The sequence below is a fragment of the Lissotriton helveticus genome, chromosome 1_1, assembly GCF_964261635.1.
Source record: "Lissotriton helveticus chromosome 1_1, aLisHel1.1, whole genome shotgun sequence".
Taxonomy (NCBI): Eukaryota; Metazoa; Chordata; class Amphibia; order Caudata; family Salamandridae; genus Lissotriton; species Lissotriton helveticus.
The window spans coordinates 112,340,978-112,624,013 of NC_136057.1; the positions used below are offsets into that span (position 1 = coordinate 112,340,978).

At 45.6% G+C, this 283,036-nt stretch overlaps 1 protein-coding gene across 4 annotated transcripts; it reads right to left on the reverse strand.

Annotated features, from left to right (window-relative positions):
- Nucleotides 1-53,948: 53,948 nt before the first annotated feature.
- On the reverse strand, nt 53,949-236,070 carry LOC144762503 (uncharacterized). 4 transcript variants are annotated; one of them, XM_078647749.1, is made up of 4 exons: nt 236,004-236,070; nt 229,809-229,859; nt 227,845-227,962; nt 53,949-57,938 (listed from the first exon to the last, which is right to left on the reverse strand). In XM_078647749.1, exon 4 carries the CDS (start codon nt 57,025-57,027, stop codon nt 55,453-55,455), a length of 1,575 nt encoding a protein of 524 aa, XP_078503875.1. In that variant the 5' UTR covers nt 57,028-57,938; nt 227,845-227,962; nt 229,809-229,859; nt 236,004-236,070; the 3' UTR covers nt 53,949-55,452. The 4 variants fall into 4 exon arrangements, with proteins under 4 accessions (XP_078503875.1, XP_078503967.1, XP_078504015.1 ...); XM_078647841.1 differs by lacking the exons at nt 227,845-227,962; nt 229,809-229,859; nt 236,004-236,070 and adding an exon at nt 159,457-159,616; XM_078647889.1 differs by lacking the exons at nt 227,845-227,962; nt 229,809-229,859; nt 236,004-236,070 and adding an exon at nt 153,799-153,952.
- Nucleotides 236,071-283,036: the final 46,966 nt, after the last annotated feature.

The following is a 283,036-nucleotide window of genomic DNA, read 5'->3' on the forward strand; positions in this document are numbered from 1 at the left end:
ACCTGATCGATGCTGCTTTCATCTTGTACTTCACTACCCCTTAATCGTAGTGGTGAAGCTTCCACGAATGCCGTCATCAGGATTGGTAGCCGTTGAGGGCAGCACAAAGCGTGAGCCTTGATTGGACTCAACAATGTTTCTGCATCCATTGGCGCATCCGATTGTAGCGTCAGACAGGTGTCTAACACGCATTCTTCTCCGCATAGCAGGCACCTTAATACAGGTAAAACACATCGTTGCCACATTGGTCGAAATGATAGAAACCAAGTCATGTTCAGGTCTCTAAGCCGGGATAGGCCCAGGATTTTTGATATCCGGTCCCGGTATCCAATGGCTAGGATTGTTTCTTCCCTTGTCGCAGGTGTTTTGTCTGTGACATGGTTTGCCATAACGAAATATAAGGACTAGGAATAGGATTCCTGCAATCAGTCCTAAAATGAGGGGAAGTCCGCCAAAAATCGAATGGACGAAATCTGGAAAAATACCCGGTATGGCTTTGAATGGTGTTAATGCCATCGAAAATACTGTCTTAAATACCTGTGAGACCCCACTGGTATCAGAAATATTTAAGATTTCATTCAGGATTTCTGCGAAATGTATGGGGGAATTAGTTGATAACAAAGAATGTATCTCTGCAGTCGTCCTTGCGACTTGGAGATCATACGTTTCTTTTGATGACGTGAGCCCTGTCGGCGTCTGAAGAAGCACTGTTTTCATTCTGCTTAAAGTATCTATTCGAATAGAAGTAATTTTCAAGTTGGGCCATGCCCTTGCCTCCCTGTCTGGAAAGGAGCTGGGGAACAGTGAGTGTCCACAGCACTTGACCTTCGCAGTCGTAGTTACGAGATAAGAAGTCCCGGGCATAAGACTACAACATCTGCGGTCTACAATTAGGATGTAACTCCCATTATAGAGTCTTTGAAAGAATGGTTCTATCTCTGTTGCAGGTGCGCCTAGCTGGTGACATGAAAGGTTATTTGAGTTCCCTTCACAGGCTCCATGTAAACTAATTCCGTTACACAGAAGTGTGCCGCTTAGTGACATCGCGCAATTATTGCCACTAAGAAACACTTTCTGTCCTTTATTACTGACACATGCATGTGAATAGGGCAGGTCCCATGTTGTTTTAATGTACCCCTTTCCCAATTTCTCGTACATGCCAGCCTGTATATATTTTTGGCAGTATTGAAACCTGAAGATTGATATTGGAATATTTATTATCCCATGTATTATCCATTCACTGACAGGTCGTTCTGACATTGTCACTGGTAATCTCTCAAGTTTCTCAATGCTCAGGATTGTATAATCAGCTCCCTTTTGTGCCATACTGATTTGTCTATCAGTAAGGTTAAAGATTTGGAATAGTGACGTTGTGTTGATTAAACGCCAAGGCACATAGCCTGAACGCAGATTTTGTAACGTCCAGCCAAGCTGTACAATAGAACGCAATTGAGACTGACCGTGTTGTAGCAACAGTAAGTCCTGCGATAATATGTCGATTGCTGAAGACACAATGCTGTCCAAAGAAAAAATTCTGGAGGACAGAGTCATTAACCCATTGTCCACTACAGAAAGTGATTTTTCCAAATTAATACGGTCAATTTCCCGTATTCTCTCTGCTGTTTCAATTTGAGTAACCTTCCAGGCCTCGTTATATGCTGCATATACAGAGGCTGCTATGAAACGTTTTTGACGCTGTTTGCGTGGTCCCATAATGAAATCACGCAAGTCAGCACCATCAGTAAGTAAAGATAGGTGTTGCTTAATTTCTGGTAGTGTGGAAGTTTGCAGCCATTGAAGGCATAATTTGCCCACACTATAGGTGGTTATTATCCCTGGGTGTTGTCTTTGAGGATATCTAGGGTCTGGCCTGGTCATTTTGAACCCCTGTGTTTTATTCAGGAATCTGTCTTGACAGTTATTAGTATCTGTGGGCCAGATCAACCACTTTTTCCAATCTGGATGTGTTCTGTTTTGATTTAATATATGGTTTACGTCTATCTCCTCATCTGTAGAGCTATTGCTGTTCATTGTTGGCTTTGGAATAGACGGTTTATTTAAATCTTTGATTTTGGCTAGGCCAAGACAGGTGGTTTGTTGAACAGTGTCATTTAAAAATATAATTTGTTCTGGGATCATGCAGGCTCTAAACAAAGATTCTATACCCTGTACTTGCCATTCTTTTGTACCCCAAACACTTTTCAATTCAACATTTTTGTCCCAATAATCAAAACCAAAAGTATTCATTTTTTCAAAGAATGAGTCTGAATATATCAATTTCGTGTTTGTTATCATGGTCTTCATCCCTGTCTTGTTTGACAATTTGAAATAAAATGTTTCAGCATTACTTATGTTAAAACCTGAAAAGTATGAATATTTGTCGTATAAGGTTCTAGAGCTTCCTTTTGGAGGGGTTGCACAATGTTCCCATTGATTATAATTTAAAACATTTCTAGGTTGTGCAGATTTATGTAGAAAATGGTTACCATAGTGGTTGTAGCAATACATACTATCATAATTTGTAGAACCCTGCAAATAATCATGTTTGGTAAATTTAGCAGACATTACTAAGTCAGACATCATATTATTAATGCTTTCGAAGTCCCAATCATCAGCAAATGAGTTTGGTTTTACAAAGTCACTCAATGAGATCTTAATTTGGTGTGGATATTTCAGGATTTCAACCGGACCATATATTTCGTAGTCAGTGTTGTCCCATGCTACCCCGCCCGGTATAGGATTGGCTGTGAAGTTGGCTGAAGAAAGTTCTCTTTTCTCGACGTGTGAAGATGTGTGTGGTTTGAGGATCAAGTTGATTTTCTGACTTGCTGTGTCCATTTTAGCATATTTTCCCTCAATGAAGCGTCCCAAAGTTAGTACCATGATGAGCCAAAGTATGAGGATAAATGCACCAAAACCCACCCAAAATTCAATCCATGGAGAAATTAGATATGTTTCTTTCAGTTGTTTCAAAAGTTCTTTAGCTTTATCTTTAAAGGTTTTTGATGATGGCTGTGTCTTTGATTCAGTGAAACCTTCAGAGGAATCATCGAAGTTTATGAAGTAGCCGGATGCAGTTCTGTCAATTGTTCCAATTGGTTCAGGATTACTGTTTCTTGCATTTGCACTTGGTACTTCATTGTAGATTGGTGTGTCTCTGCTAAATGTTTTTATTTGGGTTTTCAGAGGTCTAAGTTCCATTGCATTGTTGCATAGTCCTTGTTGTTCTTCTGTAGGCGTTTCGAATGTAATGAGCCTCTTAGTTAGGACCTCTGTACTGGTAGCAAACCTTGGTGTTCTGCTACTTATTGGGAGTCCACTTGGCCTACTGTTTGTTATCGGCCACATGATTGTGGTTTTACCAGGTCGATGGATACAACTCGGTTCTCCTTTTTACCAGCAAGTGGCGGTAGTACAACTGATCTTGTCCCGTTGACAGACAAGACAGGAACTGCTTTTCTGTAAGAAGGCCCAAATTCCTTCTTTACCGCGATCTTTTCTCTGACTAGATCCCCGACTTTTGGAATCCAGACAGGTCTTGCTGGGACAGGTGGTGGTTCTTCAGTGGTTGTTGGCTGCTGTTTCAACTTTATGTTGCTCAGGTCTTTTCTTGTTTTGTTTAAGTCCTGCAAAATAGCCAAACGGTCTTTGATATCAAAGCTTTTTTCTTTCACCACTGAAGTCTGACTATCAAGGTCAGAGATCAACATCCTAGTTCCAAATAATAATTCGTACGGACTGAATCCCTTCAGAGAATTTCTTGGCAAGTTATTTAGACTACGTTGGACACTTATTAGATGTTTGACCCACCCAGCTCCCGAACCTAATATCCTTTCCGTTATAGATTGCTTTATGCCTTGGTTTTTTCTTTACACCATCCCGTATCCCTCAGGAAGGAAGTGAGAAGATTCCCGCTGTGCTATGCTCATTTGGCCATGTTTCCCCTCAGGCTGGAGGGCTAGAGTGAAAACAATGGTCAAACGTAGCATGCTCTTAGCGTATATGCCATTTAGACTCGCAAATCTTGTATAACAGTCCAGACGTCAGCCGAGTGCTGGTGATCTACATTATAAGTGGAAACTAGCCTGTATATGTTAATCGCAAGCCTTGCTTTTTACTCTTGATTTTTTCTGGAGTGAAACGACGAGATATTACACTGTTTCTCTCCCCACTGCGATTTCTGTTGCAGTTTGGGCAGTTTTTCACAAACATGGTGTGATGCAGACTCATGCCTGGCCACCAGTACCGTGATTGTAATTCTTCCAGAGAATATTTTAGTTTGAGGTGTCTGAGACCCTCGCCCATGTGTGCGTCTGCGATTAACAAGTTTCTCCTGTACATGTTTGGAATCACTCTATCCCCCACTCCAGGGATTCGAGCAAAAGGGACGGAGTTTTCATCGATTATGTATGTATAATTGAGTGGATAGTTGATCGGTAGCGCTGAGCAGTCGCCTTTTGATGACGTTTTCACCGCCAGTACTGTTTCACCGTCAATGTATTTTAATGTACGCTTTTTTCGAACTACGGGAGCCGATTTAGTGGCTGCCGCTGTGGCTGTTTCAGCCAATGAATTCCCTGCAACGTGAACGCCATCACGCTGATGACTCAGTGAATGTGTCACGTGAGTCTTTGGTAGTTCTTTTTGTAAAAGAGCTATTTGTTCCCAGAGCAGTTTCTGCTTTATTGGTGCATCTGTGTCATCTTTGTAACCGTTTTGAATCCATGTCTGCAAATCGTTGTTATATGATTTGACGCAGTAATATGAATCTGACACTATAAGTGTCGGGAATTCGCGATCCGCATTATCTAGCGCCATTTTCAATGCTATTACTTCAGTCTGTTGTTCTGAATTAGTTTCTACTGAGTGTGTTTTTGTTAATAGAGGTTTTAGTTTACCTCCGCGCCACACTTCTTTTGTAATCCCACATGTGGGGTTGTATGCTTGTTCTCCCCAAACGGGGGGTTGAGCACGTCCGTCTGTATAAATTACACAGGCGTAATGTCGTAAAGGCAGAATGTCGATCGGCAGAGGGAATGTTTTTACATATTCTAGATTTTTTAACTCTTCTAGTTCTGGGTCAAAGTAGTAGTATACTTTGTCCGTTGTGATTGAATTCACCCATTGTATCCATTCCGGATTCAATGTTGTTGTTGGTAAATTACCTGGTGTTGTTAATGCCTCAAAGGCTGATTCAGCTGTTCTGACTGTGATGTGTCTACCGTCCGCTTGATCTTTTTCTCTAGCTATCGCGGTTTGAACTGTAAGAACAATTTTTTCTTTAATGCTGAATTTCTGTTCAGCTTCTGTGTACAAGTGTGATTTGAATGCAATTGGTACCTTTTCTCCCTCATTAGAGGTCAGGTATGTGAATCCACATCTTCCTGGGATGACTCGAATCACAAGATTGCGTGTGTTATCACGTGTTTCTAATTTTGTTTTAATTAGCATGTCTGTTTGTAAGGATCTCAAAATTTCTGTGTGTATTTGAGTCCAATTAGTTCTTTTTAAATCAGGTTTTATTAGGTCATAAAGGGGTTTGACCCTTTCTGCGTAATTTGCAATGTATGTTCTTCCGAAATTTAGGAAGCCTAGAATTGACTGTAGGTTTTTTAGTGTTCTAGGTGCTTGGAGTACGGCACATTTCTCTAGGAAATTGTCAGCCAGGCTTTTGCCTTCACTTGATAATTCATATCCTAAGAACAGGACTTTCAGATGGGCAATTCTAGATTTTTTAAAGTTGAATTTGTAACCCTCTGCTGCGAACCCAAGTATTATGGTGTTAACTCTCTTCAAGTGAGTATCCAAGTCATCATCTGTTAAGTAAATGTCGTCGACATAATATAATGCTTCATCATCATATATTTGTAGTAATTCTGTTACTCTCGCTGAGAATACTCCCGGGCTGTTTGCTTGTACCCCTGGGCTAACTGACAGAATTGTTTTTGAGTGCCATTTATTGAGAACGCAGACAAATATCTGCTCTCTGGTGCTATGTTTTGACAAAAGAATCCATTAGAGATGTCTAATGTTGTTTTGTATTTTTTGCGCACTATGTTATTCATTAGTGCAGCACTATGCGAATTTTGCACTGCAAAAGTTTTGCAACATGAGTTAAGGTGTCGGTAATCCAAAACTAGACGATATGAATTGTCTGGTTTGGAGACCGGAAACAAAGGGTTGTTCATTTGTGAGGTGCAAGTTTCAATCACCCCCTGGTATTCTAGCTGATCTAGGATTTCTTTTACCTGTTTTTTAGCTTCTTGCTTAATTGGGTACTGTCTCTGTACAGTAGGTTGTGATTTTAACTGGATTTTGTGAGGAGGAGAGTCCTCATCCCATCCTACGTGATTTTTATATAAAGCAGGAGCTTGAGCCACTGCCCACTTTCCAGCAAGTGTGTATTTTTTATGAATTGGGATATGATTTGAGAAGGCAGGCATAATTATTTCTTCGCCATGAGGGCACTCCCTGACAAACTCTGGTGGCCAGTCTTTTTCAGCTAGAAGGATGTCATAGCCCTTGGAGAGATTATCCCAAAATAGTCCCCTTATTTTTCTAGTCTTATCCCCCTCTATACGTAATGTTATTTCATATATTTTGTGAGGTTTGCTAACTCTGGTGTCTGCAGTTTCCACTTGAAGATATTCATTCGTGTCCACTGTCTCCAGATGAGTCATAAGGACTTTGCGAGCTATGCTCACTTCTGCTGCGCTGTCTGAGCCCATTCTCCGTTTTTCAGTTGTGTCCTCAGTATTCTCGGCATTGTTAACTACCTTGATACTGGCTACCTTCTTTTTTGGAAATTGTAATTTCTTTTTTAGCTGAGCAGGTTCCTTGTCTTTGGACTTGGCGTGCTCTTCTCTTTGTTCTGATCGTCCTCTTCTTTCCGATTTCTGCGAGGAAGTCTGAAAAGATTGAGAGGGACGCGTATCAATGTCTTGATATCTATCAGGCTTTTTTATATTATCCCTATTTCTAAGGTTATTTCTTTTCCCAGAGGGGTCACTTTGGGGTGACCTGTGTCTTTGGTTCGGAGATTTTTCTCTTCGCCTAGGAGACCTTCCTCTGGACTGGAATTTCTTTTCTTTAGGATTGGATTGTTTGTTTCCATCCCAGCTCTTTTTCTGTGATGTTGAGTTATTATTAAAAAATATTTTTTCAGGACTTTCAATCAGTTGTGGTTTTACTGGTATTCCACCTAAACTATCTCTACCTAGTTCCTCATAGGATTTTTCTATGATTCTGGCAATTTCAGCTGGTTGGTCTGCTATATCTGTCTCCTTCAACCTCTGGCGGATCGCCACGTTTGCTGCTTCTCCCTTTATGTTGGCTAATAATATAGCCGAGACCTGCTTGAAGTCTTTCAGTAATTTCATACCAAGAGTTAAAGCGGGTTCTGGACCATATCCGTCTTGAATTTGTTTTAGCACATCTGGTATTACCGAAATGGATGGAACACCGTGCGTTTTTGTGTAGATGGAAGCAAAGACTGTACCCCAAGTGTCACAGTCCTCAATGTGTGGTGCGATTCCCATTGGAAGACAGATAGTAAGAATCCTGTGTTTTTCTAACGGGGTGGTGTCTGGAAACACCGCCTCTATTTGGGTTATTTTTTGTGCCAGCCAGAATGGTATTTGTTCCCGTTTAGCCGGTACTTTACCTAGGCAGGATTGTATGTTCTGTGGTGTAATTTTATTTGTGTTCCCCTGGTGAGGGGTCAGCTGTGGAATTTTAATCGCTGGCTGAATTGTTGAAGTCCGCATCACATATTAGACTAATTGTCTATGTACTTTTATTAATTGTTTTATCTGTGTTAGAAGATCTGCTGCAGACATCCTATCGATGTCTGGATGTGGTGTGTATCCGGCTAGGACCGGCCACGTTGCTCCTGGTCTTCCTAAAGGACCGAGCCTGGTGATGTGATTATTATGTTTTAGGGCGCCATCAAATAAGAGCAGATGCTCTTGAAATTTGAGTGGTACTTCCACCTCCTCGAAAGGAGTGTATATGTCAGGAGGTTCCTCTATTTTGTAATAGTGGAAGTACTTTGTTATAGGATTTGCTGCTGGAAAATGTATCCATGAATAGTATACCTCTGTCTGCCGATATTCGTGTGCCTCAATTACGAATATGACTGTACCACCTCTAGGTGTCAGTCCATTTTCTATAAGTTTTATGGTTATAGATTTTCTTTTGATGACCGGGATGAGTTTTATATCCTGGTCTGCTTCCTGCATGGTAGCATCAGCTGCTGCGAGTTCAGTTGCTATTCTAACTGCCTCTCTTTCATTATCACTCTCTACCATTTTTCAGACAGGAAGGTTATTCTGTTTGTTTGCAGATCAGGTTTCTTATGGAAACAAAGATTAGATGCACAATATTTTGGAACAGTGTATCCTTCAACGTTGACTAAACCAAGAACCATACATAGGAGTTCCCTCCTGCGAGGTTTTGGAGGATATAACCTTTCACCCACTCCAGACGTCTTTGGAGTATTATGTGGAAAAAGGGGTCTGAGTGAGAAAGCACGACTGAGTTACTCTAAATGTCTTACGTTAGTTTTATCGCCCTTTCCAAACACGTTGGGCGCCATGTAGTGTAGTTCCTATTATCCCAATAGGCTCTGCGCATTGGAATAATACCTTCAATAGTATAGGCCTACACCAGACTGTCATGATTTGCTAACTCGCCCGCCTCCTGCCCTGCAGCAAGAAGGGTTTTCATCCCATCTAGAAACCCACCCCTGTCCCGTGCACCCAGCACGCCAAAGTGTATGTGTAAAATGTTTACATATGTGTTAGGGGTGTTAATGGTGGTTTGTGTGTTTTCTGTAAGGAACGTTCACCAATCATGTCAACAGTGTATTTTGAATTCATAGTTTTTCACCAATCATGTAAACTGTGCATTTCGAAATATTTAATTGCTTAAAGCGAGTAATCCTGCCTTTGTTTCCTGAGAGAGGTCCTTTAGACATTAAAACTGCTCTCGTTGGGAGCATTTGCATGGAACTGCCATCGGGCGAGGCTCTTGACGCACACGCACGCTGTCAAAAGGTGCGCGGTGCGTCGTCTTCTTCTGGGTGTGGCTCAGCTATAAAAAGCCACACCCAAAGCTTCTCGATGCTTCGTCTTCTGCTGCGCCCTCGAGGACAACTTACCAGAAGCCGCCGTGGGAAGCTGAACTCCGGTCCTGTCCAGGAACTCTTCAGGCCACAGGAGGACTTCGGATTCAGCACGCACATCTTCGCGCATCCCTGCAAAAAGGAGAAAGACAAAAGCTAAGTGAAATATTCCTTTCTTAAATGCAAGCAAGGCGCCCTACGCAAGCAAGCAGCAACTCAACTTGAACTTACCTGCTAATCAAAGACTTTTGAAGCTTTTTTGTTTAAGGACACGATTCGAATTCTAGAAAGAAAGAAAGAGCTTTGAGAATTTATCAAAGTGTTTTATAGGTTGGGACAATAGAAGTGTAATTGTGATTTGCAAAATTGTTTGGTTTAGTGTTCTTTCATTTTAGGTGATGAAGGCGAGGGATGATATTACTGAGTACACTAAGTAAGTGTGAGGTACAAAAGAGGTGAAAGAGTATATGTGTTAAGAATAGAAAGTAGAAGGGAGTGTCTAATACATTAATGCTTATTTTTACTTAGGAAAGAGAACCTGACTTCTCCTTCTTGAATCCAACTCTTCCAATCAACAATCCACATCGCCTCATCCTTCCTCGACGACAACACGGACGCGACGCTTAGACTCTTACTGTCGCAGGTAGGCCATAAGGGGGTTTTTAGGACTAGGACAGAGAATTGTGAAATGCAAGCAGTTAATGTGTGTAGGAATTAAGAGTAAAAGTTACAAGAGTTTCTTTGTTGCCTCGCAGGTCGACAACCCAGGAACCGGTAGCGTCCATTATCCGGCCTCCCTCCCTCTTTTTCTATCGATTACCTAGGTGTTCCTCTAGAAATCACCGGGTGTTGCCTAGAAATTTGGGGAAGCAGGTCCATAACGTCTCTGCGAAATCCATCTGCAAGCAACTCACAGGTAAGAGTGCTTGCAGCCTTGACAGAAGACGAAGCCCACGACGATCATTTCGCCCAGACGTTATGGATGCTGCTGATCCAATTTCTTTGCAAGACATTGCAAATATGCTAACAGCAATTCAGGAAGAAAATGCTGCCCTTCGTAGAGATGTTACTGTCATCCAGCACAGTATACAATCTGGACCAAGTACTTGGAACTTCTCCCCCAGTCAGAAATCTGTGTTAAAACCAGCTACTTTCCATCCAGGGTTTCAAACCTTGCACTCCAGCTCAAATCCTTCCACTGTCCCAACTCAAATACAAGTTGTGACTCCTGTTCCCGTTCCTTTAGCACCACCGGAGAGGTTTTATGGGGATAACAATAAGTTTGCTATCTTTTTAAATCAATGTCAATTAAATTTTATCGCTAAAGCAACTGCTTTTCCGGATGATTCTTCCAAGATAGCTTTTATTTTATCCTATTTAGGTGGTGACGCAGCTCAATGGTCCCTTCCAATAGTAGAGCGAGACGACCCTATTCTTTATGACCTTAGACGTTTTAAAAATACCATGAAAAAACTGTTTGCCAAGCATGTATTTGTTCAGTCTGCCGACCACGAACTTCTACACTTGAAACAGGGATCCTCAGACCTTTTACATTACATATCCCAGTTTAATAGACTGGTGATAGAAGCACGCTGGCCTGAGAGTAAGCGAGTATCTATATTCTATAAAGGTTTAAAGGATGAACTCAAAGATATGGTCACACAAATTCTAGATCCACCAGATGATATAGAGGACTTTATTGATTTAGTGGTAAAATTAAACCATTGGTTATCAGAACGAAGAGGGGAGAAAGGAAAAGCGGATACTAAGGTGTTTTCTTTTAAAGAGCGAATCAGTAGTGTAAAGACTGAGGCTCCACTTAGGGTGGATTTAGGAGAACCTATGCAAATAGGGACTATTAAAGGACCTTTGAGCAAAGAGGAAAAGGACAAAAGGAGAAAGTTAAATCAATGTCTTTACTGTGGAAAACCTGGACATTTTGTTAAGGAATGTCCAGTTCGTCCAAATAAACCTAAAAACAAAGGCTCAGAAGTAGGCTTAATACAGCAGTCGGAAAACTAACTGGCTCGACAAATCAAGAGGTCAGATTGTCGAGTATGTTATCTAGCTTGGCCTCCATTACCCCTGAGATAACATCTTATCACCTCAGTATAAAAATGTCCTTACAGTCACTGGTAACAAAGGAAAAGGTTTGGACAGTCGACGCTCTAATTGACTCAGGAGCTACAGGCAATTTTATAGACACTTGTTTCTTAAAAGACCTGAAATTTGGAACTGAGTCTAAGGAACACCCCGAAGTTGTTAAAGCGGTAGATGGTAAGGAGTTATCATCCGGTCTAATTCAATTTCATACTGAAACGCTCCTAATGACTTGTTTAAACAAGCATGAAGAAAGAATTGTTTTTGATATAATTGATGCCCCTCAATTTCGCTTAATTCTAGGCATACCCTGGCTAGTGAAACACAATCCAAAGATTGATTGGGTAGAGAAAACAGTGCTATTCGATTCTGAAACCTGTCAAAAATCCTGTTGGCAATCTTTGGACTCTGAATTAATAGTTCAAGGTAGCAATTTTCCTTTGAACTCAAAGAGTATTTTGTTATTAGAAGGGGTTCCTAAGGAATATGCAGATCTTCATGATGTTTTTGATAAAAAAAGGGCAAACACATTACCACCTCATCGAGATTTCGATTGTCAAATTGATCTTGTGCCGGGAGCTACTTTACCGTGTAGTAGAATATATGCTCTCACTGAGAAAGAAAATGAACACTTGAGGGAATATTTAGACGAATATTTGGCTAACGGTTTCATTCGCCATTCAAAATCTCCTGTATCCTCCCCTCTCTTTTTTATTCCTAAAAAGGGGGGAGAGTTGCGAACCTGTATTGACTACCGAGCTGTGAACAATGTTACCATCAAAAATAGATATCCACTTCCCTTGATTCCAACTCTTTTAGATCAGTTGAAGGATGCCACGATTTATACTAAATTGGACTTAAGGGGTGCTTACCACTTGGTACGGGTCCGAAGCAGAGACGAGTGGAAAACAGCCTTTCGTACCAAGTTTGGTTTGTACGAATACCAAGTCATGCCATTTGGACTTTGTAATGCACCTGCTGCATTCCAATTTTTTATAAATGAGGTATTAAGAGAATTTTTGGATATCTGTTGCATTGTGTATATAGATGACATTCTCATCTATTCAAAAGATACCATGGAACATGTAAAACAAGTAAGGGCTATTCTTCGAAAACTACTCGACAACTCCTTGTATATTAAACTTGAGAAGAGTACCTTTCACACCACAAGAGTAGAATTTCTTGGATACGTCTTGAGTCCCAAAGGAATTGAGATGGACCCAAAGAAAATTCAAGCAATACTGGACTGGTCTAGCCCCTCCTCAGTAAAACAGGTTCAAAGTTTTCTGGGATTCGCTAATTTTTACAGACGGTTTATCTGTAGCTTTTCCCAGATGATTACTCCAATAACTAGACTGTTAAAAAAGAATGTAAAATTTGAATGGAATAAGGAAGCTGAGGAGGCCTTTCAAACTCTCAAGAGACAATTTACAACTGCACCCGTGTTGATGCATCCTGATCCTTTCCAACCCTTCATAGTAGAGGCGGATGCTTCTCAACTTGCCATTGGTGGTATCCTATCCCAGAGGCATAAAGAAACTGGTCAAATGCATCCTATTGCATTTTATTCAAGAAAACTCACACCTACCGAGCAGAATTATGCCATCGCCGACAAGGAATTGTTAGCCATAAAAGCAGTTTTCGAAGAATGGCGCCAATATTTGTTAGGTGCTAGGCACCCAGTTACGATCTATACAGATCATAGGAATTTACAATTTCTGCGTTCTGTAAAAGCCCTGACAGCTAGGCAGTTACGTTGGACGTTATTTTTTAACGATTACAATTTCATAATCACTTATCGTCCTGGAAAAGAGAATTTGAAAGCGGACGATTTATCTCGCATAGGAATTGCGGGAGAGAAAGATTGTTCCCTTGAAGAGGTTCAACCAGTATTGTCTGATCACTGTTTCAAAGTAGGCAGTTACAGAAAAAATGGTCAGAGTCTATCGATTCGTGAAAGCAATCAATGTTAAGCAAGTAATTAATCAAAAATATAAAACCAGACAATGTTGTATCCACAGTGTGCTTACACTATTTATTCCTAAGTTCAGCATAGTATAAATCAAGTACCTGGTTCAATTCCATAGGTACCTAGACACAAGGAGTATCTTTACATACAGACACAGGAGATACATTAATCAATTAAGTCATTGAAACATCTGTACACCAGTAGGTGTTATTCTTATATCGAATACACCGTTCATAAACTTCATATAGAAAAACCAAACATTTTGCGCAAATTATTTACATGAATGTCGCGCTCAAAGTGATAGAAATAGGGGAATAGTTAAGTGGGATGGGTGTGATAGGAAAAAAGTGGGGACTAGGTAAAGGTGGTTGTGACTAGAAGCAATCACAGTGGAATAAAATAAACCCTTTACAGTCTGTAGTTCGATCTGCAGTTCCAATATACACATATACATAGGATTCGTATTACTCTGTAGATTTAATCCTATGATTGGAGATTGGTTGTAATCTGGTCTACGTTTCGACCCCCAGGTTTACAGGGTAGGTTTGATCCTCATAGTGCGGTCTTCATCAGGACGGGGCAAAGCAGGAGCGCTTTAACAGAGGCCCTTATGTGGCCGTAATGTTAGGACCACCAAGGGTTCCTTTCCTTTGGGGTGGTTACTCCGCCTTTATTGGGATAAAAAGCTTTTCCTCCAAAGGGTTGTTTCTCTTTCATGAAGGTTCACAGCTAAGTCGCCGTATATGTGGTCATGTTTCTCGCACCACGAGCGATTCGTAAAGTCTTGACAGCAGTGGCTGTCTCTCAGATGCTTCTTCCTCGTATGCCGGCTGTGTCAAAGTAGGCGTGATAGTATCGGATGTAACTGAAGACATTAAACATAAAATACAAGAAAAAACAAATGAGGAATGGCATAAGATATATCCTTTGTTACAAAACAGAAATGATTTGTTATACATGAATGAACAGATGTTAGTACCCACACAAGCACTCCAAGAAAAGGTGATACAATTGCATCATGATACTTTAATGTCTGCTCATCCAGGAATAGCTAAGACTAGTAATTTAATTAAAAGAAAATTTTGGTGGCCCTCTTTGTTAAATGATGTTAAGTCATACATTGAGACTTGCGTGGTTTGTTCTCAAAGCAAATCACAACATCAAGCTCCCAGTGGTCTTTTGCTTCCTCTCCCGATTCCACCTCAACCCTGGCACACATTGTCCCTCGATTTCATAGTAGAGCTCCCTAAAACTGAGGAAGGCTTTACTACTATTCTAACTGTGGTTGATCATTTCACACGAATGGCTCATTTTGTCCCATTAAAAAAAATTCCTTCTGCCAAGGAGTTAACTCAAATTTTCTCTAAGGAAATAATTCGTTTACATGGAATTCCTTCAGTCATAATTTCTGACAGAGGCCCTCAGTTCATATCCCACTTTTGGCAAAATTTAGGAAAAACTCTAGGCATGGATATTCGCACTTCTTCAGGTTATCATCCTCAAACGGATGGTTTGACTGAAAGAACTAACCAAACTATCGAGCAATTCTTACGTTGTGCTCTAGTGGAAGAAGAAAGGGAATGGTCTGATATATTATGGGTCCTAGAATTTGCTTTTAACAATATGGATAATTCCTCTACTTCTTTTTCACCCTTTTTCAGCACTTATGGGTATCATCCTAGAAATATTCCAGGCGCGGTGCCAATTCCATCTGACATTCCGTCCTTGGAAGATCATATAAAAAAAAAAGCTCACGTTCAAGAGCAGGCCCAATTTCATTTAGCACAAGCAAAAGAAAAGCAAAAAGAAACTTCTGACCTACACAGGAAATCGCCACCCACATACTCCGTAGGAGATAAGGTGTGGTTGTCCACTAAAAATTTGAAAATAAGAACCTGTAAAAAATTCTGTCCCAAATTTATCGGACCATTTCCCGTTGAAAAATTAATAAATCCAGTCAGTGTAAAATTAACTTTACCAATCAGATATAAATTTCACCCAGTATTCCACGTGTCTTTGATCAAACCCTGTGATCCTAAAACCAGATTCAAAGGAAAACCCGCAGTCATACAAGTTGATGGGATGCCAGAATTCGAAGTTCAAAAAATTGTAGACTCGAAAAGAAGTCGAGGAAAGTTGTTTTATTTAGTTCATTGGAAAGGTTACGGTCCTGAGCAACGGACCTGGGAACCGCTGTCAAATGTACAAAATGCTCCTCGATGTCTGAAACGTTTTCATCTTCAAAACCCAACTAAACCTAGACCTGTTCCTCAGATTTTGGGAGGGCTCTTGAGAGGGGAGTACTGTCATGATTTGCTAACTCGCCCGCCTCCTGCCCTGCAGCAAGAAGGGTTTTCATCCCATCTAGAAACCCACCCCTGTCCCGTGCACCCAGCACGCCAAAGTGTATGTGTAAAATGTTTACATATGTGTTAGGGGTGTTAATGGTGGTTTGTGTGTTTTCTGTAAGGAACGTTCACCAATCATGTCAACAGTGTATTTTGAATTCATAGTTTTTCACCAATCATGTAAACTGTGCATTTCGAAATATTTAATTGCTTAAAGCGAGTAATCCTGCCTTTGTTTCCTGAGAGAGGTCCTTTAGACATTAAAACTGCTCTCGTTGGGAGCATTTGCATGGAACTGCCATCGGGCGAGGCTCTTGACGCACACGCACGCTGTCAAAAGGTGCGCGGTGCGTCGTCTTCTTCTGGGTGTGGCTCAGCTATAAAAAGCCACACCCAAAGCTTCTCGATGCTTCGTCTTCTGCTGCGCCCTCGAGGACAACTTACCAGAAGCCGCCGTGGGAAGCTGAACTCCGGTCCTGTCCAGGAACTCTTCAGGCCACAGGAGGACTTCGGATTCAGCACGCACATCTTCTCGCATCCCTGCAAAAAGGAGAAAGACAAAAGCTAAGTGAAATATTCCTTTCTTAAATGCAAGCAAGGCGCCCTACGCAAGCAAGCAGCAACTCAACTTGAACTTACCTGCTAATCAAAGACTTTTGAAGCTTTTTTGTTTAAGGACACGATTCGAATTCTAGAAAGAAAGAAAGAGCTTTGAGAATTTATCAAAGTGTTTTATAGGTTGGGACAATAGAAGTGTAATTGTGATTTGCAAAATTGTTTGGTTTAGTGTTCTTTCATTTTAGGTGATGAAGGCGAGGGATGATATTACTGAGTACACTAAGTAAGTGTGAGGTACAAAAGAGGTGAAAGAGTATATGTGTTAAGAATAGAAAGTAGAAGGGAGTGTCTAATACATTAATGCTTATTTTTACTTAGGAAAGAGAACCTGACTTCTCCTTCTTGAATCCAACTCTTCCAATCAACAATCCACATCGCCTCATCCTTCCTCGACGACAACACGGACGCGACGCTTAGACTCTTACTGTCACAGGTAGGCCATAAGGGGGTTTTTAGGACTAGGACAGAGAATTGTGAAATGCAAGCAGTTAATGTGTGTAGGAATTAGGAGTAAAAGTTACAAGAGTTTCTTTGTTGCCTCGCAGGTCGACAACCCAGGAACCGGTAGCGTCCATTATCCGGCCTCCCTCCCTCTTTTTCTATCGATTACCTAGGTGTTCCTCTAGAAATCACCGGGTGTTGCCTAGAAATTTGGGGAAGCAGGTCCATAACGTCTCTGCGAAATCCATCTGCAAGCAACTCACAGGTAAGAGTGCTTGCAGCCTTGACACAGACGTTAACTAGGTCTACTACTGTCGCTATTAGACTTAAAGTTTTGGGTTTGCCAGCTTAGCTCAGAGTTCACTAGAAACTTTCTCGAATGTTCAGGAAGGAATTAACTTCCCTGATTAGACAAGAAGGGATTTAGTTTCTGACAACCATAGAACATGACAACTTTGCTCTCCCCTAATCAAGAGTGTATCTCGAGAGTCGTGTGAACAAAAGGCAATTTATTTTACTCAGTCAGTACGTGCATTCTTAGTCTCATCAGATTGTAGAGAAAAGGAAGAGACGGGCGTGTTCAATAAAAGATGTTATTTATTGATCAGTCTCTTTTCTCGTACAAGAGAAATGGATCGATATTATTGCAATACTTATAGTTAAGTAAAGTGCATACATTAAAAGCAGAAGTATAAAATAATACTGTAAAAACATTGATATGGTTTCTAAGCCATATGAAGGTTTAAAATGAATAAAATATATTACATACACGTATACATTTGACTAAACGTACTCAACTGGTGTTTCTAAATACGCCTACCCCGTGTACCTGACCTAAGCCTAATACGTGGGCGGGAATAGAAAGTTACAGTTTAAGTTAAGTTTGTTTTTGCCAAGTGACTGACTAAAGAATTCTCTGTGAGGGGTTATTCAGTTCTGTACCTGGAAGTTAGGATGAATGAGGGATGGTATCTCTCCCTCTGGTCTCGATATTCCAAGCTGCCTGCGAGGGCTGCTCGGAAACGCCGGTGCTGGATTTCTCGGCAGGAGAAAGCAGCGCGTCTCGTTCTCAGCGCGTCAGGAAGGCGGGGCTGCGCCAGCGGGGTCTGCTCTGCTCTGGGCTTCGGCAAGTATGGCTGCTCCGTCTCGTCACCACCGCGTGTGTTTGCATAGGGCAATATCGGTAATATTTATACCTTTAAGGTGCCGAGATTGACGTAAGGATGGACATAGATACGTCAATAAGGATGTCATACGACCAGGTCGTTAGCACATTCTTTTGCTGAAGTTCTCGGTGAAATCAAAACAATGGCCGCAGGGTTTTTCCCAGGTTGTCATAGGTTTGATTTGTTTAGAGAACTCCGTATGCCTTATCAGGGGCTGGAGTAATATCGCTTGTCTAATTAGATCGCAAGCGTTATGACTTAATCAGATAACACGTTCCTGTGCCGTAGTAATTGTAATTGTACAGGAATTTATATAGCGCAAATCACCGAGCGGTTCCTAAGCGCTTGCTTAGGGAACCCGTCCTGGTATTCCCCTGTGAGATAACCCCGGCAGGGTGTCCGCAAGGTGAAAGCCAGGCATCCCACCGCGAGGGGCCGTTGTGGAGATTAAGCAAGCTATTGCCCAGAGTCGCAGAGTGTGAACCCGTGATTAGAGTAGGCACCGGAGCGAGAATTGTCGAGTCCATGGACATTTTAGGACTCAAGATCCTGCCGAGCCGGGAATTGAACCCTGGTCCCGGGCTGACCTCTGCTTCCAGGTTTGCCTCCTCTAACCAGTGAGCCACACTTCTCCACATAGTAGTGTGGCTTCGTCAGATAACGGTATCTGCATCATGGGGGTTAGCTGCCTCATGGGCTGACTGCTAGTTAACTTGTTGGTTTGTCAACCAGAATAGGGTCAGGAATAGGGGGATTGATCCAGAACCTATAGGAATACATCACAGTTTCTTCCTCTGACATTATTAACGTCACATGTTATGTTACATCACTTCCTGTGAGGTCATCACTAAAATAGTTTGTTTTGGCTCCGAAAAATCTCAAAACCTTGACCTCTGTGAAGCCCATACATGTGCTCTCATCTGGAGTAAGGGGGAGGAGCATGCTCTTCGCTCAGAGATAAAAGCGCCTGGAAGCAGTGCAGGCGCTACCCTGACACGTTCCTGCCAAGGTATACTATCAGCATTCAGACCAGAAGAGTGCTGATCTCTCCAAAAAGAAATGACATGTTTGTTTCAATTTATTTGCACTTCACGTCAGTGTTGTTCAACTTTACAATGCTCACAAAGTGGTTCCTCGCTTGAGTCCCTACGAGTACCTTCTGTCTCCTGACTTTCACACTGTGCTGTTTCTGCTTGAAATTGTCCTTGGAAGAGCAAACTGTTTTTACAGAGAGAGAAGTCAAAAGTGGTTAAAGGCGCTGTCTATGTTTCTGCTGATTCCTGGATTTGACTGAAGTGAGTTACAAATTCTGTGCCTGGTTGGGTTCACTAAGAGAAGCCCTTCAAAATGTACATTGATGCTCTCAGTGCCTTGGCTAAGATCTGGAGAACAGACCTCTGCTCCACTGGGCTGTGTCTGGCACACAAGATATTGCCTTTGAACCTCCTTCAGTTGACACTGACACATACAGGGGATTCAAAGGGCGTCTGATGAAATATCTTCATCCCACAAAGAACACTACATAAACCAAGGAGGCATCAAATAATCTAGCACACCTTAAGTCATTGGGGTAGAGGTTACTTGTGCTGCAGACAGTCTTCCCCATACCCAGGGGTTCTGGGGAAATAACACACATGTGGCAACAGACACCATTATGAAAGGACTGACTTCATGTTCAGCTTTTCTGCACAATACAAAGCCCCTGAAAGAGAAAGAAAAGGGACTCTTCATTCAAAGTGCATCCATCCTTTTGCTTGCTTGTTTTTTTTCCACTTTTTGCCATTGAGATTCACATGTGATTATTACATATTATTTGGGGTGACTGGTGCTTCTAGGATGGAAATATAGGGTGGGGGTGTTAGGGGGATGGATTTTAGTTTAGATTCTTCAGGGTTTCATTTTCTTTGTGTTGTACATGATCACTTTGATTCAAATGACTAACAAATTGTTGTCAGAATGCGATGGGATATAGTATAAAGTCATGGACTGATAATAGTTTGAAAACTAAAATTAAGAGGGGGCAGTTATGTTGTTTGTTGATCATCCCACCCCTGATATCCTGTTACTTCAAGAGACTCATTTACTAGGTACAAAGTGTGTGTTCCTGGGTAGTACACAGACACCCGTGTCTATCATGCAGTATTTACTCAGTGGTCCACAGAGGTCACCATTCTCCATTCGCTTCCGTAGGTCCTTCCCATTTTCAGTACAGACAGTTCATGTAGATGACATAGGTATGTTATGTTATGTTAAAAACATTTGTTAAGGGCACGTTCACCGGACCGTGTCTTGGCGCTGGGTAGTGAGTACGTTTGCCTAGTTATCATACGACTGGGAGAACAACCAGGTCTTCAGCAGTTTCCTGAGTAGAGCAAAGGAGGTAATGAACCTCATCTCCACGGGGAGCGAATTCCAGAACTGAGGGGCTAAAGCCATAAATCTGTAACCTCCATGCTTCATGCGTTTAAAAGTGGGAGTGACCAACATATTCAGATGGGCAGATCGCAGGTTACGAGAGGGGGCATAACGTAAAATCTGCGAGGAGATGAAGGCTGGACTGTTGCCGTGAAAAGCCTGGCAGCTTGATTCTGGACCAGCTGAAGGCGTCGTAGTTGGTAAGCCGGGATGACTAGATAAAGTGAGTTGGCATAGTCCAATAGGGAGAGGATCAATGCCAAGGTAACTAGTGTCAGGGCGTCCCTGGACGAAAATCTGCTAATCTTCTTTATTCTCCGCAGTTGAAACAAACCAGCAGAGACCACCGAGCCGATCTGAGCCTTCATGGACAGATCGTTGCTTGTCACTATGCCCAGGATTTTGGCTGAACAAACCAGTAAAGGAGGGTTGCCCAGGAGAGAAGGCCAAAAGTTGGAGTTCCATGGATTAGCAAACCCACCAGTCAGGATAAACTCAGTTTTATCGGGGTTGAGCATCAATTGATTTTCGTTCATCCATTCACTTATGAAAATCATGGTACCTTGAAAGTGAGACACAGAAGATGGTGAGAGATTGATGTCGAAAACCAATTGAAGATCATCAGCATAATTATATGTTCCTTTCTCGCAGGAGGAGATTAAAGGAAGTAGATACAGTTTAAAAAGGAGCGGAGAAAGGGAGGAGCCCTGGGGAACCCCGCAGGTCAATTCCATCTTGTTAGAAGACGTACCGCTTGAAACCAGTTGCTGAGGAAGGAGTAGAGGCACTTCAGAACCATACCCTGGATCCCGGCATTACTGACACGGTCAATCAGGATGTTATGATCGACCGTGTTGAATGCTGTTGACAGATCCAGGAGTACCAGGGCCTGGGTGAGGCCCCTATCCGCACCCCTCTAAGTTAATCCAAAACTGTCAAGAGGACTGACTCTGTAGAATGGGTGGGTCGAATCCCAGCCTGATGGGAGTCCAGAACATGGGACTGTTCGACAAAGGATCTAAGTTGGTTCGACACATGGGCCTCTGGGACCTTACCCAGGTAGGGCAGCAAGGAGATAGAGGGATAGTTACTAAGAATAGATGGATCCACGCCAGGTTTCTTTCAAATAGGGATGAATTCCACACTTTTAAAAAGGTCGGAGACAATGCCAAACTTATGTGAGTTGTTAAGAGAAAGTGGGGGATCCGGGCATATGGTAAAAACTTCCTGAAGAACGTGACAGCAATCAGTAGGGGAACCTGAGCCAACCTTTTTAAGTAGGCCCAGAAAAGTCTCCTGGGAAATTGGGGGAATCAGACCCAACTGAGTTGGGAGTCCTATAAATGTTGGGAGCATCTGTAAAAGAAGTGGAGGTAGGAATACTGGCCTTGATGGCAACGATTTTCTCCATAAAATATGAGTTGAGAGAATCACAAATGGACTGTGAGGGGGGCGGTTTCAACGTGACTCTATCTGGTTTGGAAAGCTATAGAGAAGATTTCTTTAGACTTATTTGCTAAATTAAGAATCTTCTTGGATAAATAATCTGCCTTAGTTTGAAGAATTGCATTTTTATATTCTTTCAGCAAGGTAGAATAGTTTGTCTTTTCTTCTGCAAGATAATGCTATCTCCATCTGTGTTCTGCTTGTCTCAACGCCAGCTTCTTAATTTTTAGATCATCAGCAAACCATGGCTGCGCTTCGTGGGGTCTCAAAATCTTGGTAGTCTAAAGAGGGGCGACGCAGTCACATGTGGATTCAAGCCACATCTTAATGCTCTCTGCCTGGGTTTGAAACGACTCCAGTACAGACAGGGCCGTAGCGGTTAAAAGTGAGCAGAGGCGATCAATATTAGCCCTTCTCCAATTTCTGGACGTGCAGTTCTTTGGAACATCAGAGAAGAATGAATGTGATAATATGATGATCCGACCAAGTGCAAGGGGAGATATGTCATTCTCTCCAGATGGCTTTCCGATGATATACCAGCCCAACTAACCCTCTGACATCGACAATGGGAGTTGAAGAGTATGTGGTTGTTGAATTCTAGGTGGCTGTTAGATAATACTCTCGTCAAAAATCTGATAATAAGATCATAGACTATTTTGACATTATTGCATGTTCTGTATCCGCAGCAGTTACAGTTTGGGAAGTATTCAAGGTAGTGACTAGTGGAAATATCAAGGCTCAGATTAGGCATAACTGAAAATTGGAAGAGGGGTTGTTAGATCTGGCAGCCTTAGCATGGGTTTCCCCTAAATATTTTACCTTTGCCTCCTGTGTTTTACTGTGTGTTGGATTTTGTTTTTGCTGGTCTAGATGCTTTGGGCAACTGCTGTTCAGTGCCCAAGTGCAAGTGTTCCCTCTGTAAAATATTACCATGGATTAGTGTTTCCATATTTTGTTTACCGTTAAGTCTCTAGTACAGTGCACTGTGTATACCCAGGGCCTGTAAACCAAATGCTGCTAGTGGGCTTGCAGTACTGATTGTACCATCCACACATGCAGCCTTGCAAAAGTGTTTCAGGCCTACCATTGCAGTGCCTGTGTGCAGTCTAGTACTGCTACATCGACCCCGCAAGTGAATCCACTTGCCAGGCCCTAACCTTCCCTTTTCTTATTAGTGAGTCACCCCTAAGGTAGGACCAAGGTACCCCTGTGGGCAGGGTGCAATGCATGTGAAATGTAGGACATGGTCAGATGTGTGTGGCCTGTACCAATAGTGAAGTACTGCCAATTTCGTTTTTTACTATTGAAAGGTTATCTGTCCCGTGGGATAGAATAGGGAGTTTACTTATAACACTTTATAAGTATACGCGCCCATGGAAACAAGATGGGAACCTAGAGGTTGGTATGCCTAAACATAGAATAAAGAGATGCATCTTTTAGTAAGAATGATTTTTATAAACTGGGTTTGAAAATACCACTTTTAGAAAGTGGATATTTTCTTTCTTAACCATCGTTGTGCCACTACTAGGGTTATGTATTGACTGTCTGGCTTTGGAGTGACAGGGGTTGGGTATGTGTATTCTGTTCAGACAGCCACTTGGAGGGGTGGTGGGTGAGGCGTGTCCTGCCTTTCCAGGGTGAGTCAGGGCTAGGGTGAATAGACCTGGGCTGCATTCAGAGTAGGGGGAGGAGATTCCTTTCACACCTGAATGGGCCTCGTCTGCCTTGGACAATGCTATCTCCACCTCCTGCCAGGAAGCTGCACCAGAGAGGACAGAACTGGTTTGGGCTGGGCAAAGAGTTTCTCTGCCACCAGAGAACAAAGGATTTTGTTTTAGAAGAAGTGGGACCCAGGCCCCAGACATTTAGATCATTTCTGGAACTCAAGAGGACCTGTGCCAAGGAGAAGAGCTGAGAAGATCTGAAGGAGAACTACTGCCCCTTTGCTGTGAGCTGTCTGGGGTTGGTCTGCAGTAGCGATTTCTGCCAAGGCGAGGATAAAGACTTTGATGTGTGCTGCGTCTTCTGCTTGAGGAAGATCTCCAAGGGCTTGAAGCAGAGCTTGCTTCCTGTTTTGAAGTCTCAGGGATACACAGATGACACCACCAGCTCTTCTGAACTTCCTTGCTGGGAGTTCTGAGCTGCCATAGGTAGCCAAGGGATACCTATGGCTGTACTGGGCCTCTGGAGGTTGTTTTGCCAATGGGAGCTAGAAAAGTTACGCAACTTCAAGAAACGTGACGCATCCGCACCTGTTACTGACAAATCGCTGAAGAAACCGTCAGAGCGGCTGCCCACGACTTGGGAAAGCACCACACGCCGAATCCCATGCTTCAATCTCTGAAGTCAGAGATAACCACACTGATTCCGATGCAGGCCCTGCTGTGTGGCTGCAAGAACCAATGCATCATGGGACCGCAGCTCAAGAAAGCAACGCAGTGTCGTCGCCGCTGCCACAGCGAGAACTGATGCATGCCCGAACCTCATGCATCGCATGTGGGCGCCACGCCTGGAAGAACGCCCGGGCCGCACAGTAAGAAACTGATGCATCACCTCCCCTTCAGTAAGGAACCAAGGCATCATCGCCAAAGCATAAGGAACCAACGCTTTACCTTCCCTGCAATAGTTTTTGCTTGTGCGCGTGAAGCACCAAAGGTACTTTATGTGAAAAGTGTTGCATCTGCAATTTGCTTTGATCAGAACTTTTTCTATCTTTTGAGTGTCATAATTTTATTACTGTATTGTGGATTTGTGTTATTTTGGTCTTCTTTGGTTTCAATAAAGATTACATATTTTTCTAAACTGGTGTGGTGTCTATTTGTAGTGTTGTCACTTGATTACTGTATGTGTTCACAAATGCTTTACACACTGTCTCTGAGATAAGCCTGTCTGCACGTGCCAAGCGACCAAAGGTGTGAGCAGGGATTATTTTAGAAGCTTATCCCCCTTACCCTGACTAGGAAGAAGGCTTCCTACTTGGACAAAGGTGCAAACGGTTGCCAACTAGAGACCCCCATTTCTAACTGGGAAAGTACTGACGTAGACCAGATTAGTCCACTAGAAAAGCGGGAGGTGAATGCACATCATACCGACACCGCTCAACTCCTTCAACATCCAAGAACCACACTAAAGTAGAAAATCCACATTATTGGATGGACAGGTTAGTTGAATTCACAAAGCAGAATATATGAATTGGGTGACAAGGCTGGGAAACTTTATACTGGCTTCCAAACAAAGGCCAATTCTCAAAAATTGTCTCATCGATTTTACTCTCAGGATCAATTACAAATGGTGAACACAGATATTACAGAGACACATTCGCCCACTACTACAAGATATTATATTCTTGTGTACATCCCCCTCCTGCTGAACTTCAGAATCCCATCCTAAGAGCTCTTTCGGTGTGGCCACTGTCAAGGGTTGCCCCAGGTCCCAAAGGGTATCCTATTCAATTGTTCAAGGCATTTGCCTCCCTGGTTTTTCCGCATTTAAAGTTGATGTTTGAAGAGGCCTTTGAGAATTGCATGTTTTCTTACTTCTTGCGAGGGGCAGTTATTTCAGTTACTCCGAAGTTGCATACGCCCCACAACTCTGTACCTCCTATAGTTCAATTTCAGCAATTAATAATATCAAAACTAAAGCCCAAACAAAAGTGCTAGCCATGAGATTACATAATGTCATCTGAACCCCAGTGCACGATGATCAAAATGGCTTTATGCAGAATAAGAGCACTCGTCATTGCCTCCGGCACCTCCACGTTATACCCTCCCATGTACACAATTTCCGCAGCCCAGCGGCCCTAATTTTGCTAGAAATATAGAAGACTTTTGACTTGATAGAGTGGCCATTTGTGCGAACTGCACTACCAAAATGAATTTTGGGCCACATTTCATTTGTTTTGTCAATACCCTTTATACCTCCCCTTGGGCACAAGTGAGATTAAATGGCACATTATTGGTCCCACTCTCGACATAGAAGGACACCAGACAATGTTACCCTCTCACGCCCCTATTGTCCGCCCTTATTATTGAGCCTCTGGTGGAGTGGATCCGCTTAAATCCACAGGTCAGGTATCTGGACTGGGGAGACAATCATAAGGATAGAATGTTGCTTTACACAGATGACACACTTTACGTGGATGACATACTGCATTACATTCCAGACCCTGACATTACTACACATAGATTAATAGAGATCCTTCAGGTTTATGGAGATGCTTCTGGGTTACAGGTAAATTGGGGGAAATCCATTTATGTGCAAGTTAAAGGGGACATGCTGTCATGCCAGGTTACTGCTGACCTTCAGGTGATTGGCGAACCATTTTCAATATCTGGTGATAGAAATTACCCACTCACAGAGCAGGAGTTGAGAGCAGACTATTTGCCCACCTAGGTTGTTGCAGAAGCGAGATTTTTTGGCCTGGCTATCTATGCCTCTCTCATTAGCGAGATGTGGGCCCTGTTTAAAATGATAGCTCACCCCGTTTTCTGTATACTCATCAATATTATCTCAGTAAAAGAGAGGGGCCCTTTGAAACCAAAGAGATAGGGCACCAAGTAGACCATAGTCAAGAAATAAAGATCCCCTTTGGCAAACTCAATCACTTCACTCCCACACATATATCAAAAAACAATATCACCAAAACATAACTGGGAATAAAAATTAGTTCTTACTATACTCAGTGTGGGCCAAATTTTCTTCAACAATTTATTATAAATTCATTAAAAAAACAGTACAAACAATGTCAATCTTTAAAACAACAATTTGCTGTATATAATAAAAAAAGAGCACACAAAACATTTAATTAAACAATTCACATAAAATTCCCAATCAAAAAAAACCTTTTCATTAGACAAACACAGCGGGAGAACATATTAGACAGTTATGTCATGTAATTAAACCATCACTAGTCTATAACATATAATTTGTTAAAAAGTCGGAATATCTCATATGCTCAGTTATCTCCGACTAACAAAATGTCCCAAAGATCTAGTGTAAAAGATCATTTGTAAAGTATCAACGCGTTTCGGCGGCTACTAATATTTGACAGCCACCTTCTTCAGGAAATACGATATCTCCCAGCCACAATTTGTTATCTTAGTTTTCTACAAATGAGCACTTCTGGCAAATCTCAAAGGTGTTTACAAAATCCAGAGATGAAGGTGTCCATATACATCCCTTCTATCCACTCCATGGAGATCTGTGTCTGCTGTACAGCCAACCCCTTATACATGAAAGAAAGACAGGTCCAGCACCTTCAAAATGATTAAAACCTGAGTGTAACACCCCGAAAAAGGGTTGCAGTTGGAGATAGCTCTTGGTTCCAATGATTCCACTGTTTTAGTTGACCACCTATATCTCTCCGTTCGAACACTCTTGCCTTTATATTTCAGCAATATGACAGGGTATTAACCTCTGTAGTTTTGAAGGTGCATGAGCCGTTTGAAGCCAAGATTATATCATATATAGGCAAAGGCATTTTTCCTGATTCAAACAGTCCCTGCTTGACTGCAGTTTTCTCCTGGAAGGATCAGCACCAACTAATGTGCAATGCCGACAAGACTGAAATTCTCTTTCAACTCCTAACTGGTCGTCATGCTGGCCAGAATAAGCACCACTTGCGCTTCCTCAAACAGGAGTACCTAGAAACCTAGAGTTCAAATTTGACAACAAGCTTTCGATTCAATCTCAAGTCAGGTCCATGGTAGGGATCTGCTATGTTACACTCTATGCAGTAAAGACGTTTTTGTCCCTTCTGTCTGGTCCCACCAAGAAAACTTTTATCCAGGCCTTGATTACATCTAGCCTGGATTGTGCTAATGTTCTTTATCTTGGCCTATTGAACTATGCCATCCAGAGACTCCAAGTGGTCCAGAATGCTGCAGCACGACTACTTCTTAATCAGCGATTGGTAATTTGGGCTTCTACGCACCTGCATGTGCTGTACTGGCTGCCTGTGAGGAAACAAACTGTGTTCAAGGAGCTAGTACTGATCCATAGAACCTTCCACCCGATAGGCTCGAGATATCTGACCACAAGAATTCATATGTACTGCCCTGCAAGGAAGCTCTGGTCTTCCAATAAGTCACTAGCTTTGGTTCCAGGAATTTACTGGGGGAGGGCAGGTGTCATTCGTTCTCTTTTCTTGGTTCCTTGAAGTGGAACAAACTTCTTCAGAACCTTCGTCTTGAAAGTTCAGAGCAGATACTTTTAAGAAAAACTCAACACATGGCTCAGCGACCCATGACCCTGTTGCCAGGCAGGTCGCTCCCACGCCACATAGCTCCACCGGACTGTGCCCGTTGCTCCAGGACAGCTGCTGCCTAGTTCGAGGCCCGCCTCCACCTGCAGGCTACCACCCGCGCCTCATCCCTGGAGGCCAGTGGTAGGCCTTAGGTTTGCTTTTTTCCGCTTCTGTATCGTTTTTGCCCGTTTTATTGTGCCTGTTTTTGGGCCTTAGGTTTGCTTTTACCCGCTTTTGCCTGGCTTTTACCTGCTTATTGTGCTTGTTTTCTGTGCCCCTATGGTTGTCTAAATATTGTAATTATTGTTCTTGTACTTTTCTCGCTGTCCCTTTGTGCCCGCTTTGCCTTGTGTACCCTCACCGGTCCTGCTTCCCGCCGCTGCACCCCCGGCGGCCTGCCCCCCCACTCCCATTAGTCCGCTCCCCCCTCCCAGCTGAACCTCCCCCCACCTCCCCTACTTATGGCGGCCGCTGAGTGGCAGTGAGAGCGACCCTTGACCCTTTTGCCAGGCAGGTCGCTCCCACGCCATGTAGCTCCACCGGGCAGCCCCCGTGCTCCAGCTCAGCTGCAGCCTAGTTCAAGGCCCACCTCCTCCCGCAGGCTACCATCTGTGCCTCATCCCTGGTGGCCAGTGGTAGGCCTTAGGTTTGCTTTTTCAGCTTCTGTACTCGTTCATTGCCTGTTTTATTGTGCCTGTTCTGTGCCTTAGGTTTGCTTTTACCTGCTTATGCCTTGCTGTTGCCCGCTTATTGTGCTCATTTTCTGGGCCCCTATGGTTGTCTAAATATTGTATTTATTGTTCTTGTATTGCCCTTGTTGTCCCTTTGTGTCTGCTTTGCCTTGTGTACCCTCACTGGTCCCGGTTCCTGCCGCGGTCCCCCCTGTAGCCCCGTCCCCTGCTTCCATTAGTCCGCTCCCCCCTCCCAGCTCATCCTCCCTCCCAACTCCCCTACTTATGGCGGGCGATGCGCGGACGCGCACAGCGGGTGCGCCGCTGGCGTGCCAAAGGCATGCCTAAGGCAAGCCCATCTGCGCCTGTCCGCGCCTGGACTGCGCCAGTGCCAGAACCCCTGGACCCCGCAAACACCACAATGCCCGACTGCGCTACGATGCCAGCACCCTCCATGCACTCAACCCCGGACGAGAACATGCCTGCTACCGGGCCACCCCGAAGTGCACCCAAGGACCCTTTACCTGCTGGAACTGCAGCTTCACCAGCATCCGCCCTGCCAAACCTCCGCCCAGGAAAGAACCCAACTTCCTCAGATGCATCCTCCTCAATACCCGCTCTCCCCGCAAACACGCGGACTTCCTCGACTCAATCTACCCAGACGTCGCCTTCCTGACGGACACTTTGCTGAACCCAGCCTCAGCTCCCGACATCGCCATTGCCATCCCCGAAGGCTACAAGATCCCCCGCAGGGACCGCACCAAAGGAGTAGGAAGAAGAATCGCTATCGTCCACAAGAACACCCTCAGAGTTTCGGCCAACACCGATGACACCCTCAGCATCGCCGACCACCTGCACTTCCAGATCCACACCAAACCCAACACCACCCTCAGAGGAACCCTCGTCTACAGACCTCCTAAATCCCGACCGTAGTTCAGCGACTCCATCGTCGACTTCATCAGCACACACGCCCTCCCCTCTACGGACTATATCCTTCTCGGGGACCTGAACTTCCACCTCGAGAACAACAATGACACCAATTCCACCACCCTGATCGACAACCTAGCCAACCTTCGACTCAGACAGCTCGTGACAACACCTACCCATGCCACCGGCCACAGGCATGACCCCATCTTCACCGCAAGCCCCCACATTTCCTTCAACCACACGACGAACACCACTGGACTGACCATCACTGCATCCACCTCACCTTCAGGAAGCCCAACCACGAACCACCGCACCCAACAGATGCCATGACGCTGCTGGGGAAAAGTCACCGAAGACCAGCTAACTGTCACACTCGCCCAGAGCCCACCCGCCGACCCCACTGACCCTGACACCACCACCCGCAACCTCAGACAGTGGATCGACGACTGCGCCAACACCCTCGCCCCACTCAAGAAATCCTCCAACAATCAAACCAGCAAGAAAGCCAGCTAGTTCACCAAAGACCTCCAGGCCTCCAAGCAAACCTGTTTAAAACTGGAGAAGAAATGGCTCAGTGAACGAACACCGGACAACTACGCACCCCACAAAAACGCCACCCGCAGACACCATCACCTCATCAGATCAACCAAAAGAGCCTCCTTCAAAGGCTGACTAGACAACAACGCACACAACAGCAAAGAGCTCTTCAACATTGTGAACGAACTCTCCAACCCCAGCTCCAACACTAACGACATCCTACCTTCACAAGACCTGTGTGACTCGCTTGCCACATTCTTCCACCGCAAGATCGCAGACATCCATGGCAGCTTCAATGCCACGACCACCCGACACCCACTGAGACAGCCACCCCCACGATCACAATCCGCACCAACCGCCTTCTCTCCTGGACAAACATCAACGAAGGCGATACTATCAAGACCATGAACACCATCCACTCGGGATCTCCATCAGACCTATGCCCACGCAACATCTTCAACAAAGCCAGCACCGCCATCGCACCTCACCTCCGGAAAGCCATCAACATCTCCTTCGAGACTGCTACCTTCCCGGAAGCATGCCGAGAGCAACCCCTTACTCAAGAAACCCAAGGCAGACCCAAAGGACCCCAAGAACTTCCGACCCGTCTCGCTGCTCCCGTTCCCGGCGAAGGTCATCGAAAAGACAGTCAACGAACAACTGACCCACTACCTCGAGGATAACAGCATCCTGCACCCGTCCCAGTCCAGGTTCCGCAGCTACAACAGTACCGAGACTGCAATCATCGCCGCCACCGATGACATCAGGATCCTGCTAGACAACAGAGAAACCGTGGCCCTCATACTCCTGGACCTGTCAGCTGCCTTCGACACGATCTGCCACCGCACACTACGTACACGCCTCCACGACGCCGGGATCCAAGAGAAGAAGTTTAAGGAAACAGGGAACCTGGGGTTGTGACATATGTAAGGAAAACAATGGTTCAGGGGTGGCCTGATTAGGTCCAAAAAAGCTAAAGAAATTACTTAAACTTGATATTAAATCAGTCTGGGAGCAGAACATGTAGGGCAACATGTGAAAATGTAATCAGTTCGTATTTTCAACATGTAGATACACGTTCAGGTACTCACATAAGTGATGGAGTGCATATCGTGACTTGAGTGAGAAAAGTGAAGGTAGACGAAATATCACATAAAAAACAAGGGGTAATCCACAAAAATATATACAATGGAGGGAATTTTTCCTTGGGGGGGTCGACGACGTTTCGATCTTTAGTTAGTAAAGATCATCATCAGGACAGTGTGAGCATCCTGAAACTGGAGTAAGGTAAGTTTAAATTAACACTTAGCCCTATTCCAAGTTTTCTTCGCATAGTGACTTAGTGCTCCCAGTGGCATGATAGGCATAGTCGGCATGCACATTGTTCACATATTTAATTAATTAAAAGGTAACCAGGCAGTCGTGGTTGGGGCGCGCAGGGTGCATTCTGGATGCTAGTAACTGTGATCTAAGGAGGCGGCTACAGAGTTAATAGATGCTGCTGAACTTACTTCCTTTTGAGACCCAGTTAATGGGAAGGAGAGTGTAGGAGACATTCAATTCAGAAAGTCACGGCTGCAGCTTGGCATGAGTTAGGGTTCAGTCAAGGGAGATATCTATTATGTGGGAAAATTACAAGGCGTCATTTTTGCTCTCCCGAGAGGTGCTAGCTAATCTGAAGTTAAGAGAAAGGAGTCTTACAGCTAGAGTGATCAGACCCTCTTAGATCATATCCACAACGCTTATGTAGTTCAAGGATTGGACTGATCCCTTGTAATAATTTGTGCAACACACAACTACCATAAATTGACTCACAAGTAAGCATTGTGGAGACTGTTTCCACTTCTTATTTATTTCTCGTATATAGACACTGATTGATTCCCTTGTCTTAGATCGCACGGTTCTTTGTTATATTTGTGCAAGGGGCTCTGAGCCCAGTTCAAACCAGTTCTGGGGGGCATGCTGCAAGTGCACAACAACATCCATTGTCAGTGTGAGCCTTGGCTCCAGACACACCACAGGGGAGCGGAATCAGCACTGTGGAAGGCAGACACAGCCCTATTCAGGTACAGGTGCTACTCCTCCCACCACTCCAAATGCAGATCAGGCCTATTCAGCCTAGTGCTGACTCATCCAGACTCCTGAAGCCACTGCACCTCCCCAGCCCCTGTCATTCCAAAGCCAGACAGTCAATCCACAACCAGGCAGAGACACACAGGATGGTTGGACAAGTAAATAGCCACTTTCTGAAAGTGGTATTTTCAAACACACGATTTAAAAACCATCTTTACTAAAAGATATGTTATTAAATCTTGAGTTCAGGGATACTAAACTCCATTTTTCTATCTTATCCCTATGGGAAGATATGCTTGTAAAATGTTACAAATCATTCCCCATTCTGTCCCATGGGCAAGGTAGCCTTTCAATAGTGAAAAACAAAATTGGCAGAATTTGACTATCAGGACATGTTACACACACCAGCACATGTCCTACCTTTTACATATACTGCATCCTGCCCAGGGGGGTTCCTTGGGCCTACCATAGGGGTGTCCTATGTGTAAGAAGAGGAAAGGGTAGGGCCTGACAAGTGGTTGCACTTGCCAAGTTGACATGGCAGTTAACAAACTGCGCAAAGGCACTGCGTTGGCAGACCTGAGACCTCTTTATAGGACTACTCATGTGGGTGGCACAATCAGCACTGCAAGCCCACTAGTAGCATTTGATTTACCAGCCCTGGCGCACTCAATGTAGTTTACTAGGGACCCACTGGTAAAATAGATATGCCAATCAGGGAGAACCAATCACAACATCAATTCACACAGAGAGCACTTGCACTTTGACACTGAACAGCAGTGGCAAAGTGCCTAAAGCCTCTGAGCCAGCACAGCTTCAAAATACAGGAGGTAGAGGCATAAAGTCAGGGAAAGCCACGCCAAGGTTGTCAGGTCTGACACTGGTCATTAGCTGTATCAAATTCAAGGCATTCATCTTCGCCTACACAGCCCTGGAGCAGAAAGGTCCTCAGTATCTGAGATGAAGACTCTGCCTATTGTCAGGGCAGACCCTGCGGTCCAATTCACTGAAGCCCCTGAAAACCCTCAGGGTTCGTAGAACCAGGAGTTGTGGAAGAACCTTTGCCTTACTAACAGCGAAATGCTGGAACTCGCTTCAACTGCTCTCTGGCTTTCACCATCAGAAATGGTCTTTAGGAAAGGTTTGAAGACTCATGTGTTTTTGTGATGTCCTGCTGCTAACACCAGGACGCTTCCTTGTGAGCAGCAGCACGGTTTACAAATGCCTGTATATTGTATTGTACCTATTGTCTACAAGGAATTTAGATTCTAATAGTTCTCTATAAAAGTCTCACCCGAGATATTACTTGCGAGCAAAGTTTTCTAAATGGGAAATGGTCCTTCGGCAGCAAACCCATCGAGGGACCCCAGCATCTCAGCAAGTGGCTGCCTTTTACCCCCAGCCAAGAGTGAGTGGCTGCCTCTCTACACAGACCACAGGGAGAGACTGCCTCTTCACACAGCCCACAGTGAGTGACTGCCTCTCCACAAATCTCACAGTGAGTGACTACCTCTCCATACAGCCCACAGTAAGTGACTGCCTCTCCACACAGCCCACAATAAGTAGTGGCTTCTACACACAGCTCGCAGTGAATGACTGCTTCTATATACAGCCCACAGTGAGCGACTGCCTCTCCACACAGCCCACAGTGAGTGACTGCCTCTCCACACAGCCCACAATGAGTGACTGCTTCTATATACAGCCCACAGTGAGAGACTGCCTCTCCACACAGCCCACAGTGAGTGACTGCTTCTATATACAGCCCACAGTGAGAAACTGTCTCTCCACACAGTCCCCAATGTTTACCTGCTTGCCACATTGTCCACAGTGAGTGGCTGCCTCTCCACAAAGCCCACAGTGAGTGGTAGCTTTTACCCACACTCGACAGTGAGTGCTTGCCTCTCCACAGAGCCTACAGAGTTTACCTGCTTGCCACACAGCCCACAGTGAGTGACTGCCCCTCCACACAGCCCACAGTGAGTGGTAGCTTTTACCCACAGTCGACAGTGAGTGCTTGCCTCTCCACAGAGCCTACAGAGTTTACCTGCTTGCCACACAGCCCACAGTGAGTGACTGCCTCTCCACACAGCCCACAGTGAGTGGTAGCTTTTACCCACAGTCGACAGTGAGTGCTTGCCTCTCCACAGAGCCTACAGAGTTTACCTGCTTGCCACACAGCCCACAGTGAGTGACTGCCTCTCCACACAGCCCACAGTGAGTGGTTCTTTTACCCACAGTCGACAGTGAGTGCTTGCCTCTCCACAGAGCCTACAGAGTTTACCTGCTTGCCACACAGCCCACAGTGAGTGACTGCCTCTCCACATTGTCCACAGTGAGTGGCTGCCTCTCCACAGTGTCCACAGTGAGTGGCGTCTTCTACCCACCAGCCCAGTTAGTGCCTTTCCTCTTGCCACCTTGAGTTCTTTCTTTGACTATGATACACTTAAATTCATACAGAAGGATAATCTGTTAACTCTAAATATATATTTATTACGATGCATTAGATAGATGGGAGACCGGCGCACTGGACAATACTGCCTTCCCCAGCAACGCTCTTGAACAGCGCGGCCAAGGGCTGGCCTGTCTGCGCCCGTCAGAGTCCGGAAGAGGCTGGTCTGGGCCACCCCTCTAACCCCTGTGATCTGGGGCGTCATTTTAAGGTACTTTATTAAGTTACTTAATGTATTCTTTGCTCTGTTTTTGGTCCGTGCAATCTGTCAGCGGTGAACATTTCTTGCTGTGCAAGCCTGTGGGGGAGGTTTCTTTTTAAGTCTCATTATTTATCCGGCAAGGCACTACACCCTGATCACTTTGCATAATTGCAAAGTTCTCTGCAAAGGTTCCTTAAAACACAGTTGATTAAAATGAATGGGAAAAAGGAAGCAAAGCACGGGCCCGCCAGGAGGGGGCAGCACAGTTACTCCTCTGGACATGTTTCTAGCCAGGAAGGCAAACGTTTTGTCAAACAAAAGTTGCACTAACTCAAAGGAGGCTCTTGCTGGAATTAGTAAATCATCCTCAGACCTTATTGCCCCCTATTGACTCTTTGCAAATGGAAAATGATGGCAAGAGGGTACCCATGGCGATTAATGCTTTTGGTATTGATCTGCCATTTGGAGTGGATGGAAACTAAGTTGAAGTCACTTCTTTCACTGAACCACCGATTAAAAGGACGAGAGGAGGAGGGGAAAAAACTCTGCAGATACCCAAGAAGGCTGTTGGTCCAGTTGCTTTACACCAGGAGGACTTGAGTCTGTTTGTGTCTGAGTTGTTACCCAGAATTGAAGATATGTTAAAAAAAATGTTGGTACCTATTAATCTGCAGTTCACTAAGGTAGAAGCTTTGCTTCATCAGGCCCCTGAGTTGCACTCTCGTCATTTACTCAGCAACTTGGGAGCAGCGACTGGGGAGGTGGCGGATGGTGCAGGGAAACACAGTGTGTTGGAACGGCGTCGTCGGCCCCCTCAACAAGTGGCTGCCAGCCCAAGGATGCCAAAAGTAGTTCGCAGTCAGGTCTAGGAAATAAATACCCCCCAACAGAAGGCCATACGCTCACAAAGGCGACTGGGAAAATCACAATAAATGGGGCAGTGGTGGGCAGTCCCGTTGAGATTGCGGCTGCCCTCAGCCGGGGGCCACTTCAGAGAATGGCTACCCCTTAGTTACATTTGGGCACTTCCTCACCCCCACTCACTTCTGCGGGATTCCAGGAGGAGTCCAAAACCTGCAGCAATATATTCTCCAAACAAAAATGTTGTGTTGTGTATTTATTCATGCATGCCTATTCTGCTGTGGTGTGGGTGGGATCTTGCACCAATAAAGGAACTATGCTAGATGCTCATAAGGTTGACCCTCATAACAACTCTCGGTCCGATTTGCAGGGCCCAAATTCCCCCAGCCATCCTCAGAAGGTAGAAGGGAGCACTGATATATCACATCTGCCTCCAAAGTCAATCCCCGTAGTGGCCGTTCTGAGCGGGGCTCCCTCAGTTAAGCAGGGTACCAGGGAGTCTACGATAGACCTGCTACACAAAGTGACCCACTGGCTGGACAATTCGTTAATAAATGGTTTCCATTCATCACCTCATGTCATCATGGTCAGAAGAGTGGGACGGGTCGGATCCTCCACAAAGAAAGATAGGGAGGGCGACTGCATTGTGGTTAACTTTATGTACCCGATATAAAGATTCACAGGGTACGCAGACGAGATTTTAAAACTGGAATTAAGATGTTCTTGCTTCACTTTTATTTTAAGTTATCCTTCATGGGTACCACGTCACAGAACCCAGAGCAAAAACATCAGTTTCCAACCAGTAAGGTCAATACATTGCTCAAATATGAACTCAGTTGAGTGTACTTTTAATGTTGTGATGGCTATGATGAAACTTTATAGGTACCAATGTATCAAAACGGTCAATTATGTGTGTCTTTAATGCAATGTCTGAGATATTATGAGCCTGTTTAATAAAACGATGTTTAAAAAAAACAGGAACTCAGCTATCCCCCTCGCAAATAGATTTGCTCCACTGAGGGATTTAGATAGTATTGATTGACAACTGGCCTCGACTGGGGTTGGGGAGGTTACAGGGTGACTAATAAACACTGCCTTAACATCTGTCCCCACCCAACCAGACCCATTGAATCTTAGAATTATATCCTGGAATATTGCGGGACTAAGGGCTAAAAAACATGTGGAGGCGTGGCTTGTAATAATAAGGTGCAGTCATATTGTTACCCTACAAGAAACATGGGATACATCGGACTCTTTTGTCCTGAATGGTTTTGCCCCTTTTTATAAAATACAAAACAACAACGGTCCCATGCATACAAAATATATGAGAAACAATAAATATAGACAAAATCAATTCTATATTTGGAGCGACATGTCCAGCCGGACAGAGGTCTTCAATTATTTACTCAATTGAAAGTTAGATATACAAGGGGAATACCTTCAACAATCAACAGTGTGGGGCACAAGCCTGTACCCAGACACAATCAGATCAGTACAGAAGGTTAACAAGAGACAAGACAGGGATTATAAGGCAAAAGCAGTGATTTCTGTAATCATTTCAATGTACAGAAGTATAAAGCAAGCACCATTACATATACATAACATATAAATCAGGTTTAGTATAAGGTGCACAACAAGTCGACAGCGTTTCGGTCCCACTACTTGGTTATGGGGACCATCATCAGGACACTTATTAAATGCCTTAATGTTTTAAGACTCTAATGACGAGGAGAGTTTGCCCCGATCTGCTAGGGCTGCGAGCTGTAGTAAATGGACGCCTAGTTGAAGGCGGAGCCACCCGGAATCGGGACCATTTCGGAATTGCCGCGTTACAGTTAGTGTCAATGCGCGGTACCAGGGAGTTACCGGATCAGTCGGCTGTAAGTTCTGCTTCCTGGTTTCTCATTATTATTCCTTTTTATAAAATGGCTTCCCCTTCCACCATAGGACGTGCAAAGGGAGGCTGGCTTATTTTTTTATTTTTTATTTATTAACTTATAAAGTGTCCATAATTACAAAGTACTGGATTCAAGATAGCCTTGCTGATGAGGATTATGAATCCGAAACCGGTCCCAGGATGCTTGTTTCCGGTCCACGGAAGACATACCTTGGCAGTTCGGGCTGGACTGTTTCCATGAGGCACAGGGTCAGACTGACTTGTATATGGCCATGTCTGAACTGGGGTGGTGAAGTGAACTAAAGAATTGTGATGGATTAAACCCAGATCAGTTGACTGGGGGTGAGTGTTCGATTTGCTCAAACGCTCCGTCCATCATCCCCTTTGGTATCGCTTTTTTCACCCTCAGTTGGCAGGGTATGCCCAGACGTGAGTCCCTTGCTCACTCTGCCACTGGATTCAAGATAGCCTGGCTGATGAGCATTATGAATCCGATACTGGTACCAGGTTTCTTGTTTCCGGTCCAGGGAAGACATGGCTTGTCAGTTCGGGCTGGACTATTCCCATGAGGCACAGGGTCAGACTGATTTGCATATGACCATGTCTGAACTGTGGTGGTGGAGTGAGCTAAAGAATGGTGATGGATTAAACCCAGATCAGTTGACTGGGGGTCAGTGTTTGATTTGCTCAAACGCTCCGTCCATCTTCCCCTTCGGTATCGCTTTGTTCACCCTAATTTGGCAGAGTATGCGCAGAAGTGGGTCCCTTGCTCACTCTACCACTGTATTCAAGATAGCCGACTGATGAGGATTATGAATCCCAAACCGGTCCCAGGATGCTTGTTTCCCGTCCAGGGAAGACATGGCTTGGCAGTTTGGGCTGGACGGTTCCCATGAGGCACAGGGTCAGACTGATTTGCATATGGCCATGTCTGAACTGGGATAGTGGAGTGAGCTAAAGAATGGTGATGCATTAAACCCAGATAAGTTGACTGGGAGTGAGTGTTTGATTTGCTCAAACGTTCTGTCCATCATCCCATTTGGTATCGCTTTGTTCACCTTAAGTTGGCAGGGTACGCCCAGAAGTGGGTCCCTTGCTCACTCTACAACTGGATACAAGATAGCCTGGCTGTTGATGATTATGAATCCGAAACCGGTCCCAGGATACTTGTTTCCGGTCCAGGGAAGACATGGCTTGGCAGTTCGGGCTGGACTGATCCCATGAGGCACAGGGTCAGACTGATTTGCATATGGCCGTGTCTGAACTTGGGTGGTGGAGTGAGCTAAAGAATCGTGATGGATTAAACCCAGATCAGTTGACTGGGGTTGAGTGTTTGATTTGTTCAAACACTCCGTCCATCATCCCCTTTGGTATCGCTTTGTTCACCCTAAGTTGGCAGGGTATGCCCAGACGTGGGTCCCTTGCTCACTCTACCACTGGATTCAGGATAGCCTGGCTGATGAGGATTATGAATCCGAAACCGGTCCCAGGATGCATGTTTCCGGTCCAGGGAAGACATGGCTTGGCAGTTTGGGCTGGACTGTTCCCATGAGGCACAGGGTCAGACTGATTTTCATATGGCCATGTCTGAACTGGGGTGGTGGAGTGAGCTATAGAATGGTGATGGATTAAACCCAGATCAGTTGACTGGGGGTGAGTGTTTGATTTGCTCAAACGCTCCGTCCATCATTCCCTTTGGTATCGCTTTGTTCACCCTAAGTTGTCAGGGTATGCCCAGACGTGGGTCCCTTGCTCACTCTACCACTGGATTCAAGATAGCCTGGCTGATGAGGATTATGAATCCGAAACCGGTCCCAGGATGCTTGTTTCCGGTCCAGGGAAGACATGGCATGGCAGTTCGGGCTGGACTGTTCCCATGATGCATAGAGTCATACTAATTTGCATATGGCCATGTCTGAACTGGGGTGGTGGAGTGAGCTAAAGAATGGTGATGGATTAAACCCAGGTCAGTTGACTGGGGGTGAGTGTTTGATTTGCTCAAACGCTCTGTCCATCATTCCCTTTGGTATCGCTTTGTTCACCCTAAGTTGTCAGGGTATGCCCAGACGTGGGTCCCTTGCTCACTCTACCACTGGATTCAAGATAGCCTGGCTGATGAGGATTATGAATCCGAAACCGGTCCCAGGATGCTTGTTTCCGGTCCAGGGAAGACATGGCTTGGCAGTTCGGCTGGAATGTTCCCATGAGGCACAGGGTCAGACTGATTTGCATATAGCCATGTCTGAACTGGGGTGGTGGAGTGAGCTAAAGAATGGTGATGGATTAAACCCAGATCAGTTGACTGGGGGTGAGTGTTTGATTTGCTCAAACGCTCCGTCCATCATCCCCTTTGGAATCACATAGATTGTCATAAGTAACACTGTTAGCACTCTAGTTGTTCTTTAGAACACTCTGGGAGGCAGCAGTAGAACACTTTATATCCGCTGACATTCACTGCACCTGCTGGAAGTACACGATTTAATGAAAATGTCAGACTTTATTCTCACATGGCTGAGAAAGACAGTGTGGATATACAGGAAACAGGCTCTCATTTTAGCTTTTGGAACACCTTCTATAAACCCGGCGAGAAAATCATGAGAGAGCTGTTTTCTCTTAAACATGATTAAAATCAGCTTAGAACAGACAACAAATGATTTATATTGTAACAGTTAGCATCCTTTAATTTCACAGGGTAAAATCACCTTAAAACAGACAATTCCTAAAATTAGTGTGGTACCATCCACAAATCATTTATATTGTAACTGTTGCCATCTTTCCATTTCAATTGGCTCCATGTCCAAGAGTCCTGTATCAGCTGCCACGGCATGTTGTCCATGTTGTGGCCAGCCTGTATAGGGGGGTTCCTTTCGGGTGTGCCCACTCTGCCCCTTACATATTTTTTAGGTTGAGCATCAGCGCATGCGCTGTCTGCAAGACCTGCTGTAATCATGACAAGGAGTGTGATCCCACCTGGCTGCTTGCCATTGGTTACTCCTCCATCACTCTTCTTTGTTGGCTTCTGATTGGTTGGCACTCGTGTAACATCACTTGCGGTTTTCTCTCAGGAGCACCTGCCAACTACAGTTTTATTACGCTGTAGTTGTATATATGCTCCTTTGGGGACTACTGCTTTTATATCCACACCCGTATTACTTTTCTCCACACGGGCGCCGCGCTTCATGTTTCAGCAGGGCGCCCGTTTCTGCTTATTTTGTTTATTGTTACGGTCCGCAAGTTGCCTCCGTGCAAGGCAGTCATTCCCGTTCCTAATCTCATCAAATGGTAACTTGATGTTTCAACAATAAATAACAGTGTTATATAAGCCATACAAAGCGTAGGATGGGAGAGGTGAGCAGGAGCTTGCTGCCGGTACTGAAGCATTCACGGCACAGGGCTGTACGAAGCAGACCGAGACAAAGGCAGCGCAAAGCCAGCATTCTGTAATTTTCAGCACCCCCTCTGCCCCCTTTCTTGCATGTGTGCAGAACACCAAAATCCAACTGCCCTTGCACTTCAGGCACAGTAACACACATGTAATGTGTACCATGCAAACTCTAGTAATCTGTACACAAGCTTTCTTGCAGACAGTTGCCTATTTAGTGCCACACACAACCACGCAAAGTCATTCATGCCCAGGCCTCTCTCATACAAATCATCACGTGTGTCCTTTTACACTCCCATCACCATCGCAGCTAAAATTGTTGCCACAAAACAACACAAAAGAAACAGTGGAGGTGGTTGCGACTGCAATTGCATCCTGAATAACAACTGACTTCTCATCACCACCGTAGTGACAGTGATGCTTTTATTATTTGTTAATTTTTTTTATAGCGCAGACTTTACCCGAAGGTGTCGGAGCGCTTCACAATAGGAACAGTAATGATACATGAGGAGAAAATTACAAGTGAACAAATTACAAAAGCAAACGTTAAGTTACATGAGGCAAAAGTGACAACTGTGAGCAAACAAAATACAAGAGGTAGCAAACGGTACATTACAGGAGGAAAAAGAGACAGGTGTGCAAGTTACAAAAGCGTACACAGTACATATAGAGGTATAATACTGCAATAAATGGCAGACACTCCAACACAAGAACAAACATTACGTAGGCATTGGTGGCACTTGTGCAAGTATCTAAAGCAAACAAAATGGAAGAGGTAGCAAACAGTGTGTTACCAGAAAAAAGTGACGTGTGCATGTTACAAAAGAGTACCAAACACAGGTAGAAGGCTAATACTGCAATAAATGGCAGACACTCAAACCACAAGAACACACTGGGAAGGCACTTCCATAGTCATGAAGAGTAGAGTTTTCTATAATGGAAGGTTTTCCTTCAGATAATAGAGAGGGCGTGAATTAAATTTGGAAGTGTCCTTGAAGGATGAGAACTTTGAAGGTCCATTTTGAAGGCCTCGGGGGAGGTGGTGGTCCGGAGCTGAGGCGGAAGTGAGTTCCAGATTCTCACTGCGTTGCCTGAAAAGGATTGGGCCATCGATCTTTCCTTCTTGAAAGTGGGAGGTTCAAGCAGTAAACTTTCCGCATTACTAGAGCCTCCAGAGAGTTTCCTCCATCCCTCATTTCTCCACACAAATCCCATCAACACCCATGGTGACTAACCGTCCCTACCTTTTAACGGACTCTTCATAAGAATGCCTTTAAACGGAGCCTGTTGGACTTGGTCCATTTCCCCCCAAAAATTTTCGCCTTTCACCCCCCTAATTTAGGATGGCTCCTCCATGGTAGAAAGTTATATAGGCCATGTGTGGTGTGAGATGGCTAGTAGATGTAATGAAATGGTGTGCACTTATTTTCCCCCATTGTAAAAATGCACCCTGGTGAAATGTCGCATTTAAAATGGATGCCATGGTTGTGCGTTGTGCCGTCTGCCTGCCGTGGGTTGGCGGTCTAGTGTTCTTTTACCATTGCAGAAATGTCACTATTAAAATGGTCGCCATTTCTGCCTGCTTATGCCGGCTGACTGAGGTGGGTTAGCGGTCTAGTGTTTGAAGTGACAAGGTGCTCTACACTTCCCCCAGTGACAGTGAGGCTGGAACTGCCAGGGACCTTCTAGAAGCTTCCAGCCTTTCTGGTATAGGTAGAGCAGTAGAGTTGTCATGTGCAGAGACAGAGCTGGGACAGGAATGTGAGGGGACCTGTTGCCAGGGGATACCGCCACTTGGGCCTGTGTGCTGGACCCTGCACCCATCTGGAACCCCCCTACTGTCCACAGGGCTAGGGGAAGCCCCACTGCAGGAGTTTAGGCTGCTGTTCAGGATGAGGGCCACGCTGCAGTGGGGATGGTGAAAGCCTACCGCCCTGTTTTGATAACGCCCCCACTAACTGCTGACCTGGCCCAGTAGTGCCTACTGCTCTGTCTCCCAGGCCCATGAGGAAGGAGGGCCCCCATAGGTCCCTGAAGCTGCCGGGACCTTGCGCCACGCAAGCGCTGCGCAGAGAAGTGCCTAGAAGGGAAGGAGCATCTTGGACTGGACCCCCCAGGAGGTGAGGAGTGTTACCCTGGGGCTTGCTGCTGGGACTGTCCACCCCCCCTTTCGCTGTGTGCCTGGAAGCGCTGGCCTGCAGGAGACTGCTTGTGTCCCCAGAGCGCTGTGACCAAGACTGACCTGCTGATTGCCTGCTAAGCGCTACAATCTGGAAGCGCTGTAACTGCTAAGCGCTGTGTTGCATGATCCTACAGCGCTGTATGAGGAAGATTGTGCCCTTAGGGAGTTGTGGCTGGGAGAGTGTCTGTCTGTTGTGCCCCTGTCAAGCGCTATACTGCCTGGGACTGGAAGAAGCATTGAGCCTCCAATCGCTGGGGCTTGAGAAGCTGTCTGCCCCCTAAGCGCCACAATCTTGAAGCTGTGTGTTAAGCACTGTATTGCCCTGGGAACTGCTGCTGGCCCAAGCGCTGTGAGTGCTGCTGTGTACTCTAAGCGCTGTATCCGGAGGACTGAGACCCCAAAGCGTTGTGCCGCCTGGAAGCGCTGTGGGGCCCCGGAGAACTGTTTATTGTGGAAGCGCTGTGCCCCTTTGAAGCGCTACTGGCTCACCTGTAGCCCTGGTACCCAATTCTGAATAGCGCTGTTGCTTTTCACGGCCGCCACTCCCCGGGAGAACTGTAGTTGGGCCCTGTTTACTCTGGTTGATTTTGTGAGGCCCCCCCAAGCTAAAGGAAGGGGAAGAGGGGATTACAGGCCATACAGGTTCCGGGCCTAGTGTTTTCATGTTACCTGTTCAGGCATGATGCACACTTGCGCCTAATGTTTATTGTATGCTGAATATCCTGCGAAAGGTTTCATGCCCCCTGGTAGATGTGTTTCCTGCCCCATAATTTAGGCCTGCTCCGCCCTATGCCAGGTGTTGATGCTAGGTGCGTGAGGTTCTTTTCGCAGGGGATGCTGGTACAAGGTATGCTGGGTTGTCATACCTAATGTGTTATGTTAAGCTTAATGCCTGCTGCCGAGGATTAATGCCTGTGTTTGCCCTGCAATATTGACCCTGTGTTTCATGCCAATGATATAATTTTTATTTCAGCTGGACACTAATGGACTTCCTTAACCCTTTTTCTTACTTCTCCCATTTTTCCTTGTATATAATCCCCCTGGTATACTTTGCTCTGGCGCCAGTTGGCGCCCCAGTGTGATTACTAATATTATTCTGTTTTACCTTTGCAGGTTGGAGATAATACGAAACGTATTCTTTTACTTCCAACCCAGTGTCGTGTCTCTTTTGTGGTGTGCCTGGTGTGTCGTCCGTGGGTACTGCGTGGATGTTTCACACATGTCCTCTGGAGTTTGGCCTGCCCACTCTGCTCCATGCTACCCCCTGTAGAATTGGTAACCCCATTTCTAACAGTGTTTCATACATGAACTAAACTTAAACAGAGGAAAAGGCAATGTTAATAAACCATGGATGAGCCACACAGCTGAATTAGATTCACCTACAGAAAATGGTAATGGTTCTAATTTTTTTATATGCAATAGAGAATATGACGCATCCTTCATAGAAATGAACTGTTGTTTTTCTGTTAAATTAAACGGTAAAAATACTGACGAAATATTAATGTAGTCCCAAGGCACTTTCCCAGATTTTAAAGTTTGTAAGGTCCATGCAAACTGCATGATGGATCGCAATTGATTTTGACCATGGAACAAAACAGAAACATTATCTTACACAATATCCACAACAGATGAAACAATATTATCCAAGGTGTAAATCCTGGAAGAGAGTGTGTTAATGCTATTATCAATGAGAGCAAGCACTTTTTCCAAATTAGCTTGGTCTATTGCTCTTAAACAGGAAGCAGCCTCAACCTGCGACAGTTTCCAAACTTCATTGTAAATCGCACATATATATATCTTTTAGATCTTCCACTCACAGGACCCTTAACAAAATCAGTTAAATTAACATTGTCGGTGAACAAAGATAAATGATGTTTAACAGACGAAAGGGTGGAATGTTTCAGCCAATTTTGACATCTTTTCCCCACTGACTAGGTGGTAACTGAATGGGAAGTTTCAAAAAGGGATACGTTCTGTCCTGTGTGAGGCCAGGGGCTAAACCCAGAAAGCCATGTTGACAAGAATCAGAACTTGTTGGCCACAACAGCCAACCCTCAGGATCCAGGGACGAAATGTTAAAGGAGGAATTTGAAATGAAAGATTGTAATTCATCAAGGGATCTATCAGTATGATTGTTCCAATTAGGGTAAGCATGCAGATTAGGAATTTTAGGGGTATTCATGTGTTTTGAAGTGGCCAAACTAAGACAAGTTGTTTGTGAGATCGTACTATTTAAAAACAACATGTGGCGGAGAATAAGACATGCTCGGTTTAAAGCTTCTGTGCCCTGCATTTGCCAAGGTCTAGAACCCCAAACAGATTTAAGATCTATGGTATCTTTTCCATAGCTTGTAGCCTTACACTGCTAACTGATCCATAAAGGATTTGGAATACAAGAATTTTGAGTGAGTAAGTCTCACTTTCGAATTAGATTTGTAATTTAATTTAAAATAAAATGAGCTCGGGTTAGACCGATCAAAGTCAGTAAAATATGTGAATTTATTCAAAAGGGTATTTGAGCTGCGCTCTATGGGCGTAGGACAATGTTCCCATTGGGTGTAATTAACCACATTTCTAAATGTGTTAACCTTATGCAGAAAGTGATGGCCATAGTGATGGTAACAGAACAAGTTGGCGTAGTTTGCGGAGTCTAAATATAAATCCTCAGCATCCAAGGCGGCATAATATTTCAAATCAGAAAAGAGAGCTTCAATGGCTTGGACATCCCAATCATCAGAACGTATGTTTTGTTTCACAACATCTCCCATTGAAACACGAAGTACATTAGGAATATTAACCACCTCTGTGGGTCCATGAATTTGAAATTTTACAGCATCTCATACAATCCCATCTAGCACGGGCTAGGCTGTGATGTTGACAAAAGTCTGTTCTCTTTTCATGATGTGTGATGAGGAGTGTGGGGCCAAAGTTCCATCAATTAATCAGATTTTTGATTGTTCAGTTATATAGTGTCCATTTACCAGACGAAAAAATACCATCACAAATCCAATCCAAAAAAAAAGGAGATGAGAACCAACCAGATGTAAGTCCAAGGTGGAACCAAAAAATTTCTTTTAAAACAAGTACCAAAAATAGAAAACCTCAACGGTACACTCGATGTTATAGAGTCAGAGTCAAAGGATAAATGTGACTGGTCAGCTGGACTTGTCTACACGCCAGGCAATGACAAATCCGTGGGATATGTATACTCAGTATCTTCATGTGGATCGCCAGCTGGCGAATTTAATAATGGATTAGTGACTGTGGACATCTCTATAGCAAGGTCAGGGATGTTGGTGTTAGCAGAGGCCAAAACAAAATTTCTCAGCAGTGGTGGACAAGAGACAGCAGGAGTCATACTAAGAAGAATCGGCCACTCGTTGTAGTATGACATTGTCAATGGAGTCGTACCTGTTTCCCTTGCGACCAGGAAGTGGTGGTAAAATGACTGTTCTTGTGCCCTGCATGCCAAACACTGGAACGGGTGCATGATACGAGGGGCTGAACTCCTTCTTGTTCTCCATGTTCTCACAGACCAGGTCACCGACTCGGGGTAGCCAGCTAACTACCGGAATCTACCGGAATCTGTAGAGCAGCTTGAGCTCCATATGTGGAGTCTCTTGTAGGTTCTGTAACACAGCAGAATGATTATCTACGTCAAAGGGTACAGCTGTCGTCGCCATGTCTAGACCATCAAGGTCCGGGACAAACATTTTTATGCCAAAGAGCATTTAGTGCACGTAGTACCTAAAACCCTAGCTGTCAAAGATTGCTTTAAGTCACGGTTCATTCTCTCCACAACAGAATTGCCCTCAGGCCGGTATGGAGACAAAAATTTCACCTGCACCCCCAAAGACCCCATGGCTTCCTTGTACACCTTAGAGGTGAACGCTGGACCTGATCAGAATGGAAGGTGCCACATGCAAAAATTCCCACAAAGACATGCAAATCTCTGATGACAGTTCGAGCATCAGCACTCCTTTGTGGCCAAACGCAGAGAAAACGTGTGCATGAATCCACTGCAACTAAGATATACTTATACGCAGTATCAGCAGAAAAAGGTCAGCAGTGATCTAAATAAACACAACCAAGTGGTCTATTAGATATGTACAGCAGAGTTTGTGGCGGCCGTGCAGCAGTTGAAGGTTTAATCTGCTGACATACATAACAAGAAAGGACATATTCACAAGTTTATTTATATAATCCACGCCACCAGTAACGCTGCTGTAAGATAAAGACATACGCTGAAACGTCGGCATGAACCGAGGCTATGGCTTCGTGAGCGACAAGGGCAGCCTGCGGTCCGTGTCGGGAATCAGCCTGTCACCAACGTTGTTAATTCTCACATAGGGAACTTTATCAGGACTTAAATGATAAGAGTATTTAGAAGGGAAACCCTTAGGGTAATTATCACCGATCTCTGTAGCAGCTATAGCTGCCAAGATGTCATCATCATTCTTACTGTTGGACCTTGTAACTGCTTCTACTACATATGTTGCTACTGCGGTCTATGCTGCTTCACCAGCAAGACTGTTGCCAACAGCGTGTACTCCTACACGCTGGTGACCAAGAGTATAAATTACATTTACGAGAGGCAGACGTTCTTTATTTCTGCGACTCAAACCCATAGCATCTTGTGCTTAATTGTGCCACCTTTGGAATCACGATAGTCATTCTGAGTCCAAAAGAATACATTTTTATTGAAGGACTGAACACAGTAATAAGAGTCACTCACAATTAAAGTAGTCACACGAGGGTTAGCAAACCTCAATGCAAACACTAGAGCACAGTTTGAGAAAGGTGTCTCAGGGCAAGCTTTGTTTTTTAGTCTATTATGGAAAAATTCCAATCACACGATGGTTCATTTTTTTGTTTTAATAAAGGTGTTAAAATATTCGTGATAGTACGTAGGAGAACAGCTAACACTTGTTTCACCCCTTACATGGCCATCCGGCTTGGGGTTTCCCAGGGCGTTACGAATCAGGTTGAAGAGGTATATCTGGTCGTTCTTTTCTGTAGATAAATAGGGATTCCCTGATTTTGGTGTAATGCCGGTACCAGTCGTCTCGTGCGATTGAAATTTTTCCATAATAGACTATAAAAAACAAAGCTTACCCTGACACACCTTTCTCAAACTTTGCTATAATAGGGGGTTAGGGGTTTCCCCATGCCGAGGGCAAGCTTGACAAAAAAGAGTTACCATTGCTCAATAAACGGCTAGTAAGGGATTGGGACCTTTTACCCCTCATTTTCACTAACCCAAACACTAGAGCACGTAGCTCTGCCAACTGGGCGGTACAGTCACCCAATGTCTGCGTGTGCACGACATCGGACTTGAAATCTCCATTCACCATGGTAGCAGCCACGATTGCGCAGGCCACTGAATAGGAGTGCTTAGATTCTATCGCCGGTTGCGCCGAACCGTCAGTGTTAATGATACAATGGTAATCCTCAAGCGTGCGCAAGAACAGAGGAGCAGGATGAACAAACTCATACTGTAAAAACTCCTGAGTTTGCAATGAGGGGTCAAAGATAAATGTGATATCCGGAGATGTCAACAAAGTTGCCCATTGTATCCAATTAGGATATAAAACTTTAGAATTTGGTACACTGGCTTTCATCACTGCTTCAAATGCAGTATAAGGTGTAACATACAACATGTGTTTTCCTTGTGACTGGGCTCTCTCTTTAAGAATCGAAATCTGTACAGCTGTCAAGACGTTCTCGACAGAAGAAAATCGCACTGTGTCTCCTTCATTAAACGTCAAGTATGTGAAACCCACGGCACCAGGCACAATTCTTATTACCAGGTTAGTGTGGTTATCATGAGTACTTAGATTCAAGAAGATCAGACTGCAAAAATTGCAAAATAGCTGAATGTTCAGGTAGCCAGCATGACTTGGTAAAAGTTGGTTGTATCAAAGCATATAGAGGTTTGATACGCTGGGCATAATCGGGAATATAAGTACGCCCGAAATTCAAAAATCCCAGCAAGGATTGTAGTTTTTTCAGAGTTGTAGGAGACCATAAACATGCGCATTTCTCCAGGAAGTGAGGTGCAAGAACTCCACCTTCATTGTTGAGCCCAGGAAAAACACTGTGAACTCCGCAATGTCTGACTTTGCAAAGATAAATTTATAACCGAAGTCCGCAAACATAACTATGATGTGGTCAATGCGACACAGATGCGGCCATAATTCGTCGTCTATTAGATAAATATCATCAATGTACGAGTACGCATTAGGATCAATGCCATCTAAGAAAGGGACGACAAGTGCGGCAAAAAAACCTGGGCTGTTTATATAGCCCATGGCCAATCTTTTAAATTGTTTTTGTTTGCCGCCACAAGTGAGCGCTGTCCATTGACTACTAACGGAGGACAGGTTATGATTAAAAAAGCCATTTGAAATGTCTCGTGTGATCTTAAATCTTTTTCGCATCAGACTGTTAACGAGAGCTGATCTGTGGGTGTTCTGTACCGCACATGTACGACAATGTGAATTTAAATGTCGATAATCCAAAACCAGAAAACACAAGAATATGTCTACACCCAATTAATTTCCAAAAACTTATTTTAGATCATAGGAGAAACACAAACTTATTGAGTTTGACCCGGTATATTTATTTATACCTGTCTATTTCGAAAAAAAATTCATTCTTCTTTTGAAAGTTTCGCAAAAAAGGAAAAAACTGTACATTCAATACATTTAAATTCCAACATCTAACTATTTACAAACAAAATATTTACAATTCATATACACAATTATCATACATTCCACAAAAAAATCACTATACAAACACAAACAATTGAAATTTTCAAAAAAGTTAATCTGAATTCATAAAGAATGAAGAGACAAAGTCAAAAGGAAGGAGCACGTCCCAAAATAAGGATGACTTTTACAACCAGCCATAGCTAGTTCAAATGCTTAGTGATATCGATTGCTCCCTCAGATGTGCCGACGCGTTTCTAGTCCGAGGAAACCAGTTCCCAGACTGTCATCAGGGCTTTGTCACTTTTCTGTGTAAAATGCAGAAAAACAATAACGTTTTAATTATCTAGATTGAAGCCTCTATTCTTCCTGGTATTGCACTAAACGATCTAAAATATGTACCTGTTGGTCTCTGATGTCCTGGCCTCTCACGGTATCGTCAGGCTCAGGGAAAACTTTTTTTATGAATCTTTGTATTCAAGGAAGTGGCTCAAGCTGTGAAACAGGACATTTTATGTTGACTGCCTGTGATAGAAGGAAAAAGTCTGAGTTTCTCCACTCATTTATGTACACGAAGCAGGGAGGAGGAAGAAGATACAATCTTACTCATTCCTACCTCTGTTCCAGGGTCAGAGTCTTAATAGTGGCAAGTGGATCGCCTGTGCTTCTGTTTTCAAAAGCAGGTTCTGATAAAAGAAATTGTAACAATATTGGACCCATAATCTTGTGTACCCAACACCAGCATCGTTTGTTGCCACCAGTTTGCTATATAACGTACCTTTGTCAATGCGTGAGCAGGACGGGTCCTCTCTCTATTGCGCTTGACCGGTGGCCATCTTGGAAACATCTGCACTTCAAACTCTTTTTTTATTTTTTATTAGGCTGGGGGTTATGGGACACGTAGTTTCTAGCAACTGAAGGGGCCGTTCCTAATACGTGTTTTGATGCAATTTGTAAATAAAGCGACATTTGGAGTCGGAATGAGTAAAACATCAGAGACCAACAGGTACATATTTTAGATCGTTTAGTGCAATACCAGAAAGAATAGAGGCTTCAAGCTAGATAATTAAAACTTTATTGTTTTTCTGCATTTTACACAGAAAAGTGACAAACCCCTGATGACTGTCTGGGAACTGGTTTCCTCGGACTAGAAACGCGTCAGCACATCTGAGGGAGCAATCAATATCACTAAGCGTTTGAACTAGCTCTGGCTGGTTGTAAAAGTCATCCTTATTTTAGGACGTGCTCCTTCCTTTTGACTTTGTCTCTTCATTCTTTATGAATACAGATTAACTTTATTGAAAATTTCAATTGTTTGTGTTTGTATAGTGAATTTTTTGTGGAATGTATGATAATTGTGTAAATGAATTGTAAATATTTTGTTTGTAAATAGTTAGATGTTGGAATTTTAATGTATTGAATGCACAGTTTTCTCCTTTTTTGCGAAACTTTCAAAAGAAGAATGCATTTTTTTCCAAAATAGACAGGTATAAATAAAAATACCGGGTCAAACTCAATACGTTTGTGTTTCTCCTATGATTTGAAATACGTTTTTGGAAATTAATTGGGTGTAGACGTATTCTTGTGTTTTCTAGTTTATTACGATCCACTCTACCCCATACCCTACATGGACCTAACTCCTTTCTTTCACAAAGATAATCCAAAACCAGGCAGTACGACCCATCAGGTTTGGTACCAGTGAAATGAGGGTTATTCATGGGTGACACACATATCTCAATCACACCTTGATATTCTAATAGTTCAAGGAATTCTGTAATGGGGGTTTTAGCGAATCGCCGCATGAGATAGCAGGGTGGTGGCTGTGGCATAAACCGCAATGGAATCTCGTGTCTGGGGGAAAGTTTATCCCACCCGACTTGAGTATGGTACAACGCAGGCGCAAGCACCAGAGCACACTCTTCTGCAAAGTTCTGCGGACTGCTCCTTGGGCACGGTGTGCGGAAAACTGGAGAGGGTGACCTCTTCCCCTCTTAGAGCGGCCAAAATGAAAAGCGGGGGCCAGTCTGACTCAGCTAACAGAATGTCATATGTAGAGGTCAGATGTTCCCAAAAAATACCTTTTATTACACGTTGGATATCACCTTCTATTAAAAGAACTATATCATATAGTCTGTCAGGGGGAGACAGCCTACTGTCAGCAGTTTCCATTGCGATAAAAGTGTCAGTTGCTGTCGCCTTCAGATATGGACGCAGTGCTTGCCGCACTATTGTAACCTCCGCTGCGCTGTTGAGCAGCATTAATGCCCATGTCAGGATCCGAAGCTGTGTTCTCACTATCCGTGGCATACCTTACGGTTAACGCAGCAACTTTCTTTCTCTGAAAATGAGGGCGTTAACGTGGCAAGTCTTCCTGCTTGCCTTTACCATCAGAGGGGCGGTGCTGCTCACCTCCTTGTGGGGCACCCCAACCCGTGCCGTGTTCTCCTCCACCAGCTAGCGCACGATGTTTCCTGTGAAGAACGAGGAGAACGTTGCTCAGGAACCTGAAATCTATCAGGAGACCTAATTCTTGCGTGGTCGCACAAATCATAAGTGCGCTCAGTAGATGCTGGCATTGGCGACGCCAGACGCGAACCTGTTTCTATTGCTGCTTCCCCTGATTTTTATTCTTCCAATTCTGTTTTGGAAAATTTGGATGGTCGTCTTTAGTAGACTTTGCTATCGGAGTCTGCGGTTGAGTTGCCGTTTTAGCAAAAGGCTTAACACCCAAACTATTGCGGCCAATGGTCTTATAAGCCTCCGCAATAATTCATGGTAACGTTTGGGGTTTGTGGACGTCTTGGACAAGGCGCAAAGCATTCGACACCTGAAAGTTAACCGCATCTCCCTTAACATTACAAAAGATGAGATCAGCAACTACGTCAAACACTCCAACGAGCCTCATTCTCAACTCAACAGCCGCCTCCGCACTGTGCTCATCCGATGCTTGATCACAGTGGGCAAGACAATCATAGACGGCGTGCAGAAACACTTTGCATAATCTGCTCCAAATACTTTACACAAATCTCACAATCTGTTACCTCTGGCAATAAGTCTTTCTGTGAACTAATTGTGAGAATCCTGTGTTTTTCCACAGGAGTGGTATTAGGAAACACTGCTTCCAATTGGTCAAATTTCTCAGCAAGCCAATAAGGCATATCGTACTTAGTTTGAGGGTGCTTGCCCATTACCGAATTAACCGAATTAACCATGACTGGACCAATCTACATCCCGGCCGGTCCAACTTGTTCCGCTGCAAGAAACATATTGAACTAAAGCCCTATGTACCCCAACAAAATAGGTATAAAGTTGACACAAGTCATCGATCGGGGCATTGAGATAACGTGGATATGGTGTGAAAGTGGCTAAGACTGGCCAAGTGGCCCCAGGAATTGACAAGGGGCCTAACCGAACTGGAGTTACGGTGTGGGGGAGGGTGCCATACAACCAAACACGATGCTGCCATGCCGAAATTGGAATCTCTTGTGTCCTATATGGAGTACAGTTCACAGGAATCACAGTGTGAGTGTATGTATGAAACGTATCCTCATCCGCATTTATTGCAGGAAAAGTGACCCAAGAGTAGAAACGCTCAAAGGGGAACGCCGAATCAGCACTCACCACAAAGATAACAGACATACCATCCTCTGGTACTCCAAACTGCGTCAGATGATGCCGGAGCGCTGCCCAACTATGCTGAGCTATGTCAATATCACCCATGAGGACATAGAGAAGAAAAACAATTTATATAAATTGTAGTACAACAAAGGGTAGTAATTCAAAATGTGAACCTTTTCATAAATCTCATGCTTGAATTAACCTATAACACATTTGTCTAGGTAGGTTAATCGTCACGCCTGTTAACCGGAAAAGGTGTTGAGGGTATTGTGGACAGATACGAGCACTAATCAAGACTTTGGGCGCCATGTTGCAGGAATTCTGCTCATGCACAGAACTATGCGCAGGAAACCAGGACCTCATTGTATTGTGGTGTACCAAAAATCCACCTCAGTGCCCAGAACCCCGATCCAACTAGCATCAGTGTCTCATTCGTTCTCCGTACTACAGCAAAGCTACCAATGAACAAGTGACTTTGGGACCTCTCAGGATTGGTGGAAATCAAGAACACTCTTTTGTTTTTATTCTCATAAATGTCCACAACGTGAGCAATCAGAGACACTGTATAGTTTAAAATGTTTATTTCAACTACGTGCTCTAAGATGCAGTATCTTTATTAACATAAGTAAAAAGATGCATAAAATCAATACAATCAACATTGTTACAATTCCATAAAATACAAAGGGAGAAATCATATTATAATGATAGTGGAACCAGGTCTATAGCGCCTTGGGTACCACCCTCCCCTTGCTAGGAGCTAGGTATTATAATAATAGAAGATCTCTAGGTTAAAACCGGGAACCCCATACCTCCAAAGTCAGGTGAAGTGAATCACATCCCAGATCAGCACAGCTCTTTGTTGATTGAAAGGTTTTTCCCAAGTTCTAGACTCATGCATGCAGTGCAATATTAAAAGCACCTGAGTTTCAGAAATGAGCAGCTGTGTTTGTGTTGTGTCTAGAGCGTGGGCCGATCAACCTGCATCAACAGCATACATTGTTATTTTAACCTTGAACACTTTGTGCAGACTTGAGGTCGCAGTGTGAGTTTAGAGATATGAAAAACAGACCATTCTCATGTGAAGGAAAAGCAAGCAGTTTGTCTTTATAAAAACAGAGACGTAGTGTCATGTGCAAAAGCAGCAAAATGGCTTTTTCGCAACTAACTCATTTATGCTAATATAGCAATGTGTGCAGGCAGAATCGTATTCATCCCTACACTTTTATAGGTAGCATGAACAGGAACACTAGGATGTTTTTCTTTGTAACTCTTCATCGGCAAATAAAAACCACCAGTGTTTCTTTTCTTTTATTCCACATTGTGCTAGTCTCCCAGTGGATTTCCTGTTATATCACGTTTTTTCTATGTGTACTGAAGTGAACAATCACTGGGAACAGACACTTTTATTATTCTACAAATCTTTCGTTTTCTTCATTTATTCTAGTCGAGTCTTCATTCATCTGGTATTTAAATATCCCACATAATTATATATTTGTTCCTATAATTCCTTCATGTCACAATAACTGCACTGTTCTGCTCCTGTCTATGTCCTCAGATGAGTCAATATTATGGTTAATGTTCTTAAGTTCTTTTTGAATTCACTGCATCTCTAGGATTATTTCTATGTGAGTTAAATGAAGGTGTGTGTTCGCTGAGGCTATGTAGGATCAAAAGCTTGTCACACTTTTAGTGCAATTGTAAGGTTTACCCCAGGTGTGTTCGTAATTGACAAAATCACTTCTGACATTCATGGCAATGCCCATTTTTACTCTGTGTGTGTTAGTTGATGTATCCGTAGGTTTAATAACTGACAGAAGATATTCACACATTCACTGCACCTGAAAGGATTTTTCTCTGTGTGCATTAACTGATGAATCCTTAATGCGGAAGATTTCCTAAAGGTACTTCTACACTCTCTACAGTTGTACGGTATTTACAGAGTGTGTGTAAGCTGATGTCTACATAGGCTTGATAATTGACTACATTGCTTCACACATTCATTGCACTTGAAGGCTTTTCTTCTGTGTGTGTTCGCTGATGCCTGCTTAGGAGTGATAATGTACTACAGCTTTTCAAGCATTCATGGCATTTAAAAGATTTGTTTCCCCTTTGTGAGCTCGCTGATGATTTCTTAATGCTAAAGAGTAGGTAAAACTACTGCCACATTCACTGCAATGGTAGGGTTTTTCCCCAGTGTGTATTCGCTGATGTCTCCGGAGGCTTGTTAACTGACTGAAGCTCTTTACACATTCACCGCACTGGTATGGTTTTTCCCCTGTGTGTATTCGCTGATGTCCCCGGAGGCTTGTTAACTGACTGAAGCTCTTTACACATTCACTGCACTGGTATGGTTTTTCCCCTGTGTGTATTCTCTGATGTGCGTGGAGCTGTGAAATTCGACTGAAGCTCTTTACACATTCACTGCACTGGTATGGTTTTTCCCCTGTGTGTATTCTCTGATGTGCGTGGAGCTGTGGAATTTGACTGAAGCTCTTTACACATTCCTTGCAATGGTATGGTTTTTCCCCTGTGTGGGTTTGCTGATGTGTTTGGAGTTCTTGTAACCGGCAGAAGCTCTTTACGCATTCCTTGCAATGGTATGGTTTTTCCCCTGTGTGTATTTTCTGATGTCTGTGGAGGTTTGAAATGTGACTGAAACTCTTCACACATTCACTGCAATGGTATGGTTTTTCCCCTGTGTGTGTTCGCTGATGTGTTTGGAGGTGTGATAACCGACTGAAGCTCTGCACACATTCCTTGCAATGGTATTGTTTTTCCCCTGTGTGTATTCTCTGATGCCTTTGGAGGTCTGATAACTGACTGAAGCTCTTCACACATTCATTGCAATGGTATGGTTTTTCCCCCGTGTGTGTTCGCTGATGGTTTTGGAGGTTTGTTAACCGACTGAAGCTCTTCACACATTCAGTGCAATGGTATGGTTTTTCCCCTGTGTGCGTTCGCTGATGTGTTTGGAGATGTGATAACCGACTGAAGCTCTTCACACATTCACTGCACTGGTATGGTTTTTCCCCTGTGTGGGTTCGCTGATGTGTTTGGAGTTCTTGTAACAGGCAGAAGCTCTTTACACATTCCTTGCAATGGTATGGTTTTTCCCCTGTGTGTATTTTCTGATGTCTGTGGAGGTTTGAAATGTGACTGAAACTCTTCACACATTCACTGCAATGGTATGGTTTTTCCCCCGTGTGTGTTTGCTGATGTCTTTGGAGGACTGCTAACCGACTGAAGCTCTTCACACATTCAGTGCAATGGTATGGTTTTTCCCCTGTGTGTGTTCGATGATGTCTTTGGAGGAGTGATAACCGACTGAAGCTCTGCACACATTCCTTGCAATGGTATTGTTTTTCCCCTGTGTGTATTCTCTGATGTCTGTGGAGGTTTGATAACAGACTGAAGCTCTTCACACATTCATTGCAATGGTATGGTTTTTCCCCAGTGTGTGTTTGTTGATGTCTTCGGAGGTCTGTTAACAGACTGAAGCTCTTCACACATTCAGTGCAATGGTATGTTTTTTTCCCTGTTTGTATTCGCTGATTCTCTTTTATGGTTTCTAACTGGCTAAAGTACTTGACATATTCAGTGCAATTGCCAGATTTTTCTCCTAACCGTGTTACCTGAAGGGTCAGCATAGTTAATAAACCACTTGCGTTATTTTCACATTCCCTGTATGTGTGTGATAATTTGGACGCTTGATTTCCGATTTAACAATAAAATACAAGATTCACTAAATACCTGCCACATTCATAATATCAGTAAGGCTTCCTTGAGAGTGATTGCATCTTTAGATTGGATAATGGCTTCGCCTGCATGCGGGTAAAGCTTAATCTTCCTTCCAGTAGGTGCAAATGGGACAATACTCTGTACTTCAGAGAGCAGAACTCCGCATTCCTTTAGCCTTCAGTTGTTTGGCTCCACTTCGTTGTGCTTTTCCCTGGTGTTTGGCTAGAAAGAGTTAACACTACACTGAGAGCACTGAATGGTGGTTTGTTACCAGTTTAGATAGTGAAGCACTGCTCTAGCCATATCATGATGGTGAAGCGGCTCGTAATGTGTACAGCTACTCCAAAGAGTGTCCCGGGGCAAAGCACAGGTCAGAAAAGAAAGTTAATCAGGTTGTTTCAAACATGGGCAAAAAGCCAAGTTTTCAACCTTTTTTTAAACATTATCATGTTGCTAACAGCTCAAAGCTGAAGAGGGAGTTTGTTCCAAGCTATGGATCCCAAATAGACACGAGACCTTCCTCCAACTCTCATACCGGCCTCATGATCAAATCTGGTGTTGGACGCTTGTTTATACAGCAGGTGGTTTGTCAGTTTTGTTGCCTTGGTTTTGTTGAGGTCATTTCTTCGTCTTGGGGTGTCGAGGTGCAGATCTCAGACTCAGACACTCATTGAATTGCCTTTGACTGCTTCTTCCTGGATCTGTCCTCTGCCTCTGATTGCACTGATGTTTTTGGAGGTCCTTATTTTTGATAATTTTTGCAGGTTTGATGTGTTATCTTCATTATTCATCATCAATCCGTGCATTTAAGGCTTATTTTCTGTTGGATGTAAAGAAATGTAATATTACTAAATGCAAATGTAATACAATGTGAATACACAATATTTAACCAGCTGGATAAAACATCTCTTCTCTACCATATTTGAAATTTAGTAAGGAACATTTCACCATACATGGATATTTCATTAAAACTGTGGTTGAACATGTCACATCTTATTTACTTCTGAAAAGGCAGCGATTTACCATTGTTCAGAGGAAATTACTAAGCAAAGGGCAGCTACAGAGCACTCATGTGCTACAGGTACAGTTTTGGATAGATACACATGGATAAGATTTCATTTAAACAGAACAGATTGTGGAAAAAGAGAGGAATCAGGAAGCGCTTTCGTTTATTTCAGTTTCAGGAAGTATCTACCTTAGGTAGCTCTTCAGGAAGTGTATAACAAAGGTAACTCTTCAGGAAGTGTATAACAAAGGTAACTCTTTATGAACTGTATAACAAAGGTAACTCTTCAGGAAGTATATATGACAAAGGTAACTCCGGACATCTTTTTCCACAATGCTTTCCTGTTCACACTAGATCAGCTCAAATGCCAACTGCCGCCTTTACCTTGCTTGTTACTAAAGACAGGGGTCCCTGTTTACACAGGGCGGTCACTCCTTGACCACAAGGGAGATGTCTTCAGTCTTCTAGTCGGTATAGAATGTCGAAGGTCCAAGAGGTTCATTTCAGAGTTTTGTTCCAGGATAATCGAAAGTCCTGGGGACACAGCACCTATCTTTATACTAAGAAAATGGGCTGGATTACCTACTAGGTCCCTCCTATGGGTGCACCTGGGAAGGGGGTGGTTACACCCCTTACCCTTTGTCCAGTATCGCGCCAGAGCGGGGCTGGAGTGCCCCAGCAACTGGTTTGAACCGGGCTATGCATGGAGCATCTTGTGTGCCCCAGGCAGTGTCTGGAAAAGCATTGTTCCATTTAACCCACACTGCCCCAATACACTACAGGCTGTCTGGGGAGGTCCAAGCACCTCCCTCGACAGGAAACTCATTGTCCAGGCCTCCCTTGCTGGAGTTTCATCCAGCATCAGGAGGTCAGACTCGTGTCTGTGGCAGCAGCATCCATTTTGTGATGCTGAAGCTCTGTTTAACTCTAACCGGGTAAAGCAGTAACATACATGTCTTTTCCCTCTAGAAGGGTGGAATGCTACCCCCGCCGCCGGAATTGGTGGGAGGGGGTATTATTCCAAAGTGTTTGACACCTTACACCACATGTTTTGATAAAGCCACACCAAAGTTAGCATTTAACGCGAGGATTATAATGCACTTAAGAATATATGGTATGGCTATATCATAGAACAGCTATAAGGACATGGTTCTGAAAGCTGCAGAGGGGCTCAGCTCATGCTAGGGCACCCTCTCACATAAAACTAAGCACTCTGCCTTGAGGATTGTCGAGGCCTACCATGGGAGTGACTTATAGGTTTATATGTGTCTATATATAAAGGTAGATATAGGTATACTATATCTAAGTAAGGGGTGATTACACCTCCTTACTCAAGCTGAGTGATCAACCTGTGGTGTTAGTTTGGATGGCCAGCCAGGGGTGGCATAATACATGCTTCAGCCCATGGTAGGCCTTGGATGCACCTATGCCCTGGGTACCTATGGTACACTACACAGGGGCTCACAGAGGTGACTCAATCCCCAATCTGGTATGTACCTAAAGTACATGGAGTCCATTTTATAGGGAGAGCAGAGAGCCTGGAGCCCTGAATAGCAGGATCCCAGGCCAACTAAGTCAAAAACCAGCAAAACACAAGGCAAAAAGTTGGGGTAACCATATAGTCAGATATCCACCTTCCTACACCCAGTATCTTCTCAGTGTTGGAAATTATCAATTCTATTAACAGCACAATATTAACTCACCACTGCTGTGGCTTGCAGTCATAAGGCTATTATGAACGGACTATGTTGTGTGCCAGAATGCCTATGAATAGTTTAGCAAGAATGTTTGGGAGGGAGATTGGTCTCATGTTGAGCAGGCCTAGGGGTTTTGCCAGGGCCTGTGAATAACTGTTATTACTGTTTCTCTCTTGGTGTCAGTGGGCTTGTCTGTGTCCTCAGATCTTTCAACAATGTTTGAAAACAAAACTAGTCAGATGATAGCTGCCAAGTGTACATGTTTTGCATGTGTAGAATCACACACTAGTAACTGTAGTGTATGCATGATTCACCTTGTCAGTTTGTGAGCAAGTGAGCATTCACAGACCCCAATCTGACTTTTTCTGACACTGGAAACAGTTACAGTTTCACTTCAACAAAATGCTGGAGCAACTCTCTTTCCAGGGTAGGAAGAGAAATGGATCATCCTCTAAACGTGGTGGCGAGTAGTGCTATACGGTTCATAGCACCATTTATCCGGGGAAAACTGGGGAAATGGTACAATGCACTGGGAAAATGGCATGTGATGACAATGTGACATGACATTCCCACTACATCTGCTTTTACACTTTTTTTGAGCTGTCTGTGTTCAGTTTTTCAAGGCCCAGGGTTTACTTTCAAGTCAAGAGATAGTGCAGGATTAGACTAATTATAATGTCATAGATACCAACAAATGCCTTTAACACGTATGCCTTTACCATGCAATGCCTTAAACACGTATGCCTTTACCACGTAACACCTTTACCATGCATATGCCTTGACCATGCATAATGAAGGATTTACAAAAATGGCCCTGCCAGTAAAGGGTGGGTGCCCTTGAGCCTATACAGGGCACCCACATGATCAATGTTGAGGGCGCCCAAAGTCCCCATGACGCCAGCGGGACCCAGTATTGTTCCTACCCGTAGGGAGCAGCTTAAAATACTGTGCTCTACGGGAAGGAACAATTTTTTCATGTGCTTCTCTGCCCGCTTTATAAGCTGTGCATTGTGTGGAGTGTAAGTTATAGTTAGCCCAGGTAACTCTAACTGCTCAGTTTCTACGGTTTTGAGTATGTAAAATCTAAACCTAAGTAAACGTCTCTGTAACCTTTGTTTTTTTCTGTGTATTTCTAAGGTTTTTGATGCTATTTCCTACCTATAACGGCTCTGTAAACTATGTTTTTTTCAGTGAAAATATCTCTCTATCTGTCTCTCTCTCTCTCTGTCTCTCTCTCTCATATATATATACTGAGGATGACATTAGCGCGGACTGCATCGACCAGAATGCCGTGTGGCCACGCCCATTGGGGGCAGGTATGAAGTTTAAGGAACGGTCTGCGCTGCTTATGCTTCCCCTTGTCTGTCAAAAGCCACTGAGGAAGGGAGTTCACCTCCTGAAACGCGTCTGGCCTAATTTGACACTGCCTTCTTGAACAACGCTCTGCTGGCATGCTGTGAATAAATACTTAAAGCGCCACGAAGGTCTCCGTGTGGTTCTTCCAATGTTGGGTTCTGCAATGGATGGATGTGTGTGTATATATACATAATTTATGACTTATTATTATTAGAGACAACTCTATAAGGCCTTGTAGAATGCATTATTTATAGATTGTAAATAATTGTTGTGACAGAATAACTTACTACCATGAATGAGGAAATGATATCATCATCTCGCACGCAGCACTTTAAGAGTACTTCACAGGAATGGAAGAAAAACAAAATGGCGATTGTTTTGAGCCATAGTTTGTAAATGTAATGTAAATGTCTAGTGTTTAATGAACACAAAGAAAGGTACTACCACTGATCACTTTTTATGAATTTACTAGACCCCTGGGACTCTATGGCTTTAAAAATAAAATAATTTAGATAACCTACCTGCTGTCGTGCCGTGACTTCTGCTGGGAAAAGAAAAGTGGCGAGAGGTATCAAAGGAATCTATGGTGCGTGGACTGGGACGGACATCACAGGCACTCACGAAGGAGGAGAGGCGATCTGGGAACAATTCCAGTCATTTGAAGAATCGGAACAAGATGATCGACGCCTCTATCATCTGCCATGTTTAAACGCATCCGAACAAACTAGAGAAAACGGATGCCTGGAGTCTGAGCGGCAAAGACCCAGCGGTGAGTGAGCGAGGCGGGTGGTGGGTGGTGTCTGTGCAACTCAGTAGCGCGGCGGAAGTGGCGTATGAGGAGCGGGGGCCCGCGGCTGCCTACTCGATCACAAACCGCCAGGAAGAGTAGCCGAGCATTGTGTCATCGCGAAAGGGGCAAAGAAAATAAGACGCTTTCCAAAAGACGAATGATACGAGACAACACATTGCGTTCTTGACTCCTAAATTACAGGCAAAAACTGTCTCTGCAAGAAACCCGGAAGAAGCTAAATGAGAGGGATTGAGCATTAAAGAAACAGTATGGTATATCGTGATTCCTCGAACGTGGGGAGTAAGAGGAGCAGCAGGTCAATGGGATTCTGAACTAATCTGGGAGCAGACGACCGAATCCTGAAATAAAACAAATAAAACACCAAAGCAATTACAGACAAGAAACTGTGAAAATTATAACCTCATTTACAAAGATGGCAGATAAAACCAGGAATCGCCAACTAAGGGCGAGTGAACTACTCAATGACGATGAAACAACTCCCTCAACTAGCAAAAATACAAGAGGAACAGCAGGAGGAAAAGGAAAAGAAAAAGATAACAGAACAATAGTAAATGTCCTAAGAGAATTACAACAAAACGGGATCTTGGAAATTAACAAATGGTGAGAAAAAAACGACATTGGAAAAATATATAGAGCTAAAAGAGTCCCTAGAGTGCTACGGATACTCATCATGCCCACATTGAACGATGTAGACCCGGATTTGATAAAATTATGGCAACAGGACACCAATGAGTGTTCATTTAAACTCATGAGGACATTAATCATACATGCTGAGAGGATATTGGAGAAAATTACGACCATAATCCAATCACTGGAACAAGAGTTAGCGAAAATCCCGGTATCTGAAGAAAACAAGGAATTAATTGAAAATATGGAGAAAAAATTGAACAAACATGAGACGGAGGTAGAGAAACGAAAAGCAAACAAATTCACGAGGGACCAAATGGATATACACGTTTGCCCGCAAGTACGACACTCTAAGAAGTAGAGTTGTGATGGACAAGTGCGCTGGAACAGTAAATACCGATACAATAGACATTTCAGAAATCAGCTCAGCTGATGAGGACACAGTAACAACTTCAATGGATTTTCGCGGGGAGATACAATTGGCGCAAATGATATTGCGACAAAGAGGAAGAGGCAGAATCAACACGCGGGGGAGAGGACAACCAAAACCAAAGAGAAGAAAACAAAAGCAAAAATAATCCTTAAAAAAAGCGGAATAAATCAAGATAAAAATTTGGTCCTGAACATATCCGACAAACAACTAACGGATGTTCAAATCAAACGATGGAATCGAGGACTTTCCTACTGCCCCAACAAGGATATGGATATCCCCAATGTACGGATTGATCTCTACAAGTTTTGTGGGAAAATTAAACTTAAAAAATACTTTGCGGAGAAGAAACCTCAACCTAATGCCTGTCAATCAGAAGAAACAAATCCATCCTTAATTGCCCAAAAAGATCTACCAGCACTCAGAGCATTAACATCTATGAGAGAGGATGAATCATCAAGCATAGAGACAAGTCAAGATTCGTTCACATCAGATATTGACTTCTGTAACACTATTGGACTGACAACAAACATAGGAGGTGAAAGTGGACTAAGAAAACAGTCCCGGTTCTGTCCACAGATGCCACCCGGGAATAAAATTGACCTATTCCATGAAATAATGTTAGAAGAAGTTACCAAGATGTCAAGCAGATCCATCGCTAATAAGAACATGGATTGGAATAATAACAACTATAAAAAACGTGGAGCCTCTCGCCAAAAGAATATCAGGCAAGAACTCAAAAACTATCCTACAATAATAATCAAATCCTCAGATAAAGGAGGAAACATTGTGGTCCAAAATGTTACCGATTATATAAATGAGGCAAGTGCGACAGTTGGAGAATCAAGATCATTATGAGCTATCGGCCAACAACCCGACGGAAGAATGGACGAATGAATACCATACACACTTGCTGGGGTGGCAAGAAAGAGTCCTAATTGATTTTGATGAATATTGCTACTTGAAAACAGACAATCCGATCATAGCTACTATCTACTTTCTGCCGAAAGTTCATAAATCAATTGAGAGACCACCTGCTAGACCGATAATGAGTTCCATAGGATCGCTTTTGGAAACAGCCTCAAGATTCATTGACATCTTCCTCGTGAATTACGTAACAATGCTCCCTTCGTATCTGAGAGATACCATGGACTTTCTAAACAAAATATCTAAAATTGAGTGGAACCCGGGATACTTGATGACCACAATAGATGTAACATCACTCTACACCCCGATACGTCATGAAGACGGAATAAGAGCCATCAAGAAATTTCTGGAAAAAAGATCGATCAGTCACCTTGAACACTCAGCCATGCTAATCGACATGTTGACCTACTGTCTTGAACATAATATTTTCCCCTTACTTGGTAGCCTGTATTTACAAAAACAAGGCAAGGCGATGGGGACATCTTTCGCCCTAACTTATGCAAACTTAATGATGGCGCTCTGGGAAATCAAAGACGTGGAGGAAGAAAACAAAAATCACTCGAAAATAAAAACATGGTGTCGTTTTATTCGTCATATGGGACGGAAGTCGCGAAGACTTACATAATTTCATCGACTCTCTGGAAGAAAATGAATACAACCTCCATTTCACATCATCTATATCAGAGAACAGTATAATTTTTCTAGATGTGGAGGTCTTCATTAAAAACAAGAGACTGTGTACTAAAATGCATCGGAAACAGAAATCCTGTAATAGGATTCTTCATGCTAACAGTGGCCATCCAGTGAAACTAAAATGGAGTATACCTTACGGTCAGATGCTTAGAGCTAAAATAAATTGTTCAGAGATGGAGGACTTGAAACTGGAAATCGAGGGGATGAGTAGTCGATTTCTGGAAAGAGGATATCCTTTGGAAGTAATCCTAACGGCAAAATCTAGGATGAACCTGAAACAACGATCGGACCTCTTAATCCCTGCGGCGGATGCAGCCAGGACGACACATGAGAACACAACAGAAACAGAGGGTACAACACGTTTGATCATGGATTTCAACAACCAAAGTAAGGAGCTGACGAAGGTGATAAGGAAGAACTGGGAGATTCTGTTACTGGATGAAACTCTGAAGGAAAACCTAACATCTTTTCCAACTATAACATATAGAAAAACAGCATCTCTACGCGATATCCTAACTCAGAGTCACCTGGAAATCCAACCACCAAAAAAGACAACATGGCTGACGAAACCAGGTTTTTGGAAATGTTCCAAGTGTAAAGCTTGCGAACAGGGTTCTAACATCACAGAATACAAATTACAGAATGGGAGAACTAAGAAAATTAAGGATAACATCACGTGTGAACCAAAATTTGTGATCTACAGGTTGACATGTCCTTGTGGAAAGTACTACATAGGGAGTACCATTAACAAATTAAAATTATGGATTCTGCAACATCTCCGTGCAATAAAAAACAAAGACCCAAACTACCCAATGGCCAAACATTTTCATGAATTCCATCAAAACGTTTGCAGTAAATTGAAATATTCTGGGATTAGAATCATAAAACCATTAGAAAGAGGAGGTGATCGTACATTGAAACTTCAGAAAATGGAGTCTAGGATGATTTTGGGGATGGGTACAGAATACCCACATGGACATAACCTGGATGCTGAACTGTATGTACATTTGTAAATAAGATCACAATATCAAGGACTGTGTAAATAAACCTGAACAGTCTCAGCTCAAAAATCTGAAATAGAATGACCTTTTGTATATAGCTGTGTATAGGGTATAAATAAAATTTCTTTCCTCCCTGGAAATCTGTAGACAAGTGCATATGTGCAGGAGATATCCTCATGAAAAGACCAGACATGGGAAACCCGAAAAGTGGATATAAACTCTGGGTACACAACTTGTATATTAGATTCTAATGGAAATAATCTGAATTAACTGTATATAGAATTAACCATAAGAAGTGGAATGTGGGACCTGGTACTTTACCATGAGGGCCACAATATAGCAGCATCTCAGATAAACCAAACATTGGAGGATTAAGGACATGTATATGAGAATATATCTACCATAGAATTCAATACAACCGAATGGTCTTGGAAAGAATGGGTTTCCGCAATGAGATGTATTACGACAACATAATGACTAGAAATTATAAATAATTGTAAATAACAGGGTTGTAAATATGTAGAAAATGAGTAGTAAGTCACGTTATGTCCATCTCAAGAAAAAGTACTTTACAATGAAATGTATACATAATTTATGACTTATTATTATTAGAGACAACTCTATAAGGCCTTGTAGAATTAATTATTTATAGATTGTAAATAATTGTTGTGACAGAATAACTTACTGCCATGAATGAGGAAATGATATCATAATCTCGCACGCAGCACTTTAGGAGTACTTCACAGGAATGGAAGAAAAACAAAATGGCGATTATATTGAGCCATAGTTTGTAAATGAGGTTAACAGTCTAGTGTTTAATGAACACAAAGAAGGGTACTAACACTGAGCACTTTTTATAAATTTACTAGACGCCTGGGACTCTATGGTCCAGTTGAAGGCTAATTGTAGCCGAAACGGGTAGGCTGTCCTATTCTTGCACGTTTTTGCACATGGTGTTTATAAAATAAAAATAATTTAGATAACCTATCTGCTGTGGAAAAGAAAGGTGGTGAGAGGTATCGAAGGAATATATATATATATCATGTGAACAAGGCTCCGTTGAGCCGAAACGTCTTTGACTTTTTTCTGCTATTAAAACTACAGCACCTAACTGGTCCGTGTCCGTGTACTGCTTGCCGGCTGGTGAGACTCCAGAGTGCATCAGGAAGCGGAGTGAGTAATATATATATATATATATATATATATATATATATATATTCACTGAAAAAAACATAGGTTTCAGGCCTGATATAGTTAGGAATTAGCATTTAAAAAACCTTAGAAATTCACTGAAAAAAACATAGGTTTTAGGAGTGTTATAGTTAGCTGGACATTTCACTCGTACAAAACCATTGAAATTCCTCCGATATAGTTAGTTGTACTCACTGTATCTCGTGCGCCCCCAATCCACTGCTGATGATGTCACATATTACATCATTCATGACATGGTCAGTGACATCACTGATGACATCTCAAATGACATCACTGATGACATCACTGATGACATCATCCGTGAATGTGGTTAGCTTCATTATTTAAATATGTATTATATATATATAGCAATTTGCATTGAAGAATGAGTGGATATATAAATATAAATATCTGGATGGAGGATTTAGTAGCAGTGTGATTGACTGTTTACTTGAATAATTTAAAGTGTCTCACTACATATATTTGATAGTGACTAAACTGTGTGAACATCTGTATCACTTTGTCAGTTGTTGTGTAAACTGCTTCTCCAGTTGGTAACTAGCTATTTGAAACTCTATATTAGTTATTGATTAGTTTACTGTGTATTTGTATGGGAGAGTGAATGTGTATGTGGTTCAGTGGGGGGTGTGTGACTGCCCAAAGATGTGTGAATAGTTGATTCAGTAGGTATATGAATTTAAAACTACATGTTATAACAGTTGTTTGGGTGAGTGAATATCTTTATGGGTGTGGTGATGAGAAAATATATCTCTCAATGGTACATGTCCAACAAAGTAAAAAAAGTAAAAGTCAGTGTATGTGTCAGTTGTTGTTCATAAATAAGTATACATAAGACTCAGTGATTGTATGCGTGACTGTATGGATAACTGTATACTTGTAATAGTGATTTTATAACAAACTAAGTATGAGTTACTATCTATACGAATAGATAAAGTGGTATTTTTATTAGTGTGTAGCTGAGTAAATGTAAGTTTGATCCATTGTTTGCATAAGTGAGTAGGATGACTTCATAAGTGTCTAGGATGTGTGCTGGTGTGTAATGTCGAGATAGGGTATAAGTATATTTGATAGTGTTTGATCATTGACTGCATGTATGAGTGAATCTATAGGTAAATGGTTAAATGTGTATATAGATCTAGGAATCAGTGAGTGGGTTTTTAGAAACTTGTATTGGTGTGTCAATGGTTTCAAATATGGTACTCTGTAATTTACAGTGTATGATGAAAGGTTATACTAGTGTATGATGAAGTGTATCTGATTGTCACGTGGATGATGTCATCAGTGATGTCATTTGAGATGTCATCAGTGATGTCACTGACCATGTAATCAATTATGTAATATGTGACATCATCAGCAGTGGATAGCGGGCGCGCAAGATATAGTGAGTACAACTAATTATATCGGAAGAATTTCAATGGTTTTGTACGAGTGAAATATCCAGCTAACTATAACACCCCTAAAACATATGTTTTTTTCAGTGAATTTTAAGGTTTTTTAAATGCTAATTCCTAACTATATCAGGCCTGAAACCTATAGCTTTTTCAGTGAATTTCGAAGGTTTTGTAAATGACAATTTTTAAATTTATTAATTGTTATATTTTATTTTATACTGATTTACTACATTTTTAAAAAAATTTATTTTTAGATATTTTTTTTTTAAAGCATTATAATTACATTTTACATTACATTACAAAATATACTTTCTTAGAATGAATTACTTTAGTTTAAATACTTTGCAAATAGGCAATAGACTTTTAAGTACAGTAGTTCCAGTTGTTGCAATGGGCAATACAATTTCATACACAATGCAACATTGACCTCAATGTGAATTTCTAGTTAAATGCAATTAGTTAATTTATGGATTACTTTTCTAACCACTGGACTGGATCCTAGATTCAGTCCTTGGACATCTCCTGTAAACGGGCGAGTAAAAGTGTTTTAGTTACAGTAGTGATTTTTAAGGAATATTATTGTATTTTAAAAGTTGACACAAATATTTTCACATAGAATCACCAATGTTATCCTATAGCAGGAAATTCCTTCAGCAGGTAAGTAGTGCTATCGTCACTTTTTCTTACTCGGTGATGGATCCTGGATCCAGCACTGGTGCATCTCCTGTAAACAGTTGAAAGAATGCGTTTACGTCATGCAGGTGATTTTTAAGGAATATTTTTAGTTTGTGAAAATAGACATTAGAAACTTTTCTGGTGAAAACCAGACAATGGATTCTTATGGAAGGAAATACAAGTTACTGGTAAGTACGGTTAGAATTACTTTTCAGGGTCAGTGCTGGGCTAAAAGATGTAGCACTGGGTTCTCTCCTGATAACAGGTGAGTAAATTAGAATGTGTTGTTCGGATGATTTTAGGTGAAGATTTTAAAGTTGCAAAACTCCACACTTAGAAGAATTTCCAAGTGAAACCAGTCAATGTTAGCCTATCGAAGGAAATTCAAGTTACTGGTAAGTATGGTTAGAATTACCTTTGAGGATCAGTACTTGGATCAAAGATGCAGCACTGAGGTCTCTCCTGACAACAGGTGAGTAAATCGGAATTCGTAGTACATCCAGTAAGCGCCACAGAGCTGCGTAGCAGAGAGATGTAAAAAGGGGCACGGCATGCACCACCTCTCTGCAACGCAGCGCAGTAGCGCTTCCTGGAAGCACCTGGTGGACTACTTGGCCCCCATGGTCCCTCAGGTTTGAAGTTGAATTTTTTCCCCAACTTAAAACGCTCCTCAGGGCACACATCACGTTAGGCCCCGTCCCCTCACTTCACCACCGTGTAAACGCACCCTGTCACTGTTCTACGTTGAGAGATTAAGTCCCCGTCAATCCTAAGGATCCCTAGGGTCAAACTAGACCACTAGGTACCTCCAGTAAGCACTACAGAGATGCGTTGCAGAGAGGTGTAAAAAGGGGCGTGGCCTCTGAACACCTGTCTGCAACGCAGCTCCCTGGCGCATACTGGAGATACCTGTTGGGCTATTTGGAGACTGCCAGTAGGTAATATATATATATATATATATATATATATATATATATATATATATATATATATATATATATATATATATATATATTTGAGTATTACACGTTTTGTGATATAGTGCCTCAATTCACCTGGTAATTCCTAATTTCTCCCAAATGTACACACAGAAAAGTTGGCAGTTCTTATCATTAAAGTAAATAGATTCTCTGTATTTCTCGATTTCATGTTTCCCATAGAAACCAAAGAGGCTACTTGTAATGAGGGCATAAGAGGGTACACCGTGGCCGACCTCCGGACGGCCCTGGGGCTTGTCTTTATGGCTGCTCCCCCTTCGAGTCGCTATGGTTCGCAAGTAAACTTCCCCAAGGAACTGGGCTCTTAACGCCTTAATATTATGTACTTGCAGCACATACAGGAGATCACCATATCTAGTTAAGTTGTCCAAACATCATGACAAGACCTAGAATACAGGCACCTGTAATGCACCGAGCAGCCTCCTGTACTTAGCTGTGTTCACATTCAGTCCTGTTAGGCACTGCCATGCTCCCCGATGGAACTTCCGGCCACTGACGGGGCTGATAATCATTTCCAACTCTAAAACAGGTGTATTTCACGAGTAGAACAATATCCAATGAGTCTTTACTCTTCCATACAGCATCCCTCTCGCAAATAACGTTCTCCAGCACGGCTAGGTGACAGCAGTAGCCAGTGTTTCAGGGGCTCTAGTCCAAGAAAGAAATTCCCTCTTTGGCCCATGTTAAACTGTGAAATACAGCAATATTTAAAGTTCCGTGGGCCCTGGTGCCACTGCACCTGCTGCACTAGTGAAAGCTACGCCTGAAGTTTACGCATTGTTTTTGAAAGTAGATGTGGAGGATAAACAATCTGTGTTTGTGAGAAAAATAATGATTTACAAGTACAGTTTTTACACTGAAAATCTTATCCTAATAATTGACTGTGAATACATAGAACATTGGGTGTGCTAATGTAATTTATTGTGTGTTTTAATGTATAGGGCAGGCATAGGGAATACCTCATTAAAAGAGGATTTCTATCTTCTAAGGAAGAGGTTAAGCACATTGATAGCCCTCCACGACACCGGCCCAGCGTACCTCAACAGACGACTCAGCTTCTACACCCCCACCCGCAAGCTCCGCTCTGCCGACCTCGCCCTCGCCGCTGTCCCCCGCATTCGAAGACCAACAGCCGGAGACAGATCCTTCTCCCACCTCGCCGCCAAGACCTGGAACATCCTCCCCACCAACCTACGGCAGACCCAAGACCTACTGGCCTTCAGAAGACTACTCAAGACCTGGCTCTTTGATCAGTAGCAGCAACCCCCCACCAGCGCCTTGAGACCCTCATGGGTATATAGTGCTCTTTACAAGTGTCCTGATTGATTGCTTGATAAAGAAAGAAAAGAGTGCTCCCACAAAAAAATACACATACAAAGAGATGCACAGACCCACAAACACACACCAAACATGAACATACAGACACCTAACTACCCACAATGGTGCACACAAACACATAAATACAAATAGAAACAAACTAACACCCACAAACAGATTTTCAAATAGACGCACACAAACATGCACACATAAACAAACACACAGGCTAAAAGACACTCACATGTAAACCAGCACCCACCTCATTGACACTGAAGTAAATAAGTAATAATGAGACACTGGCAGGCAGGAGCGTTGCTTGGTCAGTAAGATTCGAGGGGGTGAGCTGTAGATTTTCCATGAATGGAGCTGAGTTGTAATGTGCATGAGAGGGCCTAACGAGGCAATGGAAAGGAGACACGTGCGGAGTGAGAGAAAACACGTTATTTTGTAATACAACCAACATTGTTAAAGACTTTCAAAACAGAAAGGGAAAAGTGTGTGTCGATAAAAATTCCTGTTGAAATATGACCGACATCTCACCATACCCGACTAAAAGCACCTGTGCCCAACTATTTAGCTGAAAATACATTTTACATTTACTGCTGGCATGGCAGAGTATAACACCGAATAGGGAATGAAGTAGAAATTCAAGTACTAGGGTCTCTACAGAAGCACAGAGGATGGGTGCCTAACCTGGCCTGGTGCTCTAGGGGGGCCGTTCCCACTAAATCTGCAGCCTGATCTTGCTTGGCCAGGGATTAGGGATGGCCACGCGATAACTTAAGACACCCAGTGGGTCGGTAACAGGCAGGAAGTTCTGATACCAGCTATTTTTAGCCCATTGAGCAGACAAGAAGACCATGTTCCAAAAGGGGCTACTTCCCACTAAATTAGTATTCAAGGATCACAGACATGATCACATCTGTCCACAACAGCCCCTCAGAGATCACTGAACAGTGCAGGGGGGTGAAACTTTTAAATGTGTATTTAAAGGAAATTGGCTGAAACTCCGTGGAGATCGCAATAATCTGTCACAACGACAAGAACTCCCAAATCTCCATTTTAAACGAAATTTTAAATAATTGATGTATGGAAGTATGTTGTAGCCCAACCGTGTAAAAATGCTACTAATGATTTTACGTGTTTATATAAATATGCAGTAGTACTATTATAAATGTCATTGGTTTAATGGTTTTTGTTTTTAAAAGACTGATCACTTAAATAAATAAGTCTATACAGAAGGACAGAGCACAGAGGTCGCCGTCACCAGCCATTGTTCCTCCTGAAGCCCTTGTGATCCGTATTCAATGGGCGGGAAGCGCAGTGGGGTAACAAGATGGAAACAAGGAACAGCAGTACAGATACGAGAGAGAAGGAAAGCCAAGGAAGAAAAAGTGCGAGGGAAGGAAGAAAAAGAAGGAGAGATCCTTACATTTCCCTCACGGCACTTAAGCAAATGGCCTGAGCACTGATCTCATCCTGGTTAGACTACTGAAATGCGCTCCACCTGGCTATCAACAAGACTGTAATAGCCAAACTGCAGCTGGTCCAAAATGCGGCGGCAAGATTGATTTTTGATATTCCTAAATCTCAATCAGTTTTGGCAGAGATTCTGAAGCTCAATTGGCTACCTGTGACAAACCTGTAACCTTCAAACTTTATGCATCGTTCACAAGGCACTGCATAACATGGGGCATGGAGATATTAAAGACATGTTTCAATGATATATTCTCTCCAGACAGCTTCAATCCTCAAGTCAAAATCTTGTAATTGTTCCTAAATACCAAAAGCAAGTTGGGGAGTCCAGAGCCTTTTCCGTGGCCGTATTCAAGCTATGGAACCATTCCATCTCCTGTCTTCAGGCTCACACCCCATTTCGTAAGGCCTTAACCCGTTCGTTGCGTGAGTCGGCCAACAGCTGTCGCGAGTACTACCTCCGTAGTGCTGCTCACGTCCGTTGGCCGACACAGCCCCGCCCGCGCATAGAAACATCCGCACCGCGTCGGATTCTACGGCGCGCTAAGGGGGTTAAAAACCTGACTTTTTATTCTGTCATGGATGCTTTCGGGGCTTGAGACCATGGAATTTCTATTTCCATCTTCTTTTCCTTCTTTAGGGATAATTGCTGTCAGCGCCTTAACACCTTTGGGCATTTGTTTGCGCTCTATAAATCCTTTTCATTTCCTATTACGTTAGAGAGACGTCAAGACTAACAGGAAAATGTAAAGTGAAGGGGTGAACGAGGAACACCATGAGAACGCCAGTCGTAAACAATAGCTTGTTTTCTGGTCCCATTATCTTTTCTTCCTGCCCTTCAATAGAAGGGCAAGAAGAAAAGATAATGGGACCAGAAATGGGGGCAGTGACAAAAATGCCAGTCTTATTAGCTGCCATAAAGAACTTAAAAAGCATTGTGTGTTCAGAATGGGAGGATATGTAAACTGAGCTCTCTGTGTGTTGTTGTTGCTGTAATTAAAATCATTTCAGAAGTTGTTATTATTATTGTTAATGTATATTTAATATTGCGTACACTAGGTCTCGAAGGAAGAATCAAAGCGCTAAGTTGTTCTCTCCTCCTGGAAACCACTGAAGGCTTCCAGGAGCACACAACAAACCATGCTCAGTCTCATGCCCCGTTGTGAGCAGCACTCTTCGATAAACGGCAACAAAAGCAATGCAAGCACCATCCAAGCTAAGAGGCGATTGTAGCACCGTTGTGAGTGGAGGAATGTCTTTGTCAAATCAGTACACGCGCCGCCGCCACCCTTGGCCCGGATCGCACCCGTTGAGTGAAAGCACTGGATAATGCTTGCGCGATACAGTACCTTGCAGGGACTGAAGAATGCATGGCTCAGCAGTCTGTCTGCAAAAACCCTTAAGAGGCATGCAAGACTCAGCAATCAGAGCACAAATATATCTAAAGGATGCATGGCTCAGCAGTCTGTCTGCAAAAACCCTTAAGAGGCATGCAAGACTCAGCAATCAGAGCACAAATATATCTAAAGGATGCATGGCTCAGCAGTCTGTCTGCAAAAACCCTTAAGAGGCATGCATAACTCAGCAATCAGAGCACAAATATATCTGAAGGATGCATGGCTCAGCATTCTGTCTGCAAAAACACTAAAGAGGCATGCATGATTCAGCAATCAGAGCACAAATATATCTGAAGGATGCATGGCTCAGCAGTCTGTCTGCAAAACCCCTTAAGAGGCAAGCATGACTCAGCAATCAGAACACAAATATATCTGAAGGATGGATGGCTCAGCAGTCTGTCTGCAAAAACCCTTAAGAGGCATGCATAACCCAGCAATTAGAGGACAAATACATCTGAACAATCAGACCCCCCAGGATATAGCGGCATGGATTAGCAAATTTAGCGGCACAAAAATGGAAATTTAGCGGCACAAATATGGAAATTTAGCTGCAATTTTGCGGCATTTTATGTGGCCATTTTTCCCACAACAAACACAGATATCTTAGTTTTTTTAGTTATTTAACAACATGAAGCTATGTATATTTGGTTTCATTACAATGTAGACACTTTGGGGCAGATTTACAAGCCGCTTGCGCTGTTTTTACGCCGCCGTTGCGTCACTTTTGTGACGCAGCGGCGGCGCAAAAGATGCACCATGGTGCGGGGTATTTACAACGTGACGCATCTACCAGATGCGTCACGTTGCAAAGCCCTGCGCCAGAAGAGGCGTACCATTTCAGGTCAGTTTGTGTCTTGCAATAGCCTTAGAGCTTGGTGCCACTGTACCTGCTGCACTAATGATGGCTATACCGATCGCCCCTTTTATTAGTAAGTACTTTAAATAATACAGTGTATTTTGAACACGACCCGATATCCCACCGGATGCCCGTTCGACAGACCTAAACACTAGAGAAAGAGCAGTCAAAACCGCCAAGTGGTCACTTGTTAAACAGTAGCGAACTGCATGTTGGTACTTGTAGTTTCGTTGCAAAATGTCAGCCTGCAAATCGTCTCCGATTTAAAAGCGGGGACTGGTTGACGTTGACACCCATGACATGGGGCCACTTGACGCCCGGGTTAAATTTCTCGCCTCTAGGATTTTTTCCATGGCTCACTCCCAGGGGGAAATGGTCTGCAATAGTTGAGCTCAACCCTCTGACTTCATCCCTGGTCCAGCGCGCCTCTGCAGATACCCCGTCCCGTGTGCGCCTCAGCTCTCTCGGCTGAGTGGTCCTGTCTGTTTATCTTGAGGGACAGACATCTCTGCACGGCGCTCCGTCTCCAAGCCCGCGAATAGGGTGACCAACTGGCATTCGTGCAAATTCAGGACGGTGAGTGTAAAAATTCAGGACAAAGGGTCAAAATTCAGGACACGAGCTCAAAATTCAGTACAAAACTTCAGGACAATAGGTACGTTTTACAGACACATCAGAGGTCGCGTATTAGTATATAAGTAAGCCCAACCATTTCCAAACATATTCAACCGTTTGCAAACCTATCCATCATGTATCCTTCCATCTATCATTTCACTCATCCATCCCTTCATCCATCCCCTCATCCATCTTTTCACTCATCTGCATTATCCATCCACCCTTTCACCCTATCCATCTGTACACTTATCCATCCACTCTTCATCCCATCCATCCATTCACTCATCCATTCAGCCATTTACCCTTTCACCAATCCAGCCATCCTTTCACTTACTAATCCTTCCACCCATCCACTATTTTAGTCATCCATCCATCCTCCCTTTCTCTCTCCATCGACCATTTCACTTAGCCATCCTTCCTTCCATCCATCCTTTCACCCACCCATCATCCATCCATCTGTCCTTCCCCTCATCATCCATCCTTCCCCTCATCACCCATCCATCCTTTTCCCTCATCATCCATCCATCCTTTTCCCTCATCATCCATCCATCCATCTACCCACCCACTCTTCATCCACCCATCCTTCCCCTCATCATCCATCCATCCTTCCCCTCATCATCCATCCATCCTTTCACCCACCCCCTCATCATCCATCCATTCCCTCATCATCCATCCATCCACCCTTCCCCTCATCATCCATCCTTTCACCCACCCCCTCATCAACCATCCATCCATCCCCTCATCATCCATCCATCCATCCATCTTCCCCTCATCATCCATCCTTCCCCTCATCATCCATCCATCCATCCTTTCACCCACCCATCCATCCTTCCCCTCTATCCATCCCCTCATCCATCCATCCTTCCTCTCATCCATCCTTCCCCTCATCCATCCATCCTTCCCCTCATCCATCCTTCCCCTCATCCATCCTTCCTTTCATCCATCATCCATCCTTCCCCTCACCCATCCATCCATCCATCCTTCCCCTCATCCATCCATCCTTCCCCTCCATCCATCCATCCATCCTTCTCCTCATCCATCATCCTTCCCCTCATCCATCTTTCCCCTCATCCATCATCCAGCTACCCTTCCACCCATACATCCAGCTATTTACATTTTCTCTCCATCCTTCCCCTCTCATCAATCCATCCATCCTCTCTCATTATCCATTTATTCAATCTTTCATTCATCCATCCATTCACCCTTTCACTAATTCATCCAGCCATTCACCCATCCCTTCACTTACTTACTCGCCGACCTTTCCATATTAATTTTGAGCTGAGCCCTTTTGAGACGAGGCCCATCAAGAACTTCACCCTCGCTGCAGGGGCCGTTCCAGGACTGGGACAGAAGCCACCCAGGGCGGAGACAGGATCCACCAAAGGGGGGGACAAGAGCCATCACAGGTGTAGGTGGACTGGAGCCACAACATGGGGGGACAGGAGCCATCACAGGCGGGGGGTGGACAGGAGCCATTACTGAGGGGAGGGCAGGAGCCATCACAGGAGAGGGAACAGGATCCACCAGGGTGGGCACAGGGGTGGGCATGCAGTATTCTAGTATCATCTTGGGCTCCTCGCCCCCTCCTGCCCAAGGCAACGAGAAGACAGGCTCTCTGTCCAAAATGCCATCCCCCACTGTGATGTACAGTACTTACAGGAGATACTCTAAGAGAACTGATTGAACTGATTGTCCTCCATACTTTGTTAATCAGTGTGGGTGCGATTGTGCCATTTCTTTATTTTCTTACATTATAGACTGCATGTTTGAAGAACCGAGGTTTGCTTACACTTTAGTGACAGTAATTACGCTCTGTGAAGAGAACGACGTGCTGCCTCGGTGTAATCAGGGGTGTAATCTGGCCGAGTCTAGGATGTTTGGGGCCCTGGGTAGAAATGGAATGTGTGAGCCCCCCTCTAAATAGCAGAGACATGACACATTCAGGGCTGTTTGCATGTGAATAGATGTCGCTGCTCCTGAACCTGCAGCCCCTCCCTCTCAGTCACCTTCGAAGCACCTCTTAACAGGTCATCAAGGGCTAGAGGTGTGAGGGTTGCCATCCCGCTGTGCCTCTCCAATGCTGCTGAGTATCTGAGGAGCTTTGGTGCAGCATCGGAGTGAAGAAGGGAGGTGGGGCGATAGCCACATAAAGCAGACCCCCCAGGATATAGCGAAAAATGCCGCGATTTCTAAAAAAATGCCGATTTCGCGGGCATTTTTGTAAAAATCGCGGCATTTTTTTTAAAAGTGCCGATTTTGCGGCAAATCGCGAAATCGCGATATCCTGGAGGGTCTGAACAATGCATGGCTCAGCAGTCTGTCTGCAAAAACCCTTAAGAGGCATGCATGACTCTGCAATCAGAGCACAAATACATCTGAAGAATGCATTGCTCAGCAATATGTCTGCAAAAACCCTTAATAGGCATGCATGACCCTGCAATCAGAGCACAAATAGATCTGAAGCATGCATTGCTCAGCAGTATGTCTGCAAAAAACCCTTAAGAGGCATGCATGACCCTGCAATCCGAGCACAAATAGATCTGAAGAATGCATGGGTCAGCAGTATGTCTGCAAAATCCCTAAAGAGGCATGCATGACTGCAATCGGAGCATAAATAAATCTGAAGAATGCATGGCTCAGCAGCCTGTCTGCAAAAATCCTTAAGAGGCATGCATGATTCAGCAATCAGAGCACAAATATATCTGAAGGATGCATGGCTCAGCAGTCTGTCTGCAAAAACCCTTAAGAGGCATGCAAGACTCAGCAATCAGAGCACAAATGTATCTAAAGGATGCATGGCTCAGCAGTCTGTCTGCAAAAACCCTTAAGAGGTAAGCATGACTCAGCAATCAGAGCACAAATATATCTAAAGGATGCATGGCTCAGCAGTCTGTTTGCAAAAAACCTTAAGAGGCAAGCATGACTCAGCAATCAGAACACAAATATATCTGAAGGATGGATGGCTCAGCAGTCTGTCTGCAAAAACCCTTAAGAGGCATGCATAACCCAGCAATTAGAGGACAAATACATCTGAACAATGCATGGCTCAGCAGTCTGTCTGCAAAAACCCTAAAGAGGCATGCATGACTCTGCAATCTGAGCACAAATACATCTGAAGAATGCATTGCCCAGCAGTATGTCTGCAAAAACCCTTAAGAGGCATGCATGACCCTGCAATCAGAGCACAAATAGATCTGAAGAATGCATGGGTCAGCAGTATGTCTGCAAAAACCTTAAAGAGGCATGCATGACTGCAATCAGAGCACAAATAAATCTGAAGAATGCATGGCTCAGCAGCCTGTCTCCAAAAATCCTTAAGAGGCATGCATGATTCAGCAATCAGAGCACAAATATATCCGAAGGATGCATGCCTGAGCAGTCTGTCTGCAAAAACCCTAAACAGGCATGCATGACTCAGCAATCAGAGCACACATATATCTGAAGGATGCATGGCTAAGCAGTCTGTCTGCAAAAACCCTTAAGAGACATGCATGACCGAGCAATCAGAACACAAATATATCTGAAGGATGGATGGCTCAGCAGACTGTCTGCAACAACCCTTGTCAAAATGATAGACTCTTTCAAAAGCAAGGGAGCCCAGGCTATGATTGTGCAACAGTCAAAACTCAAGGTCCTGGCTAAAGGGAGGTTTTTCATTTTTACAATTGTCCACGAAGCCCAGTCCTTCCTGGAAGGATTAGGAAGATAGCCCAGCAGATCTCCAGCTGTATCATACTCCAAGCAGATTCAAGAGTTTAGTCTATAACAGCTCTGATCGACATGGGGGGGGGGGGGTTGTGCATAACAGGAAGCAATGCAATGGCATCCAACAAGAAGAAACAGAAGGAAAGGACGGACATGGAACACGGGGGGATCCGTCCAACTGAGGGGGGAGGAGGGGGGGTCCGGGGTGGTGAAGGGAGGTGTTGCAAGTGAAAAAACTAGAGTTCAAACGCAATATGTTTTTCGACATTTCTATGACTACAGTACGAGCAATGTTATTCTTTTTTTTTTCTTTTTTTTTCTTTTCATATATCTTTATTTTTTTTTCTATATCCAGCACAAATAATATTTTGCACTCGCCACTTTTGCCCGTATGGATCATGATAAGTTGTCAAGTTTCTTTAAGTATACTTGCTTATTTTGCACTAGAGGGCTCAATCCTTCAATTCAGTGCTGCTATTTGTATCAGCCTGCTGATTAATTGCATATTTGCACAGACAATGGTAATTTATTCTTATCCAATGATCTTTCATATTTATGCAGTATATCTCTAAATTTATACATAGGGGAAAATTGCACAATGTGCTGTCTATCTGCATGCTTTGCACAATGAATGGAAGCTCTATCCAAACAGCATCACTTTACATTTTTGCTGCTCGTTTGCATATTTGCACATTGCAATTTAGATTTTTTATGAATGTTTCCGTCAATATCTGCTGCTACTATTATACTATTATGTATTACCTATCGGTTATATACGTCGTTGTTGTTGTTTATATATTTATAGATTTGCATACTTGCACACTTCCTGAGGGCCTCATCCATCATCTCGAGTATGCCCGTTTGCAGATTTGCACACCTAATCTCAGATTCTCTAGGAATATTTCTATGAATATTTGCTGCTATTATGCTACTGGCCTATATTGTCATATACATATATATTACCTATTGGTTATATTTGTTGCTGCTGCTGTTGTTTGTTTATTTGCAAATTTGCACACTTGCACATTGTCTGAGGGCCACGTTCAATATCTCGTATATGTTTGCTTGCATATTCCCACATTTAAATCCAGTCTCTTCACGAATGCTCCTGTGAATATCCGCTGCTATTATGTTATGGGTCTAGACTGCTATATATATATATATTATTTATTGATTATATGTGTTGTTGCTTCTCGAACATGAAATAATAAGGTGAAATGTATTTCTTTAAACGTTAATGGATTGAATAATGTTCGTAAAAGGAATGCTATTGAGTGCTGGCTGAAAACCTTTCACCAGATGTCATCTATTTGCAAGAAACCCATCATAAAAACTATGCAGAGTCAGCTAAACTCTTCAAAAGCTGGGTGGGCTATAACATATCTGCCCCTGCTGGGATGGCTCAGAGAGGAGTTTCAATATTAATAGGGAGACATGTAGGGTTTAATCTTGAAGGGACTTGCACGGACATCAGAGGTAGATGGGCAGATGTACACGGTAAATTAAATAACGTCAGTGTTATTCTTGCTACAGTTTATGCACCAATTTTTGACGACCCTCAAGTCATTCTACAAGTAAAACAGGCAATAACTGGTCTGCCCGGGCCAATAATCTGGGGGGGAGATTTTAATCTATTACAAAACCCGCGATTGGATTCGACTAAGAAAGATCGTCGACAGAATAAACCCCAAGTTGCCTTAGCAGTCCAAAGTTGTAAAATAGATCTTGATCTTATTGACCACTGGCGAAAGTTAAATCCTATCAAGCGCGAGTATTTATGCCACTCAGCAAAATACAATTCAGCGTCAAGGTTAGATTTTTTTCTGTCATCCCATTATTTAGTATTATACAACTATGCCCATCTACCTAATGCTTTCTCAGACCATGCAGCTCTTTGTATGGAGGTCAATCTGGGGAATTATGAAGCTAGACATAAAAATAGATGGTTTTTCAATAAACTTAATCTCCTTGACCAACAATGGTGCACAGATATTAACGAAAGGATTGAGCAATTCTTTACACAGAATAGAGGTTCAGCCCCATTAAATATAATCTGGGATGCTTTTAAAGCCACTCTTCGTGGAATAATTACATCTAAAGAAATCCCTAAGCTGAGGGCAAAAAGGGAGGAGAAAATCAAACTCCAAACTTAACTTTCACAGGCAGCCCAAGAGCATTTTAGTGTCAGATCTAAGATCTCTGGTCAAGTTCAAGTTCAAGTTCAGAGATTTATATAGCGCATTTACTTGTCGAATATCCAAGTTTTTAGTTGTTTTCTGAAGGAGAGGTGGTTCTGAGTAAGGCGGAGGTGGGTGGGGACAGAATTCCAGGTCTTGGCCGCTAGATAGGAGAAGGATCTGCCCCCCATGGTGGATTTACGGATGCGTGGGATAGCGGCGAGGGCTTGATTGGATGATCGTAGTTGGCGGGTGGGGGTGTAGAAGGTTAGTCTTGTGTTGAGGCATTCGGGTCCAAGGTCGTAGAGGGCTTTGTGTGCGTGGGTGAGGAGACGAAACGTTATTCTTTTGTTGACGGGGAGCCAGTGGAGGTCTTTCAGGTGACCAGAAATGTGAGCCTGACGAGGAATGTCCAGTATGATTCTGGCTGAAGCGTTTTGGATGCGTTGGAGTTTTTTCTGTAGTTTGGCTGTGGTTCCGGCGTAAAGGGTGTTTCCGTAATCTAGACGGCTGGTGACCAGGGCGTGTGTGACCGTCTTTCTAGTTTCGGTGGGGATCCAACGGAAGACTTTTTTGAGCATGCGTAGGATGTTGAAGCAGGATGATGAGACGGCGTTGACTTGTCTGGACATCGAGAGAGAGGAGTCTAGGATGATGCCCAGGTTGCGTGCGTGATCCGTAGGTGTGGGTGCGGTTCCCAGGGCAGGTGGCCACCAAGAGTTGTCCCAGGCAGAGGGGGATGAGCCTAAGATGAGGACTTCCGTTTTGTCCGAGTTTAGTTTTAAATAGCTGTTCTTCATCCACTCGGCTACGTCTTTCATTCCTTCGTGAAGGTTGGTTTTGGCGGTGTTTGGGTCTTTGGTGAGGGAGAGGATTAGCTGGGTGTCGTCTGCGTAGGAGATGATGTTGAGGTTGTGTTGGCGTGCGATGGATGCTAGGGGGCTCATGTATACGTTGAAGAGGGTGGGGCTGAGTGATTATCCTTGTGGTACGCCGCAGATGACTTCGGTGGCCTCTGATCTGAAAGGAGGAAGGCGGACTCTCTGCGTTTTTCCGGCGAGGAACGGGATGATCCATTCCAATGCTTTTCCTTGTATTCCGACGTTGTTGAGACGTTGTATGAGGGTGCTGTGGCAGACTGTGTCGAAGGCTGCGGAGAGGTCAAGTAGGATGAGGGCAACCGTTTCTCCGTTGTCCAGTAGTTTTCTAATGTCGTCTGTTGCTGCGATGAGGGCTGTTTCGGTGCTGTGTTTGGTTCGGAAGCCGGACTGTGAGGAGTTAAGGGATTTGTTGGATTCAAGGAAGGCGGCGAGCTGACTGTTCACGGCTTTCTCTATGACTTTGGCGGGGAATGGGAGGAGCGAGATGGGGCGGTAGTTCTTAAGTTCAGTGGGGTCTGCTGTGGGTTTCTTCAGAAGGGCGCTGAGGTCGGCATGTTTCCAGCTTTCCGGGAAGATAGCAGAGTTGAAGGAGCAGTTGATGACATCGCGGAGATGGGGTGCGATGATGGAGTCTGCTTTGTTGAAAATGTGGTGGGGACAAGGGTCGGTTGGCGATCCTGAGTGGATGGAGTTCATCAGGCGGATGGTGTCTTCAGTGGTGATTGTGTTCCAGGCGCAGAGGTTGTTAGAGTGCGGTTTTGGTTCGGGGGTGGGTGAAGTGGGCTGGTCTTTGGGTTGGTTTTTGAAGCTGTTATGTATGTCGGCGATTTTGTTGTAGAAAAATGAGGATAGAGAGTCGCAGAGCTCTTGGGAGGGAGTGATGTCGTTGGAGCCGGCGTTGGGGTTGGTAAATTCTTTGACGATGTTGAATAGTTCCTTGCTGTTTTGGGCGTTGTTGTTAAGTCGATCCTTGAATGCTGATTTCTTGGAGGATCGGATGAGTTGGTGGTGTTTGCGGGTGGCGTTCTTGAGGGAGGCCATGTTGTCGATGGTTGGGTTTTTTCTCCAGGCTTTCTCGAGGGTGCGACAGAGCTTCTTGGATTTCTTAAGGTCGTCGTTGAACCAGGGGGCTTTTTTGTTGCCTTGCTTGATTTGATGGTTTTTCAGGGGTGCTAGTTCGTCAGCGCTGTGGGTGATCCAATGTGTGAGGTTGGAGGCTGCTTGGTTTGGGTCCGATGATTTGGCAGGGGGCTTTTGGTGAAGCGATGTGAGAAGTTGGTCGGTGGTAATTTTGTTCCAGTTTATTCGGGGGATAGGTTGTGGGTGGTTGTGGGTCGAGGTCTTTTTGTAGTTGAAGTGGACGCAGCTGTGGTCTGTCCAATGGAGAGTAGTGGTGTGATCGAAGGAGATGTGCTTGCTGGAGGTGAAGATTGGGTCGAGCGTGTGTCCGGCAAGATGGGTGGGGGTGTCAACAAGTTGTTTGAGTCCGAGATTGGCCAGGTTGTCTAGAAGGTTGGCGGTGTTGTTATCGTTCTTCTTTTACAGGTGGAAGTTTAGGTCTCCCAGTAGGATGTAGTTTTCGGAGGGGAGGGCATGTGGGCTGATAAAGTCAGTGATATCTTCGCTAAATTGTGTGCGTGGTCCTGGTGTTCTGTAGATGAGGGTGCCTCTGAGTGTGGTCTTGGGGTCGGTGTGGATCTGGAAGTGAAGGTGTTCGGTGGCTGCGAGGTGATCGTCGGAACTGGTTGTGATGCGGATGGTGTTCTTATGGACAATGGCGATGCCTCTTCCTGTTTGGTTGGTGCGGTCCTTCCGGATGATCTTGTAGCCGTCCGGTATGGCTATGGCGATGACTGGAGCTGAAGAGGCGTTCATCCAGGTTTCTGTGAGGAAGGCGACGTCCGGAGATGTGGTGTCGAGGAGATTCCAGAGTTCAATGGAGTGTTTGTGGATCGAGCGGGTGTTGAGGAGGATACATTTCAGGTAGTTGTTGTCGGGGCACTGTTTGGAGTTAGCGCGTTTGGTGTGGGTTGTGATACATTCGAATTTGCAGGAGTGGCAGGTGAAGGGTCCATGGGTGTGTCCTGGGGCGGCTTGGTATCATTGTGGTGACCGGCCGGGGTTTAGAGCTGAGAGGGTTGCTGCGTCATATGTAATGCGGGCGGGATGTGTTTTGTGGGGGCCAGGGGGTCTGGCGCTGGGCGCGGTCCAGGCGCGGACGGGCGTAGACGGGCTTACCTTTGGCGCACCTTTGGCGCGCATGGGGCGCGACCGCTGCGCGTTAATGCTGCGCGCAAAGGCCTCTGTCATAAGTGGATAGTGGAGGGGGAGGGGCGAGGGAGGAGCAGCTGGGAGGCGGGGCGGAGGGCCGGGCTACGATTCACAACAACAACAAAATGGCTGGAAATGAAAAACGAAACAGGGCAAAGTTGTAATGGGCAGAGGCACAATCGGGCACAGAAGAGTTATCGAGCAGTGCGATCAGTGGGGTGCAATGTGCTTCACTGATCGTACCAGGCAGCTCCTAATGATAATAGTATGGGCAATGAGAGCACAACAATGCAGCGCTAAGATCTCGGAAAGCAGGCACAAGCAATTTACAATAATACAATTTAAATCCAGGCAGAGCGAGCGATGCGATGCGCAAATCAGCTGATGACAGACAGTAACAATGCAGCGTAATAGCGCTACGATACCAGGGTCCAGGGAGCGTGGGGAGTGACCGCCTCTGAGCGACTCAGGAGGGTCACAGAGCAGGCAGGGACGGCACAAAACTACCACTATCTGTGGGAGGGAGGAGCAGCTGGGAGGCGGGCGGAGGGCCGGGCTACGATCCACACCAACAACAAAATGGCTGGAAATGAAAAATGAAACAGGGCGAAGTTGTAATGGGCAGAGGCACAATCGGGCACAGAAGAGTTATCGAGCAGTGCGATCAGTGGGGTGCAATGTGCTTCACTGATCGTACCAGGCAGCTCATAACGATAATAGTATGAGCAATGAGAGCACAACAATGCAGCGCTAAGATCTCGGAAAGCAGGCACAAGCAATTTACAATAATACAATTTAAATCCAGGCAGAGCGAGCGATGCGATGCGCAAATCAGCTGATGGCAGACAGTAACAATGCAGCGTAATAGCGCTACGATACCAGGGTCCAGGGAGCGTGGGGAGCGGCCGCCTCTGAGCGACTCAGGAGGGTCACAAACTTAACGTGGCAAAAAGCAAAATGAAGAACTTTTACTATGATTTAGGCGAGACAAATAGCAACCTACATGCACAAAAAACATATGAAGAGAGTGAATATACAGGAAAGCTTTTGGCCTGGCAATCTAAAGAAAAGCAGGTCCACAATAGAATAGATCAGCTATTAGACCCTACTACTAAAATACAAGTTAAGACCACCACCTCCACTGGCGAACTGTTTTTAAAACACTATGAGGGAATTTATCAAGTATCTGAGGGGGCTACATCTGACTCTATCTTGGAATTTTTAGAGCAACTTGAAATACCTAAATTAGACCCTGAGGGCAATAATTATCTTACTCAAGATTTCACATTATTGGAACTAGAGGAAGTGATAGAGTCTTTCCCCAATGGTAAGGCCAACGGTGAGGATGGCCTTCCCATCAAATTTTTTAAAACATTTGAGGGAACACTACGCAAAGAACTTCTGAAATTAGTTAATAACTTACTCCAAGGAGGTCCCCCACCGGATTCCTTCCATATAGCGGTGGTGGTCAGTATTTTAAAAAAAGGAAAGGACAAGGAAAATATAAATTCATACCGCCCGATGAGCCTTCTGAATACAGATTATAACATTTTTACAAAACTTTTAGCAAACCGATTAAATAAAATAATAGGATCCCTGGTAGCTCACGATCAGTGCGGTTTTATTGCACACCTTCATTCCAAAACTACATTTTTATTGGAGGCACTAGATTATTTTAAAACTAATAAGGTGAAGGCTCAAATTTGGTTTTTAGATGCGGAGAAAGCCTTCGATCTAGTCTCTTGGGATTGCCTGTTTCCAATTTTACGTAGTTTTAATTTCCCGAATGTTTTTATTTTTCTTCTACGACAATTGTATGTGAATTCTAGGGCACAAATTATCATTAATAATACACATATTGGGTCCTGTAAAGTCACTAGAGGTACGCGACAGGGATGTCCCCTGTCGCCAATTTTATTTGCATTATTTATCGAACCTCTCGCAATTGCCATCAGCAATATTAAAGCTGACACAGCCCCAATATTAGGAATGACAAATATAAAACTGTATGCAGATGATATTGCCCTTTTTATAGATTCTAAACCCTCTAGTCAACGGAGGATTTTAAAAATCTTCTCTGATTTTCAAAAGCTAGGGGGTTATAAAATTAATGTAAACAAAACGGAAATTATTCTGGTTAACTGCACTATAGACACTTTAGCTCCGGAATTCAGGCGGATATATAACACGAATCCAAAAAGATATCTTGGAATATTTGTATCGGATAGTCTAGATGACCTTTTTGCACTACATTTTTTACCTTTATTAAAAAAGGTGGGCTCACTTTTAGACCGTTGGAATTTGTTACCCCTGTCTATTATAGGGCGGGCATCGCTAATTCGGATGTCGGTATTACCCCTTTTTAATTTCCTTTTTTGTGCAATTCCCTGCGCAATCCAGGCCTCTTATTTTAAAAAAGTAGAAGCTCTGATTTCTCATTTCCTATGGGCAAAAAAATCTCCTAGACTTGCACTGAGCACTTTGTATTTATCATCTACACAAGGAGGGCTGTCCCGCCCAAATATTAGAGAATATTATTTTGCGTCTTTTGCACATTATAGTCACAGGTTTTCTGTTTTAGATTTCCATGAGTCGGATGATTTTTTTATTAAAAGGATGCTGTTGGAATTGAAAATCTATGACCCAGTGAGAATCACTAAAGATCCAAAAAAAGTACGGTATAAATCCCTGCAGTGGATCTTTAAGGTGAAAAAAGTTTTTTAAATTCTACGGATTACCTAATTTTAGCAGCAAGACAAATTTAATGAATTTTAGCTTGGGAGACGCTGGATGTATGGACAAATATATATTAACTATTTGGAAGGAGAATGGCTTTGAGAAAATTGAAGACTTCCTGTTGAGCAACAGATGGAAATCCTGGGATGAAATCAATAGTCAGTTAATCCATTCGCACTGCATGCTGAACTGGTCCTTTATCAGGATAAATCCAAAACTTAGAGAACTCCCTATAGGAAATCTATTCATGAAAGAAAATATTTCCACTATCCTTAACAACAAAACACAAAAGAAAATGAGTATTTGGATTAAAACACTAAGAGAAGGTAAAGATCAGGACCTTTACAGCAAGATTACTGAAAGATGGAAAAAGAGGGAAGATATTACAATTAATCAATAGGTATGGGACAAAATAAATAAATTTAATAAAACCATTTTTCGAGGAGCAAATTTTAAACGTATGCAATTCTTTAACAAATGGTTGATATATAGAACTCCGTCCTTTTTGCATAATATTTTCCCCCAAGTAGCCGACAAATGCTTCCAATGTGAAGGAAAAGGCACGTGGAAACACATTGTTTGGGAATGTCCCAAAATCCAGGTATTATGGAGGAAATAGAAAAATATCTCTCAATTGTCCTTAAAACTAATATTGTACTGGATGAATTAATTTCCGTCCTAGGTTGCTCTTCTATTCATACCCAATATGATGAGTCCCTTTTTATAGCTTCTTTAATAGCTAAATCCCTTACATTACAGTCCTGGAAAACAGATCTTGTTCCATCCTTCCAAGCATGGAAGATAAAATTACTCCGAATCCAGGATAGGGAAAGAAAATACGCTCTAAGATCAGGGGCTCTGAAAAAATATGATACATTTTGGAGTGGGTTTGATCGTTAAATTTGCCTTGCTACTATTTAATCAGATTTAAAATTGGCTTATTAAGTTCGTTATGTATATGCACGATGCACTTTACAAATCTAGCTATGAAAAATTAACTGAGAATTCTCACAGGGAATTTAAAGGCTTTATATTGTTTTAATTCTAACAAAATCTTTTGAATATTAGTGAACGTTGATTACCTGCTTGCTCTTACACAATGTTGCACTTTATAATTTAAATGTTATAACGAAAAACTGTATGGTTGTTTTCAATATTCTTTGCGTTTAGATTGTATTAATTGGATTTCAAATATGTCATGTCTCTTGTACTGTATTGTTATATTTGAACTCTCAATAAAAAAAATTAAAAAAAATAAAAATAAAAAGAACAACCCTTAAGAGGTATGCATGACTTAGCAATCAGAGCACAAATATATCTGAACAATGCATGGCTCAGCAGTCTGTCTGAAAAAACCCTTAAAAGGCATGCAAAACTCAGCAATTAGAGCAGAAATAAATCTGAAGAATGCATGGCTCAGCAGTGTCCACTATCACACTGTTGCGACACATGCAGGCAGGAGGACTCTAGCATCACAAATATACTCTATGTAGGAAGAATGAGAGGCGATTTCTGTCCGTGCACGCACACACGTATGCTGGGCAAAGGACGTGCACGGCTCGTCTGTGTGCACACAACTGCGGTGTAGAGGATACAAACATAGCAAGCATAGCTCAACAGTCTTGTGCACAATTGCGCTGTACTGGATCCATACAAGATGTATGTGGGGGTGTTGTGTGTGTGTGTGTGTGTGTGTGTGACTAGCACACGGGTTGAAAGCAGGATGGCGCAACAGTGTGCACAATTGTACTGTATTGTAGTGCACAACTGCACTGTACAGCAAACCAAGTAGGAGTTAATAGTGTGCAGAACTGCACCATATAGGAAGCATGCAAGGCGTAACTGTTTATACTCCGCAGCACAGCACACTATATAAAGCATGTATGGTACTAAAGTGTGTGTACAATTGTACTGTGTAAAAAGAAAGCATGGCTCAGCAGTATGCAAAAATTATTTTCAGATTAAGCATTTAAGACCTAACACTATGCTCAACTGCACCTTAAACGAAGCTTGCAAGGCAAGAGAGATTGCTGCACGGTTGGCTATAGGATGCATTGAGGGCACAGCTCAGCAGTGTGCACAACTGCACAGTATCATAAGAATACCTGGTTAAGAAAGGCGCATCAGAAGGCGTGCACAATTGTGCCATATAGAAATTATTCACGGCTCATCAGTGTGGGCACAATTGAAATGAAGATGAAGCACGCGTGGTTCAGCAGTGTGCACAACTACTCAATATACGAAGCATGTTTGGCTCAGCAGTGATTGCCCCATTATAGTGCGTAGAAGTATGCAAGTTCAGCCGTGAGCGTCTGACTGGAAGCATGCAATGCTCAGCAGAGAGGTTACAATAGTGGTGTATAGGGATGCATGGCTCGCCACGGCGCTAAATTGCACTCAAGGAACCATGTATTGCTCAGCAGTGTGTACTACAGCAAAGTAAAGTGAGCATGCAAGGTACTGCAGTGCGCACAAGGGTACAGTAAATGAAATGAGCTTGACTTTTATAACAAATAATCAAACAAATATTGAGAGAACACACGGTTTAGTAATGCATGCATGATTAAGTAGCTCCTGCTGGTTATAGCAGAAGTGTCACAGCCAACCGTGTGTGACTACCCAGATCCTAGATGCCTAGGAAACATGCACTGCTCAGTACTTCATTTCGTTCCTGTGCATCTCAGCACAAAGATTAGGTGTGGGATGCTAACCTCTGTGTTTGTGGGATGTGCATGCACCGCTATGTGGCCCACGTTGTCGGTTCGGTTGCTAGAAAGCATACACTGCACTCCTGTCAGTTCGCTGACCCTGTCCACGCAGGGATTTACTTTGCACTCGGACAGCGGATCTAACAGAGCAGAGAGGTCACTGCAAGCCCTAAAAGCAGCAAGCACCTTTCACCTCTGTTCACATGCACCACAAACAAGTACTTCCCAATAAGCACATGGCTATTGAGAGTGCCAGCCCCAGTGCCCTATCCGTGCTCTGCCATAAGCACATGCAGACCCGGATGCAAAGTGCAACAATTACCTGGGGGCTCCCATGCAGCTCAGCATGTAGAGGGGGCCCAGGGGCTGAAGCATGGCTGAAGCGGGGCTGTCCGCTGATCATGGAGGAGAGCGCTGCAAGGTGCTGCAGCGAGACGGTCATGCTGCTAAATCTTTTTCTTTTTAATTATTTAAAGACTAATCAATGGATTTGCACCAAATTACAAAATGAGAACTTTCTGGAACAAGCTCTAGCTTGCTGCCAAATTTGGTGTAATATTGTTCAGCGGTCCGGGCTGTGGTCATTTCTAAAACCTTATGGGAAATTGCATGGGGAAAAGGCAATTTGGGACCATCCTTTTTCTCGGCCTCTACTGATGAATGACCCCAAAGCTTTCCAGACAGCAGCTGAATTGATAGTAAACTAGCTTTAAAACTTTTGTAGACTCGTCAAATGAAGCCAAAGTTATTAGCAAAACAATAAATAATTTCTACGGAAACTAGGTCCTAACTATAACTACCTACTGGTGACAGCTAGTGTTTTATATATACATACATTGTGCGCATTGTCTCGCACACGGGGGTCCGGCGACACATAGAAGGGATCTAACCTGCAGTGACTAAGGTGTGTTAGGTATTTACATATACGCCACACAGTTTATGCAATACACATGGCCTATACTGCATTAAAGAAACGCGAAGCACCGGCTCATAGAATCTTTAAATCGAAGTCAGCTGTGAGACGAGACGGCGTCGCCGATGTAAGTAATGCCGAAGGCCCAACCGGCACTTTGAAAAAACGAGGAATTGCACTGGAAAAAATTAGGAAAAGGGAAATCAGTCAATGGTGGGAAGCCACATCACTTCAAAATTACCTGGATGTAAACAGAATAACGAGAGACCTGAGAAACTTTATAATCCCCACAATGGCAAATCCTAGACCTGAGCTAATGAAGGATTAGACAGAAAATACTTAGAATCCAGATCAAAAGTGCATGGATAGAGCATACGGATTTAACAACTAAAATCATGGGGCATAATCGATGAATTTGAGAAAGAAATAGATCAGGAAGGCATTAAGAAAATACTTAAGCCAATTGAAGAACACCTCAAGACCCATGAAAAGGATGTAATAGAGCGCAAACAACGTAAATTCCTTTGAGATGAACTGATTACGCAGCAGTAAGGATTGTGATATTTGCCCAAAACTTTGATAAAGCCCACCAACAAATTGCTAAAGATAGCAATGGAGCAGAGACAAATAGTTTCTTACCTGTCGGTGAAGTTTTGCAGCTTGAAGATCTTTCTGGATTCACTATGCTGTGCATTATTCCGCGGTCTAGTGGTTGGGTCCGGCATCGTAGTCTTTTCTTTCTTCTTTTTTTTTTTCGTAGCCCAGGTGGGAGTCGACGTCCCACCTTTTGGTGTACTTCCTGTGATGTCGGCATGCTTCCTGCGGAAGCTCCCACCTTTGGGCGCCATCTTCGGATTCTTATTTCTTGTATTTGTGTTCTGCTTGTGAATCCTTTGGCAATGTTTTTTAGTTTTTCCTCCAAGTAAAGGATTTTTTCTGCTTTGTCTATTTAGGTGTTTGTTTGTATATTGTCCTTTTTATTTCCACCTTCTTCTCCTGCCTCATCTTTCTGGCGGAGGTGGGTGGTGAATCCAGAAAGATCTTCAAGCTGCAAAACTACACCGACAGGTAAGAAACTATTCATTTTGCCGAGTGAATCTTTCTGGATTCACTATGCTGTGCATAGGCTTTGTAGCGGTTTGTTATGTTTGTGGCGGCTGCGTGGAAGATGAGCGTTTATTGTTGAATATATGTTTAAGCACCTTCTGTCCAACTTGTGCTTCATTGTTCATTTGTATATCCACACAGTAGTGCTTAGTGAACGTGTGCACTGAAGCCCATGTTGCCGCCAGGCATATGTCTTGAATGGGTGTGTTATCCAGGAAGGCTATTGTTGCTCCCTTCTTCCTGGTAGAGTGGGCTTGTGCCCCCTCTGCTAGTTCTTGGCCTGCCTGTATGTGGCAGAATAGTATAATTTCTGCGATCCATCGTGCGATGGTTCCCTTTGTTACTGGTCTACCCAGGAAACTGCTTGTGAAGGACACAAATAACTGATTTGTTTTCCTGTGCTCCTTAGTTCTTTCCATGTAATGCATTACTGCTCTTCTAGCATCCAGAGTGTGCAGTGCCTCTCTGCGCTTGTGGACAGTTTCTGAAAGAAGCTTGGTATTTATACTGTTTGGTTCATGTGGAACCTAGACACCACCTTTGGCATAAAGTGTGGGTCAGTTCTCATTACCACCCTATTATTGTGTATTTGAATGTAGGATTCCTGCAGTGTCAACGCTTGCAGTTCGCTTACCCTGCGCAGCGAGGTGATAGCCACCAGAAAGGTTGTCTTCAATGCCAGCATTTGTAGGGAGGCCTTATGGATGGGTTCAAAGGGCACTTTCACAAGCTCTGTTAGGACTAAATTAAGGTTCCATGCCGGTAGCGGCATCCTCTTAGGTAGTGCAATCCTTTTTGCCCCTTCCAGGAATCTCTTTACTACTTGTGATTTAAAGAAGCTCTTTCTTATCTCTCCTCTTGTGTAGGCTACTATCGCTGCTAGGTGTACTCTTAGCGAGGATGAACTTAGTTTTGCTTTCAGCAGGTGCGTGAGGTATCTTAGCACTGTTGATTCCCTTATCTTTTTGTGTAGTTTCTTCTTGATGCACCATTGTGTGAACCTCTTCCATTTTGCCACATAGCACCTTCGTGTGGTAGGTCTCCTGGCCTCTCGTAGCACCCGCAGGGTGCTCTCAGGTAACGTTAGGTGTGCAAACTCTATGTCTTCAGGAGCCATGCCGCTAGGCTGAGGCTCTCTGGCTCTGGGTTCAGTACTTCTCCGGTTTGCATGTAGAGTAAGTCTTTTCTTTTCCCGAACTTGCGGGGTGGTCCCTGTGCCGGTTCCATTATTTGTGAGTACCAGGTCTGCCTTGGCCACTGTGGTGCCACCATGATCAGTGTCATGTTGCTGGTTCTGCACTTGTTGAGTACCCTGTGTATCAGTGGTATCGGGGGAAAAGCGTAGGCAAATGTTTTCGACCAGCTTATCCATAGGGCAGTCCCCTGGGATCGTTCCCCTGGTTACCTGGATGCGAAGTGTCGGTATTGGGCATTCTCGTGTGTTGCAAATAGGTCTAAGGTCGGTGTTCCCCATCTCCTGAATAGCCTTTGCGTTTCCTGTGCATTGAGCTTCCACTCGTGGGATGCTGAAGTCTGTCTGCTGAGCCAGTCTGCTTCCACATTGTCCTTCCCTGGTAGGCTTATGGCTAGCAGGTCTATTTTGAGTGATATGGCCCATCTCCATATTTCCTGCGCTAGGTTGGATAGTGTGACTGATTGTGTTCCTCCCTGTTTGTGATGTAGAACATCGTTGTTGTGTTATCTGTTTATATCAACACTCTCTGGTTGTACAGTTGTTTCTGGAATGCCTTTAGGGCGAGGAACACGGTCTTCAGTTCCAGGTAGTTGATGTGTCTGACCGCATCTGCTGGAGTCCACAGACCCCTCACTTTGAGTTTGTTCATGTGTGCTCCCCATCCCATCTGGGATGCGTCTGTGGTGATGGTCACTGTTGGGGTTTGTGGTGTTAAAGGCTTCCCTTTTGTTATGGTCTCCCTGTTCCACCACATACTCTCCTCCTGGGATGTATGACGTTACAACGCATACTTTTACAACGCCTACCTTTACATCGTAAGTTTTACAACGCATACCATTACAACGCATAATGCTTTTAGGCGCTGGATAGTGAATAGTTTAATTTACTATTCCAACTCCAGTCCCCGTGGATAGTAGGGAAGGTGTTGGATAGTACATTAAACCTATTCCCTATCCTAGAGCGCCCCCCAGCGCTATGCGTTGTAATGGTTTGCGTTGTAAAAGTTGCGTTGTAAAGGTTGTATACCCTCCTCCTGCACTGCGTGCGTTACAACCACTAGATCTTCCCAACTTCCTGTAGCTTGTGACCATTGTTGTTGGACTCATGTGGAGCTGAATATTGGGGACCAGGTGTATGCAGGACGCCATCATCCCCATGATCTTGCTCGCTGTCCTCACTGTCAGAGCTCGCCCCTTCTGGTAGTGGCGTGTCTCCTTCAGCAGAGCCAGTGTTCTCTTGTCACTGGGGAACACCTTGTGCTGTATGGTGTTGATCTGTGCCCCCAGGAAGATCTTCACTTGCTCTGGTTCCATTGAGGATTTTCCCCAGTGTATGGAGAAACCCAGGTCTGTCAGTGTTTCTGTGACCCGCTGTGCATGTTCCTTGCATGTCCAGTGTGAACTTGCTTTTATTAGCCAGTCGTCGAGGTAAGGGTATACATGAACCCCTGCCCTGCGCAGGTACGCTGCCACGGCTGCGAGACATTTGGTGAACACCCTTGGTGCGGACCTTAGTCCGAAGGCTAGGGCTGTGAACTGGTAGTGTTCTTTGTTGATGGTAAATCTTAGTAGATGTTTGTGCTGCCTGTTCATGGGAATCTGCAGGTAGGCATCTTTGAGGTCTATGGTGGACATGAATTCTCCGTCCCTTATCTGAGGAATGACCTCTTGTAGGGATGTCATTTTGAATTTTTGTGTCTTTATGTATTTGTTTAGGAACCTTATGTGAAGGATGGGTCTTAGCGTTTCGTCCACCTTTGGAACTAGGAAATAGTTTGAGTACACTCCATTGTTCCTTTCTCTGAATGGAACTGGTTTGTTAGCCTCCTTTCGGAGGAGTTCTTGTGATTCCTCTAGGAGTAACGCTAGTTCTTTTCCTGAATGTGCCTTCCTTTTTGGTTTTCTGTTTGGTGGTTTCTTTTCCAGTTCAATGCAGTATCCAAACTGTATGATGTTGAGTATCCATTTGTCTGTCGTTATCTTCTTCCACTCCCGGAAGAAGTGTCTTAGTCCGCCTCCTAGTGGTGTTACATGTTCGTCGATGTTTGGTCCATGTAACCCCCTCTTGTTGACCTTGTTGCGCCTCACCCTCGGAGGGGTTGTGTGGGTGGGCACGCTTTGCGTGGCTGAGTCACTTTGAGGTGGGTTGTTTGCCCACTCTTCTTGTTTGCCCTCATCAATTCGCCCTCCCACGAAAGGACTGGCCCTGAAGTTGGTACTGCCAGGCTTGCTTTTGCTGTCCCTGCTGTGATTGATTGCCGCCTTGGTGTGCCTGCTGGAATGTCTGGTGAGATGTTCCTGGCTGGTTTCTTCCCCTTCCGTTTGGTCTCCGTGTCGGGGTACCCCTTCTCATCCCTTTGAATTGTAAGGCCCCCATGGACCTTGGAGTTTTATTTTCTTTGTTGAGCTGGGTGAATTTCTCATCCACCGGTGCCCCGAACAGTGTCTCTCCATTGAACGGGGTGCTCAGAATGTTGTTTTGTACTTCTGGCGTCGGGTCCTTCTCCTTCGAAGTCGAGCGGTCCTTTTTGGGGACGTGCTTCGACGACCTTGGCTTTTCGCCGGTCTTCGCTGCCTGGGAGTCCTTTTCGAAGCATCCGCTGGGCTGTTTGTCCTTGGATGCAGCTGCGGCTGTCGAGATTTTCGGCGCCAGTGCTCCCTTCGAGGACTTAGACTCTGTTTTTCGAGAGCCTGACTCGGGCTTTCGAGAGCCTGTCGGGGTTTAGGGGTCCAATACAAAAGGGGATGATGGACGGAGCGTTTGAACAAATCAAACACTCACCCCCAGTCAACTGATCTGGGTTTAATCCATCACCATTCTTTAGTTCACTCAGCCACCCCAGTTCAGACATGGCTATATGCAAATCAGTCTGACCCTGTACCTCGTGGGAACAGTCCAGCCCGAACTGCCAAGTCATGTCTTCCCTGGACCGGAAACAAGCATCCTGGGACCGGTTTCGGATTCATAATCCTCATCAGCCAGGCTATCTTGAATCCAGTGGCCAAGTGAACAAGGGACTCACGTCTGAGCATACCCTGCCACACTTGGCCACTGGATTCAAGATAGCCTGGCTGATGAGGATTATGAATCCGAAACCGGTCCCAGGATGCTTGTTTCCGGTCCAGGGAAGACATGGCTTGGCAGTTCAGGCTGGACTGTTCCCATAAGGCACAGGGTCAGACTGATTTGCATATGGCCATGTCTGAACTGGGGTGGCTGAGTGAGCTAAAGAATGGTGATGGATTAAACCCAGATCAGTTGACTGGGGGTGAGGGTTTGATTTGCTCAAACGCTCCGTCCATCATCCCCTTTTGTATTGCTTTGTTCGCCCTAAGGATTTATTTATTTAAGTTTGTTAGGAAGGTGAAATTGTACAAAATACATGCATTATGTCCAAACAGGGAAACAATTGATGTGACAACAACTACCAATTTTCCTCAGACTGCCCTTACAATACGAGACCTTGAGATATTACAAAGACTACACAGTTTAGAAGGAATAGAAGAGACCACAATCATATCTAGTAATTCCAATGACTCTCTAGATCCCACTAATATTGACTATATTAACAACATCCTTGATATCGACACAGGGGGTACTGAGGCAACGAATTTTAGAATGCCATCTAGATCCATACCCCAACTACCCCAAGACAATATTGACGTATTCTCAGACACAGTTGCAGAGGACATTTTGAAACTAAGAAGAGAACACTTGAAACAGTTTAACTTGAACAAGAGATAATGGAACACATTAACTGAGTTGCAGAAAGATCAGACAATAGTCATCAAACCCTCCGGCAAGGGGGGAAACATAGTGATAATGTGTAGAGAGAACTATGTAAAAGAGGGACACAGACAGGTGAGGAATAGCACCTGTTACGGTAGAACTGACAGGGAATATTTACAAAATGTAATTACACACTATAAAGAAAGACTACTGGAGTGACATGAACACCAACTACTCATTTGGGATGAACTACAGTTCCTATAAAATGAAACACCTACCAACTCCACACTCTACCAGTTACCAAAGGTACTTAAGCATGCACTAAACCCACCAGGTCGTCCCATTGTTTCCTCAAAAAATAGTATTTTTGAAAATACCTCAATCTATGTAGATCATTTTCTGGTGCCATATGTACAGAATTTGGATTTCTACATTAGAGATACGCAAGACTTCATCCAAAAATCCAATAATCTGTGTTGGGACAAGGAATGTTGGCTAGAGTGCTTAGACGTGGAAAGTCTGTACACTAGTATTAGGCATCAAGATGGAATGAATGCCTGTAAATACTTTCTCAGAATGAGAGATGCTAAGGTACTACAACACACACAGATGATCATGTAAATGATCGAAACTTGTCTAAAGGAGAACATTTTCCTCTTTGAAAATACATTCTATAAGCAAATACAAGGAACAGCCATGGGGACATGCTTCGCCCCCAACTATTCCAATCTTTTGGTGGGCTGGTGGGAGGAGCCCGTCCTATGGAATCAAGATCAGAATAGATTCATTGATCAAATAAGTGTGTGGCTCAGGTATATTGATGACGTCTTCCTCGTTTGGGAGGGGAGCGAGGAAGACCTTAAAATCTTTTTATCTGTCATCAATAACAAAATCAATCTGAGATTCACCATGAATTACAGCCAGGAAACAGTGGATTTCCTTGATATCAAAGTTTCACTCAAAAATGGCACACTCCAGGACTGATCTCTATAGGAAATAAACTGCTGGCAACTCGATCCTCCTTTCGGATCTATCATCCACCAAGCTACTGCTGGAGTATCCCCTATAGCAAGTTTTGTCAGAGCCAAAAAAAACAATAGCACCAATTAAGGCAATAGGAGAACCAAACAGGACAGATCGCCTTAGTGCCAGAAAGTATCCTATGAAAAGTCTATAAAAGCTAGCATAAGAGCTGATGAAAAATCGAGAGATGAACTTTTACAAGGAAAACCATACATATCAAGGGAACCTGACAAAGAACCGATTCGATTTATCACCAAGTTTACATGTCAGCCAAACAACTTATGCAAGATCTTAAAGAGTAGATGGGCCTTGAGAACGGAGATCGGCAAATACACCCAACATCACTTTTAAGAGAAATGTTTCCATAAAAGACGTTAGTACACAGCCATCTCACAAGTAACAGATAAACTTGGTTGCAACAGAGTTGAGGTTTCAGAAAATGCGGTCACTGCAAAGCTTGCAAATTGAGCCCTAACATCTATGAGATTACCCTAGACAGGATTAGGAAGAAATACTGTATCACTAAACCAATCACTTGTGAAACAGACTATGTAATATATGTAATCATCTGCCCATGTGACAGATGGTATACTGGGTCGACTACCTTTCCCATACAAAAGCGTATACTCGAACATTGGCGTGCCATCACAAATGCAGACATGAGCTACAGCACAGCACGACACTTCTGGGAACACCATGATGGAGACTGGACCAAAGCCAGATTGTTTGGCATCAATACTGTTTTAAAACACCCTAGGGGTGGCAACAGAACTACTGCAGTACGCAGAATGAAATCTAGGTACATATTAGAAGCAGGAAGTCTCGCTCCACAAGGTATGAACAAGGGCGAAGAGCTTTACACAAACTTGTAAATTAGAAGCTCCTATGTGTAACTCATTTTTCTTTTCTTTTGATGATATTTCTAACTGTCACAAATGTATATATTTCTTTCTGAGGACATATCACATTCATCATCGATATTATTTTCTCCTCTTATAATGGTTTTCCAAGATGAAACACAAAGAAGACTGTACTTAGGTTGTACTCACGTTACGCTGGTATACTAAATTGTTCTTTTTCTCACTTATAAATATTTGGAAGCTTCCATGCACATCTGCTGGTAGCGTTAAGGAGACTATAGAAGGCGACCCCCATGTGGCAACACCTTTTTTTATTGACTGAGGTGGAAGTACGATTTAGTTTTATTTGGGTACTATACCCTTAAGCACAGCAGCATTTGTTTGTCAATTTTGAATTAGTGCACTAGACTCTAACAAGAAATTGTTTATCAAAATAAAAATATAATTCAGAAATAAGCCAAACATAGCTGAACAGCTGTCATAGAAACTGTACTATACCTAATATATGTTGGCTGAAGTCAATATTATTGGTAAAACTTAGTTTACAAAATAAAAGCTTTTGTTCGCCATTGATAAATTTTTTGTTGACAAAGAGTTGAGGAGGAATGACAGAATGTGAAGTATTTTGTTTATGTTTACTTGAACGCGTTTTTGCACGTTGTATAAATGCAATGAACATAGAGAAAAATGGGTTATGTGAAAAAGTTCGTCAGATCGAAACGCGCGAGTTTCGTTTAACAAATAAATACCAGTGGTAAAATACTACTGCGTTGGTGTGGCTGTTTTCTCAGGAGTGACAGGCAAGGCGGAATACATGTGGAGTATACATATATATATTCACTGAAAAAACTACAGGTTACAGGGACGTTAGAGTTAGGTTCAGATTTCACTGGGTCAAAACATAGAAATTCAACTGGTATAGTTACCTGAGCTAACTATAACTTATGCCTCTGCAATGCACTGCTTATGACCTCACATATTGCATCACTCATGACATGGTCAGTGACATCGCTAATGACAACATCCACAGAACCACTCACACACCGACTCCTACCCCATAGAACCTGTCATACACCCAATCCCAGCCCCACATAACCCCTCACATACCCATTCACAGACCCATACCAATACTCACACAACCAATGACTCATCCAAAGAGCCACTTACAAATCCACTCACTTACACAGCCACTTACATACCCACTAACTCACCCATACTGAGGTTCTGGACTTTCTAGAGTCCAGAGGTGTCAGGGAAACAACACCCAAAAGACCCCTGAGTTCCTTCCTGTCTCGGTGCACAAATAAACAGAGACACGGGCTTCTCGATGGTGGCGTCAGAGACCAAGGTTTATTTACTGCAGGGATACAGAAGGCACAGGAACCACACAAAGGCAGATTCTAGGAGACTGTTCGAATTGTACAAAGTGGGTCGCTCCTTATATACATGGAAAATGACTTTAGGCAACATTGTTAAAATATCTTCCATGCCTAGCCCGGTATCCCAAACAAAACAATAAACATATACCAACGATAATTATTTGCAAGTTTCCAGTGTTCGATCAAGTCTTCATGTCAGTTTTCTATTCATAGATCGATCCGCCTCATCGTAAAAAATGTTTCCTCCCCATAGTAAAAGCCCGGAAGGAAAGGAGCAGAGCCAGGTGTAGAAGATAGAAAAGCAGGATAAGAGATGCTTGTGGGTCATAAAACGGGCACGGCTACTGTCTTCGGCCTCCTAATCGTGATCAGGCCAACAAACACGAGAACCAGTATAACAGGACTGGCTTCAGGCAAGGGAGGCAGCTTCTGCCAAGTCACGCAGCATCAGCCTTCCTGAACTAAAGCCTACGTGTCCCTAACAAGGTGATTCAGCTGGGGTCAACGTTCGTCCATTGACTATGTGAGGGCAAGAGACAAAATGGACGCCGTATCTAAAATGGATGGCGTGTGTGATCAACAGAATGCCCTATTTCTCAGTGTATCCGTGCTAGTAGCACAGCGAAAACACTGCCACATACACAATGGATTATTTACGGTTCACTGGTACCAAAATCGTGTCAGTACTACGATACCGAAAACACGGGTTCGGATCGCTACAGAACCTCAGACCGTCCTTTTGCCCTTACATAGGCAATAACTCACTCTATGTCAGAGTCTATCTCTATATTCATTAAGTCACTGATATGGTGCTGGAGCATCATTCTATCTCGTAACGTCTCTCCCGAAACAGGCGGCCTTCTTATGCATGTTGCGGCACAGGGGCCACATAAGGCAGGACCACACTGAACAACGAGACAGCATGAGAATAGGAACACCAACACAACACCAATGACCATCAGAACCTTCCATCCCCATGCAGATAACAGATTCCAAAGCCATCCCATCAGCGACCAATCACCTTTATCTACGTGAATAGAGTCAGCGATCTTGTGTAACTTAGAAATGGCCTTGTACACTGTTGGAGCATTATTAGGAATAAAAACACAGCAACTCGATTGGATCATCTTACATACTCCACCTCGATCTGCAAGTATTACGTAAAGAACCATACGGTTCTGCAACGTCATGAGGCGATCCGCCAGGAGCTCAGCTGTCAGGTTGCTAAGGGCACCGGCAGTTTCAGTAATAGTGGATTCAACTACCCGTGTTAGTTGACGCAAGTTCCTACTATTGGCCATGGGCCCCCAGAACGGAAGGAAACCCTTAAAAAAATCTCCTGCTTCTTGGCCAGCAGTATCTTCTTTGTCGAAGACACCTCTCACAACTCTAGTCTTGTGATAATCCGGTGCAGCAGTGTATGTCGGAGGTAACAGTCGGGCAATATAACAGGAGCCTGAAAAGTCAGCCGGCAGCCATGTATATGCTCTGTCTTGGCAGACAAAATAGGTACCCTTAGCAGCTAAGAATGCAGGGGAAAACTGGGCTGGAAAAACGTACGTTTCAGTACAGTCACTCTTCCCTAGCCGAGCTCTCGGGTTCCTCCCATTCCCTTGCAAACAGACTTGACCTTGGTGGGGTACGACCCAAATCGGAGTCGAGCTCTTATGCTTGTTCTCACCCAAACTAATGCCATACTCCGTAGCATTCCAACCCATATAAACTCGCAACTCATCTTTGGGAATAAACGGAGTGTCATTGACATCACTAACCATGTCAGTAATTCCCTTTACCAAGGCTATATTAGCAGAGTTATACCTAGTGGAACGCGGAGGTCGCGGGGGATAGGTCTCAAGAGCATAAACGAACATGATCTGAAATGCCCAAAATGATCCATTATAACTAAAGGGCAGAACCAGATAGGGGATACCCTTGTCCATGGTATGTGGTATCAGACCGCACACCCAGCAGTTCGTTGTATTTACTACCAGTTGGTGTTGGTGCAAGAGCTGAATGAAAGTGTTATTTATAAACTCAGAGCGTCGAGCTTGCTCATGTGCAGGAAAAGGGTGAAAAGAATGAAGAGAAACAATAGTCGGAGAAACAGAAACATTGGGAGGTACTGTAGGTGTAACCGGTGCAAAAATTAACTGGATACCGAAAACAATTCCGCCCAACCAAAGTTATTAAAACAGTCAAAAATGTCAGAGCACATTGCATTATGAAACATTTGCTATGCAGAATTTTATACAATTTTGTCTTGCGAGTATTGATAACGTTAACTCGTCGCAGTTCAGGAAGCTCCATCTTCTACAGCCGTTCGCAATCGGATGATTTGTACCTGTTAAAAAATGCCTCTGTCTACCCTGGGAGTTCCCAAAATAAACAGAAGAAACCGACCTTGTGTCTGGTCCCCTGCAAGTTAAACTAGGCACACGTTACGACCCTACGGCAACCCAGATGGCAAGGTAAAGAAAACAAAAATTTCATGAGCAAAACTTCCTGACTGAAAAGAATATGGTAAGATCAATCAGTTTTCAAATAGACAAGTACTTATGCAATGTTATTGGTTCATAGAATGAGAACGCAAGTTGTAACGGAATTTTTCAGGTTGTGGCAAATGTTCACTTTGTGCAGTGCTCTGTTCAGGGTTCAAAGAAACAGTTCCTGGTGCGGTGTCAGAGTTCTGTGTTTCAGTTTGTCTGTCCGTTGTATACTCTGCATCGCTGAAAGGGACAAGCCTAGGAACAGGTTCGGTCTCGGAAACACCAATTCCCTGTCTAACCCAACTGTCATAGGGGAGTGGGAGAGGCACACGCTTCGTATGGGTAGCGTGCACCCAATTTTTCCTGCCGGCTAGGCGTACAGCAGTTTTTGTGGCCAGGAGCACTTGAAAAGGACCAACAAATCTTGGCTGAAGGTTTCGGGTTCGTCCAAAATTCCTTACGAGAACTAAGTCCCCGGGTTTCAGTGCGTGTCCTGGACCCTCTGGCGGCTTAGGCAAGGTTTCAAATACCTGTTGATGAATAAGACTCAATTTAGCAGTCAGGTCAAAAAGGTAATCAATCAACATTGGATATTCGATCCGATTGAATTCCTTGGGCCTCGGAACTCCCCAAACATTAGCAGGGCGACCAAACACAATCTCATATGGGCTAAGCCCTACTCGAGAGTATACAGTCGCTCTGGTAGACAGTAAGGCCAAAGGCAGTGCATCTGGCCAAGATAAACCAGTGGAAGCTTGGATTTTAGCAAGTTTCAGCTTCAAGGTACCATTGTACCCCTCAACCAAACCTGCTGACTGTGGATGATTCGCACTGTGGAATTTTTGCTTAATTCACAAACCTGCACACACACTTTGCATAACTTTCCCTATGAACTCACTTCCATTGTCCGACCATACAATCCGTGGCATGCCGTACCTAGGGAAATATTCTTTGAGGAGGATTTTGGCAGTGGACAGGGCAGTGTATCCTTTAACGGATAAGCTTCAATCCATCTCGAAAATGCACAGACTACCACTAGGACATATTTGAGGTTGTTACACCTGTCCATGTGGATAAAATCTAACTGGATCACTTCAAAGGGACAAGAAGGGGGAGCAAAATGACCAGCTGGGGTTGGGGTTCCCTTGCCAGGATTATGCATCAGGCATACCATGCAATTTTTCACCACTATCTCCGCACACTTAGCAATCCCATCATTCTTCCATACGGAAGCTAACATCTTACTGATACCTTTCGTACTGATGTGCGCTATTCCATGAGCCATCGTAACCACCTCAAGTACATATGCATCAGGCAACATCCATCGCTGATGCTCTGACAAATCAATCCAACATCCATTCGAATCCAATTTACCCATTTTCTCCTTCCATGCATTCCTCTCACTTTCAGTAGCTTCATTCTGGATTGCCTTTACACTTTCAATCGTATTCTCGCACATCCCTGATTCAGCAATCCATCTTGCAGACATTGCAACATACATTCGACTCATCATATTCTTGGCCGTCTCCTTAGCGACCTCATCTGCGAACGCATTCCCACGACCAACGTCATCCGTAACCTTTCGATGGGCACTGCATTTCACAATCGCAACTTCCTTTGGTAAGGTCAGAGATTCCAACAGGTCATTGACTAATTGTCCAAGTTGGATCTTAGTCCCATGGGACGTAAAGAAACCTCTTTCCTTCCACAAACGACCGAAACTTTGTGCTACGCCGAAGGCATATTGACTATCAGTAAACACATTCACTCTCTTTCCCTCAGGTAAAACACACGCTCTCGTCAATGCAATTAATTCTGCAGCTTGGGCAGAATTCTGACTCACTCTTGCAGTCTCAACAATCGTGCTCAAAGTCGTAACTGCGTACGCACTAGTCACATCACCATTCTGGAGTTTAAAACAAGATCCGTCCACATACAAAATACCATCTGGATCTAGTAATGGAGTATCTTTTAAATCAATCCCTCCTTTTGTCTCTTCCTCAGTTCTGAAGCAACAATCATGGGGTTCCAAATCACTCGACTCCTGAGTAGTCGGCAACAGTGTTGCTGGATTCAATATGCTGCATCGCTTAATCTGAATGTGACTTGCCAAAAGCGTCAGCTCATAGCCTGATAGTCTAGCACTGGTGAGGTGCTGAGTTTTCGTTCGATTCATGAGTGTATCCACGGCATGTGGAACCATGACTACTAACATATTGTTCATGACCAATCCAGCAGACTGTCGAATGGACACTGCAGCTGCTGCTGTAGCTCTCAAACAACTTGGCAATGCTCTGGCTACCGGATCTAATGTCGATGAGAAATACGCACAAGGTCGTTGCTTGTCACCGAATTGTTGTGTCAAAACACTCAACGCGCAACCCTCTCTTTCGTGGACATATAGTGTAAACGGCTTACTATAGTCAGGAGTACCCAACACAGGAACTGAACACAACGCATCACACAAATCAGAGAAGCTCTGCTGACATTCATCAGACCATGGCAAAGGACTCGGAACACCTTTTCCAGTCAGAGCCACCAATGGTTTTGCCATAAGAGAAAAATTTGGGATCCATTGTCTGCAATATGACGTAATACCCAAAAACGCACGCACTTCTCTCTGTGTGCTTGGTACAGTCATCTGCGAAGTTGCTTTAATTCTCTCTGGGGTCAACCTTCTTCCCTCTTTTGACAAAAGATGACCTAAATAGGTCACTTCTTGGCAACAATATTGCAGTTTAGAAGGTGACACCTTGTGATGTAAGTCTGATAAATGATGCAGCAAAGAAATTGTAGCTGTTTTGCACGTTTCCTCGTCATCAGCAGCCACTAAGAGATCGTCTACATATTGGATAAGAGCAGCACCAGGAGGAAGTACAAAAGTATCTAAATGACTTTTTAATGCTTGGCTGTAAATCGAAGGGCTCTCACAATAGCCTTGTGGAGCTCGTTTGAATCTGAAGCTACGACCACCTAAGGAGAAACCAAAAATATCCCTACTGTCTTCGGCTATCGGAATGCTGAAGAAGGCATTCTTCAAGTCAATCACTGAAAACCACGTAGCTGAAGCAGGAATTAATGTCAGTAATGCAGTGATATCCGGGACCACAGGAAATTGCGGAACCACAATTTTATTAACCTCTCTAAGGTCAATCACTAATCTGTAGACTGGAGGTTTGGAAGGATCAGTGCGTTTCAAAATCGGCAAAACAGGACTGTTGCATACATTTCATCTAGTTTCTTCTATCACATCTTTCTGTATCAAGTCCTGCACGATCAGTAAAAGCGCACATTCACCTTAATTTGAAATCCGATACTGTGGGATTCGTGGAAATCTAACATTCGCCTTCAAACTCACCACATAAGGAGGAATTTCCAAAAGCCCTACATCGTTAGGACCAGTTGCCCAAAGAGTATCAGGGAGAGAACGCAGCTCCGGTGGGAGCTTATCCATTGACAAATACATTGGAGAGATCACTCTCTTACCCAACGTGAGCTGTACTCCTGAAGGAGAGCAGTACAATGTCGCATGCAGGCGTTTTAACAGATCTAGACCAAGCAGATTCTCATTACAACCAGTCGTTAGAATAAGGGGTGCTTTTAGATGACATGGTCCAACAGAAATGGACAAAGGACCAGAAACAGGGTTGTGAACAGGGGCGCCTGAGAATCCTACCGAAATGTTGGTTAAGCCAGAAAAAGGTGCGCCAGGGAGTTTCGCATGCATAATTGAACTTTTTGCCGCACCAGTATCCAACAGAAACGGTTCAATCACACCTGATGTAGCTACTGCGACATAAGGTCCACTCTGATCGACTGGAACTGATACTACTCCCTCTCTTTGCCTATGGCTGACCTAGTACTCACTTTCCTGTACTTCTCCATTACCCTCATAATAATCTTCAACATGGTATTGTTGAGATCTACCCGATGGCACATTCTGCTGATCAAAATAATTAGAGGAACGATCAGTCTGTGGAGGCACAGCACCGCGTCCTCTGCCTCTAGGAGCTTGCATGAAACTACCACGGCCTCTCGGAGCGGGGACACCACTAGTTTGTGGATGCAGAACTGGACACTCATTCTTATAATGACCCTCCTTTTTACAATAGGCACACTGATTCCATCCTAACTGTTGTCGTGGAATACCATAATCAAACCTTTGGGACATTCCTTGCTGGAACTGTGGCTGTTGCTGAAACTGGGGTCGCTGCTGTGAATCTGACTGATTCGAGCGAGGCGGATACGCCTGTTGCAAAAGAACTTTAGTTTTCAAGTCTTTCGTCTTCTTCTCTGACTTTTCCTTCTCTTCTTTTTCTCTATTTTCGTAATACTGAGCAGTTGCAAGTATCTGTGCTGTCGTCAATACCGCCCATGCACTCTCAGAATCCTTCAACTTATTACTTAATTCAGGCAATAAATTAAACACAAACTTGTCGACAAACAATCTCTGGCCTCCCTCAGTACTCATATCTTGACCACTGTGGTCTACGAAAGTCTCTTCAAATCTGGTGAAGAAATCAGAGACACTTTCATCCTTCTTTTGCTTGCATGCTGATAATTTATCCCAGTTGACACGTATCGCCGGCATCAGAGTTTTCATCAGATTGATTATTCTGCCAGGCAAAGCAGCGATCAGGGGCTCAGGTTTAGCACCACCAATTTGTTGTGCATCTGCCGCTACAATAGCTGGCCAATCACCTCCTAAGGCAATTTGATGATCCTCATGGCGAATTTTGGCCCAAATAGGCTGTGGCACTACATTGCCGAAAAGCATCTCAATGTCTGCCAAATTCATGACACAAGCTTGAACTGTCTGGGTCAACTCTTTATAATAACCAGCAGGATTCTTACGCGGGTCTGGCAATGTCTGTTTTACTGCTAAAACTTCAGCCCGTTTCCACGGAATGTGTATCCACACTCTCTGAAACTGTGCTGGAGCTGCTTGAATACCAAGATTCGCATTAGTTTGAACTGCTTCGCGCCATAACGGCGGAACTTCCCTCATCGGATACTGACCTCGCTTCTTCCTAGTAATCGGAGAACCATCTGAGTCCCTTGGTGATCGAAGAGGAGAATCAGACCTGTATGCTAAAATCAGTTCTATCGCTTCCTTTACGTCCGGACCCACTATCATTCCTGCAGCGAATCTTTGCTGAGTATATATCAAATCAGCGGGAACTGAATCCAAGTAATCATCATCCCATTCCTCACGCAAAAGGGAACACATCACATCAAATACGTATCGCTGAGTTGGTTCATTCCATTGCATAAACGTATCCAACACCTTTTGTGCATCGTATTTCACAGTTTTCGAAACCCACCTAAGAGCTGTCAAATCTAACATTTCTCGTTCCTGGGGACCAGGAAGCTGACTACGTCTCTGTGTAGAGTCAGAAACGGGGGTCTTAATTAAAGACCTGTAAAAAGGGGTTAAAATATTAGTTACAGAGTCAGTTATTTTCCGACAAACAGAAAGCGGAGTCAGAATGTTTACAGAGGTCGGGGACAAGAAAGCTGGAGCAGATGAAATTGTAAGGGTAGGAGTAGTGGGCAAAGTAGTTTGCGAAACGACAGGCACAGGCGGAATAGGCAACCCAGGAAGAGGGGGTGCTGGAGGAACATTAACCACAGGAAGGACAGGAGCTTGGGTCAAAAGAGGAGGAACAACTATTCCAGGCTGACCAACAGCCGGTTGTACAACAGGTGGCAACTGTGGTGCCGTAACACCCTGTGCATACGGTGGAGGTGATCTCAAAAGATAAGACAACAGGGGATTCTTTTCGGGGTCCTCTGCTGGCTTAGCAGGACACGATGGCAAGGCAGGGTAGCACTTGTCAATCGCCAAATTATGCTCTCTATTCGCTACCTCTATTGCTTTTTCAGTCTCGTTGACATGCAACTGCCTAGCAGACTGCATTCAAGTCAAACCTTTCTCTTTCTGTTCCTTTTTCATTTTTCTTATTTCTCTCTGTCTGGCTTCCTTACGCCAAAAACGAAAAGAATCAAACATTGCCGGCCGGGCTTTCTTCTTAAATAATTTCTTTTCCAGGTTATCTAGAATTTCAGTTTCGAAGCTACCATGTGGTGGCCAACTAAGGACACCATCTTTCCTGGTGTATCGGACCCACACTTCATTGTAAGTGATAGGACCCACACCATGTTTACAGTAGAGCTCATACGTTGGAGTTCCAATCGGAGGAACCGGACACGAGTCCTCCAACCGGGAATCCCTGTTGCAACTTAACCAGGACAGGAAACAATTACTACGACTAGCCATTACAAACTAAGGACAATATTCTAACCAAATGTGCAAAGAACTTAGGCCTACCAAGAGCATCCAAATGAACCAATACCAAAAACCAAAGATTATCTTTGACAAGAGCAACCAGTGATAATCTACAAAAGCAACCAAGAGTATCCAAAACAAGCGTATCCAGAAAACAAAAGGATTATCCGTACAACAGCAACCAATGATAAATCCTTACAAGAGCAACCAAGAGCAACCAAGAGCAACCAAACTGGGTGCGACCCACTTAATACTTAACTGAAATGTCGAAGACGTCACCAAGGAGAACCCGTCTACGTCTCGCCGTACTAAGGTCTGCACCTGAGGTCCAAGACAGGGCGACAGTCAGGGCAGCGGTCCTCTGTAGCCGTCTGGGAACGGGAACCCTCGTGGAAGAGATCGTCGGGCCACTTTTACGACATGCAGGGATCGATGAAGCGGGGTACCTCCCTCTGGAATCTTCACACGAAGCTCCTCGAAATCTTCAGGCTTTGGACCGGTACCAGTTGACGTCGCCCCGCGTTGGGCGCCAAATGAGGTTCTGGACTTTCTAGAGTCCAGAGGTGTCAGGGAAATAACACCCAAAAGACCCCTGAGTTCCTTCCTGTCTCGGTGAACAAATAAACAGAGACACGGGCTTCTCGATGGTGGCGTCAGAGACCAAGGTTTATTTACTGCAGGGATACAGAAGTCACAGGAACCACACAAAGGCAGATTCTAGGAGACTGTTCGAATTGTACAAAGTGGGTCGCTCCTTATATACATGGAAAATGACTTTAGGCAACATTGTTAAAATATCTTCCATGCCTAGCCCGGTATCCCAAACAAAACAATAAACATATACCAACGATAATTATTTGCAAGTTTCCAGTATTCGATCAAGTCTTCATGTCAGTTTTCTATTCATAGATCGATCCGCCTCATCGTAAAAAATGTTTCCTCCCCATAGTAAAAGCCCGGAAGGAAAGGAGCAGAGCCAGGTGTTGAAGATAGAAAAGCAGGATAAGAGATGCTTGTGGGTCATAAAACGGGCACGGCTACTGTCTTCGGCCTCCTAATCGTGATCAGGCCAACGAACACGAGAACCAGTATAACAGGACTGGCTTCAGGCAAGGGAGGCAGCTTCTGCCAAGTCACGCAGCATCAGCCTTCCTGAACTAAAGCCTACGTGTCCCTAACAAGGTGATTCAGCTGGGGTCAACGTTCGTCCATTGACTATGTGAGGGCAAGAGACAAAATGGACGCCGTATCTAAAATGGATGCCGTGTGTGTTCAACAGAATGCCCTATTTCTCAGTGTATCCGTGCTAGTAGCACAGCGAAAACACTGCCACATACACAATGGATTATTTATGGTTCACTGGTACCAAAATCGTGTCAGTACTACGATACCGAAAACACGGGTTCGGATCGCTACAGAACCTCAATACAGCCACTCATACACCCACTCACTCACCAATACAACCACTCACATATACATACACACAGACACACACCCACTCCTACCCATAGAACCTCTCAGACACCCAATCCCAACCCCACATAACCCCTCACATACCCATTCACAGACCCATACCAGTACTCACACAACCAATGACTCCTCCAAAGAGCGACTCACAAATCCACTTACTCACACAGCCACTTACATACCCACTAAGTCACTCATACAGCCACTCATGCACCCACTCAGTCACCAATACAACCACTCGCAATAACATACAGACAGATACTTCCACACCCACTCCTATCCCATAGAACCTCTCATACACCCAATCCCAACCCCACATAACCCCTCACATACCCATTCACAGACCCTTGCCAGCACTCACACAATCAGTGACTTATCCAAAGAGCCACTCACAAATCCACTCACGCAGATAGATACAGCACATTCCTGCCCTTTCGCTATCACGCAGTGCAGCTAGGTGACTTGCTGAGCTGCGCTGTGTGCCCCTAAGTGTAGTTAAGGAAGCGCAGTATGGACAGATTTATCACACTGAAGAGTAAAGAGCAGTGCAGCGCGCCCAGATTTTCTCTTTTTTAATCGCCCCTCGGACTGTAGTAAAAAGTAATTCTATTTGCAGACCACAGATGGGCTCTAAACACCCTGCACAGAATAGTCAAAGGCAGAGCAGTCCGCACAGATGTCCTCTTTTATTTTAAATCCCCCTCACAGTGTAATAAAAAGCAGTGCAGTGTGTGCACATTAGCTTTCCTGTCAACAGCCCTCACAGAGCAAGAAAAGCAATGCAATATACAGATTTTCTCGGTTCTCAGAGATTATTAGTAAGCTGAGCACAAATTTCTCACAAAGTAGCAAAAAGTAGTGCCGTTTTCACAGGCATCTTCAAAGTGCAGTAAAAAGCAAAGTAATGTGCACCGATTTCTCACAGTGCAGGGGGCACAGACTACTCATAGTGCAGTACAATGCATGGTAGCAAGCACAGATCGCTCATAGTGCAAATAGCCGTGCAGCATGCACTGATTCCACAAAGTGCAGTACGATGCAGGGCAGTGTGCACAGATCGCTCATAGTGCAAATAGCCATGCAGCATGCACTGATTCCACACAGTGCAGTACGATGCAGGGCAGTGTGCACAGATTTCTTATAGTGCAGTAAAAAGTAGTACAGTGTGACAGGTTCCTTATAGTGCAGTAAGATGCAGTGCAAAGTGCACAGATTTCTCATAGTGGAGTATGATGCAGTGCAGTGTGACAGGTTTCTCATAGTGCAGTAAGATGCAGTGCAGTGTGACAGGTTTCTTATAGTGCAGTAAGATGCAGTGCAGTGTGACAGGTTTCTCATAGTGCAGTATGATGCAGTGCAGTGTGCACAGATTTCTCATAGTGGAGTATGATGCAGTGCAGTGTGACAGGTTTCTTATAGTGCAGTAAGATGCAGTGCAGTGTGCACAGATTTCTCATAGTGCAGTATGATGCAGTGCAGTGTGACAGGTTTCTCATAGTGCAGTAAGATGCAGTTCAGTGTGACAGGTTTCTCATAGTGCAGTAAGATGCAGTGCAGTGTGACAGGTTTCTTATAGTGCAGTATGATGCAGTGCAGTGTGCACAGATTTCTTATAGTGCAGTAAGATGCAGTGCAGTGTGACAGGTTTCTCATAGTGCAGTAAGATGCAGTGCAGTGTGCATAAATTCACCCTTAAACACACATAATGACCACAAAAGTCTCAAGTGCCTGAAGGAAAGCCCCTTCACCCTCCCAGAGGTCCCCAGGTAGAAGAACCCAGCTCAGACCACCCCCTTCAGTGATTTCTCATAGTGGGGTAAGACAAAGTGCAGTGACACCGATTCCTTATAGTGCAGCAAGGTGCAGTGCAGTGTGCACAGATTTCACACAGTGGAGTTAGATACAGTGCAGTGCACTGACATAGACTGGTCATATTGCAATAAGATGCAGTGCACTACACAGACTCCTCATAATGCAATCAGATGCAGTGCAGTGTGCACAGATTTCTCACAGTGCAGTAAATAGCATTGCAGTACTCCAAATTCCTCATAGTGCTGTAAGGTGCACTGTGGTGTGCACAGATTCCTCATAGTGCAGTAAGAGGCGGTGAAGCGTTCACAGGTTTCTCAGAGTGTACTACGTTACAGTGCAGTGTGAACAGACTTCTCAGAGTGGAATAAGACGCAGCACAGTGCGCACAGATTTCTCATAGAACACTAAACTGAAGTGCAGTGTGCATAGATTACTCATTGCAGTACAATGCAGTGCAGTGTGCACAGATGTCTCACAGTGCAGTGGCACACACTTCTCGTAGTGCTGTAAGATGCAGTACAGTGTGCACAATTTCCTCATAGTGCTGTAAGATGCAGTGACGTGTGCACAGATTTCTTATAGTAGTAAGATGCAGTGTGCACATATTTCTCACTGTAGTAAGGTGCAGTGCGCATATAATCCTCACAGTACAGTAAGAAACAATGCAGTGTGCATAGATTATTCATAGTGCAGTAAGATGCAGTGCAGCATGTACAGACTGCTCATAGTGCAGTATATACAGTGCAGCGTGCAGAGATTTCTTACAGTGTTGTATGATGCAGGGCTGCGTGGACAGATTTCTCACATTACAGTAAGATGCAGTGTAGAGTGCAAAGATTCTTCACAGTAGCACATATTCCTCATGCAGTAAAATGCAGTGCCGCATGCAGTGATTTCCATTGTGCAGAGGTAGGTTGTGCAGAGATTACTCATAGTGCCGTCAGATGCAGTGCAGCGTGCACAGATTCCTCACAGTGCAGTATGATGCAGTGCACAGATCCCCTCTTCAACAAAAAATTATGCCCACAAACACCCCCAGGGCAGGAATGAAAGCCCCCCAGGCCCCCCGGATAGAAGAGCCCAGCTCAGCCCCCGAGGCCCCCAGATAGAAGAGCCCAGCTCAGCCCCAGGGGCCCCAGATAGAAGGGGCCAGCTAAGCCCCAGGGGCCCTGGATAGAAGAGCCCAGTTCAGCCCCAGGAGCCCCGATAGAAGAGCCCAGCTCAGCCCCAGGGGCCCCCGGATAGAAGAGCTCGACTCAGTCCCAGGGCCCCCGATAGAAAAGCCCAGCTCAGCCCCAGAGGCCCCAGAAAGAAGAGCCCAGCTCAGCCCCAGGGGCCCCCGGATAGAAGAGCCCAGCTCAGCCCCAGAGGCCCCCGGATAGAAGAGCCCAGCTCAGCACCAGGGCCCCCAGATATAAGAGCCCAGCTCAGCCCCAGGGGCCCACGGATAGAAGAGCCCAGCTCAGCCCCAATGGCCCCCGGATAAAAGAGCCCCGCTTAGCCCCAGGGCCCCCAGATAGAAGAGCCCAGCTCAGCCCCAGGGGCCCCAAGATAGAAGAACTCAGCTCAGCCCCAGAGGCCCTCGGATAGAAGAGCCCAGCTCAGCACCAGGGCCCCGATATAGAAGAGCCCAACTCAGCCCCAGGGGCCCCCGGATAGAGGAGCCCAGCTCAGCCCCAAGGGCTCCCGGATAGAAGAGTATAGCTTAGCCCCAGGGGCCCCGGAAAAAAGAGACCAGACCCCACCAGAGGCCCCCAGATAGAAGAGCCCAGCTCAGCCCCCAGGCCCCCCGGATAGAAGAGTATAGCTCAGCCCCAGGGGCCCCCGGATAGAAGAGCCCAGCTCAGCCCCAAGGGCCCCCAGATAGAAGAGTATAGCTCAGACCCAGGGGCCCCCGCATAGAAGAGCCCAGCTCAGCCCCAAGGGCCCCCGGATAGAAGAGCCCAACTCAACCCCAGGGGCCCCCAGATAGAAGAGCCCAGTTCAGCCCCAAGGGCCCCCAGATAGAAGAGTATAGCTCAGCCGCAGGGGCCCCCGAATAGAAGAGCCCAGCTCAGCCCCAAGGGCACCCGGATAGAAGAGTATAGCTCAGCCCCAGGGGCCCCCAGATAGAAGAGCCCAGCTCAGCCCCAAGGGCCCCCGGATAGAAGAGTATAGCTCAGCCCCAGGGGCCCCCGGTTAGAAGAGCCCAAGGGTCCTGGGTAGAAGAGCCCAGCTCAGCACCGGATAGAATAGTCCAGCCCTCCCCAGGTGCCCCCGGAGAGAATAGACCAGCTCAGCCCCAGGGGCCCTGGATAGAAGAGCCCAGCACAGCCACCCCTGGGGCCCGCGGATAGAAGAGTCCAGCTCAGCCCCAGGGCCTCGGATAGAAGAGCCCAGACCCCCCCAGAGGCCCCCAGATAGAAGAGCCCAGCTCAGCCCCCAGGCCCCCCGGATAGAAGAGTATAGCTCAGCCCCAGGGGCCCCCGGATAGAAGAGCCCAGCTCAGCCCCAAGGGCCCCCAGATAGAAGAGTATAGCTCAGACCCAGGGGCCCCCGGATAGAAGAGCCCAGCTCAGCCCCAAGGGCCCCCGGATAGAAGAGCCCAACTCAACCCCAGGGGCCCCCAGATAGAAGAGCCCAGTTCAGCCCCAAGGGCCCCCGGATAGAAGAGTATAGCTCAGCCGCAGGGGCCCCCGTATAGAAGAGCCCAGCTCAGCCCCAAGGGCACCCGGATAGAAGAGTATAGCTCAGCCCCAGGGGCCCCCAGATAGAAGAGCCCAGCTCAGCCCCAAGGGCCCCCGGATAGAAGAGTATAGCTCAGCCACAGGGGCCCCCGGTTAGAAGAGCCCATGGGTCCTGGGTAGAAGAGCCCAGCTCAGCACCGGATAGAATAGTCCAGCCCTCCCCAGGTGCCCCCGGAGAGAATAGACCAGCTCAGCCCCAGGGGCCCTGGATAGAAGAGCCCAGCACAGCCCCCCCTGGGGCCCGCGGATAGAAGAGTCCAGCTCAGCCCCAGGGGCCCCGGGATAGAAGAGCCCAGCTCAGCCTCGGGGCCCCCGGATACAAGAGACCAGCACAGCCCCGAGGCCCCCGGATAGAAGAGCCCAGCTCAGCCCCAGGGCCCCCAGATAGAAGAGCCCAGCTCAGCCCCAGGGCGACGGATGGAAGAGCCCAGCTCAGTCCCAGGGGCCCTGGATAGAAGCGCCCAGCTCAGCCACAGGGCCTCGGATAGAAGAGCCCAGCTCAGCCCCAGAGGCCCCCGGACAGAAGAGCCCAGCTCAGCCCCAGGGGCCCCGGATAGAAAAGCCCAGTTCAGCCCCAGGGGCCCTGGATAGAAGAGCCCAGCTCAGCCCCAGGGGTCCCCAGACATAAGAGCCCAGCTCAGCCCAAGGGGCCCCGGGATAGAAGAGCCCAGCTCAGTCCCAGGGCCCTGGATGGAAGAGCCCAGCTCAGCCCCAGGGGCCCCGGATAGAAGCGCCCAGCTCAGCCCCAGGGGCCCCGGATAGATGAGCCCAGCTCAGCCCCAGGGGGCCCTGGATAGAAAATCCCAGCTCAGCCCCAGGGCCCCGGAAAGAAGAGCCCAGCTCAGCCCCAGGGGCCACAGGATAGAAGAGCCCAGTTCAGCCCCAAAGGCCCCCGGATAGAAGAGCCCACCTCAGCCCCAGGGCCCCCGATAGAAAAGCCCAGCTCAGCCCCAGGGGCCCCAGAAAGAAGAGCCCAGCTAAGCCCCAGGGGCCCCCGGATAGAAGAGCCCAGCTCAGCCCAAGATGCCCCCGGATAGAAGAGCCCAGCTCAGCACCAGGGCCCCCAGATATAAGAGCCCAGCTCAGCCCCAGGGGCCCGCGGATAGAAGAGCCCTGCTCAGCCCCAATTTCACCCGGATCAAAGAGCCCCGCTCAGCCCCAGGGGCCCCAGATAGAAAAGCCCTGCTCAGCCCCTGAGGCCCCCGGATAGAAGGGCCCAGCTCAGCTCCAGGGCCCCCAGATAGAATAGACTAGCTCAGCACAAGGGGCCCTGGATAGAAGTGTGCAGCTCTCCCCAGGGCCCCCCGGATAGAATAGAATACCTCAGCCCCAGGGGCCCCCGGATAGAATAGCGCAGCTCAGCCCCAGAGGCCCCCAGATAGAAGAGCCCAGTTCAGCACCAGGGCCCCCAGATAGAAGAGCCCAGCTCAGCCCCAGGGGCCCCTGGATAGAAGAGCCCAGCTCGGCCCCAAGTTCCCCCGGATAGAAGAGTATAGCACAGCCCCAGGGGCCCCAGATAGAAGAGCTCAGCCCCCCCAGAGGCCCGTGGATAGAAGAGCCCAGCTCAGCCCCTAGGGCCCCTGGATAGAAGAGCACAGTTCAGCCCCAGGGGCCCCGGATAGAAGAGTGTAGCTCAGCCAAAGGGGCCCCGGATAGAAGAGCCCACGGGCCCTGGATAGAAGTGCCCAGCTCAGCTCCGGATAGAAGAGCCCAGCCCTCCCCAGGAGCCATCGGATAGAATAGACCAGCTCAGTTCCAGGGGCCCCGGATAGAAGAGCACATCTCAGCACCAGGGGCCCCCAGATAGAAGAGCCCAGCTCAGCCCCAGGGCCCCCAGATAGAAGAGCCCAGCTCAGCCCCAGGGGCCCCCAGATAGAAGAGCTCAGCTCAGCCCCAGAGGCCCCCGGATAGAAGAGCCCAGCTCAGCACCAGGGCCCGAGATAAAAGAGCCCAGCTCAGCCCCAGGTGCCCCCAGATAGAAGAGCCCAGCTCAGCCCCAAGGGCCCCGGATAGAAGAGTATAGCTTAGCCCCAGAGCCACGGATAGAAGAGCCCAGACCCCCCCAGAGGCCCCCAGATAGAAGAGCCCAGCTCAGCCCCCAGGGCTCCTGGATAGAAGAGCCCAGCTCAGCCCCGGGGGCCCCCGATCATAGAGCCCAGCTCATCCCCAGGGGCCCCCAGATAGAAGAGCCCAGGTCAACCCCAGGGGCCCCCAGATAGAAGAGCCCAGCTCAGCCCCAAGGGCCCCCGGATAGAAGAGTATAGCTCAGCCCCAGGGGCCCCCGGATAGAAGAGCCAAGCTCAGCCCCAAGGGCTCCCGGATAGAAGAGTATAGCTCAGCCCCAGGGGCCCCCGGATAGAAGAGCCCTGGGGTCCTGGATAGAAAAGCCCAGCTCAGCACCAGAAAGCAGAGTCCATCCCTCCCCAGGGGCCCCCGGAGAGAATAGACCAGCTCAGCCCCTATGGGGCACCCAGATAGAAGAGCCCAGCTCAGCCCCCCCCTGGAGCCTGAGGATAGAAGAGTTCAGCTCAGCCCCAGGGGCCCCTGGATAGAAGAGACCAGCTCAGCCCAAGGGGCCCCGGATAGAAGAGCCCAGCTCAGGCCGAGGATAAAAGAGCCCAGCTCAGCCCCCAAGGGGCCCCCGGACAGAAGAGCCCAGCTCAGCCCTAGGGGCCCGGGATAGAAGAGCCCAGTTCAGCCCCAGGGGCCGCCGTATAGAAGAGCCCAGCTCAGCCCAAGGGGCCCCGGATAGAAGCACCCAACTGAGCCTCAGGGCCCCCGGATATGAGAGCCCAGCACAACCCCCAGGGCCCCCAGATAGAAGAGCCCAGCTCAGGCCCAGGGCCCCCGGATAGAAGAGCCCAGCTTAGCCCCAGGGCCCCCGGATAGGAGAGCCCAGCTCAGCCCCAGGATAGAAGAGCCCAGCACAGCTCCGAGGCCCCTGGATAGAAGAGCCCAGCTCAGCCCCAGGGCCCTCAGATAGAAGAGCCCAGCTCAGCCCCAGGGCCACGGATGGAAGAGCCCAGCTCAGTCCCAGGGGCCCTGGATAGAAGCGCCCAGCTCAGCCCCAGGGCCTCGGATAGAAGAGCCCAGCTCAGCCCCAGAGGCCCCCGGATAGAAGAGCCCAGCTCAGCCCCAGGGGCCCCGGATAGAAAAGCCCAGTTCAGCCCCAGGGGACCTGGATAGAAGAGCCCAGCTTAGCCCCAGGGGCCCCCAGACATAAGAGCCCAGCTCAGCCCCAGGGGCCCCCGAATAGAAGAGCCCAGCTCAGCCCCAGGTCCCCGGATGGAAGAGCCCAGCTCAGCCCCAGGGGCCCCTGATAGAAGCGCCCAACTCAGACCCAGGGGCCCCGGATAGAAGAGCCCAGCTCAGCCCCAGGGGGCCCCCGGATAGAAAATCCAGCTCAACCCCAGGGCCCCGGAAAGAAGAGCCCAGCTCAGCCCCAGGGCCCCCAGATAGAAGAGCCCAGCTCAGCCCCATGGGACCCCGGATAGAAGAGTCCAGCTCAGCCCCAGGGCCCCGGATGGAAGAGCCCAACTCAGCCCCAGGAGCCCCAGATAGAAGAGCCAAGCTCTGCCCCAGGGGCCCTGGATAGAAGAGCCCAGCTCAGCCCCAGGGGCCCCCGGATAGATGAGCCAAGCTCAGCCCCTGGGCCCCCAGATAGAAGAGCCCAGCTCAGCCCAGGGGCCCCTGGATAGAAGAGCCCAGCTCAGCCCCCAGGGGCCCCAGATAGAAGAACACAGCTCAGCCCCAGGGGCCCCCGGATAGATGAGCCCAGCTCAGCCCCATGGGCCCCTGATAGAAGAGCGCAGCTCAGCCCCAGAGGCCCCCGTATAGAAGAACCCAGCTCAGCCCCAGGGGCCCCAGATAGAAGAGCAAAGCTCAGCCCCAGGGCCACGGATGGAAGAGCCCAGCTCCGTCCCAGGGGCCCCAAATAGAAGCGCCCAGCTCAGCCCCAGGGCCACGGATGGAAGAGCCCAGCTCAGTCCCAGGGGCCCTGGATAGAAGCGCCCAGCTCAGCCCCAGGGCCCCATATAGAAGAGCCTAGCTCAGCCCCAGAGGCCCCCGGATAGAAGAGCCCAGCTCAGCCCCAGGGGCCCCGGATTGAAAAGCCCAGTTCAGCCCCAGGGGCCCTGGATAGAAGAGCCCAGCTCAGCCCCAGGGGCCCCCAGATATAAGTGCCCATCTCAGTCCCAGGGGCCCCAGATAGAAGAGCCCAGCTCAGCCCCAGGGGCCCCCGGATAGAAGATCCCAGCTCAGCCCCAGTGCCCCGGAAAGAAGAGCCCAGCTCAGCCCCAGGGCCCCCAGATAGAAGAGCCCAGCTCAGCCCCAGGGGCCACCGGATAGAAGAGCCCAGCTCAGCCCCTGGGCCCCGGATGGAAGAGCCCATCTCAGCCCCAGGGGCCGCGGATAAAAGCGCCCAGCTCAGCCCCAGGGGCCCCGGATAGAAGAGCCCACTCAGCCTCAGAGGCCCCCGGATAGAAGAGCCCAGCTCAGCCCCAGTGGCCCAGGATAGAAGAGCCCAGCTCAGCCCCAGGGGCCCCTGGATAGAAGAGCCCAGCTCAGCCCCAGGGGTCTCCGGATAGAAGAGCCCAGCTCAGCCCCAGGGGCCCATAGTGAAGAGCCCAGCTCAGCCCCCCAGGGGCCCCGGAAAAGAAGAGCCCAGGTCAGCCCCAGGGCCCCCCAGATAGTAGGACCCAGCTCAGCCCAGGGGTCCCTAGATAGAAGAGCCCAGCTCAGCCCCCAGGGGCCCCGGATAGAAGCACCCAGCTCAGCCCCAGAGTCCCCCGGATAGATGATACCAGCTCAGCCCCAGGGGCCCCAGATAGAAGAGCCCCGCTGAGCCCCAGGGGCCCTGGATTGAAGAGCCCAGCTCAGCCCCAGAGGCTACCAGTGTGGTTCTGAAAATTCTGGACTCGAGAATAAAACTTCGTCATAACATGACTAATTTGGTATCAAAAGACCGAGAATGGCTAGTACGCTATGTACAAGCATTTTCGTCGTATTTGAGTGACGATTTCACCTCAAAATCGTCATTTGCGTCCTGAACCCTTGGCTTCCATTTTGTGTACGGCAGACATTTTGTGGGTTGCCCTCACATAGGCAGACAAATTAAACAAAATTCGATTCCAAAGGACACATACACCTTAATTGACTTTCCTGTGACCTGGGCAAGTTGGAACCATTGCCCCAGGCCGAACCTGTTTGGTCAGTTCCTCTCCCAGTGGCCGAACGAGATAGCATCAAGGCACAACAGGCCATAAACCCTTTTCATCGCACACACACCCTGCCGAATCTTGCTCACACCTGTCCCTGCTCTTTTCTCTCTCACTTGCTTTATGATGGGGAGGTGCCCGTTTTTATTGGGGGTCCACCGATATCTGATGGAAATATTAGGCCTTGCCGGGTAATTTGTTATGGGATGGACAAACTGAAATGTGGGCTTGTCATCATGACTCTGCTTTTCCTTTGTAGTGGAAACATTCGAATGGTATACTAAAATGTTAGGAATGTTTGCCTAAAGCACAATATTTCGTATAAAAAGAGAAGCCTGACTTTGTAAATTGGAGCAGTCTCCTGAGAATATACATCCCGTGTTGTTTTACTTCTAGGACCTGTTACTTGGTTGCAGCCAATAAAATCGATCCTTGACTTCACCTAGAAGCCTCTGAGTTTCTGTGGTCTGAATCAGGAAAGTACTCGAGGTCTTTGGGTGTACCCTGACACCACTGGGTTACCGGTCCGGTACCGGTTCTGAAAAACCCAGTACCTCAGTTGGCGCCCAATGTGGGGCGATACCAGCGGTACCGGTCTAGCCAGAGGTTCGTGAGGAGCTTCGTGTGAAAATTCTGGAGGAAGGCCGCCACTTCATCGACCCCTGCATGTCGACGTGGTCCGAAAGTCTTTGCTGCGAGGTTCCCCGCTTCCCGACGGCTACAAAGGACTGCTGCCCTGGCTATCGCCCTGATTTGGACCCTTGAAGTTTGGTAGAGCGAAACGATAAGACGAGTCTTCTGGTGACGTCATCGATATCTCAGCTAAGTATAAGTGGAGCGTCTTCCAGTCCTTTATTGGTCTTAGTTTTGGGTATCCCCTTGGGATCACTTTGTTTGGAACTTGCAAGTGCCAAAACCGAAGGACTCGTGTATTAACGAGAGATATCGTAATCGATAATCCTTTGAAGTTTGAAGCTAGACTAGAGAGCGAAGATGCCTGGTCTTAGCAGACTTGGAAATTTGTTTTGTCTTGGTTGTAATAATAGGGATTCCCGATTGGAGGTCTCGTGTCCGTTTCCTCCGATTGGAACTCCAACATATGAATTGTATGTGAAACATGGAGTAGGCCCCATCACATACAATGAAGTGTGGATCAAATACACCAGAAAAGATGGTGTTTTAAAATGGCCCCAATATGGTAGCTTTGACACAGAAATCCTAGATAACCTTGAAGTTAAACTTTTTAAGAAGAAAGCCCGGCCGGCAATGTTTGACTCTTACCGCCTATGGCGTAAGAAAGCCAAACAGAAGGAAATTAAATTAGAGAGGAAAAATAAGAGAGAAAGGGGTATTTCGATAATGCAAGCTTCTATGCAGTTTAAAGACAATGAAGAAGAACAGATGAGTGAGCAGTTGCACAGGCAACGTAAAATGGTAATAGATAAATGCTATCCAGTTTTGCCGCCTCTTCAGCAAGATGCAGCAAAAGAGCTTGAAAAAGATCCGTTAATGGCGCATTTGTTAAGTTCGCCTCCCCCCTATGCGCAAAATGCTACGCACCTCCGCAACCTTTAGTTGCGCAACCTGTGATTGCATTGCCTCCTGCTCCTCCACAGCACCCACCAGCTACTCTTCAGTTGGCTCCTGCTCCTCCGGTGCAGCCTCCTCAAGGGCCACCGACTTTTACATCTGCTCTGCCTTTACTTCCTACAACTTTGACTACTATATCGACTACCACTCCTGGTACTTCTCCTGACACTGCCTCTGCATCTCCCTCGTCTCACCCTGCCTTCCCTCTTGTCTTTTCATTGACTTCTCCTTCTGTTCGTCAGAGAGTGGCTAGTACTGTCGCTAATTTTTTGCATCCTCTCTTTGGTGCAACGAGTGTAACTCCTGACACAGAACGCAAGCAGTTGCGTAGTCAACTGCCTGATTCTAGGGAGAAGGAAACGTTGAATTATTTGGCACATAAATGGGTTGCTGACACAGAAAGATATGATTTAAAATGTGTTATGGATGTCTTCACCCAGTGGGAAGCATCAAAGCAGAGATACGTTTTTGAGAAAATGTGTGTTTTTCTATGTGAAGATTTAGAGGAAAATTATTTAGACTCAAATCCTCCTGAGTTGAGCCATGTACGGTTTGAGTTTTCAAAAGGCGCAATTGTGGGTTCAGATGTTAAGAAAGCAGTTGCGACGTTGTTGTCGCTTAGGACTGAAGGTGTTTCTAGGTCGTTGTTTGAGTCTGATTCTTCTGGTAAGAAGAAGGTAAGACAATATCCCATGAGAGATGTTCCTCCAGTATGGAAGGAAGCAGTAGCAGCTGGTCCTGGTAATGTTCCACCACCTGTGCCAGCACATTTTCAGCGTGTATGTTCCTTGGAAGCGAGCTGAAGTTTTGGCCCTAAAGCAAACATTGCCTGATCCCCGTAAAAATCCCGCAGGGTATTACAAAGAGTTGCCACAGACTGCTGGGTCATGTATCATGAATTTAGCGGATATAGACATGTTGTTTGGGAATGTTGTTCCACAGCCTTTGTGGGGAAAGATTCGTCATGCAGATCATGATCAGGAGTTAGGTGACACATGGGCTAATATTGCTGCTGCAGATGACCGACAAGTTGGTGGTGCTAAGCCTGAGCCTTTAGTAGCAGACCTCCCTGGTAGGATTATTAATTACATGAAAACTATAATGCCTGCCATGCGAGTAAATTGGGATAAATTGTCTGCGTGTAAGCAGAAGAAAGATGAAACGGTGTCAGATTTCTTCACCAGGTTTGAAGAAACGTTTGTCGTCCACAGTGGTCAAGATATGAGCACAGAAGGTGGTCAGCGACTGTTCGTCGATAAATTTGTGCACAATCTGCTTCCAGAGTTGTGTAAGAAGTTAAAAGATTCAGAGAGTTCTTGGGCAGTTTCCTCTTCAGCACCGATATTGGCTACTGCACAGTACTACGAAAATCGAGACAAAGACGAGAAAGATAGAGCAGAAAAGAAAACTAAAGAGTTGAAAACGAAGGTTTTGTTACAGCAAGCATATCCGCCACGTGGTGGACAAAATAGTGGTGCTCAGAGTAACTATCAGAATAATTATCAGCAGCCTCAACAGTATCAGAGGAACTCGCAAAGAGTCGAGTATACTCAACCACGTGTCCCTGTAGGCCCCAATCAATGTTCATATTGTAAGGAAGATGGTCATTTCAAGTATAGTTGCCTTATCTTGTTACAGCGCGCAAATGGTGTTTCTGGCTCAAGAGGTCGAGGTGTTCAACAAGCACATAGAGGTAGAGGGCGTGGAAATTTCCCCCAGAACACACAGTCTCTTCCACCTCAAAATTCGATGAATAGGTTCGATCAGCAGAATAACGCATCTGGTAGGACAGCTCAGTACTATGCTGATGATTACTATGCAGAAGATGAGCATATGGAGGGTAATGATTGCTAGGACAGCCATAGACAAAGAGAGGGAGTTGTTTCAGTTCCAGTAGATCAGAGTGGACCATAGGTTGAGGTGATTACATCAGGTGTGTCAGAGCCTTTTCTGTTGGATACTGGTGCTACAAAGAGTTCTATTATGCACTCCAAACTCCCTGGCGCACCTTTGTCTGGCAAAACGAATGTATCAGTAGGTTTTTCTGGCGCCCCGGTTAGAAATCCGATTTCTGACCCTTTGTCTCTTTCAGTTGGTCCTTGTGAATTCGAAGCACCCCTTATTCTGACAACAGGTTGTGGTGAAAACTTGACGGGATTGGATCTGTTAAAAAGATTGTATGCGACTTTGTACTGTTCTCCTTCAGGAGCACAACTTACTTTAGGTAAGAAAGTGGTTTCTCCAATGTATTTGTCAAGGGATAAACTTCCAACAGAATTGTCGTTTCTTCCTGATATTCTTTGGGCTACTGGTCCTAATGATGTGGGTCTTTTAGAAATACCACCATAGATTGTAACATTGAAAGCTAATGTTAAAATGCCACGAATTCCCCAATACAAAATCTCTAGTGAAGGTGAAAAAGCTTGGCTAGCGATCGTTTACGATCTGATTGAAAAAGATGTGATTGAAGAAACAAGAGGCAACGTTTGCAATAGTCCTGTTCTGCCTGTTTTAAAACGAACTGATCCCTCTCAGCCACCTGTGTACAGATTTGTGATTGATCTTAGAGAGGTGAATAAAATAGTTGTGCCACAATTTCGAGTTGTCCCCGACATTACTGCCCTATTGACTATGATTCCAGCTTCTGCAACCTGGTTTTCGGTGATTGACTTGAAGAATGCTTTCTTCAGCATCCCGATTGCTGAGGAGAGCAGGGACATTTTTGGCTTCAGTTTAGGAGGACGCAGCTTCCGCTTTAAACGCGCTCCCCAGGGCTACTGTGAAAGTCCATCAATATATAGTCAAGCTCTAAAGACACAGCTTGACACAATTGTTTTACCTGATGGTGCTACTCTTGTACAGTACGCTGATGATTTGCTTGTCGCTGCAGATACTGAGGAAATCTGTAAAGAAGCCACGTTTTCATTGTTGCGTCATCTGTGTGATTTGCATCACAAGGTGTCACTTTCCAAATTGCAATATTGTCGACAAGAAGTGACCTACTTAGGTCATCTCTTATCGAAGGAGGGAAGGAAACTGACCCCAGAGAGAATTCAGGCAATAGCGAAATTGAGTGTGCCAAGAACACAGAGAGAAGTGCGTGCTTTCTTGGGCATTACATCATATTGCAGGCAATTAATACCAAATTTTTCGTTATTAGCCAAACCTTTGGTGGCATTAACGTGTAAAGATACACCCAATCCCGTTCCTTGGTCTGAAGAGTGTCAGAAAAGTTTTTCTGAATTGCGCACAGCATTATGTTCGGCTCCTGTGTTAGGTACCCCCAACTACAGTAAGCCCTTTACATTGTATGTCCATGAGAAAGAAGGTTGCGCATTGTCCGTGTTGACACAGTTGTTTGGAGACAAGCAGCGTCCATGTGCATATTTTTCGTCGACTTTGGATCCGGTAGCTAAAGCATTGCCAAGTTGTTTAAGAGCCACAGCGGCAGCAGCTGTTTCTATTCGACAGTCTGCTGGTCTAGTAATGGATAATACGCTAGTTGTGATGGTCCCACATGCAGTAGACACGTTGTTGAACAGAACCAAGACACAGCACTTAACTAGTGCTCGATTGTCAGGTTACGAATTAACATTGTTAGCAAGTCATGTGCACATAAAAAGATGTAACACGTTAAACCCAGCTACGTTGTTACCAATTGTAGAGGAATTAGATGCTTCAGAACAGCATGATTGTTTTCTTAGAACAGAAGAAGAAACAAAAGGGAGAATAGACCTCCAGGACACTCCTCTTGCTGAATGTGATGGTATCTTATGGGTGGATGGTTCATGCTTCAAGCTTCCGAATGGTGACACGACTGCAGCATATGCTGTCACGACTTTGCGTACAATTGTTGAAGCTGCACGTATTCCACATAATTCAGCTCAAGCAGCAGAATTGATTGCACTCACGAGAGCATGTGTGTTGTCAAAAGGAATGAAAGTGACCATCTACACCGATAGTCAGTATGCGTTTGATGTGGCTCACAGTTTTGGACGATTGTGGAAAGAACGTGGGTTCCTGACTTCGCATGGAGCTAAGATTCAGCATGGTCAGTTGGTGAATGAGCTTCTTGAATCACTGACCTTGCCTCTGCAAGTGGTGATTGTGAAATGTAGTGCTCACAAGAAGGTGACTGATGATGTTGGTCGTGGAAATGCATTTGCTGACGAAATCGCGAAAGAAACTGCAAGGAATGTGATGAGCCGAATGTATGTTGCAGGCCCTGCAAGATGGGTTGGTGATGTTGGAATGTGTGAAGACACGATAGAGAGTGTGAAATCTATTCAAGCTGAGGCTACAGAGAAAGAGTTGAACATGTGGAGAGAAAGTACGGGTAGATTGGATGCAAATGGTTGTTGGGTTGAATTGTCAGAGCATCAGAGATGGTTGTTACCCGATGCATATGTGCTTGCAGTGGTTACAATGGCTCATGGAATGGCTCATATCAGCGTGAAAGGGATTTGCAAGTTGTTGGCTCCAGTATGGCAAAATTCAGGAATTCCCAAGTGTGCAGAGAATGTCGTCAAGAATTGCATGGTATGTCTGAAACACAATCCTGGTAGGGGAACCCCAACTCCAGCTGGTCATTTTGCACCTCCTACGTATCCGTTTGAGGTTTTGCAGCCAGATTTCATCCACATGGAGAGGTGCAACAACTTAAAATACGTACTCGTTGTTGTTTGCGCCTTCTCAAGATGGGTAGAAGCATATCCCCTAAAAGACAACACTGCCTTATCCACAGCTAAAGCCCTTGTGAAAGAGTTCTTCCCCAGATTCGGAATGCCTAGAATGGTCTGGAGTGACAATGGAAGTGAATTTGTGGGTAGTGTGATGAAGAAAGTATGTGAAGGGCTAGGCATTCAGCAAAAGTTCCACGCTGCAAATCACCCCCAATCAGCTGGACTAGTAGAATGTTACAATGGCACGCTTAAGTTAAAATTGGCCAAAATTCAAGCGAGCACAGGTCTTAAATGGCTCTACCCTTAGCACTCCTATCAATCAGAATGACTATGCATTTGCGAGTGGGACTTAGTCCATTTGAGATAGTTTTCGGCCGCCCGGCCAACATATGGGGAGTGCCAAGGCCCACAAAGTTCAGTGAAATCGAACACCCTGTTTTGCTTGATTATTTGTACGAATTGACGGCTAAATTGCGTGTTTTGCATCAACAGGTCCATGACACCCTGCCTCCGGTCTCTGAGACTCCAGGTCACGCCATCGACCCTGGATCCTGGGTTCTCGTGAAAAACTTCCAGCGAACCAAGAACGATCAGCCCAGGTGGACCGGACCGCACCTCGTCCTTCTTTCCACAAGATCAGCTGTTCGAGTGGAGGGGAAGAAAAACTGGATCCACTGGATCCACTGCAAACGGATCCCTCTGCCTCTGCCGTATGACCAGTGGGTCCAGAAGGGTGTCGCCGACTCAGAGACTGAAACTGTGCCACGTTTTCTGCCTTTCAGTGATGCACGTGTAAAAGGAACACTTACTGAACAAGAGAGTGATGACATTTTGCAACCAGCTGTATCACCGTCAATTCGATTGGACACTACAGAACCTGAACTCCTTTTCAAAGACCAAACAGTACCTGGGAAAAAGCGCTATAATTTGAGGCCGAGACCTATGGACAAATAACATTCTTTTTTATCCTGCTATTTTTGAAAGTGCAGCTCTCCCATCTGAGAAACTTGCTTATTTTTTGTTTTTCGAACCACCATCCGGGTTCCGCTGCTAGGGCCGCGATTGCCCAAAGTCTTTCGGGTGCAGCTGACGACGTTAGGTCGGCAGTTCTGGTTGGTCTAAGGGAGTTGCCCTGGACTGACAGATTGTAAGCAGGGGAAAACCCAATCAACCCTTGTAGGCTTGGGCACTGTATAGTTAAGGTCAAGGTGTGCTACAAGGGATTTTATTTAAACAGATATTTAACTTAGTCGTGAGTTGTACTAAAGTAACACACTCAAAAGAAACCACAGGATATCAAGTTTGATTCTGTATTTGAAATAGATCAATGGAAGGGTAAACCAATAGAACACACAGAGATGAAAGTTTCAAAGAATATATATTTACTCAAATAATCAGGAAGACAGAAATATGAAATGAATCAAGCAATAGTTATGAACAGAGGTAGACAATAGTTTCACTGCAATTCATAACAGAAAATGAGTTGATGTTTTTCTGTTATGAATTGCAGTGAAACTATTGTCTACCTCTGTTCATAACTATTGCTTGATTTATTTCATATTTCTGTCTTCCTGATTATTTGAGTAAATATATATTCTTTGAAACTTTCATCTCTGTGTGTTCTATTGGTTTACCCTTCCATTGATCTATTTCAAATACAGAATCAAACTTGATATCCTGTGGTTTCTTTTGAGTGTGTTACTTTAGTACAACTCACGACTAAGTTAAATATCTGTTTAAATAAAATCCCTTGTAGCACACCTTGACCTTAACTGGACTGACAGAAGCATTCCTTAGCAGAAACAACCTCCCATTGCGGGCAGCACTTTAGAGAGGATGGAGTTTTCCGAGATGGAGAGACCTGCCAAAAGAGTGAACTTTAAAACCAGGATCTTTAAAATAATGACAAAGAAAAGCTTTTTGATATTGTGCATTTTTATGTTATTCAGTGTGATGATATTTTTAATAAGGTATGTTTTATTCTCCTTTCAAGTAACATTTGCACCCACTACATCGCCTATACATCCTCCTTCCACTGTTTCCTCACATTCTTTTCAACCCCTTCCTGAACACGAATCAACTAGGAGATTAGAGTTTATTAATAACTCCTTTGTTCAGCTTTTGCATCAACACCAACTTGTAATGAACATGACTAACTGTTGGGTGTGTGGTCTTATGCCTCACACCACGGATAAAGATATCCCTTATCTGGTCCTGCCTTTCAGCCACAATGGTTCTGTGTGGGCATACAGAACGATGTTCATCTATGCTCGTGAAGTCCACCCCCTACGTTCTGTAAAAGACAATCCTAAGAATAGTGCTCTAGTTAAGGGTATAGTTGACATGATTAAGGAAGATATTTCTAATGAAACTACCCCCGAAGATGAGACACTTGCCTATATAGGATGGAACGTGACCGGATATGGAGCTACTCTGAGTAAGAAACAGCAAGCTAAGAGATCTTCCCCGATTTGGATTGTACCCCATCAGGGTCACCTGTGTCTGCAAGGTACTGGCAAGAATCCCAGAGCTCAGTTAGTGAAGAGTGTCTGTACTGAAACGTATGTTTTTGGGTCCCAGACTTCCCCTGCGTTTTTAGCAGCTAAGGGTACATATTTCATCTGCCATGATAGAGCCTATACATGGTTGCCCCCTGACTTTTCGGGCTCATGTTTCGTTTCGTTCCTGTTGCCTCCCACCTACACAGCAGCGGCAGATTACCACAATACAAGGATAGTTAGAGGTGTCTTGAGTAAAGAAGACACTGCAGGACAAGAATTTGGGGACTTCGCAAAGGGTTTTCTGCCGTTCTGGGGACGCATGGTTACAGCAGGAACATAAGGCAATTGACAAGGGTGGTTGAGTCCACCGTAATTGAAACTGCTGGTGCCCTTAGTAACTTGACTGCTGAGCTCCAGTCGGATCGTCTTATAACTCTTCAGAACAGGGTCGCATTAGATGTCATACTTGCAGACCGAGGTGGGGTATGTAGATTGATCCAATCGAGTTGCTGTGTTTTCATTCCAGATAACGCTCCAACAGTGTACCAGGCCATCTCCAAACTGCATAAGATATCCGAATCTATTCATGTGGCTAAAGGAGATTGGTCATTAATGGGGTGGTTCTGGGAACTGATATCCGGCTGGGGATGGAAAATTCTGATGGTCATTGGGATGGTCTTAGCCATTCTTTTCCTGTTCTGTCTGTGCATGCAGTGTGCTCCTGCAATATGTGGCCTCTGTGCTACATCATGTGCAAGGAAACCTGTATCAAGAGACGAGCTAAGTACTAGGATGATGTTACAGCAGCATCTCAATGACTTTAGGAATATAGACCTGGACTCAGATTAGCATGAGATTAGGTTAAATTGCCTATGTAAGGGCAAAAGGAGGGTTTGTGGTTCTGAAAATTCTGGACTCGAGAATAAAACTTCGTCATAACATGACGAATTTGGTATCAAAAGACCGAGAATGGCTAGTACGCTATGTACAAGCATTTTCGTCGTATTTGAGTGACGATTTCACCTCGAAATGGTCATTTGCGTCCTGAACCCTTGGCTTCCATTTTGTGTACGGCAGCCATTTTGTGGGTTGCCCTCACATAGGCAGACAAATTAAACCAAATTCGATTCCAAAGGACACATACACCTTAATTGACTTTCCTGTGACCTGGGCAAGTTGGAACCATTGCCCCAGGCCGAACCTGTTTGGTCAGTTCCTCTCCCAGTGGCCGAAGGAGATAGCATCAAGGCACAACAGGCCATAAACCCTTTTCATCGCACACACACCCTGCCGAATCTTGCTCACACCTGTCCCTGCTCTTTTCTCTCTCACTTGCTTTATGATGGGGAGGTGCCCGTTTTTATTGGGGGTCCACCGATATCTGATGGAAATATTGGGCCTTGCCGGGTAATTTGTTATGGGATGGACAAACTGAAATGTGGGCTTGTCATCATGACTCTGCTTTTCCTTTGTAGTGGAAACATTCGAATGGTATACTAAAATGTTAGGAATGTTTGCCTAAAGCACAATATTTCGTATAAAAAGAGAAGCCTGACTTTGTAAATTGGAGCAGTCTCCTGAGAATATACATCCCGTGTTGTTGTACTGTAACAGTATTTACATGTTAGTCTTCTGTCAATCATAATTATTTTACCATTATGCAATCTTTTGAACTCTGATACCGACCCCACGATTGTGCTTTCAAATTGCATCATAATCATACCACACATCCAGTTCGTTACACACACATTGTGGCAATTTACCTAGAGTCAAGACACTGAGGACAGATCTACCCGCTATCTAGCACATCGAATAACATTTAGCACATTCAGAACATAAGCGAAATACAGTCTAATAAGAAGTGGGTACTCGACATTCCAAGATGGCGGCACTAGTTTTTACTAGTTTTTGTTTTGTTTTTCTCAACACCATAGTTACTTTTGAGTAAAACTTAGCACTTCCTTTTTTTGGATAGGTCGTGATAGTCACCAGAAGAATAACGTGAGTAGGACGCACTGCTCGACTAACAATGAAGAGCGGCTGTTTTTAGACAACTGTTAATCTAAATACGCTTGGATTACAGCATTTAAATAAGTGTTCATCGGACACTGCAAAATGGCGGGGCTAGTTTTTTGATACGTTAAACAGTCACATAGACGAAAAGTGCATCGTCTATGTTTACTAAACGAGAGGGCAAAACACAAACGCGAGCATGGCGCCAGCATAACGTTTATCCAACAAAGCGGATTAACCGAGGGCGACTTCTTTTGAGCGATAACGGAGCAGAATACAGGTATGTCTCTAATTTTAGAGCTACCCTAATTAGAGTCGGCAGATGGGTACGACATAACATTCATGTTGTTATGCGTTTGTCAACAGGTCGACAGATAACAACAGAGCAGGTACGCTTCCTTAAAAATATTACAACACGGACACGTGTATAATGTGTTACGAATTTTAAGCGTTCTTTCATGCCTCCGCAGGTTTTTCACATAAAGAAGATCAGGTAGGAAATCCTAACATTTGCACACAGCGATATTTCCTTATATTCAATTGACAGTTGAATCAACTCAAGGGATTTTCTCATGTATTTTTCCTTACAGCCTCATGAGCTTCAGGCAATACTCAATAATAGGTAAGCCCAGAGTATTGAGTAGCACTTAAATTAATTATCTGCGCACATATCTTTAAATTAACACGTAGTACCGTGGTTATTTTGCAGCTGACACACCATAAAACATATTATTAACAAGGTATGAGACATCATTATTTATTTTGTTACCTCCCTGACATCCATAAAAGATAGAATATTGACACAATCTATGTCCATTTACTTTCCAGATCAGCCCCTGATGAAGGTACCAGTGGGTACCGAAATGCATTGGGCAAGGAGTGAAAGCATCTGATTTTTGACAAATTGTTACAATATCAGTATAATGCTATTGAATAATGTATTGCGATTACATGAAGTTGGAAAATGTAAACTGATTATATGACTAATGTTATGTTGAAGAAATCAAGGAAACAGATTATGAAAATAAATAATCAACGAATAATTGTGAAAATTGTGTAAAAGGTTAAACACTTAAGGTGTGGGATTAACACCAAGTGCACAGTGCGCAACTGGATGAGTCTGTTACTCATCATAACTAAACAAATACTAAAATGTTAGGAATGTTTGCCTAAAGCACAATATTTCGTATAAAAAGAGAAGCCTGACTTTGTAAATTGGAGCAGTCTCCTGAGAATATACATCCCGTGTTGTTGTACTTCTAGGACCTGTTACTTGGTTGCAGCCAATAAAATCGATCCTTGACTTCACCTAGAAGACTCTGAGTTTCTGTGGTCTGAATCAGGAAAGTACTCGAGGTCTTTGGGTGTACCCTGACACCACTGGGTTACCGGTCCGGTACCGGTTCTGAAAAACCCAGTACCTCGCCAGATAGAAGAGCCCAGCTCAGCCCCAGGGGACCCCGGATAGAAGAGCCCAGCTCAGCCCCAGAGGCCCCCGGATAGAAGAGCCCAGCTCAGCCCCAGAGGCCCCCGATTAGAAGAGCCCAGCTCAGCCCCAGGGGGCCCCGGATAGAAGAGCCCAGCTCAGCCCGGCCCCCTGGATAGAAGAGCCTAGCTCAGCACCCTAGGGCCCCAGATAGAAGAGCCCAGCTCAGCCCCAAGGGCCCCCGGATAGAAGAGAACAGCTTAGCCCCAGGAGTCCCCGGATAGAAGAGCCCAGCTCAGCCCCAGGGGCCCCGGATAGAAGAGCCCACCTCAGCCCCAGGGGCCCAGATAGAAGAGCCCCGCTCAGCCCCCAGATAGAAGAGCCCAGCTGTGCCCCAGGGGCCCTGGATAAAAAAGCCCAGCTCAGCCCCAGAGGCCCCAGATGGAAGAGCCCAGCTCAGCCACAGGGGCCCCAGATGGAAGAGCCCAGTTCAGCCCCATGGCCCCCAGATAGAGGACCCCAGCTCAGCCCCAGGGGCCCTGGATAGAAGAGCCTAGCTTAGCCCCAGGACTCCCCAGGTAGAAGAGCCCCGCTCAGCCCCAGGGGCCCCGGATAGAAGAGCCCAGCTCAGCCACAGGGGCCCCGGATAGAAGAGCCCAGCTCAGCCCTAGGGGCCCGGATAGAAGAGCCCCACTCAGCCCCCGGATAGAAGAGCCCAGCTGTGCCCCAGGGGCCCCCCGATAAAAGAGCCCAGCTCAGCCCCAGAGGCCCAAGATAGAATATCCCAGCTCAGCCACAGGGGCCCCGCATAGAAGAGCCCAGTTCAGCCCCGTGGACCCCAGATAGAAGAGCCCAGCTCAGCCCCAGGGGCCCTGGATAGAAGAGCCAGCTCAGCCCCAGCGGCCACCGGATAAAAGAGCCCAGCTCAGCCCCAGGGGCCCCCGGACCGAAGAGCCCAGCTCAGCCCCAGGGGCCCCCAGATAGAAGCGCCCAGCTCAGCCCCAGGGGCCCCGGGATAGAAGAGCCCAGCTCAGCCACAGGGGCCCCCGGATAGAAGAGCCCATCTCAGCCACAGGGCCCCCCGATAGAAGAGCCCAGCTTAGTCCTGTGGCCCCGGATAGAAGAGCCCAGCTCAGCCCCCGGGGCCCCAGATAGAAGAGTATAGCTCAGCCCCAGGGACCCCCTGATAGAAGAGCCCAGCTCAGCCCCAGGGGCACCCGGATAGAAGAGCCCAGCTCAGCACCAGGAGCCCCCGGATAGAAGAGCCCAACTCAGCCCCAGGGGCCTCTGGATAGAAAAGCCCAGCTCAGCCGCAGAGGCCCCCAGATAGAAGAGCCCAGCTCAGCCCCAGGGGCCCCAGATGGAAGAGCCAAGCTCAGCCCCAGGGGCCCATAGTGAAGAGCCCAGCTCAGAAGCCCTGGGATAGAAGAGCCCATCTCAGCCCCAGGGGCCCCTGGATAGAAGAGCCCAGCTCAGCCGCAGGGGCCCCAGATGGAAGAGCAAAGCTCAGCCCCAGGGGCCCCTGGATAGAGGAGCCCAGCTCAGCCACAGAGGCCTCCGGATAGAAGGCCCCAGGTCAGTCCAGGGGTTCCCAGATAGAGGAGCCCAGCTCAGCCCCCAGGGGCCCCGGATAGAAGCACCCAGCTCAGCCCCAGGGGCCCCGGATAGAAGAGCCCAGCTCAGCCCCAGGGGCCGCCGGATAGAAGAGCATAGCTCAGCCCCAGGGACTCCCGGATAGAAGAGCCCAGCTCAGCCCCAGGGCCCCCAGATAGAAGAGCCCAGCCCAGCCACAGGGGCTCCCTTAGAAGGGCCCAGCTCAGCCCCAGGGGCCCCGGAAAGAAGAGCCCAGCTCAGCTCGGCTCCTGCAGAGATTCCCTCCAGGATTATTCAGTCTATTTCTACAAACACAGCAGAAGGTGCTGACAATCTCCTACCTGAGCAGAGACTTGTGTAGACATGTCCAGGCTCTCTCCTCCCCCTGGGTCTGAGGGTGGGAGGTGCAGATCTGGGGTCTGAGGGGGGGTCTGCAGATGGAGGTAACTGCACAGAGAGACAATGGTTCCTTCCTCCTCTGCTGCAGGCTGCAAACACCAGGAGAGGCCGGAAGTGATGTCACCACAGCTGCTGGTGCTGTCTCTGCCGCCGCTGACCCGGAAGAGGAAACCCTTATCCCTTTCATCCAATGTGCAGCTCAGTGAGTTTCAGCAGCAGGCGAGGAGCGCCCTCTGTTGGCTGCTGACGGAACCGCCACCTCCAGTCTTTAGGAGTGAATTAGAAATTGCCTGAATTTTATTAATATGTAAGAAACTGCTAGAATTAAATTGGACAATGTTTTATATTTTTCCTGTTTCTGAGGGTAATATTTTATATTTGGTAGGACTGTGTGTATTCAAACAACTTTCCGACTCCGCACCAAATTAAGTTTTACATTTGTCTCCTTTGTTTACCCGCTCACTCCCTTCAAAGGTTAACTTATAAAATAAACAAACAAGTAGATTACAGTCTCAATAACTTCATAAGACAGAACAATCAGGTTTGACTGTCACAGATTTCTCCCTCAGTGGATGGTGTCATGACAATGAGTGAACAGTCCACAGATTCCTCACAGTGAAGCAAGATGCACCACAGTGCAAAGATCCCTTGTAGTGCAGCAAGATGCACCACAGTGCACAGATCCCTCACTGTGCAGCAAGATGCAACACAGTGCACAGATCCCTCACAGTGCAGCAAGATGCACCACAGTGCACAGATCCCTCACAGTGCACCAAGATGCACCACAGTGCACAGATCCCTCACAGTTCAGCAAGATGCACCACAGTGCACAGATCCCTCACAGTGCAGCAAGATGCACCACAGTGCACAGATCCCTCACAGTGCAGCAAGATGCACCACAGTGCACAGATCCCTCACAGTTCAGCAAGATGCACCACAGTGCACAGATCCCTCACAGTGCAGCAAGATGCACCACAGTGCACAGATCCCTCACAGTTCAGCAAGATGCACCACAGTGCACAGATCCCTCACAGTGCAGCACAATGCAACACAGTGCACAGATCCCACACAGTGCAGCAAGATGCACCACAGTGCACAGATCCCTCAGAGTGCAGCAAGATGCACAACAGTGCACAGATCCCTCACAGTACAGCACAATGCAACATAGTGCACAGATCCCTCACAGTGCAGCACGATGCACAACAGTGCACAGATCCCTCACAGTGCAGCAAGATGCACCACAGTGCACAGATCCCACACAGTGCAGCAAGATGCACCACAGTGCACAGATCCCTCAGAGTGCAGCAAGATGCACCACAGTGCACAGATCCCTTGCAGTGCAGCAAGATGAACCACAGTGCACAGATCCCTCACAATGCAGTAAGATGCACCACAGTGCACAGATCCCTCACAGAGCAGTAAGATGCACCACAGTTCACAGATCCCTCACAGTGCAGTAAGATGCACCACAGTGCACAGATCCCTCACAGTGCAGCACAATGCAACACAGTGCAAAGATCCCTCACAGTGCAGCACGATGCACAACAGTGCACAGATCCCTCACAGTGCAGCAAGATGCACCACAGAGCACAGATCCCACACAGTGCAGCAAGATGCACCAGAGTGCACAGATCCCTCACAGTTCAGCACGATGCACCACAGTGTACAAATCCCTCACAGTGCAGCAAGATGCACCACAGTGCACAGATCCCTCACAAAGCAGCAAGATGCGCCACAGTGCACAGATCCCTCAGAGTGCAGCAAGATGCGCCACAGTGCACAGATCCCTCACAGTGCAGTAAGGATGCACCGCAGTGCACAGATCCCTCACAGTGCAGCAAGATGCACCACAGTGCACAGATCCCTCACAGTGCAGCAAGATGCACCACAGTGCACAGATCCCTCACAGTTCATCAAGATGCGCCACAGTGCACAGATCCCTCACAGTGCAGCAAGATGCACCACAGTGCACAGATCCCTCACAGTGCAGCAAGATCCACCACAGTGCACAGATCCCTCAGAGTGCAGCAAGATATACCACAGTGCACAGATCCCTCACAGTGCAGCAAGATGCAGTGCATTGCACAGATTTCCCACAGTGCAGCAAGATGCACCACAGTGCACAGATCCCTCAAAGTGCAGTAAGAATGCACCGCAGTGCACATATTCCTAACAGTGCATTAAGATGCAGCGCACAGACCTCTAATAGTGCAATAAGATGCAGTGCACAGATCCCCTCTTTAACCCACATGATTCCCACAAACACCCCCAGGGCCAGAAGGAAAACCCCCCAGGGCCCCCGGATAGAAGAGCCCAGCTCAGCTAGTTCTTCTATCCAGGAGCCCCTGGATAGAAGAACCCAGCTCAGCCCCAGGGGTCCCCGGATAGAAGAGCCCAGCTCAGCACCAGGGGCCCTGGATAGAAGAGCCCAGCTCAGCCCCCCCCTGGGGCCGGTGGATAGAAGAGCCCAGCTCAGCCCCAGGGGCCCCCGGATAGAAGAGCCCTGCTCAGCCCCAGGATCCCCGGATAGAAGAGCCCAGCTCAGCCCCAGGCCCCCTGGATAGAAGAGCCCAGCTCAGCGCCAGGGGCCCTGGATAGAAGAGCCCAGCTCCGCCCCAGGGGCCCCAAGATAGAAGAGCCCAGCACAGCCCCCAGGGCCCCCGGATAGAAGAGCCCAGCTCAGCCACAGGGGCCCCTGGATAGAGGAGCCCAGCTCAAGCCCAGGGGCCCCGGATTGAAGAGCCCAGCTCAGCCCCAGGGGCCCCCAGATAGAAGAGCCCAGCTCAGGCCCAGAGGCCCCCGGATAGAAGAGCCCAGCTCAGCCCCTATGGCCGCCGGATAGAAGAGCCCAGCTCAGCCCCAGAGGGCCCCCGGATAGAAGAGCCCAGCTCAGCTCCAGGGGCCCCTGGAAAGAGCCCCGCTCACCTCCAGGGGCCCTGGGTAGAAGAGCACAGCTCAGATCCAGGGGCCCTGGATAGAAGAGCCAAGCTCAGCCCCAGGGGCCCCCAGATAGATGAGCCCAGCTCAGCTCCAGGGGCCCCTGGATAGAGGAGCCCCACTTAGCCCCAGAGGCCCCGGATAGAAGAGCACAGCTCAGCCCCAGGGGCCACTCGATAGAGGAGCCCAGCTCCAGGAGCCCCCGGATAGAAGAGCCCAGCTCAGCCCGAGGGGCCCCTGGATAGAGGAGCCCAGCTCAGCCCCAGGGGCCCCGGATAGAAGAGCCCAGCTCAGCCCCAGGGCCCCCCGGATAGAAGAGCATAGCACAGCCCCAGGGGCCTCTGATAGAAGAGCCCAGCACCCCAGAAGCCCCCGGATAGAAGAGCCCAGCTCAGCCCCTAGGGCCTCAGGAAATAAGAGCCCCGCTCAGCCCCAGGGGCCCCCCGATAGAAGAGCCCAGCTCAGACCCAGGGGACGCAGATAGAAGGGCCCAGCTCAGCCCCAGGGGCCCCCAGATAGTAGAGCCCAGCTCAGTCCCATGGGCCCCTGGATAGAAGAGTATAGCTCAGCCCCAGGGGCCCCCGGATAGAAGAGCCCAGTTCAGCCCCAAGGGCCCCCGGATAGAAGAGTATAGCTCAGCCCCACAGGCCCCCGGATAGAAGAGCCCAGAGGTCCTGGATAGAAGAGCCCAGCTCAGCACCGGATAGAAGATTCCAGCCCTCCCCAGTGGCCCCCGGAGAGAATAGACCAGCTCAGCCCCAGGGGCCCTGGATAGAAGAGCCCAGCACAGCCCCCCTGGGACCCACGGATAGAAGAGCCCAGCTCAGCGCCACGGGCCCCTGGATAGAAGAGCCCAGCTCAGCCCAAGGGGCCCCAGATAGAAGAGCCCAGCTCAGCCCCAGGATAAAAGAGCCCAGCTCGGCCCCCAAGGGGCCCCCGGATAGCAGAGCCCAGCTCAGCCCCAGGGGCTCCTGGATAGAGGAGCCCAGCTCTGCCACAGGGGCCGCTGTATAGAGGAGCCCAGCTCAGCCCAAGGGCCCGAGGATAGAAGAGCCCAGCTCAGCCTCAGGGCCCCCGGATAGAAGAGCCCAGCACAGCCCCCAGGGCCCCCGGATAGAAGAGCCCAGCTCAGCCCCAGGGGCCCCGGATAGAAGAGCCCTGCTCAGCCCCAGGACCCCCGGATAGAAGAGTCCAGCTCAGCCCAGGGTCCCCGGATAGAAGAGCCCAGCTCAGCTCAAGGGCCTGCGGATAGAAGAGCCCAGCTCAGCCCCAGGGGCATCGGATAGAAGAGCCCAGCTCAGCCCCAGGGGCATCGGATAGAAGAGCCCAGCTCAGCCCCGGGATAAAAGAGCCCAGCTCAGCCCCAGGGTCCCCGGATAGAGGAGCCCAGCTCTGCCACAGGGGCCGCTGTATAGAGGAGCCCAGCTCAGCCCAAGGGCCCATGGATAGAAGAGCCCAGCTCAGCCTCAGGGCCCCCGGATAGAAGAGCTCAGCACAGCCCCCAGGGCCCCCGGATAGAAGAGCCCAGCTCAGCCCCAGGGGCCCCGGATAGAAGAGCCCTGCTCAGCCCCAGGACCCCCGGATAGAAGAGTCCAGCTCAGCCCAGGGTCCCCGGATAGAAGAGCCCAGCTCAGCCCAAGGGCCCGCGGATAGAAGAGCCCAGCTCAGCCCCAGGGGCCCCGGATAGAAGAGCCCAGCTCAGCCCCAGGGCCCCCGGATAGAAGAGCCCAGCTCAGCCCCAGGGCCCATGGATGGCAGAGCCCAGCTTAGCCCCAGGAGCCCCCGGATGGAAGAGCCCAGCTCAGCCCTAGGGGCCCCCGGATAGAAAAGCCCAGCTCAGCCCCAGGGGCCCCGGATAGAAGAGTCCAGCTCAGCCCAGGGTCCCCGGATAGAAGAGCCCAGCTCAGCCCAAGGGCCCGCGGATAGAAGAGCCCAGCTCAGCCCCAGGGGCCCCGGATAGAAGAGCCCAGCTCAGCCCCAGGGCCCCTGGATAGAAGAGCCCAGCTCAGCCCCAGGGCCCATGGATGGCAGAGCCCAGCTTAGCCCCAGGAGCCCCCGGATAGAAGAGCCCAGCTCAGCCCTAGGGGCCCCCGGATAGAAGAGCCCAGCTCAGCCCCAGAGGCCCCGGATAGAAGAGCCCAGCTCAGCCCAGGAGGCACCCGGATGGAAGAGCCCTGCTCAGCCCCAGGAGCCCCGGATAGAAGAGCCCAGCTCAGCCCCAGGGGCCCCCGATAGAAGAGCCCAGCTCAGCTCGGCTCCTGCAGAGATTCCCTCCAGTATTATTCAGTCTATTTCTACAAACACAGCAGAAGGTGCTGACAATCTCCTACCTGAGCAGAGACCTGTGCAGACATGTCCAGGCTCTCTCCTCCCCCTAGGGCTGGGGGAGGGCAGGTCTGGGGTCTGGGGTGGTAAATCTGGGGTTTGAGGGGGGTCTGCAGATGAAGGTAACTGCACAGACAGACAGGGCTCCTTCTTCCTCTGCTGCAGGCTGCAAACACCAGGAGAGGCCAGAAGTGTTGTCACCGCACCTGCTGGTGCTGTCTCTGCCGCCGCTGACCCGGAAGAGGAAACCCTTCTCCCTTTCAGCCAATGTGCAGCTCAGTGGGACTCATCAGCGGGCGAGGAGCGCCCTCAGGTGGCCGCTGACGGAACCGCCGCCTCCAGTCTTTAAGAGTGAATTGGAAATAGCCTGAATTTCATTAATTATATGCAAATGTAAGAAACTGCTAGAATTACACTGGACAATGTTTTCTATTTTTCCTTTTTCTGTGGGTAATTTTTTATATTTGGTAGGACTGTCTATATTCAACAACTTTCTGACTCTGCACCAAATTAAGTTTTAAGCTCAGCCCCTAGGGCACCCGGACAGAAGAGCCCAGCTCAGCCCCCAAGGGCCCCCGGATGGGAGAGCCCAGCTTAGCCCCAGGATCCCATGGATAGAGGAGCCCATTTCCACCCCAGGGCCCCTAGATAGAAGAGCCCAGCTCAGCCACAGAGCCCACCGGATAGAAGAGCCCAGCTCAGCCCCTAGGGCCCCCGGATAGAAGAGCCCAGCTCAACCCCAAAGGGCCCCCAGATAGAAGAGCCCAGTTCATCCCTAGGGGCTCCTGGATAGAGGAGCCCAGCTCAGCCCCCGGGGGTCCCGGATAGAAGAGCACAGCTCAGCCCCAGGGGCCCCCGGATAGAAGAGCCCAGATCAGCCCCAGGGGCCCCCGGATAGGAGAGCCCCGCTCAGCCCCAGGGGCCCCTGGATAGAAGAGACCAGCTCAGCCCCAGGGGCCCCTGGATAGAAGAGCCCAGCTCAGCCCCAGGACCACCGGATAGAAGAGCCCAGCTCAGCCGCACAGGCCTCCGGATAGAAGAACCCAGCTCAGCTCCAGGGCCCCTGGATAGAAAAGCCCAACTCAGCCCCAGGGGCTCCAGATAGAAGAGCCCAGCTCAGGCCCAGGGGCCCCCGGATAGAAGAGCCCAGCTCAGCCCCAGAGGCCCCCGGATAGAAGAGCCCAACTCATCCCCGGGGGCCCCAGATAGAAGAGCCCAGCTCAGCCCCAGGGCCCCCGGATAGAAGAGCCCAGCTCAGTCCAAGGGGCCCCAGATAGAAGAGCCCAGCTCAGCCCCAGGGGCCCCGGATAGAAGAGCCCAGCTCAGCCCCAGGACCCCCGGATAGAAGAGACCAGCTCAGCCACAGGGGCCCCAGATAGAAGAGCCCAGCTCAGCCCCAGGGGCCCCAGATAGAAGGGCCCAGCTCAGCCCGGCTCCTGCAGAGATTCCATCCAGGATTATTCAGTCTATTTCTACAAACACAGCAGAAGGTGCTGACAATCTCCTACCTGAGCGGAGACCTGTGCAGACATGTCCAGGCTCTCTTCTCCTCCTGGGACTGGGGGGCAGATCAGGGCCACCGACTTTTACATCTGCTCTGCCTTTACTTCCTACAACTTTGACTACTATATCGACTACCACTCCTGGTACTTCTCCTGACACTGCCTCTGCATCTGCCTCGTCTCACCCTGCCTTCCCTCTTGTCTTTTCATTGACTTCTCCTTCTGTTCGTCAGAGAGTGGCTAGTACTGTCGCTAATTTTTTGCATCCTCTCTTTGGTGCAACGAGTGTAACTCCTGACACAGAACGCAAGCAGTTGCGTAGTCAACTGCCTGATTCTAGGGAGAAGGAAACGTTGAATTATTTGGCACATAAATGGGTTGCTGACACAGAAAGATATGATTTAAAATGTGTTATGGATGTCTTCACCCAGTGGGAAGCATCAAAGCAGAGATACGTTTTTGAGAAAATGTGTGTTTTTCTATGTGAAGATTTAGAGGAAAATTATTTAGACTCTAATCCTCCTGAGTTGAGCCATGTACGGTTTGAGTTTTCAAAAGGCGCAATTGTGGGTTCAGATGTTAAGAAAGCAGTTGCGACGTTGTTGTCGCTTAGGACTGAAGGTGTTTCTAGGTCGTTGTTTGAGTCTGATTCTTCTGGTAAGAAGAAGGTAAGACAATATCCCATGAGAGATGTTCCTCCAGTATGGAAGGAAGCAGTAGCAGCTGGTCCTGGTAATGTTCCACCACCTGTGCCAGCACATTTTCAGCGTGTATGTTCCTTGGAAGCGAGCTGAAGTTTTGGCCCTAAAGCAAACATTGCCTGATCCCCGTAAAAATCCCGCAGGGTATTACAAAGAGTTGCCACAGACTGCTGGGTCATGTATCATGAATTTAGCGGATATAGACATGTTGTTTGGGAATGTTGTTCCACAGCCTTTGTGGGGAAAGATTCGTCATGCAGATCATGATCAGGAGTTAGGTGACACATGGGCTAATATTGCTGCTGCAGATGACCGACAAGTTGGTGGTGCTAAGCCTGAGCCTTTAGTAGCAGACCTCCCTGGTAGGATTATTAATTACATGAAAACTATAATGCCTGCCATGCGAGTAAATTGGGATAAATTGTCTGCGTGTAAGCAGAAGAAAGATGAAACGGTGTCAGATTTCTTCACCAGGTTTGAAGAAACGTTTGTCGACCACAGTGGTCAAGATATGAGCACAGAAGGTGGTCAGCGACTGTTCGTCGATAAATTTGTGCACAATCTGCTTCCAGAGTTGTGTAAGAAGTTAAAAGATTCAGAGAGTTCTTGGGCAGTTTCCTCTTCAGCACCGATATTGGCTACTGCACAGTACTACGAAAATCGAGACAAAGACGAGAAAGATAGAGCAGAAAAGAAAACTAAAGAGTTGAAAACGAAGGTTTTGTTACAGCAAGCATATCCGCCACGTGGTGGACAAAATAGTGGTGCTCAGAGTAACTATCAGAATAATTATCAGCAGCCTCAACAGTATCAGAGGAACTCGCAAAGAGTCGAGTATACTCAACCACGTGTCCCTGTAGGCCCCAATCAATGTTCATATTGTAAGGAAGATGGTCATTTCAAGTATAGTTGCCTTATCTTGTTACAGCGCGCAAATGGTGTTTCTGGCTCAAGAGGTCGAGGTGTTCAACAAGCACATAGAGGTAGAGGGCGTGGAAATTTCCCCCAGAACACACAGTCTCTTCCACCTCAAAATTCGATGAATAGGTTCAATCAGCAGAATAACGCATCTGGTAGGACAGCTCAGTACTATGCTGATGATTACTATGCAGAAGATGAGCATATGGAGGGTAATGATTGCTAGGACAGCCATAGACAAAGAGAGGGAGTTGTTTCAGTTCCAGTAGATCAGAGTGGACCATAGGTTGAGGTGATTACATCAGGTGTGTCAGAGCCTTTTCTGTTGGATACTGGTGCTACAAAGAGTTCTATTATGCACTCCAAACTCCCTGGCGCACCTTTGTCTGGCAAAACGAATGTATCAGTAGGTTTTTCTGGCGCCCCGGTTAGAAATCCGATTTCTGACCCTTTGTCTCTTTCAGTTGGTCCTTGTGAATTCGAAGCACCCCTTATTCTGACAACAGGTTGTGGTGAAAACTTGACGGGATTGGATCTGTTAAAAAGATTGTATGCGACTTTGTACTGTTCTCCTTCAGGAGCACAACTTACTTTAGGTAAGAAAGTGGTTTCTCCAATGTATTTGTCAAGGGATAAACTTCCAACAGAATTGTCGTTTCTTCCTGATATTCTTTGGGCTACTGGTCCTAATGATGTGGGTCTTTTAGAAATACCACCATAGATTGTAACATTGAAAGCTAATGTTAAAATGCCACGAATTCCCCAATACAAAATCTCTAGTGAAGGTGAAAAAGCTTGGCTAGCGATCGTTTACGATCTGATTGAAAAAGATGTGATTGAAGAAACAAGAGGCAACGTTTGCAATAGTCCTGTTCTGCCTGTTTTAAAACGAACTGATCCCTCTCAGCCACCTGTGTACAGATTTGTGATTGATCTTAGAGAGGTGAATAAAATAGTTGTGCCACAATTTCGAGTTGTCCCCGACATTACTGCCCTATTGACTATGATTCCAGCTTCTGCAACCTGGTTTTCGGTGATTGACTTGAAGAATGCTTTCTTCAGCATCCCGATTGCTGAGGAGAGCAGGGACATTTTTGGCTTCAGTTTAGGAGGACGCAGCTTCCGCTTTAAACGCGCTCCCCAGGGCTACTGTGAAAGTCCATCAATATATAGTCAAGCTCTAAAGACACAGCTTGACACAATTGTTTTACCTGATGGTGCTACTCTTGTACAGTACGCTGATGATTTGCTTGTCGCTGCAGATACTGAGGAAATCTGTAAAGAAGCCACGTTTTCATTGTTGCGTCATCTGTGTGATTTGCATCACAAGGTGTCACTTTCCAAATTGCAATATTGTCGACAAGAAGTGACCTACTTAGGTCATCTCTTATCGAAGGAGGGAAGGAAACTGACCCCAGAGAGAATTCAGGCAATAGCGAAATTGAGTGTGCCAAGAACACAGAGAGAAGTGCGTGCTTTCTTGGGCATTACATCATATTGCAGGCAATTAATACCAAATTTTTCGTTATTAGCCAAACCTTTGGTGGCATTAACGTGTAAAGATACACCCAATCCCGTTCCTTGGTCTGAAGAGTGTCAGAAAAGTTTTTCTGAATTGCGCACAGCATTATGTTCGGCTCCTGTGTTAGGTACCCCCAACTACAGTAAGCCCTTTACATTGTATGTCCATGAGAAAGAAGGTTGCGCATTGTCCGTGTTGACACAGTTGTTTGGAGACAAGCAGCGTCCATGTGCATATTTTTCGTCGACTTTGGATCCGGTAGCTAAAGCATTGCCAAGTTGTTTAAGAGCCACAGCGGCAGCAGCTGTTTCTATTCGACAGTCTGCTGGTCTAGTAATGGATAATACGCTAGTTGTGATGGTCCCACATGCAGTAGACACGTTGTTGAACAGAACCAAGACACAGCACTTAACTAGTGCTCGATTGTCAGGTTACGAATTAACATTGTTAGCAAGTCATGTGCACATAAAAAGATGTAACACGTTAAACCCAGCTACGTTGTTACCAATTGTAGAGGAATTAGATGCTTCAGAACAGCATGATTGTTTTCTTAGAACAGAAGAAGAAACAAAAGGGAGAATAGACCTCCAGGACACTCCTCTTGCTGAATGTGATGGTATCTTATGGGTGGATGGTTCATGCTTCAAGCTTCCGAATGGTGACACGACTGCAGCATATGCTGTCACGACTTTGCGTACAATTGTTGAAGCTGCACGTATTCCACATAATTCAGCTCAAGCAGCAGAATTGATTGCACTCACGAGAGCATGTGTGTTGTCAAAAGGAATGAAAGTGACCATCTACACCGATAGTCAGTATGCGTTTGATGTGGCTCACAGTTTTGGACGATTGTGGAAAGAACGTGGGTTCCTGACTTCGCATGGAGCTAAGATTCAGCATGGTCAGTTGGTGAATGAGCTTCTTGAATCACTGACCTTGCCTCTGCAAGTGGTGATTGTGAAATGTAGTGCTCACAAGAAGGTGACTGATGATGTTGGTCGTGGAAATGCATTTGCTGACGAAATCGCGAAAGAAACTGCAAGGAATGTGATGAGCCGAATGTATGTTGCAGGCCCTGCAAGATGGGTTGGTGATGTTGGAATGTGTGAAGACACGATAGAGAGTGTGAAATCTATTCAAGCTGAGGCTACAGAGAAAGAGTTGAACATGTGGAGAGAAAGTACGGGTAGATTGGATGCAAATGGTTGTTGGGTTGAATTGTCAGAGCATCAGAGATGGTTGTTACCCGATGCATATGTGCTTGCAGTGGTTACAATGGCTCATGGAATGGCTCATATCAGCGTGAAAGGGATTTGCAAGTTGTTGGCTCCAGTATGGCAAAATTCAGGAATTCCCAAGTGTGCAGAGAATGTCGTCAAGAATTGCATGGTATGTCTGAAACACAATCCTGGTAGGGGAACCCCAACTCCAGCTGGTCATTTTGCACCTCCTACGTATCCGTTTGAGGTTTTGCAGCCAGATTTCATCCACATGGAGAGGTGCAACAACTTAAAATACGTACTCGTTGTTGTTTGCGCCTTCTCAAGATGGGTAGAAGCATATCCCCTAAAAGACAACACTGCCTTATCCACAGCTAAAGCCCTTGTGAAAGAGTTCTTCCCCAGATTCGGAATGCCTAGAATGGTCTGGAGTGACAATGGAAGTGAATTTGTGGGTAGTGTGATGAAGAAAGTATGTGAAGGGCTAGGCATTCAGCAAAAGTTCCACGCTGCAAATCACCCCCAATCAGCTGGACTAGTAGAATGTTACAATGGCACGCTTAAGTTAAAATTGGCCAAAATTCAAGCGAGCACAGGTCTTAAATGGCTCTACCCTTAGCACTCCTATCAATCAGAATGACTATGCATTTGCGAGTGGGACTTAGTCCATTTGAGATAGTTTTCGGCCGCCCGGCCAACATATGGGGAGTGCCAAGGCCCACAAAGTTCAGTGAAATCGAACACCCTGTTTTGCTTGATTATTTGTACGAATTGACGGCTAAATTGCGTGTTTTGCATCAACAGGTCCATGACACCCTGCCTCCGGTCTCTGAGACTCCAGGTCACGCCATCGACCCTGGATCCTGGGTTCTCGTGAAAAACTTCCAGCGAACCAAGAACGATCAGCCCAGGTGGACCGGACCGCACCTCTTCCTTCTTTCCACAAGATCAGCTGTTCGAGTGGAGGGGAAGAAAAACTGGATCCACTGGATCCACTGCAAACGGATCCCTCTGCCTCTGCCGTATGACCAGTGGGTCCAGAAGGGTGTCGCCGACTCAGAGACTGAAACTGTGCCACGTTTTCTGCCTTTCAGTGATGCACGTGTAAAAGGAACACTTACTGAACAAGAGAGTGATGAAATTTTGCAACCAGCTGTATCACCGTCAATTCGATTGGACACTACAGAACCTGAACTCCTTTTCAAAGACCAAACAGTACCTGGGAAAAAGCGCTATAATTTGAGGCCGAGACCTATGGACAAATAACATTCTTTTTTATCCTGCTATTTTTGAAAGTGCAGCTCTCCCATCTGAGAAACTTGCTTATTTTTTGTTTTTCGAACCACCATCCGGGTTCCGCTGCTAGGGCCGCGATTGCCCAAAGTCTTTCGGGTGCAGCTGACGACGTTAGGTCGGCAGTTCTGGTTGGTCTAAGGGAGTTGCCCTGGACTGACAGATTGTAAGCAGGGGAAAACCCAATCAACCCTTGTAGGCTTGGGCACTGTATAGTTAAGGTCAAGGTGTGCTACAAGGGATTTTATTTAAACAGATATTTAACTTAGTCGTGAGTTGTACTAAAGTAACACACTCAAAAGAAACCACAGGATATCAAGTTTGATTCTGTATTTGAAATAGATCAATGGAAGGGTAAACCAATAGAACACACAGAGATGAAAGTTTCAAAGAATATATATTTACTCAAATAATCAGGAAGACAGAAATATGAAATGAATCAAGCAATAGTTATGAACAGAGGTAGACAATAGTTTCACTGCAATTCATAACAGAAAATGAGTTGATGTTTTTCTGTTATGAATTGCAGTGAAACTATTGTCTACCTCTGTTCATAACTATTGCTTGATTTATTTCATATTTCTGTCTTCCTGATTATTTGAGTAAATATATATTCTTTGAAACTTTCATCTCTGTGTGTTCTATTGGTTTACCCTTCCATTGATCTATTTCAAATACAGAATCAAACTTGATATCCTGTGGTTTCTTTTGAGTGTGTTACTTTAGTACAACTCACGACTAAGTTAAATATCTGTTTAAATAAAATCCCTTGTAGCACACCTTGACCTTAACTGGACTGACAGAAGCATTCCTTAGCAGAAACAACCTCCCATTGCGGGCAGCACTTTAGAGAGGATGGAGTTTTCCGAGATGGAGAGACCTGCCAAAAGAGTGAACTTTAAAACCAGGATCTTTAAAATAATGACAAAGAAAAGCTTTTTGATATTGTGCATTTTTATGTTATTCAGTGTGATGATATTTTTAATAAGGTATGTTTTATTCTCCTTTCAAGTAACATTTGCACCCACTACATCGCCTATACATCCTCCTTCCACTGTTTCCTCACATTCTTTTCAACCCCTTCCTGAACACGAATCAACTAGGAGATTAGAGTTTATTAATAACTCCTTTGTTCAGCTTTTGCATCAACACCAACTTGTAATGAACATGACTAACTGTTGGGTGTGTGGTCTTATGCCTCACACCACGGATAAAGATATCCCTTATCTGGTCCTGCCTTTCAGCCACAATGGTTCTGTGTGGGCATACAGAACGATGTTCATCTATGCTCGTGAAGTCCACCCCCTACGTTCTGTAAAAGACAATCCTAAGAATAGTGCTCTAGTTAAGGGTATAGTTGACATGATTAAGGAAGATATTTCTAATGAAACTACCCCCGAAGATGAGACACTTGCCTATATAGGATGGAACGTGACCGGATATGGAGCTACTCTGAGTAAGAAACAGCAAGCTAAGAGATCTTCCCCGATTTGGATTGTACCCCATCAGGGTCACCTGTGTCTGCAAGGTACTGGCAAGAATCCCAGAGCTCAGTTAGTGAAGAGTGTCTGTACTGAAACGTATGTTTTTGGGTCCCAGACTTCCCCTGCGTTTTTAGCAGCTAAGGGTACATATTTCATCTGCCATGATAGAGCCTATACATGGTTGCCCCCTGACTTTTCGGGCTCATGTTTCGTTTCGTTCCTGTTGCCTCCCACCTACACAGCAGCGGCAGATTACCACAATACAAGGATAGTTAGAGGTGTCTTGAGTAAAGAAGACACTGCAGGACAAGAATTTGGGGACTTCGCAAAGGGTTTTCTGCCGTTCTGGGGACGCATGGTTACAGCAGGAACATAAGGCAATTGACAAGGGTGGTTGAGTCCACCGTAATTGAAACTGCTGGTGCCCTTAGTAACTTGACTGCTGAGCTCCAGTCGGATCGTCTTATAACTCTTCAGAACAGGGTCGCATTAGATGTCATACTTGCAGACCGAGGTGGGGTATGTAGATTGATCCAATCGAGTTGCTGTGTTTTCATTCCAGATAACGCTCCAACAGTGTACCAGGCCATCTCCAAACTGCATAAGATATCCGAATCTATTCATGTGGCTAAAGGAGATTGGTCATTAATGGGGTGGTTCTGGGAACTGATATCCGGCTGGGGATGGAAAATTCTGATGGTCATTGGGATGGTCTTAGCCATTCTTTTCCTGTTCTGTCTGTGCATGCAGTGTGCTCCTGCAATATGTGGCCTCTGTGCTACATCATGTGCAAGGAAACCTGTATCAAGAGACGAGCTAAGTACTAGGATGATGTTACAGCAGCATCTCAATGACTTTAGGAATATAGACCTGGACTCAGATTAGCATGAGATTAGGTTAAATTGCCTATGTAAGGGCAAAAGGAGGGTTTGTGGTTCTGAAAATTCTGGACTCGAGAATAAAACTTCGTCATAACATGACGAATTTGGTATCAAAAGACCGAGAATGGCTAGTACGCTATGTACAAGCATTTTCGTCGTATTTGAGTGACGATTTCACCTCGAAATGGTCATTTGCGTCCTGAACCCTTGGCTTCCATTTTGTGTACGGCAGCCATTTTGTGGGTTGCCCTCACATAGGCAGACAAATTAAACCAAATTCGATTCCAAAGGACACATACACCTTAATTGACTTTCCTGTGACCTGGGCAAGTTGGAACCATTGCCCCAGGCCGAACCTGTTTGGTCAGTTCCTCTCCCAGTGGCCGAAGGAGATAGCATCAAGGCACAACAGGCCATAAACCCTTTTCATCGCACACACACCCTGCCGAATCTTGCTCACACCTGTCCCTGCTCTTTTCTCTCTCACTTGCTTTATGATGGGGAGGTGCCCGTTTTTATTGGGGGTCCACCGATATCTGATGGAAATATTGGGCCTTGCCGGGTAATTTGTTATGGGATGGACAAACTGAAATGTGGGCTTGTCATCATGACTCTGCTTTTCCTTTGTAGTGGAAACATTCGAATGGTATACTAAAATGTTAGGAATGTTTGCCTAAAGCACAATATTTCGTATAAAAAGAGAAGCCTGACTTTGTAAATTGGAGCAGTCTCCTGAGAATATACATCCCGTGTTGTTGTACTGTAACAGTATTTACATGTTAGTCTTCTGTCAATCATAATTATTTTACCATTATGCAATCTTTTGAACTCTGATACCGACCCCACGATTGTGCTTTCAAATTGCATCATAATCATACCACACATCCAGTTCGTTACACACACATTGTGGCAATTTACCTAGAGTCAAGACACTGAGGACAGATCTACCCGCTATCTAGCACATCGAATAACATTTAGCACATTCAGAACATAAGCGAAATACAGTCTAATAAGAAGTGGGTACTCGACATTCCAAGATGGCGGCACTAGTTTTTACTAGTTTTTGTTTTGTTTTTCTCAACACCATAGTTACTTTTGAGTAAAACTTAGCACTTCCTTTTTTTGGATAGGTCGTGATAGTCACCAGAAGAATAACGTGAGTAGGACGCACTGCTCGACTAACAATGAAGAGCGGCTGTTTTTAGACAACTGTTAATCTAAATACGCTTGGATTACAGCATTTAAATAAGTGTTCATCGGACACTGCAAAATGGCGGGGCTAGTTTTTTGATACGTTAAACAGTCACATAGACGAAAAGTGCATCGTCTATGTTTACTAAACGAGAGGGCAAAACACAAACGCGAGCATGGCGCCAGCATAACGTTTATCCAACAAAGCGGATTAACCGAGGGCGACTTCTTTTGAGCGATAACGGAGCAGAATACAGGTATGTCTCTAATTTTAGAGCTACCCTAATTAGAGTCGGCAGATGGGTACGACATAACATTCATGTTGTTATGCGTTTGTCAACAGGTCGACAGATAACAACAGAGCAGGTACGCTTCCTTAAAAATATTACAACACGGACACGTGTATAATGTGTTACGAATTTTAAGCGTTCTTTCATGCCTCCGCAGGTTTTTCACATAAAGAAGATCAGGTAGGAAATCCTAACATTTGCACACAGCGATATTTCCTTATATTCAATTGACAGTTGAATCAACTCAAGGGATTTTCTCATGTATTTTTCCTTACAGCCTCATGAGCTTCAGGCAATACTCAATAATAGGTAAGCCCAGAGTATTGAGTAGCACTTAAATTAATTATCTGCGCACATATCTTTAAATTAACACGTAGTACCGTGGTTATTTTGCAGCTGACACACCATAAAACATATTATTAACAAGGTATGAGACATCATTATTTATTTTGTTACCTCCCTGACATCCATAAAAGATAGAATATTGACACAATCTATGTCCATTTACTTTCCAGATCAGCCCCTGATGAAGGTACCAGTGGGTACCGAAATGCATTGGGCAAGGAGTGAAAGCATCTGATTTTTGACAAATTGTTACAATATCAGTATAATGCTATTGAATAATGTATTGCGATTACATGAAGTTGGAAAATGTAAACTGATTATATGACTAATGTTATGTTGAAGAAATCAAGGAAACAGATTATGAAAATAAATAATCAACGAATAATTGTGAAAATTGTGTAAAAGGTTAAACACTTAAGGTGTGGGATTAACACCAAGTGCACAGTGCGCAACTGGATGAGTCTGTTACTCATCATAACTAAACAAATACTAAAATGTTAGGAATGTTTGCCTAAAGCACAATATTTCGTATAAAAAGAGAAGCCTGACTTTGTAAATTGGAGCAGTCTCCTGAGAATATACATCCCGTGTTGTTGTACTTCTAGGACCTGTTACTTGGTTGCAGCCAATAAAATCGATCCTTGACTTCACCTAGAAGACTCTGAGTTTCTGTGGTCTGAATCAGGAAAGTACTCGAGGTCTTTGGGTGTACCCTGACACCACTGGGTTACCGGTCCGGTACCGGTTCTGAAAAACCCAGTACCTCGCCAGATAGAAGAGCCCAGCTCAGCCCCAGGGGACCCCGGATAGAAGAGCCCAGCTCAGCCCCAGAGGCCCCCGGATAGAAGAGCCCAGCTCAGCCCCAGAGGCCCCCGATTAGAAGAGCCCAGCTCAGCCCCAGGGGGCCCCGGATAGAAGAGCCCAGCTCAGCCCGGCCCCCTGGATAGAAGAGCCTAGCTCAGCACCCTAGGGCCCCAGATAGAAGAGCCCAGCTCAGCCCCAAGGGCCCCCGGATAGAAGAGAACAGCTTAGCCCCAGGAGTCCCCGGATAGAAGAGCCCAGCTCAGCCCCAGGGGCCCCGGATAGAAGAGCCCACCTCAGCCCCAGGGGCCCAGATAGAAGAGCCCCGCTCAGCCCCCAGATAGAAGAGCCCAGCTGTGCCCCAGGGGCCCTGGATAAAAAAGCCCAGCTCAGCCCCAGAGGCCCCAGATGGAAGAGCCCAGCTCAGCCACAGGGGCCCCAGATGGAAGAGCCCAGTTCAGCCCCATGGCCCCCAGATAGAGGACCCCAGCTCAGCCCCAGGGGCCCTGGATAGAAGAGCCTAGCTTAGCCCCAGGACTCCCCAGGTAGAAGAGCCCCGCTCAGCCCCAGGGGCCCCGGATAGAAGAGCCCAGCTCAGCCACAGGGGCCCCGGATAGAAGAGCCCAGCTCAGCCCTAGGGGCCCGGATAGAAGAGCCCCACTCAGCCCCCGGATAGAAGAGCCCAGCTGTGCCCCAGGGGCCCCCCGATAAAAGAGCCCAGCTCAGCCCCAGAGGCCCAAGATAGAATATCCCAGCTCAGCCACAGGGGCCCCGCATAGAAGAGCCCAGTTCAGCCCCGTGGACCCCAGATAGAAGAGCCCAGCTCAGCCCCAGGGGCCCTGGATAGAAGAGCCAGCTCAGCCCCAGCGGCCACCGGATAAAAGAGCCCAGCTCAGCCCCAGGGGCCCCCGGACCGAAGAGCCCAGCTCAGCCCCAGGGGCCCCCAGATAGAAGCGCCCAGCTCAGCCCCAGGGGCCCCGGGATAGAAGAGCCCAGCTCAGCCACAGGGGCCCCCGGATAGAAGAGCCCATCTCAGCCACAGGGCCCCCCGATAGAAGAGCCCAGCTTAGTCCTGTGGCCCCGGATAGAAGAGCCCAGCTCAGCCCCCGGGGCCCCAGATAGAAGAGTATAGCTCAGCCCCAGGGACCCCCTGATAGAAGAGCCCAGCTCAGCCCCAGGGGCACCCGGATAGAAGAGCCCAGCTCAGCACCAGGAGCCCCCGGATAGAAGAGCCCAACTCAGCCCCAGGGGCCTCTGGATAGAAAAGCCCAGCTCAGCCGCAGAGGCCCCCAGATAGAAGAGCCCAGCTCAGCCCCAGGGGCCCCAGATGGAAGAGCCAAGCTCAGCCCCAGGGGCCCATAGTGAAGAGCCCAGCTCAGAAGCCCTGGGATAGAAGAGCCCATCTCAGCCCCAGGGGCCCCTGGATAGAAGAGCCCAGCTCAGCCGCAGGGGCCCCAGATGGAAGAGCAAAGCTCAGCCCCAGGGGCCCCTGGATAGAGGAGCCCAGCTCAGCCACAGAGGCCTCCGGATAGAAGGCCCCAGGTCAGTCCAGGGGTTCCCAGATAGAGGAGCCCAGCTCAGCCCCCAGGGGCCCCGGATAGAAGCACCCAGCTCAGCCCCAGGGGCCCCGGATAGAAGAGCCCAGCTCAGCCCCAGGGGCCGCCGGATAGAAGAGCATAGCTCAGCCCCAGGGACTCCCGGATAGAAGAGCCCAGCTCAGCCCCAGGGCCCCCAGATAGAAGAGCCCAGCCCAGCCACAGGGGCTCCCTTAGAAGGGCCCAGCTCAGCCCCAGGGGCCCCGGAAAGAAGAGCCCAGCTCAGCTCGGCTCCTGCAGAGATTCCCTCCAGGATTATTCAGTCTATTTCTACAAACACAGCAGAAGGTGCTGACAATCTCCTACCTGAGCAGAGACTTGTGTAGACATGTCCAGGCTCTCTCCTCCCCCTGGGTCTGAGGGTGGGAGGTGCAGATCTGGGGTCTGAGGGGGGGTCTGCAGATGGAGGTAACTGCACAGAGAGACAATGGTTCCTTCCTCCTCTGCTGCAGGCTGCAAACACCAGGAGAGGCCGGAAGTGATGTCACCACAGCTGCTGGTGCTGTCTCTGCCGCCGCTGACCCGGAAGAGGAAACCCTTATCCCTTTCATCCAATGTGCAGCTCAGTGAGTTTCAGCAGCAGGCGAGGAGCGCCCTCTGTTGGCTGCTGACGGAACCGCCACCTCCAGTCTTTAGGAGTGAATTAGAAATTGCCTGAATTTTATTAATGATATGTAAGAAACTGCTAGAATTAAATTGGACAATGTTTTATATTTTTCCTGTTTCTGAGGGTAATATTTTATATTTGGTAGGACTGTGTGTATTCAAACAACTTTCCGACTCCGCACCAAATTAAGTTTTACATTTGTCTCCTTTGTTTACCCGCTCACTCCCTTCAAAGGTTAACTTATAAAATAAACAAACAAGTAGATTACAGTCTCAATAACTTCATAAGACAGAACAATCAGGTTTGACTGTCACAGATTTCTCCCTCAGTGGATGGTGTCATGACAATGAGTGAACAGTCCACAGATTCCTCACAGTGAAGCAAGATGCACCACAGTGCAAAGATCCCTTGTAGTGCAGCAAGATGCACCACAGTGCACAGATCCCTCACTGTGCAGCAAGATGCACCACAGTGCACAGATCCCTCACAGTGCAGCAAGATGCACCACAGTGCACAGATCCCTCACAGTGCACCAAGATGCACCACAGTGCACAGATCCCTCACAGTTCAGCAAGATGCACCACAGTGCACAGATCCCTCACAGTGCAGCAAGATGCACCACAGTGCACAGATCCCTCACAGTGCAGCAAGATGCACCACAGTGCACAGATCCCTCACAGTTCAGCAAGATGCACCACAGTGCACAGATCCCTCACAGTGCAGCAAGATGCACCACAGTGCACAGATCCCTCACAGTTCAGCAAGATGCACCACAGTGCACAGATCCCTCACAGTGCAGCACAATGCAACACAGTGCACAGATCCCACACAGTGCAGCAAGATGCACCACAGTGCACAGATCCCTCAGAGTGCAGCAAGATGCACAACAGTGCACAGATCCCTCACAGTACAGCACAATGCAACATAGTGCACAGATCCCTCACAGTGCAGCACGATGCACAACAGTGCACAGATCCCTCACAGTGCAGCAAGATGCACCACAGTGCACAGATCCCACACAGTGCAGCAAGATGCACCACAGTGCACAGATCCCTCAGAGTGCAGCAAGATGCACCACAGTGCACAGATCCCTTGCAGTGCAGCAAGATGAACCACAGTGCACAGATCCCTCACAATGCAGTAAGATGCACCACAGTGCACAGATCCCTCACAGAGCAGTAAGATGCACCACAGTTCACAGATCCCTCACAGTGCAGTAAGATGCACCACAGTGCACAGATCCCTCACAGTGCAGCACAATGCAACACAGTGCACAGATCCCTCACAGTGCAGCACGATGCACAACAGTGCACAGATCCCTCACAGTGCAGCAAGATGCACCACAGAGCACAGATCCCACACAGTGCAGCAAGATGCACCAGAGTGCACAGATCCCTCACAGTTCAGCACGATGCACCACAGTGTACAAATCCCTCACAGTGCAGCAAGATGCACCACAGTGCACAGATCCCTCACAAAGCAGCAAGATGCCCCACAGTGCACAGATCCCTCAGAGTGCAGCAAGATGCGCCACAGTGCACAGATCCCTCACAGTGCAGTAAGGATGCACCGCAGTGCACAGATCCCTCACAGTGCAGCAAGATGCACCACAGTGCACAGATCCCTCACAGTGCAGCAAGATGCACCACAGTGCACAGATCCCTCACAGTTCATCAAGATGCGCCACAGTGCACAGATCCCTCACAGTGCAGCAAGATGCACCACAGTGCACAGATCCCTCACAGTGCAGCAAGATCCACCACAGTGCACAGATCCCTCAGAGTGCAGCAAGATATACCACAGTGCACAGATCCCTCACAGTGCAGCAAGATGCAGTGCATTGCACAGATTTCCCACAGTGCAGCAAGATGCACCACAGTGCACAGATCCCTCAAAGTGCAGTAAGAATGCACCGCAGTGCACATATTCCTAACAGTGCATTAAGATGCAGCGCACAGACCTCTAATAGTGCAATAAGATGCAGTGCACAGATCCCCTCTTTAACCCACATGATTCCCACAAACACCCCCAGGGCCAGAAGGAAAACCCCCCAGGGCCCCCGGATAGAAGAGCCCAGCTCAGCTAGTTCTTCTATCCAGGAGCCCCTGGATAGAAGAACCCAGTTCAGCCCCAAGGGCCCCCGGATAGAAGAGTATAGCTCAGCCCCACAGGCCCCCGGATAGAAGAGCCCAGAGGTCCTGGATAGAAGAGCCCAGCTCAGCACCGGATAGAAGATTCCAGCCCTCCCCAGTGGCCCCCGGAGAGAATAGACCAGCTCAGCCCCAGGGGCCCTGGATAGAAGAGCCCAGCACAGCCCCCCTGGGACCCACGGATAGAAGAGCCCAGCTCAGCGCCACGGGCCCCTGGATAGAAGAGCCCAGCTCAGCCCAAGGGGCCCCAGATAGAAGAGCCCAGCTCAGCCCCAGGATAAAAGAGCCCAGCTCGGCCCCCAAGGGGCCCCCGGATAGCAGAGCCCAGCTCAGCCCCAGGGGCTCCTGGATAGAGGAGCCCAGCTCTGCCACAGGGGCCGCTGTATAGAGGAGCCCAGCTCAGCCCAAGGGCCCGAGGATAGAAGAGCCCAGCTCAGCCTCAGGGCCCCCGGATAGAAGAGCCCAGCACAGCCCCCAGGGCCCCCGGATAGAAGAGCCCAGCTCAGCCCCAGGGGCCCCGGATAGAAGAGCCCTGCTCAGCCCCAGGACCCCCGGATAGAAGAGTCCAGCTCAGCCCAGGGTCCCCGGATAGAAGAGCCCAGCTCAGCTCAAGGGCCTGCGGATAGAAGAGCCCAGCTCAGCCCCAGGGGCATCGGATAGAAGAGCCCAGCTCAGCCCCAGGGGCATCGGATAGAAGAGCCCAGCTCAGCCCCGGGATAAAAGAGCCCAGCTCAGCCCCAGGGTCCCCGGATAGAGGAGCCCAGCTCTGCCACAGGGGCCGCTGTATAGAGGAGCCCAGCTCAGCCCAAGGGCCCATGGATAGAAGAGCCCAGCTCAGCCTCAGGGCCCCCGGATAGAAGAGCTCAGCACAGCCCCCAGGGCCCCCGGATAGAAGAGCCCAGCTCAGCCCCAGGGGCCCCGGATAGAAGAGCCCTGCTCAGCCCCAGGACCCCCGGATAGAAGAGTCCAGCTCAGCCCAGGGTCCCCGGATAGAAGAGCCCAGCTCAGCCCAAGGGCCCGCGGATAGAAGAGCCCAGCTCAGCCCCAGGGGCCCCGGATAGAAGAGCCCAGCTCAGCCCCAGGGCCCCCGGATAGAAGAGCCCAGCTCAGCCCCAGGGCCCATGGATGGCAGAGCCCAGCTTAGCCCCAGGAGCCCCCGGATGGAAGAGCCCAGCTCAGCCCTAGGGGCCCCCGGATAGAAAAGCCCAGCTCAGCCCCAGGGGCCCCGGATAGAAGAGTCCAGCTCAGCCCAGGGTCCCCGGATAGAAGAGCCCAGCTCAGCCCAAGGGCCCGCGGATAGAAGAGCCCAGCTCAGCCCCAGGGGCCCCGGATAGAAGAGCCCAGCTCAGCCCCAGGGCCCCTGGATAGAAGAGCCCAGCTCAGCCCCAGGGCCCATGGATGGCAGAGCCCAGCTTAGCCCCAGGAGCCCCCGGATAGAAGAGCCCAGCTCAGCCCTAGGGGCCCCCGGATAGAAGAGCCCAGCTCAGCCCCAGAGGCCCCGGATAGAAGAGCCCAGCTCAGCCCAGGAGGCACCCGGATGGAAGAGCCCTGCTCAGCCCCAGGAGCCCCGGATAGAAGAGCCCAGCTCAGCCCCAGGGGCCCCCGATAGAAGAGCCCAGCTCAGCTCGGCTCCTGCAGAGATTCCCTCCAGTATTATTCAGTCTATTTCTACAAACACAGCAGAAGGTGCTGACAATCTCCTACCTGAGCAGAGACCTGTGCAGACATGTCCAGGCTCTCTCCTCCCCCTAGGGCTGGGGGAGGGCAGGTCTGGGGTCTGGGGTGGTAAATCTGGGGTTTGAGGGGGGTCTGCAGATGAAGGTAACTGCACAGACAGACAGGGCTCCTTCTTCCTCTGCTGCAGGCTGCAAACACCAGGAGAGGCCAGAAGTGTTGTCACCGCACCTGCTGGTGCTGTCTCTGCCGCCGCTGACCCGGAAGAGGAAACCCTTCTCCCTTTCAGCCAATGTGCAGCTCAGTGGGACTCATCAGCGGGCGAGGAGCGCCCTCAGGTGGCCGCTGACGGAACCGCCGCCTCCAGTCTTTAAGAGTGAATTGGAAATAGCCTGAATTTCATTAATTATATGCAAATGTAAGAAACTGCTAGAATTACACTGGACAATGTTTTCTATTTTTCCTTTTTCTGTGGGTAATTTTTTATATTTGGTAGGACTGTCTATATTCAACAACTTTCTGACTCTGCACCAAATTAAGTTTTAAGCTCAGCCCCTAGGGCACCCGGACAGAAGAGCCCAGCTCAGCCCCCAAGGGCCCCCGGATGGGAGAGCCCAGCTTAGCCCCAGGATCCCATGGATAGAGGAGCCCATTTCCACCCCAGGGCCCCTAGATAGAAGAGCCCAGCTCAGCCACAGAGCCCACCGGATAGAAGAGCCCAGCTCAGCCCCTAGGGCCCCCGGATAGAAGAGCCCAGCTCAACCCCAAAGGGCCCCCAGATAGAAGAGCCCAGTTCATCCCTAGGGGCTCCTGGATAGAGGAGCCCAGCTCAGCCCCCGGGGGTCCCGGATAGAAGAGCACAGCTCAGCCCCAGGGGCCCCCGGATAGAAGAGCCCAGATCAGCCCCAGGGGCCCCCGGATAGGAGAGCCCCGCTCAGCCCCAGGGGCCCCTGGATAGAAGAGACCAGCTCAGCCCCAGGGGCCCCTGGATAGAAGAGCCCAGCTCAGCCCCAGGACCACCGGATAGAAGAGCCCAGCTCAGCCGCACAGGCCTCCGGATAGAAGAACCCAGCTCAGCTCCAGGGCCCCTGGATAGAAAAGCCCAACTCAGCCCCAGGGGCTCCAGATAGAAGAGCCCAGCTCAGGCCCAGGGGCCCCCGGATAGAAGAGCCCAGCTCAGCCCCAGAGGCCCCCGGATAGAAGAGCCCAACTCATCCCCGGGGGCCCCAGATAGAAGAGCCCAGCTCAGCCCCAGGGCCCCCGGATAGAAGAGCCCAGCTCAGTCCAAGGGGCCCCAGATAGAAGAGCCCAGCTCAGCCCCAGGGGCCCCGGATAGAAGAGCCCAGCTCAGCCCCAGGACCCCCGGATAGAAGAGACCAGCTCAGCCACAGGGGCCCCAGATAGAAGAGCCCAGCTCAGCCCCAGGGGCCCCAGATAGAAGGGCCCAGCTCAGCCCGGCTCCTGCAGAGATTCCATCCAGGATTATTCAGTCTATTTCTACAAACACAGCAGAAGGTGCTGACAATCTCCTACCTGAGCGGAGACCTGTGCAGACATGTCCAGGCTCTCTTCTCCTCCTGGGACTGGGGGGCAGATCTGGGGTCTGGGGGGGCAGATCTGGGGTTTGAGGGGGGTCTGCAGATGAAGGTAACTGCACAGACAGACAGGGCTCCTTCCTCCTCTGCTGCAGGCTGCAAACACCAGGAGAGGCCGGAATTGATGTCACCGCAGCTGCTGGTGCTGTCTCTCCCGCCGCAGACCCGGAAGAGGAAACCCTTCTCCCTTTCATCCAATGTGGAGCTCAGTGGGTTTCATCAGCAGGCGATGATCGCCCTCTGGTGGCCTCTGACGGAACCGCCGCCTCAAGTCTTCAAAAGTGAATTGGAAATGACAGCCTGACTTTCATTAAATACATAAAAATGTAAGAAAACTGCTAGAATTAAACTAGTCAACGTTTTTCTGTTTTTCTATTTTTCCTGTTTCTGTGGGTAATTCTTTATATTTGATAGGGCTGTGTGTATTCAAACAACTTTCCAACGATTTGCCCCAAATTAAGTTTAGCATTTCTCTGCATTTTTTACCCACTCACTCCCCCCAAAGTTTCACTTATAAAACAAAATAAAGTAAATTGCAGTCTCAATACATTCATGAGACAGAACAATCGGGTTTGACTCTCACAGATTTCTCCTTCAGTGGATTGTGTCATGGCAGTGAGTGACTGGTGCCGGCTCTGAGGATGAGATGGTATTCCATCACTAACTAATGTCAGACTCCTTCATACAGGCTCTTATTAGAGGTACCACCTGCCTTTTGGTCATGTTTTAAGATTTTGCAAAGGCCCGGATATTATTCTTCAATAAGACTTTGAATAAAAGTGTTTGTATTCATTTTTAACATGCCATTCCTATAAAAGACTGGTCAGGTGGTAACCCTCTCTCATAGCTTGAGTCACTCCTCGTCCACACACTATCAATGTGCGGTTGAAGGAGGACTTCGTAGCACCGTCAGGCAAGTTGCATTTGTTGCCTGGGCAGTGACATCAGATGCGACATGCACACATCAGAGCCTTCAAGTCTCACTCATCATGACACTCACACATTTAGAGGTCTGTGCTGAAGTTTCACCCACACCTAGCTGAATCTTATCACTGGGAGACGGGAGAGGGTCCTAGTACTCCATATGTGACTTTGCAAAGTTTATCTACACTTCCTTGGTCCTGAGCCCGGCCGGGTTGGAAATATCACCGGCTAAGCGGTGAGCCTCTCTCTCTTTATATATATTTTTTATAGCCCGCTGTCTTTCACCTAGACATACGATGCTCATTTACTCACCTTACCGTAGTTATAGCACATTACATCTTGTTTTCCTGTTCTTTGTCCTTTTCGTTTCTATTTCTATTTTAGACCTTCCTTTCACTCACTCGAAGGTTACAGGTATGATTCAAATATTTTTTTAAAAATCACGCACTAGCTATCACTCGAAATTAGCAGCATGGAGTGAAGAGTCACTTACATAAATATTCGTCACAAAGATACAGTGGCTATTAACCAGACTGGTTTCTCAAGACCACTTCATACTATCACATCTGTTCATCTTAGAACAAACACCATCACTATCATTGGCTTTTTAATTTCCACATTGCAATACGTCCCTCGCTCACTCGAATTCTTGAAATCACGATACTCACACTCTCACTTGTAGGATGTCATACGTTGGTTTCCACGGTTCTCAATCTTCTCTAATGGTCAGCGGAATAATACTGATAGAACTAGACACTAGTGTCACGTCTTAAATCAAACTAATTTGTATGAATACACAATCCTTCACTCTGTACGCTGAAAATTGGTTGTTCTCACTATTACCAAGTCACGTTATTTGATTAATACGCTGTGAATTCAACTACGAAAACACAAATGCTCCACTATGTTCTATTTTGTATCTTCCCCAGCCCTGATGAGTCGCATTGCTATGCGACGAAACACGTGTCGGCTGGATACACAAGAAATTAAAGAAGATTGTCTTTAATACTATGTTTTCTCTGACAGCTTATGTTACAATCATTTGCTTACTTCCTGCTCATGTTTGATATGTTTTAGAGATATTGAATAATATTTACTCTCTGGTTGTGTGCAATGGGCACTTGTTTGATGTAAAACCCAAAGTGCTCTATTAGTGGGAGTGTGGGCGAGCAGCCTTAGGCCTCACACAGAGGAGTGGAAGACATTTATTGCACAACATTGACCAATAACGGACACACGGCTCGATAAGGAGATCCACACCACTTTTGAAAAAATATACATTGTTTGTATTTTATTTTAAGACCAAGATCTTTGCAAAAAGGTAAGTACATTTTTAAATAAAAATACTTTTTGCTTTTAAAAGTTGGCATTTAGAATATGTTTGAAGCAGTTCAATGTTCCTTATGGTGAAAACAATAATGCAGTTTAACAGGTAAGTGCCACACTTACAAATCCAGTATTCGGGCCAAAAGGTCAGCAAGGAGCACGGGTTAGGTGAGTACCAAAACTGCACCACTAGCAGCACAGGGGCGGCTGAGTGCAGAGGTCAGAGACAGAGTTCGGCCTAATGCTTTTCAGTAGAGACAGGGGGTGCCTGGAGCTACGATGCTTGCAGGTAAGTGGATCAGTTGCAGAGGCTAAGCTTTGGGGGTTAGCACAAGCACAGGGGGGGCCCCAAGCAGCACCAAGCATACACCACCAGGGGCAGAGGGGCAGCTGGATGCTAAATCAGCGCTCGGTGCCCAATGCTTTTGAATGGAGTTTGGAGCTTTTGACAAACAGGATGCAGGCATCTCACTGGAGGTTGCAAGAGGGAGACCAACTACAGGAGAGGTAAGTAGTGAGGCAGGGTGTGGTAGGGGCACAACTGGTTCAGCTCACCAAGGCCCAGGGGCTTCGGGTGCAGGGGTGCCTTTCAACTTCCAAGTCTTCTTACCTGAGTCAGTCACGGTCAGGCAGAGCCTCTGGATTCTGTCTGCAGGCATCGTCATGGAGGTCAGGAGCGGTCAGCGAACACTGGATTTGAGGTCTAAATCACCACAGAGAATTCACTGGGCAGGTGGGACACTCAGACTCGGGCCGGGGGCGTCGGATGCAGGGATTGTGGTTCTAGCTGGATCTAACCCTGATTGGCGGGTCTACCCATCTTCAAGATGGTGAGGACTGAAAGATGTGCTTCACCTTGCCTACCCCACCTGAGGGGTGGATTGGCAGAGGTGGGCACATCCCTTATTCTCCTAAGTTTTCCACCAGTTTTCCCATATGAAGTGGGGGTGTAAACCGGAGGCTGCCATCTTCTGTTAGCAGCAGAGGCACAGGATTGCATATTACAAAGGCGGCAGGCCTTTGAAGCTTCCCCTTTGAGCACCGGCCCATCCTGGGGGAGGAGGTGTGACACCTTCACCCAGGATGTGCATTGTTTCTGGTCCAAGAGAGAAGGGGCTCTCCACCCAGGGGTCCAGAAACATGTCTGGTGGTGGCTAAATGCCTACAGCCGGTCAGAAACCACACCAGGATTGGTAGGTTTTCAGCAGGCACCTCTGAGGTGCCCTCTGAGTACATGGTATAATAAATCTCACAGTGGCATTGGTGTGGATATATTGAAAGGAGTAGTTTGGTACCAAACACCCCTGTGTTCAGGGAAGCAATCATGGTGCTGTGGAAATCGAGCTGTCGAGTTTCCAGCCCATGTACTCTGTTTGGCTTCACTGGCACTTACAATATTAAAGAATGGACCCTAATATTGTAGGGGCGTATCTGCTCATGCAGATATGTCCTCACCTGTGGTATAGCATACCCTGCCTTAGGGCTGTGAGATCGGCTAGAGCAGTGACTTACCTATACCTCCAGGCAGTGTTGCCTGGCACGGCACCCAGGTAGAGTGCCATGTCAACCTTGTTGTTTTCTCTCTCACAGGGGCATGCAAGCTGCCAGGGCAGTGACATGGTCCCACTGAGGAGGGTACGAGGGGATCCTCTTCAACTCCCAGGCCCTGGGTACCCAGGGTACCATTTACTAGGGACTTACAGGGGGCAGATATACCAATTGTGGATATGTTTTGGGAAAAAGCACTGGCACTGGAGACCCTGTGCACTACAATTGAAACCACATCAAAACCAGGCAGCAAAAAACAGGGGATAACCATGTCAAACGAGGCACTTTCTCACAGATGCTCTTAGTGTTACAAATGGGCGTGAAGGAGAGGACCTCTGCTCCACTGTGCTGGGTCAAGATATTTCCTTTGAAATTTTTTCAGCTGACACATCCGGGGGATTGAAAGGGCGTCTGATGAAATATCTTCATCCCGCAAAGTACACTACAAAAACCGAGGAGGCATCAAAGAATCTAGCACACCTTAAGTCATTGGGGGTAGAAGTTGCTCCTGCTGCAGACCGACTTCACCAAACCCAGGGTTCGGGGGAAATAACATGCATGTGGCAACAGAGACCATTATGAAACCACTGACTTCATGTTCAGCTTTTCTGCACAATACAAAGCCCCTGGAAGAGAAAAGAAAAGGGACTCTTCATTCAAAGTACATCAATCCTTTTACTTGCTTGTTTCTATTTTCACTTTTTGCCATTGAGTTTCACAGTTGATTATTACATATGATTTGGGGAGACTGATGCTTCTAGGATGGAAATATAGGGTGGGGATGTTAGGGGGATGGATTTTAGTTTAGATTATTTAAGGTTTCATTTTATTTGGGTTACCGAGCACATGCTCCCGCGAGTTGTACAGGATCACTTTGATTCGAATGACTAACAAATTGTTGTCAGACGGTGAGATGGGATATAGTATAAAGTCATGGAATGATAATAGTTTGAAAACTAAAATTAAGAGGGGGCCGTTATGTTGTTTGTTGAACATCACACCCCTGATATCCTGTTACTTCAAGAAACTCATTTACTAGGTACAAACTAGTGTGTGTTCTTGGGCAGGATGTATACACCATGTCAATCATCCAGGATTTACTCAGTGGTTCAGATTGGTCGCCATTCTCCATTCGCCTCTGTAGGTCCTTCTCATTTTCAGTACAGATAGTTTATGTAGACGACAAAGGTAAACATGTCATTCTCTCCAGTGGGTTCTCCGATCATTCACCGGACCTATAAACCACCTGACATCGACAATGGGAGTTGAAGGGTAAATGGTGTTTGATTGTTAGATGATACTCTTGTGAAACATCTGCGGAATAAGATCATAGATTATTTTTACATTATTGCGGGTTCAGTCTCCTCAGCAGTTACAGCTTGGGAAGCATTCAAGGTAGTGACTAGAGGAAATACCATGGCTCAGGTTAGGCGTAAGCTCAAAAATTAGAAGAGTGAGAATACTGACCTAGAAGACCAAATTATTCAGGTAGAAAAGAGGGAGGTGAACGCAGACCATACCAAAGCAGCTCAACTCCTTCAATATCCGAGAACCACACTAAAGCAGAAGATTCATATTACTGGATGGACAGGTTAGTTATATTCACAAAGTATGAAGTCGGTGACCAGGCTGGGAATTTTTGTACTGGCTTCCAAACAAAGGCCATATGTCAAGAATTGTCCCTTCGATTTTATCCACTGAGGGTCAAGTACAGATATTACAGAGACATTCACCCATTACTACGAAATGTTATATTTTTGTGTACATCCCCCTCCTGCTAAACTTCAAAATCCCACCATAAGAGATCTTTCAGTGTGGGCACTGTCAAGGGGGGACCCTGGTCCCAAGAGGTGTACTATTAAATTCTTCAAGAAATGTGCCTTTCTGGTTATTCTGCATTTAAAGTTGATGTTTCAAAGGGCCTTGTGAATTGAACGCTTTCTGACTTCTTGTGAGGGGTGGTTATTTCAGTTACTCTGAAGCCGCATAAACCCCCACAACTCAGTGCCTTCTATAATTCGATTTCAGTAATTAATAATATCGAAACTAAAGCCTGTACAAACGTAATAGCCTTGAGATTACATAATGTCATTCGAACACTACTGGATGATGATCAAAATGGATTTAAGCCTAATAAGAGCACTCACAATTGTTTCCGGCACCTCCACATTATACCCTCACATGTGCACGATTTCCACAGCCCAACTGCCCTACTTTTGCTATATATATAGAAGAATTTTGACATGGTACATTGGCCTTTTATGCTAATTGTACTATAACAAGGATTTTGGGCCTTGTTTCATTTGTTTTGTCAAAACCCTTTATACCTCCCCTTGGGCACAAGTGAGATTAAATAATCCATTATTGGCCCCACTCTCGACATAGAAAGACACCAGACTTGGTTATCCTCTCACACCCCTATTGCTCGCCCTTATCATTGAGCCTCTGGTGGAGTGGTTCCACTTAGATGCACAGGTCAGGGATCTGGCCTGGGGAGACAATCATAAGGATAGAATTATGCTTTACGCGGATGACACACTTTACGCAGATTACATACTTCTACACATTCCAGGCTGAGTGTGAGAAGTTGGACTGGTATATGCTGTCCATAGTTAAAGTGGGCACCTTGCACCAGTCCAAACGACCCTTATGATGTATGAGGTCAAAGATAACCTTTATGAAAGCTATCCTATTGGTAGCTATGGAGAGCAGCCTTCAGGCTAAATCTTGAAGGAGTGTAAAGCAGCTTGTTTTACCAGATCACAACCTCCTGAGTAATCAAATGAAAGGAGAACCACACAAGTGTTATTTATTACTAAACGCTCTCTACTAACCTCTATACTAGATTAGAGCAGAAAACACACACTACTTAATCAATAGAACAACAGTAAATAGCACAATACACAGCAGGCTCCAGGGGGAGACCGAACCATATACAAAAAAAATGGGATAACAACAATGACTTCACAAGACACAGTGTCTAGAGCACATAGAATCACTGGGACCCCAATGAACCACCCAAAGGAGTGACACAGGGACCCCACAGAGGGCGGGGGCAGTGTGGGAACACAGACGCAGGCTCCGTAAGCTTCTATGGGGAAAGTCGCGGTTGGAAAATTACAGTTCAAGGTTACTTTGGAGAGGACTTCAAGCAAACCCTTTGGAATATACAAGGTTCTAAGGCCAGCACCCTTGTGATTATCGAGGTACACGTGTTACCTATCCCAGAGGAGCCTGGTGCATAGGGGTCACATGGTGTCGGAAACCCTTGTCGTTTTCAATTGTGTGGTGCTGCCGGGAAGATGAAAACTGTCTGGTGGAATCCAAGCCTAGATCTGAGGTGAGAAGAACCTGAAAGCAGAGGTCACAGAGTCTGGGTCACTTCAGGGTGACCAGGGGCTCGATAGGCAAATGTCCACCGATGCCGGGAGCTTAGGGTGTGAAGATAGGATGCTTGACTCTGCAGCCATGGGGAACAGGAGACGTTGATGATGACTAAAGTCTGGAGGTTAGCTGTTGAGTGCTGAGGGGTCAGTGTCCCGATTGAACATGAACAAGCCTTTGCAAAGGCAACCCACGATGTCAGAGGAAACAGGTTACGGTGAGAACCAGCAAGGTCCTGGGGACTCTCCAAACTATGGGGAGTCAGGGCATGGTTGGAGCAACCAGGGAAGCCCAAGGCAAATCAAAGTGACCCTCCCTAGGACTCACAGGCCAACAGACCAGGGATCGCAAAGGGAATCACAAAGCACCAGCCCACAGAGCACTCGTGGAGTGGAGGCTAGAGATCTTCAGTGGACATACTGCTCAGGGTTTTGACTATAAGTAGTCGAATGCACAGCCTCAGGGATTGCAAAAAAGCATATGCTGCTGAAAAAATACTCAGTGCACAGGGGTTCGGGTTGCACGGACCCCACGAGGGATACGGGTCTAAGGATTGCTGAGAGAGCAGATCAACCTCAGAGATGCTCGGGAACCCACCTCCTGTGTTGCAGAAATCTTCAGAGTCCTCAGGAGCTCGGGGGATGCAAACCGGTCAGATGCTTTTAGGTGCCTGCTGATGCAGGGGAGTAACTCCTTTACTCCAAGGGAGATTCTTCTATCGTCCAGCGAAGTGTAGACCATTGAAGTACTTGGTTTCTGCTTGCAGAGTAGAGTCTAGGTAAAATCCAAAGTACTGTAGTCAGGTTTCCCACTTTATAGCCAGGGAAGGCATTGGACTAACTCTAGGGAGCCTCCTAGGGGAGGGTTAGGACAGAGGGGTGGCTACACCCATGCCCTTTGTCCAGTTTCACGCCAGAGCAGGAGCAAATGGCTGCTGCAACCGGTTTGAGCTGGACTAAGCATGGGAACACCAAATGTGCCCCCAGTGCAGACTTTCTGGCACTCTAAGAGTGCATCCACCCAGCCCCAATACACCTAAGACTGTTTGGGAGGTGGTCACACCTCCCTGTGACAGGAAACGTATTGTCAGGCTTGGCTCAGCAGCAGGAGGGCAGACTCGTGTCTGTGGCTGGTATCATCCATTTTGTGATGTCCAGGTCGAAAAAGCTGGTACCGGGTGCACCGGTGTTTCACATAAGTCCCTCTAGAAGGGTGGAATCATGCCTCCCCCGCAGGAGGTAGGATTCCAAGGTGTTTTGTGATGTATTCCTATAGGTTCTGTATCGATCCCCCTATTCCTGACCCTATTCTGGTTAACGAGTTAACTAGCAGCCATCCCATGATGCAGAAACCGTTATCTGATTACGCCAGACCACGGCACAGGAGCGCGTTATCTGATTAGGTCATAACGCTTGCCATCTAATTAGGCAAGCAATATTCCTCCAGCCCCTGATAAGGCATACGGAGTTCTCAAAACAAATCAAACCTATGACAACCTGGGAAAAACCCTGCGGCCATTGTTTTGATTCCACCGAGAACTTCAGTAAAAGAATGCGCTAACGACCAGCTCGTATGACATCCTTATTGACGTATCTATGTCCATCCTTACGTCAATCTCGGCACCTTACAGGTATAAATATTACCGATATTGCCTTAAGCAAACACACGCGGTGGTGACGAGATCGGAGCAGCGAGACTTCCCGAAGCCCAGCAGAGAGCGAAGCCCACTAGCTGCCCCGCCTTCCTGACGCGCTGAGAACGAGACGCTGCCTTTCTCCTGCCGAGAAATCCAGCTCCGGCGCTTCCGAGCAGCCCTTGCAGGCAGCCTGGAATATCGAGACCAAAGATGAGAGATACCATCCCTCAATCATCCTAGATTCAAGGTACGGAACTGAATAACCCCTTGCAGAGAATTCTTGAATCAGTCACTTGGCAAAACAAACTTAACGTAAACTACTACTTTCCATCCCCGCCCACGTATTAGGCTTAGGTCAGGTACACCGGGGTAGGCGTGGTTAGAAGCACCAGTTGAGTACGATTAGTTAAATGTATATGTGTATGTATCTATTCTGTCCATTTTAAATAACGTATGGCTTAGAAACCATATCAATGTTTTTACAGTATTATTTTATACTTCTGCTTTTATTGTATGCACTTTACTTAACCATAAGTATTGCAATAATATCGATTAATTTCTCTTGTACGAGAAAAGAGACTGATCAATAAATAACATCTTTTATTGAACACGCCCGTCTCTTCCTTTTCTCTACAATCTGGTGAAACTAAGAATGCACGTACTGACTGAGTAAAATAAGTTGTCTTTTGTTTTCACACGACTCTAGAGATACACTCTTGATTAGGGGAGAGCAAAGTTGTCATGTTCTATGGTTGTCAGAAACTAAATCCCTTCTTGTCTATCCAGGGAGGTTCAACTCCTCCTTGTCTATTCGAGAAAGTTTCTAGTGAACTCTGAGCTAGCTGGCAAACCCAAAACTTTAAGTCTAATATCGACAGTAGAAGACCTAGTTAACGTCTGGTCTAGGTCTATACTATTGGAGGTATTATTCCAATGCGCAGAGCCTATTGGGATAATAGGAACTACACTACATGGCGCCCAACGTGTTTGGATAGGCGATAAAACTAACGCAAGACTTTAGAGTAACTCAGTCGTGCTTTTTCACTCAGACCCCTTTTTCCCATAATACTCCAAAGACGTCTGGAGTGGGTGAGAGGTAAAATCCGCCAAACCTCGCAAGAGGGAACTCCTATGTATGGTTCTTGGTTCAATCAACGTTGAAGGATACACTGTTCCAAAATATTGTGCATCTCATCTTTGTTTCCACAAGAAACCTGATCTGCAAACAAACAGAATAACCATCCAGACAGTAAAATGCCAGACAGTGATGATGAAAGAGAGAGAGCTAGAATAGCAGCTGATAATACTATGCAAGAAGCAGACCCGGATATAATACTCATCCCGGTCAACATAAGAAGATCTATAACGTTAAAACTTATAGAAAATGGACTGACACCAAGAGGTGGTACAGTCATATTCGTAATTGAGGCACACGAATATCGGCAGACAGAGGTATTCTATTCATGGATAAACTTTCCAGCAGCAAATGCTGTAACAAAGGAGTTCCACTGTTATAAAAATAGAGGAACCTCCGGATACCTACACTCCTTTCGAGGAAGTGGAAGTACCACTCAAATTCCAAGAGCATCTGCTCTTGTTTAATGGCGCCCTAAAACATAATAATCACATCACCAGGCTCGGTCCACTAGGTAGACCAGGAGCAACGTGGCCGGTCCTAGCCAGATACACACCACATCCAGACATCAAAAGAATGTCTGCAGCAGATGTTTTAGTACAACTAAAACAATTAATTAAAATATATAGACAACTAGTCCAATATGTAATGCGGACTTCAACCATCCAACCTGTAGTTAAAATCCCACAGCTGACCCCTCATCAGGGGAACACAAATAAAATTACACCACAGAACATACAGTCCTGCCTAGGTAAAGTACCAGCTAAACGGGAACAAATACCATTCTGGTTAGCACAAAAAATCACCCAAATAGAGGCGGTGTTTCCAGACACCACCCCTGTGGATAAACACAGGATTCTGACTATCTGTCTTCCAATGGGAATCGCACCACACGTGGAGGACTGTGACACTTGGGGTACAGTCTTTGCTTCCATTTACACAAAAACACATGGAGTTCCATCCATGTCAGTAATACCAGATGTGCTAAAACAAATTCAAGACGAATACGGTCCAGAACCCGCTTTAACTCTTGGTATGAAATTACTAAAAGACTTCAAGCAGGTCTCGGCAATATTACTAGCCAACATAAAAGGAGAAGCAGCGAATGTGGCGATCCGCCAGAGGTTAAAAGAGACAGATATAGCAGACCAACCAGCTGAAATTGCCAGAATTATAGAAAAATCCTATGAAGAACTAGGTAGAGATAGTTTGGGTGGAATACCAGTGAAACCCCAACTAATTGAAAGTCCTGAAAAAATATTTATTAAAAATAATCTAAACAGTCAAAAGAAGAACTGGGATGGAAACAAACAATGCAATCAAAAAGAAAAGAGATTCCAGTCCAGAGGAAGGTCTCCTCGGCGGAGAGAAAGATCTCCGGACCAAGGACCCAAGTCTCCCCAAAGGGAGCCCTCTGTGAAAAAATGTAACCTTAGAAATAGGGATAACATAAAGAAACCTGATAGATATCAAGACTTTGATACACGTCCCTCTCAATCTTTTCAGACTTCCTCGCATAAATCGGAAAGAAGAGGACGATGGGAACCCAGGGAAGGGCACGTCAAGTCCAAAGACAAGGAACCTGCTCATCCAAATAAAAAATTACAGTTTCCAAAAAAGAAGGTAGCCAGTATTAAAGTATTCAACAATGCCGAGAATACTGAGGACACAGCTGAAAAACGGAGAGTGGGCTCAGACAATGCTAGACAGCGCAGCAGAAATGAGCATAGCACGCAAAGTCCTTATGAATCATCTGGAGACAGTGGACACGAATGAATACATTCAGGTGGAAACTGCAGACACCAGAGTTAGCAAACCTCACAAAATATATGAAATAACTTTACGTATAGAAGGGGATAAGACTAGAAAAATAAGGGGCCTTTTTTGGGATAATCTCTCCAAGGGCTATGACATCCTTCTAGCTGAAAAAGATTGGCCACCAGAGTTCGTCAGGGAGTGCCCACATGGCGAAGAAATAATTATGCCTGCCTTCTCAAATCATATTCCAATTCATAAAAAATATACACTTGCAAGAAAGTGGGCAGTAGCTCAAGCTCCTGCTTTATATAAAAATCATGTAGGATGGGATGAGGACTGTCCTCCTCACAAAATCCAGTTAAAATCACAACCTACTGCACAAAGGCAGTATCCAATCAAGCAAGAAGCTAAAAAACAGGTAAAAGAAATTCTAGATCAACTAGAATACCAGGGGGTGATTGAAACTTGCACCTCACAAATGAACAACCCTTTGTTTCCTGTCTCCAAACCAGACAATTCATATCGTCTAGTTTTGGATTACAGACACCTTAACTCATGTTGCAAAACTTTTGCAGTACAAAACTCGCATAGTGCTGCACTAATGAATAACATAGTGCGCAAAAAATATAAAACAACATTAGACATCTCTAATGGATCCTTTTGTCAAAATATAGCACCAGAGAGCAGATACTTATCAGCGTTCTCAATAAATGGCGCTCAAAAAGAATTCTGTCGGTTACCCCAGGGGTACAAGAACAGCCCAGGATTATTCTCAGCGAGAGTAACAGAGTTACTACAAACATATGACGACGAAGCTTTATCGTATGTCGACGACATATACCTAACAGATGATGACTTGGATACTCACTTGAAGAGAGTGAACACCATAATACTTGGGTTCGCGGCAGAGGGTTACAAATTCAACTTTAAAAAATCTAGAATTGCCCATCTAACAGTCCTGTTCTTAGGATATGAATTATCAAGTGAAGGCAAAAGCCTGGCTGACAATTTCCTAGAGAAATGTGCCGTACTCCAAGCACCTAGAACACTAAAAAACCTACAGTCAATTCTAGGCTTCCTAAATTTCGGAAGAACATACATTGCAAATTACGCAGAAAGGGTCAAACCCCTTTATGATCTAATAAAACCAGATTTTAAAAAATCAAATTGGACTCAAAAACACAGAAATTCTGAGATCCTTACAAACAGATATGTTAATTAAAACAAAATTAGAAACACGTGATAACACACGCAACCTTATGATTCGAGTCATCCCAGGAAGATGCGGATTCACATACCTGACCTCTAATGAGGGAGAAAAGGTACCAATTGCATTCAAATCACACTTGTACACTAAAGCTGAAATGAAATTTAGCCCAACGGAAAAAATTCTTACTGCAACACAGACAGCTATAGCAAAAGAACGAGCCCTTTCACAAGGTAAACGAATAATCATCGTGACACCGATACCAGCCCTAGAGGCTGTAACAAAAGCAAGCATACCGAATGCTAAAGCGCTTCATCCGAGATAGATACAATGGGCTAATTCTCTTGCTGCAACAGACGTGGCATACAAATTTGATCCTAACTTAAAAACACAAGAGTTTCTCCAATACGAATTCGAATGTCCGCCGACCGAAATTCTGCCTCTAGAACATTACGGCTGTATAATATATACAGACGGATCAGCACAACCCGCAGTAGGAGGTAAACAAGCTTACAGTGCTGCGTGTGCGATTGTAAAAGGTCGCTGGCACGATGGGAAATTCAAACCAGCGGTCACTAAAACACAATCTCTAGGAGATTGTACAGCTCAGCGAGCAGAACTACTAGCATTCAAGATGGCGCTTGAAAATACCGATCGAGAATTCCCCACACTCATAGTGTGTGATTCGTATTATTGCGTTCAGTCTTACAATGAATACTTGCAGATCTGGCTTCAGAATGGTTTTAAGGATGCAAAAGGAGGCACAATCAAGCATAAAATGCTTTGGGAACAAGTAGTTCTTTTACAAAAGGAACTACCAAAGACTCACGTGATACATACACTGAGTCATCAACGTGATGGCGTTCACGTTGCAGGGAATTCATTAGCTGATGAGGCCGCGAAGGCAGCTGTGCAAACGGCTTCCGTAGCTGCCATCACTCGGTCAAAAACAAAAATAGACAGCGATATATTACAAGCTGTCAGCGCTACAGTAAAAGATGCGATAGAAACACTCCCGAAAGGCTTTCCAGTAAAGTACTCATACATAACTAATGCAAATAATGTTCCATTTGCTCGAATCCCTGGAGTGGGGGATAGAGTAATTCCAAACATGGAACATAGGTTAGGACTCATCATAGCGGCACACGAAGGACTTGCTTCTGTACATGCTGGCGTCTCAGCCACAGTATCGTTATTAAAACAGAGATACTGGTGGCCACAAATGAGAAGACAAACCAGGAACTATGTTCTAGAATGTGAAATATGTCAAAAAATGAAAGTATCAACAGTGAGACGACCAGCACAGACGCCCCTTCTAATCTCGGATAAACCATTAGCCTGTGTTTACCTGGACCACTGTGGTCCCTTACAAAGGGATGGTAACTATAAATATATCTTGGTCGCAGTGGATTCATGCACGAGATTCATATGGATGTGGCCCCAGCGAACGGCTGACGCCAGAACTGTTATAAAAGATTTGCGAGTCTTTATCGGCACATACGCAATTGGCATGCTGCATTCGGACCAGGGTCCTGCTTTTAGCTCTAGAGCTTATAAGGAGGCCATGGCCAGCATGGGCGTTGCATTGCGGTATTCTTGTCCATTTCATCCCGAGGGAAATGGAATTGTTGAAAGAAAAAACCGTGACATAAAGCAATCTATAACAGCAAAGGTATTAGGTTCGGGAGCTGGGTGGGTCAAACATCTAATAAGTGTCCAACGTAGTCTAAACAACTTGCCAAGAAATTCTCTGAGGGGATTCAGTCCGTACGAATTACTGTTTGGAACTAGGATGTTAGTCTTAGATCTTGACAGTCAGACTTCAGTGGTAAAAGAAAAAAGCTTTGATATCAAAGATCGTTTGGCTATTTTACAGGACTTAAACGAAACAAGAAAAGACCTGAGCAACATAAAGTTGAAACAGCAGCCAACAACCACTGAAGAACCACCACCTGTCCCAGCAAGACCTGTCTGGATTCCAAAAATCGGGGATCTAGTCAGAGAAAAGATCGCGGTAAAGAAGGAATTTGGGCCTTCTTACAGAAAAGCAGTTCCTGTCTTGTCCATCAACGGGACAAGATCAGTTGTACTACCGCCGCTTGCTGGTAAAAAGGAGAACCGAGTTGTATCCATCGACCTGGTAAAACCACAATCCTGTGGCCGATAACAAACAGTAGGCCAAGTGGACTCCCGATAAGTAGTAGAACACCGAAGTTTGCTACAAGTACAGAGGTGCTAACTAAAAGGCTAATCACATTCGAAACGCCTACAGAACAACAACAAGGACTATGCAACAATGCAATGGAACTCACACCTCTGAAAACCCAAATAAAAACATTTAGTAGAGACACACCAACCTACAATGAAGTAACAAATGAATATGCTGAAGCTGCAAGAAACAGTAATCCTGATGCAATTGGAACAATAGACAGAACGGCATCCGGCTACTTCATCAACTTTGAAGATTCTTCTGAAGATCTAAGTGAATCAAAGACACAGCCATCAACAAAAACTTTTAAAAATAAAGCTAAGGAAATATGGAAACAGCTGAAAGAAACATATCTGATTTCTCCATGGATTGAATTTTGGGTGTCCTTTGGTGTATTTATCCTGATACTTTGGCTCATCATGATACTATGTTTGGGACGCTTCATTGAGGGAAAATATGCTAAAATGGACACAGCAAGCCAGAAAATCAACTTGATCCTCAAGCCACACACGTCTTCACACGTAAAGAAAAGAGAACTTTCTTCAGTCAATTTCACAGCCAATCCTATACCGGGTGGGGTAGCATGGGACAATACTGACTATGAAATTTATGGTCCGGTCGAAATCCTCAAATATCCACACCAAATCAAGATCTCGTTGAGTGACTTTGTAAAACCAAACTCATTTGCTGATGATTGGGACTTTGAAAGTATTAATTACATGATGTCTGATCTAGTGATGTCTGCTAAATTTACCAAACATGATTATTTGCAGGGTTCATCTAATTATGATAGTATGTACTGCTACAACCACTATGGTAACCATTTTTTACATAAATCAGCACAACCTAGAAATGTTTTAAATTATAATCAATGGGAACATTGTGCAACCCCTCCAAAAGGAAGCTCAAGAACCTTTTATGACAAATATTCATACTTTTCAGGGTTCAACACAAGTAATGCTGAAACATTTTATTTCAAATTGTCAAATAAGACAGGAACAAAAACCATGCTTACAAACACAAAATTGATATATTCGGACTCATTTTTTGAACAAATGAAGGCATTTGGTTTTGATTATTGGGACAAAAATGTTGAAGTGAAAAGTGTTTGGGGTACAAAAGTATGGCAAGTACAAGGTATAGAATCATTGTTTAGAGCCTGCATGATCCCAGAACAAATTATATTCTTGAATGAAACTATTCAACAAACTACCTGTCTTGGATTAGCCAAAATCAAAGACTTAAATAAACCGTCTATTCCAAAACCAACAATGAACAGCAATAACTCTGCAGATGAAGAGATAGACGTAAACTATGTATTAAACCAAAACAGAACAAATCCTGATTGGAAACAATGGTTGATCTGGCCCACAGATACTAATAACTGTCAAGACAGATTCCTGAACAAAACACAGGGGTTCAAATTGACCAGGCCAGACCCTAGATATTCCCAAAGACAACACCCAGGGATAATCACCACCTACAGTGTGGGCAAACTCTGCCTTCAATGGCTAAAAACTTCCACACTGACAGAAATTAAGCAACACCTAACTTTACTTACTGATGGTGCTGACTTGCGTGATTTCATTATGGGACCACGCAAACAGCGTCAAAAATGCTTCATAGCAGCCTCTATATATGCAGCTTACAACGAGGCCTGGAAGATAACTCAAATTGAGACAGCAGAAAGTATACGGGAAATTGACCGTATTAATTTGGAAAAATCGCTTTCTGTAGTGGACAATGGGTTAATGACTCTGTCCTCCAGAATCTTTTCATTGGACAGCATTGTGTCATCAGCAATCGACATAATATCGCAAGACTTACTGTTGTTACAACACGGTCAGTCTCAATTGCGTTCTATTGTACAGCTTGGCTGGACGTTACAAAATCTGCGTTCAGGCTATGTGCCTTGGCGTTTAATCAACACAACGTCACTATTCCATATCTTTAACCTTACTGATAAACAGATCAGTATGGCACAGAAGGGTGCTGATTATACAATCCTGAGCATTGAGAAACTCGAGAGATTACCATTGACAATGTCAGAACGACCTGTCATTGAATGGATAATACATGGGATAATTAATATTCCGATATCTACTTTCAGGTTTCAATGCTGCCAAAAATATATACAGGCTGGCATGTACGAAAAATTGGGAAAAGGGTACATTAAGACAACATGGAACTTGCCCTATTCACATGCATGTGTCAGTAATAAAGGACAGAAAGTGTTTCTTAGTGGCAATAATTGTGCGATGTCACTAAGCGGTACACTTCTGTGTAATGGAATTAGTTTGCATGGAGCCTGTGAAGGGAACTCAAATAACCTTTCATGTCACCAGCTAGGCACACCTGCAACAGAGATAGAACCATTCTTTAAAAGACTCTATAACGGGAGTTACATTCTAATTGTGGATCGCAGATGTTGTAGTCTACAGCCCGGGGTTCCTTATCTCATCAGTACGACTGCGAAGGTCATGTGCTGTGGACGCTTATTGTTCCCCAGCTCATTTCCAGACAGGGAGGCAAGGGCATGGCCTAACTTGAAAATTACTTCTATTCGAGTTGATACTTTAAGCAGAATGAAAACAGTGCTTCTTCAGACGCCGACCAGGCTCACGTCATCAAAAGAAACGTATGATCTCCTAGTCGCAAGGACAACTGCAGAGATTCACTCATTGTTATCAACTAATTCCCCCATACATTTCGCAGAAATCCTGAATGAAATCTTAAATATTTCTGATACCAGTGGAGTCTCAAATGTATTTAAGACAGTATTTTCGATGGCATTAACACCATTCAAAGCCATACTGGGTATTTTTCCAGACTTCGTCCATTCGATTTTTGGAGGAGTTCCCCTCATTTTGGGACTAATTGCAGGAATCCTATTCTTAGTCCTTATATTTCGTTATGGCAAACCATGTCACAGACAAAACACCTGCGACAAGGGAAGAAACAATCCGAGCCATTGGATACCGGGACCGGATATCAAAAATCCTGGGACTAACCCGGCTTAGAGACCTGAACATGACTTGGTTTCTTTCATTTCGGCCGATATGGCAAAGATGTGTTTTACCTGTATTAAGGTGCATGCTGTGCGGAGAAGAATGCGTGTTGGACACCTGTCTGACGCTACAATCGGATGCGCCAATGGATGCAGACACATTGCTGGGTCCGGTAAAGGCTCATGCATTGTGCTGCCCTCAACGGCTGCCAATCCTGATGACGGCATTCGTGGAAACTTCACCACTACGATTAAGGGGTAGTGAAGATCAAGATGAAAGCAGCATCGATCAGGTACAACCTTCTGTCAGCAATACTAATCAAAACGTCAATGGAGACAATCATGCACATGAATGCATGGTTACATCCTTTTCTGAGTTAGTGGAACTCTCACAGGAAGCTGTTGACAGCTTTTTCAGCAGTCTCAACGATATGATGTTCTCACCAGAGCAGAAATAATGACTCTTGAACAAGCTAGCACACGGCGTTCCCGACACCTTGAATTTGGCTTTCAACTTTAATAATAAAGTAGCAAGATCGACTTTTCCTCCAGTTCACGGACAGCAATTTTTTAGCAGCCCCAAAATATTTTTGTTACATTTTACGAGACACTTTTCTTCTGCTTAAAGTAAGAACTATTCTTAGAGAACTAATTTCTATTTTTAGAAACTTCATAGACATTAGCTGCCCGCTGGTATGTTTATAAATATTTTTGAACTGTGATGAAGTGGTCTCGAACTTTTCTTCTGTATTAAGAGCCATTTCATGTGTAATTCTAATATTCAATTACTAATAATGTATACATATGCGTGATTATTTTAGCATTATTCTACTGCTTGAGTGCATATAGTACATATGACTATTTTTTTCCCGTATGTTACATAATTTCAAAATGCATTATGTGTATTTTGGGGTGGTAAGGTATACACGATACTCTACAGTATGTTTTACTATGCCTAGATTCGTAAATATGGCCATAGTTAGCGTGGAGTGGGTGTGATGTATTCCTATAGGTTCTGTATCGATCCCCCTATTCCTGACCCTATTCTGGTTAACGAGTTAACTAGCAGCCATCCCATGATGCAGAAACCGTTATCTGATTACGCCAGACCACGGCACAGGAGCGCGTTATCTGATTAGGTCATAACGCTTGCCATCTAATTAGGCAAGCAATATTCCTCCAGCCCCTGATAAGGCATACGGAGTTCTCAAAACAAATCAAACCTATGACAACCTGGGAAAAACCCTGCGGCCATTGTTTTGATTCCACCGAGAACTTCAGTAAAAGAATGCGCTAACGACCAGCTCGTATGACATCCTTATTGACGTATCTATGTCCATCCTTACGTCAATCTCGGCACCTTACAGGTATAAATATTACCGATATTGCCTTAAGCAAACACACGCGGTGGTGACGAGATCGGAGCAGCGAGACTTCCCGAAGCCCAGCAGAGAGCGAAGCCCACTAGCTGCCCCGCCTTCCTGACGCGCTGAGAACGAGACGCTGCCTTTCTCCTGCCGAGAAATCCAGCTCCGGCGCTTCCGAGCAGCCCTTGCAGGCAGCCTGGAATATCGAGACCAAAGATGAGAGATACCATCCCTCAATCATCCTAGATTCAAGGTACGGAACTGAATAACCCCTTGCAGAGAATTCTTGAATCAGTCACTTGGCAAAACAAACTTAACGTAAACTACTACTTTCCATCCCCGCCCACGTATTAGGCTTAGGTCAGGTACACCGGGGTAGGCGTGGTTAGAAGCACCAGTTGAGTACGATTAGTTAAATGTATATGTGTATGTATCTATTCTGTCCATTTTAAATAACGTATGGCTTAGAAACCATATCAATGTTTTTACAGTATTATTTTATACTTCTGCTTTTATTGTATGCACTTTACTTAACCATAAGTATTGCAATAATATCGATTAATTTCTCTTGTACGAGAAAAGAGACTGATCAATAAATAACATCTTTTATTGAACACGCACGTCTCTTCCTTTTCTCTACAATCTGGTGAAACTAAGAATGCACGTACTGACTGAGTAAAATAAGTTGTCTTTTGTTTTCACACGACTCTAGAGATACACTCTTGATTAGGGGAGAGCAAAGTTGTCAGAAATTAAATCCCTTCTTGTCTATCCAGGGAGGTTCAACTCCTCCTTGTCTATTCGAGAAAGTTTCTAGTGAACTCTGAGCTAGCTGGCAAACCCAAAACTTTAAGTCTAATATCGACAGTAAAAGACCTAGTTAACGTCTGGTCTAGGTCTATACTATTGGAGGTATTATTCCAATGTGCAGAGCCTATTGGGATAATAGGAACTACACTACAGTTTGATACCAAACACAACATGTTTCTAAGCAGCCGTTTTAAAGTACGCTGCCTAGCGCATCGTCCGCTCCTCATCAGCTAAGCTGGTAAAAGTGTCTAGATTTAAAAGAGCTAAATCAGTAGGAAGGGCCTTTAGTATTGCAGCGGCACTGGCCTGGAATAAACTCCCAACTGAACTCAGGCAGATGGAGAACTTGCTGCAGTTCAGGAAGAAGTTGAAGACATGGCTCTATCCTACCAAAAGCAGTAAGTACGTTCTGTGAATACCAAAAGTAGTAAGTTTAGGATTTTGTCTTAAGTTAGTTCTGTGAATCGAGCCCAAAGGATTAAAGCGCTTACCCCTCTTAAAAGATTTGGATCGATCTAACAGATCTGATTAGGACATGTGTGTCGTCCATAATCAGCAAGAAAGGTAATTTAGAAATTCACCTTTAACTGGTCCCTAAAAACTCCCAAAATTAAGTTAGTTCTGTGAATCGGGCCCTGTGTCACTCTTCTCTCACAAATGTGAGTCCCTAAATAGGGTGACAACCTGATTAAGTAATATATGAAAGCTCTAGACCTATATGTTCTTCCATCTGCAAGTTTGGCTTGCCCCGATACTGTTGCCTCCCTGAAATCCTGGAATCAGCTTTGCTGTTTGTTAATCACATTTTGAACAAACTGCTGAATGCTTCAAGGAAGTCTGCTGTTCTTCTGAAGGGGTGAAAACAGTCCCTCCTGGTACCACTGTTAACAAAACTAATGCTGACCCCAAAACTCTTAGGAAATTCAGACCACTTTCAATTCTTCCCACAGTAGCCAAAACGCTGGAAAAGGTGGCTAATAGACAGCTTTCCCTTTTTCTGGAATCAAACTCCCTTTTCCATGATACGCAGTGTACAGGGTACAGTACAGAGTTGGCCTAACTGGAGGTCGCTGAATTTATCAAGTCTAATATGGTTCAGGGTGCATCGGCTACGGTTGTAGAATTGGATTTCTCATCAGCGTTTGACATGGTCTCGCATTCTATCCTGCGGCAAAGGCTGTTGAAGATTAGAACTCAAGGGAAAGCTCTGTCTTGGCTTAAATCATATCTTGAGGACAGATCTAAGGCTGTTTTCCTTGCTCATTTTACTTCGGGTCCAAAGACCCTTAAATATGGATTCCCTCAGGGCTGTCCCTCACTCTTTTCAATGTGTATTTGGGGCCCTGGCTAACTTTGTCGAAGCCTGGGGCTTGAAAGTGATTTCCTGTGCTTATGACGCTCAGCACCTTCTGTCCCACCAGGATGAGGCTTCTGATGCCTTCAGTTCTTCTAAGAATTGCCTGAAAGCAGTGGGCAATTGGATAGGTGAGAGCTTCCCTAAACTGAAATACAAAAAAAATTTAATTCTTCTCTTTAGCTCTAAAAAGCCCCCCAATTCACTCAATTGGTGGCCCCTCTTGTGTGAGAAACCAGGGTTCAAACCCTTCTTTGGGAAAAGTTTTTTTAACAAAGTTTTTTAACCACTCACGTGAATTGTATTGTTTATCTATTGTGTTTTTAATTTGTATTAATAACGAAATACATTTTGATACCATTTTGATAATTTTGGAGTCACATTTGCAATGGGTGTGTCTGTGGAATGAGGGAAGAGTTTTTACTTTAACTTTGATGTGGTTGTATAAGGGTGCGAACTTAGATGAGTGTTTGTGATAGTAAGCCCAGGGGATGGATTATTTTACACTGTTGTGTTGATACCCAGTCCCTTGGATGGTTGGGCCACTCCCTTCAAAATATAAGGTCAAATTTGACCCCACCTTCTCTTTTGAACTGCACGTGAAAGCCGTCTCGGCTAGCTGCTTTGCTACCTTGAACTCCCTCAGGAGGATATTGCATCTGGTTCTGGTGGTGCCACAGAAGACCATTCTTCATGCCCTGGTTACCTCAATGTGAATATTCTAAATCTGGGCTCACCAACCTACTTACTGCAAATGCATCAGTCCGTTTCTGGTCATCTTTGTTGCTGCACTGGTTACCGGTCATTAGGCATATCAAATTCAATTATATCACAAGTAAATAACACCTTGCACTACGAACGTCTGAACAGCAGCCCAGTGAAAAAGATCAGTGAAGACATTCTCCGGATCACCCAAGAGGGTCTGGAAAATGGAGTCATTAGTGAAAATGAATTCCTGTTCCTCAATAACAAGGAGCCATGCACCCCGGTATAGTATACTCTACCCAAAGTGCATAAAGATGCAGAGGAACCCCCAGGAAGGCCCATCCTGTCAAGCTGTGGCTCCATTCTGGAAACCCTATGGAAATATGTTTTTTTTCCGTAAAGGACCTTGTTGGTGACACTATGACCTACGTCAAAGACACCACCCACCTTATCAATCTGATTGAATCACAAGCCTTCACTCCAAACACAGAACTCCTTGCCACTCTTGACATAGAGTCCCTGTATCCAAACATTCCACAACAAAAGGATATAGATGTAATCAAGAAACATCTAAATAACCGTCCAGTGCCCCATCACGTACCCACTGAATTTATAACTAGTCTGCTTGAGATTGCACTCAGTAGGAACTACTTCCTGTTTAAAGACACATACTTCCGACAGTGCAAAGGCACTTCAATGGGGGCAATTTTTGCTGCAATCTTTGCTATTCTGTTTGTGGATGACTTGGAATCCAACATCATTCTCAATGACACGAATCCACACGTTGACAAGACCCGTCGTTGGCGCAGGTACATAGACGATGTCCTCATGATTTGGGGCGGTGACCAGAATGCATTAAAAGAGTTCTGTGCTTGGCTCAACATAAGCCAGCCGGACCTAAAATTCACATTCAGCTATGATGCACACCAGGTAGACTATCTGGATGTAACTATCAAGTGCTGGGATGGCCAGTTATACACTACTTTATTCAGAAAGCCCACCAAACGTAACACCCTGCTTGAATATGAATACCACAGTGCGCACCCCAGGGAAGCCAGAGATGGCCTTCCATGTGGGCAATTTCTGAGGATCAGGCGCAACTGCAAATTCAAGGAAAACTTTTTTCATGAGGCAGAGATCCTCTTTAAGAAATTAACATCCAGGGGCTACCCCAGGAAACTGGTGAAACGCGATATGAAAAGAGTGTGGTATGCCCACCGGGAACACCTACTCCAACTACGTGATAAGAAGTAACTAACTAGGATCACCTGTGTCACCACTTTCAGCACAGTGAGCAATAAACTGACGAAACTAGTGAGAAAACATTGGTCTGTACTGGACCCACTCGAACTAAGTACAGGAACCCCCTTTTTCTCTTTTAAAAGAGGGCACAAGCTTAAAGATCACTTGGTTGGGGTGTCCATCCCAGTCAGAAAAAATAACACTATTGCGGCTTGTTTCAATCTGCCACCAATCGTTGGACACTACAAATGTAATCTCTGCATGGCTTGCGACTCCAGAAACAACACAAATGTTTTTGAATATGATAACTGTAAGCATGTTCTTAAGTCATTTACCAACTACAATTTCAAAAATGTAATCTACTGCATCAAGTGTCCGTGCCAACTATACTACATCGGTCGGACTACACAGCAGATCAAGACCTGAATCTCACAAAACAGAAGCCAGATCCATTGTAAAGTACTCACGGCGCCAATGGTGGAACATCTTTTGGCCCAGGGACATTCAGAAACAGATTTCACCTGGCAGGTGATAGACAGCCTGGTACCCAGCACAAGTGGCGGTAACCAACAATCCATACTCAATCATCTAGAATGCAAATGGATCTATAACTGCAAGACAATTGAAAAAGGACTGAACACTCTTGATGAGTGGAATACCTGTGTTTGATACCATGCCACCAAGGTCCCTTGAACCAGTTGTCCTCCTCATAGGTCTAAACTGATGAGCCTTTTGTCACCCACTATGCTAACCTTGTACAGAAATGACTAATGTTACTTTTTGTGTTAACCATATCTACATATCAAGAAATCTCAAAACTTACAAAGCGGTGCTGGAATTCGCTACGCATCCCTTATGTGTTTGTACTTTTCCTAGACTGAATGTGCACTGTAGCCAATGTATCCTTACAGCTAGGGGGCTAATTCTGTATATCTACACTTGCCTTACCTATGGAACCCTTAGGCTCATCATGCGCACTGTAAATATCAGCACATACTTTGGATACCTGACTAAGCACAACTGAGCGTTAAAGGGCTACTCTCAAGCCCTATTGTTGAAAATATGCACATTATAATTATTAGCACGTATACCCTGTTGTAACTTGTAATTTTTAATAACCAACAAGGGGTTGCAGGAAATACTAGCTAGCTATTACCTACTGATCCCAAAATATGTATTGCCAGATTAAATACCTTATTGATTAGGGGCTCATTTTAAGTCCGCAATTGAATTTAAATGTCAACGCTAAAGTAGAATTACGGCACGTAATAAGGGCTATTCCCAAGCCCGAAATGTAAGTAAGTATACTGAACTCATAGCATTAATGATTAGACATGTCATCCTGGAAACGAGGGAACCATTAGCCATGCGCAAATGGGTAGTGTCTCTCCTGCATCTTACGCATGCACCTCCAACACGCAGGCGCGTTTTAGCAGTCGCTACAGCGACGTGATCATAACTTCTTATGCAGGCGCGTAGGATCAAATGCGCCCGGAAGCCATTATTACCTTGGGCCCCTCTCCCCCGCCCACTGATGCAGCAACAGCATTCAGCGCGACTGCCGCGTGGAGCAGGAATCTATCCCCGGCCCAGAACACGACGATTTAGTAAGAGTCCCTGCCTGCCCCGCAGACCCTGCTGCTTGTACATGACCTCCTTGTAATTCCCGCCACTTTAATCACAGATCCAGATCTCAGACGTGAATCAGAGACTGTATTGGTAATTACGCTTATGCCCTATTTGAGCCCACGCTTTCACTAACGGTCAGCCCCCCAAGGCGGATAGTGTTTTATGTAACCATAAAAATGTTAGAGGACCTAAAGAAGGGTGTACCAACGAGGATATCTTAATTGAAAATATCTATAACTTGTTTTTAGGGCTCGACTTGAACAATTCCCCAAAACCCTCTTTAAATATGGGTATACTCTGCAAAGTATACTCAAGTAAGCATGGCTCAAAATTTTAACTGTAATTTACAGCCTTTCATAAATTAGTACCGTGTTCTATATTGTTTGATTAATCTCTTGTAGACTATGACCTCTAAATACTCACCTGGAAACATTAATTGATGTAGAGGACCCTCTACTCCAACTGAGTTGCAAGTAAGAAGCCACTATGTACCGCTAAGACCCAGACTAGAATCCCTATTTATGGACAATTGGGTTTGATTTTTGATGTTTTGCCTTACTCGCCCCAGATCCTTCCATACTCGAGTGCTACATTAACCAGGCTTCGAAGAGACTGAACCTACATAGAGTGCGCCAGACACTCCTCCTCTTCCTTTACCTGCTCCCTTAATTAGTAAGTGTAGGTATGCGACACAGCATGTAATGTAAAGGTCACCCTGGTATCATTACCCCAATTACTTAGGCACGCATTAGCTCTAATCCCTTCCCGCACTTGGGATGTTTTATGCAAAAAACTGTGAACTAAACTAAAAGCATGCCATCTGTTATTACTCTGGGAGCACAAAGGCACTGTATTAATTAAGTGTCCAGTAGGGCACAGTGCTAACATAAACAATTTTTTTCTCCAGTTTCGGACTGCTCACCCTGTCCTGATGATGATCTTGACTAAGTAAAGATTGAAACGCCGTCAACCCCCCAATGAAAATCCCCCTATTTTATATATCGTTGGGGATTTCTTGTTGTTGTCTTTGTGATATTTAGTGTATCTTCACTCTCACTTAGTCACGTTACGCATTTTTTTCACTCATGTGAGCACCTGAACGTACCTGTGTAATGCCAACTGGCAACCATAATGATTAAAAGTACACATGTTGTCCTACATACTGTGCTCCCTAATTTATTCAATATCTAGATAAAATAACTTTTTCTTTGCATCTTTGGACCTAATTAGGCCATCCCTGAACCATTGTTCCTTTTATATACATTACAACCCCAGGTTCGCTTAACAGGGTACCCTTGTTTTGCCTAACAAATTCAAGGCATTAATCTTCGCCTACAGAGCCCTGGAGCAGAAAGGTCCGCAGTATCTGAGACGAAGACTCAGGATCTATTGTCAGGGCAGATCCTGAGGTCCAATTCACTAAAGCCCTTGAATACCCTCAGCGTTCGTAGTTCCAGGAGTGGTGGGTGACCCTTTGCCTCACTAACAGCGAAACTATGGAACTTTAACTGCGTCCTGGCTTTCACCATCAGAAATGGTCTAAAAGAACTGACGTCAGCGTGCAGGTGGGGCATCTTAAGTAGACACTGCGATGTCATCCCGGCGCCTACGACACAGTACACGGAGTCGACCGACGCCACCTACCGAAGCGCAGGGGTACTGCTAAGAAAAAAATTCTCTGGATCCAGTCTGAAACCTGGGGGTAATTTTAAGGTAAGGAATTTATAACTAATAGTCTCTTCCAGATACAAGCATCCTGGGACCAGTTTCAGGGTAACACCCCGCATCAACCAGGCTCGCTTGAATCCAGTGGCAAAGTAAGCAATGGGCCCCATGTCTCGGCGTACCCTGCCAACTTACGGCAAACAAAGCAAACACAAGGAGATGATGGACAGACGGCTGAAACTTTTCAGAAACTCACCCCCAGTCACAGATCTGGGTTGAATCCATCATCGTTCTTTAGCTCATTTCGCCACCATAGTTCAGGCCCAGCCATATGCAAACCAGTCTTGACCATGTGCCTCATGGGAACAGTCCAGACCGAACTGCCAAGTCAGGTCTCAACTGGACCGGAAACAAGCATCCTGGGATTCAAGCTAGCCTGGCTGATATGGGGTGTTACCCCGAAACCGGTCCCAGTTGCTTGTTTCCGGTCCAGGGAACACCTGGCTTGGCGAGCGTTGGATCAATGCAAGGACGAGGTTGCATTCACTGGCATTTTTATGAAAAGTGCAGGCTTGTTATAAAACTGGCGATTTTTTTCGCACATAGCTAAATCCTGAAGGGTCAGAATGTCAATGCTCCCAAATATAATGATGCCCTGCGGGAAACAGTGGCCCAAACTCTGTCGGCGAACACAAGCTATTCAGGATAGATGTGTTGCAGCAGTCAGTACTATGTTGTGACTTGGACATAGCCTATTGCTTTGGTCAGGCGATTGGCATGCTTGTGAAACTTCGGTGCATTGCCTGGATTAGGTCTATATGCTTTATTTATTTATTTTATTTATTTGTTGGGTTTATAGAGCGCGACAGCTACCCGATAAGGGTTTCCCGGCGCTAAGAGAATACTAGACCACAAAAGCAGGAGCGAGAGACTCAGGGGAGAGGCATGAGCAAATTACTGGTTGAAAAGCCAGGTCTTGATGGCTTTGCGGAAGTGGGTATAGTGGGTTTCCTGGCGTAGGTGTTGCGGAAGGGAATTCCAGAGCTTGGGGCCCAGAATGGAGAAAGATCTACCCCCCATCCTCACTAGACGTATTCTGGGAACTGAAAAAAGGCCTTGAGATGAGGATCGCAGGCAGCGAGCCGGCGTGTAGGCTTGAACGAGGGCTTGCAGGTATCTAGGTGCATTGCCCCATTTGATTTTGTGCATTAGGCTAAGGGTTTTGAATTTAACCCTATTTTCAATTCGTAGCCAGTGGAGCGTTTTAAGGTGACCGGACATATGTTCCCTCCTGTGGCACTTGCAAAGCAGTCTAGCTGCGGCGTTCTGCACCAGTTGAAGGCGTCGCATGACTGCTTTAGAAGCCCCTAGGTAGAGGACGTTACCGTAGTCCAAGCGGGAGGTGATTAATGCGTTGACCACTGATTGTTGAGTGTCATCTGGTAACATCCATATAATTTTCCTGAGCCACCTCAGGATGGTGAAGCAGGTGGATGTCAGATTGGTGACTTGGGGTTCCATAGTAAGGCTGTTGTCGATGATGATGCCTAGGTTTCGTACTTTTTGTGACGGGATGGGTAGGGAGCCCATTTCAGTTGGCCAATGTCTTGGGTTCCAGAGGTTGTGATTAGGGCCCAGTATTAGGACCTCCGTTTTGCTGCCGTTAATTTTGAGCATGTTTTCTCTCATCCAGTGGCAATGCTCCTAAGGCCAGACTGCAGGAGGGAGGAGGAGTCGTGGTCTCCGTTGGAGAGTAAAAATACAATTTGAGAATCGTCGGCGTAAGTGAACATGTTGAGGCCTGCTGCTTCGGCGATCTGAGCTAGCGGGGTAACGTATAAGTTAAAAAGCAGGGGGCTCAGTACCGATCCCTGAGGGACACCATAGGGGGATTGGTGGACATTTGAGGCCACGGTACTAGAGGTGACTTGAAACGTCCTGAGCGTCAGAAAAGATGATATCCAGTCCAGTGCTTTGCCCCTAATTCCCATGGTGGAGAGCGATTTTAACAAAATGTGGTGAGAGATGGTGTCGAACGCTGCGCTGAGGTCGAGTAAAATCAGCGCAGCGGAATCACCTCTATCGACTAGGAGGCGGAGATTTTCCATGACCCCGAGCAGTGTCGTCTCAGTGGAAAAGCCGGGCGGAAACCCGATTGGGAGGGGTGAAGTATGTTGTTTACCTCCGTGAAACTGGCAAGGTGTCCGTGGACGTGTTTCTCCAAGATTTTGGAGAATGCAGGTAGGAGGGATATAGGACGGAAATTGGCCAGCACTTTCGGATCCGCCGATGGTTTCTTGAGAAGTAGTGACACCTTGGCATGTTTCCACAAGGCTGGGACCTTTGCTGTGGAGAGGGACAAATTCAAAGTTTGGCAGGGTCCAGGAGTCTCAGTACAGAGATTGGGAGGGGGTCGCTAGGAGAGCCAGATTTTACTTTACCTAAGATGACTCGAAGACCCTGAACATTTATCTCGGGCCAGAATGTTAATGGCACGTAGGGTGGGTTTTGCGCAGGGGAAATGGCCTCCCCCTTTGGATCGAGGTCCAGGACAGTTTCTTCTTGTATCTGGTGCTGTTTTACAATGTCCTGGTAGATGGTCTCAATCTTTTTAGTAAAGAACTGCGCCAATTCTTCACATTGGGCATTATTCAATGGAGGGGGTTTGGCTGATGTATTTGAGCCCGCTAATTCTTTTACGAGATTAAAAAGAGTTTTGGATTTGTTTGTGGCTTCTGAGATTGCTTTCGCCACGTAGTTGGTTCTTGCCATGGAGCAAGCTTTATGATAGAGCTTGAGTTCGTTTCGGTAGGTCAGGCAGGCTGTAGGAGAGTAGTCTGTCCTCCAGAGTCGTTCCAGGCGTTTACACTTGGATTTCGCTGCCTTCAGTTCCACGTTGTACCATTATGCAGGAGGGTTATGGTTTGTGATTTTTTTACGAGTCAAGGGAAGGCAGGTGTCTAAGGCTCCTAATAGCCATTTATTAATTTTAGTAGCTACAATGTCTATGTCCTTGGTGTCAAATAAATCATCCAGGGGTGCCGAGTCTAGGACGGACATAAGGTGGTTTATGTCCAGTTTCTTCCAGTTTCTGTTGCCGGACTGTCCTGTCCTGCTGGAGGGACAGGAGTTTATGTGGTCAGACACGCTGAAATTTATAAGGAAATGATCAGACCAGTGTAGGGGCAAGGCTGGGTGGCAGAGTGACAGTGGAAGACTGGAAAAAATAGGGTCCAGAAAGTGTCCTCTTTTGTGTGTGGCCCCCGAGTTCCACAAAGTGAGATTCATGGCAGCAAGATCGTGGATTAGGTTTGACCCTGGTTTATTTAGCTGGTCGTCAAAATGTATATTTAGGTCGCCTAAGATGGACATATTGCTGTAGTTTATCCGGACCGAGGCGACCCAGTCCACTAGTTGGGTTGCCCAGGGTTGAGGAGGGCCGGGTGGTCGGTAAATCAGGAGACCCGTGAAGGTAAAGTTCGGGTGTAGTTGAAGTTTAAATAGGGCCATCTCACAGGCATTCAAGGAGACTGGTTCCAGGGTACATTGCACCGATTTTTTGAAGATAACAGCTATGCCACCCCCAACACCAATGGCTCGGTCTATTCTGGCTATGGCATAAGTAGAAGGGAGGGCTTCCGCTATGTCTGGGCCTGAGCTGGCGTGCAGCCACGTCTCCGTGAGAAATAGGGCGTCCAGAGAGTTGTCGGAAAAGAGGTCGAATATGTTTCTTTTATTTTTGCTGAGGGGTCTACAGTTCAGGCTTCCTAGAAGCCACGTGTGTGCCGGCTTACGGTTTGCGACAGTGGGCCGACAGAGCTGAGGAACATCAAGTTGGAATTTGCAGGACGTACACGAGATGGAATTGTGCCTATCATTTGGTAGGAGCTCACATTTTTGTTTGATAGGGTGTCGCATGGAGAGTAGTAGTTCAGGCGTATAAACCCTAGGTATTGTGGTGTAGCCTCCTGGGGTTTCGGGCCCTGGGCCCGGCCTGGTGCGGACGGGCGCAGACGGGCTTTCCTTTGGCGCGCCTTCGGCGCGCTGACGGCGCGCCCGCTGTGCTCGTCCGCTGCGCGTCCGGTAAATGCACATTGATATAGGGAGGAGAGAGGCGTGGCCTCAGGAAGTGGGCGTGGCCCAGGGGTTGAGCGCGCGATTGCGGCGATGTTGTTCCCTACCTGCAACAGCGCTAAGATCCGCTGTGCGAGGGACTTTGTATCAGCTTTCTGGGGTAAAGTGCTCAAGGGTGAGTGAAACGTGGTTTTAAAAACACAGAAAATGCAAATATAATTTTAAACACAAACAGCAAGCAGACTCTCCCGGCTTCCGCCTCAGGAGTAGTTCGGTAATTTTGGCGCGCTAGTGAGTCAGCGCGACTTATGAAGGCTAGGATTGAGTGGGCGTGGCCTCAGGTAGTGGGCGTGGCCCGGGGGTTGAGCGTGCGATTGCGGCGATGTTGTTCCCTACCTGCAACAGCACTAAGATCCGCTGTGCGAGGGACTTTGTATCAGCTTTCTGGGGGAAAGTGCTCAAGGGTGAGTGAAATGTGGTTTTAAAAACACAGAAAATGCAAATGTAATTTTAAACACAAACAGCGAGCAGACTCTCCCAGCTTTCGCCTCAGGAGTGGTTCGGTAATTTTGGCGCGCTAGTGAGTCAGCGCGACTTATGAAGGCTAGGATTGAGTGGGCGAGGCCTCAGGAAGTGGGCGTGGCCCGGGGGTTGAGCACGCGATTGCGGCGATGTTGTTCCCTACCTACAACAGCGCTAAGATCCGCTGTGCGAAGGACTTTGTATCAGCTTTCTGGGGGAAAGTGCTCAAGGGTGAGTGAAACGTGGTTTTAGAAACACAGAAAATGCAAATATATTTTAAACACAAACAGCGAGCAGACTCTCCCGGCTTCCGCCTCAGGAGTGGTTCGGTAATTTTGGCGCGCTAGGGAGTCAGCGCGACTTATGAAGGCTAGGATTGAGTGGGCGTGGCCTCAGGAAGTGGGCGTGGCCCGGGGGTTGAGCGCGCGATTGCGGCAATGTTGTTCCCTACCTGCAACAGTGCTAAGATCCGCTATGCGAGTGACTTTGTATCAGCTTTCTGGGGGAAAGGGCTCAAGGGTGAGTGAAACGTGGTTTTAAAAACACAGAAAATGCAAATATAATTTTAAACACAAACAGCGAGCAGACTCTCCCGGCTTCCGCCTCAGGAGTGGTTCGGTAATTTATGCTTCTCTAAAGATACCCAAGCATCGTTAATGGAAAAGCTTTTAGATGGCTCTCGTCTTTTAAGCAAGAAAGCAGACTAGGCCCCAGACAGATTCCTTGGATCTGTCTGCCTCCGCCACGCAATTTCATCACAAATCTCGTCCCCTTTTGGCTACAGTAGGGTTTTTCAACACTGCCAGCGCCAGACCCTGCTGCAAACCCAGCAGGTCTGCCAGTTCTTTCATGGCCATGGCACACAAAGGCAAAGTCCAGGACATCATGCCACTGCGTGACCTGCCTCTACAACTGGTGCAGCCTCACAACCTCTTTGTGTCCTTCCAGACAATGACTCACCCATTTGTAGGCAGTATCCAACATAGTCTCCAGTGAATTAGATTATGCCAGTGGCAGACCCATCTCCCTATTCCCCCCAGACTTAACAGTGGCGACGGATGTATCACTTCTGGGATGGGAAGGCCATATGGGAGACAGATTAGGGAACCCTCATCCCCAGCAGAGACTCAACTCCACATCAAGCTGTTGGAGTTGCTAGCATTTCACTTGGCGGTGGAGGTCTTCCTGCCCACCATCACAGGAGGGCGGGTGCAGCTTCTCACAGACAAGGCAGTCAATGACGATGGTCTCATCAGGAAGTGTCAGACTTGAACTTGTTTGACAGCGAGCCGAGGATTCACTGGCTCCCAGGTACGCTGCCCCGAGATACAGAAGAATCCTTACTGCGTTGTATTGAATATAGTGTGAGAAGCATATGGGAGAGACGGTGATCTACCGTCCTGATGAGTCCACGGTAATTAACTGGAATGGTTGAAACATTGACTAAACAGGGACTATTTCATATAAATTATGTCTTCTAAGAATCGCCTTTGCTTAACTTGTGTTGTACATAAGCAATTTACAGCCCTGTTTTTGTGAACAAAATGTGGATCTGACTATTTTATCATCATATCACTTTCATCTTGAGCACTGCGCAGTCATCACTCAACGATTTATATATACACTTGCTGCTGAGAATACAATTATAATTTTTGGAAATGAAAAGGCCTCATCTGAATTCTAATCATGATAAAAATGGTGAATTAATATCTGCCCAGGGCCTGTATATGTGATACAGACCTCTGAGATAATGAACTCATAGACCCCTGTAGTTGTTCACAGTGCGCATGGGAAGTGCTTCTATGCATCTACGCTTGCCAAGTTCAAGTTCAAATACTTTATTTGGTTAATTGACAGTAACCATAAAAGCATACAACATGAAATTTCATTTACAAAGAAGTAATATGCATAATTTACCATGTAAAACAATATTCAACAAAAAGAGACAGTTAAAATTAATCCATGCCAATTGAATTCCGCAATATAAAAACATGTTTTAAAAATTCTGAGACTGTTGCAACCGTTAAAACTGTATCTAATCTCTGTAGTTCTAAAAACGCTGGGCGGCATCGATTTAAATTCATTTCCTTAAGCATAGGGATGATAAGTTTCCTGCGAGGCAATGTATAAAATATACAGAAAAATAATACGTGGATATCAGACTGGGCTGAAGAATCATCACATGGGCACAGAATTAAATCATGAGACCAAGAATTTGTAACAGGGAAAGTCAAGAGTCTAAAAACAATGTTTAATCTAAAACGCGTCAGGATAAACCTCTCATAATTAGTCATATATAAGGTTAAATATGGCTGCAGTTCGTCCCTAGACGATATCAGTTGTTGTAGAGAAACTGTCTTTTTCTTTACTTCCTCTTTTATTCTTTTCTCCTGAAGATCTTCCATACAGTTTTTTCAATGCTTTTCTGGGTATGTTAACCATTGTGAGAGGATCATCGTAGTATTGGTTGCAATCAATTTCAGCTAGGAAAGATTTAACATAATCGAGCCACTTGATCCTACTCACTTTTTCTAATTTTAAGACATCCCATAGAATAGCGCGATTTAGGACACACTCATTAGTAGTCCATACCCTATGCCAGAGGAGGATAGGCTGTATTCTAATTGTGTCTGTGATCTGCGGCCGAGCTCTGCATGACAAATAAAAGTCGAGACACTATCAGGAACAGGTAAAATGTGTCTCAAAAACATATTTTCGGCCAATTGAATTGTTTTTATACTGGCATATCCCCAGAGGCCTGATCCATAAAGAACAACTGATATACAAGTAGCATTATAAATAGTTAAAATTTCCCTAATTGGTTTTTCCCCCCATTTTTTTAATAAATTTTTTTAAAGCCAATATTGTTTTTGAGAACAAGAGTGTTCTCGCTTTTACGGCACTTGTCCATGTGCCAGTCTTATGGAACAGGATACCTAAATAAGGAACGGTAGGGGTAGATTCCAAGGGAGTATCATGTATGTAAATATTTTTCCTTCTTTGCTTACCTCCTGTACCACAGTTCATGGAAAACGTTTTTGTACAATTAATTTTTAGATCCAGGTTTGACATAATTTTATTAAATGATGTTGTGAGGTTCTGTAACGCCAGGGGCGTCCGAGTCATTAAAACCGCGTCGTCTGCGTACAGGAGTGCAGGGACAGATCTCTTACCAACCATGGGCATATCCCTGCACTCCTGCAGCAGACGCTGCTCGAGACCATTTATATAGATCAAAAACAGAAACGGGGCCAGGACGCACCCTTGGCGTACCCCATGGCCTATCCCAAAGGATCTTGTACATTCTCCACCCTTCCCATAACGGACAGATGCTGTGGCCCCTGAGTATAGTTCCCTTAAGAAGCAAATAATAGTTTTTTCCACCCCTAACCTTTCTTATAATGCCCAAAGTTTACTATGGGACATGCAGTCAAATGCCGATGTAAGATCGACAAACGTAATATATAAGCGTTCCCCCTTAACCCTGGTATATTTTTGGTGCAAAATAAATAAATGTAATCCTTGTTCAACTGTACCTATTCCCTTCTGAAAACCGTATTGCAGGTCACTTATTATCCCGTTTTCTTCTGCCCAGTTTTGAAGTCTTGCTAAAATAATTCTACCAAGGATCTTTATGGATGAGTCCAAAAGGGAAATGGGTCGGTAGGATGCACAATTTTGCCTATCTCCCGCTTTAAATATTGGCACAATTACCGAGGTGAACCAGGAGGCATTTAGTCCCCTCTCCAGAGCGGCATTAAAAAGCTGTGCCAGCATAGGCCCCCAAATCTCGCTATTTTCCTTAAACAAATTCAAATTAAAAAAATTCTTTATTTCGGCCAATTTGGCCATAAAAGAGTACAAGATAAAAAGGAAAGGGGAAGAAAGGGGAACGGAGGGAAGGTAACATTTAAAAATCATTTATATACACATGACAGTATTTACATACAGGCCGAAATACCCACTCATCTATGCCTCATTAAAATTGATTAAAATAGCATCAATTAAAATAGCATCAAATTCAGCACACTTGCTTCTAAGCTTTAAAGCTAGCAATTCATTTCTATTAACTTGCGTCTCTTACACCACATGGCTAGCAAAAATTTAGAGAGTGCAAAAACAATAGGGCTCAGTGTACAGGTTTTAAAAATTCTAAAAGCATCCAAGCAATGTTTAAAACCCAGGTTTCTGCACACTGGTAACAACCAATATTTTCTTGATTTTGTATATGCTGGACAAAAAAAAGGACACGAAGTGCATCTTCTGAGTCACAACTGCAGCCCGGGCAGGACTTGTTATCCGAGGCAGTCCATTTAGATGTAAAGGCCCTTAGGGGTAAAGTGCCATGTCGCCATTAAACAAGTCTGCTGGTATCCCATCTGGGCCTGGGGCTTTTCCGCTCTTAGTTGTTTTGAGACTCGCCATGACTTCTTCCATGGTTACGACCTATTTCGAATCCGGTGCCCTTTTTTCCCTAATTATGGGGAGCAGTAATTGGTGCGTACCATGTGGGTCACTATAGAGTTTGGAAAAATGGTCGACCCAAACATCCTCAGAAATCGCTTTTTCTATGCGAGCTTTAGTGTTATCATAAAGAAAGGAGGCATTTACCGCCTTCCAGAACGCAGATGGGTCTTTAGATAGCGACACTTCACAGAGGGCATCCCAGGCCTCCCGTTTTATAATATTTTCCTGTTTTTCAATGCATTGTTATATTTTTTCCTTTAGCCTCTCACCAATGACAGGTCTCAAGGGTTCCCATGTAGTGTGTTTTAAAGGTCGGGGAGGGCCTTAGTGCATGAAGTATCAAACCATCTCCTATTACCTTTTACCGCTTTTTTGGACTCAACCCATAAGCTATCCCTGATAGCAGACGCTATATAGTTAAAATGTTCAATAATACGCTCACTGTCTGTGTGCTCATCCAGACAGATCATAAAACTTTCTAGACATTTAATCACCAGATTCCTTGTAAATCTTTCTTGGGTCACCTTACTCCATTTAAGTGTGTAGCCGTTTTGCCTCCCAAGCATCACATCAGGGACTATCTGGCTAGAGGACCCTTCACCATCTAGCTCCTGAAATGGATTTTCAATCTCTATTGTTAGTGGCCGGTGGTCACTCATTGGCAAATCAAGAGTCTTGAATCTTTTAATTTGCCGACCATACCTATTTACGGATATAATGAAGTCAATAACAGACAATGCTCTCCTGCCAATAAATGTCGGGACAAAGGGGGATGAAGTTTGAGCAATTTCATTAGCATATCCCAGATCATAGGTAAACAGTATTTCATTTAAGAGGTCCCCACACAGAGTGTTCAAAATGGGTAAGACTATTGTCTTGTTCAAGCAATCAGACCACCAATGCTTTTGCAAAGAGCACAATTAAAATCTCCCCCCCAAAATAATTATTACTTCTTTCTTATTGGTGTCAATTTCATGTTTTAGGTCATCCCTCAGCGTTTTTATAGTAATAACAATATCGCTATTCGGGATGTTATTATAAAAATGTATAATAATAAAACTAACCGCCTTCTTAACATCTATCCTTACCAGCTGATAGAAGCTGCTTTTTGAGAGTAACTGTACTCTCTCATACTTAAGCTGGTTAGAAAGATGCATGCTCAGTCCACCCTTTGCCCTCCTATATCTTCCCCCCGAAGCCGGTGTAAACAGGGTTTTATATCCATTTATATGAACTGGCTCTGTTAACCAGGTTTCCTGTAAGGCCAAGATATCATATTTATTTACTGCATTTTCCCAGATAGGGTTTTTAATTTTCGATTTGAGTCCTGCCACGTTCCAAAACATAAAGTTACAATGTTCCTTTTTTTCGATGGTACTATTGGGTCTTGTGGAAGACATAGCCCCATCTGTTGGCTCAGCCCTTAACAGATTACCCATTTTAATCCTTTCGGCCTGACATTCGTGCCCTCCAGGGTCTCCCTGGAGGGTTACTTTAACATCTCTATTATTCATTTTACATTCCCCTTTGTTAATACTAAAACTCTCTGGGGACATGGGGACTACACAGTTAGTAGCTGTCTTTCCTTCACACAGTACAATTTCTTCATTATTCGACTTAATTAAATCACTGTCCTGTGGTGTAGGGTACATAAAAATAACAGCATTGTCCCTAGGAAGTCAGTCTACCAGTTCAAGGCCTGAAAGTAAGTCAAACCGATTATATATTGGTATATTATAACTACCTGGTACAAGACCTGTGCTGCCACCGAAATGGTTGTTTTCTAATCGAGGATTTACAGATCGCAGGTATGGTGCTCTGGGGTAGAAATCACCTAATTCCCAGGTTACTATAGAGCTATCTCCTATTTGGGGTTGGCAGCTTCGGAGGTAAGGGATAACATGTTTGTCCCTAAAATTTAGTATGATCAAGTCACCTGCTATATCTTTTGGCATGTGTCCTAGCCATCCCACCCTTCTGGCATTCAAAATGTTCCCATCAATATTAGGTGGGAGAGGTCTGTTTTTACTTAACCAAAAGGCTACTTTATTTTTTAATTCCTGTTGTCCTTCAGTTTTCCCATTTATGAGCTCAGGAACCCCCGAGAGGATACTCACATAAGGTGCCGCCTCCGGACGTAAATCAATACGGTTTATTCTTCTGTTTACCCTGCCCGGTTACCACCCGTCCTATCTAGGTTGATACTTTTTTTAATCTGCCCTACCTAAGGTGCAACATTCTTGGTTATTGTAGGTTTTTGGATTGATTTTGAATCCTGGGTATTTAGGGAAGATGTTTCCAGGGCTACCGGTTGATTTGAAGCAATATTCCCTGGCCCAATGCTTTTGGCCACAGTGGTTTCAATTGGCTTCTTAGTTTGCTTGTTTCCTGTCATTTTCTTAATGAGTATGGCGTTTGCCTTTGTGATTTCCTCTATACTCCCCACCTTTTCCCCTATTCTCTTCACCCGTTCTACCAATGGAAGTAATAAAGATTTAACCAAATGTTCAATCTGGGCGAGTAGGTCTGATGGTGGGGTAGATATGGGGACTCGTGGTATTGGACAAACCTTTGGTGATGTAAGGGGGCTGTTTGTTGCCGTTGGGGGACTTGAATACAATTTTTGTTGTTTCGCTAATCTCCCCCTATGTTTGGGACCTTTACGCTTCCTTTTAGCTAAAGGAACCTGAGCATGTGTAGGAGGTTTCATATTGTCTTTAATAGGTGAGCTGAGAGCAGTACTCGGAAGACTTAAGTCTGATATAAATTGTACATTGGGCTCAGCCCCTGTGTTTCCCGTGGTTAACTCACAACTTAGATCCCTGGTTGGCCCATAGTCTCCTTCTAGTGGGGTACATGAAATATTGCTAATCTCATTTCCATCCCCTAATGCAGATGGAGGTTGCGAGGATTCGATTAACACCAGGGAAGATTGTTTATTAGATGTACTTTCTACAGATAGGCGTTGTTCGGCTCTCACTATTTCACGTTCAATAGCAGATGTTGCCTTGTTAAGTAGTGGTCTATTGTCCCCTTGAGCGATCCCCCCTGAGAGATGATAGTTTTAGGGACCCCTTTAGTAGTCATAATACGAGTGATGTTTCTATATATGGCCAAGTAACAGAACAGGACACACAGGAAACCCACCTAGCCGGTGTGTAGTCCAGTAAGCAAGAACCACACAATAAGCTATCGTGTCCATATATAATTAACTTACTCAGTTTTTCTCAATGTCCACAGTCAAATGGGGTGGCCCAGCCAGGCCTCTTTTGGCCTCTGAGGGCCACAGAGGGCCCGCCCTTTGCCCGGGCTTAGCCCGGCTAGTCCCATGCGCGTCCCGCGAGGCTGGAGGCGTTCCTCAGCTTTCAAGCGCTCCGGGCGCTGCGATGACGTCAGGCGTGCGCCGTGACCGCCGGGGCACCTCGGGATTGTAGTCCCTGCCCTTGCGGCGTTCGTCTGGCCGGTTGCACTGCCGTTCTGTTTTGCAGATGTAAGGGGCACTGGGAAGGCAGTCCAGTCCCCACACAACAGTATTCACCCAAGGAGCATCGTGGAATTCAGCCAGCTAACCAGGTAGGGTTCCCAATGAGCGCTCGGCGCTTCTCAGCTTTCAAGAGGTCCGGGCGCTGCGATGACGTCAGGCGTGCGCCGTGGCCGCCGGGGCACCTGGGGATTGTAGTCCCTGCCCTCGCGGCGTTCGTCTGGCCGGTTGCACTGCCGTTCCGTTTTGCAGATGAAACGGGCACTGGGCAGGCAGTCCGGTCCCCCCACAACAGTATTCACCCAAGGAGCCTTGTGGAATTCAGCCAGCTAACCAGGTAAGGTACCCAATGAGCGCTCGGCGCTCCTCAGCTTACAAGCGCTCCCGGCGCTGCGATGACGTCAGGCGTGCGCCGTGGCCGCCGGGGCATCTGGGGATTGTAGTCCCTGCCCTCGCGGCGTTCGTCTGGCCGGTTACACTGCCGTTCTGTTTTGCAGATGTAAGGGGCACTGGTGTGGTAAATAAATAAATAATACCTCTCTTTTTGACTAGACATATATCATAACAGATAGCTCAATAAATAAGAGTCAAGATTCGAGGTAGTAGGAGTTTTTGCAGGTTTAATACAGCATAAGGACAGGAACAGGACAACCTGCATAGGAATAGGATGACAGGGCCCAGCAGCTGCTGGGGCTGGATCTGGGATGAGCGCGCTGACTTTTAATAACAATACATGAGCATATATACATAACGCAAACACATAGCATTACATTGCAGTGGGCGTAGCAGTAAGTGTGACGCGTAGCAGTCGCGAAAGATAAGGGCTTAAAGAGGGTGTAACTGGGCGTATACATAGACATGTGATGCAAATGTAACAGAATATGTCATGAATGGGGCGGAAACATTGGAGGGGGCTACCTAAGGAGCCGGGACCTCTAACCTGATGGTGCGCGCAAACTGGCAATGACGTGTTACTAGGAGAAGCTGGGGGCTATGAACTCTGTGCTAGGAGCAGAGACTAAAGTCTGGAGGGTCGGAGCGACATGTACCTAAACCCTATCTGGTATCTAATGTTTAGGGAACATGTTGATATAAACTAGAAGTCATGAGGGGAAAAGCTAACGGACTCTAAGACTGAAGCATGCATTATTCTTCATGTAGTGCGTGATGAAGAATATTAAATGACCATTAAATACAGTATTTCTCTTACATGGAGCCGTATAGGCTAGACAATGACGGAAACTATTGATGCAGTTCAGTAGCTTGGGAATGCAGAGAAGGAGGACTGAACTGATAACTGGAATCATAACATAGTCTTGGCAGACTCAGAGGTAGAGCCAAGCTGCACCGGGCACTGCGAGGCAGGAAGTAAGTGAAAGGTCGAGGATACAGGTGGGGGCTGGATCGCTCCTCAGCGAGGGTTCAGGAGACAGGAGCTGAATCTGGTGTCCGGGCCCTTTTGAGGCCTAGAAACGGGGACTTTATAATGAAATAACGTACACACTGAGAAACGTGGCAACGTAGCTTTACATAGGCCTGATATTCGTAGTATTCACGAGGACTGGAAACTGGCATACTAGAGGTGGACACAACTATAATTGCGTCTTGAATCGGACATGGGGAATAACATATGCATATTGATCATGCACACATAACATATGATGGATGACACGTAGGGACACAGAACATGGCAAAATTTACTTTTCCACATTCCCTCCTTGTCACTACGTTTCCATCAGGAAACATCAATATTCATGATACCATCTATCATTTCATACAGTACCATTTGTTCATCTCGAATTGTCTTGGAACGAGATTTAGACCGGGGCTTGGGACTAGGAATACAAGAGGTAGCACACATGCCGCAAATCGCAGGGCCACATTGTATACAGAGGCAGCAGCTGAATATGATCGCTACTGCGATACCTAGAAAGGACAGGACTTTCCATCCCCATGCAGAAATTATATTCCAGAACCAACCGGACCATGTCCAGGTGCCTGGATCTTGGTGTAACAGATGGGCAATTTTATGAAGTCTGGTTATAGCTGAATAAACAGACGGCGCGTTATTTGGAATGAAAATGCAGCAACTAGATCCGATGACTCTACAGGCCCCGCCCCTATCGGCCAGTATGACGTCAAGGACGAGACGATTCTGGAGCACGACAATTCTCATAAAGGATTGCTCTTCGGTTAAGTTACCTAGAGCGGAGGCAGTCTCATCTACTACAGCTTCAAGGGTTCTTGTTAACCTACGAATTAGCTTACTATTTACAACTGTACCTAAATAAGGGAATACACCTTTATCAATATCAATGAATTGCTCTGCAGCAGTTTCAGTATAGTCGACAATCGGGAGATTTCTCTTGTGTCTAGTATGTACTAGGTAGGAATTCCTATGGTAGTCAGGTGGGGCTAAAAAAACAGGTGGCAGTAGGAAGGCAATGTAACAGGTTCCCTCCCAATCGAGGGGCAGACGAACATATGCAGTTTGACCACAAACAAAATAAGAATGACGTGAAGCTTTAAAAATAGATTTCCCACTGTCACTATACTTGACAATAGTAGTACATTCACTATGTCCTACAGGTACGGAACCATAATTACGAACACATAATTCGCCTTTAACTGGTAATACTGAAATAGCAGGTAAGTCTGGAGTAGTATCAGACTGAACATTCAGGACCATAAAATTCGACGAATAATTACCTAAATTATACACTTCATTTTCTAGATCTAAACCTGTTCTGTGGGGGAGACCATGCTTGTCTGGGAAACATGTACTGTTAAGAAAAGACATATCTGTTGAGGATGACGTTAACGTGGACCATGCTCCACACGAACCATTATGTGAAAAAGGATAAGGAAAAAGTGGCAGAACTCCCTTTGACGTCTGGAAAGGGGGGAGTCGACCACACACCCAACAATTAGTGGCATTGCTGGTCTGGTGTGAGTAATGCAACATGCGGATAAAAGTATTGTTACGCATAGCGAGGCGGTATGAATATTCATGAGGAGGCAGATCACTAAACGTGTGCTCTACTGTAACATTAGAATGCTTATTTACATGAGGAACTGGAAAACACAGATAAAATGCGTAACTAGTGCAGGAAGTCAAAAGGCTGAGAAATAATATGAAACTTAGAAAAACGATACATCGGATTGAGTTTTGACTAACTCTCTCACTATGGGGGTCTTTTTTATACATGTCAGAAACAGTCTAACCGTTTCACCTAGGGGAGGACTTAGACAATCAAACTGGCTGACTTATTTTACTAGACCGTAGTTTCTGTTTATACTCCTGCTGCGGAGTTTTCTCTACCAGGGGAGGGGTTGTGTCAATGTCATTTGCGGGACAGTCCTTAGGAACAATGTTTTGACAAGTTTTTAAATCCTGGGAAATGTTCTTGGAGACCGGCTTTAATCCGTAGAATTTCTTGACGTGCGAAAGGTGTACCCAGCCGCGGCGTCCTTCCAATTTCACGGCTGTACGGGTGGTGAGGAGGACCTGACGGGGCTCCTTCCAACGTGGCTCCAGCGGACTTGATCTGTCGAAGTTACGTACGAGGACCATTGAACCTGGAACGATTTCATGCGGTGCCACCTCGGTATTGTCTGGAAATGCGGCGGCAACCTGTGAACGACATGAGTTGAGGGCAGACATCAAGGAAGCTAGGTAATCTGTCAGCATATTACATGAAACATCAGTAATACTTCGGGGTCTAGGAGTACCCCACATGTTAGGGGGGCGGCCGAATACGACCTCATACGGGGACAGACCTGATCTGGAATGTGCGACCATGCGCATATAAAACAAAGCAACTGGCAGAGCTACTAGCCAGTCCACACCTTTCTCTTTACATATTTTGGCAATTCGGATTTTCAGAGTCTGATTATGTCTCTCGACCAGACCAGCTGCTTCAGGATGGCGTACACAATGAAACTTCCACTGGTACCCTAACAACAGGGAAACGTGCTTCATGAGTTCAGATGAGAATGGCTGACCGTTATCAGAATATACGACTCTAGGGAGTCCATATCGAGGGAAAAACTCACGAACCAACTGCTTGGCAGTGGTCGCGGCTGTGTAATCTGGGACTGGATATGCTTCTGTCCATCTGGACAAAGCGCATACAACTACAAGAACATACTTGAAACCTCGACATCGCTCCATCTGAATATAATCCATCTGGAGGACCTCAAAAGGGTGGTCAGGAGGCTGGAATCCCCCTTGTTCCACCGGGACACTTTTACCTGGATTAAACTGACAACATATCATACAGGTACGGACTTTCTGCTTGGCTGCAGCTCGTAAATGCTTGTTGAACCAAATGTTCTGGATACTGTCTAACATAGCTTTTTCTCCTAAATGTGCTGGACTATGTGCGGTATTGATAATGACTTGAACCATAGAGTCGGGGAGAAACCATGTGGCTCTTCCCTTCGTCACCCATCCTTGATCTGTCTGGACCCCTCCTTGTTCGGACCATTTCTTGATTTCATCAGGAGTAGCATGTAACTGTATGTCTATGACATCTTGTGTAGGGTCCTTAACTGTCATACATGTAGTCGGATCTGGAGTTTGTATCTGTGTCGGATTAACTTGAATGACTGGAGTCTGTGCTGTAAGCTTGGCTGTGCGATCTGCTAGATCATTACCTTGGGAAATAATGTCAGTAACTTTCGTATGTGCTTTGCATTTCATAATAGCAATGGATGTCGGTAAGTGTATGGCATCTAACAGAGCTTGAATAAGGAAACCATGCTGAATCTTGGTTCCATGAGAAGTCATGAACCCTCTCTCCTGCCAGAGCACTCCAAAGTCGTGAACGACTCCAAATGCGTAGCGTGAATCTGTGTAAATATTAACTTTCTTTTCCTTGGCGTGTATACAGGCTTGTGTCAGAGCAACTAGCTCTGCTGCTTGAGCGGACAGAGTGTCAATGCGGTGTGTCTTAATAACTTCAGTGTCAGTAGTCACTGCATACGCGGCAACTAAATCTCCTGTACTAGTTCTCATACATGAACCATCCACATAAAGTGTCAGGTCAGGGTCTGGTAACGGAATATCTGTCAGATCTTGTCTTGGCTTTGTCGTAATGTTAACTACTTCCACGCAATCATGTGTGGCTGGATTTGAATTAACTGATGGTAACAGTGTAGCAGGATTCAGGATGTTGCAGCGTCTGATTTCTATGTGTGGTTGGAACAGTGTCAATTCATAACCTGTTAAACGTGCAATTGTCAAGTGCTGTGTTTGTGTTCGGTTTAAAAGAACTTCCACGGAGTGTGGGACTTGTACTGTCAAGGTATGTCCTAAGACTATGGAATCACTTTGTCTGATAGCTAGTGCTGTGGCTGCAACTGACTTGAGGCACGCAGGCAACGCCTGGGCGACTGGATCTAGTGTGCTAGAAAAATAAGCACAGGGCTTGTATTGTCCTGCTTGGTCTTGTGTGAGAACAGATAATGCTGTACCTTCACGTTCAGTAACGAAAAGTGTAAAAGGCTTACTGTAGTTCGGTGTAGCTAGAACAGGTGCTTGGCATAAAGCTTTCTTTAACTCGTTGAAACTGAGTGTATGTTCAGATGTCCAAGGGAGGACAGTCGATACGGCTGCCTCCTGTGTCGTTAACTGTATCAGTGGTTTGGCTAGAAATGCATACTGAGGAATCCATTGTCTACAATAAGAAGTAAGGCCAATAAAGGCACGTACCTCCTTCTGGGTCCTGGGCTGAGGAAGACTCGCTATCAACTGGATGCGGTCTGGTGTCAACTGCCTACCCCTCTTGGACAGTAAGTGTCCTAAGTAAACCACTTGCTGGACACAGAATTGAAGCTTCGAAGGGGACACCTTGTGCCCCATCTCGGCTAGGAAATACAGAACCGTCAGTGACGCTCGCTCGCAGTCACGTTCAGAACGGGCTGTGATCAATAGATCATCGACATACTGGAGCAGGGCAGTGTCAGTTGGCATGTGAATGTTGTCTAGTTGTCTCTTAAGTGCTTGACTGTAAATACTAGGGCTTTCTGTGAAACCTTGAGGAGCGCGTGTGAACATATAGCTCCTTCCATTTAAACAGAATCCGAAAAGAAACTGGCTGTCTGGATGAATTGGAACACTAAAAAATGCATTCTTAAGATCGATTACTGTAAAGAACATGGCTTCGGAATCAATGGCTGTCAATAGAGAAGAGATATCTGGGACAACTGGGTACTGAGGAATAATACATTTGTTAAGTTCTCGTAAATCAATCACTAATCGATATACTGGGGGTGCATTTGGATCAGTACGTTTCATGACTGGAATGATCGGAGAATTACATACATTGGAGTCAGTTTCTACAACTACTCCTTGAGCCATGAGCTCGTCTATAATTTTGGATAAGGCTGCTACAGCCTCAGGTGGCAATCTATACTGCCTGATTCGTGGTAACACTACACCTGGTTTGAGAGTCACACGATGGGGTGTGATTTGCATGTAACCTACATCAGTTGGACCTTGCGCCCATAAATGCTGCGGAACATTAGACAGTCTTGAATCAAAATCTCGTAATACATAGTGACCCTTAAAGTCACGCAGGAACAATCGTATTCCCTCTGGGGAACAACATATAACTGCACCTAACGCTTTCAATGTCTTAATGCCTAACAGATTTTCTGGACATGACTTAGTAAGTAACAGATCAGTAGTGCGGGACAATGGACCTACTTCTAGAGTGACTGGCTTTGAAATCTCATTTACGATAGGCTTTCCTGAAAATCCAAGGGAAACATTTCTAGAGCCTGAGAGCGGAGCCCCTGGAACTTCGGCGTGACTAATTGTGGTCCTACTTGCCCCTGTATCAATCAAAAACTTTCTGTCTTTCCCTAATACTTGACTGTGAACATAGGGACCCTCTTGATCTACAGGTATCTCGATGAGAGGCAAGCCTACCTCCCTCTCTAGGCTGTTTCATGAATACTGCTGGTACTCTGGATACTCAGACTGTGCATACTGGTACATCTGTGATGTAACATGCTGTGTTGCAGCAATAGGCTGCGGTGTTGTAACTGTCTGTGGTGTATTCTGTGACTGAGGAGTCTGTGAAACTTGTTCTTGTCTAGGCGGACGTGGTCTTTCTTTAGTCTTACCAGTAGCTATGTTATGTTTCAGAACTGTACACTCGTTTATGAAATGACCTGGCTGTTTACAATAATTGCAGTTCCCTTTAACGGGTGCTGCAGGATGACTGGCTTGATTCGGACCCCTCTTCTGACTGTCGTGAGGAACAGATTGTGCAACTAGCACTTTCATTTTCGTGTCTTTCATACGTTTTCTTTCGTGTTCTTGTTCTTCTCTGATTCTATTCTGGTGATACTGGAGCATTTGGAGCATCTGGGACGGAGTATTAGCTTGCCAGGTACTTTCGACTTTCAGAACTCGGTTTTTAATTGGTGGACTTGAATTCTCGACTAATTTAGTAACGAAAAGGTGAGGGTACGACTCACTACTTGTCTTGAGACCACTGTTGATACTAAAGCACTTTTCAAACCTAGAATAAAAATCACTAATATCTTCATCTTGTTTCTGTTTACAGGCTGAGATTGCATCCCAGTCTTCCTTTTTCGTTGTTAATAATCTGGGTAAAACTTGAATCAATAATTCTGGTAATTCTTTACATTTCTCTCCTAGACCAGTACCTGGTACACGTATCTTATCTTCTGCTTCTAGGACTGCCCAATCTATCTTTTTCTCTCCCACCTCCCATTCTTTCTCTTTGAGCTTTTCATACACCCCGGCGGGCAACAGAACCTTTAACATTTTAATGATATCTGGGTATGTGTATTCTCCCATACGGAGCATGTCTTTTAATTCTCTATGGAACCCTGCTGGATCTTTGTCATGACAGGGAATTAATTTCTTCATTTCTAGAAGTTCCATCTTTGTGATCGGAGTGTATACAAACACTCGCTGCATTTCGCCACCCGCTCCTCTGACTGGGTGGACTTCTCGTAACGGATTCTGTCTGTCTATGTAGAATGATTTACTTTCTGGGGGTGAGACATGAACGAAATGCGGGTTCAAGAACATTCTATATTAATGGCGTTGTTCTAGAATGACACTAATTAAATCGGTACCTAGACCTCTCCATCTGTACTGGAGTAACTCGTTCAGGATATCATGTAACGGGCCTGGATCAGAATGTTGACCCTCATACAAAGTAATGAGGTGCTGAATCATATACATACCCACCAGTCGTTGCTCGGCTGGGGGCAATTTCAGAAACATTTGTGCCACTATTTCGTCTGGAAAAGTGGTAGAATCAGTAATCCATCGGACTGCTGATCGGGCTAGTTCCTGTTCATGCATGGTACTTAACTCACTGTAACCGATTCGTGATTTCAGAATGTGATCGGTAGCTTGGAATACTTGTTCTAGGGAACCTTGTTCTGGTGCTGAATGATGGAAAATTGACTTGTGTTCTAGGCGTAAATGGCGATCTGGAAATCTAGATTTTCCTACATACGCTATTCTGGCGGTATTCTCGTCGTCTTCCTCTTCAGGATCAGAGGTACTTTCTTTCTCGCTTACTTGTGCTGCTTTACGCTGTTCGTGTATCTTTATTATCTCTCTACGGATTTTCTTGTACATACTTTCCATGGCACCAATGGTATTGTGCTTACCTTCGGCTATATTATCACTCCACTTTGTTAGAGTTTTCATTTCTTCCGGGTCTTTAGACGGATGATCCTGTTCTCTTATTAGACAGTTAATTAAGAACTTTAATATCATGCGCTGAATCTCGGCTTTCCTTTGAGACATGGCATCACTAATACTTTGTGGGTCATCCCCTGTACGGATGAAACGATATATCCTGTCTAGATCTTCTTTCATATTCGGCAGGGTGACTAGATACTCGGTCACTCTCCTTACGCGTACGGAATATAAAACCATATTAAACTCGCCTGGAACTGGGTCATAGACACATTCGCCAAGGGTTTGCCTGATCTCTGCAACAGACTTATTACTTTTAGGAGTACGCTGTGATGCTTGAGCATGTAATTCGAGTGCTGATAAACGCTTGTATGGCGGCGGGGTTTGAGGAAGACCTCCTCCTGCGGCCCCTAAACTAGAATCATCAACTGATGCTTTTCGTCCTGGCAGGGTGGGTAATTGTAACGTGGGCTGGACTTGTATGGCGGGCTGACCCGGGGGTACCGTAACAGGTACTCCGGTGTCTGGAGAAGCGGGAAGTGCCTGATTTACAGGGACTGGTGGAGCGCGAACAAGATTTGCATATTCAGGGACTGTGTCGTCCAGATAGGACGAAATAAAAATATCAGCTGCGGTCGGTTTGTGACGTAGCTTGGTCGGAACTAACGGTGGCGGGAAATTACTGGATGCCTCCGGGGTCGCTTTTGGCAAGCCCTCGGCAAGAAGAGGATACATACCCTTAATGAGGGCATTCCTCTGTCTGTCTGATTGCTCAGTTCTAACTCGTTCACCTATCTCGATTAATTCTCTTTCTTGGGCTCGTTCTTGGGATTCTCTACTTAGTTCTGACTTTCTGATTTCTTTTTCGGTTCTTTTATGAGCTTCTTTGCGCCATAGCTCGATGGCATCTTTCTGTGATTGTCTGGCTTTCTTTTTCCATAATGCCTCTTCTACTCGCATGATGCACTCGGCATCCCATGTACCCGATACGGGCCATCTATACTTTTCTTCTAGCTCCTTTGTATACTCTACCCATAAGTCGAGATACAATATGGCACTTATGCCATGTTTCTGATACATAAAGTGACCTGGACTGTCCCTAGGCGGGACGGGAACTACTGCTTCCAGCAGACCCTTTCTAGTCTTTAACTGACGTAATTTTGAGAAGAGCGGCATGACTGGACTATAATCTGGACACAATACAATACACAATAAACACGATACCTATTCCCCATTCATACCACGACATTAAAATACATGAAGGACATTTAAAATAACAGTTCGAACAGAATACTACCTGGAAATACTGCGAACAGAACACTTGAAATTTCTCGAGAACAGAACTGACTAGAACAGAAACTAGATGCACTGCTGAAACAGTACGAAACTTACCGGTCTCTTAAAGAGACACGTCAGGACCCGTATCCACCGAAGTGAACACTTCGTTTGTGGGACTGTGTACCACCAACCCACAGACCAGAGTCAATTAAATTGACCCTGTCTAGATACCACCCCAGTAACGGTACTCACCGGGCAGCAAGAACGGAAAGCCTCAGACTGGACTGTACTGCGACGGACGACGAACTTCGGACTTCGGACTTCAGTTACGGGTGGACTTCCGGATACCTCGGACCTTGGACTCTTGGCTTGGGCTCTGGTCGGGACTCGCCGCGTTCCTCCACCGTCTCGTTTGGATGCTGGACCGCCTCCTCCGTCTTCTCCGTGGGCCTGAGGGATACTTGAGCAGAAATATCTGCCACTGCGCAGAAGAGTTCCGTCACGACTGCAGAGGGTCAGGGGGTCGGCGTGGCTTCACCGACGCGTGGGGAAAGGTCAAGTCCCTGTTCGGGCGCCATTATGTGGTAAATAAATAAATAATACCTCTCTTTTTGACTAGACATATATCATAACAGATAGCTCAATAAATAAGAGTCAAGATTCGAGGTAGTAGGAGTTTTTGCAGGTTTAATACAGCATAAGGACAGGAACAGGACAACCTGCATAGGAATAGGATGACAGGGCCCAGCAGCTGCTGGGGCTGGATCTGGGATGAGCGCGCTGACTTTTAATAACAATACATGAGCATATATACATAACGCAAACACATAGCATTACATTGCAGTGGGCGTAGCAGTAAGTGTGACGCGTAGCAGTCGCGAAAGATAAGGGCTTAAAGAGGGTGTAACTGGGCGTATACATAGACATGTGATGCAAATGTAACAGAATATGTCATGAATGGGGCGGAAACATTGGAGGGGGCTACCTAAGGAGCCGGGACCTCTAACCTGATGGTGCGCGCAAACTGGCAATGACGTGTTACTAGGAGAAGCTGGGGGCTATGAACTCTGTGCTAGGAGCAGAGACTAAAGTCTGGAGGGTCGGAGCGACATGTACCTAAACCCTATCTGGTATCTAATGTTTAGGGAACATGTTGATATAAACTAGAAGTCATGAGGGGAAAAGCTAACGGACTCTAAGACTGAAGCATGCATTATTCTTCATGTAGTGCGTGATGAAGAATATTAAATGACCATTAAATACAGTATTTCTCTTACATGGAGCCGTATAGGCTAGACAATGACGGAAACTATTGATGCAGTTCAGTAGCTTGGGAATGCAGAGAAGGAGGACTGAACTGATAACTGGAATCATAATATAGTCTTGGCAGACTCAGAGGTAGAGCCAAGCTGCACCGGGCACTGCGAGGCAGGAAGTAAGTGAAAGGTCGAGGATACAGGTGGGGGCTGGATCGCTCCTCAGCGAGGGTTCAGGAGACAGGAGCTGAATCTGGTGTCCGGGCCCTTTTGAGGCCTAGAAACGGGGACTTTATAATGAAATAACGTACACACTGAGAAACGTGGCAACGTAGCTTTACATAGGCCTGATATTCGTAGTATTCACGAGGACTGGAAACTGGCATACTAGAGGTGGACACAACTATAATTGCGTCTTGAATCGGACATGGGGAATAACATATGCATATTGATCATGCACACATAACATATGATGGATGACACGTAGGGACACAGAACATGGCAAAATTTACTTTTCCACACTGGGAAGGCAGTCCAGTCCCCACACAACAGTATTCACCCAAGGAGCATCTTGGAATTCAGCCAGCTAAGCAGGTAAGGTTCCCAATGAGCGCTCGGCGCTTCTCAGCTTTCAAGCGGTCCGGGCGCTGCGATGACGTCAGGCGTGCGCCGTGGCCGCCGGGGCACCTGGGGATGTAGTCCCTGCCCTCGCGGCGTTCGTCTGGCCGCTTGCACTGCCGTTCCGTTTTGCAGATGAAACGGGCACTGGGAAGGCAGTCCGGTTCCCCCACAACAGTATTCACCCAAGGAGCCTCGTGGAATTCAGCCAGCTAACCAGGTAAGGTTCCCAATGAGCGCTCAGCGCTCCTCAGCTTTCAAGCGCTCCCGGCGCTGCGATGACGTCAGGCGTGCGCCGTGGCCGCCGGGGTACCTGGGGATTGTAGTCCCTGCACTCGTGGCGTTCGTCTGGCCGGTTGCACTGCCGTTCCATTTTGCAGATGAAACGGGCACTGGGAAGTCAGTCCGGTCCCCCCACAACAGTATTCACCCGAGGAGCCTCGTGGAATTCAGCCAGCTAACCAGGTAAGGTTCTACGTTTGTCACTTCTGGAGCAGAAAGACATCGACACTGAGCTGCATGATATCTCCTACTGCGTGCAGCAGGACTACTTTAAGGTTTGAGGATCCAGTCTGGCGTGTGGGGAATATTCACACGGTTAGGAATCTGCAGGTAAAGGAATATCCACCAGAAAGAGCGTTATCGAAGGCAAGTAACTGGTTTGTTATGTTTTCCTGCTGTCGTATATTATCTCATTCTGGGTGGTGAACTCTGCTCGCGGAGTTATCCGTACTCCTCGGAGCTCGCATAGTTCCTAAAAACTCTGCTCCAAGGAGCGTAGCGAGGCTTTTTTCTACACTCGCGCTCTTCAACGTCATGTGCCTGAGCAGGGAAAATCCACCTCGTAATGAGATTTTTCCTTGCTTGCGCTCGCCGTAGTCTAGTTGGTGAGCAAAATCAACCTCCTGGGGCGATTTCTCAAAGCAGGTCGTCTGATTTCTCAATGTGAGTGGTCACGGCAGGTCACAACCACTCGCATTGAGAACACTTCTTTCGCATTGAAGAAGCAGCTGCACCCTTATGCGCTGAACATGGTGCCATTCGCGATTATTTTTACAGGGCGGGACAAACACCAGGAGATCAAAATCACCACAAACGGCATGACCCTTACGCACTCCGCTGCTTGCTGAACTCCGCGTAGACCGTCAGAGTTTTTTTGCCACTGTGCGGCGTTCCTCATTGAGGAACTCCGCATAGGCTTAATCTTATCATGAAAATATAGATATCAGTCATATGTTTAGAAACAAGGTTGAGTAGAAACCTTTTGGGTGGAGTAAAATTTAAGTCATTATTCTTGTGATTTTTTGGCAATTATTTGTTTTTTGCAAGCACTAACACTTCTCTGTGTAAAGTAAAGACCTTGAGAGTTTTGTAACTTTCAGATACTCAAATTGTGGATTCAATTGCAATTAAAAATATTTCCAGGCCTGAAATTTCTTTGGAGGTTGCATGCGGGCAGCCTAAGTTATCCTGCAAGAGTTTCTTGATGAATCCTATTGCAACTACAATATGTGCTCTCTCATGTAAAGTCAGATTGTTAGAAGCTTTTCTGCAACTCAAGATACGCCTTACTTTTCACCTCATGTGGATGCATTTCTCATGTTTAGTGAGATCTCCTTTCTGAGTAAAACGTTTCTGGCTTTCCCCTCCTGTATAAGGCTTTAGTCCAGTGTGAATTCTCTCATGTGAAATGACATTGTATTCAAGACTAAACCTATCTGACATTCAGAACACACAAAAGGCTTTTTTCCCCCGTGTGAGTTCGCTCATGTCAAGTGAGAAGTAATTTGTGACCAAAACTTTGCTTGCATTTCAAGCACTCATAAGGTTTTTCCCCAGAGTGGGATCTCTCATGAAGCATAACACTGTCTTTCAGATTCAAGCTGTTATGGCATAAGGATTTTCTCCAGTGTGGAGTTTCTCATGGTGAGATAGCGTTTTCCTCTGCAGCTTTTCTGGCATTCAGAGCACTCATATGGTCAGTATGGAGTCGCTTATGGTTAGTGAGGCTGTGCCTATCAAATAGGAATTACGGGCATTCAAAGTGTTGGTAATGTTTTTTCCCTGTGTGCGTCTGCTCATGTAGTTTGAGATTCAGTTTACATTTTATGCTTTTCTGGCATTCGGAGAACTGAATTATTTTGATGGTGTGTTTTCTTATGGCGCTTGTAACCATCACTACCTCTGAATCTTTTCTGACATTTAGAACACTGATACATTTTTTTCTCCAGTGTGGATTCTCACATGTTCAGTGAGATGAGATTTATGGCTGAAACATTTTTGGCATTCGGAGCACTGATAAGGTTTTTCCCCAGTGTGAATTCTTATATGCCTAGTGTGACTGCTTTTTACACTGAAACATTTCTGGCATTCAGAGCACTGATAAGGTTTTTCCCCAGTGTGGGTTCTTATATGATAAGTGAGATACTTTTTGTTAATGAAAGATTTCTGGCATTCAGAGCACTGATAAGGTTTTTCCCTAGTGTGGGTTCTTATATGATGAGTGAGATACTTTTTGTCAATGAAAGATTTCTGGCAGTCAGAGCACTTATAAGGTTTTTCCCCAGTGTGGCTTCTTATATGAAGATTGAGATTGTTTTTTTGACTGAAACATTTGTGGCATTCAGTGCACTGATAAGGTTTTTCCCCAGTGTGGGTTCTTATATGCAGCGTGAGATAGTTTTTTTTACTGAAACATTTGTCACATTCAGTGCACTGATAAAGTTTAAAACAAGTGTGGGTTATTGCATGTCGAGAAAGACTTTGTTTGTCTCTGAAACATTTCTGGAATTCAGAGCACTGATAAGGTTTTTCCCCAGTGTGGGTTATTGCATGTCGAGAAAGACTTTCTTTGTTACAAAACCTTTCCTGGCATTCACAGCACTGATAAGGTTTTTCCCCAGTGTGGGTTCTTATATGATGAGTGAGACTCTTTTTGTAAATGAAAGATTTCTGGCATTCAGAGCACTGATAAGGTTTTTCCCCAGTGTGGGTTCTTATATGCTGAGTGAGACTTGTTTTATGAATGAAACATATCTGGCATTCAGAACGATTATAAGGTTTTTCCCCAGAGTGGGTTCTTATATGATGATTGAGACTGTTTTTATGACTGAAACATTTCTGGCATTCAGAGCACTGATAAGGTTTTTCCCCAGTGTGGGTTCTTATATGCTGAGTGAGACTTGTTTTATGAATGAAACATATCTGGCATTCAGAGCACTTATAAGGTTTTTCCCCAGAGTGGGTTCTTATATGATGATTGAGACTGTTTTTATGACTGAAACATTTCTGGCATTCAGAGCACTGATAAGGTTTTTCTCCAGTGTGGGTTCTTATATGCTGAGTGAGACAGATTTTTTCACTGAAACATTTGTGGCATTCAGTGCACTGATAAGGTTTTTCCCCAGTGTGGATTATTGCATGTCGAGAAAGACTTTGTTTGTCTCTGAAACATTTTTGGCATTCAGAGCACTGATAAGGTTTTTTCCCAGTGTGGGTTGTTGCATGTCGAGAAAGACTTTCTTTGTTACAAAACCTTTTCTGGCATTCAGAGCACTGATAAGGTTTTTCCCCAGTGTGGATTCTTGTATGAACAGTGAGTTTGCCTTTGCAACTGAAACATTTCTGGCATTCAGAGCACTGAAAAGGTTTATCCCCAGTGTGGGTTCTTCTATGCTGAGTGAGACTGGATTTTTGACTGAAACATTTCTGGCATTCAGAGCACTGGTGAGGTTTATCCCTAGTGTGGGTTCTTCTATGCAGAGTGAGATTGGTTCTGTAAATGAAAGATTTCTGGCATTTAGAGCACTGATAAGGTTTTTCCCCAGTGTGGGTCCTTGTATGTATAGTAAGTCTTCTTTTGTCACTGAAACATTTCTGGCATTCAGCGCACTGATAAGGTTTTTCCACAGAGTGGGTTAATGCATGTCGATAAAGACTCGGTTTGATACTAAACCTTTTCTGGCATTCAGAGCACTGATAAGGTTTTTCTCCAGTGTGGATTCTCATATGCTCAGTGAGATAAGATTTACGCCTGAAACTTTTTTTGCATACTTTGCACGGAGAGTGGTTTCCCCCAGTGTGGATTCTCATATGCTCAGTGAGATAAGATTTACGCTTGAAACTTTTTTGGCATACATTGCACTGAGAGTGGTTTCCCCCAGTATGCATTCTGTCAAATTCTGTGAGGTACGATTTATGGCTGTATCTTTTTTGGCACAAGTAACTTTTTTCCCCAACTTCGGTTATTTTGCCCTGATTGAGGCGGCTTTGAACACTGAATTTGCTCTCAGTCCGTGTTTTTAAAAGGTGTATTCCTAGAGTTAATATCTCTACATTTAGTTTTCTCTTGCTTATATACCACGGTAAGAGTGAACCTGATTTTAGAGTCAGGCTTGTTTAGATAATGTTCAGCATTTATCTCTAAAATAAATTGTGTGTAATCTTCTTAACACTTGAATTGAGAAAAATATGTCTGGAAGCAGCCCTGTAACACCTCTTGAAATTGTTCTAGCAGATAATAGTCTTTTGGTTATAGCCTCTCCGGAAGCAAATTATTTTGTGACTGAAGTTTTTCTCCAATCTATTTGTATAGATTTTTAGCAATGCAGCAATAAGGTGTTGGTCTGATATTTAATGATTGAACTGATAAGTACCTTTTTGCACTGACGTAAAGGCAGTAACTGAGAGAGTTGAGTTACAATGTGCACAGTACTATTGTGGCTCACCAGTCGCAGAACATCAGTTCCTTTTACCCTTTCTATGTTTGGTGTAAGGTTAAGGTTTGTAGTTCTGAAGACGAGGATTTATTTACATTACCTATAGCGCCACGGTGCTCATGTAATCCATTTTTATATTTAACAGTTTTACATATCACTCATGCACAGCAGATAATGTTGAGGCGATTTACATAGAATTACAGAACAGTACACAATAAAAAGGAAACAATTTGAGATGGTCATGAACACAATAAAGTGGTGAATTTTTAAGGTTTTCCCAAGAGTGAGCAGAGTGGGTCTTGCTTTTCTATCCAGAGGTAGATAGTCTCAAACCTGCGTAACAACAAAGGTGATTTTCCAATCTTTCGGCTGTTAACGTGTCAGCTTCAGAGTCTTCTTTCAGTGACTTTTCTTTGATGGTATGCAGAAGATACCTTTTGTTATACCTTTCTTTTATGCAGTGTGTGCTTCCTCTCTAGAATTACATGATGCTTTAGATGAACGTTATTCTGTCATGCTGAGGCAATTTGTCTTTCTGATAATATTTCAGATAAGGATGCTGAAGTGGTCTTTCTACATTATTTCTGATGCTGTGTGCACAGATATGGCTTTGCTCTGGGTTAATGAAATGCAAAATTAGAGACTTCACTTAAAGGTATAGTACTTTCCTCGCCACACCTAGATTTTTGTAAATTGTTTATACAGACAATGCTGGATTTCCTTCAGTTTTTCAAAATAATCCTTCTTATGGCACTGACATTCAGTTGCATAGTGCTAAATCTTGCTTTCTTCGTCCGTAATTTCAATTACCTATAGTATTAAAATTAAATAGTTAATACATGTACATTTCCAAAAATATAATTTACAAGCCAAATCAATGCAGAATTTTTGAAAATGTTGAGCTGTTTTTCAGACAGAGTGTAGAATGGTAGCATGAGAGTACTTAGCTGTAGGAGTGAGGATTTGTAGAATTTTCAACATTTTATTAAGCTCAGAAAGGATACATGTACCCTATGGACTTGTGACATAGAATCCCAAAGGCAGAAATTAAAGTCATATGGACTGGCACCAAACAGATATTTAAGAAAGTATACTATTAATTAACTTGTAATGTAGATTTCTGGGACGGGAATTACTCGTCCACGGACAACAGGTGTTTTCCCCTGCCCTAAGTGACCACTTACTTGTATCTGGTATCCTGACTTTTGAGCTCTGGCCTCTGCCGCACGCAAATCTATTGTGTATTGCGAGGACTATGCCTAGACGTATCCCTCAACTATGGTCCAGAGTATGAATCAAGGCCAATTAAATTAAGGCGTACTTTCATGTGTTCATTTTATTCCACCTGATTATCAGTTGTTAGGTTTTTCTGCACCTGGACTTACTGGGTGCTTTTCTGCACAATTTTTTTCCAGACAGAAAAATTAGATTGCAAAGACGCATAAGACTCTGGGTGCAGCAGAAGCAGCCAAGACTTATGCTGTTGTTTTTACTAACTGGGGGAAACACACAATTCTTCCCTCTGTTGGTGTTTTAAGTCGTTGTCGGCCTGTGATTCGGCATTGAGTGCAGAGCGTACCGAGTAGAGCTGAGGGGCCGAGCAGGAGTTGATGAGCAAGCGGAGCGGAGGCTGGGACGACTGCTCGGGTTTGTTTTGTGACCAGTTCCCGCTACCGAAAGTTTCTCCCGCTTCACCCACGTCCTGTTATACGGGCGCTTTATGTTCTACAGATCTGCTGTGGGGGCAGGAACGGCCACTTCCAGCGCCACGGTGCTAAGGCGCTGCCTGTGCTGCTCGTGCGGCAGCCGCTGCAGGGGTCAAAGGAGCCTTGGCCTGAGGTGCTGCTGGTGCGGTGGCTGCAGCAGGGCACAGAGGAGAACAGAGGAGCACAGAGGGCACAGAGGAGCCTTGGCCTGCCATCTGATTTTATGTATTTACTAAGCATTGAGCAGAGCAGAGCTGAGCGGAGGAGTGGAGGGAAGTGCCCACATCTGCCGTCTGTAGTGGGACTGGCTCCTGAAGGATTGCCAGCATTCTCCCTTGTACTCTTGTCAGCGATGAATAGCAACGAACAAGCAATGAACAGTGAGTGGTGAGTGACAAGTGGCAAGAGGTGTGTGGCGTGTGGTGAGTAGTTAAGGTTGATCGGTCCATAAGTCGCTGAGCCATTGGAGTCTGTAATAAGTCTGTAAAACAAAATCTGAGAAATTATGCAAAGGGGAAAGTGACAGTAGACTTTGCCCCTGTTGAAGCACCCCTCGACCCCTGAATTACTCTGGATGCCTAGACTACTGCCCTACCCGCAGCACGGCTATTAATCAATTGATTAATTAATTAAATAAGTAACCAGCAGTACCAGCGGATTCTGTACCGAGGTGTGCCTTGGGGGTGCCTTTCCCTTGGAGGTGTTTGGAGGTGTTTTTGTCCTATCAAAGCACCCTTTGGTCTTGTCACTGGCCCGTTTGATTCTCTGAAAGAAGCAAGACTTCTTCACCTTAGAGGGTGTATTATGAGGTCAGGAAGGGAGCGGCCACCTTTCCCTCCTATCAAAAGGAAAAGAAAAATACAACAAACAGTAATATTACATAAGTTTAAAATAAAACAGGCAAGTGACATACAGTCCTTTAAATCATCTACGGTCCATACATTTGGGAAACTGGGAAAATCCCCGTCAAAGTTTGATTTTATGAAAGATCCAACTGGTGCTATGCTAACATTGCTAACTGACCCATGTGATCTTCAAACTCCAATTAAACCACTGAGTAGAACAAATATTACATCCCCTAAGCAAGGAGTAAGTGAACCAGGCCACCCTGAGTCTGAAGATGAAGTCGAACAAATGTCAAATTCAACTAAGGACCAAGTCAACCATTGGGGTCAAATAACGGACCTAGAGATGTTAACTATTCCACTTACTGATCGTTCACAACAAGAGGACCCAAAATGCACAAATCTAACAATGGGAGATACTCAGCAATTACTACCAACTAGGAAGCCAGAGCCAATAGAAGTGCAAGTAAAAATCAGAAAAGCTAACGGTATAGGGTAACCATCTAATTTGGGCCAAATAAATCAACGAGAGCAAGAAGCTCCAAATGAACTAAATGGTGGGGTGAAAATCATAGGGGAAGCCAATACCCCACTGAAATCGGATCTTACTCCGTCTAAAAAAAAATTCACTTAAAAAACAGGACCAGCCGAAATGTAATCAAATTAACGGATCTCAAATTAATAAGGACGAATACAACAGCAACCCAGAAACTCTGCAGCGTTGGAGTACTCCGTATCAAAAAGAAGTTTTGAATAGTAGTCCACAATTCATTCATTCTTGTGACGAGGGACATGATTTTCAAGGGCCACAAAAAGAGAAGTATAAGGACCTATCATTCATAAATGGGCAACACCATAGCCCAGGTACTCAGGTACCAGGAAGTGGGAATGCGGGAGTAATTTGGGATATATTCTTCAAAACCTCTCAATTAACTCTGGAAGCTTTAACATATCAGTCCAACAAAAAGGAGGACCAAATAGATCTCTTGAGCGCTACGGCATCCTCTGTTACCGGAATTGAGAAGAGGATAACTGTACCAACATCCTGGCAGGGTGAAATAATTATACCTGTGTTCAAGAAAGGCGATCGATCTCAGCCGGGTAATTATAGGCCTATAAGCCTTATTAACACCATTCAAAAGGTAGTGGGTCGTCTAGTTGTAAACAGGCTCCTTGACTGGGCCAAGGAGAACAACGCCCTGTCCCAATTCCAAGCAGGATTTAGAAGATGTACTAGTACAGTTGACCAGGTGTTCCGCTTCACCTTGCTCCAGTGGAGGACTGTGTTGCTAGGAGGGGGCAGCCTGTACGGGCTGCCTTCGACCTAGTTCCTAGGTCCAAACTGTGGCTGGTGCTGAGGAACCAGGGTGTACCAGAAGAACTGCTGACCGTGATAATGAGACTCCACAAAGCCAATTTTGCTAAGATCCAGTGAGGGGGACAGGGAATGGTGACAGCAGATTTCCCAGTTGAGCGCGGCGTCCGCCAAGGGTGCACGATGGCGCCCACACTGTTTACATTATATATCTAAGGGGTTGTTGCTCGTATGTTGTCTTCAAATGTGGATGCTCCCTCGTTAACTGGCACAAAAATTCCTATTTTAATGTTCGCAAACGACACGTTGATTTTATCTAAGACGCCGAGTGGTCTACAGCGTGTTTTGTCTATTTTCGACCAATTCTGTGGGGAACATGGTCTAGAAGTCAACGTGACCAAAACAAAACTTATGATTTTTAACCCTCACCGTAGCTTTAAATCCAAGCTAACTATGAATGGACGTCCATTGGAGGAAGTGGAAGCCTTTACATATCTGGGAATCCGTGTATCTAATGATCTTAGATGGTCCCAGCATATAGACATTGCTTCACTGAGGCATAGGCAATTGGCTGGTGCTCTTGGTCTGGAACATAGAAAATCTTTGACTAGACCAATTAAGCCAGCATTGCAGGTGTATGAAGCTAAGGCTCTCGGCTCTGCACTATATGGTGCTGAGCTGTGGGGATTTGAGAAGGTAGTGGCCCTTCAAACCTCGGAAAACAAGTTTTTCCGGGCCATCACTGGTGTCCCCAAGAGTACCCCGCTTGTGCCTCTCAGGTATGATTTGGGCAGAAAAGCGGTTGGTGACTTGGTTAGGCTTCGCCCGATCTTGTATTGGCGAAGACTCTGGACTACGCCTGAGCTATCACATTATGCTGAGGGCTTCCTAGACGTCATCAAAAGGGACGAGTTTCACAACATCAGATGGCTTAAAACCCTCTGTCTAAACTTGAGCGAACTTGGTCTCCAGGCGCTGTGGAAAAATCCAGCGGGTACCCCCTTCCCAACAATAAAAGCCATAAAAGAAATCTTCTGGGAGAAGGTTGCTGTCCGAACCTGGAGTAGGTCTAGTGCAGTGTCAATGGCTGGAGGATTTTTAGAAGCTAAGTTATATCCGTGCCTTGAACCGTACTGGGACGATATTACAAGGCCAGGCGACAGGAAGCTCCTCTTCCAACTAAGAGCAGGTGCGCTCCCACTTAGATCACTGATGGGAAGGTGGGGTGGTGGAGTACATGTTAGCTGTCCTGTTTGTGGTGCTTCCAAAGAAACAGTTGGCCATTTTTTATTCTCTTGTATGGCGTATTCTGATCCAAGACGCATCTGGTTAGCAAAAGCATGCAAAAATCTGGGTACCTCAAGTAGTACCGTTGCCTTACGAATCATTCGCACAAGCACTTTAATGCCTTTAGTGATAGCTATAGCCAAGTATCTTGGATGGGCGTGGTCTATCAGACAGAGAATATTGGCTACTTGACTGTGTTTTTTCTAATTAGTCGGTCTGCATTTTTATATTGTCATTTTATCTAACACTTTTTATCTTTGTAAACTTTTTTATCTGTACTTATTTTAACACACTTTTCTGCACAGAATTTTGCATTGTAAATGCATTTAAAGTGTATTAGATTATCAAGTGTTAAATCTTAAATGAAAGTCTTACTTTTTAACTGTAATGATGTAATTGATTGTCAATTTTTGTCTTGTGTACTTGCTTTAATGAGTACCTCGAATAAAGCATTATTTTATTTGATTTGAGAAGAAGATAACAAGGCAAAATAATCTAATAGTAAGGGCACAATCTCAGCCAATATCTACGTATGCAGAGTGTACTTGTGTCCCACTAATTAACAAACTAGCTACCATTCTGGATATTTAAAAAACAATAATGGACGATGTAAAAGTGAATTTTCCTAATGTGGGAATTCAAACCATCAAGACCGACTGGCCCTCTAAAGGTACAATAAAATGTAAAGACAATACTGTTTTTGTTAAAGAAAAAATAGATGATAAAACAAAAGATCAAGAAGTGATAAATCTATGCTCGACACAATCAACATTGACAGACGCAGCTCCGGACGTTCATCTATCAAAAAGACAGAGGAAAAAACAACGGAAAGCAAGAAATAAAGCTTCTAAAAGTATAAAAAATACAAATGCATCAGATAGTGAGATTGAACACTGGAAATAACCATGACCAAATATCATATTGTGAAGGTGAGGGTTAACAAATGTCTCCAACAAAACCCTTTTACCCTCTATTTAATAAGGATCTATCGGAAGTACAAGCAGTTATGAAAAATAAATGCCTAAACAATCAAGCTGATAGTATAAAAATGATAGAGAATGGGAAAATGCAGTCCTTTGAAATGCTGCAAGTGGAGGAAAGTAATAAACAGGTGGAAAGTAAGCCATCACAATTGGAAACAAATAGAGCAAAGATGGAGAGTATCAGAGGGGATGAAACGAATAGAGATTTGTTAAGTGGTGCAGGTAATTTTTATGCCGGAATATAAATCTAGGGGTAATAATGAAACAACTTGCAAACATCCGGACCCAACATAAGATGGCAGGAGTATGTAAAGCATGCGCATCCACAGCATACATGCCTCGAACAGAGGATTAATGGCCCCAAATCCCTGCTGTGGTTTCTTGTCATGTTGTGGCTGAGTGTGCCATGTGATGTGGCAGGCTATAGTGTTTGGTGTGATTTGGTTATTTTTGACAAGGTGGAGTGCTGAACGGTTAGGCAAATTTTGATTTTCTTTGTTTTTGGGATCGTGTGATATAGTGCGGTACCTACCGTATGATGTAAGTAAATAAATTACATCGCTAATATACCATAAGGATGTGGGGTGAGTGTTATTAGGGCCGGAGCCTTGCTCATTATATGCAGAATAACTGGTGTGGGCGGTCTCTACTGACTAGAGCAGGTTAGCAGCTGCACAGGCCTTGAGTATTGATCATATTGAGGTAATATATTTGACAGGCACTGGTGACTGGAGCTGGCTAGCAACAACGCTAGCCTCCGGTATTCATTACAGGCAGGGTAACAGTACATGTCAATATTGACTGGAACTGGTTGGCAGTAGAGTTGACCTCTGGCCTTGAATGTTTGCAGGATTTAAGGTACAAGGGTCACTACTGACTGGAGTTACTTAGCAGGATAATAGGGAAAGCGCCTCGGCAACATCGGAATCCAGGACAAGGCACTGGAATGGATCACCTCCTTCCTCGACGGAAGAACACAGAGAGTCCGCCTACCACCGTACAAGTCAGAGGCCACCAAAGTCATCTGCGGCGTCCCTCAAGGATCCTCATTGAGCCCCACCCTCTTCAACGTCTACATGAGCCCCCTCGCGGCCATCGCACGCCAACACAACCTCAACATAATCTCCTACGCCGATGACACCCAGCTGATCCTCTCCCTGACCAACGACCCCGCCACCGCCAGAGCCAACCTGCACGAAGGGATGAGAGATGTAGCCGAATGGATGACGACCAGCCGCCTAAAACTGAACTCGGACAAGACGGAGGTGCTCATCCTGGGCTCCTCGCCCTCCGCCTGGGACGACTCCTGGTGGCCCCCCGCCCTGGGCACCGCACCCAAACCAACGGACCACGCACGCAACCTGGGCTTCATCCTGGACTCCTCCCTCTCCATGACCAGACAAGTAAACGCCGTCTCCTCGTCTTGCTTCAACATCCTGCGCATGCTACGTAAGATCTTCCGGTGGATCCCCACCGAGACGAGGAAGACGGTCACCCAGGCCCTCGTCACCAGCCGACTGGACTACGGCAACGCCCTCTACGCCGGAACCACCGCCAAGCTCCAGAAGAGACTCCAGCGGATCCAGAACGCCTCGGCCAGACTCATCCTCGACATCCCCCGACGCAGCCACATCTCCGGACACCTGAGAGATCTGCATTGGCTTCCGGTCAACAAGAGAATCACCTTCCGTCTCCTCACCCACGCGCACAAAGCCCTACACGACCAAGGCCCGAGCTACCTCAACAACCGGATCAACTTCTACACTCCCAAGCGCCTCCTCGGATCAACCAGCCACGCCCTCGCCGCCGTCCCCCGCATCCGAAGAGCAACAACAGGAGGAAGGTCCTTCTCCTACCTGGCCGCCAAGACCTGGAACTCACTCCCGACCGACCTGCGCCTGACCCAAGACCACCTCTCCTTCAGGAAGAAGCTCAAGACCTGGCTGTTCGAGCAGTAACGGCACCCCCCCCCCCATCCCAGCGCCTTGAGACCCTACGGGTGAGTAGTGCGCTCTATAAATGACCTGATTGATTGATTGATTGGTCTCAGGGGGCCAATACTGACTGAAGCTGGTTAGTATGATCACTAGTTCCAAGGTGCTACTAATGACTCAAGTTGGCTAGAATTATAACACTTCCCAGGGGCCAGTACTAACAGGAGCTGGCTAGTAGGCTTACATACAGGCCCAAGGGGCCACTACTGAATGGAGCTGGCTAAAAGAAGAACAGGCCGAAGGGTGGTGGGGTGCGAGTGGCACCAGTGACCGGAGTTGGCTAGAAGCATTGACAACATTTGGTATTGATTAAATGCAGGATTCCAGGTCACAGGAGGCACTGCTGAATACAGCTGGATAGCAGCAGTGGTGGTCTCTAGGAAGAAGGAGTTGAGAAAGCATAACTGGATATACTGGTTTATTTAATACTGATAATTGTTTACACATCATACACATCAATGCCACAACGTGCATTGATAATTACATTACCAAATTACAATATTCTTATATTAATTTGATGTGTCTGTTCGCCTTAATATGCCTGCAAAGTTATATTTAATTTAAATTTAATTTAAAAAGTATTTGTTAAGCGCAACGTTCACCATGCGGTTTCTTGGCGCTATGGAGGCAAACTTTAGCAGTGACACAAACAAGACTAGAGATGAACAGGGAGGGGAAGGAATTACATTGGGAAAGCTTGGGTAAAAAGAAAAGTCTTGAGCTCTTTTCGGAAGGCAGGGTAGTGAGTAGCCGAACGTAAATGGTCAGGAAGGGAGTTCCAAAAGGAGGGTGCCAAAACAGAAAAATTGGATCCACCCCATTTCTTACGTCTGTATCTGGGGACTTGTAGGAGTGATTGGGTAGATGACCGCAACTCGCGAACAGGGGTGTATTCTTTGAGTAAAGAAGAAATGAAGGCCGGAGCAGTCCCTTGGCGTGCCTGGAAGACCATGCAGCCAGTCTTAAATAAGGTTCGCTCCTTAACAGGCAGCCAGTGCAGTGCTTTCAGCAGGGGGGTGGAATGATGGAAGCGAGAAAGTCCGTGGATCAATCTGGCCGCCTGGTTTTGAACCAGCTGGAGATTCTGGAGACTGTAAGCCGGGATGCCGTTGTAAAGGGCATTGGCGTAGTCCAGCCGGGAAACAACCAGGGCGGACATGATTAACCTGAGGGCAGAAGGAGAAAAGAAACGGGAGACAGAGCGGATGGTGCGGAGAACAAGAAAACAAGAAGATACAACAGAACTGATTTGTGAGTGGAGGTTGAGATGGTTATTGAGTTTGATACCCAGGGTTTTAACTGAGGAAGAGGGTGTGGGAGGGGGTCCCAAGGGGGAGGGCCAGAAGAGGGAGTTCCAGGGACTGGATGAACCACCTGTAAGGACCAACTCTGTTTTATCAGGATTCAACTTCAGATGATTGTGGTTCATCCAGTCCCTGATAAAAATCATAGTAGACTGAAAGTTAGAGATAGAATGAGGAGAAGAGGAAAGGTTGAAGATAAGCTGGAGGTCATCTGCGTAGTTAAACACAGTGACCTCCAGCTGTTGAAGGGCAAAAATCAAAGGATAGATATAGAGATTGAATAGGAGGGGAGAAAGAGAAGAGCCCTGAGGGACACCACAAGTGAGTTGGAGTTGAGTGGCCGAGAAATCCCCCAGCCGAACCGCCTGGGTGCGGTCCCTCAGGAAGGACGCTAACCACACCAGGGCTGGGCCCTCGACCCCCGCCGCTCCGACACGGGACAGTAGGATGGTATGATCAACCGTGTCGAAGGCGGCGGAGAGGTCGAGGAGCACCAAGGTCTGGTTGTTGTCATGGTCCATGCCCTCCCTGAGATGGTTCAGGACCGACACCACGACGGACTCGGTGGAGTGCCTAGGCCGAAAGCCCGCCTGGCTGGACGCAAGGCCACCATTTGCTTCCACATGGGCACTGAGGACTGATGTAACGTGTCGCTCTAGTACCTTGCCCAGATAGGGCAGGAGGGAAATGGGGCGGTAGTTGGCTGGAATAGAAGGGTCCAGCCCAGGCTTCTTAAGAATAGGGACTACGGTGGCAGATTTCAAAGCTGGAATTACTACACCCTGAGCCAGCGAGCTGTTAAGAAAGGATAAAGGTGGTTTGGGTCAGAACGAGTAGATTTGTTGGAGGATATAGGCAGGGCAGGTGTCCGCCGGGGAACCAGATTTTATTTTGGGGAGTGTTGCAAGGAATGCCTCCTCAGTGAGCGGAGGAAAGGAGGAAAGAAAGCAATGAACAGTCGGAGGAGTGGGCTCCACAAAAGCGTGGGAAGGAGGTGGGATGTTAGCTCTGATATTGACAATTTTTTCCAAAAAATAAATGTTCAATGAATCGCAGAGGGACTGGGAAGGGGGAGGTTTGGGGGAAGCTCTGTCTGAATACGCCAGGTCCTGGACAATGGAGAAGATCTCCCTGGACTTGTTCTCTGCTGCCAATATTTGATTCTATTAGGGCCCAGAACTATTTTATTTATTGATGTCCAGGTGCACACTTTCCTGCATCTTGTAGTAAATTGAACATTGACAAACAGAAGTGTTATTTCCAGAAACAGTGAATTCTGCAGCTTGTCTGTGTATCTTTTATCTGCACCTCACGGACTCCTCACATTCCTCTCAAGAGAAGATCCTGCCTCCTACTCATTACTGTTGTTTCAGTAACTGTTTCTATCACGTGTTCATGTTTCATTGACTTGTATTAGGAGAAAAGTGTATACAAATTTATTGTGTAGCATTAGCATTATATACTCCAACTTGCTATAGGGTGGATGCTCTCGTCCATTGCAAAGACAATTGTCACTTGTTAGTTTACTTGGCCTTTTGCTATTTTTGCATTAAATTTATGATAGATTTGTTGGCCTCCCGGTATGTTGTGTTTTATTTTACATAGCACAAGAGATGCTGAGCAAAATGACAGTCCAGTATACACATTCTTCATATAAATCAACTCACAGTATACTGTTCTGGAGGTTCAGTCCCACAGACATTATCTCTAACTGAACACTGGCACCCTAGGAAGCATGTGCTTTTCAAACCAGGTGCCGTCTGATGCGAAGTCTTCGCTATTGGATAAGTCAATATGTCCTGAATTTTAGGAGGGTTAGCGTATCTAGTGCATTCTGTTAGACAGCGCTCACCTGTGGTAGTAAGATGGTAATAGGCACCTTATCACCTATGCACGGTGCAGGGCTTTGAGTTACAGAGCTCCTCACGCTATGGAGAAGATTGGGTCACATTTACCCATTTTCCCATATTTGGTCCTGATGAAATGCCAACAGATTGCTCCATGACTACACAAGTCATGAAAAACGTTGACCTGAAGTATAGACCCCAGCTTACCAGCAGGTCCATAGGTGATCGACACTTTCACACAGTGATAGGGGCCATTAGTTCCTCAATTTCTCTGCCACTGTTTTTAATCTCACCATGGACCAGGAAGATCACATTAACTATATTGTGGCAACTGGTCGATAGTTGATCTTATATTCAGACTTCACCAATCTCACATCTTATGACACAACATCCTCTGTCCTACTATGATCATCCGGCAAACTTAATAAAAGATCTGCAAGAAAGTGCCCTCTGGTGGTGCCCGCCAGGCATTGTAGCGCTGGCCTGGTGAGGATTATAGCCCAATGATGAAGCATGTAAATGTAAATGTAGTATACTTGTAAAGCGCACAGCTGCCCCAGCAACGGGGCGTCCCGGCGCTGTATAACTCTGGGGAACCCGTCCTGGCTTTCCCTGTGGGATTGGTCCCTTGCTGGGAGTCCCCAAGGTGGAGCCAGGCATCCCCGGAATTGGTGGGGCCGTTGTGGAGATTAGGCAAGCTAATGCCCAGAGTTGCCGAGTGGAACCCCTGATTAGAGTAAGCACCGAAGCGAGAATTATCGAGTCCGCTGACCAAGGTCCACGACCCTGCCGCGTCGGGAATTGAACCCTGGTCCCAGGCTGACTTCTGCTCTCAGGCCTGCCGCCTCTAACCAGTGAGCCACACTACTCCACTTGTCACCTTCAGGTGAGTGAACGCAACTTGTCTTAAAAGCACATGCTTCCTAGGGTGTCTGCGTTCAGTTACAGATAATGTCGCTGGGACTGAACCTCCGAAAACAGTATACAGTGATTTGACTGTTTTATGTTGATGCTACAAGCTCCTTACCTGTGCGAGTTATCGGGAACGATGCAGGGGCAGACCCAAACCAGCCACATGTGGAGATCAATGAAAAATACTGAAGATTTAACAGAGCTTCCAAGCTGGTGACCATTACTTAATTGACCTTCAAAATAAAAGACACGTTTTTAGAATTCTGGTGACTCATGACCATAAAAAACAAAGGTTATAAATTCAATGTTGTTTCAAATACTTAAAAAATGGAACTGAAGGTGCAGAATCGGATGTTGCCCCAGGTCATGCGTGACACCTTCCACCACTATTGCTTATGGGACTTGTAGTTTTGTTTTTCTCATTAAAGGATGGGCTCTAAAGTCCCAGTGTTCTAAGTGATGTTGGTCAAAATCAGAGGCCTGACGGAGGATGAAGCATGACATGGCTCTGCTTAGCAGTGAGATGACTGACAGTTCCCCAGCCCTTCCATTCTTTGACCTACAGAGGCTCGTTGGCCATTCATATTTTTTTGCAACGACAAAGAAACTTTTATTGCAGCTTCTGTCAACTGAAGAGATAAAACCCTTGGGCATGTTTAATTAACTACTGACAAACATGAACAATCAAGAACATGAGTTTCTGGAAAACTATCAAGCACCCAATCAGAATCAGCCACCCTTCACACCCAGGAATTCTTGAGGCTTCGGAGAGGGTGAATTGCACGTGGTATAAGAGGAATACTACATCGACTCAAAGCTCACTTCTCAGGGATGTACTGAGATGCCAGCTTCATGGCACACTTAGCCAGCTCTTCACCTCCTCCTCCCCAAACTGTTGACCAGCTATCAGGGCAAATGAGCCTGCAGCAAAGCCTCGCTGGCTTGGTTCCACACCGGACCAGGCAAGGTGGTGAACTCCATACTCCTCCAGGACAGCATGCTCTCTGGTCGAGCCAGTCCTAACCCCACATGAATGTTCCCCCTCACAACTATTTTAATGGTCCTAAGTTATGTTGCAGCTAAATGATTGAGTCAAAAATTGAAAGGTTTTACTATGAAGTGCTGAAAGAGAAATCATGAAGTTTTTCAATATTTTGGAGTCTGCCACAGTACACAGGACCATTATTTCTCTACAGCAGCAAATCATATATGTGCCCTGTATAAAGCACGTTTGAATGAAACATGGAATGCATTGCAGCCAACAATCTATGCAACATCATAGCAGAGTGCAAGATAACTTGTGTTATTATTCCAGCAGAACGAAATGCCATTCCTAATGTGTACGTCATTTTAAAGACAAACCCAGAAAAATGTATGGTCAGTGTTGTTCCTCTGCCAGTTAAAAGACAATCTCCATTAATGTGTCAGGAAATAAAATACTATGAGAAATCCTACTCTATGGCAGGGTGCTGCCTGCCACTATATTGCAGGTTACTTCCAACATAATCTGATTTATACATACATACTCCAGGGTGCTGCCAGCTATCGGGTCTGCACACAGCAGTCTGGAGCCACTCAGGAAGGAGGTAAGCTCTTCATTTCATCTTAAGCCCTTAGGTTACATTCACAGCCTGATAGGTCCGGAGAACTTTATCCACGCTCTAACTGCGCCGAGCAGATAGACGTAGCACATCATAGGCTGTGTTGTGTGCTGGGTGATGCCTGGCATCTTATTATCGTTGGCGGGAGGATGAAGCTCTGATAGGAGCTGCTACAAGAAGAGCAGAGAAACAGGACCACAGATCGCCACAGAGCGACAACAGCCCTGAAGCTGAAGAAAGAACTCTGGAACAGCAAAACTCCTCCACCCTGGAGATTCTCCAGGATAAGCAAATGATGGTAATGAAATGCAAACTGCAGCATTAAGGTCACACACTACAACATCTTTCCCTTTAAACAGAATATAACAGCCTACAATAAAAAACTAACCAAAAAGCAACAAAATACGAAAATGCATTTCCAAATGCTGCAAAAGAGAAACAGTTAATACAAATTAATAATATTAAACTTTGTTGGTACCTTAGTAATGTGCTTACTTCTTGGCTTCACTCCATCTGCAGCAATAACGCTCTGAAAGGAGAAATTACTGCTGTGAGTCTCAGAGTCTTCAGTATTACTAGTCTCAGTCACGAAGACTGCGGTTTCGGAAGATAATTTCTCTTATTTGGCTTTATAGTTCCACCAGTCACGCCATCGCTTTTAGCAGACACGCTACTGTCAGCAGCATCATAACTTCAGGCAGATCAGCAAAGCGGATATCACCACTCACATTGGGTGAACAGACTCGAATCAGCAACATACATCCACTCTGTTGTCAAATTTGCTTGGGGCTGTCAAAATGCTGCAATATATTCGCCACACTTTACTGACTACCTTGTTTTAAAAAGTTATGACATTAAAGCGTAATTCTTGGTTCGTCTGCAAGCTGAAGTTTTTTAGAGATTCTATTGCCACACAATACTCATCCCATATTTCAATCTGTCCACATGGTGCTTCAACCCTGGTAGGTTATCTACTGTCTGTTTTGCAGATAATGTTAGATAGTTTCTGTAAGAAACTGAATTATTATTTGCGGTAGATGTGGAACAATCACAACCGTTGTCAGAGTGAACTTTCAAAGCCATTCAATTAACCTAGGATCAACCCCCTGGTACCTAAGCACCAAACAGGCAGGCTTAACTTAAGGTAATAAGTAAAATATGTATGCAGAAACCAAAAAAGTAAAAGTCAAAATGCAAAACAATAAAAAAAAACGAAATAGAAAAATAAAGTAAAGTGTATTGAACAAAATGACACTAAAATGACGAAATCCAATAAGGGGAATGAGATATGAACTGTAACGCTGTAAAAATCACAAGGTGCCAATGGGTGAGGGGCCCAGGCATGGATTCGTCTTTCTGGAGCTGACTGCCAAGTCAGAGGACACCGGAGGCCACGGCCTGCAAGCACATAATGCAGGAATTAGCCGCAGTGGTACTAGAAAACATCTAGTGCTCCAGGCTCAGATAGGGCTGCTGGCCTACAGGGGGATTCACAGCAGGTTCGGGCGCAAAGTGCTTAGAGTATTGATAACAAGCAGCAGATGCCCAGCAGGGCAATAGCAGACGGTCGAAGACAGCATGGCCTGCACGAGACTGAAAGGGAGTGACACCTAGGGCCCTCACCATCAAGCAACAGCGTAGTGGAGCTCAGCGGGAGGACAACCCGGTGACAGCCACCCACTAGAGCTGGGACCCCCACGACAAGGCATGCGGGTCTGGTGATGTGGTAAGAGATATAGCAGCCATGTCCTCTGTGAGAAGCAAGAAGGATCAGAATCTAAAAAAGATGCTGACCAAGCTCCCGATGACCGGCAGCGGAGAAGGGAGGCTCTCCCCAATGACACAAATCAGCCAAGATGTGGACACCTCTGAAGCACCAGTTACCCACGCCTTTTTAGAGTCTCTATTCAGTGCATTACAAGGCGACTTGCAGACGCTGAAAAGGGAAATAGCGGGGGAGATGAAGGAGATAACCAATGGAGGCCACACGTTCCCAAACAGCATCAATGTCCCGCCTTTTGATAAGGCGGGACGTCGATGCCGTTGGGGACCGTTTGGCCTCCATCGAGGATCAGGAGCAAGCCCAGGAAAAGGAGGTGGAGCATCTACAGCAAGAGATAGCCCGGCTCAAGGCTCAACAGATCGATCTCCAGGCACACAGAGAAGACCTGGAGAATCGGTCTCGGCGAAACAACATCCGTGTTAAGGGAGTTCCACCTAAAGAAGAAGGGCCAGACATCACACAATACCTGCAGGGTCTCTTCAGGAGCATACTGGGTGCCCTCACCGGATATTTTGGCTTACATTTCAGGCTTTCAACTAAAAGAGTGTATGCTACGTGCTGCCAGGGACAAGCAACCACTAAGATATTAGGACCACCACATAGCTTTGTACCAGGACCTGGCTCTTATACCCCTTCAAAAGTGTAGGGAGTTCCGAGTAGCAACTCTGCGTCTTCGAAATCAAGGAATACCGTATTCTTTGCAGGACACTTGCCAGGTGCTGGGCATTGAGAATCCAATCCAGGAGGAGACAGAGGGCCCACAGACCAAAACTCCTCGAGAAAGATGGCATAAGGTCTACGGGAGGCGTAGCACAGAGCGAGCAACGAGACCGGACCCCAAGACCATGGCACGAGAAATTCTGGCAGTGCTGGAGACATTGTCGAAAGAGACATTCCCCTATGATCACACCGTGAATGACTGAGGGACAGATACGTGACATTTGCATGGCTGGGTGGGCGGCGAAGAAATCTGCTGGGAGCGTAGAGACACGGGGAGTGTAGAGACACGGGGAACAGGTCACACACGTTCCCAACTATTCCGACTTCCAAGGACGTGAACGCATGAAAGGCGGGCCCTCGACAATTTGAGGTTAATGGGTTTCTACGTTGGAGTTAGGGAGGGGAGGGTGGAGAACTGGTATACAGGTTAAAGACGTTGAAGAGAGGATCAAAGGGCAATGGAGGCCGGGCAGACGTTGGGGGCTCAGAAGGAAAAGGGATCACAGGGACCCAAATACAGGCTAAAGCTGGTGCACTCACTATGACACACTATTTCCCAGCCCACACTGAAAATTCTCAATCTCAATGTGAGAGGTCTCAACAATCCCAATATCCTACCTGGATAACATGGAGGCAGATGTGTGCCTCCTCCAGGAGACACAGCTCCTCTCCAAAGATTTGCATAGAATGAGTTCACAACTCTTTCCTCAGCAGTTCTTTTCATCTACCCTGGATAAGAAGGCGGGTGTCTATTTTAGTAGCCAAACGTTTTAAGGGGACAGTGGGGGAAAAGGTGGCCGAAATCAAAGAGGTTGATGGGAGCAGGGCCATCGATAGTGTAGGTGTTGGTATGAGTATTTTAGATGCGAAATTGTGTCGCAAACTACCAGTTACTGCTCCCGCAATCAGCCTTCACCTGATATACGATCAATCCAGGGGCTGCCTCAATTGCCTTTAGATAGAAACGGGTCCTCCCCCCGCCCCCCTATACCAATAACCATTTCAAATACCAACCCCACCAGGGATGGTGCTAATAGGTTAAACAGGCCCAGGGGATCGAATCAGAACAGGTTGTCTAGTACCTCGTGCATTAATGTTCCTGCCGCCCCAAGTATGAATGGCTAATCAGGATGTCCTGAGACTGCCGCCCACTGCTTGCCCTTATGTGTTGGTACTGGCAGGAGTACCTACTTTAAAGAGGGATCAACATGAGTCATGGGGCCAGCTACGCCTTAAATGTGCAGACTGGCTATCAAGGCATAGAAGCTTCCGTGCTACAGCGCCAAGACGCCTCGGCATAAGAGCGCTTTAAAAATAATTCAGTCAGTCAATCCATGTATCCGAAATAAAGGATATTATTATGGCACGCAGGGTTGGGTGCGTCAGTGCATCTACAAAAAAATATCGAAGGGGACAGTATTCTAATTAACTTTCGCAGACCTTCTTTGGTGAGACACCTACTCAGGGGTTGCAAATTCATAACACCTTATAGCACTAACATATGCGCACTACCCCTTTGTTATTTCTACAAACCAAGTCATGCTCCTTTCACCAACAATTCCTCTTGAATTACTATCTCTAATAGGTTCCAGGCCTTGTCTGGATTACAGACACAAGACTGATATCAACTTTTGGGCAAAATACTGATCCTGCTGTTAGGTTACCTCATGCCCTGCCAGTAACTGAGTGTACTATTCCCACAACCCACTTATCCCTCCTATGCAAACGAAGGCCTCAGCAAGTTCAGACTTCCGTATCTTAAGCTGGAATGTTGCAAGGTTGTACTCTAAACTTCACCAGCCAGATTGGGTACAACTTATTAAAGACCAAGATATCCTTTTATTTCAGTTAACATGGGCCACTCAAGAATTGCATATTGAGGGGTTTGAATGCCATAATATCCTAGCAACAACCCTCAAGCAGGGGGGGGGGGCTTCATCAATCTGGGTCAATATTAAGACAGGGGGATGCATAAAAAATGTAAATACAGATAACAATAATTTTCTAGGCATATTATTTAATAGGGGAATTTCCTTTTGGATAATTTATTTTTATAACATTGATTTTCATTCTGTTCCAAATATGCATTTTATAAATGTGATTAATTTTATTGCATCTATTGGAAAATCCAAAGACTCTTTCAAGTCAGTAGGAATCTGCCTGGGGCGATTTTAATGCTAAGCTATCTTACTCATGGTCAAGCGATTATTCACACAGCAGCAGACAAACATGCAATAGGGGTAGAGAGATAATGGACCATTTGAACACCTTTAACTTAATTAATGTTATGGAAATTGATGCAACTACAAAAGATAATGCACCCCCTGAACCGACATTCAGAGGAAGGGGCTGTTCATCTACAATTGGTAATGTTTTTTTATCTCCCCCGCTTTTGAAGCAAGCTTGCTTAAAGAAGAAATTATGGGTACAATCTTTAGGGACCATAACCCAATACAAGTAACGTTATGGATGTCTCCAGTTCCAACGCCTCAGACAGAATATGGTGCTGGAGATATATCACCATCCACAGATAACCGCAGACTGGTATGGCGATGCATTAATAACGCAGACCGATTCAGTTCTATGGTTAGGGGAAACATGAATCTTATTAAAATCTGCTTAGAGGCCCTGTTCCACACCCAGTGGCTATCAGCGCCTTTATCGAACTCAGTGGAGCAATTAAATCCTTGCTGTCTAAACCCATTTGTACAGTAGTCTGCGAACCTAGATGGCTATCCAATTTATCTGAACAAGAGGCTCAGATAAGATGTTTATGTATTTGTAAAGTGCATAGCTGCCCTTAGACTTCCCAGCGCTAAGAGAAACATAACTACGGTGGACTAAGTCAAGTTGCCTCTGATCTGGAGTTTTTAGGGAAAGAGCAATGTTTTGAGTCTTTTCCTGAATGCTAATTTGTTGGTTATCATGCGCCTGTCCCTGGGTAGTGTGTTCTACATTTTAGGAACCAAGTGCTTGAAGGACCTTCCTACCCATCTTGCTCTTTTTATTCTGCCCTGTTGCATAAGAAGATCCTCTGATGACCTTAGGGTCCTACTCGTGTTTCTCCTACCCAGACTTAACACCCCGCTGGCATCAGTGCGGCCCTCGGTCACATTATAGACCAAACTTTGCGGCCCCGGGAAAATGTGAGTAGCCGTGATCTAGATCAACAAAAGGTGGGAGTAGTTAGACACGAGGACGAAACAGAAGCATGCATCTCTAAAAGGCACAATCAGGAACCAATGAAAACAAGCATTGGCATAGCCAATAGGTCTCGCCTTTGGGACCTTATAAGTGTTTAGCCATGCAACAATTGATGCTGTTGCGCCAAGGATATTGTGCTGGATAACTAAACACTTATAAGGTCCCAGAGGCGAGACCTACTGGCGATGCCAATGATTGTTTACCTGATGGGCATTGGCTGACCGCTGCCTGGTCACTGAGGCCCTGGTGAGGTTGAGTCATATTAGGGGGAGTTTTAGCCTCATCAGATGATGCTGTGCAGGCCCAGGTACAATGAGGCGCAGTCGGTGCTGCCTGGGAGTGCGCTCTTTCACTTTCGATTGACCCCCTTCACTCTGGTGAGAGCCACAAACGGGATTCAAGTCGATCTTCTCATCACAGACTTTTCAGGTGAAACAAATGGGTTATATGTTGTTACCACGAATTCCGTTGCAACGCATGCCTTTTCCACGCATGCGTTACCACGGAATTCGTTTTCCCCTCATCTTCTTTGCCACGTCGTTCTTACGTCATAAAGAGGAAGCGGAAGTTTATTCCGCTTCCTCTCTTATGACACTGTTTTTTTCGGCACGGCGGGATCGTTTTTTTATGGGGGGGGAGACCCCCCCCAACCCCCCTTTTTAATCCTTCGGTTTTTTTTTTCGTGGTAAATACGATCGTTGAAGGCATACGCGTTGGAAAGACGTTTACGTGGTAAGTGCCTCGTTGTAAACGTTACGCGTAGTACTGCCTTCGTTGTTAATGATGTTTCCCAAACAAATGTCAATGTTTGCTGAGGCCTTGAAAAGAATGACCCAACTACAGCAGTGAGGGCCAATGAGCATTGTTGATACAAAATAATCATCGATCGATGCAACAACAAATGAATCCCGGAGCAGGCTCGAGACCCTCCCAGCAGCAGACAGTCTTTGTATCTCTTGACCTCACCTGGGGTTTCATGCGGGTACTGAGGTCCCTGCTGAGACTGAGGCCAGGACACCATAAGCGCGGGGTTAACTGCGCATGCGCTGAGGACAGACACTGCCTCCTACAGCGGAGCGCGAGTTAAGGAAGGCTTTGAATTAACCAACTGCGCATGCGCTGGGGGAGACCGCTCTGTTAAGACAATCCAACTCCAGAAGTCGTTGCAAGAAAGATTTCTTTAATTAATTCACAACACAGGCCCCGACAGCACGGAGAGCCGTGAAGGGCTCCACGTCAGAGCCACCACAGGTGGGACGGGGTCCGAGCAGGGACACAAAGAAGCACAAGAATGACAGTGTCCGCGCGGGGACACGATGAATGGAGACAACAACCGCCTCCCGCCGCGGAGCGCGAGGCGCCACAGCACAGGGTGAGACGTTATTTCAGTGCAAGGCTCCTCGGTTCGGCTCCTCTGTGGGGCGCGTCTTTGCTCTGCGCAGGCGCAGTGAGACTGAGTGTTACACTCTGCGCATGCACAGTGAGACTGAGAATCGTCTGTCCAGGGCACTTCACAATTTGTACCCCGTGCAAGATCCTAGCTCTGCGTTACGAGTAGTGTCTTTGCTCAGCACATGCGCAGCAGTTACGCGCGGTCCTGCGCGTGCGCTGTTGTGAGACGCTATGTTTTGTTCGCTCGCGCGCTTGTGGCTCGTGGTAGTGGCGTGAGCGCGCGCGTCACTCGGCGGTGAATAACACACCGGGCCCCACTCCTCACAGGCAGCCGGTGCCCCCGGGGAGTCCCCCCTCCCCCCTCCCCCGCAGCCCCCACTGACCGGTGCTCAAGGAGAGGTGAGGGGACCTCAAAGCGCCCAACCATGTGTGTGTGAGGTAGTAATATTTTTTATTGGCTTTTATGTTTTTAAAAAAAATATTTTGTTATTTATGAAGAACTAAAGAGAGACCGTGACATCGCCATAGTCAAACCATTCCATATAATCCCGTCCCCGTGGGTGTGTTCGTGGTGATCCTGGTGTCTGATTCTGGTGTTTGTATGGGCCTCGCGCACTCCGGCCGTTCTGCCACATCCAGCCCGTGAGAGCCACAAACAAGGCTCAGCTGCACGGCGCGTGAGCCTGGCTACAGCAGTCCCCGCTTCCAAGCTCCATTGGCGTGATATTTACCTTCTACTATGTATGTGGCGCACTTTACAAGTGAATGAATGATTGAGCACACATGCCAACATTTCAAGAGAGCAAAGTGGGAGATAAAAAAAAAAATCTGGAGAATGGGGCCTTGAATCGGGTTACTGGCATGTATGGGCTTTGTATGGGGTCACTGGCATGTATGGGGTTACTGGCATGTATGGGCTTTGTATGGGGTCACTGGCATGTATGGGGTTACTGACATGTCTGGGCTTTGGAAGTGGCTGCTGCAGATCGGACATTTAAAACGCAAATGCACGTTTTTTTCTTACCTTTCAGAAGCATGAAGCAAAATGGCAGGCAGAGAGGGTGATGCAAGTGTTGGGCACTGGCCTGGCAGAGAGAGGGGGATGCAAGGGTTGGGCACTGGCCTGGCAGAGAGAGGGGGATGCAAGGGTTGGGCACTGGCCTGGCAGGCAGAGAGGGTGATGCAAGTGTTGGGCACTGGCCTGGCAGAGAGAGGGGGATGCAAGAGGTGGGCACTGGCCTGGCAGAGAGAGGGGGATGCAAGTGTTGTGCACTGGCCTGGCAGAGAGAGGGGGATGCAAGTGTTTGGCACTGGCCTGGCAGAGAGAGGGGGATGCAAGGGTTGGCCACTGGCCTGGCAGAGAGATGGAGTTCTGGACTTTTTGGTTCCGTCCAGAGGTGTCAGGGATAACACCCGAAGACCCCGGAGTTCCACCTGTCTTGGTGCACAAACAAACAGAAACACGGGCTTCTCGATGGTGGCGTCAAAGACCAAAGGTTTATTACTGCAGGGACACAGAAGTCACAGAAACTACACATGGGCAGTATCTAGGAGCCTGTTCGATTTGTACAAAGAGGGTTGCTCCTTATATACTAAATATTGGGCTTCAGGCAAATTCTTTACATGTTACCACAGTTCTAAACATTCGTGTCTTAAACAATAAATATTTGGTGTTGCACAGGGATCGTCAACAGTATCTGATGTTAAAACATTACAAATGAGGGGTTCCCACTAGTCCATCATAATCCCATGTCAATTCTTCATTCAAGACCCGGACCGCCTCATCGTAAATTTCGTTACCTCCCCCTAATAAAGGCCCAGAAGGAAAGGAGCAGAGCCAGGTGCAGAAGTTAGAAAGACAGGATAAGAAATGTTTGTGGGTCGTAAATGGGCACGGTTACCAGCTTCGGCCGCTTAATCATGATCAGGCCAACGAACACAAGAACCAGTATAGCAGGACTGGCCTCAGGCTGGGGAGGCAGTTCTTGCCGAGTCATGCTGCTACAGCGTTGCTGGCCTAAGGTGCACGTGTCACTAGCAAGGTGAATCGCCGGTTAAAGCCTACGTGTCCTTTAATGAAAAAGAGGTCATTGCGTGTCCATTGACTATGTGAGGGCAAGGAATACAAAATGGCTTCCGTGTTCTAAGATGGATGCCACGGGTAGAACAGAAATGTGTTGGTAACAGGAGTGCTCTTGTTCGTAGCATAGCGAAAACACCAGGATATACTAAATGGATCATTTGCGGTTCACTGATACCAAAATTATGTATTTACGACAATGTTACAAACACGAGTAAAATCGTCACGGAACCTCAGACCCTCCTTTTGCCCTTACATAGGCAATTACTCAGTCTATATCAGAGTCAGAGTCTAATTCTATGCTCATTAGGTTAGTGACATGTTGTTGTATCATCATCCTGTCTCGTGCCTTTTCTCCTAATGCAGGTGGTTTTCTGAAACAGGTTGCAGCACAGAGGCTACACAGAGCGGGACCACATTGGATAATAAGACAGCACGAGAACAGAAATACTAGGATGACACCAATGACCATCAGAACCTTCCATCCCCACGCTGATACCAGAGTCCAAAACCACTCCATGAAGGACCAGTTTCCCTTATCTACGTGTATAGAGTCGGAAATCTTATGTAGCTTAGAGATTGCTTCATAGACCGTTGGAGCATTATTTGGAATAAAGACACAGCAGCTCGATTGGATCATTCTGCATACCCCACCTCGATCTGCAAGTATTACGTCTAGAACCATTCGGTTCTGTAACGTCATGAGACGATCCGCCTGAAGCTCCGCTGTTAAGTTACTAAGGGCACCAGCAGTTTCTGTAATAGTAGATTCAACTACCCGTGTTAGTTGACGAAGATTTCTACTATTGGCTATAGGCCCCCAAAACGGAAGAAAACCCTTGAAGAAGTCTCCAGCTTCTTGACCAGCGGTATCTTCCTTGCTGAAGACACCTCTTGCTACTCTGGTTTTGTGATAATCTGAAGAAGCAGTGTATGTCGGGGGTAACAATCGAGCAATATAACATGAACCTGAAAAGTCAGCAGGCAGCCATGTATATGCTCTGTCCTGACAAATGAAGTAGGTACCCCTAGCAGTCAGAAAGGCAGGGGAGGAGTTAGACGGAAATACGTAAGTCTCAACGCACTCACTCCTCCCTAGCTGAGCTCTCGGATTTCTCCCATTTCCTTGCAAACAGACCTGACCTCGGTGAGGCACAACCCAAACTGAAGTGGAGCTTTTACGCTTGCTTTCTCCCAAACTAAGGCGATACTCTGTAGAGTTCCAACTCAAATACACCAGTAATTCATCTCTAGGATAAGATGGAGTATTATTGACGTCTTTAATCATATCAATAATTCCCTGGACTAAAGCTTTGTTGGCTGAGTTGTATTTAGTGGACCGTGGTGGACGCGAAGGATAGGTCTCAAGGGCATATGAGAAAATGGTCTGAAAGGCCTGAAATGATCCATTATAGCTGAAAGGCAAGACTAGATAGGGAATGCCTTTATCCATAGTGTGAGGTATCAAGCCACACACCCAGCAGTCTGTAGTATTAACTATCAGTTGGTGTTGATGCAAGAGCTGTACAAATGTATTGTTAATAAATTCTGAGCGTCGAGCTTGTTCGTGTTCAGGAAATGAGTGAAAAGAATGCATAGAAGAAACCGTAGAAGTAGTAGGATCAAGGGAAGGTACTGTAGTTACTGGCATAAAAATCAAATGTACACCAAAGACGATTCCACCCACCAACGTTATTAAAACAATTAAAAATGTAACTGCACATTGCATTAGAAAGCATTTGCTGTGTAGTATTCTGTACAGTCTATTTCTGCGAACATAAATTACATTTTCTCGTTGTAGCTCAGGAAGCTCCATCTTCTACGACCGTTCGCGACCACTGATGATGTGTACGTAGATGAAAATGCCTCTATCAGCCCTGGGAGTTCCCAGAACTAACAGAAAGATCGACCTTGTGTCGGACCCCCGCAGATTCAACTAGGCACACAGCCACGACCCTACGGCTACCCAGACGGCAAAGCAATTTTAAAACAAAAAGAAACAATACAAAGTATTAGCAAACTTCCTGGCTGGAGGCAATGTATAGCAAATTCAAATCTGAAAATAGGCAGTTTCCTGCTTTATTTGTCCATATTGCGAGAACGTAAGTTGTATCTCAGTTTTGCAGGAGCTGTCTGATCTGGAAACAATGTATTTTCAGCTGACGTTGCAATGTTCACGTTCGCAGATGGCAAATGTTCTTTTGGTGCAGATGGCAAATGTTCATTGGGTGTGGATGACAAATGTTCAGGGTTCAAAAGAGCAGTTTCAGGAGGAGAGTCAGAATTTGGTGAATCCGTGATCAGTTCTGCATCGCTGAAAGGTATGAACCTGGGGACTTGTTCCGTTTCAGAGGCACCGATTCCTTTCTTTACCCAGTTGTCGTAAGGAAGTGGCAGCTGCACACGTTTAGCATGTGTCGTATGGATCCAATTTCTCCTTCCGGCCACACGAATAGCAGTTCTCGTTGCTAGCAGGACTTGGAATGGGCCAATGAATCTGGGCTGAAGATTTTTTGTTCTTGCAAAATTTCTGATGACCACCTGATCACCTGGTTTCAGCTGATGGCCTGGACTCTCCGGTGGCTTTGGTAATGCATCGAAAACCTGTTGGTGAATAAGACTCAATTTAGCAGTCAAGTCGAAAAGGTAATCAATTAACATTGGGTATTCCAGCTGCTTAAATTCTTTCGGTCTAGGTACCCCCCAAACATTTGCAGGACGGCCAAAAACTATTTCGTAAGGACTAAGCCCTACTCTAGAATGTATAGTTGCTCTTGTTGATAGCAAAGCCAAAGGCAATGCGTCTGGCCAGGACAAACCCGTGGATGCTTGTATCTTAGCGAGTTTCAGTTTAAGGGTGCCATTGTAACCCTCGACTAAACCCGCGGACTGGGGATGATTCGCACTATGAAATTTCTGTCTAATCCCTAGGCCGGCACACACACTCTGCATAACTTTCCCTACGATCTCACTTCCGTTGTCTGACCATACAATCCGTGGCATTCCGTATCTGGGGAAGTATTCTTTAAGAAGAATTTTGGCAGTGGATAAGGCAGTATTGTCCTTTAGCGGGTATGCTTCGATCCATCTGGAGAAAGCACAAACTACCACTAGGACGTATTTCAAATTATTGCAACGATCCATGTGAATGAAATCTAGCTGGATCACTTCAAAGGGGCAGGAAGGAGGAGCGAAGTGACCTGCAGGTGTGGGGATTCCCTTGCCAGGATTATGCATCAAGCATACCATACAATTTCTCACCACTCTCTCTGCACACTTACTAATCCCGTCATTCTTCCAGACCGGAGCCAACATCTTACAAATCCCTTTTGAACTGATGTGCGCTGTTCCATGTGCCATCGTTACTACTGCAAGCACATACGCATCAGGCAACATCCAACGCTGTTGTTCCGACAAGTCAATCCAACACCCACTCGAGTCCAATTTACCCGTGCTCTCTCTCCATGCAAGTTTTTCCTCCTCAGTCGCCTCTTTCTGAATTTCCTTCACGCTTTCCACTGTGTTCTCACACATTCCAGACTCAGAAATCCATCTTGCAGACGTTGCAACATACATTCTACTCATCATATTTCTAGCTGTCTGTTTTGCGATCTCATCAGCAAAAGCATTCCCACGACCAACATCATCCGTGATTGCTTTATGAGCACTGCATTTCACAATCGCAACTTCAGTCGGCAAGGTTAGAGATTCCAACAAGTCATTAACTAGCTGACCATGTTGAATCTTAGTCCCATGGGACGTAATGAAACCTCTTTCTTTCCACAAACGGCCAAAACTATGGGCCACGCCGAACGCGTACTGACTATCTGTGAACACATTCACTCTCTTTCCCTTAGCTAAAACGCACGCTCTTGTTAGCGCGATCAATTCTGCAGCCTGGGCAGAATTCTGACTCACTCTTGCAGTCTCCACAATCGTACTCAAAGTTGTTACTGCATAAGCAGCAGTCACATCACCATTCTCCAATTTGAAGCAAGACCCGTCAACATACAACGTGCCATCTGGTTCTGACAACGGAGTGTCTTTTAGGTCGATTCGTCCTTTTGTTTCTTCCTCAGTTTTGAAACAACAGTCGTGTGGTTCGGAATCACTCGACTCTTCGCTAGTCGGCAACAATGTTGCTGGATTCAATACATTGCATCTTTTGATCTGAATATGACTAGCTAACAGTGTCAGTTCATAACCTGATAATCTAGCACTGGTAAGGTGTTGCGTCTTGGTTCGGTTCATGAGTGTATCCACAGCATGAGGAACCATGACTACTAGCATGTTGTTCATTACTAAACCAGCAGATTGTCGAATGGAAACTGCAGCTGCGGCTGTAGCTCTCAAGCAACTAGGCAATGCTCTAGCTACTGGATCTAATGTTGATGAAAAATACGCACAAGGGCGTTGTTTATCACCAAATTTCTGCGTCAAAACACTCAATGCACAACCTTCTCTCTCGTGGACATAGAGTGTGAATGGCTTACTGTAGTCGGGTGTACCCAATACAGGTGCTGAACACAGTGCATTTCGTAACTCAGAAAAACTCTGCTGACATTCAGCAGACCATGGTACCGGACTCGGAACACCTTTCCCAGTCAAGGCTACCAATGGTTTTGCTAGAAGAGAAAAATTTGGGATCCATTGCCTACAATATGAGGTAATACCCAAGAAGGCACGTACTTCTCTCTGCGTGCTAGGAACGTTCATCTGTGTAATTGCTTTTATTCTCTCTGGGGTCAACTTCCTTCCCTCCTTTGACAAGAGATGACCTAGGTAGGTCACTTCTTGGCAGCAGTATTGCATTTTTGAAGGTGACACCTTGTGATTCAAATCTGACAAGTGATGCAATAAAGAAATCGTAGCTGTTTTGCAAGTTTCCTTGTCATCGGCAGCCACTAGAAGATCATCGACATACTGTACTAAAGCAGAACCACTAGGAAGTACGAAGGAATCTAACTGGCTTTTTAATGCTTGACTGTAAATGGATGGGCTTTCACAATAACCTTGTGGAGCGCGTTTAAATCTAAAACTTCGTCCTCCTAGAGAGAAACCGAAGATATCTCTGCTTTCCTCGGCTATCGGAATGCTGAAAAAGGCATTTTTCAAGTCGACAACCGAAAACCATGCTGCTGTAGCAGGAATCAACGTTAACAATGCAGTAATGTCTGGAACCACAGGAAACTGTGGGATCACAATTTTATTAACCTCTCTGAGATCAATTACGAACCTATATACTGGAGGCTTTGTAGGGTCAGTTCGTTTCAAAATAGGCAGTACAGGACTATTACAGACATTTCCTCTAGTCTCTTCTACAACATCTTTCTTGATCAGGTCTTGTACTATCAGTAGGAGCGCATGCTCACCTTCACTAGAGATTCTGTATTGTGGAATTCGTGGAAGTTTGACATTTGCTTTCAAAGTTACTACATAGGGTGGAATTTCCAATAGACCTACATCATTAGGACCAGTCGCCCAAAGAGTATCAGGGAGTGAACGCAGCTCTGGTGGGAGCGCATCCATCGACAAGTACATCGGGGAGATTATTCTTTTACCCAACGTAAGCTGTACTCCTGCTGGAGAACAGTACAATGTCGCGTACAGGCGTTTTAACAAGTCTAAACCAAGCAGATTTTCGTTACAACCTGTCGTCAAAATCAGGGGTGCTTTCAATTGACGTGGTCCAACAGAAATAGACAAAGGACCAGAAACAGGGTTGTGAACAGGGGCGCCCGAAAAACCTACTGAAACGTTTGTTGAGCCAGACAAAGGTGCGCCAGGGAGTTTCGCATGTATGATAGAACTTTTTGCTGCACCAGTATCCAACAGAAACGGTTCGACTATACCTGATGTTGCTACTGCGACATAAGGCCCACTCTGATCTACTGGAACTGATACTACTCCCTCTCTTTGTCCATGGCTGTCCTAGTACTCACTTTGCTGAACCTCCTCACTAGCTTCATAATAGTCTTCGACATGATACTGTGGAGACCTATTCTGTTGGGCAGATTGTCCATTTCGCTGGTCGAAATAATTAGAGGGGCGATCACTCGTCTGCGGAGGCATAGCACCTCGTCCTCGACCTCTAGAGTTTTGCATAGAACTACCACGACCTCTCTGAGCTGCCGCAGCATTATTTTGCGTTCGAACTGGACATTCACTTTTGTAATGACCTTCCTTTTTGCAATAAGCACATTGATTCCATTGGTATTGTGGCCTTTGAAAATTATAATCCGTTCTTTGATATGACCCTTGTTGCATATTCGTCTGATTCATGCGAGGCGGATAAGCTTGCTGTAAAAGTACTTTAGTTTTTAAATCTTTCGTCTTTTTATCTGATTTTTCCTTCTCTTCTTTATCCCTATTTTCATAGTACTGAGCAGTCGCAAGTATTTGCGCAGTCGTAGAGACAGCCCACGCACTTTCAGAATTCTTTAATTTACCACTAAGTTCTGGCAACAGATTGTGCACAAATTTATCAACAAATAATCTCTGGCCTCCTTCTGTGCTCATATCCTGACCACTATGATCCACAAAAGTCTCTTCGAATCTTGTGAAATAGTCGGAGACGCTTTCGTCTTTCTTTTGTTTGCACGCGGACAATTTGTCCCAGTTAACGCGCAATGCTGGCATCAAGGTTTTCATTAAATCGATTATTCTACCAGGCAAATTAGCAATTAAAGGTTCAGGTTTGGAACCACCTATTTGTTGACCATCCTCTGCAATTATAGCTGCCCAGTCACCACCTAGGGCAACTGGATGATTCTCTTTACGAATTTTAGCCCAAATTGGTTGCGGTACTACATTACCAAATAGCAGATCTATGTCAGCAAGATTCAATACACAAGCGTCAACTGTTTGAGCCAACTCTTTGTAGTACCCTGCAGGATTTTTACGCGGATCTGGCAAGGCCTGTTTCACTGCTAATACTTCAGCTCGCTTCCATGGAATATGTATCCAGACTCTCTGGAATTGGGCCGGAGCGGCTGCAATACCAAGGTTTGCATTAGCTTGCACAGCTTCACGCCAAATTGGTGGAACCTCTCTCATTGGATATTGACGATTTCGTTTCGTACTACGTTTCTCTAATTCTCTCGGTGAACGAAGGGATGAGTCATTCCTATAACTTAAAATCAGTTCCATCGCTTCTTTTATATTTTGTCCAACTATCATACCTGCAGCAAACTCTTTCTGAACATTAATTAATTCTCCTAGATTTGATTCAGGGTCATCCTCTTCCAATTCCTCACGTAGAAGGAAACACATTTCATCGAACACATATCGTTGTGTCGGTTCGTTCCATTGCATAAATGTATCTAATACATTTTGTACATTATATCTTCCAACTTTCGAAACCCATCCAAGAGCAGTGGAATCTAATATTCCTTTTTCTTCAGTACTGGGAAGCTGATTACGTCTCTGCACAGAGTCAGAGGTAGGAGTCTTAATCAGAGTTTTATAGAAGGGAGATAGAATATTAGAGACAGAATCAGTGATTCTCCGACGAACAGAAAGCGGAGTCATAATATTAACAGAGGCAGTGAATAGAGTAGTAGTTGGAACAGATAGATCAGGAACAGTAGGAGTAGCAGGAAAAATAGCTTGCCCCGGAGTAGCAGGTGTGAGCGACACAGGCATAGGTAAAGAAGCCGGCAACCCTAGAAGAGGGGTTGTCGAAGGAACATTAATATTGACCACAGGAGGTACAGGAACTTGATTCAGGGGAGCGGGAACAGGGACACCAGGTTGTCCAGCAACCGGTAATTGAACATTCGGTATAGGTGGAGCCGTAGCACCCTGTGCATACGGTGGGGGTGATCGTAACAAGTAAGACAACAGGGGATCCTTTTCAGGGTCCTCTACTATCTTAGCCGTACTCGATGGCAAAGCAGGATAGCACTTGTCTATCGCTAAATTACGCTCTCTATCGGCCACCTCCATCGCTTTTTCAGACTCGTTGAGTTGCAGCTGCCTAGCAGACTGTTCTAAAGTCAACTCTTGCTCTTTCTGTTCTTTCTTCAACTTTTTTATTTCTCTCTGTTTAGATTCTTTTCGCCAATAATGGAAAGAATCAAACATTGCCGGCCGGGCTTTCTTCTTAAACAACCTTCTTTCTAGATTATCGAGAACTTCAGGTTCAAAACTACCATGTAGTGGCCAACTAAGGACACCATCTTTTTCTGTGTAGCGGATCCATACCTCATTATAAGAGATAGGGCCCACACCAAATTTGCAATATAGATCATAAAGGGGAGTTCCAATCGGAGGAACCAAACACGAGTCCTCCAACTGGGAATCACTGTTGCAACTAAAACAAGACAACATACGATTTTTCCGACTTACCATTTTATAATCCGGAACACAAAACAAACAAGACACAAACAGAAAAGATGCGCACTCGAACCAAGAACTTAGGCCTACCAGAACTGACAAATGTATCGATACCTGAACTGAACAGAATGATTATCGTAACCAGAATAACCAGTGATAACCTTACAGAACTGAACTGAACTGAGAACTAAAAGGATTATCCAAATAGGAGCAACCCTTACAAAATACTTAACTGAGGTACTGAAGACGTCACCAAGGAGAAACCCGTCACGTTTCGCCGTACTGAGGACTGCACCTCGGGTCCAAGACAGGGCGACGGTCAAGGCAACGGACCACTGCAGCCGTCTGAACGGGAACCCTCGTGGAAGAGAACGTCGGGGCCACTTTTGCGATATGCCGGGATCGATAAAGTGGGGCGCCTCCCTCTGAAATCTTCACACGAAGCTCCTCGAACTCTTCAGGCTTTTGGACCGGTACCGAATGACGTCGCCCCACGTTGGGCGCCAATTGGAGTTCTGGACTTTTTGGTTCCGTCCAGAGGTGTCAGGGATAACACCCGAAGACCCCGGAGTTCCACCTGTCTTGGTGCACAAACAAACAGAAACACGGGCTTCTCGATGGTGGCGTCAAAGACCAAAGGTTTATTACTGCAGGGACACAGAAGTCACAGAAACTACACATGGGCAGTATCTAGGAGCCTGTTCGATTTGTACAAAGAGGGTTGCTCCTTATATACTAAATATTGGGCTTCAGGCAAATTCTTTACATGTTACCACAGTTCTAAACATTCGTGTCTTAAACAATAAATATTTGGTGTTGCACAGGGATCGTCAACAGTATCTGATGTTAAAACATTACAAATGAGGGGTTCCCACTAGTCCATCATAATCCCATGTCAATTCTTCATTCAAGACCCGGACCGCCTCATCGTAAATTTCGTTACCTCCCCCTAATAAAGGCCCAGAAGGAAAGGAGCAGAGCCAGGTGCAGAAGATAGAAAGACAGGATAAGAAATGTTTGTGGGTCGTAAATGGGCACGGTTACCAGCTTCGGCCGCTTAATCATGATCAGGCCAACGAACACAAGAACCAGTATAGCAGGACTGGCCTCAGGCTGGGGAGGCAGTTCTTGCCGAGTCATGCTGCTACAGCGTTGCTGGCCTAAGGTGCACGTGTCACTAGCAAGGTGAATCGCCGGTTAAAGCCTACGTGTCCTTTAATGAAAAAGAGGTCATTGCGTGTCCATTGACTATGTGAGGGCAAGGAATACAAAATGGCTTCCGTGTTCTAAGATGGATGCCACGGGTAGAACAGAAATGTGTTGGTAACAGGAGTGCTCTTGTTCGTAGCATAGCGAAAACACCAGGATATACTAAATGGATCATTTGCGGTTCACTGATACCAAAATTATGTATTTACGACAATGTTACAAACACGAGTAAAATCGTCACGGAACCTCAGAGAGGGGGATGCAAGTGTTGTGCACTGGCCTGGCAGAGAGAGGGTGATGCAAGGGTTGTGCACTGGCCTGGCAGAGAGAGGGTGATGCAAGGGTTGGGCACTGGCCTGGCAGAGAGAGGGGGATGCAAGTGTTGTGCACTGACCTGGCAGAGAGAGGGTGATGCTAGTGTTGTGCACCGGCCTGGCAGAGAGAGGGTGATGCAAGTGTTGTGCACTGGCCTGGCAGAGAGAGGGTGATGCAAGTGTTGTGCACTGGCCTGGCAGGTTGTTGGCAGTGCATGCACCCCCCCTCCTCCCACCCCAGTGGCGTAACGAGACTTGAGGGGGCCCCCTGCAAAGAACATAGGGGGGCCCTACACGTTGGGCCCAGTCAGGAGCTCTCAAGCCTGGGGTCTGCTGCACATGCGCAGTGCCGGCAGCGGCTACCCCGCAGGAGCTAATGTTATGCCACTGCACAGAGACAGATTCTCGTATTTTAGATCCACCTTCAATATTATTAATTTTCATAAATGCTTTAGATCAGGGGTCCTTGTAATGTGGTATTTTTGCCACATACTTTTTAGCAAAATCCCTTGGGGCATGCCATAAATCTTCCTTGACTTTGTCTTTCAGTCTCATCTAGATTTTACCAATGTTTCTGGTGGAACGTGCTTCAAAATGCAGTGTTTAATCCTACTTTGGCTCTAACGTTCTTGGGAACCCCAAACCTTACTTTAAAACATTGATTAAATCATATTTCTTTTCACAAGATTCCCAGTTTAAGTGTGCACCTAAAAAAGTATTTGCGATTGCCCTGGAATGCCACTAAGGGACAGTAGGACACAAAATCTTCTGTAATATTGCTGTGTGTGTGGAGTGATCGTTCTTCTCTCCACGCGCAGCACGATGGCTCTTCCAGTCTGGATGCTGCGGTCTCCCTTCCACTGGATGTTTCTAACTTGAGTCTAAGACCACATCTCCTTTGCTCTCCGGCCCTTTTATTCTCTATCCTCCTACGCCTCACCCCCCTGGTTTCATATCACACCCAAACCTTTTCCTCCATTCCCAACTTCACCCTTCCTCGCCACCTCCAGCCCAAAACCAGGCTACGTCACACCCATCGGAACTGGAAGTCCCTTCAGTCTCTGCAATCCGAAGTAATCTTATCCTCATAGACACCCCTCGTCTCTCCCCACCTTCTACCGTCTCTCTGACTGAGGGCAGAGGAAGGAGAGAGAAAGAATGAGGGTAAAAGAAGGAGAGAGAAGGAATGAGGGCAATTTAGTTACTGAAAGCCCCAGCTATGCTGTAATAGGCATCACACATTGCATGTGGCTGCAAAGCAAATGGAGAGGCGGCGAGGCGCTTTCGGAGCACAGTACACGCAGGTGAATTGTCAGATGCACAAAACTGCATATACAATAACTATTTCCTCAAACCAGAAATTGCCAACCTCCAATGATTGACACCCATGCCTCATGCAAAATTAACCACTACGTCTCATGCATGCAGATTTAACCACCTGTTTAACATCAGACTGCTTAATTAGTTGTATGTATGTACATAATTCTGAATGCATCTCTATATACCTTACAGAGGGTCTGGAGACCGTGCTGGCTTTAGGGTGGTGCGACCGGTGCCACTTCACTGGGTGCATAGGGGAGGGGGCGCCAAAACCCTGGATCTTTGATTTCCACAACGTTGATCCTCGAGGAAATAAAAGACAGACACAAGCGTTCATGTCATCTTGGATGAAATAGCTTTAGTGTCTGCCCGCGTCCCACAATTGCTGTGCCCTTACAAAATCAAAGAGCACCTGCTTAATTCAAGCTGTGTCCCTTTCCATGATAATATTAGCAGTGACACGCAAAGGTAGCTATGCTCTGGACACTGCATTAAAGGTCAGTTTGGTCCCATGAATTAGCCCTACTCCCATCAGAGTGTTTATGTGACATCCAACACCTTGCTTGAATTCCATTTCTATAATTCTCAAATGGAAGCTCGAAAAAGGCTTTCTTGAAAGTTACATTTTAGTTGGCGCTGTTTTCAGAGGTTATGCAAGCTGTGCATTAAAGCTACAAAAAAGTCAAATTGAAGTTACATAACTGTACAAAAAAGTTTAAAGTATTTTGTCTTGATGGATGATGTGTAACAGTGACATCAAGTTTTGGCCTCCACTGATTTAGAAAATATTTAATAAAATGTGACCTCCCACAGCGCCAATAAAATGTGCTTCCTGAGGATTATTTTTACTATCCTCAAACAGTAGAATACAAAATTGCCCTCATAAAAATTGACAGAAATCACTGATATTACTAATAAATGGAAGATGCTACTGTCACAAAAAGTTTAAGCCAGTAGAAATTTCATTTGCTTTTGCTCACTATAAAGTAGCGCAGAGGTTTAATGTGCCTGCTGCAAAGAACAGGTACCCTGCAGATCTCAGAACTGTATTTTATTTGGATAGCTCAGTGGGTCACTGCATGTGTCAGAGAGATTCTTCTGTTACTTGCTGCTCATAAGTTGCAATTCTAGTATAGCTCAGAGAGCTATGATCTGTCCTCCAAGAGTTTAGATGCTTTCAGACTGCGTGATATAGGTTAGAATATCATTTTTTCCCCTAGTCTTTCATTATACTAATGTAGCTAAACATTGGTTTGTTTGGGGAGAAATGTATTCTTACTACTACTAAAGCCAACCCTGTGGTGCATTTTAAATTGTGAATTTATGCTTTTCCAGACCAAACTCTTAAAATATACTGGCTACTGGTTCCGATGTCCTGCGACTCCTTCACAATATAATCCCCATTGTCTTATGTAACATTTCCCGTAACGCCGATTCACATTGGCCCACATGCATCAATATCGGCTTTTGCGAGTTCTAAATTGCGAAAAATAACGATTTGCAATTTAGAATTCGCAAAAGCCTATGCATGAATTTTTTCTTATTTTTTTTGCAAATCGGTAAAAATCGCTATTTTTACCGAAATGCATAAAAAATGCGAATTTTAAATTGCGAATTCACAATTCCCATTCATTCCTATGGGCCAAAATGCCCATAGGAATGAATGGGAATTGCGAATTCGCAATGTGCAATTGCAATTCATCAATGCATTTCAAGGGTGGAGAGGGGGGTCAAAATGACCCCCCCCTGCACCCATGAAATGTACTTTTCAGCATAAGTTACATACACACATGTCCTAAGGACATGTGTGTGTGTAACTTTACAGTTTAAAAAATGCATTTTTGTGCATTTTTAATCAATTTCGCAATTTACCACGAAGTTGAACTTCGTGGTAATTTGCACTTCCAATTTTAAAAAACGCATATTTTTCTGTAATGATGCATAGCATTTAAGAAATCGCACAATTGCGATTTCTTAAATGCTAACGCAATTTTAGAAATCGTAAAAAAGATGCGACTTCTAAAATGGCATGATGCATCCCAACAAGCACTTTTGCATTCGCAAACGGCCGATTTTAAGGAATCGCACCGTCTGCGACTGCAAAAATGCTTGATGCATGTGGGCCATTGTTTCTGTAGAATGTGTGTGTGTTTGATGTATAGTGCTCTTACACTCCTGATTGGTATGAATAGCACTATAAAGCAAATGAAAGGCATGTGAGAGACAGGAGCTATTGAGAAACGGGGCCCTGTTTGAGTGTGGTAGTGAGGACATCCGTGTAGAGTGAGGTTATTGGGGGCGCCTAAAATGCCTAGCTCTAAACCCGGCACTGGCTGGTGAATGATTTCAAACTACTGTCATAATATTATAAATCCAATACCAAAAATAATTTACACACACAGACGTGGTGGCCTCTAGAAGCTGCTAACTAACCTTCGTGCGCCAGTACATGGGGTGGGAAGAAGGGCTGCGGAGATCAGCAGATACGATGCTTTTATTTTTACAAATGGGGCTGATTCAAGCACTGTTGCTCTTTGGGTGGACGGTTTTTAACACCTCCTTTGCAGTAAAACGCCCAAAGTTCCACCAGTAGTTGGTGTGAAATCCGAGCAGTGATTAATGCTGTGATGCCGCTAATAAGGAGGTGTTCTTTTACTGGGTTACATATCACAGAAGTGGCCGAGATTTTGAAATGTATGCCAGTAAACTGAAAGCCTGCTGGGAGCGATCCATTCCGACGAGCGTGCACATTACCAATAACATAAGGCAATCCTGGGGCTCAGGCTCACAGTAGCAATTGCTCGAATCTTGCACCCTGGGGTCCCTGAATACAGCAGCCCCCACTGCACGACATGTGACTGTGGTATCATGACTGCTAGTTAATTTTACTCGTCTCACCTGTGACCTGCAGCTTCGGTTTCAGGAGCAGGCTGCTTTGCGCCGCACATGTGCAGTTTACATTGAACATGACTCAATATAGTCACACCCTGGCCTCCGCCCCGCCCTGAAGACCCCGCAGTGGCGCGCACTGCTGCACTGCACCACGTGTAAAGACTCATGTGACTTTCATGGCGCACATCGCTTGTACGTGTGCGCAGGAGCGTAACTGTAAAACGAACTGGTCCCAAACCCAGTCAATGAGCGTACTCGGCTGAGGGGGCCCCTTGGAGCTAGGGGCCCCGCACTGCAGGGGCCTTTCTTACGCCCATGGTGCAGCACCATTGAATTTATGGTGACTTGGAGAGCGCGTGCGCACCATTTAGGCTTGCTGCTGGCTCCTCTGAGACTGAGGGGCCCCCTGGGTCCCCTGGAGCTCAGGGCCCCCCGCAATGCGGGGGCCTGTGTTACGCCCCTGTCCCAACCCCCTGTGACAGCCCGGGCTGAAACAGCCCCCCCGCCCCAGTACTTCGCAGGTCTTTAAAAGACGATTCCCTTGTTAATGACGCTTTGTTGGTTTTTCCCCCCTTAGAGAACCCCTGCATCGCCACTCTTTGCTGGAAGGATTAGAACTTTTAACAATACCAAGCCCTGTGAGCTGAAACCCCGAGGAATCGGGTTTTTGCTTGTAGAAATCGGGAGGCGGTAGACTAGCCTTCAAATCGGTAGTCTCACGCCTGAATTGGGCGGGTTGGCATGTCTGGATTGAGTGATTAGGTGGGTCAAGAGAAGTAATGTTCATGGGATGTTCATGAATGTTTGTGGTAGCGGTGTTAGACGCTGGCCATGATGCTTCTTGTGCTGACACGGAGTGGTGCAAGTTAACAAGGACTGCATAGATGGTCTCCCCTGGGACTGGTGCTTAAGTGCTGAGGTGTTTGGGTGTGCTCAAGTGGCGGCAGAGCCAGCTGTGACTCTGGGTATGGCTGTGAGACCCGATTCTTTTGTTCTGCTTGGTAAGCTGAGACGTACTTGTTGAATATTTACCCAGTGTGATTGGTGAGACCCGCATTGCAGGTCTGCCTGAAGTTGTGATGCTGCCAACAGTAGCGTGTCTGCTAAAAGCAATGGCGTGACTGGTGGAACTATAAAGCGAAATAAGAGAAAGTTATCTTCCGACACCACAGTCTTCGTGACTGAGACCAGGAATACTGAAGACTCTGAGACTCACATCAGTAATTACTCCTTTCAGAGCGTTATTGCTGCAGATGGAGTGAAGCCCAGAAGTAAGCACATTACTAAGGTACCAACAAAGTTTAATATTTTTCAATTGTATTAACTGTTTCTCTTTTGCAGCATTTGGAAATGCATTTTCTAGTTTTGTTGCTTTTTGTTTAGTTTGTTCTTGTAGGCTGTTGCCTTTGGTTTAAAGGGAATGCTCTGGAAGCTTGAACTAGTATTGCTCCTGTTGCTGCCAGTTATCCTTGCCCTGCTGTGGTGGGGGTTTGTCGCTGAACTCGCGGCCGTTGCCGCGTCCGCCCCTACCTACCGGGTTGCTCAAACTACATTTCCCCTCAACACCCCGGGCGGCGCAAAAAGAACGCGTCTTCGCCCAGCGCCAGGAGGCGCATAAAACTTCGGGAGGACCCTCGCAGCTCGGGACGCACGCGGGCGCTGTCTGGGACAAGCCCGGGACAAACCCGGGACCGTCCAAGGCCGGAGGAGGCTGGGCTGGGCCACCTCCTTTGGCCCTTAGGCTCTGGACTTTTTCATCTCGAAGGGAGTGATGGTAACCGGTGACTCGAGAAGGAATTGCAGAAGGACTCTTGAACTGAACACTGGGCCCTCGAAAACGGTGCTTTTCTGTGAGTGTTTGATTTAATCTATTGGGGTAGTCACACTTAACCTAGTGTCCAAACACAGCATGGCTAACAAAGCAAATACCCGTGCAGCAAAAGCAAAATCAAATGTCCCTCTTACACCAAGGGTAATTGTACAGGATCTTAACTCATTGCCCCCTCATTATATACAACCCACCGCGATTGATCGCATGTTGCAGAAAGCCCTGGGGGCAGTCTCCAATGAAATAGAGCGCACGGAGAGACGACTGTCTCTAACACCATTAATTGACCCTCTTACTTTACCTCAGGATAACATCAACGAGAGAACAGTTGTCTCCCAGACACTAGCCTTGAGTTAATCACCCAGGACATTCCATGCGTACAGCTGGCTATTGGTGAAGTCCAGGTGACATCATTGCCAGATAAGATAGCCCCTACCAGTAAGAAAAGAAGAGTATGCCAGAAGAACCCAGGCACTAAGAAAATCAAATCATGGTCAACTATCGCTCAAACTAGACACGTAGAGGAAGAGGTTTATGAAGTTCAAGTGGCCCAACAGCTTGCCCCGCAAGTTGGATGGCTCGGGTGGTAATAGATCTACAAAAATCTTTAGAAACATTTATAGTGAGTCAGATCAAACCACTAGCCAGTAGACTGGACAAAATTATAAATGTTTTACACAAGAGGGAAAGGATACTGGGCAGCCCGGGGAATCCCAGTGCGAGTGGTAGTACTTCCATATTAGAACCTAGCAAAGTCCTTCAGTCTGTTACACTATCCGACTGTACTGCCAGTAACCCACAAAGTGCAACACAGGACCCAACAACCCTTGGCTTGCCGATACAAATGAACACTGTACCCCGCCAGGACAGAGGCACCTGTGTTCTAGATAGAGGGTCTGGTACGTTACCAGCACAATTGCAAAATAAAAAGACGCTGATTAACAAATCACCAGAGACACAAAATCTAGATCAAGGCACAACCCAAGATCAATTAAGCCCCTACCTAGTATAAATCTTCCACCGAGGCATGCGGTTCAGTAGGGTTTACCACGCTCTTGGTCTACTGCAGTTATTGTTCCCATCTTTAAAAATGGCAACGGATAATCCGCAATGTTATAGACCAATCTACCCGATTGATGTCTCATCCAAAATCTTGGGTCGGATAATTTTGCTGCGGCTCATGGAATGGACCATATAATAATGGATATCCAGTATGGCTTTAGAACTGGGAGGTCCACAAGTGACCAATGCCTCAATCTTTATTTGCTGGTTGCAAAATACACTAAAGCCAGCAATGAAGCTATGTATCTGGGGTTCATGGACCTAGCGGCCGCTTTTGACCATGTTAACAGGAAAAAGCTATGGTGCCTGATGAGGGATATGGGAATTGACCCAGGTTTGATCAACATCCTTAGAGAGCTGCATAGGGACACCACAGCCAAAGTGCGTTATAACACGGAGGGGGGGAACACAGAACCATTCCTTTGTACAAGCGGGGTGAGGCAGGGTTGCATGCAACCTAGAGCAGGCTTTGATTGGTCTAAACACAGATTGCCCGAGAGTAGGACCGCGTCATATACCGGTGCTTTTATACACAGATGACGTGGTCCTGCTTGCTCGCACCCCGATGGGTCTGCAATGTTTAATTGATGGATTTGTTAAATTTATGGGCACTTTGGATCTGTCGGTGAACCTGAGCAAGTCCTTTGTGATGTTGGCTGGAACCAATCCTTGTAAGAGGTTCTCATATAAAATAGGGAACCACACACTAGAAAAGGTGCAGTCTTTCTCCTACCTGGGGCTGCTATTTGATGGTGCACTAAAATGTAAATCCCTAGTTGAGGATCGCTGCACTAAACTAATATCCGTAAATGGGGCAATAGGAAATTTTGGCCGAAGGCTAGGTCCCTGGTCCTGGGAACAGGTGATGAACCTTTATAGTTCGATAGGCTGTTCGAAAGTCATGTATGGATCAGAAGTGTGGGGTTATGTCAATGTGGACCAACTGCAACTGGAGGAAAACAAATATTTGCGAAGGATTTTAAAAGTCCCCCAGAGTACCCCAGCTGCAATTGTACATAGTGAATTGGGGATCCCTTTCATAGAGGACCAGGTCAAGTTAAGACCCATCATGGCATGGTTAAAAATCTGGGTAAACCCTGAAGCAGAACTAAGCAGACACATTTTGAGAGACTGTCTGCACAGGGAGGAAGGGTTACAAATACCATGGTTAAAGTATGTTAAGGTCACCTTGGAGGGTATGGACCGGAAGGACCTTTTTATTAACCCCAGCACTATTTTGCACACTGATAAACTGAAAATTAAAAGAACGTTGTCTGACCAGTTGTCCACACTTAGAGCAGAAGAGATGACCAAACACTCAGTAGGTGCCCACAGTTTTTTAAAGAACAATGAGGGCATGGAGCCATATTTGTATTTGATGCACAACGTCCAGGATAGGTTTTTAATGACCCGTTTGAGGCTTAATTTATTACCACATAGACTGGCCGATCCGCCAGGTTTTACAATGACAATTGAGCAGAAGGTTGCCTGCGGCTACGACAATCGGTCTCCGCAGGACACCCTTCATTTTGTACTTCTGTGCCCCATTTTTAAGTATCCTAGGCGAAAAGTACACACAGGGCTTTAAAGGTCACCCGTTCCCTGATCGGGAGCCAGTGAAGGGTTTTTAGAGCTTTCCTTGAGGATGCTCTTCTGGGAAGTTGAAGGATCAGCGGGCCGCTGCGTTCTGTGTACATTGTAGTCTAGATAGACTTTTTTCGCTGGCCCCTAGGAACAGAACATTCCCATAGTCCAGCCTGGAAGCAATTAGGCTATGGACTATGGTCTGACGCACTGATAAGGGCATGAGGTCCAGCGTTTTTCTAAGGACACGCAGTATTCCAAAGCAGGTGCCTGTCACTTGTTTGGTTTGATGGTCGAACGTAAAGTTTTTGTCTAACCAACCCCTAGATTTTTTACTACGTTGCTAGGGGTGGGCAGCTCGCCCAGTTCTTCCGGCCACCAAGCTGAGGTCCATACTGATGGGGATTTACCTATGATCAGTACCTCTGTCTTGTTTCCATTCAGGCGTAGGCAGTTGTCTGCCATCCACAGGGCCACCTTCTGCATACAGGTCGCAAAATTATTGGCGCTTTGTTTCTCTGGCTGTGTTAAGGTCACAATCAGTTGCGTATCGTCCGCATACGATACTATCTCAACCCCGTACGTGTCTGTGATTCTTCCAACCGGGGCAACATACAAATTAAAAAGGGTGGGGCTGAGACTTGAGCCCTGTGGCACTCCCTGATTTAATTTCCTTTCGTTGGACCTGAACTGTCCCTGGGCAACCTGAAATGTTCGGTCCGTTAGGAATGATTGGAGCCAATCCCTAGCTTTTCCTCTCACTCCTCCCTTTTCAAGACACTGTAGCAGAGTGTGGTGGGCTACAGTGTCGAAGGCGGCACTGAGATCGAGGAGAATCAGTGCCGCCGTCTGTCCCTCATCTGCATATCTTCGTCAAGCATCAGTTGAAGATAATAGGGCCATCTCAGTCGAGTGAAGAGCTCGAAATCCCGACTGTGAAGGGTGGAGCAGTCCATTAGTTTCCGCAAATGCTGACAGTTGATTGTTCACTGCTTTCTCAGCTATTTTTGCAAAGTAGGGGAGGAGGGAGATAGGCCGAAGGTTGTCCAGTTTTTCTATACTAATGTTCGTTTTTTTTCTCAAGGGGAGGACAGTCGCTTTTTTCCAGGAGGTGGGGACTTGTCCTGTGCTAAAGGAGAGAGCCAGGAGATGACTGATGTAGGGCTCCAGAGTAGTCGTACAGCCATGGGGTCTTTTGGGGGTCGCTGGATCATTTGGTGATCCGGATGTAATACTGTTAGCTACGTGACATATGTTTTCCCTAGACGGAACCAGAAATGCTGAGAGGCAGTTCGTCTCCTCCATCTGTATGATGTTATCGGTCTGTCCCCCGCCTGCTCTGGCCGATTCTGGGAAACTCGCATAGATTTTATCTACTTTGTTAGCAAAGAACTCCGCTATTAAGTTGCACCTTTTGGTAGATCCAGTCATGGGGGCTGCTAGAGGGGTAAGATCAGAGAGTTCCCTGTATACTAGGAACATTTCCTTCATGGAGCTTTCAGCGTCTTTGATTCTAGTGCTGAAGTAAGATCTTCTAGTTTTACGAATCAGTGTGTGGTATATCTTAAGATCATTCTTGTAGTCCGCCCTATCAGTCTCTAGGTAATGTCTCCGCCATTTCCTCTCTGAGTTTTTACATTTAGTTTTTTGATCCCGGAGTTCAGTGTTGAACCAGGGTGCGGATTTGGATTTCCTTGCCGGAGCCTTATGAGTCCACGGCGCCGTGCAGTCTAGCGCTTGTGTGATTCGCTGATTCAGTTGAAGGCAGGCAGTTTCTATATCTTTGCCTTCAGGGGGCCCCCCTAACGTTATGATTTCATTAAAGGCCTCCGTGGAAAATTTTGCCCATTTCCTTCGTTTGCTGGTTATGATAGGTTCCTTCTGGCGTCCATTGTCTGGGATTGCCACCCGGAAGGTGATTAAAGCATGGTCTGACCAGATTACCGGGGTGGGGGGCTCTACGGTTATAGTGTCCCAGTTGGCAAAGATAGGATCTAGGAGATGGCCGCGACAGTGAGTGGGCCTTTCTGATTTGAGCCACATCTGAATGCTGGCCAACTCTTGTTTAATTTCCTGGGCTTCAGTATTTTCCGGGTCATCAAAATGATAGTTTATGGTGTTTTTTAATCATTGAATAAAGAATTACTGAACTGAACTGAACTAAAGGGAATGCTGTTGTAGTGTGTGACCTTAATGCTGCAGTTTGCATTTCATTACCATCATTTGCTTACCCAGGAGAATCTCCAGGGTGGAGGAGGTTTGCTATTCCAGAGTTCTTTCTTCAGCTTCTGGGCAGTTGTCTCTCTGTGGTCCTGTTTTTCTGCTCTTCTTGTAGTAGCTCCTATCAGAGCTTCATCCATCCGCCAACGATAATAAGATGCCAGGCATCACCCAGCACACAACACAGACTATGATGGGCTACGTCTATCTGCTCGGCGCAGTTAGAGCGCGAATAAAGTTCTCCGGACCCATCAGGCTGTGAATGTAACCTAAGGGCTTAAGATGAAATGAAGAGCTTACCTCCTTCCTGAGTGGCTCCAGACTGCTGTGTGCAGACCCGATAGCTGGCAGCACCCTGGAGTATGTATGTATAAATCAGATTATGTTGGAAGTAACCTGCAATATATTGTGGCAGGCAGCACCCTGCCATAGAGTAGGATTTCCTGGGTGTGAAGGGCGGCTGATTCTGATTGGGTGCTTGATAGTTTTCCAGAAACTCATGTTCTTAATTGTTCATGTTTGTTAGTAGTTAATTAAACACGCCAAGGGGTTTTATCTCTTCAGTTGACAGAAGCTGCAATAAAGTTTCTTTGTCATTGCAAAAAAATATGAAAGGCCAAGGAGCCTCTGTAGGTCAAAGAATGGAAGGGCTGGGGAACTGTCAGTCATCTCACTGCTAAGCAGAGCAGTGTCATGCTTCATCCTGCGTCAGGCCTCTGATTTTAACCAACATCGCTTAGAACACTGGGACTCTAGAGACCATCCTTTTAATGAGAAAAACAAAATTACTAGTCCCATAAGCAACAGTGGTGAAAGGGGTCACTCATGACCTGGGACAACATCCGATTCAGCACATCCAGTTCCATTTTATAAGTATTTGACATACTATTGAATTTATAACCTTTGTTTTTATGGTCATGAGTCACCAGAATACTAAAAACGTCTTTTATTTTCAGGGTCAATTAAGTAATGGTCACCAGCTTGGAAGCTCTGTTAATTCTTCAGTATTTGTCATTGATCTCCACGTGTGGCTGGTTTGGGTCGGCCCCCTGCATCTATCCCGATAACTCGCACAGGTAAGGAGCTTGAAGCAGCAACATGAAGTCTTTATATGCTAATTTAATCCTGTTTTATGTATTTTAATCAATTAACTATTTAGTATCTCAGTGTAAATGTGTAATTATGTACTGGTAGGAGATGTGTTTGGGAATTTATGGTTAAATTAAGCTTTTAAGTACTTTTTTATGGTAAATGTTGTAAATAGAAGAAGAAAGTGTTTTATGATGTTTTTTATGATGAAAAATATCGAAATAAAGGCGTTTTGAACTGAACTGAGTTAGACACTGATGAACCACCTTTTGCTATTTTTGGTTTTGCTGATTGCAGTGTTAGCGTCAAGGATTGTACATTCCTTGCTATTTGTTTTTTACTTCCAGTTGGCTCACACAGCGCCCCTTTTGATATACCTACTCCGCTCCCTTCACCTGCCACTGGAATGTTCATCTCATTCTTTTTCCCGTTTTATAGTCTTACGGGTTATTGCTTGGGACAGTGCCATCTTTTAGATTTCCTTCTTCGTTACTCGCACTCTGGTCTCAGGTCACCAATCCTATAGCCTGTTTTAAATGCTTCTTCCCTATTCCAATTCTCCGCTGGGATTAGATCACGAGGCCCCTTTTGCCAATACCAATTCAATAACCTGTACCCATGTGACTAGCGCAGTCGCTTTTGGGCTAGTTTTAATGTCCTTGATTATTAAGAAAAACAATTACAGCCCTTCCATATTTTAAACCTCCTTAGGGCAACTGCTCCTCAATTACCTCTGTTTCACGGTTTGCCGCTGTGCACTCCGCTCTTCCAACCCCCAGCTACCGTCGGCTAATTGTCTGCCCAGGTGCTGTTACCAACTCTAACTCAGCTGGTGCCTACAGCATTTCTTAGGACCTGTGTTTTATTTTAAGTTTAAATTTAAGGTTAATGTGCCGGGTGCCAGGGTTTCGCCGCCTCAAGCTTCTCAGCTAAAGTCTGGACCTCCCCCCTGGCCTCCGGCTGCAATTCTCGGCCTCCAGCAGGGCACCACGGGCCCCCAGATCCTCTATTCACTTAACGCTCCGCTCGGCGTTCAGCAAGAGCGGAGCGGGTGCAGGTACAGTATCCCCGGGACAAACGGGCACGCGAACACAAGCGCATGCGCGTGAGATCCAAGACGTCGGCTACAGGCGTCCGGCGTCCAATGCTTCCTGGAGCTTCCTGGGGCGAGAGCAGGTACGATTGTGCGCGCGGTAACTGAAACATAGTGTATGGGGAGGGAATATGATCAGCTCTCTATGCCTCAGTACCTTGTCCCAAATATTTAGTGTTAGGGCCACCGTAGTAGTTGAGTGGCTCAAGACTGCTGTGTGCAGACCCTATAGCTGGCTGCACCCTGGAGTATGTATGTATAAATCAGATTATGTTGGAAGTAACCTGCAAAATAGTGGCAGGCAGCACCCTGCCATAGAGTAGGATTTCTCATAGTATTCTATTTCCTGGCACATTAATGGTACCAGTCTTTTAACTGGCAGAAGAACAACACTGACCGTTCATTTTCCTGGGTTTGTCTTTAAAATGACGTACACATTAGGAATGGCATTTCGTTCTGCTGGAATAATAACACAAGTTATCTTGCACTCTGCTATGATGTTGCATAGATTGTTGGCTGCAATGCATTCCATGTTTCATTCAAACATGCTTTCTACAGGGCGCATACATGATTTGCTGCTGTAGAGAAGAAAATAGTTACTTACCTGTACACTATAGTTCTCCAGTATTATCTTTCATAGATTCATATGCTTGTATCTTCCCCGTCGTCATGGTGGGAGTCTCACGGTAACAGAATGACCAAAGCAGTATCATAGAGAAGAGAAAACTGCATAGATAAGCCCATAGGGCCTGAAATTATTTGGTAACCAGACCTCCTCGTTGTTTGGTCCAAAACGTAGCCAATCAACACCCCTGCCCTGACATCACACTCCCCAACAGAACCTTCCTGCCTCAGACTTCCAGCCCCAAGTGAGAGACATGGATTTACCAGAGGAAACAGGTTCTGCCTGAGAAACGGGGAGGTGGGCGGGCGCATGTGAATCTATGAAAGATAATACTGGAGAACTATAGTGTACAGGTAAGTAACTATTTTCTTCTCCAGTATTGAATCTTTCATAGATTCACATGCTTGTATCAGAGTAGCAAGTAGTACCGGAAAAAACGTTGGCGTTTCCAGGATAGAACCCCAATAGAATGGTTCTGTTGTTAAAACTTGTGATGTCCAAATTTTTACAAACACCACCTGATAAATGGATAAATCCATAATTACCTTTTAAATAACATACCTTGCATATAATTGAAACAAATGAGAAAACATTCACACATTGATCAAGAATATAGACATTAATAACTTCAACAAGAAACTAGGAAACTTGAAAGTACATGCACAGACTTATATACTGTATACAACAGGTACACCAATTAAAGAATACCTTATTGAAATAGTCACCGCAGAACGGCTTGCCCCACTGCCGTGTCCTCCTTCCACGCAGTTTCCAGACAGTAGTGTCTAGTAAATGAATGTATACTCTTCCACGTTGCTGCTCTGCAAATGTCTGGCAGCGACACCCCTGCAAACAAGGCCATAGATGTCGCCATCTTTCTTGTGGAATGAGCTTGCACCCTGGATTGAAGCGACTTTCCAGCTTTTTCATGACATTTGACGATAGCAGACGTAATCCATCTGGAAATGCTCGATCTTGACAGCGGAAGTCCTTTCCTTTGCCCCTCAAAGGCAATAAACAATTGACTTGACTTCCTAAAGCTTTTTGTTCTCTCGATATAGAACTTCAGACACCTTTTGATATCGAGAGAGTGCAGGGCCCGCGCTGCTTCCGATGAAGGATTTCCAAACAAAGTAGATAGAATAATTGGCTCATTAAGATGAAATATTGTAGGAACCTTAGGGATAAACTTGGGATTTGTCCTTAGTATTACCCTGTCTTGTCGAAATTGAAGGAAAGGCTCTTCTATTGAGAAAGCCTGTATCTCGCTAACTCTCCTCGCTGAAGTAAGAGCCAAGAGTTGTGCCGTCTTTCATGATATGAATTGGAGATCTATCTTATGTATTGGTTCGAATGGAGGTCTCATAAGCTGAGCTAACACTGTGTTGAGATGCCAGGGAATTGGCGGCCTTTGAATTGGGGGAAATGCTCTAAAAAGTCCTTTGAAAAATTCCTTCATTACTCTGTGAGACCAGACTGACTGCTGATTTGGAACTCTCCTGTATCTTGATATTGCCGCCAAGTGTACCTTCAATGAGGCATGCGAGAGACCCGCTTTCGATAATTACAGCAGGTAAGGCAAAATACGTTCCGGAGACACTGTGAACGGATGCAGCGTATTAGCAGCGCACCAGTGACAGAATCTTGTCCATTTTGCTGCGTACGTTTTGTTTGTGGAAACAGCTCTAAATTGTAATAAGATTTCTTTGCAATCTTGAGGTATGTTCATGGCCTGAGATTCGCGCTCATGAGGTTCCATGCTGATAATTTCAGCGATGTTAAGGTTGGATGAAGGATTTGCCCGTTGCTCATTGATATCAGGTTCTGGAAAATCGGGAGCTGAATCCTGTCGCACACTGAGAGTTGCAGAAGCTCCGAAAACCAGGCTTGCCTCGGCCAGGCTGGCGCTATTAGAATTACATGGCATGACTCTGCCCTCATTTTGCAAAGTACCATTGGAATCAATGGGAATGGAGGGAACGCATAAGCAAACATTTCCGTCCAATTCAGATGTAATGAATTTCCCAGCGATCCCTGTTGAGGGTATCTGGTTGCAAACTGTTCGCACTTTGTGTTGTCTCGGGTTGCGAACAAATCGAATGTTAGTTGAACCTGGTCCAATTCCCACTCGTGTGACACAGTTGCTGTGCGGCTTAGGACATCTGCCCTTGTGTTGTGAACACCCTGAATATGTTGTACTTGAATTGAAATGTTGTGACGGATCAGCCATTTCCAAATTTTCTGTGCTAGCAAGGAAAGCATCTTCGATCTCGTTCCTCCTTGTTTCAAGAGATAGAACATTGTCGTTGTGCTGTCCGTCTCTATCAGCACTGCAGACCCCTGTATCCTGGGCAAAAAGGCTTGCAGACCTAAGAAAACCGCTTTCAGCTCCAGCATGTTTATGTGCAATTGTGCTTCCCACTCTGACCAGTGTCCCTGGATTTCCAGTTCCTGCAGATGTGCTCCCCAACCTTGCAGCGAATCATCTGATGTCATCACATATCTGTGACTCTGAGGTTCGAAATCCAGGCCTTGACTCAAGTTTTCCCGAACCTTCCACCGTGACATAGCCTTTTTCCTCTGATGAGCTATGACGATCCGATCTTCGAATATACCTTTTGATTGAATCCACTGCTCGTCTAGGTGCTCCTGTAAAGGCCTCATCCGAAGACGGCAGTTTGGAACCAGTGGGATACAAGAAGACATCATTCCCAACAAGGATTTGTATATTCTTACAGAAGTGCACTTTTTTGATTTAAGGGTGGATGCCAATCCGACTATCTTTCTGATCCTTTCCTCTGATGTGTATGCCTTTGCTTCCTGAGTGCATAGCAATGCTCCCAGCAATTGAATGGTTTGTGACGGCACCAGCGAAGACTTCTCCAAGTTGATTCGCAGACCCAACTGTTGAAACAGATTCATGCAGCATTGCAGAGACATCTTGGCTTTCCAGAATGATGGACATGTTATAAGCCAATCGTCCAGATATGGGTAAATCTGATGCCCTTGCAGCCTCAAGTGAGCTGCAACCGGGCCATGCATTTCGTAAATACTCTTGGGGCCGATTTGAGGCTAAAGGGAAGCACTTTGAACTGGAAATGGCGACTCTCCACAACAAAGCGAAGATATTTCCTGTGTTTCTGATGAATGGGAATATGGAAATATGCATCCATGAGGTCTAATGAAGTCATGAAGTCCTTTCCCTTCAGTAGAAGAAAAATCTCCTGTAGAGAAAGCATTCAGAAGGGAATTTTCTTTATGTATTGATTTAAGTCCCTCAAGTCCATTACCTGTCTCCATTTTGGAGTTTGCTTTTTCTTTATTAGGAAGAAATGTGAATAAAATCCTTTTCCTCTCTGTTGAAAAGGCACTTCCTCTATAGCCCCCTTTTCTAGTAGCGAAAAAACCTCCTTCTGCAGCGCCGATAAATGTTGTTGCTGCCTGAATACTGGGGGATGATTTGGTGGTATTTGCGCAAACTCCAGGGTATGGCCCTTGCTTATTATATCCAAAACCCATTTGTCTGATGTTATAGAAATCCAATTTTTCGAGAATAGAGACAGATAGTGGTCGTTGTCGAGGATTCGCCAAGCGGAGAGCGCCATTCTGACATCATTGCCTCCTATTAGACTGTTGGTTCTTCCCTCGTGTGGAGGACCTGCCTCTGGACTGCTGATGAAACGAGGAATTGGAAGGTCTGTATTGCTGTCCGTAATTGTACTGACGATACCCCTGTTGGTTATAGGGCTGGTATCGATTAGATTGGTATGAAGATCTTTAATTAAATTGCCCTCTAGTACCTCTTCTCCAAAAGGATTTAAATCTTCCTTGCTGAAGTGACCCCAGCGCTCTCGCTGTGTCCGTATCTGCCTTAATGCCTTGCAATGCCTTGTCTATGTGCTTTCCGAATAGATTCTCACCATCGAAAGCCATATCGATAATTTTTGCCTGCACTTCTGGTCTAAAAGAAGTCGCTTTCAGCCATCCTTGTCTTCTAAGAGAGACAGCCCCTGCCATTTGTCGAAAAGCCATTGAGGAGACGTCCATGGCAACATCAATCGACTCTGAGGCCTCTTTCGCCCCATCTTGGAGAATAGCTGCCGCCTCTCCCTTTTTATCTTCTGGAAGCAAAGACAAAAGTGGCGCTATATCTGACCACATTTGCCTGTTAAAGCGAGTAGTGCCATAGCATTGGCAGCTTTAATGGTAGACGCCACCATAACTGCGAATCTTTTTCTAGCTCCGTCCTTTCTCCTTCCTTCCTTATCCGGTGGAACCATAGAAGTGGAGACCGGATTTTTCTAATTTCTTTGCGGCGCCTGCGTCACCACCGATTCTGGGGGTGGATGCCCTATCAGACAGGCTGGAGAGGACTCTGGCGCACAGTATTTCTTTTCGATTCTAGGAACCGAAACAGAAATTGAAGCTGGCGTCTTCAAGATTTTCAGACCCTCATCCCAAATATGTTGAATAATTGGAATTGATCTTGTTGACTTTCTGGAGTCATCCTTAAAATCATATAGAAAACATTCAGTTTCCTGAACCGGCATCTCCAGATCAAATCGTTTAGCTGCTTTTTCCACGATATCGTGAAAACCTCCAATGTCCTGAGGAGGTGAAGACGCTGGAGTAGGCAAAGGAGAAGGAGTTGTTGGTAACACATATTCATTCCATTCCTGTCCCCCTGTGGTATCCTGTAGAAGTTCACCGTCTTCAGGTTGATCATACCCATCACTGTCGGTCAGATCATCTCTGATTGTAACCACAGGTGGCGATCGCAGCTTTTGCGTCTGAGGCGTAGACTGAGCCATTGGATCTTGCATTCGAGGTACTGTAGGTGTCGGGACAGGAGCATTAGCCTCGGGGAAACGACAATAGTAATCAATAATCATGAGTCTCAGATCCGTTACCAGTGTCCTGGTAGCGAGATTGATTCCTCTCTTGCTTCCTCCTGCTGCTCCTCTTCATCATAGTCACAAGGTTCCTGAAAAGATTCATTTCTCGTAGATTTGGATTGAGCAGTATCTTTAAAAGAAAAACTCGCTCTTCATCCGTGTCTTGGCTCTTAATGTGAAGCTGAGAAGGACTATATGCCACTCCAGAAGCTTCCTCATCCTCAGAATCCTGCTCTAGTAATCTGGATGGAGGCAGAGGGGATATCTTTGTCCATGCCGTAAATTCTGATGACTTCCTAATCGTTGACGATCCCGTCGACGATTGAACAGATCTTAAAGAGATCACTGTCTTCGACTGCGGAGATTTAAACGCCTTCGCCGTTGACACTATATTCATCGTCGACGGAGCTGTCGTCGACTGGGTCATCGTCAACGGAATTACCGTCGACGAGGAGGTCGTCATCGGCTTCATCATCGATCCTGTCGTCGACGAAGATTGCCTCGTCGACGGGGTAGCTGGTCGCGGCGGCGTAGTCGTCGTCGTCGACGGTATGGATTTGGTCCCAGTCGTCGCCGTCGCCGTCGAAATGGTCGTCGTCGACACTGTAGTCGTCGACAGTTTCACCACAATCTTAAAGGAGACACCATAGAACTGGTCGATGGAGCAGAAGATGCTCCTTTTAGACTAGACGGCTTCTTCAAGGGAGTAGGAGGAAGAGATGACGCCTCCTTTCCATTCTTTTTACCCTTTTTAGGATCCACCACCTCCTCAGAATGAGAAGTTTTCCTCTTTTTGGGAGGCTGACTTGAGGATACCTCTCCAGAATCAGAATCTGAGGTGGCCTTCTTCTTTTGAAGCCACAACAGAAGGCGAGCTTCTCTGTCCCATAAGGTTTTGGCAGAGAAAGTTCTGCAGTATTTACAGTCCTTAGCAACATGCTTGGGATGAAGGCAGTATAAGCAGTCCTTATGTGGGTCTTCAGAAAAAAGCCTAGCGTTCCCACAGGATCGGCAAGGCCTGAAAAGCCTCTTCTTTGAGCTTTCAGCCATTATAAGGTAAAAAGATAGATCACAATACCTTATATCCGGAAAGAATTCAGTTAGAAAGGTCAAAAGTTCGCACTGGTACAAACAAACTGAGCAGAGCTCAGGGAGACCCCTTTCTCACACGAAGGCGGTTGGAAATCTGAGGCAGGAAGGTTCTGTTGGGGAGTGTGATGTCAGGGCAGGGGTGCTGATTGGCTGAGTTTTGGACCAAACAACGAAGAGGTCTGGTTACCAAATAATTTCAGGCCCTATGGGCTTATCAATGCAGTTTTCTCTTCTCTATGATACTGCTTTGGTCATTCTGTTTCCCATGACGACGGGGAAGATACAAGCATGTGAACCTATGAAAGATTCAATACTGGAGAAATAATGCTCCTGTGTACTGTGGCAGACTCAGAAATATTGAAAAACGTCATGATTTCTCTTTCAGCATTTCCTAGTAAAATCTTTCACTTTTTGACTCATACATTTAGCAGAAACATAACTTAGTACCATTAAAATAGTTGTGATGGGGAACATCCATGTGGGGTTAGGACAGGCTCGACAAGAGTGCTTGCTGACTTGAAGGAGCATGGAGTTGACCGCCTTGTCTGGTCCGGTGTGGAACCAAGCCAGCAATGCTTTGCTGAAGGCTCATTTGCCCCGATAGCTGGTCAACAGTTTGAGGAAGAGGAGGTGATGAGCTGGCTAAGTGTGAAATTAAGCTGGCATTTCAGTACATCCCTGAGAAGTGAGCTTTGAGTCATGTAGTGTTCCTCTTATACCATGTGCAATTCACCCTCTCCAAAGCCTCAAGAATTCCTGGGTGTGAAGGGCGGCTGATTCTGATTGGGTGCTTGATAGTTTTCCAGAAACTCATGTTCTTGATTGTTCATGTTTGTCAGTAGTCAATTAAACACGCCCAGGGGTTTTATCTCTTCAGAGGACAGAAGCTGCAATAAAAGTTTCTTTCCCATTGCAAAAAAATATAAACGGCTGACGAGGCTCTGTCTGTCAAAGAATGGAAGGGCTGGGGAACTGTCATTCGTCTCACTGCTAAGCAGAGCCATGTCATGCTTCACCCTCACTCAGGCCTCTGATTTTAACCAACATCGCTTAGAACACTGGGACTTAAGAGCCCATCCTTTTAATGAAGAAAACCAAACTACAAGTCCCATAAGCAATAGTGGTGGAAGGTGTCACTCATGACCTGGGACAAGATTCGATTCAGCACATCCAGTTCCATTTTTTAAGTATTTGACACAATATTGAATTTATAACCTTTGTTTTTTATGGTCATGAGTCACCAGAATACTAAAAACGTGTCTTTTATTTTTAGGGTCAGTTAAGTAATGGTCACCAGCTTGTAAGCTCAGTTAATTCTTCAGTATTTGTCATTGATCTCCATGTGTGGCTGTTTTCGGTCTGCCCCTGCATCGTTCCCGATAACTCGCACAGTTAAGGAGCTTGTGGCAGCAACATGATAACCCCAGACTCGTCTGTAAGAAGTGCCTCGGAGGCAGGTATCCGATAATTTTTGTGAAACAAGCAAATGCCAATATCTGCTATGTACATTTGTTAAAATAAAATAGTCAAATCACAGTATACTGTTCCGGAGGTTCGTCCCAGGGACATTATTTGTAACTGAACGCAGACACCCTAGGAAGCATGTGCTTTTAAGACAAATTGCGTTCACTCACCTGAAGGTGACATGCTTCATCATTGGGCTATAATCCTCACCAGGCCGGCGCTACAATGCCTGGCGGGCACCACCAGAGAGCACTTTGTCGGAGATCTTTTATTAAGTACGCCGGATGAGCATAGTAGGACAGAGGATGTTGTGTCATAAGATGTGAGATTGGTGAAGTCTGAATATAAGATCAACCATCGACCAGTTGCCACAATATAGTTAATGTGATCTTCCTGGTCCATGTTGAGATTAAAAACAGTGGCAGAGAAATTGAGGAACTAATAACCCCTATCTCTGTGTGAAAGTATCGATCACCTATGGACCTGCTGGTAAGCTGGGGTCTATACTTCAGGCCAACTTTTTTCATGCCTTGTGTAGTCATGGAGCAATCTGTTGGCATTTCATCAGGACCAAATATGGGAAAATGGGTAAATGTGACCTAATCTTCTCCACAGCGTGAGGAGCTCTGTAACTCAAAGCCCTGCACCGTGCATAGGTGTTAAGGTGCCTAATAACATCTTACTACCACAGGTGAGCACTCTCTGACAGAGTGCACTAGATACGGTAACCACCCTAAAATTCAGGACAAACTGACTTATCCAATAGCGAGGACAGCGTATCAGAGGGCAACTGGTTTGAAAAGCACATGCTTCCTAGGGTGCCTGCGTTCAGTTAGAGATAATGTCTGTGAGACTGAACCTCCAGAACAGTATCCTGTGAGTTGATTTATATGAAGAATGTGTATATATACCGGACTGTCATTTTCCTCAGCATCTCTTGTGCTAAGTAAAATAAAACAAAACACACCGGGAGGCCAACACATCTATCATACATTTAATGCAAAAATAGCAAAATGCCAAGCAAACTAACAAGTGACAATTGTCTTTGCAATGGACGAGAGCATCCACCCTAAAGCAAGTTGGAGTATATAATGCTAATGCTACGGAATGTATTTTTATACACTTTTCTCCTAATACAAGTCAATGAAACATGAACACGTGATAGAAACAGTTACTGAAACAACACTTATGAGTAGGAGGCAGGATCTTCTCTCGAGAGGAATGTGAGGAGTCCGTGAGGTACAGATAAAAGATACACAGACAAGCTGCAGAATTCACCTGTTTCTGGAAATAACACTTCTGTTGGTCAATATTCAACTTACTACAAGATGCAGGAAAGTGTGCAGATGGACATCACTAAATAAAATGGTTCTGAGCCCTAATAGAATCATGTAACTGTGCAGGCATATTAAGGCGAACAGTCACATCAAATTAATATAAGAATATTGTAATTTGGTAATATAATATATCAATGCACGCTGTGACAGTGATGTGTATGATGTGTAAACAATTATCTGTATTAAAGAAACCAGTATATCCAGTTATGCTTTCTCAATTCCTTCTTCCTAGAGGCCACCACTGCTGCTATCCAGCTGTATTCAGCAGTGCCTCCTGTGACCTGGAATCCTGCATTTAATCAATACCAAACTTCGTCATTGCTTCTAGCCAACTCCGTTCACTGGTGCCACTCGCACCCCCACCACCCTTGGGCCTGTTATTCTTTTAGCCGGCTCCAGTCAGTAGTGGCCCCTTGGGCCTGTATGTAAGCCTACTAGTCAGCTCCTGTTAGTACTGCCCCCTTGGGACCTGTTATCATTCTAGCCAACTTGAGTCATTAGTAGCACCTTGGGACTAGTGATCATACTAACCAGCTTCAGTCAGTATTGGCCCCCTGAGACCTATTATCCTGCTAAATAACTCCAGTCAGTAGTGACCCCTGTACCTTAAATCCTGCAAATATTCAAAACCAGAGGTTAACTCTATTGCCAACCAGTTTCAGTCAATATTGACATGTATTGTTACCCTGCTTGTCATGAATACCAGAGGCTAGCGTTGTTGCTAGCCAGCTCCAGTCACCAGTGGCCCGTCACATATTATCCTCAATAGGATCAATGCCCAAGACCTGTGCAGCTGCTATCCTGCTCTAGTCAGTAGTGACCTCCCAGACCTGTTATTCTGCATATAATCAGCAAGGCTTCGGCCCTAATAGCACTCACCCCACATCCTTATGGTATATTAGCAATGTAATTTATTTACATCATACGGTAGGTGCTGCACTATATCACACGATCCCAAAAACAAAGAAAATCAAAATTTGCCTAACCATTCAGCACTCCACCTTGTCAAAAATGACCAAATCACACCAAGCACTATAACCTGCCACATTACATGGCACACTCAGCCACAACATGACAAGATACCACGGCTGGGATTTGGGGCCATTAATCCTCAGGCATGTATGCTGTAGATGCACATGCTTTGCTTACTCCTGCCATCTTGTGTTGGGTCCGGATGTTTGCAAGTTGTTTCATTATTACCCCTAGATTTATATTCCATCGCAAAAATTACCTGCACCACTCCTTCTTTTTGATCTGGGTTATTTAATTTAATTTGTTGCAGGCTATTTTCACCTTGAGCATGCTCAATTAACCTTCCATTATGATTACTAACAGTTTGAGACCATGCTTGTCGATGTTTATGTAACTGCTTCGTTTCGGTTCCCAGATCTTGTGGTAATTTAATATCCTTCCAGGTTTTTAACAAATCTCTATTCGTTTCATCCCCTCTGATACTCTCACTCTTTGCTCTATTTATTTCCAATTGTGATTGCTTATTCTCCACCTGTTTATTACATTCCTCCACTTGCAGCTTTTCTAAGGACTCAATGTTCCCATTCTCTATCATTTTTATACTATCATCTTGCTTGTTTAGGCATTTATTTTTCATATCTGCTTGTACCTCCGATAGATCCTTATTGAATAGAGGGTAAAAGGGTTTTGTTGGAGACATTTGTTTACCTTCACCTTCACAATATGATATTTGGTCATGGTTGTTTCCAGTGTTCAATCTCACTATATCTGATGCATTTGTTTTTTTTTTATACTTTTAGAAGCTTTATTTCTTGCTTTCTGTTGTTTTTTCCTCTGTCTTTTTGATAGATAAACTTCCGGAGCTGCGTCTGTCATTGCTGATTTTGTCGAGCATAGGTTTATCACTTCTTGATCTTTTGTTTTATCATCTATTTTTTCAACAACAGTATTGTCTTTACATTTTATTGTATCTTTAGAGGGGCAGTCGGTCTTGATGGGTTGAATTCCCGCATTAGGAAAATTCCCTTTTACATCGTCAATTATTGTTTTTAAAATATCCGGAATGGTAGCCCGTTTAATGAGTGGGGCACAACTACACTCTGCATACGTAGATATTGGCTGAGATTGTGCCCTTACTATTAGATTATTTTGTGTTGTTATCTTCTGCCCAGTTCCGGCAACAGAGGATGCCGTAGCGCTCAAGAGATCTATTTGGACCTCCTTTTTGTTGGACTGATATGTTAAAGCTTCCAGAGTTAATTGTGAGGTTTTGAAGAATAAATCCCAAATTGCTCCCGCGTTCCCACTTCCTGGTACCTAAGTACCTAGGCTATGGTGTTGCCCATTTATGAATGAAAGGTCCTTATACTCCTCTTTTTGTGGTCCTTGAAAATCATGTCCCTCGTCACAAGAATTAATGAATTGTGGACTACTATTCAAAACGTCTTTTTGATACGGAGTACTCCAATGCTGCAGAGTTTCTGGGTGGCTGGTGTATTCATCCTTATTAATTTAAATTCCGTTATTTTGATTACATTTCGGCTGGTCCTGTTTTTGAGCTGAATTTATTTTAGACAGAGTAAGATCCGATTTCAGTGGGGTATTGGCTTCCCTTATGATTTTCACCCCACCATTTAGTTCATTTGGAGCTTCTTGTTCTGGTTGATTTATTTGGCCCAAATTAGATGGTTCCCCTATACCGTTAGCTTTTCTGATTTTTACTTGCTCTTCTATTGGCATTGGCTGCCTAAGTTGGTAGTAATTGCTGAGTATCTCCCATTGTTAGATTTGTGCATTTTGGGTCCTTTTGTTGTGAACGACCAGTAAGTGCAGGGGTGTGGAATTTATTAAAATATCTACTTGTCCATGGGGCAGGTCGATTCCTAAATCTACTTGTCCTGTAACAAAATCCACTCGTCCCTTTGGTACCATGTTGTGCAGCGACAAATTATGGCAGCAATCTCATTATATAAGAGCTCTTATATAGCCTCTCTGATTATGCCAGGGAACATACCATAGTAGTGTTTGAATACTAGCAATCCCTTTATGTTGCTACGTTTCCGCAGATCTACATGCTGGGACTGAAGGTAGTGGTAAACAATAGTTCCAGGGTTGGAATGTCCTTTTGAGACTCTGCACACCTACTAACTTGCATGTTTTAAGGGTTTTCAACAATTTTTCTCTAATCTTTTCCACTACTGAGAAATGTTGGAAATTTACTCCTGACAATGGCAGACGTAAACCTTCTTCCAGAGATGGGAAAAAAGTGGTTGGAGGAAAAACAAACTTGCAAACACTCTATCTACACATGCAAATTTGCTCATGCTAAAATGCAGTTCACAAATATTTTCTAGGAGTACTTTTTCTTGCCCTACTGCTGTAAATTCTTGTGAATTCACGAAAGCCATATAGCTGCCCTTAATGCAAGGACATATACTAAGGGGGCACTTTCGGAACTTTCTTTAATAATTGGGCTCCTAATTTAGTCTGGCGTTAACCATGACCTTTTGTGTTTATTAAAATTCTCTCTCTGTACCTGCTGGCTTCATGGTGAGTAACAGCATTGTGCTCTTTCACAAGGAGCATATCGGCACACAAAGTAGTTTTGTTCAGTGCCAGTAATTAATGTGGCAGTGTGTGCATTTTGGAAACGAAAAACAATTTTTGCTTTTGCCAATGTTTATTATAATGGTGAGGGTCCGGCAGCTCTCACATCAATAAGGTTTTACAAAAACCATGCCAAAACATGTCACGCATTCCCAAAACTAAAAAGCAGACCATCATTTCAGACCTACTGTCTTTGCCAATGCTTGTTTATTTGTATGTTTCCCAAAATCTTATTTAAACTAATATGAATATTTTGGGGAAATACTAGCATGCATCAACACATGTTACTAAATGATGCTGCAAAGAAATGGTACCTGAAATTTTACAGTAGTTTAGCAAAAAAAATGTTTTCCTACTTTCATTTTTTTTGGAACATTCTATATAGAAATCAAAGGATCATTAATCTTGCTTTCAAGCTTCTCCAAATATTTGCATCTAATCAGAGAGCATTTTGGGAGCATTATGCATAGCCTCATATTGCTAAACTTTGAAATCATGTGTCCACATTTTTATACTGGAACCACTGTCAGTAGTGCAGACAGAACTTACATTTACCGAGAGCGCTCAGCCTAATAACAAAGGCTATTAATTAACCATAATACAAGTTTAAACAGCAATAATATATGCACACACATATTATCTTAACTGCAGGCAGTGCCCTTCCCTGATCCTTAATGTGGTACTGCAAACTGGCAGCCAAAGGGTTTGTGCTGCATGGGTTTGGGCCTGCTTGTCCCAAGGACAAAATGCACATTAAAACTTGTTGCCCTTGACCCCAAAGAATATGTCCTGGGCGTCGGGCTATAGGAATTCCACATCCCTGAAGTGGAATAGTTAACATCTCTAGGTCCGTTATTTGACCCCGATGGTTGACTTGGTTCTTAGTTCAATTTGACATTCGTTCGACTTCAGCTTCAGACTCAGGGTGGCCTGGTTCACTTACTCCTTGCTTAGGGGATATAATATTTTTTCTACTCAGTGGTTTAATCGGAGTTTGAAGATCACATGGGTTAGTTAGCAATGTTAGCATAGCACCAGTTGAATCTTTCATAAAATCAAACTTTGACGGCGACTTTTCCAGTTTCCCAAATATATGGACCTTAGATGATTTAAAGGACTATATGTCACCTGCCTGTTTTATTTTAAACGTATCTAGTTTTAGTGTGTGTTATATTTTTCTTTTCCTTTTGACAGAAGGGAAAGGTGGCCGCTCCTTTACTGACCTCATAATACACCCTCTAAGGTGAAGAAGTCTTGCTTCTTTCAGAGAATCAAACGGGCCAGTGACAAGACCAAAGGGTGCTTTGATTGGACAAAAACACCACCAAACACCTCCAATGGAAAACACCCACAAAGCACACCTCCGTACAGAATCCGCCGGTACTGCTGGTTACTTAATTAATTAATTAATTAATTAACCGATTGATTAACATCCGGGCACCGGGTAGGGCTGTAGTCTAGGCATGCAGAGTAATTCAGGGGCCGAGGGGTGCTTCAAGAGGGTCTAGGTCTATTGTCACTTTCCTCTTTCCATAATTTCTCAGATTTTGTATTACAGACTTATTACAGACTCCAATGGCTCAGCGACTTAGGGACCGATCAATCTTAGCTACTCGCCACACGCCACACACCTCTTGCCACTTGTCACTCACCACTCACTGTTCATTGCGCGTTTGTTGCTATTCATCGCTGTCAAGAGTACAAGGGAGAATGCTGGCAATCGGTCAGGAGCAAGAGCGGGATCCTGAGCCAGTCCCACTACAGACGGCAGATGTAGGCACTTCCCTCCACTCCTCCGCTCAGCTCTGCTCAATGCTTGGTATGCACGTAAAATCAGGCGGCAGGCCAAGGCTCCTCTGTGCCCTTTGTGCTCCTCTGTGCCCTGCAGCAGCCGCCGCACCAGCAGCACCGCAGGTCAAGGCTCCTTTGACCCCTTCAGCAGCCGCCGCATGAGCAGCACCAGCAGCGCCTTAGCCCTGCGGTGCTGGCAGCGGCTGTTCCTGCCCCCACAGCAGATCTGTAGAACTTAAAGCGCTCGTTTGACAGGACGCGGGTGAAGCAGGAAAAACCTTCGGGAGCGGGAACCGGTCACAAAACAAACCCTGGCAGTCGTCCGTGGCTCCGCTCCGCTCTGCTTGCTCGTCAACTCTTCCTCGGCTCGGCTCAGCCCCTCGGTTCTACTCGATACGCTCTGCACTCAGGGCTGAATCACAGGCCGACAACGACTGTGAACACCAACTGAAGGAAGAATTGTGTGTTTCCCCCGGTTAGTAAAAAAAACTGCATAAGTCTTGGCTCCTTCTGCTGCACCCAGAGTCTTATTTGTCTTTTCAGTCTAATGTTTCTGTCTGGAAAATAATGGTGTCCTGGTTTTCTTCACCCATTAAATCCAGGTGCAGAAAAACCTAACAACTGATAATCAGGTGGAATAAAATGAACACATGAAAGTACACCTTAATTTCATTGCCCTTGATTCACACTCTGGACCAGGTTTAGGCATAGTCCTCGCAGCACACAATAGATTTGCTTGAGGCAGAGGCCAAGACTCAAAAGTCAGGATACCCGATACAAGTAGGTGGTAACTCAGGGCAGGGGAAAACGCCTGTTGTCCATGGCGGAGTCATTCCTGTCCCAGAAATCTGCATTACAAATTAATTAATAGTATACATTTTTTTAATATCAGTTTGGTGCTAGTCCATATGACTTTAATATCTGTCTTTGGGATTCTATCCGGTACAAAAGGGGGTGGTGATGGACGGAGCATCTGAACCAATCAAACACTCACACCCAGTCAACAGATCTGGGTTTAATCCATCACCGTTCTTTAGCCCACTCTGCCACCCCAGTTCAGACATGGCTATATGCAAATCAGTCTGACCCTGTGCCTCATGGGAACAGTCCAGTCCGAACTGCCAAGCCATGCCTTCCCTGGGCCGGAAACAAGCTTCCGAGGACCGGTTTCTGGCATTTCAGCCGTTTTCAGCCAGGCTTGCTTGAATCCAGTGGCAAAGTGAGCTATGTTACAACTCCATTAGGTTACATGTATCCTTTGTGAGCTTAACAAAATGCTGAAAATTCTACAAAACCTCACTCCTACATCCAAGTACTCTCATGCTACCATTCTATAGTCTGCTCTGTCTGAAAAACAGCTCAACATTTTCAAAATTCTGCATTGATTTGGCTTGTAAATTATATTTTTGGAAATGTACATGTATTAACTTTTTAATTTTAATATTATAGGTGATTGAAATTATGGACGAAGAAAGCAAGATTTAGCACTAAGCAACTGAATGTCAGTGCCATAAGAAGGATTATTTTGAAAAACTGAAGGACATCAAGCATTCTACGTTTAAACAATTTCCAAAAATCTAAGTGTGGCGAGGAAAGTATTATACCTGTAAGTGAAGTCTCTAATTTTGCATTTCATTAACCCAGAGCAAAGCCACATCTGTGCACACAGCATCAGAAATAATGTAGAAAGACCGCTTCAGAATCCTCATCTGAAATATTATCAGAAAGACAAATTGCCTCAGCATGACAGAATAACGTTCATCTAAAGCATCATGTAATTCTAGAGAGGAAGCACACACTGCATAAAAGAAAGTTACAATAAAAGGTTTCTTCTGAATACCATTAAAGAAAAGACACTGAAAGAAGACTCCGAATCTGACACGCTAACAACCAAAAGATTGGAAACCACCTTTGTTCAACAACCGTTTTTAACCAGTTACTTAAGTTTGAGACTATCTGCCTCGGGATATAACACCTCGACCTACTCTGCTCACTCTTGCGAAAACCTTAAAAATTCACCACTTTATTTTGTTCATGACCATCTCAGATTGTTTCCTTTTTATTGTGTACTGTTCTGTAATTCTATGTAAATCGCCTCAACATTATCTGTTGTGCAGGAGTGATATGTAAAATTGTTAAATATAAAAATGGATTAAAGGAGCACCGTTGCGCTATAGCTAATGTAAATAAATCCTCGTCTTCAGAACTACAAACCTTAACCTTACACCAAACATAGAAAGGGTCAAAGGAACTGATGTTCTGCGACTAATGATCCACAATAGTACTGTGCCTTCTAACGCCCTCAGTTACTGCCATTACATCAGTGCAAAAAGGTACTTATCAGTTTAATCATTAAGTATCAGACTAACACCTTATTACTGCATTGCTAAGAACCTATACAAATAGATTTGAGAAAAACTTCAGCCACAAAATAAGTTGCTGCGGGAGAGGCTATTACCTAAAGACTATTATCTACTAGAAAAATTACAACAGGCGTTACAGGGCTGCTCCCAGACATATTTTGCTCAATTCAAGTGTTAAGAAGATTACACACAATTTCCTTTAGGGATAAATGCTGAAAATTATCTAAACAAGCCCAACTCTAAAATCAGGTTCACTCTTACCGTGGCATATAAGCAAGAGAAAACTAAACGTAGAGATAATAACTCTAGTAATACACCTTATAAAAACACGGAGTGTGAAAACAAATTCCGTGTTCAAACCCGCCTCAATCGAGGCAAAATAACCAAAGTTGGGGAAAAAAGTTACCTGTGCCAAAAAAGATACAGCCATAAATCTTATCTCACAGGGTTTGGCAGAATGCACACTGAGGGAAACCACTCTCAGTGCAATGTATGCCAAAAACGTTTCAGGCGTAAATCTTATCTCACTGAGCATATGAGAATCCACACTGGGGGAAACCACTCTCCGTGCAAAGTATGCCAAAAAAGTTTCAGACGTAAATCTTATCGCACTGAGCATATGAGAATCCACACTGGGGAAAAACCTTATCAGTGCTCTGAATGCCAGAAAAGGTTTAGTATCAAACCGAGTCTATATCGACATGCATTAACCCACTCTGTGGAAAAACTTTACCAGTGCGCTGAATGCCAAAAAAGTTTCAACCGTAAATATTATTTCACTGAACATATGAGAATCCACTCTGGGGAAAACCCTTATCAGTGCTCTGAATGCCAGGAAAGGTTTTGTAACAAACAAAGTCTTTCTCGACATGTAATAATCCACACTGGTGAAAAACCTTACCAGTGTTCTGAATGCCAGAAATGTTTCAGTGACAAAAACAATCTCAGTCGGCATAGAAGAACCCACACTGGGGATAAACCTTATCAGTGCACGGATTGCCAAAAATGTTTCATTGACAAAAACAGCCTCACTCGGCATAGAATAACCCACACTGGGGATAAACCTTTTCAGTGCTCTGAATGCCAGAAATGTTTCATTGAAAAAAGCAAACTCACTGAACATACAAGAATCCACTCTGGGGAAAACCCTTATCAGTGCTCTGAATGCCCAAAGCATTTCAATCGTAAATCACTTCTAACTGCACATTTGAGATTCCACACTGGGGAAAAACCTTATCAGTGCTCTGAATGCCAGGAAAGGTTTTGTAACAAACAAAGTCTTTCTCGACATGCAATAACCCATTCTGTGGAACACCCTTATCAGTGCTCTCAATGCCAGAAATGTTTCAGTATAAAAAGTAGTCTCACACGGCACATAAGAATACACACTGGGGAAAAGCGTTATCAGTGCACTGAATGCCACAAATGTTTCAGTGAAAGAAGCTGGCTCACTCGGCATACAAGAACCCACACTGGGGAAAAACCTTATCAGTGCTCTGAATGCCCAAAAGATTTCAAACTTAAATCACTTCTAACTGCACATGTGAGATTCCACACTGGGGGAAAACCTTATCAGTGCTCTGAATGCCAGAAATGTTTCAGTGAAAAAAGCCATCTCACACAGCATATAAAAACTCACACCGGGGAAAAACCTTATCAGTGCTCTGAATGCCAGAAATGTTTCAGTGAAAAAAGACATCTCACGCTGCATATAATAACCCACACTGGGGAAAAACCCTATCAGTGCTCTGAATGCCAGAAATATTTCCAAGACAAAACAAGTCTTTCTCAACATACAATAACCCACACTGGGGAAAAACCTTATCAGTGCTCTGAATGCCCAAAATATTTCAAACTTAAATCACTTCTAACTGCACATGTGAGATTCCACACTGGGGAAAAACCCTATCAGTGCTCTGAATGCCAGAAATGTTTCAGTGACAAAAAAGACTCACTAAACATACAAGGACCCACACTTGGATAAAACGTTATCAGTGCACTGAATGCGACAAATGTTTCAGTGAAAAAAGCAGTCTCACTCAGCATATAAGAACCCACACTGGGGAAAAACCTTTTCAGTGCTCTGAATGCCACAAATGGTTCAGTCAAAAAATCAATCTCATTCATCATATAAGAACCCACACTGGGGAAAAACCTTATCAGTGCTCTGAATGCCACAAATGTTTCAATGCAAAAAACAGTCTCACTTACCATATAAGAATCCACACTGGGGAAAAACCTTATCAGTGCTCCGAATGCCAAAAATGTTTCAGCCAAAAATCTCATCTCACTGAACATGTGAGAATCCACACCGGTGAAAAAAAATATCAGTGCTCTAAATGTCAGAAAAGATTCAGAGGTAGAGATGGTTACAAGCGCCATAAGAAAATACACTGTCAAAATAATTCAGTGCTCCGAATGCCAGAAAAGCTTCAATTTTAAACGCAATCTCACTCTACATGAGCAGACGCACGCAGGGGAAAAACATCATCAATGCTGTGAATGCCAGAAATTCCTGTTTGATAGGCACAGCCTCACTAACCATAAGCGACTCCATACTGTTGAAAAACCTTATGAGTGCTCTGAATGAGAAAAACGCTATCTCACCATGAGAAACTCCACACTGGAGAAAATCCTTATGCCATAAAAGCTTGTATCTGAAAGACAGTGTAATGCTTCATGAGAGATCCCACTCTGGGGAAAAACCTTATGAGTGCTCGAAATGCAAGCAAAGTTTTGGTTACAAATTACTTCTCACTTGACATGAGCGAACTCACACGGGGAAAACAGACTTATGTGTGTTCTGAATGTCAGATAAGGTTTAATTACGAATACAATGTCACTTAATATGAGAGAATTCACACTGGACTAAAGCCTTATACAGGAGGGTAAAGCCAGAAACGTTTTACTCAGAAAGGAGATCTCACTAAACATGAGAAATGCATCCACACCAGGTGAAAAGTAAGGTGTATCTTGAGTTGCAGAAATCTTCTAACAACCTGACTTTACATGAGAGAGCACATATTGTAGTTGCAATAGGATTCATCAAGAAATTCTTGCAGGATAACTTAGGCTGCCCGCATGCTACCTTCAAAGAAATTTCAGGCCTGGATTTTTTTTTAATTGCAACAGAAACCACAATTTGAGTATCTGAAAGTTAAAAACTCTCATGGTCTTTACTTTACCCAGAGAAGTGTTAGTACTTGCAAAAATCAACTAATTGCCAAAAAAATCACAATAATAATGTCTTAAATTTTACTCCACCCAAAAGATTTCTACTCACCCTTGTTTCTTAACATATGACTGATATCTATATTTTCATGATAAGATTAAGCCTAGGTGGAGTTCCTCAGTGAAGAACTCTGTGAAGTGAGAAGAAAACTCTGGCGGTCTACGCGGAGTTCCGCAAGCAGCGGAGTGCACAAGGGTCATACTGTTCGTGGTGATTTTGATCTCCTGGTGTTTTTCCCGCCCTGTAAAAATAATCGTAAATAGCACCTTGTGCCATACAAGAGGGTGCAGCTGCTTCTAGTCGAGCGCAGCTTTGTCAATGCGAAGGAAGGTTTCTCAACGCGAGTTGGTTGTGACATGCCGCGACCACTCGCATTGAGAAATCCGACGACCTGGTTAGAGAAATCACGCCAGGAGGTTGATTTTGCTCACCAACTAGACCTCGGCGAGCACGAGTAAGGAAAAATCTCACCAAGAGGTGGATTTTCCCCGCTCCGGCACATGACGTTGAAGAGCGCGAGCGTAGAAAAAAAACTTGCTTTTTAGGAACTATGCGAGCTCCGCGGAGTACAGGAAACTCCACGAGCAAAGTTCACCGCCCAGCCCGACAGGGATGTCCCCTCTCCCCGTACCTCTTCGCGCTGGCTATGGAACCTATGGCCGCCCGGGTGCGCCAGGACGCGCTTTATCGGGGCTTTGTATGGGGGGCGGACCACACGGACCGCATTGCCTTATATGCAGACGATGTGCTTTTCTTTATGACTGACTTGCATCGTACGGGCCCTCGCGTTCTTGAGATCATGCATGAGTTTGGTCTGGCGTCAGGACTTTTTCTTAACCCGCATAAGTCGACCTTGTGGGTGCTGGGGAGTGACACGGTGCACTGCCCATGGGCTGCGTCCCTCCGGGTGGTGGTCGAGGGCATGAAGTACTTGGGCGTCTTCCTCTCGGCCTCGGCCGCGGTGGCATGGGATCGGAACATTCGGCCGGTGTGGGATAGGGTCCAGATGGACGTTAAGGCCTGGACCCGTATGCCCCTTAACATCTATGGGCGGTCGGCGATTTTTAAGATGGTTGCCCTGCCTCGGCTCCTCTACCAACTGCAGAATCATCCCTATAGAATCGACCCACAATGGTTCCGGAGTGTCAACTCGGTGTTGGGTAGGTTCTTGTGGGCCGGGGGCGCCTCTCGGGTGGCGCTA

Coding starts and splice junctions, on each gene's coding strand:
- LOC144762503 (XM_078647749.1), bottom strand. CDS start 57,027: ATGCTGACCCTTCAGGTAACACGGTTAGGAGAAAAATCTGGCAATTGC.